The sequence below is a fragment of the Acipenser ruthenus genome, chromosome 12, assembly GCF_902713425.1.
Source record: "Acipenser ruthenus chromosome 12, fAciRut3.2 maternal haplotype, whole genome shotgun sequence".
In the NCBI taxonomy this organism is placed as follows: Eukaryota; Metazoa; Chordata; class Actinopteri; order Acipenseriformes; family Acipenseridae; genus Acipenser; species Acipenser ruthenus.
The window spans coordinates 28,224,267-28,512,624 of NC_081200.1; the positions used below are offsets into that span (position 1 = coordinate 28,224,267).

Below are 288,358 nucleotides of genomic sequence, written 5' to 3' on the forward strand. Positions count from 1 at the left end.
ACATGTTATAAACTGTTAATAATGCATCTATAAAATGTGTTATAAATAACATTAGACATTCTATTCAACACATAATGAAGTTATTTATAAGAACCTGTATTACTTTCTAATATTTCACAAAGCTTTAAATGAGCAACATGTTTAGTTAGAAACATGTTCTTAAATATTGTTGCAATAAACTGTTATTCCATGTTAATAATTGTGAAGATATTTAATAACACATTTCTTGATGTTTTATTAACGAATCCGACTGATTGTTTCTTGGAATCTCGTATGATCTTGAGTGCTCTGACTTCTCACCTCTTCAGATATATTTGTCTAGCACCTTCATTAACACTTACAACACTATTACAGATGGATTGAACACCTTTACTACATTCTTGAAGAGCCAGTTTAGTGAGGAGAACATTGAATTCTGGTTGGCCTGTGAGGACTTCAAGAAAAACAAATCCACTAAACTGGCCTCTGAGGCTAAGCAGATTTATTCGGTTTACATAGAAACAGAGGCTCCTAAAGCGGTATGTTATAGGTCTCCTTTTCTTACCAAACATTGTCCAATTGAGTGACCATAAGGGTACCACTGGTTTCATTTAAATATAATGTGATTTAACTGAAGCCAAGAACAGACAACTAAGTTTAACACATTAGTCAGCACCAACATGATTTGCCTGATTTAACGTATAGGTGTGTTAAAATTATGTTTCATTTGCAAAGCTATACATTCTGTTAAATGTGCACAATAAAGGTCACATGTCACCCATACGTAGAATTTACTATGAGATAAAGATATGTACTTTGTGTGGGATATATCTTTCGGGTGAAACTTGTGTTGCACCTTGAAGCCTACATATATTTCTCTTTGAGTAATACATACAATGTGCATTGGAAGTGATATGAAGAATATTTTATTACTTGGTTACTAAAACTAAAGCAAGACCATGTTTGACTTGGAACTTTCTCAAATTAAGCTTTAGCCTTAATAATTAAGTTATAGAAGTACATATTTCTTACCAGTTGGACAGTAAGACAAGGTCCAGGAACTGACCTCGTAAAAGCATCAGGTTGCCATCTTAAGCCATAGTAATATTAATTAAAATGTAATATTTGTTTCCTCGTTTAATCAAACTTCTGACAGCACAGACGTTTCATCTGTCCTGATAAATTTCCAAAGCCAAGTCTTTAATCTTGGGATTTTAAATTACTTATGACATTTAAATGTTACAGTGCATAAAATATTGCTTAATATTGAATATTTGGTGCTGTTATATATTAAGCAACTCTAATTTTGGAGCCTTTCCAGAACTTTCTTGTTAAAATGTTAAGAGCCTGAGCAAAAGATAATGAGCTACTTGTGACAGTCACTAAGCTTTGTGTGAACAGAAGTCTTCCTTCAAAGATTTTTAACTTTCATTTAAGGCAAGATTCAATGTACCTACTTATAAGCTGTAATATATATATATATATATATATATATATATATATATATATATATATATATATATAAATATTCCACCCTCACACACATTTGTTTAATATGTAAATTCTTGTGTGGGGCATCTTATATATATATATATATATATATATATATATATATATATATATATATATATATTGATGTTGACTGCATCTTAACTGGGAAGTAAAACCAGTTTTACTTCCCAGTTGTACAGTATTAAGGGAAACTGCAATGAAAACCAGTAGTTACACTACAACAGCAGAGTTAGCAATGAAACGTGAAGCTTTCTACAATTAATACATTTGTATTGTAATAAACTGTTATTTATATGACTTTTATAACACGCAAACCAAGGTAAAATGTACTTAGTTATTTTGTTCATCCAATACAGTTTTTGTTTTTTTGCAGGACACTGCCCAGTGCTAAAATGATCTAATTAACATGTTTCTCTTTTTCCAGGTGAACATTGACTTTTCTACAAGCCAGATTATTAAACAGAATGTTCAGAATCCTACGCAGTCTTGCTTTGACACAGCCCAGAGCATAATCTACAGCTTAATGAAAAAGGACTGTTATCCAAGGTTTCTAAAGTCAGACATCTATTTGAATCTGATCCAGAACAAACCACCCAGCAACAACATGTTCAGAAGAAGGTCACGATCTTGTATCTTCAATGACCGCATTGAAGCAGAAACTGACTTTGGAATTTGGCTCTAAGAGCTCAAATATTCACCATATATTTTAACTACACTGGCTATATTATATTATACTGGATAAACACATACTATTTGGAGAATTATTTTGAAACCTTTTCAAAGTACCAAACAGTAGCATTTTGAACAGAAGGTTTAACCCTAAAAAGCAGTTTCTAAGTACAGTGGGATCATGCCACTACAAATAATTTGTTTTAGAAAAATATGCCTGCATTCTAACTTGCCATATAAAGACTTCCTGTCATTTTGTGATGTGATTCTGTCAAAAGGATAGGGTGCAGAGAGGCACATTCAGGTTCAGTGATGCAGAATCTGTTATTCATCTGTTATTACCCTAAAAACATCAAACAAGTTTGTCTTTTTTTTAGAATATAGTATTACATGTTCATTAGGTTTGTTTGAGTAATATTTTGGATTTAAATTTGTCAATGAAGGGGAAGATGTTTTGTTACTGAATTTAACTCAAATCGCTGATCTGGAATAGCAAAATTCCTGACAGGTATGAATATGAATTTGTATTCGGGCTCTGCACTGCTTGCTTTGTAGCACAAATCAATGTGGAGGCCAGCAGTGGTCCATCAGACACATTCAGTAATAATCAGAAATAAGATTATCCATCCAAAAATATGTTTCAAGGGTCTATACTTTATGTTAGCCAGTTTTTAAAATCTAAGACTGGGATATGACATTTTTGAGAAATATTTTTGGAATGTCACATAGATCACACTAAAAAAACCTAACAAAAACAAAAATAAGTATTATTATTACCAACCAGACAAATATCTATGGCATTTTGAACTACAAATACATGTAGTGAAGCATGATCTCTGCTTAAATGTTTGCTCTATACATATATTAGTATAAATGCTTCATTAATATTAAGTAATATTCATATTACAAGAGGCGTACAACTAAACAGATATCAGCAATGCTTTCATAATGAAATCTCATAATGCAATTATTTTTAACATGTAATTAATGCTAAAATATGTCAATGCTATAAATAATAGATTTTTTTTTATTTTATAAAGCTTTCAAATTAATTTATTGCTAATTGTATAAGCATTTTAATGTTTCTATTAAATTATTATTGGTTATAAACAAACCTTTCCATATTTTTCCATTTGTCTTTTTCCATATGTACTGAGTCTAATAAATTATCTTTGAATGCAGATATGCAATTTTGTTTTTGTGTATGAATATATATATATATATATAAAATTGTGACAGATTAGGGGGAGGAGAGGTAGTGGAGACACTACATTCCCCAGAATGCCACGGGAGTGGGCCAGGACGAGGCACACTTGGTTCTGATTGAACAAGGGACACCTGCCTGTGATTAGCAGGCAGGTATATGACAAACACAAAATGTGTGTTTAGAGCAGTCTCCAATCTGTGTGAGGAGAGAGGCTGTCACGGTAAAGAAACCTATGTGGATTTGTAAAGGTGGTGTGAAAACCTTTGTTTTTGTGTGTGTTTGAAGAATTGTTTTAATCTTAAAACGGCTTAGCCGCCCGATTTTAGTTAGGAACAAAAAGTAAAAAGTTTAGTTAGAGCTCCAAAACTAAGGTTTTTGTTTTGTGTTGTTTTTATTTCAGTTCTTCCATTTCTGTATATAATAAAATTATGCACGTAAGTGCTCAAAACATTAATTATTGTGTCTGGGTCTGCTTCAAAAGGGGTTATGAACCTGAAAACGAGTGAAATCTTTCACAATATACATGTATATCGGTTGACCTGTACATGGTTGATATCAGGCAACAAACCTGGTTCTTGATCTGTAAAGGCAAATTATATATGTGTGGCCTATTCTGAGAAAGCAGGATCAAATTTGAGGGAAGAGGTTCTACTTGTCCGGCAAGATCAGATGCATGTAATCAGACTAAACCCCTCCATAGATACTTGGATTTTGTTTTCCATCCAATGAGTAATTAACCAAATAACTACAGATAACAGAGGTAAAACCTCCTGCAACAACTGTAGTTAGTTAAGAGTTAACATTTATCAACAAGGTAGTTATAACAACAAGGACTTTGTGCAGGACAAGAGAAAGTATTTTTCCCCTTCACTCTTAGAAACGGTCACATTCATGAGCCTTAAATTCTGCTGTGCATACTATTCAGTAAATGCAGTTGACACAGTGATTTGACTAACTTAGTATGGTATGTTGCCCTACTGTGTATCTCCCTGCTGAAGTGCTTATAAAGAGAGTAAGGATCTACTAGAAGGCATAGTGAGTGAATTTAACATACGGTATCATTATTTTTCCTTTTGTATTACATTGCTTCCTGAGAAAATATATTCAATGAATAGGACTGTTGGGATTCTTTTGGGTTACATTTCACAGCAGGGAACAACAAAATTATTTTATTATTTCCAAGTTGTCAGGAACATAGTATATTACAAAAGAACAAGAGACAGTGAGCAACATAGTGTAATATTACAAAAGCAGACAGGGCTTAAATACCTGTCATACAGTGAGATAAATATGTTGCCAAAGTAAGGTAAAAATGTCCTTCTTCTTCTTCTTCTTCTTCTTCCAATGTATTTTTTTGAAGACCCCTTGCACTTTTATCCACGTATGTATATTACAGGACATCCGATTTTAATGACAATTAACTTGTTTTGTCAACATGGAAATATACTAGGGAACACACTTATTGTGACGTCTGTATCATTTATGTTAAATTATTTATGTCTGTTTTAAAATGGAACATTTGCCTGCAAAAAACAATCTTTCTTTATATAAATAAAAAAAGTCCAGTATACAAGGGATTTGAACCTATAACCTTCAGTTTGCAAGCATGTTATGTTAATTGTCAGTGCTACATGATTAGTTGAGACAATAAAATCAGCCAGCTGAAAAGTCTCAGGACACTCATATTTTTGAGATTTTTCGAGCCATCATTATTATTCTTCATCCTCATTCTGAGATTTTGATCTTGAACTCTGAACATTTTTGGTTTCCTGTCAGTGTAACGCTCATTGTGGTCCCTATTGGTGCAAGGAAGTATGGTTTCCTCTCTCGATACTGGTTGATGAGAGTAACACTATTTGTGGTCCCCACTGGACAAAACTGAACATTAATTTCTGAGAATCAGCTATGTTGAAGGATAGCTTATATATTTGGTAAAAGTAAAACATAAATAAATAAATACATTATTATAAATATTGAAATAAATGAATACATAGACATTTATGTATTTATTTATCTTGATATTTATTTATTTTTCACTATCATATAAACACTGACATTTAATACAGTATGAAACGAAAATAAATATTCAACAGTTCTTGTTCAATTGTATCTAAGTGAAGATTTTTGTACATAAAGTTTGTCATGTTTTCATGTTTTACTTTCAAATTTTAAAATATATTGTAACGACCCTGACAATTGCTTTGTTGCAGGACTTGCTGTCTGTTCAGTTTATCTCATCTGTCTTTTATATCTGAAACAAAAACATATTGGAAATGTGAAAAAACGACAAGTTATCAAAAGGGCCCAGTCATTTAATGTAGAGATATCAAAAACAAAAGCCAAGTTTCAAGAAACCATTGGGGCAACCTTGGCCAGCACAAAGCAAATAGGCACAACTGTCAAATTGGTGGGGGCCAAGGTTGCCCCAATTGTTTCTGCTAACTTGGCTTGTGTTTTTCAGGCACAATAAAAGTGGATCAAGCACATGAAAAACACAAGTCAAGTTAGTAGAAACAATTGGGGCAACCTTGGCTCCCACCGCTTTGACAGTTGTGCCTATTTGTTTGGTGTTGGCCAAGGTTGTCTCAATGGTTTCTTGAAACTTGGCTTGTGTTTTTGGTATCTCCACTTTAAATGGATGGGAAGTTTGATAACTTGGTGTTTTTTCACATTTCCAATGTGTTTTTGTTTCAGATTGGAAAGCGACGGGTCTGTAATTTTAAACAAGCCATGAACCAGGTAGGTGGTTTTACGGTGCCTGAGTAATATGTGCGTAAACTTCAGTGTGCCGGCGCCCCGAAATGAATGGGGCTCAGTTTAAAGAGATATATTTAGTACAGTACAGTCATTTTATAAGCAGTTTCACAGTCTAACATAATCAGTCCTGAAATGTTCTTAGACACGTGTAATGCCTTTGCAGGGCATTACAGTTATTACAGCTTCTTCAGAACGTCCTTCTAAGTCAATTGACTTCCTTCTATTGACATCCTCTAAATTGATATAGAAAATGACTATCTGCTTTAGTGATGAGAATAGAGAAATACAGTACAGTAGCTTTTGTATTGGTCACTAAATTTCTCTGTTGGTAGTTGACATGTTGATAACTGCTGCCTGGGTCATGTGACAGGAAATCAAGGGTTGCAGTTTAGCAGGGGCTTACGGAAGTAGAAGTAAACAGGTGTCAAACCGAAAATGAAAGAAAACAAATAAAAACATACATTAGAATAATAATAATAATAATAATAATAATAATAATAATAATAATAATAATAATAATAATAATTGGTTGTTAACTGAAAATGTAATTCCATATTTCTGGGGCTTCAAGTTCATTCCTTTGAGAAGCAGAAGAAAGAAAAATCACAAAATCTCTTATAAAATAAATGCAGACATAGGAAAATACTTAACAAACAAACAAAAATGTATAATAAACTTTTCCCCAAACAAAGTGATATTTTTCATTCTCTGATCAAAGAACCTCATCTAAATTCAATTTTCATATTGAATTATATTTAGAATTCTAAATGGGTCCCGGTGCTCACGTGAAGTGCTCTAACAAGGTCCATTTGCATCAAAACTGTATGTTTCCCTCCTCATTGTCATTTTGTTATGAAACTCTAAGACATACTACTTGTGATTTGCAGTAGTTATTTCTCTTTCCTGCAACAGATTTAAAGCTCACTTTCACAAATGCAATCACAAACATCATGTAAAGAGACAAGAAAGATGAGTTCCTTAAGCAGCGGTTCGTCCAAATTGGCTTTTGGGATTAACATAGCATGTGTGTTTAATTTTTCATGTAACACATTTATTTTTCAGAAAAGCAAAGCATGAACTGTGCTTCCAAAACTGAATTAAATATGTATAAATAGATAGAGAGAGAGAATTTAAAAACAGCTCTATATCCAAAGAGATTCAAGATTTATTAGCTACAATTATTAACATTGTGTTTTGATAATAACTGTTATTATTATTTATTTCTTAGCAGACGCCCTTATCCAGGGCAACTTACAATTATTACAAGATATCACATTATTTTTATATACAATTACCCATTTATACAGTTGGGTTTTTACTGGAGCAATCTAGGTAAAGTACCTTGCTCAAGGGTACAGCAGCAGTGTCCCCTACCTGGGATTGAACCCACGACCCTCCGGTCAATAGTCCAGAGCCCTAACCACTACTCCACACTCCTACCCGTTAAATAATTATATTCATTATGTCATTCTTATTTTAATTATTAAAATTGTATTTTCAGTTTATCGATTCTTTTCTTCATATATATATATATGTAATTCTCCAGCTGTGGCCCTTGGATTTCCCTTCGCCTCCCGAACCATCTGCCTCACTATGCGTGGGGGCAAGATACACTGAGATTAACTTAAAGAAGTAGAATGTTAATGCAGATTTAATTTTGTTTGATTTTATTTATAAGAATATTTAGGGGTGCCAATAATTCTGACACCTATCTTTCTGAGAACATTTTTTATTACTTGAGCATAAAATATAGCTCATTACCTGTGTTGTTTATTTTATACAGCCTTTTTTGCTCATCTTTATCAAGGGTACCAATAATTTTGGTGTGTGTATATATATATATATATATATATATATATATATATATATATATATATATATATGTATATATGTGTATATATATATATATATATATATATATATATATCTGTATATATTGTAAACGAGCCTTGCGGCTCGTGTTCGTTTTGCCCCTTTAAACTACTGACCAGACACAGAGATGGAGGGTTTGAAAGCACTTTTGTGCTAATTTTAATGCAGAACAAAATCAAAACAAAATACAAAATAAACACCTAGCTCTGTACGAGCGCTAACTAACACACAAGAACACCCTGACTACAAGTGGGACAGCTAGGCTGTTTCCCCAATAAAACAGTAAACAAAAACACACACAGGTTTACTACAACACCTTTTCCTTTTGTTTTCTCCAGACTGCCAGGACGCAGAGTACCACTTTCTGCCTCCTTCTTCTTAGCAGTCCTGAGCAAACTGACTCTCTTTCTTTTATACCCTGCACCTGGCTCCAATTTAATAATAAGCACCAGGTGCAGGGGATAACTAAGCAATAAAACAATTAACCAATTCAATTAAACAACGGTGCATTTCCCCAAACTAACAAAAACCATACATTTTACTGCGGGGATGATTCCAATCCCATCCCCAGTGTGCTACACATCCTCCCCCCCAAAAGTGCAACACTGACTGGCCATTCCAAGGCCACCCCCTCCCCAAAAGCATAACCACCCACCCTCGAGTCCACATAGTTCCACCTTCTCCCGATCCTTCGGGTGGGCTTGAGGATGGGTGGATTCCTCCGTCGCTTCAGGGTAGGGACCATGATCTGGCAAGGAGGGACCCAAGCGGCTTGCCAGGGGCGACCGACGCGTAGGCCGGTACCCTGGATGGTGCAGCGACAGGCAGAGGTGTGAGCCACAGGACCGGCGCAGCGACCTCTGAGACTCCAGGGGGAACACAGCGGGAGGAAGGGGGAATGCCAGTGACGTCACACGACTGCGTCGTGACGTCTGAGGTTTCAGGGGGAGCGGAGCAAGGGACCAGGTGAGCAACTGTGCCTGGTGGTGCCCCGACCTGGGCACTAGGTCGAGCACAGGGAGGTCCATGCATTCCGGCAGGGTGTCCACGAGCACGGGGCAAGGGACCGTACCCACCAGCGCCGGACTGCTTTGCTGGGGTGGAGGTCGGGGCTGTGGTGGAGCTGGGCACTTTAGCTCCTCTTCCTCATACAGCTGCAGCTGGGGAAGCTCCTCCCCTCTGGCTCGGGCGGCGGCAGCTCCTCTTCCTCAGCTCCTGCTGCAGCTTGGGCACTTCCGGTTTTCTCTCTGGAGCAGGCAGCTCTGGTTCCAGAGCTTGCAACTCTGGCTCTGGCTCTGGTACAAGTGACTCTTGCTGGAGTGCTGGCCACACCAACTTCTGTAGCACCAGCTCCAGCTGTGACACGGGGAACGCGTGTGTGTGTGTGTGTGTGTGTGTGTGTGTGTGTGTGTGCGTGCGTGCGTGCGTGTGTGCGTGCGTGTAAAAACAAAACTCAGACTTTCTAACTCACAGCTGTGGTTTCCTGTAAACTGCTCATTTCAAGTTTCTATTTTATGGAGGATGTGGTTATGGGGTTGTTTCCATTCGAGATGGGTAGTGACGTAAAACTCCTGGTGTATATGTAACATTTCATTTAAGATATGAGCATTTGAAAATCTCTCTCTAAGAGGCTGTATATTACTGGAATATAACTTGATCATTAAATGGTTTTGTGCTATTTTTAAATAGTTATTTGAAGTATATTAATGTTACTGCCTAATTGTACATTTCTACTACGACTGGTGTTAATTTAACAAGCAATAACTATGATGCCTGAATAAAACCAATTCAGATCTCCATATCATTTATTTCCTCACTCACTGGACAAGTGACCAGACAGATTGCCAGAAATCACCTAAAAAGTCTATGTATTTTGGTGGTATGAAAGTCTAGTCTGTCAGAGTCAAACTAAGCACAAATTATAGATTATATGCTTATGACAATGTCCTACTCCTTATGGAAGCAATACTTTGTGTGAAACCTTCACAGTGATAAGACATGTTATAAGTACTATACTGTAGTAAAATACTTTATCAATGTTGCATCATGCAGTTTAACCAAGCCACTGTACTTAATGTCTTTGCACTTTGTCATTCACTAACAACAATGTAAAATTAAATCTGAGACCCAGCTCGCTTTCATCCAGTAGTGTAAAGTGCATTTTAAAGCAAAACACCAGTGAACTTTAACGAGAAAAGAACGACGAATCAACATTTGGTCATAAGGTTACTGCATGTGTCGCTGTATTCTTTTTCTGAAAGGCTGGATTTTTATATTTTTGTTTGTATTTTTGGTAATGGTGGAGATCTTTAAAAACAGACCTCCAAAAAACTTTTCACCAGGACCCTGGGCTGTACCCTTTGTAGAAACATTTTTGACATTGATTCTAAACAGCCTCATCTTTACTTGACCAAGGGTAGCGAGTTATTTTTCAGCAAGAACAGATTTAAACCAGTACTGGAGTCTGACCCTTTTTTTCAATACTTTCCATACAATCTATATTTTCAGAACATGTATTTTCTTTCTTGTTTAATATCCAAGTAGTTGGGTTCGCTATCATCACCATTGTTTGTTCTGCTCTTATCGTTATTTACAATGCTTCAAACTAATCCAGCAAAAAAAAAAATCATGTTCCAATATGTTTTAATTAAAACATTCATCTGGCAGTAATATCTTTAGAGAACTCAGGTTTCTTCTTATTTTTAATCAGAAACCATTTTCAAATTATTTAGCAGTGCCTTACACATCTCAGCAGCCCAGACTCCAGACTCTTATCATGTTATTTTTTCATTACATATTTCTGTTTCTTTATATATATATATATATATATATATATATATATATATATAGTAACGTTTTCTGGGGTGGGTTCTTTGTAAAGGTGGGGATTACACACAAAACCACACAACACAAGAACAAGTAAAGTTTAAAATCTGTTTATTTTTAACAGGCTTTGGCAGAGGATGAGGGACTATTTGGGATTGTTCTTTGCAAACGTGAACAAAACAAAACTAACAAAATAGTCAATCAACCAAACAGGCACAGGCCTTTCAGTCTCTTTGTCGTTTCAGGCCAGGGTTCATTACCGTGGGTAGTTTTCATACAGAAGGAATTGTCCAGGTGTCGTTCGGGTTTGCCAGTCTAGTCCTAGTTTGTCGTTGTGTGTTCAATCCTTGGTGTAATTATTCCTTTTCTTTCTCTCTCCAAAACTCTTCTCCAAAGTGTTCTCTCTCTCTAACACCCTCCTGTTCCTTCACCTGCCAGGATCCAAAGACAACAAAAGAAAACCCAGGGCGCAGTTAAGTAGAGCAGACTGATTGGTGTCACCTGTCTGCAGATTTGCCTTGATTACACCTGGAGACAGGTGTGGCTGTTCTGCTGCAGTAAGGAAATTTCCACTGACCTGTCCATGCTCCTGACTCTGTGGAATCGTTTGTGTTGCTGTATGCAGGCACATAGCGTCCATCAACAACACAACCCCTGAAACTATTACATACCTTCCTCCTCGGCACTAACCCCATGGTCAGAGTGGTCGAAGAAAACATGGTGTGCTTATGAGACATGCATTGGCATTACCATGTTTAGAACCAGAACAGTGAGCAATCCGATAGCGGAAGGGCTAGAGGAACCAACGGGTGATCCGGGTGTCAGTGTCCTTATTCTGCTTCATCCAGGTAAGGGGAGCGTGACCCAGAACATAATATTTCAAAGACTCCAGAGCCCACTTAATCGCCAAACACTCTTTTTCAACTGTTGCATATTTGGTTTCATGGGGGATCAACTTACAGCTAATGTACACCACGAGATGTTCCTCTCCATTCACTTCCTGCGAGAGTACGGCTCCAAATCCAGTGTCAGATGCATCTGTTTGTACAATCAGGGGCTTCGAGAAATCCAGTGAATACAACACAAGGCCGTTTTAAATTTTTTAAATGCCTCTTTGGCTGCAGGGTTCCACTGTACCATGGCAGGTTGGGCGTTCCGGGTCAGGTCACACAGGGGTCCTGAAAAGATTGCATAAACTTGGATGAAACATCTGTAATAACCCGTTATTCCCAGGAAGGTATGTACCTGTTCCTTATTTACTGGTCGAGGCCAGTTCTGAATTGCAAAAACCTTCTCCTGTGGCTTGATCAACCCTAGCCCTATGGAATAGCCCAGATACTTTGCTTCACTTACTCCCAGAGTGCATTTCTTTGGGTTGGCCATGAGTCCCGCTTGCCGAAGAGCGTTGATGACCGCTGTCAGTCGGATTTTGTGTTCCTCGAAAGTGTGGCTGTGGATTATCAAATCATCTAGATGTGATAATGTAGGCGCAGAATACGGTCCATCAGCCTTTGAAACGTGGCAGGTGATTCATGAAGTCCAAAGGGCAGCTGCACGTCTTGGAACAGGCCGTCTGGGGTAAAAAATTCTGCCTTCTCGCAAGCTGCGGGGGTCAGAGGAACTTGTGGAAGGGAATCTGCATGATAACTACCAAAGGAAAAGCACTTAAACAAAATATAATGTAATTCTAAGTCTTAAAGCATGTCATTCCTTAAAGGAATAGTGGCCCTTGATGCTCTACAAGTACTCATACATCTCTGACTAATGACTAGATAATAAAAAATAGAACCAATTATTGGGGTAAATTCATGTTACTTTCAAACTAGACATTTTCAAAAAGAAGCTGTATGATTACAATAATAGAGACCTACACATGTGCAATGATAGTTTTGTAATATTTTTAAATATTTTGATTGGAATCAGTTTGTGGACACCTGATGCGAAATCATTTCTCAAGAAACTCCAATCTCATTTATTTGTTTTTTTCAGCAGAAGTTTTAAACATCCATTTCAAAACTATTGGATTCTTTTAATACATTATTAAAATGACCCACAACTGTTTTTACTTCTCAAGCAGTTTAAACTCATCAGTGATTTCACAAGGGGGCTCACTTCTCACAGGAACCAGTTTCAAAGTTCTCTGCCTGTGGGGTGGGGATGTGGTACTTGAGGGTGTTTTGTTTTTCTTATTCTAATAAGATTTCATTTAATATTGTCTAGGCTGTTTATTATAATCCTGGTAATGACCTTTGAAGGAGTAAGCTAAGAATACTAAAGGTTCCTTAAGAATCTAGCCTTTATTAAGATCAGGAAATGCTTTTCCATGAAAACCGATGTATAATAGAATGTGGTCAATAAGCTGACCTATATTTCTCGGTTTAGTCTTTTAAATTCGGCACACATTATGGATTGCTTTGGGACTTTTACAGTGGCTGAACTGTATGTGGGTGTTTATTTGGAGCTAGAGCTCCACACAGTGGTAAGTTCAAAAACATGCAACAGAATGCATACCTTTTTTTTCTGGTTAAAATCTCAAGTTTCCAGATATTTTGTTTAAATATTCTGTAATATTTAACAAATAAGAACTATATCCCAGGAGGGATTTTGCTCATGGGTCTATTGAGTAATTTTGTTGTGGAAAACATCAAAATCTGGATAGGTACTTTTCTGAATTTCCAAAATCAATCAAATGTCTTTGTTATTTTCCACTAGTAACAATGGCAGGCAACAGAAAAATGATCAAATGCCTAAAGAAAGTAAGCAATCAAAAGAAAACAACTTGTTTCCTGTTCATAACTTTGCCATATTATAAGAAGGTCTGACGCATTCATCTTCTTCAACCTACCAGACACTGGCATAAACAACACACATCAATACTCTGTATGTAGTGTAGTGTTTTTTTGCATGCTCTAGGTGCTTCAATAGTTCAGTCTCAACAAAGTCTGTCTCGCCTCATCCAGTCACCCACTGTTAGCCTCTGTTTTCTAATTCAAGGACAGTTCTGACATATAATAGATTTATGCAAGAGTAGTCCAACCCTGGACTGTGGTCAGATGGTAGTTAAGACTAGGTTCAACTATTGTCAATAAGATATTCTAAACCATGTATACCACATAACTATATTCTGCTTCAGTGCGTCGACTTTTGTGCTAAACTGTTAAACTTCACACTTGAAAGTAGAAACCGAGTTATTAAGAGCTGTATTTTTCCTTTGTTTGATTATGGTGATATCTTGTACTTACAAAAGGTTGGATCGGCTAATGAATAAAGCAGCCAGATTTGTATTAGGATGTCATCCAGATTCATCACAGTCACTTACATCCTTAAAGTGGATTTCATTAGATTACAGAAGACAGCTTCACTGAATACTATTGGTGTGTAAAACTGTAATAGGTTTGTCACCAGGGTATCCAGGTTTGATGCTACAGGCAAATATACCCAAGTATAATATAAGATCTAGCCTTACACTTAATTACCAAGTAACGGGGAGAAGGTCTTGTGTTAGTCAAACGGCCTTCAGCTGTAGTGTGCCTATGGAATGAAATCGGTTGGACAAAAATATTAAGGGTATGATTGTGCCTCTAATTGGTAGCCAAAATCTACCAAATAAATGTAGAATAATGGCAAAAGTTTATTTTAAAGGGTAGATATCATTTAACAATTTGTAAATGTTTCTGATGCCTCATTGCATGTTGTTGCTGTTTATTATTTTTAAAGTTGTGTTTTATGTGAATCACTGATGTATGCCTTATTTGATTTTGATTCTGTAAAATGTTTGTTGTATTTACTGCTGCCTGTTCTGTGGTCATCTTGCCAGGACAGCCTTGTAAAAGAGGCTTTGTCTCAATGGGTTAACTTCCTGGTTAAAGAATGAATAAATAAATAAATAAATAAACTGGTAAATCTAAGACCTGGTTTTGTATGCATGTGAGTGCCCACTCCTTGTGTATATTTATTTATTTATGTATGTATTTTCATTGGTATTATCATTATTATTATTGTTATATTACGTTTGTGCAGGCGGACGAAGACCATCCGTCATTATTATTTATTATTTGAGACCAGCGAAAAGCTAATGTGCAGTTGGGTTGATGGGGTTAAATCCCCATCCGTATATAAATCTTGTGGGAATGTGGCTGGAGCCTTAATATGGTAATTATTGATAAATAGGTAATTAAGACTCCAGCCACAGAATATAAGAAATCCACTCCGGGCTCATTAGAAGAGAGCTGAGAAGAAGACGGTAAATTGAGAGCGAGAGCAAGAGCGATTTGAGAGATCCAAAAGGTACTCTTTTTGTGCAATACCGTTAGTGTTTGTTATTGTTTATTTGTTTGGCTAATGTGCCCTTTTCTTTTGTGTTTTATAAAAGTGTTGGTGTTATTATTATTATTATTATTATTATTATTATTATTATTATTATTATTATTTTTTTATATATATATATATATATATATATATATATATATATATATATATATATATATATATATATACTTTGTTTATTGGTTTTCACAAATTAAACAGGATGAAACATAAACACAATTTAACAGAGATTTAAGTGGAAATTATATTAATAATAATTATAATTGTTATAAAAGAGAAGAGAGAGGAGAAAGACAGAAGAGGAAAGAGCCAGAGAGAAAGACAGAGAAAGTGCCGTGCTTGCTTTTTTATTATTAGGGCAGCAGTGTGGAGTAGTGGTTAGGGCTCTGGACTCTTGACCGGAGGGTCGTGGGTTCAAATCCCGGTGGGGACACTGCTGCTGTACCCTTGAGCAAGGCACTTTACCTAGATTGCTCCAGTAAAAACCCAACTGTATAAATGGGTAATTGTATGTAAAAATAATGTGATATCTGTATAATGTGAAATAATGTATAATGTGATATCTTGTAACAATTGTAAGTCGCCCTGGATAAGGGCGTCAGCTAAGAAATAAATAATAATAATAATAATATTATTCATTTTTATAAAGGAAGATTATGGAGGGGAGGGCAATCTGAGGTTGTCAACATAGGAGAGAAAGGGTTGCCATGCTTTATAAAATTTTGCAGTGGATCCCCTTAATGTAAACTTTATTTTATCCAATTTAAGGGAGTACATGAGATCCCTAATCCAGTGAACATGTGAGGGTGGGGCAGCCTGTTTCCAATCCAAACAAAATGAGGCGTCTTGCCAGCAGAGTTGCAAAGGCCACGGTGTCCGACTGCAGCCCTGTTAAGGAAACATTGTCGGGAATCGCACTGAAAATCGCAATGAGGCACTTGTGAAGAACTGAGAGAGGGTCTCAAAGACAGAGGTCCAAAATGAAACCATCCAATCAAGTGTATTGAAAAAACATTTAGTAATAAAAACAGAGATACATTGAAACAGGTAGAGTAACTTAGGGAGTGTGTTCAGCAGTGTGGAGGCAGAGGTTAGGGCCCTGAACTCTTGACCAGAGGGTTGTGGGTTCAATCCCAGGTGGGGGACATTGCTGCTGTACCCTTGAGCAAGGTACTTTACCTAGATTGCTCCAGTAAAAACCCAACTGTATAAATGGGTAATTGTATGTAAAAATAATGTGTAAAAAATAATGCAATTGTATGTAAAAATAATGTGATATCTTGTAACAATTGTAAGTCGCCCTGGATGAGGACGTCTGCTAATAAATAAATAATAATAATAATAATAATAATAATAATAATAATAATAATAATAATAATAATAATCTTGACCGAGTTGATGCGACCTGTCAGAGAAAGTGGCAGAGTGGACCAACGAAGAAAGTCTTGTTTAATACGCTCTAGTAGGGAAGTAAAGTTAAATTGAAAGAGTTTGTTGTATGAGCGTGTGACTGTGACCCCCAAGTAAGTACAGCTTTCAGATGCTATTTTGAAAGGGAGATTCTCAAGGGGACAGCGACGAGCCGCCAAGTTGATAGGGAACAATTCACTCTTGTGTAGGTTAAGTTTATATCCAGAGAACCTGCTAAACTGCTCCAGTATGACTAAGGCATGGGGGAGGGAAGAGACAGGATCAGAAATATATAAAAGAAGGTCATCAGCATAAAGTGACACCTTCTGCTCGCGCCCCCCCCAGAATTACTCATTTTACATCCTGACTTACACGCAGGGATATTGCAAGAGGTTCAATGGCAATTGCAAAAAGAAGGGGAGAGAGAGGGCAACCTTGTCTGGTACCTCGGTGGAGAGGGAAGTATTTGGATTGCACATTATTTGTACGAACAGAAGCTGTAGGGGAGGAATATAACAGTTTAATCCATGAAATAAAATTGTGACCAAAGCCAAACCTATGTAGAGCAGCAAACAAGTAGTCCCACTCAACACGATCAAAAGCTTTCTCTGCATCTAACGAAAGAATAACCTCAGGCAGGGGAGAAGAGGGAGTATATATAATATTGAACAGACGGCGAAGGTTAAAATAAGACTGTCTGCCCTGCACAAATCCTGTCTGGTCAGAGGAGACTATAGAGGAGAGAACTGACTCAAGACGGTGTGCAAGGGTCTTAGCAAGAATTTTAAAGTCTGCATTAAGCAGCGAAATGGGGCAGTAGTATCCACAATCAAGAGGGATCTTATTCTGTTTAAGCAGTACAGAGATAGAGGCTTGGCACAGTGTAGGCGGTAGGGACATAAATGTAAAAGATTAGCAAACATGGTGCTCAGTAGGGGAGACAAATTATAGCTAAATTTCTTATAAAATTCTATGGGAAACCCATCTGGGCCAGGAGATTTACCACTCTGCATTGACCTAATAGCTTGAGTTATTTCATCTGGGGCAAAGGGCTCCTCCAGGTGGGCTTTTGAGTCAGGATCCAAAACTGGAACAGGAAGGCTCTCAAAAAAAGAATCGGTTAATGCGGGATCGGCAGGTGATTCCAATTTGTAAAGAGAAAAATAAAATGTTTTAAATTGATCATTTATCTCCTGCTGGTCAGTTGTAGTCAGACCTGATTGAGAATTAATCTGCAGGATCAAATGTGAAGCAGCAGATTGACACATATGATGTGCTAAAATTTTGCTAGCCTTGTCACCATGTTCATATAGTACATGCCGTGATCTAATCATTAATTGCTCTGCCTGTTTAGTGGAGAGAAGGTTGAATTCAGTTTGTAGGGACAATCGTTGTTTATAGAGTTCTGGAGTGTGAGAGTTAGCATGTTGCTGATCTAACTGCAAAATGAGGTCAGTTAGTTCTGAGAGCCGCCCTGTTCGAAGCCAGTTGAGTCGAGCACTGTAAGAAATTACTTGGCCTCGTAAATAAGCCTTTAGGGTTTCCCTTAAAGTGATGGAGGACATCCCAGGTGTTGAGTTGGTATCCAGAAAGAAGTCTATCTGGGAAGAAATAAACTGGACAAAGTCTTGATCAGATAACAATAGGGGGTTGAGACTCAAAGGATGACGCAGTGCCATCTGCCTGTGAAAAACAAGCTCCAAAACCAGAGGTGCATGATCTGATATGATACATACAAGAACGTACAATGGGAAGCAGTATTTTGTCCAGAAAAAAGTAGTCAATACGAGAGTACATTTGATGTACAGGAGAAAAAAAAGAGTACCGCTGGGCAGTTGGAAAAAGAAAGTGCCACGGATCAGAAGCCCCATATGTGTCAAGAAATGAACGAATGATCAGAGCAGATTTTGAAGGGGGTGCTGGATTTAGGCAGGAGCGGTCCAACCTAGGATTAAGAGTACAGTTCATGTCCCCCCGAGTAAGAGGTGGTGTGTGTGCACATCAGGTAGGGAAGAAAGAAAGTTAGTGAAAAACTGACTCCTAATTAGGAGCATAGACATTAGCTAAAATTAAAGGGGTGTTATAAAGAGTTCCTGTGACAACAACATAACGACCATTTGGGTCCGCAGTCACCTGGGAGGCAATGAATGGAATGGATTTGTGTACTAAAATTGCTGCTCCCCGAGCCTTGCCATGAAATTTGGAATGAAATATCTGCCCCACCCAACTCCTGCGCATACGGGAGTGGTCCAAATTTCGAAGATGTGTTTCTTGCATAAAAGCAATGCCCACTTTCAGTTGCTGAAGGTAAGATAACACTTGATTGCGTTTCACTGGGTGATTAAGCCCCTTGACATTCCAGCTTATAAAATTAACCTGGCACCCAATATCACCAGAGTTAGTGCCAGCCGCAGCAACCATCAAGATTTAGGGATGTAAAGAAAAAAATGTAGGAAGGCATCTTAACCTCAGATCTCCTCCCCTTGACCAATATAAAAAAAACATGGCAGAAGAGAGAAGGAAAGTGAAAGAGAGAAAAAAAATAGAAAAAAATATAACAGCCCCCCCCCCCCCCCCCCATACCACCTATTAAGAGGTGGTAACATTCCCAAAGCTTCATTTGTAAAGCTTTTAACCTAACCACTGTGTCTGCTCTGCTGTGCCTAACCTCACAGCACTAGTCCCAGAACTAAACTATCTAAATGTGAGCAACCTTTGAAAATAGGTAACTATAAGAAATGTACCAAAGCATCAGAATAACCAATGGATAATGCTTATACAGTGATAATGTAATACTGCAAAAACATTTCAACTATTTAGTAAAGTATATACATAGTAAGTCAACACCCCAAACTATATCAGTAAGAGAAACAAACCTTTTCATTTCAGCAATAACAAATAGTATACTGAACCCAGGGCCGTGCAAACGTTATTTCTGTCCTTTCCAACCACACACAAACGTGAATAATAATAAAAAATAAAAAATAAATATATATATATTTACATACAATATGCATACACGTACACACACACATACAGTGCCTTGCGAAAGTATTCGGCCCCCTTGAACTTTGCGACCTTTTGCCACATTTCAGGCTTCAAACATAAAGATATGAAACTGTAATTGTTTGTGAAGAATCAACAACAAGTGGGACACAATCATGAAGTGGAACGAAATTTATTGGATATTTCAAACTTTTTTAACAAATAAAAAAAAGAAAAATTGGGCGTGCAAAATTATTCAGCCCCTTTACTTTCAGTGCAGCAAACTCTCTCCAGAAGTTCAGTGAGGATCTCTGAATGATCCAATGTTGACCTAAATGACTAATGATGATAAATAGAATCCACCTGTGTGTAATCAAGTCTCCGTATAAATGCACCTGCACTGTGATAGTCTCAGAGGTCCGTTTAAAGCGCAGAGAGCATCATGAAGAACAAGGAACACACCAGGCAGGTCCGAGATACTGTTGTGGAGAAGTTTAAAGCCGGATTTGGATACAAAAAGATTTCCCAAGCTTTAAACATCCCAAGGAGCACTGTGCAAGCGATAATATTGAAATGGAAGGAGTATCAGACCACTGCAAATCTACCAAGACCTGGCCGTCCCTCTAAACTTTCAGCTCATACAAGAAGACTGATCAGAGATGCAGCCAAGAGGCCCATGATCACTCTGGATGAACTGCAGAGATCTACAGCTGAGGTGGGAGACTCTGTCCATAGGACAACAATCAGTCGTATACTGCACAAATCTGGCCTTTATGGAAGAGTGGCAAGAAGAAAGCCATTTCTTAAAGATATCCATAAAAAGTGTCGTTTACAGTTTGCCACAAGCCACCTGGGAGACACACCAAACATGTGGAAGAAGGTGCTCTGGTCAGATGAAACCAAAATCGAACTTTTTGGCAACAATGCAAAACGTTATGTTTGGCGTAAAAGCAACACAGCTCATCACCCTGAACACACCATCCCCACTGTCAAACATGGTGGTGGCAGCATCATGGTTTGGGCCTGCTTTTCTTCAGCAGGGACAGGGAAGATGGTTAAAATTGATGGGAAGATGGATGGAGCCAAATACAGGACCATTCTGGAAGAAAACCTGATGGAGTCTGCAAAAGACCTGAGACTGGGACGGAGATTTGTCTTCCAACAAGACAATGATCCAAAACATAAAGCAAAATCTACAATGGAATGGTTCACAAATAAACATATCCAGGTGTTAGAATGGCCAAGTCAAAGTCCAGACCTGAATCCAATCGAGAATCTGTGGAAAGAACTGAAAACTGCTGTTCACAAATGCTCTCCATCCAACCTCACTGAGCTCGAGCTGTTTTGCAAGGAGGAATGGGCAAAAATTTCAGTCTCTCGATGTGCAAAACTGATAGAGACATACCCCAAGCGACTTACAGCTGTAATCGCAGCAAAAGGTGGCGCTACAAAGTATTAACTTAAGGGGGCTGAATAATTTAGCACGCCCAATTTTTCAGTTTTTTATTTGTTAAAAAAGTTTGAAATATCCAATAAATTTCGTTCCACTTCATGATTGTGTCCCACTTGTTGTTGATTCTTCACAAAAAATTACAGTTTCATATCTTTATGTTTGAAGCCTGAAATGTGGCAAAAGGTCGCAAAGTTCAAGGGGGCCGAATACTTTCGCAAGGCACTGTACATACATACACACACACATATATATACACACACATATACACATATATATACATACCCATACACATACATACACACACATACAAACATATACCTACATACACATATACATACACACACATACAAACATATACCTACATACACATATACATACACATAAAATAGTAATAGTAGTAATGAAAAATCCATTACAGACAGTTGAGAGGAGCAAACTTAGTCAGCAACCCAATAACATCACTAGAGTGATAGCTATAGGCAGCCTATAAGGCTACCTTTGCAAAGCATGCCCACCCAGACCAGCAAAACCCCTGTTCTCCGTGGCACCAAAACTAAACTCCCCGGGATACATTGCATTGACGTAACCAGTGACGCGCCGTTTGCCTGTCAGTCTGATGCGCACATTTCAACAATAACAGTAATGTTTTCAATTTAGGAGAAAAAACAAACAAACAAACAAACAAAAAAAACAATAATAATAATTTAAGTTATCTCATCCTCTGATCTAGTAATATGGGCAATACATTTTCTGTATACATTCATTTTACCGAAGAAACCCACAACCATACCTACCAAAAAAAAATAAAAAATTTACAAAAAAGGCATTTATACTGCTGTATAATGCCGGTATATTTAAATTATATTAAATCCGCAATTACCATACTGTATTTACTCTGTGCATTTTAGCTTAGGGAGGATCTCTCTTGAATAAAAGTCCCTTGCTGCTTCTGGAGTATCGAAGATTTTATCAGTTCCATTGAATGAAACGCGGAGACGTGCCGGATGTAATAGGCCATATCTCACCTTCGCACCAAGGAGAAGCGCCCTCACCTCATTATAAGCAGCGCTGCGCTTTACCAAGTCAGCACTAAAATCGGGGAAAATAAAGACTCTTTCTCCGCGGAAGATGAGTTGCCCCTTCTCCCTTGGCAAGCGCAGAAGCCGCTCTTTAGCCTGAAAATGGTGAACTCTCAAAATGAAAGGCCTTGGGCGCTCTCCCTCTCGTGGTCTCGCAGCCATGGAGCGATGCGCCCTATCCAGAACGGAGGGGGGGGGGGGGGGGGGGCGGTCCAGGCACTCCTGCCAAAACACTTATAGAAAGCAAATTATTTCTCCTACTTCGGTTCTCCTGGTCGTCAGTTTTAGCAAGGAGTTTGTTATTTTCAGAAGCAAGTAAGTTGCAGGCTGATTCAACCCCAGCAAGGCGGGCGTCAAACACATTCATGGATCCCTCCACCTCTCAAACTTTTTCAGAGCACTCGGACAATGAGGCTTTAATGGGAGCAATTACTGATTGAATTTCGGATTGAAGCATAGCAATCTCATCTTGGATAACTTCCCTGACGATCCTATGGAAATCGTCAAGCATGGTGGAGCTGTAGCCGGGCCCCCTAACGCTTTCTCCTGCATGAGCGCTCAGCCCAGGAGCAGGTGTAGTCAGATCAGCAGCCATCGATTTTTTTGCTTGACAGTTTTGGTGGCATTGCAAAGTAAGTATGACTGACGTTAAACTTATTAAAACAAACAAAAAGCGACGTCTTAAAGGAAGGATTTTAAAGGATTGCTAAAGATTATTTTAAAAGATTCAGGAACTCCTGCTTTACACCTCTACTCTATATTAGGCCCCCTCGTTAGTGTTATTATTTAATATATACGAGCACAGTAGCGCAGTTTTTTGCCCTGTACGTTTTGTCTGTGTACTGCTTCCTTGGTCTGATGTCACCCCTGCAGCCATCTCTGCCACAATGCATTAAACAAGGTCATATACTGTACAGTCGGTTGAATTTCCCTAAAGTAAGAACGTTAAGAAACCAGCAAGCTAAATTGTCAACAGTACTATATTTTATAATTATATTCGGTGCAAAAATGTTTAACACATGTAATTACTTACATTATTAAATCTGCTTGTTTTGTGTTTTTTTTTTTTTTTTTTTAAATAGCTATGGTTGGTACTGTGTAATTAAGGATTAATGTAGATTTAGGTTAAGGTCAACTATATGAATCAAGGGAGGACAAAGCAGAGTAAAGGCTAAAGTGTTAATGTATATATTATTTTAAAACATGCACAAAATGTTTAGCTATTACAAAAGATAACTGAAGGTATCATAGACAATACATGGGCAGCAGTGTGGACTCTTGACCGAAGGGTCATGGGTTCAATCCCAGGTGGGGGACACTGCTGCTGTAGCCTTGAGCAAGGTACTTTACCTAGATTGCTCCAGTAAAAACCCAACTGTATAAATGGGTAATTGTATGTAAAAAATAATGTGATACCTGTATAATGTGAAATAATGTGATATCTTGTAACAATTGTAAGTCACCCTGGATAAGGGCATCTGCTAAGAAATAAATAATAATAATAATAATAATAATAATAATAATAATACACTGTTTTTTTATTTTTATTTTCATGAAATACAAACAAAATCTGTGGACATTTAAAAATGAATAAAAAGGAACTTTATGGATCTTCCTTTTTTATTAAAATGAAGAACAACTCTAACCTGACATGTAATTATCTTTAGAACTAAACAGTAGAATAACCTAGACACCATTTGCATAACTCTACCTATGTTTAACCTTCAGGAAAGGTGTCCCCCATGCTGCAAATCAATGGAAATCAATGCAGTAAACACAGGGTCCACTCAACTTGTAACGACTTCCCTTTCCTGTTACTCCTGTTTACGTGGCTATGCAAATTATGCCACTGCAGTCTAAAGAAATCCCTGCAATTTAAGGATGCAATGGTTTAGCTATGTGAAAACAACCCCTTTGCTTACTATTAGTTGGTGAAAGACTGTTTATTTTAATGAGATAAACCCAACTTATACAAAAGTTTTACACAAAAAAAGTTCATAATATTTAGAATAAGTGCCAAATGTTCTTGTGCTTGATTTTCTTCATTTTAATTGTGCTTGCTTTTCTTTACACATGGTCTTTAACAATCAACTTCTCTTTAGTCAGAACATTGATTACACCGTGTAACAAATTATTTATTTTTTTTGGTACCTGGGTAGTAAGTGTTATTTCCTAATTGCTTATGCCTCAAAAGTATAGAAAATGGCTATTATTCCCCACAAACTTTGCTTTTGTGACCAGGACAGTGATATTTTGAAATTTACCTATTTTCCAGAACATACCAGATAGATTCAGTGCTGAGTAAACTTGGAGTAACTTCTAGAACTTTCTAGAACTTTACAGTAATATAAATAGTAGTATAAATACAGGGGCCTTAAGCCCACCAGTTCAGTTTAGTTCCAGCTGCCTAAGTGGATACATATCTGCATTTTTCTGAGATGGCATCAAGAGGCTGCAAGCATCCGGCAGATGCATTTTGCTATGTCTGCGGCCAATTTATCAAGACGAGCGAAAAAGTACTCCGTGGAAGCATCTGCTAAGATGTGTGAGGCCTACAAGGCATATTTCAGCATGCCTGTCGGGGATCAAGACAAACCCTGGGCACCTCATTTCACCTGCGAGCACTGCAAAACAACTCTGGAAGGTAAGATGGACAATTGTTGTTCGGAATTTTATGTTATAAAATTTGTTAAAATTTTTAAAATTGTAAAAGTTTTTAATTTTAAAATGTTTTACAATTTTCAATGTTATTGAAAAAATATATCATATATGAAAAATGTTGCGAGAATCTCTTACACATTAGTCATGGGTGAAATAAATGTATTTTTGTAGGATGGTACAGAGGGGAAAAGAGAGCCATGAAGTTCGCTATCCCAAGAATTTGGCAGGAACCCACTGACCACTCAAGCAACTGCTACTTCTGCAAGGTGGACCCTTCCAAGCGGACCGAGTTCTCTGTGGGGAGGAACAACGTTAAGTGGGAGCCACTGGTGGACCCCCGGAAGGTGCTGATGCCACCACTGCACATCAAATTGGGCCTTATGAAACAATTTGTCAGAGCTCTAGATAAGGAGTCGGCAGCCTTCAAGTACCTTCAAGACTTCTTCCCTAAGCTGTCTGAGGCAAAGGTCAAAGCCGGTGTCTTCGTCGGACCACAGATAAAGAAGATCCTGGAGTGCAATGAATTCCCCAAGAAGCTCACTAGTAAGGAGAAAGCGGCTTGGAACAGCTTTGTCGCAGCGGTTCGGGGCTTCCTGGGCAATCACAAGGCCGAAAACTATGTGGAGCTGGTTGAGACTCTGGTGAAGAACTACGGCACAATGGGCTGTAGGATGTCCCTCAAAGTCCATATCCTTGATGCTCATCTTGATAAATTCAAGGAGAACATGGGAGCGTACTCGGAGGAGCAAGGCGAGCGCTTCCACCAGGATATACTGGACTTTGAACGCCGCTACCAAGGACAGTATAACGAGAACATGATGGGAGACTATATTTGGGGGCTGATTCGTGAAAGTGATTTACAGTATAATCGTAAATCTCGAAAAACTACTCACTTCTAAATCTTTTGTAGTCATTTTTGTATTACTTTAGTATAAATACATGTTAATTTGAATTCATATGTTGTTTTTTTCTGACTTTATGTGAACGAAAAGACACAAATTCGCCCGTTTTCTCATTGGAAAAATAATAATAATAATAATAATAATAATAATAATAATTTCAAAATATCACTGTCCTGGTCACAAAAGCAAAGTTTGTGGGAATAATAGCCATTTTCTATACTTAATTAGGAAATAACACTTACTACCCAGGAACAAAAATTGTGTTACATAGTGTTACCAATAATAATAAACTTTGCTGTTTGTTCTTTTTTATTCATTTTTTTCGTCAGGGACACCATTAGAGCATAACTGGGACATAAACAATTTGGAGCTAATTATATGTCACTCAGTAAATTAGAAAAAAAAAAAAATTATTTTGATTAATGTGCTATCCACGTGGTCTGTAATTAAAACAGCATCAGTGTTCTTGTGTCTAAGAAATGAAGCTACTAAATTCTTTGCCCAAGTAATTAATGACTTGATGCCACCAGACAGCAACCTGTAATAAAGGCTTTTAACAATCTATGAATCAGCCTGCTGTTCAGTGCTCATGTACGTCCAAGCAGTCCTCAAGGTCAGGTTTTAACTCATCTTTGCCGTTATGCAGTGTTAAACAAATGCAATTGTTTGGGGTAGATCTTTTGTTTTTTGAAATTTATTCAAAGGGATAGAACGTTAAAGAGTGTACTGGTGTTATCTGGTGTTATCCGGTTTGCCACTGGCTTGACTGCACAACCCACATGGAACCAGCATACTGTGTGTGAGGGTTCAGGATTGTGTCAATGAAGCCCCCCCCCCAGATAATAACCATAAGAAAATTATGAGAAATCAAGATACTTCTCAAAGGCAGAGATTAAATACTTGTCTGGCTGGTTCTTTAAACATCATCAGCAAATCAGTGATTTGAGTTGCAAATTCAGTGTGCTTCACAGTGTTTGCAGTATCTGTTTTAATTTACATACAGGTTGTGTGCACCAACCTTAGTGATGTGATGTCAAGTGGTGTGATGTGAAATTATGTGCTATTTGAAGAGGGGAACTGGGGCATTCTGTGGTAGTCTCCTGTCGCTCTCTTTTTCTTTTCCTGCATTACGAGGATTTGCATGGTGATCTGAAACAATTGATTTCCATAACAGACATTGCTTCCCCTTTTGCAAAGAATGTGGTTTTTTTATTTGACAGGAAATGTGGTCAAACTTGTGTTTTTAGTTTGCCCATCAATGCATCGATGACAGGAGACTACAGCACACCTATCACTAGCCCTGTATATAAGCCTGACATGTAAGTGTTGTACAAAACATATGGAATTAGGGGGTGTTACCTCAAGTTAATTTAGATAAATCAACAAGCCTGTAGCCTAACTCAGGAAGAGATCCTTGTAACAGTGTATGCGTGAAAGCCTGGACACAGGGATAGGCAATCCTGCCATCTGATCTACGCTGTGTAAGTATGCATACAGTTTGTTACAAGACTGTAATAGCCCTGTAGTTTTTTGTGTTTTTTGAGATACAGATTGTGCAACTAAAGAATGGCAAAATGCACACATTATAAAACATACTGTTCAATGTAATTATTTTAAGTGATCTAAACCACAGCAATTCTTCAGACTGCTACCTAATACACTGCTCTTTTGCCACAGGACCATTGATTATTCAACAATCACTCATGGGCAGGGGACCCAAGCAGGATTAACATAGAGTTAAAGGGATACCATTTTCTAATTTAATATTACTTGCTAAAAAAAAACTTACAAGATGTTGTAAGTTTATGAGGTTGTTATTGATGTGGCTATTTGATTGAACAAAAAATATCCTTTTGTGATGAGTTGCTTTTTGATGTTTTGTTAGTGTTTTGATAAAAAATAATGATGTTATTGATAAGTGAAAGTTAGTTCCGATTGTAGTAATTTTCTACATTTTAATTAGGGAGTCTGGGCGTGGTGGCTTAGTTTCCGCATGTATTTGCTTGATTATAGCACTTTTATATAGATACCTTAATTCCCAAATCACATACACAAATACATATTGAATAATGGTCTTTAATAAAATTATTATTATTATTATTATTTATTTATTTATTTCTTAGCAGACGCCCTTATCCAGGGCGACTTACAATTGTTACAAGATATCACATTATTTTTTTACATACAATTACCCATTTATACAGTTGGGTTTTTACTGGAGCAATTTTAGGTAAAGTACCTTGCTCAAGGGTACAACAGCAGTGTCCCCCACTGGGGATTGAACCCATGACCCTCCGGTCTGGAGTCCAGAGCCCTAACCACTACTCCACACTGCTCTCCATACTGTGTGTGAGGGTTCAGGATTGTGTCAATGAAGCCCCCCCCCCCCAGATAATAACCATAAGAAAATTATGAGAAATCAAGATACTTCTCAAAGGCAGAGATTAAATACTTGTCTGGCTGGTTCTTTAAACATCATCAGCAAATCAGTGATTTGAGTTGCAAATCCTTGTATAATATATATATATATTTTTTTCATTAGTTTTAATATTTAAAATCAAAAGAATTTAGGATAATACATTTGCTAAACCCATGATTTGCTATGCTTTTTTTGAATGCTATTAAATAAATCAGTGTTTAAAATGGGCTTTCAGTGTCACTTTGAATAAACCTTGGCATTTAATGATGCAACCTAATGCACAAATTAGAGCTGGGTACATAATTATTGTACATATTACAAGTATATGATTTAATATTGTGATATTGTAATGATTTAAAAAATAATGTCCCAAATATCCTTTACATTTTTTTTTGTTTGTTTTCTGTTTGTTTCAATTTGCAAATACCCTAGCCTGCTATTTTTTCCTGCAGCAGAGTAGTGTGTTTCTTTAAAGCAATTGGTGGCTATGACATAGTTTTACACAGCAACAGCTTTTCAAAGGCCATGACTGCCACTTAGCTGTGTTTAAAGATCTGTGCTCGCCAGAGCAGAGCACACATCACCATTGAATGCACTTCCTTTCTGATCATCCATCATTTATTTTTATAGTCTATACAGTATGCTAACAGGTGACTTTCAAAGGCATTTACTTCTTGTTAACTTTTGCAAAGATGCGTTCATTTTTTTTTCTACCAAATATACTGCTGCTTTTTACAATATAGTTGTGTCTTGCTAACCAACTATTTATTTTTCTTTAGACACCTTATGCTTCCTTCATACAACCAACAAAACTCAGAAAACTGTAGGTTTCATCTTTTTAATTTTCCAGAAAAAGCTTTTTCTTTTAATATATATTAAGAAGAATGAAGCGAATCTAAAGTGAAAGGTGCCTTTTTATAAAAATATCTTAGTTGTTCAAAGAGCTTTTAAGTGATGCACTCTGGATTTAGCCAATTTTAAGGGGATTGTCTGAGGATGATGGTAGACATTTAGGAGCATGTGTGTTTCAGCTGCAGGACAAATGCCAATGTTCATATCTAAAGTTTACACTGCAGAGACAGGGGAGAGGGGCTTTCAAGTGCTAATCCCCAAGTTCACATGGCCTGGTCCCTTATGACAATTTCATGTTAAAAACACATTTTACCTCTGTTGACACCTGAATGAGGCTGTAGAGGTGCCTGAAATCAGAGTACCTTGGGAATTGTGGAACATGTGCATTGACAGTGGTTACAGTAGGACTTGTATATAAGAATGTATGTATGGGTGGGTTGGTTGTCCAGTGGTTAAAGAAAAGGGGCTTGACACCAGGAGGTCCCCTGTTCAATCCCAGCTCAGCCATTGACTAACTGTATGTGACCCTGAGCAAGTCAGTTAACTTCCTTGTGCTCTGTCCTTCAGATGAGACGTAAAAACAAGGTCCTATTTTAAGTGACTCTGCAGCAGCAGTTGTTGATGCATAGTTCACCCCCTAGTCTCTGTAAGTCACTTTGGATAAAAGCGTCTACTAAATGTCTAATTAATAATAATAGTGATGGGGAATTCTGTGCATGTCTATGCTATTTTCACATATCCACCCCAGCTGATTATTATATATATATATATATATATATATATATATATATATATATATATACACACACACACACACACACACACACAGTCATCTCTCTTTAATACGAATATCAAGGGTCCAGCAAAAATAAATCGTCTTATTAGTATTAAAAATATATAAGGTAGTACCCAAGATTAATAATCTTAAATTAAATCTACAGGTGCTTGCTGCAGTTCCCCAAGATTGAGAGCATTTTCCTTCATAACAATTACAAATCATGTATGAAGGGTATTTCTTACATCCAGCTTAATTGGGTGTGAGTTGAGGTTTTTAATAGCTGATCTTAAAACTGTTTACTGTTTTTAGACTGTGTTGATTGTTTTTTTTTTTAATTTGTTAAGCCCTCTGGGACAGCTTGTCATGAAAGGTGTAGTATAATTGCAGTGCTACGGTTGTCATGCTCTACTGAGTCGGGGGCTTGGCGTACCCTGTCATGACTTGAAGGTCAACACTGAAAAGCACAGATACTCTCAGGAAAAGGGCTCTGAAAAGAAAACCTTTACAGTGAAAGGCATGCATTTTATGATTTTTTTTTCAGATCCTGGGAAAGAAATCATTACTGTGGCCCCATAGCGTTTTGTGAGGAAGAATTTAGTAAATTAAAAGTTTAGTAAACAGGTGTGCAAATGTATGCCTTCCAAAATAAAAATTAAATTGTATAACTGAAACAAAAATTATATTTGAGTTACTAAAACATGTTTCCCAAAACATACATTTTCGTGTTAGGCAAGCTATAGTTCCACCATGCTAAAATGGACTTGAGCTTAAAGCTTCCTTCCTTAAGCATCATGAGCACAACTTGTCCAAATGCACACCTGCACATGCTCATGCAAATGTCGCTATTGCAAAATATGGACCCCACCCATACACATTACAAAAGAAATCCAGGAAATCATCACACACTGTACTGTTCTTGCACATTAAAAGTGTCCCATATCTAGAGTAATAGTGCATTTTTGTCGTTCTTAGGATACGAGTACACTAAAATGACCCCTATTTGTTGTAAATTAATCTGAGCAATTAATAAGGTAGGACATGTGAAAATGGAAAGGGTTAAACACTCTGTGGTTAACAAATCTATTATATTTTGCATACTGATTTTAATGTGTTTTTTTTCCTTTCACAGTGCTAACAGGTTTCAGTACAGTCAGTGCTTCTGAATTTTCCAGCACAGTATCATTTAACAATTAAGGAAACAAAATGCCAATAAGGTGAGTTTAATTAAACTTATACTGTAGAAAATGTTGCCTTATTATTATTATTATTATTATTATTATTATTATTATTATTATTATTATTATTATTATTATTATTAATAGCAATATAAGTCTTAATGAATATCAGAAAAAATCAACTTGACATGCAGTGGTAGTATGAACGTACAGTAGTATTTTGCAAACACATTTGTTTCCAATAGTTGAATGGTGTACAGAAATACAGTTTAATTATTTATGAAACCTTGGTCTCAAATGTATATTGCGATATTTTGTTCTTGTACAAATGCACTATTTTAATAAATATACTGTATACAGTTTTTATTTTGATGACAACAAATCAGTACACTGCAAAAAAAAAATCCTTTTGGTATTATTTTATGTTAAAATTAATAATTAGTTCACTTTAAGCACTGCATCGTAAACTATAGTTATAGATGTTTATATAATTTCATTTTAAAAGTATGAATAAAATAACAGTTTATTTACTGTATCTGTAATTATTAATTATTATTAATTAGTGTTAATAAGCCTAATTAAAAAAAACAAAACATATTAGCCATTGATTTTACAAATTTCACTTCAACAGACAATTTTACAATATAATTAAGCTATAATGAAATTAGTCCCTAAGGGTTAAAAATGTGACAGTTTGAAGCCATGAACCAATTTTACAAGTCTTGAATAAATTTGTTTCAGTTAGTATTTCAACATGTAGCAACATGTAGCTCCTTGCAACATGAAACACAAATAGTAGTTGGTAATGATAAAAATAAAATAATAGTACTGTAAAACCAGACTTATTAAATGACTATTACTAAAATGTGCTACATTTATAATGTACAGTGTAGTGTAGTTTAGTTTATTCACTTTCTGCCTGCAGGGCCAGCACAGGCACATCTCAATAGTGCAAGACCTAACACAAAGAGTAGGCCATACTCAGTAAATTACCATATAGCAAAAATAATTGATATATTGATATACTAAGTTCACAATATTTTACAAATTAATTCATCCGTAAAAGATGGTGATGCTATTTTCAAGGGTAGCTGTTGTTTTCCCTATAGGACGCCACAAGACGAAGCAATGGGGTGGGCAGAGTCTGTGGACAAAGTTCTGGAAAGTAAAGGTAAGAGCAACTTATTTTTTCAATATAGTTGCAAAGGGCTAAAAAAAAATATTTCAGGTAATGAAAGATAATTACATTTTTAACCGTCAGGGCATTTTATACATAAATATGTATTTTTTCCATTTTATAAAGGGGTATTTTATCATCTTATCTTTTACTGTTTTTTAAATTGTTTTGTATGTTATTCATTTTTGTTATTTTTATTTGTAAAGTGCTTTGCGGCGATTTGTCACGAAAGGTGCGATATAAGAAATAAAGATTGATTGATTGATTGATTGATTATAAAATACCTATATCGATGTTTTTCAGCAATATTTTATTACAACCGCAGCTCCAATCACAAAAAGAAACGTATATGCAGAGTAGTAATTAGCTAATTAAAAATAATTGAACAATATCGCAAAATTTTAAAAAGTTGGACATTTCAATGCTGGATTTATCCTTGTCCTCCATGTTTGCTTATGAAGTTAATTTTAATTGGAAAGGTATGTGCTACAAGAGTACATTGATTAAAAGTCATGTAACCAGGGCCATTTATCACTAGCTAGGCTGCTTGTACACAATGAATTTACACAAATTGCCCTAGACATCCATTGGGGGACATGTATGAAGATTGAACGACGCAGCACGAAATTGACGGAGTGTAAAGTAGCGCTCTGCCGCAGCACAAATTTTACCACATCCCAAATATATTAACTGGCCCAAAATGAATCAGATACTGCGTAAACTGCCAAATTTAAATGCATAAATGTGCTGTGCCGGTGTTCTGAAACCCTCAAAATGGGCCACTGGTAGCATACATTAACAGAGTAATCTAACAGGCCTTCCTTCACTGTAATTGTTACGTCTCAGCACATTCGTCCGCTCACCTCTCCCTGAATCATTTCCTGCCCTCCCCCCCACCGCCTTCAACTGCTCCCGCCCATTCCACTCAGACTGACCAACCGGGTCTATCTCTGCTCCTTTCCCCATTCTGTGTGGCGTGGTTATTATTATTATTTATTTCTTAGCAGACGCCCTTATCCAGGGCGACTTACAATTGTAAGCAAATACATTTCAAGTGTTACAATACAAGTAATACAATAAGAGCAAGAAATACAATAACTTTTGTTCAAGCAAAGTACAAGTGTGACAAACCACAATTCAATAATACAGCAGATAATAGTGATAGTTACATCAGGACATGATTAAATAGTGATAGTTACATCAGGATATGATTAAATACAAAGTACTACAGGTTAAACACTTGGCAGATTACAGTTTTCTGAAGTACAGGATTAAATGCAGTAAAATAGGGGGCAGATAAGAGCAAAATAAAGCACATTTACATGAAGGGTGATAGTGTCCCAGGATACAAACAGAGGAGTTCTACAGGTGCTGTTTGAAGAGGTGAGTCTTAAGGAGGCGCCGGAATGTGGTCAGGGACTGGGCAGTCCTGACATCTGTAGGAAGGTCATTCCACCACTGCGGAGCAAGGGTGGAGAAGGAGCAGGCTCTGGAGGCAGGGGAGCGTAGCGGAGGTAGAGCTAGTCTTCTAGTGCAGGCGGAGCGGAGAGGTCGAGTGGGGGTGTAGGGAGAGATGAGGGTCTGGAGGTAGCTGGGTGCAGTCTGGTCAAGGCATCTGTAGGCTAGTACAAGAGTCTTGAACTGGATGCAAGTGGTGATCAGGAGCCAGTGGAGCGAGCGGAGTAGTGGAGTAGCATGGGCGAAGCGAGGCAGAGAGAACACCAGGCGGGCAGCAGAGTTCTGGATGAGCTGGAGCGGACGGGTGGCGGACGCAGGGAGGCCAGCCAGGAGGGAGTTGCAGTAGTCTAGGCGGGAGAGTACCAGGGCCTGGACCAGGAGCTGGGTAGCATAGTTGGTGAGGAAGGGTCGGATTCTTCGGATGTTGCTCAGGAAGAATCGGCAAGTGCGTGCCAGAGTGGAGATGTGCTGGGAATAAGAGAGGCAGGGGTCCAGGGTGACTCCAAGGTTCTTAGCTGAGGAAGAGGGAGAGAGTGTGGTAGATTCCAGAGGAACAGAGATAGAGAGATCAGAGGAGGGGGAGGAGGAGGGAAAGAAAAGGAGGTCAGATTTAGAGAGGTTGCGTTTGAGGTGATGCAAGTGCATCCAGGAGGAAATAGCAGACAGACAGGTAGAGATACGGGAGGAGATGGTGGAGTCAGAGGTGGGGAAGGAGAGGAAAATCTGAGCATCATCAGCATAGAAATGGTATGAGAAACCATAGGATGCGATGAGGGGGCCCAGGGAGCGGGTGTAGAGAGAGAACAGGAGAGGACCCAAGACTGACCCTTGGTGTAGTATCAAATTCAGTTTCCCATGAAATACGGTTTCCCTTGTTTTCTTAATTATAAGAGTCACATTATGGGCAACGCAGTGTTTACAGGTGCTGTTTATTTAGAAAACGTAAATATTACATTTCGATTTTAAAAAAAGCATTCATTTTTATGTTACATTGTTTATTTTTGCAGAATCATTAAAAGTATATGGAGTTCGCGGAAGCTTAACATGAACGATAAGCTCTGTGTGTATCCGCGGAAGATTCAAAATCGCCGGGAATCCGCTTTGATTAAATGAGCAGGGCACGTGCGAAAGATTGTTTATTATTATTATTATTATTATTATTATTTATTTCTTAGCAGACGCCCTTATCCAGGGCGACTTACAATTGTTACAAGATATCACATTATTTTTTACATACAATTACCCATTTATACAGTTGGGTTTTTACTGGAGCAATCTAGGTAAAGTACCTTGCTCAAGGGAACAGCAGCAGTGTCCCCCAGCTGGGATTGAACCCACAACCCTCCGGTCAAAAGTCCAGAGCCCTAACCACTACTCCACACTGCTGCTGTTTAGCGCATGCACACAATAAACAGGGGGCACTGAATTTCATGGGGAACTGAATTTGCTAGTACACCAGATCGCTACAATACTGTGAATTTTCCGGGCCCCTATATGACTGTTGGCATAATGTTCTTTCATATCAACTCACTGGTAAATCCACCTCAGTTACATATGTTAACAGGAGGATGATGGGAAATATAGTTCTGAGAGGTCCACGCGGGTACATATGAAGCCATCTTGAGTCAGGGAATGCAATTTAAAAGTTTAAAAAAGGGTCAAAATGTAAAACAATTAAATAAAACAATACACACACCTTACATAAACAGTTGTAGCAACACATGGGAACATGTAACACAATAAAATAAAAAGGTCCTTATGTACCCTTTAACTTGCCAAAAAATGTAATGATACATACAGGGCAATTTTAAGGCCGGAGTAAACTCGTGGTATGCCCATAATGCCACCGCAAAAGCTTGATACATGTCCCCCATTGTTCTGTGTTTATTGTAAAGTACAAGCAAATTTCCAGAAAACGAAATGAACAGCTTATGTTCCACAGTGACTCTATATGTAATAATATGAAAAGTTATAAAGAGTTAAAAAGTTGATGATAAAAAAAATAAAATTAGCAAATTACAGCAGTCAGACATTTTTTTGTTCAGAAATGTTAAATAACTGGTGAAAATTGAATGCCTCCATATTTTGTATACTGTTGGTGATGTATGCACTTGACTCTTGAACTTCAGTGGACCTCCTCCACAGCCAGCATACCTTAAAAGATTATGGTTCTCGCCATAGAACGATACAGCTGTGTTTATTGCTAGATCAAGTCATTGGCCTTTATTTTAGAACTGACACCCTTCCATGTGGAATGACTTTACAATATTGCAGAAGTCTGAATGCGAAGGGACATTTAAATGATAAATTAATGACGGGAAAACATTATAAAAGCAATAATTGTCCATTAAAAATATTGTCTTTCTTGAAGTAAAGATTAATTGGCTATGATTTAATTGAATCACTGTTAATACAGACCATGTATTTAGGCTTAATTTCTTTTTTTTAAATTCTTTGATACAGCTGGCCGGGTTGCCTTCATAGCATTCTTGAAATCAGAGTTCAGTGAAGAGAACATTTTGTTTTGGATGGCCTGCGAGGAATACAAGAAAATTAAGTCAACCACTAAAATGATTGAAAGGTCTCAGGAGATCTTTACAGAATATGTCAAAGTGGGATCTCCCAAAGAGGTAATTTAATTTAATATATTTTAATATTGGGGCACTAGTATCAGGGTCTTTACTCCAAAGTGCAATCTTTGTTAAAGGAAAATAAACCTGGTGATGTTATAAAACATGAATGTAGGTGCAAAGTTGGCAATCCCACAAGTTAGAGAGAAAATGTGGCTGGGGATTGTGCTGAGCAACCCCAAAGTGTGCAACAAAGGTCAGGTGACTAGCTACTGGGCTCCTCCTCCAGGTTTCATTTCCTGTATCTTCTCTTAAAATGGTGAAAAATGCAACTTTAGCATACAGATATTGATAAAGCAACCTATTTATGTCTTCTCAATGCTATTGTTATGTGGCTGAGTGGCTGAGTGGCTGAATGGAATAAAACATCCCTGAATATTGCATCTTCTAGATCACTTCCTGTAATAAGGTCTCTGTATATAGACAAGCTGCTAGAGGTAACCCATTCTATAATATGTGTCAACTTGGAATCCAAGAACATGGGGTGATTTGCTATTAACATATCTTTAATTTACTCCTATTTTTTTTTTTTAAATGTGACAAATACTGCTCTCAAATTGTTTGTTTTTCATTTTGTAAAATCATTCAAGTAAAATGATCTCCTTTCAAAAAAGGGTTATGTGTTAATTAAGTATAAATTAAAGACTAAACATTCTGGAAATATAAACTTCTTTCACTTATCAAGACCCTAAGAAACCAAACAAAGTCAAAGAATCTCAACTACCAGATCCCTATTATCCAGCAAGACATAGTAGGCGTTTAGTGTAATTTCTGTGTTTAATTAAAAGACATATTTTTATCCCCTACAGATAAATATAGACTGTGGAACTCGAGAAAACATTACCAGAAATATTTCAACACCAACCCTCAACTCTTTTGATCATGCACAGAACATAATCCATAGTCTGTTGGCAAAAGACTGTTATCCCAGGTTTTTGAAATCAGAAATCTACATGGCATATTGTCAGCAGAATGAAAGGTGACTTTTCCCCGAATAAATGTTCATCAATGAATATTTCCCAGCTGGTTTCTTGTTTTTCCTTCAATAATTTATTTAAATATGGTCATGGTATACAATGCATGTGTCTTCAGGCTGGATCTGAAACAAACGTAATTCCATTATCTTGGACAAGAAGTCAAATATAATTAGTTGTATATATATTTAAAATGTGTATATTATGTACAATATGTATATGTGTGTGTGTTGGGAAGGGGACTCTTACCAATATTGTGATCACTTAACAAACATTTCTGAGTAAGCCTTGGGACTTCTTTCAAGTTGTCAGTCACACTGATTATTGTGGATTGTGGAATTAAACTAAAAACACTGAATATTCCCCAGACATAAGATATTTTAGTATTTAACATTTTAAGGAGATACAATAGTTTAGAATATGATGTATTATGTGCAATACAGTAGATTTGTTCAACAAGAACTTTTTTTGTTCAAGTCGTTCACATCAGTACATGCACAGAAACAGCAGTGCCACTACTGGGAAGTATAGATTATTACCAGTAAAACCTTCTTCCATTACTTTTACTGTTTTTAAATAAAAGTTTTAATGCATGAAATGACAAACATATTTGAAATGGTCTGACCTTTAAACTCATTGTTTGTTTTCTATTTATTTATTGCTATGACCTCTCCCTTGACTCTATCACTCTTTTTCCATCTCCTTATGCTAAAAACCTAGGTGTTGCTCTTGACTCCTCCCTCTCCTACTCTCAACACATCCCCTCCCTGTCATGCACTTGCTGCTTCTTTCTTGGAGAACATCTACCGAATACGTCCTGTTCTCACTACTTATTCCACCCAACTCCTGGTCCAAGCTCTTGTACTCTCCAGATTGGACTACTTTAACTCTCCTTGCTGGTCTCCCTGCTTTGGCTATCCGCCCCCTTTAGCTCATTCAAAATTCTGCTGCTCATCTTTTTTTTTTCCCAACCTCGCACCCTCCACTGGCTACCTATCTCTGCTCGCACTGCTGGTCATGCCTTCCCTCCAATCTCCATTCTCCCGTGCCCGCTCCTTCTCTTCCCTCATCCCTGTGTGGTAGAACCAGATACCGGAGAACTTCAGGACTGCTCAGTCTCTCATTGCCTTCTGCCGCTTCCTCAAGACCCACCTGTTTAGACTGCACATATAAATCTATTGATCTATCCCTCCTACTATGCACTGGGCTTGCTTGACCTAAGCACCATGTTACTGGCTCTTCAGCTGATGCACTATCCTTGCACTACTATAATGTTGTTGTAGATATAAATTGTCTTAATCCTGTTACTTCTTATCTCATACTGTATTCTAGTAATATTTGCACTTACTGTAAACTACACTTTATTAAAAAAAAATGGTATCCCCCCTACATTCGCAGTGGCTAATTTCAAAAGGTAGGGTATTGTTTTTGCTGTTTCTTTCTTATTAGAATTTTCAAACATATTGTGCACTTGATTGTATCTTGTTAGGTATAAGGGGTCACTTTTGTAGTTAATAAACTGTTAACAACTAATGTACTGCATGCTAACATAGTTTATTGTGTTAATAGTTTGTTAATATATATATTAACCTCTTTCTAAAAATAATCTATTGTACTTTAAAAGTGCCTTAAAAACAAATGTAACCTCATTGCAATAATAGGATTGCCTTGGAGTTGATCATCCCAAAGTAGGAATCTGATTTTTGTTGAACAGTTTTGTTGTTAACATGTAAGTAAGATAGTTTCTAACAGTTAATAAACTAGAAATAAAGTGACCAGTTTAAATGCTTTTGAATCTGGCATTTTCTGAAATGTCTTGTCGGACTAAATGTAACACCACATGTCCACCTGTGCCATGAAAGCAGTCTGTAAAATACAAATATCACCTTGTTTTAATATCAATGTAAAATCTAAACTGCAAGGTCAAAGATCACATGTGTATTATGTTTTTGTATTTTTCAAATGTATAAATCCCTTCCCCAATATATCCCTATAATTGATTGCCTTTGGTTCTGCAACCCCCTTCAGTCTGAGCATCATTTGCCTGGTCTTCTCGTGAGTGTATCCTAGCTGGGGTTGCCAGATTTTGGATTCAAAGCAGTTAGATGTCTGTGGTCTGCTGCTGATGGAAAAATATGACTTGTTTAAAATTGCTGTGAACTCAGTCCTAAAGGCAAATGGAAACAAGGCATATGCAAACACTGTTTAAAAGTTGATTGTGGCGAAGGCCCTTTTTTAAATGATTGTACTGGAAAAATTCCTTGGTTTTAGAAAATAAATATTTGATTCTTTATGTAATTTGTTAAATTGTACTTTTTTCACATTTGCAGTACTATATATGTAATGATATTCACCTTATACATTGTTTATTATAGACTCTTAAATAGTTTGGAATAGATATTTATTCCAGTTTTAGCACATTATAAGGTGATTCACATTAAACAGAAAGTGTACTGATGCCTTGCACAGAGTCTGTTCTCTGGCTATCTAGGTATAGGGATGTGTGATCCTATTAAAATACTTCAGTCGCACAGATGAGGCATTGGATTTAATTCTCTCTTACCTAGGGTTAATTAACTGTACTGCTCAGAAATATCATTAAAAACTATAGCTGCATAATGTAATCTGCCAATTGTGCTACAGTATAACTGCATACCATTGCTCTGTAAATATGGAGCTTGACTTAACGTCTTTTTCTGAATGGAGACAGGTTACAGTATGTCAACCAGAGTTTCTAGTTATCTTGAACATTGTTATTCATTAAGTGCTAGAAAATGACTGGAAATGTGATATGTATTTCAAGATGTGGTACATTCACGGTAATATGTGAATATAATTTGTAAGAATAAATCACTGTATTCACACATAAGCCTTGTTGATCAAATGACAATGCCTTACAGCTTTTTTATTCAATTAAGCATCATTAAAGACACAAGAGGCAATATTATCATTACAAAATCATTTTACATTAAACAGATGAACTAGAAAACTTGTGGACAGATGAATCACATATGGCCCCTATATAGTATATTGTAATGGTTTGCACCAACAACAGTGCCCCTCATATTCATAATACAGTGTTTCTATACTGTATACCGGACCCTTCCACTGCTGTCCTCTACCCACATGTAAAATGGCATTATGTTTGATCCACTTGTTCATTATTTATCACAGAATGACAGAGAAAAATATCTGAAGAAAAAGAACAACAGAGCTACCCTCATGGGCATTGCAACATATGCATAATCGCATACAAAAAATCAACAACAAAATTAATATTGTGGGTTTTTTCCACAGCACAGTATGTAAGGTCATTTTCCATCACTGAGCATAGCTTAGATTCTCTCATTTGACTATCATTGTTTGTTTTTCCATGGTTGTTCCTGGATCTGCAAGCTGTCATTTTGCATGTGTTTTGCTTATCATGATTAGCATTTTCCCGTTCCACAGGATTTTGGCAACCATAGTAAAGTTGATGTTAATGAGTCATGAGCAAATTAGGTGTACATTCTAAACCAGTCTGACTTCTTCCAGGCTCTATTGGTCTGGTCTTCTTAAACTGGCATCTCAGGATGATGTACAGGTCACCGCAATGGACCAGCTTTTAATGCAAATACACCTGTTTTCCATTTTCGGAACCTCTGGCTATTACTGCAGCAATCTGGTTATCCATGTTCCTAATCAATCCACCTGCAGTGTTGACAATCTAAATACTTCCTCAAGCTTCCTTATTATCTGCAGGTGTTTGGGCTATTATTGTATTTTCTCTCTATTACAGAGCCTTTTATATTGCAAAAGGTTGATTATGCACTACCATTTACCGTAATTTAGCTCCTCTGTGTCCTCATGATCCTATTTCATATAATAATCATAATGTTAAATATTTTTAAATACTACTAACATATACAGCATTATGATTTTGCTCTTGCAGTGTCTGTGGTGACTATGTGAAATTAACCTTCTGGTATATTAATCTGCTGCTATCCTTCATCAGGATACAAATGTCCAGGAAAAGAGATGCCATAATCCTGAAAATAAAAAAGGGGATTTAAAAACAAGTACTTAAAGATAGAATAGAAAATAGAAAATTGCAGATAACAAATGTCATTGATTGAAAGACAACAAGATATATCCCCCAGTTTACCACTAGATGGCTCTATTATACCCCAATTTGCACACTGACACAGATTCATTCTTATGGCCTTGTCTAATTTTAGATTTAGATAAACTACTTTAAAGACAGGGTTAAACATGGTGTTGTGTAATTAGAACTTGGAAATAAAAAGGATTCATAGCGTTAATATAACCTTTATAATTTTGAACCTAACATTTTAGTTTGAAAACACCTTTGCCACCAACATACTACTGAATCATAAATTACTTCAATGACCTTTGTGTACATCTCCAGTAATACTGTGACTTCTGTTTTGAGGAACATAGAGACCTTCTCTGGTTTCAGGAGCAATACCGCAACTATTGAGCACAAAATACAGTATGCTTTCTTCTTCTATAATGTGGTAGGACCATTTAATTTAAAATACCATTAGAACAATAAGGAATTACATCCATTAAATACAGATACATATCAAGATTGAATTGCAGTACAAGTATATGTATTTGTATGTTAAACATGTAATGCAGTAGAGTTTACCTTGATGTTTCACAGTGCCAATGTACTGATATCCCCTTTCAGATATATTTTGTTTTGCAATTTACAGACTAGCCACTGTAGGGCAACCCTGTACTATAAAATAGTTTGACATTTTCATGATGCCGACAATTCTTCAAAAATGAAATGGATCAGTTCAAGATATTAAATATTTCATATGGTTTGTCATTAGTGTACAATTGTACTGTAGTTTTGATTATGTCTTGTGATAGCTTTGATACATGCTTTTAGCAGTAACCATAGCAAAGAGCTGATGAAAGAGTGTTGTCAACTGAGAAACCTTGATCCAATCTTCTTTATGTATGTCCTGACCTACTTAGCCTCAAGAATGTACTCTTCCCCATCCCAGCTTAAGTACAGGATTGTTTTAAAACAAGCTATAATACTTATAGAAATACCCTCAATTACTCCAGTCCTGCTGGAATTATTTTGGATCAATTGTTCCAGTTTTACCCATTATACAATACAATTTGCAATGTCCAGTTTGAACGTTGTCTCTCCATTACATCCCTCTTAGCGATTAGGAGGACAGAAGTTCAATGCGCAACCTTTTTTCCAGCTGTCAAGTCAATTGCTTCTTTTCACCTGACAAACCAAATATATAACTAACAGATTCTACCTAGATTTAACCAACTTGAGGTCCCTGACCAGTAGGAGCCATTGAAACTCAATGAAGTTGGCAAAGGGCAGCTGAGTAGTCAAGCAGATAGTGATCACACGACCAATGAGAAATATGTTTTAATGCCAAAGCGCACTTTTATCACACAAAAACCTAAATAAAAGTTCAATCAAAAAAACAAAGTGGCCTTAGCTTAGGCCAAGAAAGAAGCTCCTGCAGTACATTTTGTGGGTTTTAAATAACAAATTGTTTGGGTGCTTTTACCAGCAACTGCCTGACTCTTCTGTACACGCTCCAGCCTCCACTGCCTCTAACAAAGACTGATTGCAGCCTTACAACTGCTTTCCAGATGGATATGCTTAACTAGCTAATCAGCTAATTTGCTATCTAATTAGCTCAGGGAGCTTATCAAGTTGGGGGATCAAGAAATCCCAAACAGGAATAGTCACAGAAAAACACAATAGCCTGCAAAATATACAATATTTACAGTGTTTTGGGGCTGGCTTCAAACTAGAGACAGGGTTGTCCACCCTGTCACAGAGGTGAAAAATGCATAGTGATGTTCCTACACCAAAGCTTACATTTTAAAACCGTATGGATACTACACTTTTAATATCTTTTCCAGGGAATTAGAGGTCACAATTCTTATCCTAATATTATGAGATCATGAATCGTGAAGCAGACATGATCTCAGTTTACAAGACACTCATAAGAGTTATACAGCTTTGGGCTATTTATGATTTATTGTATTAAACTTATTTTTAATTATTTACCATGTGGTCCCAGATACAACACATGTCATTATTATGATGTCAGGAAGCAGACATTGCTCACCGTAAGTGAAGAAAAACCTCAGTCTAAGGAGTATTTATAATATTAAACAAAAAAAGGAGCTCCAGCAATGTAACCTGCATGCAGATGGAATTATCTAGATTCCCGGTTACCATGGGAATATGTCCTTGCAGCCAGCATTATAGTCCTGAGCCAAAGGTAATCATTCCCAAAAGTAACCTCTTGAAATGTATTGCTCCATGTGTGTTCTTATACCAAATCTCACATAGCATTAACTGTTAAATCTTATACCAAATCTCACATAGCATTATATTCTCTTCTACTGAACCAACAAGACCAGCAAAAAAAAAAAAAAGCACAACCAGCTCCATCAAGTTTAATGTTAGCCATTGCTGGAATTTCTAACAGGGAAATACCATTCCCATCACATGGAATGAAAGTGTGCTTTTCTTTTTTAGTCGTGTTCTGTGAACGGTCTCACTTCTCTTTCCTCTTTTTGGGTGACAATGCTAGTTGCTAGATGAGCACAGAGCAGACAGTCTAGTGTGATTTTCTCATAGATCCCATGTCTGGTTTTCTATGGACAGGTCATCAACAGATCTGCAGTGACTCAATTATAATCAGCTATAGGCTATGCAATAGTTGTTACAAAAACTTATCTGAGCTCAAAAGTGAATATCTTGGTAACCCCTTGCCATTACAATAGTTTCTGTGGCTATTTTATATCATATATTTGCATCACATCATACAGTAGCAGCTGTGCATAGATAACAAAATGCAGTACTGCATTTGCATAAGCTGACATTTTGTCACCTAGTGATATTGTTAAGAGACATTTGCCAAGCTGTATTTTACACTGTTGCTCACAATTCAATTTGGGAACACCTTAGTATGTGTGTATTAGTTCTGCACGTTATACAGAATAATAATAATTAAAAAAAGAAAACATACAGTAGACCTCTTTAAAAATACATTTTGTTTTCAAAATAAATGATTTATGTGTTTGCAGTGTACCCTGTGATTGTGCAGATGGTTGCCTGGGTAACCAGTCATTATGGTTGAATGCTGATCGGATGAAGAGTGATCTACTACTGTATATAAAACAAAGAAAAAACAACATAATTACCAATATTTAGCCATATGTTTTCTCCGGTGCAAAGTTTGCACCACTTTTCTAAATGGAATAAACATTAAAAATCATAATACATGCTCATGATGGTCCTCAGTACGTTTATCTTTGCACTAGAAAAAAGACAAGTAAGTATTTTGCAATGTATTTTGTTAGTTTTGCTTTTAATAAGTGCTACCCTAGAAAGGAGAAATAAAGTTTGTTTAAAACAGAACTAAATGTTCCTTTTGAAAAATATGGTCTTACTCAATCGTGTGGCAAACCCAAACTGCTTAATTGAATAGAAGATCCTATCTGCTTTGAACAGCTTTAATACAGTAAATAATAATAGTAATGCACAACATTGAAATAGTGTAACATTTTTCATTAACTTTCTACATGCAGTGAATCCGTGCACTTTGCCACCAAGTACCACGTGTGCTCTTAAACTTCAGTTGCTCTGCTTCACTGGTTCTGGAAAGCACAGCTGTGCCCCCCCGTACGTAGGGGCAGATGTGCTTACCTAGCGGGAACATCCCCACTGTACAAATTTGAGGGGCTTACCCAGGGAACTGTCTATGGTGCAGAGTCTGGGTGTGAACCAGCGACCACACAATCCCCAAGCGAGCATCTTAACCACTGTAAGAATCACAAAGCTTGCTTCAAAGAGCAGTTATGGAGCTTGTAACTTCACCTCACCTGCCAGGGTCATTATCTGATCAGAAGATACAGGATCCTCATGTTAATTACCGTTCTGGTTTTTCATATTTTTTGTATATAGTATTATTCTGTTGTATGTTGTTGTGGTTCTGCTTACCACTGAAAATAAATGTACTAGCTATGAACAGGACATATTTGGCAACTACAGTTATAAGACCTTGCACTTAGGACCTCCAGAAACGTGTGAACATTTCCATTAACAAAATGTACAATGTGGTTAATGACTTCTGGGGACAAGTTGCTAAAAGTGATTGCCACACATGTTAAGATGAAAATCTCTCTCTCTCTCTCTCTCTCTCTCTCTCTCTCTCTCTCTCTCTCTCTCTCTCTCTCTCTATATATATATATATATATATATATATATATATATATTGGCCCTCATCTTACACTGTATCACCCACCTCTTGGTGGGAAAATCTATATGCAAATCCAACAACAGAAATTATAGTTGCACTGTCCTTGAGCTCATAACATCTCACTTCATCTTTTTAAATGGTTGAAATAAGAAATTACATTTGAATGCAATTATCCACAGAATTTCATAAGTATTAGACATTTAATATGTGGCCTGCATCCTTTTAGAGTAGATAGGCAATGTTTTGATCTGATGAGAATTATTGTCTGTCTTCCAAAAGCATGACAGCCCCATGCAGGAACATTAGTAGAATTTGAAATTGAAATGTCTGCAAAACATGAGGAAATGAGGAAATGCAACTGAAAGTTCGTGAGAAGCAAGGCGGTAACGGGATCTAACAAAGTCAATGGACATTACATATTTACTAACAGCACAGCACATTAGTAAGACTACCACTTATTCCCACAGTTAAAGAATTGCGTCAAGTCAAAGGTTCTGTCAAGACAGCAATACCAATTGCCAAAAAAATAAAGTATCTCAGTCCTTTGTGAAAGCTTGACCAAAGCAGTCATTATCTTCTTTTTGACCACAAGTTAAAAACTTTGGAATTGTCTCTGTTAGATACCTCCAGTGTCTTCCTGTAACACAAATCATGTGATTCATACAGAATGACTGGTTGACATTTTATTGATGATTTTATTTCTGGACAGAAAGTGTAGACGATCATGATAGTGTATCAAATATATTTCCCACTGATAATTGCTGTAGATGCTCTCTAATCTGAAAAGAATATAGCAGCATAAAAGTAAAATGCAAAGCAATTAGACAAGAAATTAGCAAACATGTATTATTATGTTTGCTATGAACATCATTTACTGGAAACAAATATTTGTTTGTGTTTATTTCAATTACTGTTAGAGTCAAAGATAATCACACCTTTTGTGGATGGAGAGTATTTTTATTGATTTTGTTTTTGTATTTGTTCTTCTGGGGTTCTAATGCGTGACTCATTTTATATAATTGATGTTAGACCTTTTGTAGAAAACTGAACTACAACATCAGAAGTAGGATGCATTCTGATCTCACTTGTGGTTGCCATTCGTGCATGGTGTCTCAAACAAACAAACAAAATAAACGTCATGTCCTTATTATCAGAGAATTGCAGTTTGGCTCGTCGTGTACACAGACTTCACAACTTCCCCTTTAAGGTTTAGAGTGTTCTGTTTTTAGTTACACTTTGGCTGCTTGAAAGTGTACAGTCCTGGAGGTATGCATGCTTTTGCAAATGCAGTACACAGACACAGCTCTTCAGAACTAACTCATTCAAACATGTTTAATAAAGCTACATCAACCTATTCATGAAAAATTATATGCATAGTATAGGTAGTTACAAATTTTAATGTGCCCTAATTCATTCTTTCAACACTTGTAACACAAATTAGGAACACAACTGTAGAATAAAATGTAGAAGTGAAACTAACCAACGGCTGCCATCATACATTGTCTGGTGGAAAGGCTTAGTTGCAAAGCCACTCAAGTATCTGGGGTAAGATATGATCAGTTTCTGCTGTGATCAAACTGAAATGTTTCCATAGCAACATAAAAGTGTCACCCTGTGGGTGGACAGTGAAGTTATTTATATTTTGAACTGTATAGGGTAAAAGTAGTATTCTTTCTTTATTTTTTTTTGATTGTCTGACTATTTCAATCTATTACACAGAGTAGGCTGCTATAAACTGTACTTAATTTAAATAAATACAAGTTTATCAGTTTATAGCATTGATGGCTCTCTTAGGTGCTGCCTAATAAACCCCACATATTGAAGTGTCCATTTAAAAGTATAAATGTAGGATTGATGTCTGTATATACATGGATATAAAATACCTCTGATTGGTGTGGTATAGCCCCCAATGTCAATGCTGGTCTGCCCCCTTGAATTAGTACCCAAACTCAGAACTGCAGTTTAAGTGCTTTTTTTGCACACTTTTTTATTAACCAAAAGCTTGCACACCCAGCTTCACTTAAGTGAAATCATTCTCTTACTCTCTCTCTCTGTACTCAGGTTAAGCAATCGCCTTCACTGAACCACACCCTTCCTCCAAACAAAGGATGTTGCTTCCCTTTTATACATGTTCCCATTCCTAATGATCTAACCAGGGAATGGCCACATTCTACATGTGGAATTGACAGGGATATATACAGTTAAAATTAAAATATAAAAAGTTGTATAGTTAAACTAAACTAAAGGTTTTTCAACAAAGATGAAAAATAGTAGTTATTTCCCATCTATTACTTTACCTGTGTGTCCTTGTAAAATTAAATCCTGGTGTAGCTGAAGCATACCATACTGTAGTAGATTACACAACTTCTGTTTTTAGTTACTCATTTGTCATCATTGGTCCCTGCCCAGATGTAGCTGCTATATTTCCTTAGGAAAAACTGAGTATATATGAGAATATAGTATTCCCTCCCTGGTGACAGTACATTTTATTAATAGAGATTAGCACAAAAAGGGTGTTTGCTACTGCTTCTGGATTCAGTCATGCCAAGGATCAATGGAACAAATGAAAAAGACTGTGAACAAAATATAGATTTAAATATGTTATTTAAAGATATATTTTTCTCAGTCTGTTTTGGCAAATTATATAATGTTTTAACAATTTGTTTGTTTTGTTGTTTGTACTCACACCATTCAACACATGGATACAAGATGTCCAGATTATTATGTTTTCATATATACAGTGTGTATATATATATATATATATATATATATATATATATATATATATATATATATATATAAATAATGTCTCAATCCTAAAGCTCTGGGCGATGCAAAACTTTTGGCCATAGCTGTAGGCTCTTATATTACTTAAATAATTGTGATTTTGCACGAGATAAGTGTTTCTATTATTTTTAAGGGTATTTTCAGACATGTATTTTGTTTAAAAGGATCATACTGCTGTTGGCATGCTGTCTCATTAGGTTGGTTATTTATATCCAAAAATGAATGATCACTATCAAGGGGTACTAACTGAATACTAGAAAACATGTTTGACCTGTTATTCATATTTCTATGCATCAGTAAGCGATTAAAGAAAAACATTTCCATTACCAATTGGTGTAATATTTATGATAATATCACATTTGGTACCCCTAATGCTAATTGCAATCAATGCAGAGAAGCTACTGGATCTCACTTGCATGTGTTTTAGTCTTGTAAGGCATTCGACAGCAACTGGAGACGTGTCTTAAATCATATCTCAAATATACTAAACATTAGAATAAATAAATCCCCATCCTTAGGATAACTAGGGTTAACATCTAATCTGAATATATCAAAATGTGAAGCAAAACTCTCATTAACCTGCCATTTAATTAAAAAAAAACATTATTTTAATTAAATGAAAAGACATTCCTTCAGTAGCATGGTGGAAAAATGTTCTATATGATACCATAAATTTAGAAAAAGGTGATGTATTGTGGCAGAGGGAAACCAGAAAGTTAAAAAAATACATGGTCAAAGGCAATACATTATTTAGCAAACAGAATTGCTTAACATGAAACTATAGGCTATTTATTAACTGCTTATACTGTTTTAAGATGGACTGCTGTTTTGGAAAGTATTTCCTACATGGGTTAAAGCTAATGAAATGTACTTCCATTTCCTACAGTATGTAGGTCCCCCATGCAATTTTAAAAGAAGCTAGAGAAATCTATCTTCATTAAAAAAAACATATATGGTACTTTATTACCGTATGCTTGACTACATGCTCCAGTTTGCATGACTTACTTGCATGCTGTTACTACTTGCACTTCCTAGTTTGTTTCACCTACATAGTAAAATTGTCCTCACCCCTTTGTTGCCTTCTCAGTCACTAACCAGACAGCTGCTTTCCAGACCTGATGTGATTGGACCCTGAAGACTCAGCTCAGGTGAAGTGATCTAGGAGATTAAAGCTTGACAGACACGAAAGTCAGGCATGCCAAGTGAGCACTGCATTCAACGTGGCATGATACAAAATCACCTTCACAAAGAAAATACATGTACAGTATTACATGTGCTTTGTTCAAAACTGCCTATTGAAACCCTTCTGCCAGGAAGTGCAGCAATAAAAGAGTATCTGGAGGTTATGTGTGACAATGGCTAAGCCATATGGGTTGTTCTCATACTTTTAAACTATTTTTACGGGTTTCCTTTATTATGCTGTAATTAATAATACTTTCTGATTAGTACAATTGGGTGGCAGCTCAGGAGATAAGGGTGGAGTGAATAAAAATAGTTGTGCGGGTGGAAAGTATTAATCATTCATTCATACCATTCTGATACAGCAGGGAGCCTCTCTAATCAGATGACTGACTACTAAATGTGACATAAAGCAAGCCAAGTTTAACCCTAAGGTGAAGATAGATAAAGTAGACAGACACAGATTCAGAACCCATTTACCATCTTTGTTTATAATATTTGTTTTTGTATTTGTTATTTTGGTTCTTTTTTTAATTACAAATAAAGTGATAACTTTTTAATTTAAGCAACACACTTACTTTATTGTCCGTTAACAACTGTTTACAACATTTTTTTTTTCATGTTAGTAAGCTAGTTGTTAACAGTTCCCCTTTCACAAAGACGAGTTATGACGGCTCAGAATCGGCACTGATGCAACATTTTGTTCTGTGTGAATTGCCTGTACCGTCTCAGAGCCATTATATTTTATGCTGTCTTTGAACCACGTTGCGAGGTAGTTCAAAGACGGCACTGAAGTGTCCACTCCTGTGTGAAAGGCTATACAGGTGTTACAGGCTAATTCTCCCCCCAGGCTAATTCTCACCCCGGGTGAGTTCTGTCCTAGGCTGATCCCCACCCTGTCAGGCCAATTCTCTCCACAGTACTCTTCTGGGAGAGTGAACATTAGTCCGGGCCAATTCCCACCCCAGTAAAAGGACATATTATTATTATTATTTGTTTATTTAGCAGACGCCTTTATCCAAGGCAACTTACAGAGACTAGGGTGTGTGAACTATGCATCAGCTGCAGAGTCACTTACAACTACGTCTCACCCGAAAGACGGAGCACAAGGAGGTTAAGTGACTTGCTCAGGGTCACACAATGAGTCAGTGGCTGAGGTGGGATTTGAACCAGGGACCTCCTGGTTACAAGCCCTTTTCTTTAACCACTGGACCACACAGCCTCCTATAATGTACTGTAAAAGATACAAGAAAAAAGACTGTGATGTAGACAAAACAAGCAACGTTTATTGAACAATAATAGTGAGAACAATAATAGAACAAAAATGTTTCATACACTACATACACTACAAACCAATAATCTTGTTTAGAGCAAGCCTGGACAACATGTAGAGTGGCCTTCCTGCCAAAATCTCTCCAAGAGCAAGGCGTAAAATCGTCCAGGAAGTTACAAAGAACCCTTGAAAAACTTCCAGGGAGCTGCAGGCCTCTCTCGTCTCGGCTAAGGTCAGTGTTCATGACTCCACCATCTGAAAGACACTGGGCAAAAATGGGATTTATAGCAGAGTAGCAAGGCGGAAACCATTGCTCACTAAGAAGTACATGAATGCTCATCCCAAGTTTGCCAAAAAGCACCTGGATGATCCAGAAGTGTTCTGGAACAATGTTCTATGGACAGATTAGTGAAAAGTGGAACTTTTTGGCCGACATGGGCCCTGTTATGTCTGGCGAAAACCAAACACTGCATTCCACAGTAAGAACCTCATACCAACGGTCAAGCATAGTGGTGGTAATGTCATGGTTTGTGGATGCTTTGCTGCATCAGGACCTGGACACCTTGCCATCATTGAAGGAACCATGAATTCTGCTCTGAATCAGAGAATTCTACAGGAGAATGTCAGGCCATCCGTCCGTGAGCTGAAGCGCAGCTGAGTCATGCAGCAAGACAATGATCCGAAACACACAAGCAAGTCTACATCAGAATGTTTGAAGAACAAGAAATTTAAAGTTTTGGAATGGCCTAGTCAAAGTCCAGACCTAAACCCCATTAAGATGTTGTGGCAGGACCTGAAACGAGCAGTTCATGCTCAAAAACCCACAAATGTCACTGAGTTGAAGCAGTTCTGCATGGAGGAGTGGGCCAGAATTCCTCCACGGTGCTTTGAGAGACTAATCAATAACTACAGGAAGCGTTTGGTTGCAGTTATTGCTGCTAAAGGTGACGTAACCAATTATTGAGTCTAAGGGGGCGATTACTTTTTCACACGGAGGCATTGGGTGTTGCATAACTTTCTTTAATAAATAAATGAAATATGTATCACATTTTTGTGTTATTTGTTCACTCAGGTTCCCTTTTATCTAATATTAGGTTTTGGTTGAAGATCTGATAAGATTCAGTGTCAAAAATATGCAAAAATACAGAAAATCAGACGGGGCAAATACTTTTTCACGGCACTGTATATATATATATATATATATATATATATATATATATATATATATATATATATATACCGTATTACTTCAATTTGGCGCCACAGCATTTATTTTAAATTGATCAAAATGACTGCGGCCCTTAAACGAGGGCGGCGATTATACAAGGGTGGCCTTTATTAATAATACTATGCTTTACAAATTTTATTAAATGATTTAAGGCATTTTAGAAACAGCACCATGAGAGGCTCCAATCTGAAGCACTATAATCTTTTGCATGTTTTGGGGGCTTGAATACAGTACATTTACTGAAAGTTAACGAGAGCCTATTAGATGGGAGTTGGGAGGTCAGGGTAGTACTGCACCAGCGAATCAGGAGTGTGTATTGGTTGCTATGGGGTGGGACAAAAAGAGGATAGAGAACGGTATTTGAGTGTGATGAAGTTGTTTTTCTTAAGGAAAAATATTGCCTCTGAATATCGGTTTGATTTCTGTTAAAACTAAAATATATCCTATTCGGTTATTTTTTTTTCTCACTGTAATTTATCTGCTTGTTTGTAATTTCTCTAAGAGAAAATTTAAACAAAATCTTCTCATAGATAGTAAGCAAGTTTATATATATATATATATATATATATATATATATATATATATATATATATATAGATAGATAGATAGATAGATAGATAGATAGATAGATAGATATAGATATATACAGTATATATATAGAGATATATAGGACAAGGTTTTTGATATAATATAAACAGCAATGTTTTAAATAGTAAAGATAATAACATTTTATTCGAAATTAAATATGGAGTGGATCACTTTCTTTCATTATAAGATGGCCATATAAAAAGAAATGTCTGATGCGTGTGCACTTGTTTAATGAATGATATTTTAATATATATATATATATTCCCTAAATAACGGGAAAGCAGTATGCATATCCCATGCAAAGATAGACACATACAAGAAGACTGCAAGTTCACAGAGGATATAAAAGGGATATCATATTACAATGGAAATACGCAATAAAAAGTTTAATGCTGTCCGATATTTATATTAAATGTATTATTACTTATTAAAATATAACAATTTGAACGTAACTATCAATAAAACAAATGACACATACGCACATACAAACGTGAATCTCACTCCGTGACTAAAATTAAGGATACTAAGTAAATTAAATTAAAATAATACAAAATAATAAACCTTAATTTAATTAACGTAACAAAAAGGTTAAATCACACTAAGGACACATATCCGCTTGTCTTTCTGATTGCTAAAATCTCAAAAAACACTGGGGTGAGTTTTAGCCTAGGCTAATTCTCACGGGGGCGTAACACCTGTAACACCTGCACTATAGAGGGCGTGGATTGAGTCAATATCTCACGTGACTGTATACCGGACCTGTTGGGTATTTTTGTCGTTAGTGTGACAATTCTAAGAGTGGCAGCAACTAAACAGATGCTGCACTTTGAACTGTGCATTAGAATTTGGGGGCAAATCCAGTTAATGTGATCGGGGGACTTGAGAATGCAGAGGAAACTCAAAGCGACCAACAGACACAACATGCTATTATATAAATAAATAAATAAATTATATACGGTATATATATATATATATATATATATATATATATATATATATATATATATATATATATATATACACATTATATACATTATATACAGTATATATATATATATATATATATATATATATATATATATATATATATATATATAAACAAACAGCATGTTGTGTCTGTTGCTCGCTTTCAGTTATATAAACAACGCATGCAATTTTTTGTAGCTGCTGATAGTATATTATTATTATTATTTATTTCTTAGCAGACGCCCTTATCCAGGGCGACTTACAACTGTTACAAGATATCACATTATACAGATATCACATTCTTTTTTATATACAATTACCCATTTATACAGTCGTTTTTTTTTTTTGTTTTTTTTTCACTGGCGCAATCTAGGTAAAGTACCTTGCTCAAGGGTACAGCAGCAGTGTCCCCCATCGGGGACTGAACCCACAACCCTCCAGAGCCCTAACCACTATTCCACACTGCTGCCCATTATGCATTAGGTAGAATTTTTTTTTTTTTTGATGATCAACAAGCCTACTTTTAATACACTGCAGTTGGTATCAGACGGGTGAATGAAAATAATATTAATAATGCGTCTCCATTTAAATATTTTTATTTCAATTTTCCACATAGATACATTATTAATACAGAGGACAAAGCGAGCACAGGGAAGTTTAAGTAGCTTATCTACGTTATTCTTCTTATTTATTTGTTTGTTTTGTTTCCGTTAACGTTGCCATGAAAACGGTCTGTTGACTGACAGGTTTGAAAGTTGTACTCGCATGATCCCTTTGGCTGTGTGAAAGGATTATGACGGTATTATACTTGTATAGATTGCGCAATTTCGCGCTGTGTGAATGGTATTTTAAATAACTTTTTCAGAGCGGCATTTGTGTATGAAACAAGTTTTAGTCTAAAGAATAACCAAATAAAGTTGTTGATATAAGTAGGCACTTACTATTACATGTTATTTCATAATTGTAGAAATATAACCAATTGTGGGTTACAATCGGCAAGCTATCCCTTCCTTAACATTCACTATAAATACAATTAGAATATTGTGGTTGTTATAGCTACTGCTACGGTCATGTTTGCAGTTCTTTTTAGGTGCTTTGGGAGTTTAGGGAAGGTTCAGAAAAGCAGTATCACAAAACTTGGCACAATTGGCACCTGTCAGCAGCTGACCAATCAGTGCCTCATCCACATCTTTCAGTGCATTATATGCATAATAGGCACATGGGCTTACAGTCGGGGTATGGTCTTATATTTAGATATGTGCTGGTTTCCCTAAAGAATGTAGTTTACCCTGAGTACTAGTGACCTCACAACTAAAAATGATAAACAAGTGCAGCCTAATATGTATATGCTGTAAGTATGACTATTGAATAACATGGTAACCTATGATATTAAAATTGATAAAATACCATATTGAAGTCCTGTAGGTGAATTTCTAATAGATGTGAACTCTTTTATATAACAGTCCTACATACAAGCATATGTACTTAACTATGTGCATACATAATATGCATACATCAAATTATGCATCTATTTGCTTGTTTATATGGTTATATTTTATAAAAACAAGCACCAAAAGCTTTCTTTACCACCTGTTTTTACATACAAAGGTTTCTATCAGAAAATCAGTAGAAGAAGAATGGCTTTATTTGTTGGTGTTAGGGCCTACACTGTGCCAGGTGTTTAACCCTCAGTTTGAAGAGGTTTTCGAAAGGTTAAAGTGTCTGCAAAGTTCAAACTGCTCTTCAATTTCCTTCACTTTAGTTAGCAGGTGACACAACTGAATCTTTGTTCTTCTTCCATTGCAGCATAGCCTAAACCACAGAGCATGCAGTTATTTCTCACTGAAGTCTAGATATATGATTGTTTATATTTTTAAATGTATAAAAGGTCACTTTTTATTTTAATGCTAGTGAAAAGTAGCAGTCATCACAATTTAAATTCTTGGATTAGTGACTGCTTTGTTAGCTGGCTGTATGACTTCGACTAAATTACTACAAGTTATTTTGTTTACCCCTACATAGAACAGGTGTCTAACCTGCTGAAATACAGTAAATCCATTATACACTACTGTATGTGCAAACAAAAAGACAGAGAGAATGAAAGTTTGAATGCGGGGGTGCATAAATACATAGCATACCAAACAAACATCTGCATTGTAACATTCAATGCAGCTCCCCAAGAAGCCTTTGCGGTTTCCATCCTCCCCTCAGAAAGCACCTAAACTCATCTTCAGACTTGCTTGGTAAGACCTGATTTGAATTTGCCAGTCACATGAAATACACACTACAAGAGACATATTCGTGCAGTGGAAAGTTTCAAAAGTTCCAGGTTTGACTAGTGCAGCACCACAGTAAAGCCCCATCTCTACACCCAGGGGACTAGAGTTCAAAAGGAAAAGGAACTCCCAACAACATCCATTAGCAAAAATGAAAATACTGTATGTTGTTAACAGAATATATACAAATTCTGTTTAGCAGGTGGTGTTCATTATATACTTTGATACTGAGTATGTGCACTAGAGCAAAGCATACAGTATGACTGTTGGAGGTCCCCGAGTGGCTCACCTGGTAAAAGTACAGCCATGTGGTGTGCAGGGTAAATCATGCAGCGCAGGTTCATGTCCTGGCTGTGTGAAGTCACCGGTCTTTACTGGGGATTCCGAAGGGAGTAGCGCATTGGCACCGGCACTCTTTGTGTTAGGCAGGTACTGCTTCTCCTCATTGCACTACAGCAAACCCTGCTGACCAGGTGCCCAGTGAGCTCAGAGCGGACACCTCCAGGGCTGGCCTTTGTCCTCCAGAGGCCGGTGGCTTGATGATATCCGCTCTCGAGTTCCCTGGTGTGGAAAAGGAAGGGGGCTTGGTCGTGGGATCGGAGGACACTCACTGAACCTTCGGATCTTCTGAGCTGTGTGGGGGAATTGCTTTGGTGAAGAGAAAAAATGATTGGACATTCCAAATTGGGGACAAAAGCAAAAAAAAAAAAAAGAATCAATTTGCACAATTTCCCAAATTAATGGTGGAAAGCAGATCCTAGGACTGCAAGGATGGAAATGTAATATACTATATATGCTTTATATACTATAATATACTATATATGCTTTATGTACTATAATATACTAGATATGCTTTATGTACTATAATATACTATATCTAACTTTGTTCCTTGATTTAACTCTTATAATACCAGGATTGTCATTTCAGCCCTCATTGTCTAAATTCATAGGAAAATTCATCAAAGCAATTTGCAGCAGAACTTTGGTCCACCAATTGGGAAGTTTCAACTGTGGGCACTACCATATGGTAGTGTGTTTTAAGAAAACAAAGCAGAAAAAAAGCAAAACTTTATTGAAAAATGAATCTGTATTTTAAAGATTGCACTTTTTTAAAATAGAAATAATGGCCCTGTTTACCAGTTAAATGATATTACCTGTGCTGTGTAGAAAACTGAACTTTAAAATAAAAGCAATGAACTAAAAGCTCTTTAACAGAAAAAAAGGGACATAACTTAAAATCTTGGGTTAATTTACATGTTTCAAGAGATGTCTGTAATAAAAAAAATGTTTTTTTCTTAATAATTTCTCTGAGCTGTGTATATTTAAAATTCAAATTCAAAACTGTCACTTGTTTACAGTTTTCTGCCTTGTCTACATGTGACAGACTGCGTTACTCTGACGTTAACATGAAACCAAAAGGACTTCCTTTATCTTGTGGTTTATACTGAAGCCTGAATTAACTTGCCTCTTTTCTACAGTCATACCCCTGGGTATAAATATAAGGCAGTGATGGGATGAGCTCTCAAACACAAAAGAACAGCAGAGTAAGGAGAACCAACCCGTGAACTTATTGTACCTTCATAAATACAAGGATGCCCAAGCTGTATTTCTCTAAGATTTTGTTCAGCCAGCTGAAGGATGATAACTCCAAAAACAGTGAGAAAAAGAAAACAAAAAATGTGTAAGTACTGTACTGGTATGATATTAGATGTATGATGTTAAACAAACTATTTTTGGTATACTTTCAGATTGTGTTAAATGTGTTTAAAAAAAGGAGGCCTTGTGAAATGCAAAACAATCTCAATATTACACATAGTTATGAAAAAAAAAGTTTTAAAAAATGAAGTCAGCAGTATTTGAACAATATGTATAGCTTGTCAGGGGATTAAGTGGAATGGGGATCATAAAGGATTTATTAATATAAATACACTGAATTTGGTCCTTAAAAGAGTGAGAACAATATCTCAAAACTGAAGGTCTCTAAATTGAAAAGGACTGCTCTTAATGGTGAGCTAGTCTTTACATGAAGTTGGTCATTACAAAGAGCGTTTGCTTAAAATTGGTGAGATGGATCACAAGGCTATATGAGCAAGCTGGTGTTCATACTGCTGAAGATGTCTCTGCATTCCTTATAAACACTGGCCAAGGAGAATCACAGACTCGCTTTCCCAATTAATGGACCTAAATGAACGTAATCTGAATGTGATAACGGCTGCATACGAGTCAGACATGCTTCCTTCTGCAATATGTTTTTACTTGAAACATGAACTAGACAGTTATAAGCCGTCATAGGGCAATGCATAGCAATTTACAGTGTGGCAGTACATTATATAAAACAACAGTATAGGCATTTGTCCTTTGTTGCATAAAAATGCTTGAAAAATGAGTGTACAGGGTTAAAGTTTACAATTCACCCCAACATGGTCCTGTACATTATTCACATACTGTGGACATTAGGACTGGTATTAAACGAAAGCAATATTGATATTTTTAATTATTCTCTTCAAGTAAGCCCAGTCATTTGGAGAAAAATACTCCTGCAAAATACTGTGCATTGAACTAAACATTTCCCCTTTCCTCTTCTGCAGCGGAAAGGATCAGAAAGGCTGTGTCCAGTCTATTGTGGTGAACTCAGATAGTCCACTTGCAAAGCCTTCCAAGTGAGTATAGCCTATTTCTTACAAACAAATAACGTCATCTATGCTACCACAATAGCTATATAACATATGCATTCACAAAAGCCAATTAGGATATGACTCAGACTGGTATCTAAGCCAGCTTCACTTAAATCTGGCCTATATAAGGACAACATTTCAGTGAAGTTTTTTCCCCCCCACTGACAGACAAAAAAACAGTTTTCATAGAAAGGAGAGCAGTATTTACTTATTAAGTCAAACCTGGATTTTCTATTGTCAATCATACTATTTTTTATTAGGCGATTTGAAATGTAACAGAAGTGTAAAATATTGGGCATGATATGATGCTGCATAGTCCGAGATCATTTCCCAGCACTGATTGCCCTTATCAACAAAAAGCCAACTTTGTTATTTATTTGAGTCATTAGAGTTAACAGTAGATATAGTTTTGGGGGGTAATTTTTCTTCTGCATTTGATTTTCATTTCCAACAGGGGGTGCACTGTAAGTGAGAAATATGGTGTTGATGTGGGTTTCACAGATTTTTTTGCTGTTGTTATGTGGATGCGTGTGTGACATTAAATATATACAAAACTTATAATATGTATGTATTTCCTTTTGTAGATCCTGTAATGAAAAACAGACTCTTCCTCAGTCTTTGGAAAAACTGCTTGCAGATAAATGTAAGCAGTGAGTTTATTGTCTTTAATAATTTCTGTCCGTTACACAATTTCTGGATGATAACAAGTAGCAGGGATAGAAATACAATAACATATAAACAAAAACAAAAATAATTAGAAATATGAATGATCACTGTTTTATATTGTGACTGTAATACATTGTGACAGTTCAGGAAAGTGTGTTAAGGAATAGTTAACTGATCATTCTGGGGGCTGCAGGATTGCAGGTCAGTTACCTGGGGCTGGAGGGAGGTCTTGGGGTAGGTACATAATTGAATACTGTAATGACAAGATATTAACAAAATATATGCCTTTTTTAGGTGGTCTTGCTGCATTCAGAGCGTTCCTACGGTCAGAGTTCAGTGAGGAGAACATTGAGTTCTGGATGGCCTGTGAGGACTACAAGAAGGACACGTCTCCAGCGAATCTGTCGTCCAAAGCTAAAGAGATTTACGAAGAATTTGTTCAGTCACAGGCTCAAAAGGAGGTTAGCATGCTCATTCTAAATAGTGACTAATTGCCTTAATTTGAGAAAAAGAAGGAATGGTATAATAAAATATAGCATTGGGATTGATGTATTTAAAGTGGCTTAAATCACAACAGTGTGTTTAATGTAGAACAATTCTATGTAGTAGTATACTCATAACGTAGCTACTATGTAACTATTGTGTAATTATAGTGTAAATAATGCCATTTAAAAGTGCTGCAGAAAAATAAGTATAGGGCTAGACATGGACTTTTTTATACAGCTATCTGAGCTAGATCTGATAAACTAAACTCACTCTTTAAGAGCGTAACTCTTAGCGTAATTGCTGACCAATTTCTAACCGCTTTTTTTATGATCAATGTGCTGCTCACATTTAAAACAGAGGAAATGTGATAACCACTGTGATTGATTTCTGAGAAATCATACATATCTCAGAAATTAATGAATGACTGAGCACTCCTAGTGTTAAGAAAAAGTTGAACATGAAATAATGAAATCATCCTGTAAAAAATATATATTGCATCGACTGGTAACACAACATTGTAATGACACTTGTGTAATTACTTGTACTACAAGTGTTACCTGTTATTACCAATACATTTTATTACAATGTAACTACAATGTAACTGATCCCAGTATAATTACTCATTATCAGAAAAACTCCAAAACATCTGTATCCTAGTGTCATTTATTTGAGCTTAAACAAAATCAACTAGAGGTAAAATAAGAATATGTTTTTATTTGCAGATCAACATTGACCATCACACCAGAGAGTCTATTAAAAAGGCCATTCAAGAGCCCAGCCTTTCCTGCTTTGATGAAGCCCAGAAACAAGTTTTCAGTCTAATGGAAAATGACTCCTGCTCCAGGTTCCTGAAATCTGAAATATATCTAAATCATGCGAATACCCCAAAGACGTGATTATGGTGGATGAGAAGAAACATAGAAAGGGCATGGAAATCCAGATCTAAATCTACTGTCATTCTCAATCACTCACACAAGAGTGGGCTGGCCGACGGAAATAAATAAGAGAACACCTTATGTAGAATGGACTCTCCCAAAGGGAGACAGAGACAACTGAAAGACTGTGCAGGATATGACTAATTCCTTACTTCTTAATATCATGTTAAAAGAACAAATGCATTTTCTTACGTGTGAGAAGTTGTGTGAAATGGAGACTCTAGTACAGCTGAGTTTGTGTAGGAATGTATGAAGAGTGTTGTATTAACTGTGAAGAGACTGTTCAAGGAAATAGATGTTGGAGGTTATCTGTACCAGTTATGAGAACACTGGGCAGCTCTTTATGCCAGATTGCAAATTGCACCATTTTTTGTGAAACCAAAATTAGGCACAGCTTTTAATGCTAACAGGAAATAAAAACTCCCAAATGTATTGTTACTAGATAGCTTTTTCTTTCACAAAGTCTTACCCAAAGAGTCAGTAAGAAGTGTTTGATTAATGTGAAACATGTTAAGTAATCGAAGTAAATAAGCTTACATATTTATTTTTGTTATCAAATCAGATCCACAGTAAATATTTGCAAAAGTTATACTGATATGTTGTCTTGTTTTGTTGTCTTTATCAATACTATCAAAAGCTATGTAACTTGTTGATTTAAAAAGCTGTTCTAATTAAAATCACTTAAGTGTTATAAATCACTTGCAAGCTTGTTATCTTCATGCATGACAGTCTGTTCGTAACATTTGTATCATAGCCAAAAAGTTAATTAAAAAAGGCGGTCCATAAATTATTTCCAAAAATAAATGTTTTTCCCTGTTCTGGTTGACAAAGAACATAAGAACATAAGAAAAGTGTGAGAATGAGAAAAGGACATTCCACCCATCAAGGCTCATCCCTTGTTAGCACACCCTTTTCCTTTACTAGGCAGAACTAATTTAAAAACACAGAATCTAGTTTTTTTTAAATGTTCCCAGTGTTTTAGCTCCAATTATTTCACCTGGTAGGCTATTCCATGCATTTATAACATGCATGTCAAAAAGTGTTTCCTACCTTCTGTTCTAAACTTACTTTTACTCAGCTTCCACTTATGCCCTCTTGATCTTCTCTGTGTGTTAAATGGTATTGTGATAATCAGTAGAGCCCTTTATTTTCTGTTATCAAGTTACTATTCATCTCCAGCCATCGATAGACTGATCAATAATCGTCTTCTGGAAGATTTGACATTTTTGAGACACAGCGGATAGTCTTGAATCTGCTATCATCACACTTTCAAGCACATTTCAGTTCATGGTCAGCACTACTATACATCATATCATGATGGGGTTTATTCAGTTGATCTAAACGGTGGTGATTCGAAATGCTTCAGTCATTTAAATCATGAAAAGAATGAGACGTTGATCCGTATACTTTATAAAGGTCTACAGTATGTGAGTCTCTTAAGTGTGTTTTATGTTGTTTAAAGTAAAAAACACCAGGTTTAGGTCGAAGTTTCATATTTAAACATTGGCAGCATTTAGAACTATTTTAAAAGAACATTGATATGTGATGTTAAGAATGTTTTGCTTTTATAGTTTTTATTTACAACAATCCACTGTAGTTCAGTGTGCAAATTCTGCTTACACTGCTTACGGTCGATAGTTTCTTTTACAAACTCCCTCAAATTACGTCACCATGCCGAGTGCCCTTCCTCGCTTCACACAACAAAGCAAAATGCCTGACAACAGAAAATGAATTACAAAATATATTACAAAAGAAAGATTCTGCAAACACTAAAAATCGGGCAGTTCCCGAAATGCCCGGGCAGTTCGCGAAGTGCCTAGCTACGGTGGGCAGTTGCTGAATCAGCATTGAATTTTATGTCATTTCGGCATCTGCCCGGCCAGTTCGTCAACTGCCCACAGTCACCCGGGCTGATGGCGAAGAAAGATTTTTAACAGATACAGTATACTACTACTAAATGTTTATTTAAATAACTTAAATATTTTCTGACAATGCTAGTTTAGAGCAATTGTACTCAACAAAATATCAGTGCACAAGGTTATTTTCATTGTGGGTTAGATATAGAGGTTAGCGTAATTGAGGGGCAAAAACGAGTCCAGGATAAAATGTATTCTTATTGCAGCAATGCAGTATAGATCTCTGTGCAGAGTTTCGTTGAATGAGAGATCATTCAATATCAGCAAGAGACTAATAATCACACTTTAAATGTGTAAAAGCCACCCAGTTAAATATAGTTACCTGAAACTCAGGAAGAACACAGTGCCAAACAACTCATTTATCACAGCAATATTAATCGTATTTTGGGAATACAACTGGAATAGAGAGGAAGTGCTGCACGAATGAATGAAAGAATTCACCTGTGAAGTTTGACCAGGATGCGGCTTCATGGAAATTAAAGTTTAAAAGCATCATGTGGTAACTGAGTTTCCGTATCTTTGCCTGCTTTATGATCTCTCATTCAAACAAAGCAACTGCACTGAGATCTGTATGCATTACTGCAATAAGAATACAATAAAACATTGCTGCATTTTATTCTGACCCCCCCCCCCCCCCCCACCCCGTATCTAATCCATGATATAACCTGTGGATTGATATTTTGTTGAGTTCTGTTGCTCTAAACTGCGTTGTCAGAAAGTATTTAAGTGGTGCGCTTTTGCCAGAGGTAATTCACTTTCTATTAGTAGTATACTGTATCTGTTAAAAATCAGCCCAGCTCCTATAATAGACCATAGAATGAATGAACTGTCTATGGGAATTGAAAGCTTTCAAAGGAGTAAAATTGAAACAGAACATTGTAGTACATATTTGTGTCTTTCAAGGTGAACAGGTGAACTCTAATTAAAACCAGGCCACAAAAGAGGTTTATATTGCGTGTGGCGGTGTTGGTATCCCAAAGTAATAGTTATTAAGTTCTCATACTTTAAACCTTTACAAAAAGAGTTAAATATCTTGTAAATCGATGCCTGTGTTCTCCGCCCAATGCCTCTAGGTGCCAAACCCTAACCTTTAAACATCTGCTTCCTTAATCTCACTGTATTGGACTCACTTTGGACGATGTAACCTCTCAACAGATAGAGTTGCTGTTTATTGTTTTTTTTTTTTTTTAGCAGATCTTTTTTTCCACATGAAGAAATACACAACTATATTATTCAAAAACATACAAGTTAAAAAAAATTAAGTACATGAAATTCTTACGGTTTTTGCAACATCAAAATGGGAAAACATAATTACTGCATAATGAAGTTGTATTCAAAAAGAAAACCAGACATTGAAAAATAACCATAGTATAATTTTTATACTATACTTATATTTTCATTGTCTATACCTTTTTGGCCTTTTTTTTATGCAGTCAAGACCAACCAGTGGCATAACAATTAAAAAGTTAATTATAATTAAAAAATATACATTTCTGTGCTCCTGTGTCCTCAGATAACCAATCGGGATGTAATCATGGTTTATGGCTGTAATGCACGTTTACATGAGAGATAACAATGTCACAACAAGTGTGTTATGAAATAAAAGAAAACAAGATAAAAACAAAAAATGTAGTTTAATCAGTATTGTTAACTTTTTGCACCCCCTTAAAGCATGTTTTTTAAAGATATCGGTAGGACAGTTTACAAGTTATAGTCTTATCACTTAGTGACTACATTTGGAGATTGTGTTTAAAAAGACTGCTATTCCCTTAAGGTAATTGTGACAGGATAGCTTGGGTGGTGATGTCAGGCCAGGAAGTACGCAGACAACAGAGCTGAGGGTAGAGAACCGCTGTGGCGCATTTATTTCAAATTAAACACAAACAAACAGCTCAAGGGCCAAAACAAACAAAACACAAAATAAAACAACACTAAATCCAACAAGTATTGTGCTGGTTTTAAAGCCAGCACAAGTAGCAATTGTTTTCTTTTCAGTTATTTTTTTCTTTACTTCCTCTTACTCCTTTTCTCTACTCCGCAACACTCCACCCAGAACAAGAAAAGTTGCAGGCTCATATACTATATAATACTATGGAGACCATCTCCAGACTAGCAATAAATGAATCAATGAATTAATCTGGAGACGGTCACCTTCTGCACGAGTTTTGTAGATGGACTTCCTGCCAAACAATAACAAAAGATGGCTTGTTTAACTAAACACAAAATACATTTAAATCCTAACACATTCACCCTAAAATAAAACAATATATTTTAAATCATAATACAATAAATGCAACACTTGTATTTACCTGCCCCCTCTAAATTAAGTGCAGGGCTTTTCCTCTGCTCTGCCACAGTAATATACATAGAGGCCTTTAAAATTTGACTAAATTCTTGTTCCAGCTACACTTAAAATCTTATTTTCTTATAACATATGAAATGGGGGTATATTCAATTAAGAAATACAGCACACTGTTATTCCTTTGCTATTTGGCCTTTTCAATCAAATTTACACAACTTTGAAACACATCAGTGCATTTCCAAAAGTGCCAAAGCAATATAAAACTATACAATGAAAACATATCAGCTCTTTGAAAAGGTTTATTTAATGTCACTATAGAATGGGGAAATATTGTGAATGTTGTATTTTTTATTGAATCCACTTGCTGTGATACTGGTTAAAACTGCATTTTTACTGGCTAAAACAGGAAAACACTTGCTATCATTTGACTTTAGTGTTTGTGGTCTTAGGACTGTTCCGAATGTACAGGGACTCTCTTGTTTTCTAACCACATTTGCATTTTTCGGTTAACGTGTTCCTTTTTAGTGAGGTTGCACTGTGAAGCCCACACACACTTTAAAAACAAAATTTCTCATGTGATAATCAACTCAGAGACAAATTACAATGAGCACTCATGATCTCTTCCCATTTTTTATTGCAAATCTACAGTTCCGTTGCACTTTGGCCATTGTATGTTGCTGCTTTCCATTCCATAACCAAACCTTATGAAAGTGTAGTCATGCTCTAGAAATGACTACTACCTGTACTGAAAGGGTAACATCACAGTTACTTTTTACTCTGGAAGAAATTCCACCATTTCCAGCACCTGATCTAGCCTGTCTGAGCTGGTACTTTGGTTTTCAGCTTGTAAAAATAATTAATACTGGCTGAAGAGAGCTGGTTAAGATTGTTGAAAAGAAAGAAAGAAAAAAAACAGCCAGTTTAAAATCATTTGTCTGTATATTTCTAAAGCTGATCAATTATTTTCTACACTTTAAAAAAAAACTGATTGCTGTAAACCTTTTTTTTATATACCTGCTGGGTATTGAACTCAGAAAATATTTGTTCCAATTAATGTTCCTGGCCACCACAATTTGCTGCTTTCAGTAGGGTAATGTTTCAACAGTATTTCAAAATGTTTCCATTTGAATGAATGATTTAGCACATAAGATCTTTTATTTAGCGGAATGTTCATTTTAGTGCAGACTGAGCTCTCAATAACAAGTCTGTGTTAAACACCACTAGAAATGGGAAAGGTCACTATTTGCTTATCTTTTTTTCATTTGGATGCTTTTGCACGTGTTGCATGGTTTGCATGCCTCAATCATCATCTATGGTTTTGAATGTAAGCATATGTTCTCACGTCATCACCACCACAAAAAAATAGAACACTTCCTCTTTTCTGTGGTATCTAGAGCTGGTCATGCCTCATACCACTGCAGGGGTGGTGTGTACATAAAAGGAAGCTTGATGATAGGAGTCAGATAGTTTTAGTATGAAAAGCAGCCTATGCTGACGCTCTGGACTAAAACCAGTATACCCAAGATGCCAGAATTAATGTTTCCTCAGACAGCACCAGAACCACTGAAGGAATCAGACTCTAAGAATATGCAAATGGGGGACAAAAGAAAACCAAAGACTGTGTAAGTTTATATTAGATTAGAGGATTAATTATAAACTATGTATGATCCTTTTTTCCTGCTGTACCAAGGTAGAATGTTAAAACAGTGAAAAACTAAATATACAGTATAAGCCAAATACTGAGTTGTATCATTGCTGGCAGATAATGACTTTTAGTTTAAGTAAACATATTAAAAAGGGATGTATTTAATCCCCTTCCAGCACCAATGTACAGCACAGTCTATCTATGCATTCATATGTATACATTTTGTCTAGTCTTATGGTCTTATGGTTATTTGGTGTACATATTGAATCACAGTATCACCTAAAATTTCTAATGCAATTGGTCTCTATCCATTTAAATTGAATCATCAGGCCTATTACGCAGTAGATGTTGCATCTTTGTGGGGCATTTCATGATTGGATCCGGTATCTCATAATTGTATCTATATTTTTTTCTTTAGGGGTAAAAATCTAATGTGCCGCCTTCAGTCCATATTTCCAAGCTCCAGTTCCAATGCTGAAGCCTCAAAACCCTCAAAGTAAGTATTTTCTATAGATGTGCACAGTATGACATATTTAGTATATTTTGTTAGTATGTATTTTGCTATGTCTTTAACTAATGGAATTTAACCTTTTTTTTTTTTGACAGACTTACTACAGAGGAAGCCTTGCTCTGGTCTCAGTCGTTGGAAAAACTGCTAGAATCTAAATGTAAGCATTGTTTGAATGCTATACTAATTGTAAAACATTCATTGTTCATATAAATAATCAATATGCACTAAAAACATGTAAAGGAATAAGAAAGGATAATTAATAAAGCATACAAAAATATGGGAAGTCGTTTCTTTTAATGAAATGTATACATGTATATTGTAAATGTGTAATAATAAAACTAATTAAAATGACTAATATTGGTTTAATAATGATGAAGAACATGCTATAAAATGTATATAAATATTTTTTTAGGTTCCATATATATATATATATATATATATATATATATATATATATATATATATATGGATAGATAGATAAATAAATTATTGCAAAGCAAAACCCTGACCAATTTATGTATTAATTTTAATTTTTTGTAGATGGCATGGCTACATTTCGAGCTTTTCTCAGATCTGAGTTCAGTGATGAGAACATTGAATTCTGGCTGACTTGCGAGGACTTTAAGAAAGTGAAGTCTTCTCGACTGTCTAGCAAGGCTAAGAAGATTTACGAGCATTACATACGGGCCGAGGCACCCAAGGAGGTATGTTTATACTCATTCATCAAAAGGACTTATATGGGAATACTGTTACCTCTTAGAAAAGCAATTTTTCTGTAATGTTGATGAATTACTAACTGTAATAATGTTCCTCTTATTGAACAATGGTAATTACAGGGTAACAGGAAGTTCAGGGTAGATCAGGCAGTGCAGGAAAAATGAAACTCTAGTCATGCTTCATATGACTTATGTTATGATTATTTACAACCAGTGTTTGCATTAGTAATGAACATTGAAAAATGTTAAAGGCAGGTTTTAATTATTTGTAATTATAATATGTAGCAATTTAAAAGAAAAGATGAATGTTATCACCCTGTGAACTTCATTTGGTATGACAGGGCAGGACTCCATGGCACAGGTCATGTCCATGTAAAAATACACTTATTCCACTAGTAGTTACCATTTAGTTACCCAGTTATTACCATGTTATTACACACTTAAAAATCTAAAATGATTCCCCTAACTGATGCTGTGTTTACATCCCATAGCACATACTGATAATAAACAACTCTAACGTTTGTATTATTATTTTACAGATAAATATTGACCATCATACAAGAGAAACCGTCAAAGCCAATGTTCAAAACCCAACTATCCATTGCTTTGATGATGCCCAGAAAATAGTCTACGGGCTCATGGAAAGAGACTCTTACCCGAGGTTTCTGAGATCGGACATTTACCAAACCCTTTCAGGCAAACTGCAGCCTGGTTCAGTAAACGGGTGAAGAAGGTTAGCAATAACATGGACTTAGCAGTATGTTTACTGACTAGGATCGAGAGATTGGGACCCAAGAAGTCCTTCGTGCCATAAAGTGCTGGAGCTTGCAAAATAGTTCTGAAGAGTTGCAGAATGCATCCTGCAGAACATAGATGACTGGACCCTTCCTAAGATCAGTGAAGGCGGATTACGAAGGAGCAGTGAACAGTTATCTAGAAATCTGTTCCAGAGCAGTGTCATAGCAGAGTTGCCACAGATAAGATATGGACAATATACTGTTTAGGTAACATTCTAGTGAGATGTTGACATCAGAGTTAATGTGCACTGTTTTTATTGGGGTCTAACAGTAGGATTTGCTGCAAGTAATCTTGTGATCTCTTCCATTTAGTGCTGGCTAGCTCTGCTACAGTATGTGTTCCATCTGATGTTGTTTATACCTGAATTAAATACTCACAGATGTGGTTTGTTATCAGAATCTGTTTCAAATGCATCCAAAATAAGAAACATCGGCCTATACCAAAATGTTCTACTATGTGTAAGTGAAATCTGTATGATTTTTTAAAAGAAAAACCAGTTACAAAACAAGAAGGTCATTTTCAAGAGACCTTAGCTGTTATTGGTCCTTCTCACAAAAATGGTGCATATTCCACTGTATGATAATAGGGGTCCTTAATGTCCTAACATGAAAGGTATGTAAATGTGCTATTTAAGGTCATGTGTTATGTATTATATATAGATATTGTATCGCTGTATCTGTATATTGTGTGTGTGTATATATATATATATATATATTGCATTGCAGACTCAGAATTATGTTACAATAAAATTACAATTCAGTATAACTTTTTCTTTTAAAATATATTAAAAAAAAAAACATTTAACTATGTGCCCTCTTTGTTTGAAAATACTAGATGCATGAGCAAAGGCAGTTTGCTGTAAAATGGGTTGAAACAAAAGGGGAATGACAGCGGGTCTTAACAAGTCAAAGCATTTGTATCCTAGTGCAAATGCTACTGCAAAATCAAGACAAAAGGGAATGAGCAACAATACTAAACAACTACGGACAACACATCCGGCGAGCAAGCTCAAGACAGGTGTACAAAGTGTTCCGCAGGCCATTTTATATAAAATTACATGTTTTTTTTTTTTTTTAACTACATAAATCAAAAGCTGTAGTGTATTGTAACATTGCTTACGTCAATGGAGCAATTTGATTGGTTGCAAAGGCTTTTAAGGTATATATTATTAATGCGAAATTACAGAAGAACGGCAACTAAAATGTAGTTTCTGTAATACAATTTAGTGGTCATTAGAATTTGCAATGTTTACCTTTTCCTACACTATGTTTAAAAACAAATTATTGCTTAATTTTAAAAAAAAACAACATTGTGTTGTTGCATATCAATAGTGTAGCGTGCATGGCGGAAGGCAGCAGTAGGGCTGTTAGGTGATGTAATCATACACAAAGACATAAGCCAATATAATATCCTTGCAAAAGAGCCGGTTCTTTTGTACAGCGGTATCGGCACTATACTTTAGTGCGAGAGGTCCCAGGCTTGCGCCCGCCCTCCGCCTGTGTGTGGATTGCCTCGCCCTGTTTGTTGCGCCGGCCTGCTTTAACCTCGCTACATTGGTGTCAGAAGTGGACGCAGGTACCCCGGCACGCACTCGTCGGACTGTAGCCTGGTGAGCAAGTCTGGGGCGAACTTGAGGCTGGCAGGGGAAAGTGTAGCATGCACGGTGGAAGGCAGCAGCAGGGCTATTAGGTGACATAATCACACACGAAGACATAAGCCAATATAAGCTCCTTGCAAAAGAGCTGGCTCTTTTGTACAGTGGTATCGGTGCTATGCTTTAGTGCGAGAGGTCCCGGGTTCGCGTACGCCCTCCACCTGTGTGTGGATTGCCTCGCCCTGTGTGATGCACCTGCCTGTGTTAACCTATTTCGCTACAATACATTAAGCAAAAACTACAGGGTGCATTGAGTGTAAATTACAGTCATGTTTTTTCTAATAACAAAGGAGACACTTGATGTACCTTGTGCTTTGCTGTGAATGGGAACTGTTGTGACATTTGGCTAATGAATTCCTCACAAAAATGTTCTGTATTTAAATAAAATATGACCTTGCAAGTGTTTGAACTTTTTTGTCAGGAAATGTCAAGCGATCAAAAGGTATTTTTTTGTTGTACGGGGATGAGAGTCACAGGGTCACTGGAAAAGTGAAACAACATGACCTGCACTTAAGTTCAAGTTTCAGGAACCACTTCTCTATTTTACATTAGCATGATTTCAGATATTTATACGGATAACATCCAAATCATGTGATCACTATTAGGAATAATACATTATTATAAAATGTGTATGTTGAATGTTTATGCTGAATGTATAACATGAATTATGTCAGTGGGGCTTACATAGATCTTTATACTGGTGTGATATTCAGTCTATACACATTTGAAGCAACAGCAAGATTACATGTATTCACTCAAGATAATTTTGTGTGTCCTCAGGGACGGCTTCGTAAATGAGGTGTTACATCACTACAACCCTATCCTGCTTACCAAACCTAAAAAATAAACATCATGCCATCCTGAGGAAGTCTTTATGGTCTGTAGTCAGTTTGTAACAAACAGCGCAACCCTTTCTTGGTGTGTCAGTTAAATTTGTTTAGGGATGAGGAGGGAGTGGGCAAGTTGGTCCTGTGGGCTAATTCACTAGCCTCTGAAGCCAATCGATGCTAGAGGCCTGATCCCCCTGGACAATTAAGGGCACATTTGAATTTGACATACAAACCATCCAAAATATTTAATAAAAACTAAACCAATTCACGGAAACCACCAAACCATGTCAGATCAGATTGCACAAGGGACAACGGAAATGGACTTTGAACCCACCCTGAACTGAATTGTGAAATGAGAAGTCTCACAGGTTTAATACAGTGTGAAATGCAGAAATTTATATCTGATTAAAGATATGTTTTGCAGATAAAATGAAATGATAGAGGCTTTTTCCACAGTAAAAATGACTGTTGTGGAGCTGCAGGATGCGCCCTATAGCCTGGAGGTCGACTGTTTGAGTCCAAGTTATTCCACTGCCGACCGTGGACGGGAGTTCCCAGGGGGTGGCGCACAGTTGGCCGAGCCAACTAAGGTGTCCTCGGCTCACCGCGCACCAGCGACCCCTGTAGAATGGCCGGGCACCTGCAGGCTTGCCTGTAAGGTGCCCAGAGCTGCGTTGTTCTCTGACGCTGTAGCTCTGTGTTGGCTGCATGGCAGGCCTGCAGAGTGAAAAGAAGTGGTCGGAGGACACGTTTTGGAGGACAGCGTGTGTTCGTATTCAGTGTTCCCAAGTTACCGCAGGGGTGATAGCGGTGAGCTAAGCCTAAAATACAATTGGATATTTCGGGAGAAAATCGGGGTAAAATTAATTGCCAACTACTAAATTTAAAAGAAATAAAGAAGTAAAAAACAACAACAAAAAAATAACTGTTGTTTTAGATTTTTCATTTTTATAGTTAAAATTTAGAAAATAAAAAACAAACAAATGGTTTATTATGTGGGTAAATATAGCAGAAATAAAATGGTGCCCTTTTCATTCATCTTGCTACGCTTCAACAAAATTGTAGTGGACTGTTCACTCAAACCCCATAATCTGACACATTTAAAATGAAATATCTGAAAAATGTCACAATAAAATAAATTTATTCATTCTCGTTAAATTCATTAGCATTGCATGATAGCACACTCTTGCAGCACAAAAATATTTTGGTGCTCTAAATGAATTGATGCAATAGTGGATTAATAACCAACAATATAATTGCACAGAATGTAACACCAAGACATCCTTTTTGAGAGATATCACTTTATTTTTCTTTAATAACTGTGCATAGGTTGAGGTTACATGAGGTGAAAACAGAGTATGTTGTAAAAAATTGGAAATCCTGCCGTTTACGATAAACGCTCATTATCACTTTCATCTTAAATACGTATATTTCAGTCATGTTAATAAATGATAATTCTGAGATTTAAGAGAAAAAAACATAGTGTTAAAAATCTTTAATTTCCTGATAAACAGCTGTGGGGTTTTCTACAGGATGCAGCAGTGTGCTACAGGAAACCGTAAGGTTTCTGTTTTCTTATAACACTGTGATTATAAGAAAAGAAGGTTGCTGTCAGGTCAAAGGGGGGATGATGGTCCTTGCTAATCTAATACCACTTATTTAATGACTATTTCAAAGCCAGGTGACTTTTGAACCCATGTTAATGGTGTATCTTAGGGATTTCACTAATACAAGTCTTTAAAATAGTCAAATGTTACTCACATACTGGTACAAAGAAATGCTCAAATTCTATTCAAACTGGAATACCTAGCTTCCTAATTAGAAAATGTTTCAAGCAAACCGAAGCCTACAATTCTCTTGCAGTAGGGGGAATGTAGGCTGGTATAAGGAAAAGACACTGCATAACTGATACTACCATACTTTACCGTCAGCAGTTGTCTCTATTTATTACATTGGGTCAATAGTATATGATTGTATGATCCATACACTAAAGCCTAGTGAGCCCTTGGTGAAAACATCAGCTTTGCTTTTTCAGAGCCTGAAGATAAAAGTGTACCATTTGCCCCATAAAGTGAAATAGTGAGAAGTATAATATGTTGATGATATGCTTGCATACAAGCTAACCTATTAGGGATACACTTCAAAATACAGGCACATAAACTACAGTGATAAACGTATGTTCTATTATTTAATACATGTATCTACCTTGAAATTATATGATTGGAGATATTATTTTGGTAAATCCTTACAATCACAGAATTGTGTGCAACAGTGAAAACTACATGCTATTAATGGACGTGTATTTTGAAACGTTTCCTGTAGTGTCTTATTTTACCTTTTAAGGTAAAGTAACAATCTGACTTCAGTACATATTGCTTCAGCTTTATAATGACATTAGATGTCATTATACTTTCTACCTCATTGGGTAATCAAAACTCAAACTTTTTTTAACACGTGAACACTATTGCAAAATGGCAGATGTCAAGGGAAACTTAATTTAAAAGACTTAACATTACACACTACTGTGACACTGCTGTGACTTTTTAAATTTCAACCTCATTTTGTGCAGGACTAGTTTGGGACAAACAGGAAGTCTGCACTAAAATAGACATGGTTTTGTCTGCTCTGCCCACGGGGTATATTAAACCACCCACACCAAGGTTTTGACTAATCTACTGTCTAAAAAACTGTCTGTCTAATCTAATCCTTTTGCATGATCTGTTGCTTGGTCTTCCAACTGTGGAACATTTACAGCTGTTGACTGTACTAGACTGAGACCAATGATATACTGTTAGAAAACATAATTTGGCCTGATGACCTTTCAGTCTGCATCGCTTGCCTTCCTAAGGTGCTACATAAGCTGGAGGTTGTGTCAGCCAGATCGACACTCAGAAAAGGGAGCATGTTTGAACATCTGCTTCAGAATCTAATACATCATAATTAATCATATTTAATTCAATATGATTATCCTTTCACTTGCATGCCAGAGCACTCTGGCACTACAATAATAAACTGTTTATCGGCTCAATTAAAGGATATAAGTAGTCAGCAACATGTGGTGTATATAGGCTAAATGATTACAAAGATTTCAAAAAAGAAAAAATAAATGATTTTAATGGGACTCAGTGAAGAGACAAAAAAACAGACATCATTTTGTCTAATTAATTCAGCCAACTCTGATCTTGAAAGCCACCCACAACTAGTTACCCGAGGTGAGAGTTATAGGCTGTGCTGTTTAAAAGCAAAGACATGTGTGGGCTGTCAAGGTTGTTCTCATGACTGGTTGTGGCAAGGTGCCTGCCCTTTTTATTATCATTATTATTATTATTATTATTATTATTATTATTATTATTATTATTATTATTATTATGTATTTGTGTACGGACAGACGAAAGCCGTCCAACGTTATTGTTTATTATTTGTGGCCACTAAAAAATCGCCATTATTGTTATTTGGACGTGAGAATGTGGCTGGAGCCTTAATAAGGTAATTGTTTCGTCAATGGGTAGTTAAGGCTCCAACCACAGGATATAAAAGAGACTGCCTTGGCTCATTGCTGGAGAGGGTGTTAGAAGAATTAAGGAGAATAAGAGTGAATGCTACCAGCCAGAGAACAAGGTACTCATGTGCTTAAAATAAGTATAATTGTTAGTGCTTGTTTTACTTTGGCCAGAGTGCCTTTTTCTTTGTTTTGTGTGTTTTTTTGTTTAAACTGTTTATTTTTGTTATTTATTAAATACGAGCACAGCAGCGCCGTTTTGCCTGTACAACCTGTGTTGATGATTCATTTCCTGGTCTGATGTCACCACCGACACGCCACACAAAGTCATCAGTGACACTGGTATATCTATAGCTTTTTGACACATTAAACTGAGTACTGTAGAATTAACAACATTTTCTTTCCATTATAACAAGTTAGGGTAGAACAGTGCTAGGGAAACTTGGAAATAGGTACATTAATAAGCAAATAATATAAAAATGTGTTTGTGTATTCAGTTTTTAGAAAAGAGACACCGAGTACTGTCTGATTCACTTTAGCAATTTTCACAAATGGATTTCAATCATGACCATAATAATCACTCATTCTGATCAGTGTTGGGGCGCTCACAAGGAAAGCCAGTTGTTCTGAGTGATGTGCTGTACAGTACATTGAGAAATAAGTTGCGATCTCCCAACTATTTAGACCTTTGCTAAATTATTAAATAAACTGAAATGCGATATTTAGATGTTTGTTTAGCACTTAAACATAGATGTAGTGCCTTAATGATAATGAAATAAATTGAGAGCTTCTGATTAATAGTATTGCTTCCAAATGGGGTCTAACAAGTGCTAAGGATTGCATTGAGTCGAAGAAGAAGAAGAAGAAAAAGAAGAAGAAGAAGAAACATTTGTAAAAATGTCAAAAAATGTTAATGCTTATGTGACAGGATTGAAAGGAGTCCCTGTTGTAATTCACCCTCCCGACCACCAGCAGCGCTGTGTAGGGCTGACTGGTCAGGAGGCTGAACTCTGACCAGATCGGAAGTTCCGGGTCGGACGGCCATCTTGGCCCAAGGTGGAACCATGCGGCCGCTGAGTCCCATCATTGCAATCAGCTGTGCTGTGCTCGTCGATTGGTTGACGTGGGGCAGCATGCTTATTGCAGGGGCGGGACTCGGCAGTATTTAAGCAGCGTGGTTTTGCCAATTGGTCTCCATGTCCTGAACTGAAAACATGGAAGAGACGCTTTGGAAAACCCTGGTGGATTACCGTGGTGGAAAAAACCCAGGACTAGTCTTTATTCTGTGGAAGGGAGCCAAGAGACTGTGAGAGGAAGCACACTGCAGCAGCACGGAGAAACCCCGTGCTTCCTTTGGTGTTGTTTTTGTAACCGGACTGTTTTATTTTCGTTGTGTGTTAAAATAAAATCCTGCCCAGATACCATTGTTGGTACAGGGCTCCAGGACTAAACGTCACTTCCGGCTCCTGTGTGCTGTCATTTCTGGTCCTTCCCTAAGCTCCTTACATGGACTTACATGACCTTACATGTTAAATGGTGTATCTGTGTTTTTAATCTATGCAATTTTTTAGATTACAATAATAGGATGTGAACTAATATCACACAGTGACCATTTTTGGAAGAAAGCTATTGCTGACATCAAGGCTTGTAAAAACTACAGACTTCCTGAGGAACTGTGCAACTGTGTTTGTGTGTGTGCCACACCATAGGATCCTATTATTCCATCCTGTTTATACTGTATTTGAATGTGTTGTCATAATAACAGAAACATTTCTAAACTAATTTCAAACAGGACAAATCTAAATAACTATTTGAAAATGTGTTACAGACAAATGCTTCCGAAAGCGAAAGATCTTCTGGACGTAACTGAAGGCGTCTGTCTGGTTTTACTGTTATGATATCCAAACAATATTTGAAATCTGAGTAGAAAATCAATTTATGATAAACTGATCAATTTATGTTGTGGTTTCAACAGAGTAAAACTTCTAAGAAACTCTGGAAAATATCTAGATCTACAGTGAAATTACACTGGGCTTTCAACAAAATGTAAGCTCTACATTCAATAAATTAATAATACAGAACATTCTGTATTTAAAAGAAAACAATACCAGATGTGTTCTTATAACTAAATGCTGTGATATGTCACATTCATAAAATATACAAGTACTGCACTTCACGAAATACGTCCCTGGTTAAAAATAGACTTTTATTATAAATTAGTGTGGAATGCATCATGCATTAATGTCAACTACTTACAGTATGTTTGAATTCAAATGTATCTCAATAAGAAATCTGTCTCAACATTAAGAAACAGTTAGTAGCTTCATTTTAAAAAAGCAGACATACACAATATGTCAAAATATACAGTAGAAGCCATGGCTGGAGCCTGTGGTGTTTGTCTGTTTTTTTCCATACTTACAGTAATGTGGTGATGCGAATTGCAAATATAGTTTATAATAAAACCCTTTCAGGGCCATATTTGAATATTCCTTGTTGTTTCCATCCATACAACATTCAGCATTCAAATGAACTGATACCATAACCCCAAATTAGAGGCTGATATCTGCCTGTATATGTTTATTTATTCAAAACATCTTACAATAAGAGGACAGAGATGTATTGTAAAAGAAAATTAATGAAGGCTGTATAAGTGTGCAAGGTGTTGAGAATACTACAGCAGCAAACATGCAACAGTTGTTTTTGCCCACCCACCCACACCCCCCTCCTTTAAGCAGGAAAAAAATAGAAATTGATGGAGGGATATTTATTAACATAATGGGATATTAAACAACAAAAATGAAATATTATGAACATTTTGATGATATAAAAATGATCGTTCCCATTTGGACGGATTGTGTTTGATTGTCAGTATCTTGCTAAAAATGTGAAACTGAAAATTGGATTTGACTTCCTTATTACACATCTATCACTTTTATGTCTGAGCCATGTCTGAAGTTATATACCTGAGCAAAATTATTATTATTTTTTGTTTTGTTTTAGAGTAGCTAGAAGCTAGGAGCACATACAGTAACCACATAGGTTACACCATACTTCATTAATGAAGTGATAAACTGTGGTAAGATATAAAACAATATAATGTGTAATTAGAACTCATCACTTGATTACATATATCTTGACTTGGTATGCATCATTTTAACAAAATAAAGATTGAGTTTGTATTTAAATACTGTGTGCTTGAGTTTTTTGAGGTCCATGATTATTCTAATGTAATGTCCCCAACATCCTCAAATGCTGAGCATCTTAAACACTATGCAAAAGATCCAGGATCCTCTGTAGGGATCAGGATCTGTAACAACAGTGTTGTGGTATGCACTCTCATTATGGACTCTGACCCCTATCAGTGAGATGAGGCTAAAAGCCTTACATCCTGAAAAACTGTTTTCTTAAAAAACTTTATTTTGTGACTGTGGCAATGCGCCCCGCCCCTGTGTGCATTTGTGTGTTATGTGTTATATGTTGTATGTTGCGTGCGTGTGTAAATGTTGGTGTATAGATTGGTACACGGGATATAAACGGGTCTGTGTTTCACGTGTGATTTAAAAAGGTAGATTTGTATTTAGGCACGAGGAGGGCACAAATCACTTCACGTGCTGGTTAAATGTAATATGTGAGCACGGGGTTGCACAGAATTAATTCACGTGCTGGGATTCAAGTGAATAATTAATTGGTAATTGAATCCCAGCACAATAGTATATATAGACGCACATTTCATTCAGTCGGGGTTGGGTGTTCGAGAGTGGAGAACGGGAGAGAGAGAGAAGGAGAAATAAAGTAAAATAACGTAAAATAACGTAACGTAAAAATAGTGTTTTCACTCACCATGTTTGTTTGTTTGTCTGTGCATCCACCGTTTGTGTGTTAGTACGTTTTGTTTGTCCTTTTATTTTGGCGTGAAGTGCCGTGTCCTGTGTTTTTGTTGTTTCAAACCTTTTATTTTCTGTGCTGTTTTATTAAATGCTGAGCGAAACCATTCACTCAGCTCCACCAAACTCCAAATCTCTGTCTGTTTATTTCCTGCATCTGGTCTGACGCCACCCACTCCGGCCGTCTTTGTGACAGTGACACATGTCATTACACTACCTTTTGTTATGTATTCTTAACATTTATATGTGGCAGACCTGTTAATTATATCTCTTGTTTTATTAAGCAAACAATAGCCCAACATTTGTATTTGAAAATTGAGGCAACTGGTACGGGTATCCCTTGGTTTTCCTGGTGTTCACAGACCCAATTAGAACTATTCAGGGTCTGTGAAACCACTCCATAAATCATATTTGAACTGGTAATATTGTAACTTTTTTTTACCTCTACAAAATACCATAATTATTGTCACAGAATGACTTCAGACTGAATCATTCTCTGTCTAAAAACCTAAAATAGTTAAACATATTACATGTATACAATAAAATATTTTATGGATGCTAGAATTTTTCCATAATGTAATACTAGGCTCTATGATGAAAGGGAGTTAATCATTAACAAGGTAATGATCTCTTTGGTCTTGCTATATATGTAATCTTACCTGTACTTGCATCACAAGCTCAGCTTGCTGAAATGCTGTACATTATGTTCTAAACTGAACACTTTTAGAAATGTCTTAACAAAACTGGGGCTGAAACTATTAGCTTTATAAAGAATATACTGTATCTATGTAGCACCTGAATATAAATATCCCTGATTTTTAAATCGGGATGGCCATGTGGGTGGAGGTTAGTCCATCCTTTGTGTTGGTTTTTGTTGGTGCAGCGTGGTGTTTGGAATGGAGAGTAACAGAGGAAAGTGAAATAGGTCTGTAAATAGACTTTCCTGCAGATAAGTATTTGGCTGATCGTATGCCAGTTTGAATAATGAACATGAGAGAATTCATATTTTGTTCAGTGCCTCATCGCACTGATCTGCCATAGTCTGGCTACCTACTAAAAATAACCTTTGGTGTTTTACATTTTAAACCCATTTCATACTCTCCCTGTCTGAGGGGTTGTTACATGTAAAAAATGTGTTTTTTTCTCCGACTGATAGCATTAAAAATGTATTGTATAATATCTTGATCACTCTAGAGAGTGATACAGAACCCAAATACTGTATTCTGACATTAATCAGGTAATATATTGAATAATACATATTATTTTAACATACACAATCTCTAAGTCAAAGACAATATGTAAATGAACAACATGCAAGGATGAGTAACACTGAGGGTGGAGTGCCATTGTTTGATACCCTGCTGTAATATTTATGATACCTTTGTGACGTGTACACATTGGCTGACTATCAAAGTCCAATATGCAGAACAGCGTTAAAGATTAGTTTGGCCAGCAAGAACACCCCCATCTCTAAATGAGAAAGATTAAACCAGCACAGTACATTTTTAATTCAGTTAGCAACAAATCTGTCCTAAAAAGTTAGACGTAAGAAGCATGTGTGCCTTTGTAGATAATAAGCTATACACTGTAATCTTTGAAACTGACTTATGCCTAATTGGTGTTTCTTTTCATATGACAGGTAACTCCAAATAATTTGGAATACAAATGTTCATTGGGTTGAGACTTGGATGGTTAAGAACCAGTGCTGCCAAGTGGAATAAACACTAGCAACTTCCATATTCAGCTGATAATATACAGTGTTTATCTTTTTGCATCCCTGTTCTTAAGCAATGGTTACGCCTGTGCCTTGCCTTGCCTTGCCTGAGGCTGCACTTTGTGTACTGCAACGTCAGAGCTGTACCCAAGTCAGAAATGTTCTTACTCACATAGCAGTATTGAACAGCTTGTCATTCAAGAGCCAATGAGCTTTCAAAACAGGTAGGAGCAGGACCCGCCTTCTGTAGAACTTTAAAGGAAACACAAAGCTCCACACAGTGAGCAGAAAGATTATGATATTTTGCTGGAAGCAGACAAGAGACCAAGATGCAGAGTACATTTTTTCTGGCTCTTCAGCACAACTCATCCCAGATGGAAATTGCCTGCTTTAGCTGTTTGGACACAGCCGAAACACCAGTAAAAAATAAGAAAAGCAGGTACATTTTTAAATAATAATATTAATAATAATAATAATAATAATAATAATAATAATAATAATAATAATAATAATAATAATAATAATACTACAGTCACCTTATTTGACTATCAGTTTCACATTGCAGTATTATTAGTTTTTGTTTATCAGCTTGCATATGATGGGCTCAAGGTGTTCAGCATACAATATATTGATGGGTCATATAAATACTCGTTCTCAAGCAAAAGGAATGTTTTGACAGTGATTTGGAGCACAATAAACCTTTAGTTTTAGAAAACTGTAGCATTCTTTGAGCAAGGAAAATTAGCCATTGGAAGAAAATGCTGTGCAGAGTTCATTGAGACATGTATGTCTGAAATTATGTTTTGAGATCATTGGTAATGCTGCTCTGATGAAATGCTGGCACATGTACAGTACAAATATTTGACTTGCAATATTTATATCTTGGCCTGGGAAGAGTCTCATGGAATTATTTGTGGAAATAATATATACTGCATCACACCAATAACATATTACAACCTAAAAGGAAACACTAACTGCTTTTTAGGGGTAAAATAATTTATTGACACCTTCCTCAATGTTTTATAAAACACTCCTTTCTGTGTTGTCGGGTGCAATCAGACACATTTACAGAACATATCAAATGTCATCCGTGACAAATGTCATAGGTGTTAACATTAAAAGCACCACTGTTCTTTACTGCATATGCAAATACAAAATACAGTAGTTGAAACCAGCATTACTGTGTAAAATGTACTGTACTCATCTAAAGCAGAGTGATATGAAAATGGTGTTCTTGGTAGAAAAATATACGTATTGATAGTTTAATTATTTTTCACCATATCATTTATTTAACTATGTAACATTTCCATTCACAGGCACAAAGACTGGAGAGCATTGTTTAACAATATTTTGCAATGTACTCCCTCACCTCACACAGCTACTGACACCCATCCCTTAACAAACAAAGCCTACAGGTAAGCACTGATTCACCTGCTTTAGTCATGTAAGTAACAAGACATTGAAAACAATACTCGAACTCTGACATCAAATAAAGATGTTGTCAGAGATTTAGTTGCTCGTATCGCTGTTGCAACAGATTAACATTGATATCTAAATGTATTTACTCAATGTGCAACATGCAATGGGTACATCCTTCAATTGTTAGTTTGTACATTTATAAAACTCATTAAAGAAATGTGCTTTTATTACAGACCTACTTCTGATGAGGTGAACCAATGGGCCCAGTCCTTTGATAAACTGCTTGCCCACAAATGTAAGTACTTTTACTCATAAAAAAAGACATCAGTCTCAATAAGAAATTGCATGTGGCTGTACTACGTGATTAGCATATTCACACTTTTAATGTGTTTTCCACAAGCTTACCATTTTCCAAAACCCTTTTTCTGAATTTCTACATTTTCTTTCTGTGAATAACATTATATTTCTGAATGGTGAGGAAGCTGAATGTGTTAATTAGATATTATTTCTACAAGACCAACCACAAAACTCATTCTCTCAAGTAAAGCAGTTTTCTTTTTTTTTTCCTTCCAGATGGGCTTACTGCATTCAGAATCTTCCTTAAATCTGAGTACTGTGAAGAGAACATCGAGTTCTGGCTTGCTTGTGAGGAATTCAAGAAGATCATGTCACCTGTGAAACTAGCCTCCAAGGCAAAAAAGATCCACAAAAAATTCATCTGGAACGAGGCCCCGAAAGAGGTGAATATGCAATATTTAAAAAAATGTGCATACAAGAACGAATTTAATGAATTGAATGAATGAATTTATTCATTGAATGAATTTGTTTTCAGATTAATTTAGATTACCAAACAAAAGAAGACATTGCACAGAATCTTCAGCAGCCAACGGCTACCTGCTTCAACGCTGCCCAGAAGAAGGTCTACAACCTGATGGAGAATAACTCTTACCCACGATTCCTGCTGTCTGAAATCTACCAGGAAATATGCACTATATCACAAGGGAAGAGCAAATATCTGAAAACATGAACCTCTAACTGGTATCCAAGGAAGTTCCGAATGACTGGAAAACAGGGACTCTGAGAGTCTCCACTATCCAATATGTTACAGCTCCTGTTGTAAAGATCAGATGGGAGCTAGAGAACACAATGAACTGGCAAATGTGAAGAGTTGGTCAGGGTTTATTTTGAGACTAGCTATGGGGCCAAGACAATTTGGTATTTGAAGTCTGAAGTCCACTTTAAGGGCTAATTATGTATATATATATATATATATATATATATATATATATATATATATATATAATAACACAGCCTTCGGTCAAGGCTTAAAAATAGGTGACCCAGCCACACAACTGCAAGTTTAGCGCAGTGGCACACTTTTATTAACACAAATAAACAAAAACAAACTAAACAAACCTAACTTCCATTGGAGTGCTAACTAAACTCTTAACTAACTGACTGGACGACTAAGCCGTTTACCAGTCAAAAAACACTAATCTTACACACAGTTTACAAGTTTAAGAATTCATACGGTTCACACAATACCTTTTCTTTTTGACCAGGGTTTCCCAATCCTGGTCCTGAGGACCCACTGTGTCTGCTGGTTTTTATTTCAAATGAGTTTTCAATTACTTAATCAAACCTTTAATTGAACTAATAATGTGTTTAATTAGACCTTTTTAATTGTTCTCAGTTCCTAAAAAGTTGCCAATTTCAAGTTACTTATAACATTCAGTATGTTTACATGACAAAGCGTTTTCTGAAAACTAATGTTTTTGGAAAACTGAATCAGAAAACGGATTTTCTTAAAATGTCACTTTTCTGTGTTTACACGATTAACGATAGAAAATCTAATTAGAGTTCAACTGTATACATGGATTGAAGTTTTCGGAAAACGCAGGATATTTTCGCATGCAAAGTACTGTAGTAACCTAAGTACGATTTGAAGACCGGACATTTCTTTGATAGAATGGAGACCAATCCAATATAGTGCTTTATCGCAGTGTCAGGTCTTAAATTCAAAGATTACTGTCCTATACCTCTATTCAGATTCCCCACAATGTGCAATCAGCCTTTCCAACAGCTCATCCTGTTCTATATTACCAGTTTCTTTTGCAGGCATTATTTTAAATTATCACATCATTTTAAAGCTGGAAAACATTTGCTGCTTCAGTATGGGCTATTAACAAATACATATGGACTTTAACAAATGTATTACTTTATCCCTAACTAGACAGATGGATGCATGGAGACTGACTACAGATTATTATTATTTTCTCTGTGTTCTAAAACCACGTGCAGGAATGACGGTCAAAGTTTGCACATGTGCAGTACGCTATCAGAATAAGTTTTCAGAAAAGTGTGTTTACATTATATACATTTTGTCAGTTTTCGGAATTTAATCAGAAATTTCTAGGTGCTGTTTTCCGAAAACTGACTTTCGGAATATTCCGATACATTTTCCGAAAACTGTGTTTACATGACTTTTGATATCGGAATTAGTTTTCCGAAAAATAACGGAATTCTTATGCTCATGTAAACACACTGAGTGTATAGTAAACTTGAAATCACCAACTGTCCGAAAGCTGAAAACAATTAAAAAGGTTGTATTAAGCAAATGGATAGTTCAATTCAGGGTTCAATTAATTGAGAATTCAGTTGGAATGAAAACCAGCAGACACAGGGGGTCCCCAGGACCAGGATTGGGAAACCCTGTTTTAGACCACACAGGTCTGCTCTGCACATGACTTTTCCTCCTTCAGCCTCCTTCAACAGGGTTTCCTTTGCCTTTATCCATGGCTTAATCAGCCTCAGGTGCTGCACTTAAAAAAATAAAATAATAAGCAGCTGCTACTGCCACTGTAGAGTGCACAGGCCAAGCATTGTTAAGAGTTGATATAATTATTATTTATTTATTAGCAGACGCCCTTATCCAGGGCGACTTACAATTGTTACCAAAATATATTACATTATTTTTACATACAATTACATTATTTTTACACATTATTTTTTCATACAATTACCCATTTATACAGGTTTTTTTTTTTTTTTACTGAAGCAATTTAGGTAAAGTTCCTTGCTCAAGGGTCAAGCAGCGGTGTCCCCCACCTGGGATTGAACCCACAACCCTTGGGTCAAGAGTCCAGAGCCCTAACCACTACTCCACAGAATAACACAAAAAGTTATTCTAGGTTGCCATGTCAAAATATGATGGAATTCTAAAGTACCAAGTCCATTGAGCTGTTCCAAATCTCATTGGTCTTTACCCAGTGTATATGCACAGGTCTTATCGTCATGGGCAACCTATGATGAATAACATTTTTGTAATAAGGGTCTTTTTTTATTTTATTCTTTCAGAAATGTGAATAAATATATCAAGCTGGTCTCAGACAATTATTTTGTTGAAGCTATTGTATTTTCTATAACACTTGTATGCATTGTTTTTATTGTTCTGTGACAAAGATAAAATGAATCTCAAATAATTAATGGTTTTTAAGAATTGCCTTACATTTTGTTCATTTTTTTAAAATATTTTTTTTATGCCTACCATTTTGAGAACATATGTATCTTTATTGTGGCTGTGTGTTTTAAAAATAAAAAAATACAACTGTTATTGTATTACTTATTGTGACGCCTGACTGTCAGTGCTACTGAAAGTTATATCTTATTCCACAAAATGTTGATGACATTGAAAAATACTTCAAAACATTTATCACTGATGTTACTGGATTTATTTTAACATTCTACATTTAGCACTATTGCATATTCAATAGTTGTGATGTTCTTAAACATTACTACATGTTGTGAATGTACAGCTAGTCACCCTCTCATGCTACTGACACATTGTCTGAGCTATTGAGAAGCCTGAGGGCAGCTTCTCCTCAACTCTTTTGAAAGAGTAATCCATATTTAGCAATAATCATCATGGTGGACTAGTCACTGTAATATATTTATCCACACCTCCCACTTGCTTAAAAACCTCAAACGGTGACAAAAAAGAGCAGAACAGATTGACAAATTCACAGACCGCATTGCGCGCAGTAATGTTATCAGGGCGTCTCTGAAGATTTACAAAAGTATAGATAGTAACTAAAGACAATATGTCTTCCTGGTGAGTAACAACATGTTGGGGTTTTCATTAATCAAATACCGCATCAAATGTTTTTTTTTTTTTTTTTCTTGTCATTCACCCTGCCAAAAAACTTTATTTTCTGTATCATGAGTTTTTAATTTCAGTTCTTGTGTGAAGTTTTCACAAGCAAGTTTCCCATTAAGTATTGAAAAATATTGAATGCATTGTGTTGTGCAAAAATGCATTAGGCCTGAGGTTTTTAACCATTTTGGCTGAAACAGCCACACCAATGACCAGGGATAGTAGCATAGAGAAGATCGGGTTTGGTGCATTTTGACTGTACTATACTTGCTTCCACCAAAGGAATCATTGACACCCTTAAATGGTATACTTCACCTCTAAATCAAAAGTCATACTGTGGACCTCATGGGGGAATATACAGCTCCAGACCCATCCATTGGACAGACTTGGATTAAACACACACATACTGCAATTTACGAAACACATGTTTCTAACTTTTTATTAACAGCATAATCCACTAATTCAACTAGTTAAATATGGGTTATTTTAACTATGTCTCTGAGGCCTTATTAAAAAAGGAAACAGTTTATTTAATAACCCAGGCCCAGAATGATTTGTTTACTCACAATAAAGGTGCATATACTGTAAACTTTTGTAAGGCTATACAAAATTTAAATAAAATAAAATTCTCTGACAGAGTCACATTTTTTTTAAAATAAACAGTAAAAGGGATCTAACATTTTCTTCCCCAACTTGAATTTGTTCTTTCCAAGCTGGACACCTTTCACATACAATATTTACAAATTCAACAAATGCTATTAGAAAGGCAATTGATGTTTGGCTAGGTATGAAAATATGCAAAGGCAGCAGACTTGAAGTCCAACCCCCGTTTTTTAAAAAAATTCATACTGTATATTATCCAAAGGTATGTGCTAATTCACAGGAAAAGAAGAAAGAAAAAGATGGACAACCGTGGCATGGATAACACTGTTTCTGTAAACAGACCTGTACTGTTTCTACTGTTTGCTCTCTCTTACCACAAATAGGTGCCTGCCTTAAAAGTAAACATACTCCACCTCTTCTCAGTGTGCTCAGCTGGTGTGAAACAGGTGGTTTCTTGCAAGATTTTCCATCTAGAATGACAATGAAGCTCTTTATGTCTTCTTTTTAACCTGCAAATTCTGTACAGCAAATATGGCCTGCATCTTTTTATTTTTTGCAATATACTGTCTATCTCCAAATGCGATATTTTGCTGTATTGGTTCAGATGCACCTGCTAGAGCACTGCCACATTTATAAAGCACTCCTGTTTTATTCAAGGTTTTTGCATTATGTTAGTTCATGTTAAAAAACAAAATGTGCAGGTTAAAAATCTTAAATAATATTGCCTATATAATGAACTCAGGTAATGATCCCTAATATTAAAATAAACATTTCATCAGCATACATCTTGACAATATAGAATAAACAGCAGATGTTTTCCACATCTAGTGTAGTAATCAAGACAGATACAAACATGTTTGTTTGTCCTTCTCTCTGTTTTTTTCTGGCATCTGAGAATAAAGTGTGTATTTATTTTGTCTGCATTATAATATTTAATTTTGCTTTTAAGATAACATTGGAGTCTCATTCTCTAAACAATGACAGATCTTAATACTTCCATTCCGAAAATCTAAAGAACAGATCTTTTGTATGCAAGATTGAAAGTATTTTGATTGCTACAAATAATGTGAGATCTTGTAACAATTGTAAGTCACCCTGGATAAGGGCGTCTGCTAAGAAATAAATAATAATAATAATAATAATAATAATAATAATACAATAGACTGCATAATCGGTCTTGCAATATAATAGATACAATTATAATTTCTTCAGTTTGAAGTTTAATTGTTTAAATGTACTTGCTTCCCCCTGTAAAGTACAGGATACAAATGCTTTGACTTGTTAAGATCCGCTGTCATTCCCCTTTTGTTTCAACCCATTTTACAGCCAACTGCCTTTGTTCACACATCTAGTATTTTCAAACAAAGAGGGCACATATTTAAATGTTTTTTTTTAAAAAAAAATTTTAAAATATATTTTAAAAGAAAAAGTTATACTGAATTGTAATTTTATTGTAACATCATTCTGAGTCTTCAATGCAATATATATATATATATATATATATATATATATATATATATATATATATATATATATATATATATATATATATTCTTTACTACCAATTTTACAAAACTAGAAACAAACAACTTGAATGTTCCCTTAAGAAATCAATGTTATAATTTCAAAAACAAGTTAATGAAAACAGTGGAGTAAAACTTTACAAAATAAAGCAAGATGACAAATATAAGGAGTCAACCATGTACTTTGGTTGTCTGTAACATTTTGTTTTATTTTCCTTGCAGCAGACGTACTTTGTTAAAGACTACGCATTACAGGTTATACATATACAGAACAACACTGCCAGGGAGAGAGTAAAAGCACAGGGCAGAATTGTTTTATTATTAACCAAGGATCAGTTGGGCATTGTATCCGAAAGGGATAAATGAAGCAAATGCTGACGTAGGTAATGTGCTTATTCATAGGGGTGAAGTGATAAAAAAAACAGGTTTAATGTTGGTTAGCTGTCATAGTACTGTTCATCCAGTGGAACCGGTCTGGATACTACAGTACATTCTGGCACAGTACATAAAACTGACATGTACTGGTTTCAGTAAGCAAACCTTCAGGAAATGACAAAAGAGTATTCCAAATGATCCTGTGAGAGTTGGCACAGGGCCCATGTATGGACGATGTTAAATATGCTGCTACATTTCAGAATATGGTGTCTACTTTTAGTTAAGACGACTTTGGCTCCAGGTTAATGGCTGTAAATATGTAATCCTCACTGAGCTAGCTTTTGAACTCAGCTTCTGAACTCTTCTGCCCTACCTCCTTTCTCTGTCCTGTTCTATCGGTCACTTCAATTTAACTTCACTGCTTTCTGCATGCAGCACCATAAAGGAGGCACACTCAGCACAATACAAATCCATTACCAGTCTCTTTACCTCGTCACAATGAAACCCACGCAACTTTAATATCAATAGAATAACAATATTCTATTAGTAAACTCTTTGATGTCTTGGTACACAAAATAATCTTAAAAACCAAAGATGACATTCATTTTTTGCTTACAGTACAGTACATTCCTGGCATACTATCTAAGTGTGTAAATAAATGTTCTAAAAATAGAACTATAAAAATAGAACAACATTTTTATAAGAGGCATGAACTATTTATACAATGAATGTTGCTTAAAGTGGCTGTGGTATTGGATAAAAGTTGGTTGTTGTAGATAACTAAAATCTTAAATCACTGAAAACATGGCAACAATACAAGTGACTGTTGCTAGTACTGCATAGCATACAGTAACTGATACAGTATAATGCAACCTCTGCAAATTAAAAAGAAATTAAAAAATAGCTTCAACTAATGTCACGTGAATAATAGTGGTATACAGTACAAAGTACTGTATCTATCTATTGTATCTATTACCACAAAATGGTCTAGTCTGACATGTAGGGACCAGTTTCAGTATCTAGAATGATGGCTCACTGAGTATTGAAACTGGGCCTAGGCAAGGCAACAGTGGAAACAAAACAGACCACTGTTCTGCAGTATTTGCAAAAGCCTGTGCTTCATTTTACATATGCACTTTATCAGTCAGGTGCTGTTTATGCAGTGCTATTGCATCAAGGATGTAAATCTACTGGTACACTTGGAAATATTTATCAGATAATTAGAACAGCCAGAAGACATCAACTTTAATAATAAAACAGAAGGAAGTGATTGTTAACAAAACCTGATACCTTTGATTGTTTCACGTACAGAATGTGCTGATCTGCACAAGTCATGCCCTGAAGGAAATATACAGCACAATAAGTATTTGTTTTAACCATGATTATCCTATATATATATATATATATATATATATATATATATATATATATATATATGTTTTGAAAGATTAGAAACCAAAGGCCTTAATCATCATTGTAGGTGCCACTATAGGGAACAGGCTGATATTTAGAAGTTGGGGGTTCTTCAACACATACTTGTTTAAACCACGTTTAGCACAAATGAATGAGCCAGACAAACATGGAAAAAGATACTTATAGTATCCGGTCTATCTTGTAAGATCTTTTATGATCTCTGACATGGAAAGGGGAAGTTGTCGGTTATTCTGTCATTCTTCATCATATCTTGCATAAAACTATTGCAAACAAGATGATCCCATGAGGTAACCTCTATGTCAAGTTCGAAAATGTGCAGATGTTTTTAAAATATATTTCTCATTCTACTAAAACACCTTATTTGTGGGGAATATAGAGAAATGATACACATGTATTGCAATTGCACCTTTAGCCCAATAACACTTCAAACATGCAGCCAATAATATTATCTTTGAAACCACATATCAGAGGTCACCTAAAAAGGGATCCGAAAAAAACATTAAATGGAAGAAAAAAAAGTTATAAAAGGAGGCAAGGCTGAGAGCAGAGCAAATCACCAGCAGATTATAATAATGGTTCTTCTCAGCAGCCTTTGCAAGCTACAAGCAATTGCTGTGTCCTCTCTGAGTCTCTGAAGTGTTGGTGCGAACAACTAATTGATATTAATCTGCTTAAATTGCCCATTTAGGATTGAGTCATATTACATGGTACATTATACTATCCTTAGCACAATAAGAATAGGTATATCTTATTAAATATCCTGTGTTTTACCATCATTTACAAAAAGGGGAAAGTTGAATTTATGGGTATAAAATTATTTTATTATATAATATATGTTTAAACAGATATTGGAGCACTATTTACATTTTATAAACACAATGATTTGGGCTTGTTAGGGTACTTTTTATTGCATAAACGCAAGGATTAATGAACCGTTATTTATACATCGGAAGAAATACTTGTGATTAGACACCATGTTTAGTAATATTTACCACACAAAGTAGAGTAGAACACAGATTTTGATTTACCGTTTCATTTATCAGTTTTTTTTTTCTTTTAAACTTTTTTGGAATAACACCACCAGAGATTCTAGTCCTGTTTCACAAGGTGTGGAGCTGGTGCTGCACTTTAAGGCTACCTTTCAAAGCCTAAAATACACCTCAAAACTGTTTAAGTGAAGAATCACTTCCAGCTGGATTTTTACTAGATTCTATTAATGCAAAACGTACTATTGAATACATTCCTTATTCACAAACTCCTAGTTATTGCTGTCCTTGATGCCTTGAACTCAAAATACATTGGTTTATTAACCTTAGCTTATCTCGGGTTGATACACCCAAATTAAAAACCTACTGACGAAAAGAAACATACTGTACTCTTATGTTTAAAGTGTGTGCAACCTTTATGGAAATACAGATAAGATGCTGTAATACTACTGTGCTATGAAAATTTAGATAAGGCGATATTTGGTTTAGAGGACAATGCATTAGGATTTTGATGTAGGTCATCCCTTTTTTAAGCAAGATGTTTTAGCAAGATATCTGGCTTTCCGCTGTGCAAATTAGAAAGTTTTATTATATACATTTTACACATGCTTGGTTCATTTTTGCAATCTTTGTTTTTTTCAAAGAGGTCACTGCTAATGCATACACCAGGTATAGATGCTAGGGGTGTATCAAATTTAGCCACTAAGATATGTGCTTTCAGGTTTTGTCTTACATTTTTACAGAACTTCCTTAGTACAGATCTAGCATATGCATTGTGTTTATCTATACATAAACCAAATTACAGTAGTACATCATTGTATAGAGGGTTTTTGATGTTTTCAAAAAATAGTCTGTTCACAAAATTATCCATTATATACTTCCTGTTTATAAAGCTCCCCCAATAGGAAAGAGCACCATCTAGTGACAAACTGACATATTGCATCAAATAGCATATGCCTTTATTTTTTACTGTACCCCAAGTTATAAAAACCTTTCAGTTTATAGGGGACATATTTTTGCAGTACCATAATACATTGAGCATATTTTGTTAGTTTTGTTGAAGCTATCAATATACTGATGCCATAATGGTGTCCATATCAAATTATTATTGATAACAATGCTGCCATTCCAAAGAGCCCTTGGAACTACCAACCACCATCTAAATTAGTCTTTCAAAGCATGTAAAAGAAACTATAGTTCCTAAAAACAACAATGGACATAACAAATCAAGAGAAACCAGCTACAAACATCTATTTATATTTGAAAACACAAAATACGTTTACTTAAACATTTCTGCATGCATGCATGCATGTCATACACTTCATTTGTAATTTAGCAACTGTGGGTATGAAATCAACTTCTAATACACTTCCCAGTACTCTATGCACAGATTACAGATGGCAGTGAAACGTTCGATGGGCAGAAGGAGTCTTTACAGGAAGGGGGAGGCTAACAGCAGCACATGGTTACTTGGCTTCTTGGGGCTTTTTGACATTCTGTTTTTCTTTAGCCTAAAAAACAAAACACAGTTGATTAAAATGTAGGCAGCGATTTATAGCTTTTATAGAAGAGACAATACATTAAAACATACTTTAAGACATTAAAAACCAGAGAATTCAGTTAGCAAGGAAACAAAACTTCAACCTAATGTAAGGAACTATCAGAATTGTGCACCTCTACCCTTTCTGTAACAGATGGATGTTTTCTGTCACACTAGTGCCATCTAGTGGTGGTTCAGAATGTAACAAGTTGTTCAGTGGGTCAGAATAAACAAACCACATAGTACAAATACATTTTGTAAAATTAGACATTTGCAGCATTAGTCTTTTGTTAGCAATTGTATGGAACAACTCACCTTTTCAACCAATGGTATTAATTGTTGGTATTCTGCCAAAGTCTTCAGTAGCTCCATAATGAAGGGAAGGTAGTTGTGCTTTCTTCTGACATTTTCAATCTTTTCAAGTAAAACAAAAACATCAAGATGTCTGGCCGCAAATGGTATTGACAATTTGCAAAGTAATTTTAAGTGGTCATTTTTATTGAATGACTACAACTTAAACAGTAAAAGGATAAACAGATTTTTAAACAGCACATTACACAAATGTAATAAATCAGTCATTATATTTTACTAAATACGTAATGCACATTATGCAAGCACTTTAACTTCAAAGCCTAATATAGGACACATACCTTGTATTGTTTTAATTTCTGATTCTCCTCCTCAATTAACAATTGGTATTTTGCAATTTCTGACTGAATGGAACTGAACAGGGTGCTACTCTGGTCTGTGTCCATTGGTTCTTCCTGTATATTAAATCAGATTTAAAAAACAACATAAACTATTGGTTCATTGACTAACAAAGACATACAGTATGGAATGATTACTACTTAAAGGGTACACAGCATCTACTTGAATTTGTTCTGCATATCTACTTGATATAATGTTCTGTTGCAAGCATTTACTGTGTTTGATATCTGGCAATACATTTTATAACTTACCTCTGTGAGCTGACTCTGTAGTTCTGCAATATTGCGTTCATAAACCAGCTTTCTGTCCGAGACAATTGCCATCAGGTTAAATCTTATTTCTCCTTCACTGTATCTAGAGAAAAAAAAAAAGATTTTACAGTACGCAAACACAAGGGGGCAGCGAGTACACCAAAAGAAACACATTTCATAGGTAGAAAACATCCATTATTTTATGATTTTTGCATGTATTAATTTACTTTATATGGTGGAATTAGTGCAGTTTTAAAAGGACAAGCTTTTTTTCTTCAAAAAATTAGTGGTGCAATCGCACCCTAATTTCACATTTGATTATCTTATAGCATTTATCAACGATAATCAACGCATTTACGTTCTATTTATTTATTTATTTTAAATAAGAAAAAACCTGTTTAAAAAAAAACAAAAAAAACACCCAAGATCCAGTAACTAAAAACACCATTGTGCATAATAGTTAAGGATACGCTTTTGGCACAGTGATTTTTAGTAGATTTCATGGGTGAATTGCGGGGAAAAACAAGATTTCACGGAAAGGCTTTAGCTACACCAACATACACAACAGCTTTTAAATAGTACACCAAAACCAATATAAAAGACTTCTGCTTTTGACTACTGATAAGTTTAAATGTTACTTTAGAGTACAAAACTTTCACACCAATGTAACTTTTTTTTTTTTTTTTTTTTTTTAAATACAGTAATGTACAATGCAGACTTTCACATCAACTATTTAGCGAAACAGACCCTGAAATAAACTGTTCCTATTTCTCTGTGCGCATCCGGCGTAAATATACTACAAAATCAGCATGTCAAATAACTGTTTTTATTACATGTTCAAAATTAAAGTATATATTTTTTCTTCCATAATAAGAACGAGACGTTTAAATTGGTTGTTTCTGAGTAGACTACAGAGCACTGCCCCTTTAAAAATAAAAACAAACAGAAAAAAACAATATGCAATTTTTTAATTCGACAAGATACATCTCACCACTACCCTACGATTTCAGAAACATATTTAAAACAAAATTAAAATATCTCCTGCTCTCTGCTGACACAACCGTTGGGCTTTTAAACAAGGTCGCTTCGGCACAGACTTCTATAGTGCTCGCCGCGGACGAGGACTGCGGCACTGCGCAAATTGACATGGAAGTCGTTTAGTCCACATATTATCTAATGCTGGTTTACAATCAAGGGAAATTATGCTAGTTACCGGACATCGGTGTGAAAACAGAAATTATTGGTCAGCTTCTCTTGAAAACCGCAAAGTCTGAGTAGGCTCATTTCCAAAAAAAAAAATAAAAATCTGAAGCCCCTCCCTCGAGTGCCAGTGCAGAGCAGTGTTAGGCTGTTCCATGAATCCTCCCTCAGATGTGGGAAAGCCGTCTGCTTTCAATTCACAAATGTAATTTCACCTCGAAGATTTTACTATAAATGGCAATGTTCAATGTAATGTTCATGGCAAATAAAAATACAAAATATATGTTACAATCAAACAGTCTTCAGGGACTATTTTTTCTCAGTGGAAGGATACATAATATTTCTTATTTGTTTCCTTAAAAAAATTAGTTTGTGTAATTAATTTAAAAAAAATAAATAATAATAACCCAACCCCGGGTGTGCAGCAAGACTATTCTTAATGCACTTCCTGGGTAGTTGAAGGCACAACGCATCCAGGGCGTGCAGTAAGAATTGTCTTACCGCACACCCTGTCGTGGGTTATTTCTTATATTTTATGTCCAAAAGCAAAGCAAAACATTTGAAATAATCTCACAAATCCTGACTAATTTAACTATCATACTAAATTTGTCTTCTTATGTAATATTGCCATATAATCCAAATACAACATGCTTTGAAACAAAATAAGGTAAATCGTTAGATTTAATAGATTTAAAACAAAATAAAAGTGTGTATCCTAGCAACGCGCTAATCTACCGTACTACCACTAAAAGAAGCCCACTCTCACACACTCAAGGTTTTAATGCAAACTGGTAACAGGAGACTTCAAATGGAGTTCTAATTTAATGCATCGATTCACCAATATGTAATTGAAGCTCTGGAAATTTACGGACAGATGATCAATAATCTATGCACCGATTAATTGTTGCACCCCTACCAAAAACATCACATGTTTATTTGGGCCGTTGCATAGCTTTGTTTTATTCCATACATATACTCTTTGCCAATTGAAAACAACGACCTTGTTATTCAGAAGGCAGGGTTTCAGATATGTGACTAACAGACAAACTGGGTCAGCCTCAACAGGCATACATCCTAGTTAGATAATATTGTGGAACATTTACTTTTGTATTCTTTTCTCTATAACTGGTCGAACTGCGCTGATCCAGTCATCTTGATTACAGACACCTGAAAACAACAACAAGAAATTACAGTATGCGATAAAAATACTAAAAAAGTGAAAACTAAACCATGTATTGATAACAAAAAGAAACTTACCCAGGTCAATCGGACCTTCTCGAAGCCCATCCAGTTCATATAACCTGCCATTAACTGGAACGTAGCTCACAAAATGAAAAGCATCTTCATCTTTTGCAGTGGACTTTGTATCAAATTCAAACATCTGCTGCCTATTAAACTCAATAAAATGGAGTATTTATTAAATTAAAATCAGTTAAATTACAGAAGCCACTTGCATGGCTTGATTTTGTCCTCATCTGTTCAGACAGTCTACAGGCCCCAGGGAAAACAATATGTTTTTAATACAAATAATGTATTAAAGTGACACTTATTTAAATAGTTATCTATTTCACTCTAACAATTTCACCATTTCATATATTACACATTTATAAATGTTTTACCTTGCAAAGCTGTTGTGGACTTGTCGAATCACTTCAGAATTGCTTAGTGCCAGGCCTTTCATCTGTTTTTTTTTTTTTTTTAAAGAAATTATATTCATTACTTTTTTGGTTGCTTTGATAAAAAAATAAACTAAAAACATTCGACAAATGAGTCAAGAAGTCTTGGTCAATGTCTATGTAACAAAAAACACACATTAGATGGGAAAGCCAGACTTTACTAAATCCACAATTGCTATTCAAATTATACTACAGGTAATTTCAAAACGGTTTTCCAGTGTATTGGGGAGATTAGCATTATAACCTTGTCCTTGCATGGTTACCTAATCTCATAATACAGTAATTGTACATACATCTGCAAAGTAACCAAATGTGTATCTTTTAATCCTAACAATATCAGACAATACTTAAAATAGCAAGTATTTTACTTGAGATGAAATCATTTGTAAAACAAAAATTAAACATCCTACAAAATTACTGTTCAGATACAGTATCAAAAAGAATGAAAAGAACCAAAGGTAAATACTACATATTCAAGCACAAAAGTACAACATAAACTGTACTTACGGTAGCATCGAAACTTTGTGAGAATTCCTTGAATTCAGTTAATGTTTCACCAAGCTGCATATCAGAATGGTGGCAGTTCAATAATACACTCACTATAGCTTGGGTCGCACATGCATTATTAATGACCTAAAAACCAAAAAGGAAAGCATTAAACATGTACTGGTCATCTGTAGAAAGTGGCTACAATCAGTCATCTATGAATGTGTGCCAGCTGTGCTGTCTTGTTCATCATGCTTGAAACTGACTTGCAAAGGCAGATGCGCGAATTTATTTCATGAATAACTAAAAAGAGTAATTCAGTGTAGGAGATGTCATTACTTAGTAAATATTGACCAGTCATTGGTCAGTTGCAGGTACAGCTACAAGATATAAACAGCTTGAAAGCTGCTTTATAATTTACATTATTCACTGCTTTTGGTGGAAAGTCCTTTTAAAAAGCTTTTCATACAAACGTTTTTTTTTTTTGTTTGTTTTGTTTTTATCTATGTCAGCCCTCACAGACTTCAACTAACTATTTTAAATGCAGAAAAAAATAGTTGGTCAATGTTTTTCAATATATAGGATAAGTAGACCAGACCTATGTTTCAGAGATGTGGACATAAATCAGATTTCTGTTTTTATTTCACTGCAAAGTATAACAGATTAATAAAAATGTGACTGCAAATGCCTGCTTAGCAAAGAAGAGGTGATCAAGTCTTGAATCCTGTACAATGGACCCAGCAGGTTCCTCCCCTGGCTGCCATTTGAAAAGGAAAATCAATCCATGGACTGGTCTGGAAAAGAACAGGCAGCAAAGAAAAAAAAAAAATCACTCTCTCCTATACATGCACTGTCACAAGCAGGGAAATGTGATCATCAACATTCAGAACACCACAAAGAATCTGAACTTTTTATGGAATACATCTTCCCTTGACACCTAAGGCTGTAATACTGTGCCAATAACTCCTATTGGAAATCTGCTATTTGCAACAGTAATGCGTCATTTAGGTAGAATATTTGTTAAGCATGCATTTGTCCCTTCTACATATGAAATGGCAAATGTATCTTTCTTCTTTTGGGTGGGGTTTGGCTTCCGTTTCAAAGGGGCATTTAAAATAAATGAATCTACTGCTACAAAATATCACCTAGACATAAAGTAAGGTTTGGCAAATGCCCACAAAATACCAAATATATCTATACCCACTTCAGTTTTTCAAAGTTCTCTGGTTCCATGCTCCATATTTCTTCAACCTGGGATCCCTTACAACCTAAAAATGGTTTATTAAAAAAAAAGAAAAAGAAAAGAAACATCACATAATTGCCACCCCAAAAGACGACTGCAAAATAAAACCGCGTGGCAAACAGGAAGACTGTAAATAGGTTGTATTGATGAGTACAAATAACAGCAATTTTCAACAATGATTACAGGCAGCTACGACTGATATGCTTTCTTTTTCTCTTTGACTTAACTCTGGAGTGAAAACAGTTACGTTGCTTCTCCTAAGCAGGGCCCGATATCGGAATGCATCAGTCTCGGACCTGTTTGAGTCTCTTTGAGGCTCAATTACATTTACAAGCTCATTAAGTAAAAAATAAAATAAATCCACAGATTTAGATGTACTGTATTTAAACAAATAACAAATGCCCAAAGCCATAAAGACAGGACAAGTACAGCACGTTAGACGTCATGTTTACACAAAAGCAAGCCCATGATAAACAACAATATTGTAGCTCATACCAAACCCTTTAATGAGTTCGGTGAAGACTCCAGGGTCACTCTCCATTAGACACCATTCTCCCGCGCTTCCAGACATTTTAGTTTTTTGTAACTGATGGCTAGACACAATTGAAATATGATCAACGTATTTGCTGTCTCTACCTTTTCAATGCAGCTGCCTGCAAAAAAATTGGAAGCACCGCCCCTTTCCCGACAACCTCTGCAAGAAGACGCTGTAACCATAGACATATATACCATAGAGATGGGAAGTGTAACATTACATGATTGCACTGAGAAGACAGCCGTTGTCGGATCTAGTTCTATATGTCTATGGCTGTAACACTTCCCATCTCTATTGTAACTATATATATATATATATATATATATATATATATATATATATATATATATATATATATATATATATATATATATATATATATATATATAACATCATGATTTAGAGGAAGATTGAATATAGTCGAATGCAAATTATGTGTCTGTCATGAATATGCATGACAGTGGCAATTTCTGACAGCACTTCGGCGATAAAGAGCTCTTGTCAGGCCAGGTGAAAACATCGTAGAAATAATAATAATAATAATAATAATAATAATAATAATAATAATAATAATAATAATTTATTTCTTAGCAGACGCCCTTATCCAGTGCGACTTACAATTATTACAAGATATCACATTATTTTTTACATTCAATTACTCATTGATACAGTTGGGTTTTTACTGGAGCAATCTAGGTAAAGTACCTTGCTCAAGGGTACAGCAGCAGTGTCCAACACCTGGGATTGAACCCACGACCCTCCGGTCAAGAGTCCAGAGCCCTAAGGCGAATCGTGTTTAAAAATGCAATCGTTTTAAAAAGACAGTGCTTGTAATAGGAAATAATGCAGACTTTACATTATATAGATAAGGGAAAAGTCGCTTCCGGAGCAATGTGATCTCAGCAACAGTAAATTACTGCTTATTTTTGTTTAAATATGCATCAGATGCATATACATATGAATGGAAATGTTTGTAAACTTGTCCTGAAAGGCCTACTTAACAATACCTAGTCTAGTTAATACTAGCAAAAGAATGAGTCATCATATGTTTCCCTTCGGTTTGGTGTGCAAACCAGATGTCCGACCATGCGTACAGAAGATCTTTGATATTTTAAACGCGACTCCGCCTTTACTTCCGTCACATTGCACGCAAAGGATTCTGGTAGAGAGCTCGGGATACTTTTTTCTATGGAGAGTCAATGGAGCCGTGAAAAAAATCAATAGTTTTTGCAATTTTCTTTATGTTAAAAAAATGCATCCAACTTTGAAGTAGATTTCACATTTTACCAAGATCTATTGAAGAAAACATCAGTAAAATTAATTACGTAATTATTATAAAAAAGGCTATTTTCTGAGCACTGCCCCGTTCTGTGACGCATGCGCAGAAAATACAGTTAGGGCTGATCACACGTCATCCATGTACATTTCCTGATGGAAGGGTAACGATAAAGAGATTTTGGCGATAGTTTAAAGCTCTATCAGATATATTTTATTACTAACTTTGTGTATATGTTCATTATTTGTGAACCTGCTTTGTCCAAGTAGCTATTTGTTTTGTTATTTTGTGTTATTATATTATTGCTGTGTAGTTGTTAATATTTTTTATATTTTTAATGTTATGTATTGCTAAAGTTATGTGTTACCCGAATGTTAAATTACTTAATGTATACACTTTTTTAATTAAAAAAAGATATTGCAATGTGTGCATTAATAATTCAAGTGTTTTTCTCAACATTTATTTGGTGATTGTACTTATTTTTGTAAAACCTACAAATTGCATATATGACGAGAGAGTGGCACAAATGTATGTAGTTGGGATTACTATATGATCTGGATATTCATAATCTGTCATTGTCAATCAAAACCATTATTATAGTGCCTAATTTATGATTATGATTCCCTTTGCCTCTGCACGAGCGCATAGCCAGCTGGGCAACCTAGTCTATACATTATTTACGCCCTGGTAACCCTGTAATTTGATAAAATATTGTAAACGGAAACATATACAACGGAATCATGTAGAAGATAAAAGATAAAAATCCTGAAGGAGCCAATTGAAAAATCCAAAAACAAATAATCAGAATATAAATAATATAAATACTGCAGGAAAATCCAATAGGACTTTTTAACTAGAGAAAATATGTATATTTTTTGCTATTACACTCTGCTGTATATGTAACAATAATATGTAATTGTTGCCTGTAGTCTATTTCTTTTAAAAACGTTTTAATTAAGAACACGTTTGTAAACACGTTTCTGGTTATGTAATTGTTGTAAATTAATTATTGTAAATGTAAACGGCGACCAGTTAACTGTACCAGTGTTTTGAGTTATTTGAATAAAAAAATAGTTTCTTCAAGAAAAATAAAGGTTGACTTTACACTTATGTCTCTTATCTTATATTGTGTCTTAAGCACCCGTAGTTAATAGTTTATAAACAAAATAATATACAAAATAATTACACATAAAATATCGTATTACCGATATCTTATGTATTTTCTTGTTTAATTGTAGCAACCTATATTTAAAAAAATAGTAATTTAAAAGATGGTTAAACATTAAACTTAACTTAATATTAAGAATATTAATAATTACACACTGTAGAAAAGAAAGGCAGATGAGTTACACACATGTGGACTTGTATATGAGGTCGTAGCTTGTTTAGAGCGATATTTCTGCGCATGCGCCATAGAAAGGGACAGTGCTCAGAAAATAGCCTTTTTCACAATAATTACGTACTGTCATAATTTGCTAGTGCTGCCGTTTTCTTCAAGAGACGTTACGCAAATGTTAAATCCACTTCAAAAGCTGGATGTTTTTTTTTAACAAAGCGAAATTTGCAAAAAACAGCATTTTTTTTCACGGCTCCATTGACTCTCCATATAAAACATTCTCCCGAGCTCTCCTAGAATCCTTTGCGCGCAGTGTGGCGGAAGTCTCCATTGAAAATCCGCGGAGTCGAGTATCTTTGAATATACATCGGAATATCTTTGCGGGGCTCGTTGAAGCGGATGAGCGTCCTGGCAGTTGTGGGTAATTTTTAAGAGAGTGAGAGATACAGTGGAGAAGCAGACGGCAGAGACAAAGTAAGGAGCTCTGTACTGATTATATGGAGGTGGTTAGCGGGAAAAAAAAACCCCATAGAAGTCTGCAGGTAGGCACAGAGCGATGTTAGAGAGGAAATAGAGACAACGGGAATTGATGACAGAAAGGGGAAAAGGAAGAGCGGTGTTGATGGAAAAAATTAGGAAATAACCGAAGTAATGGCTAAAATAATTAAATCAGCAGAAAATAATAGGGCTGGAGGAAACGAGGAAGGGAGAAAAAAATGGAATAATCGTCAGATTAACAATAACAGGGATTTTAGTAATAAGTCCACTGAAAATTGCTGAATCGATAATAGGACGCGTTAAAGTGGTGAAAAAAATAAACAGATGAGGGTTGTACGTAGGATGTACGTAGTGGTAAATAAAAAAGAGTGTACACGCCCCTGTTTGGTGGAGTTGAACAGATCGATTCAACAGAGATAGATTGAACATGAACAGATACTACATTGTTATTGGCCCTCAGCCAACCAGAGCCCCCCATACCGTCCTTTCCCTCTCAGGTTCTGTTCAGGCCCCACGGTGCGCTTCACGTGAACAGTTCTGTGAGGGTCCTTTCGTGGGCTAGGATGAAGGCTACTAGTAGGTACAGTGTGCCTAACAGAACATAAACAACACGCATTCCAGTGGCTAACTCAGCAACACAACACAAATGCCCAAATAACATCAGAAGATACTGATGAATTTAATGAGAACATAATAAAGGGACTAAATATGGCAGCAAAATAATTTATTCCAATAAAGAAAAACAATACAATAAAATAGCAGTTCCGTGGTGGAATAAGAAATGTGATGAAGTGATAAAACAAACAAAAAAAGCATTAGACAAAGTAAAAAAAAAAAAAAAAAAGCAATGAATACAGCAACACTGATACAATATAAAAAGCTACAGCAATTGCACAAACGGAAATAAGATGTAGAAAAAGGCAGTACTGGCAAGAATACTGTTAAAAAATAACAGTAGATAAGAAAATAAGATCAATTTAAGAATATTGCAGCTAAAGGCAGGAAAAAGGGGTTATAACACATTGGGTCTTAAAAATGAAGAGGAACTTGTATATGAAGATAAAGAAGACAATTTATTGGGAATATAATTTTAACAATGAATAGTAATGGAAATTGTTATTTGGAATTTTTGACACAAATAGAGGAGTTTCATAAAGTACATTATAGAGAAATAGAAAACCAAGAAGAAAATGTTAATTATAATACAATATTTTCATATAAAGAATTAACAGAGGCTATTAAACAAGGAGAAATACAAGTCCAGGAGAGGACAATATTTGGTATAAATTCTTTGAGTATATGCCACAAGAATGTTTAGAGATTCTGTTAAAATTATATCATATAATATGGAAAAAAGGGTGTGTACCAAAAAAATGGAGAGGCAATAATAGTACCGGTGTTAAAACAGGGAAAATATCCTACAGATGTTATAGCATATGGACCTATAGCATTAACATCTACAATATGCAAAATAATGGAAAAAATTATGTGCACAAGATACATTTTTTTCTTGGAAAATAATAATTATTAACGAAATGTCAAAGTAGATTTAGAAGAAATAGGGCCACAATAGATCACGTAATAGGCAATAGAGAAATTGTAGGGGCAATATTGTAGGCAGAGTTGGGGTCAATTCCAGTTCCATTTCCAATCCCAGTTCCCTTTTATACAATTCCAATTCCTATTCCGTTTTACGGCATAGTCTTTACTGAGGTTTATGCCATAGGCTTTATCAGGTTCATTAAGTCGTATACAGTGTTTGTTTGCTCAATAAAGCCTTTGCTGTAAAATGATGGAATAAGAATTTGAATTGATTAAAAGGGAACTGGGATTAGAAATGGAATTGGAATTGAAAAAATGGAATTGACCCCAACTCTGATTGTAGGGGCAATATTTATAGACATTGAGAAAGATTATGATATGGTATGGAAAAATGGCTTGTATAAATTATATAAAATGAGATTGAAAGGAACATGTTTTGGCGAAAAAGAGATTTTCTAAAAGACAGAACTTTTAAAGTACAAAATGCAACTTCTAGAACATTTCAGATGCAGAATGGAATGCCACAAGATAGTGTAATAAGCCCAATTGTATACCAAGCATCAAAAGAAACTTATCACTATTATAACACATTTATTTTTGAAAAAAAGGTATATAAGTGATGGACAGTGACGAAATGTTTTTGGTTTCTTTTTAATCACTCGATCATTCATCCTTGACCATGACACGCTTCAGTGACTATGACTGAAACATATGCACTTAATCACCTAATTAGTGAGACAGTTGATTGGACACTGGATATGGATTGATTTCAGCTGTTGAATTGCAAGCTTGAATAAAGGCAATAAAGAAAATCACAGAAAAAAAAAACCAATATGCCACGTCTGTCAGAGAGCAGCGCCTTCGTACAATCGGCATGTTGGAGGCTGGACTAGGGCAGCATACTGTGGCTCACCGTCTTGGGTGCTCACAGCCAGCAATTTCAAACCTGGCGAGACGGTATAACCAGACACACTCTGTCAATGACAGGCCACAAACTGGGAGACCAAGAGTCACAACACTTGCTCAAAATCGACAGATCATTTTGCAGCATCTTCGTGATGTCAGTTGTTAATCAGCACAATAAAAAGTCACTGCACCTGCTGTAAAACAGAGTTTGTCATTTTTCGATCACATCTAGTGAATTTTATCCAAATATAAGTGATACGTTTCTTTTGATGATCAGTATATTTAATGTAATGGTAAATGATGCAGTAGAGGAAATAAGTGGTAGTAAAATGGGTCTTTTTGCTGATAATGGGGTAATATGAGTGAGAAGTAAAAAAAAATGGAGGTGGTAAAAGATAAACTATAGGAGACTGGATAAATTGGAGTTATGGGTGAAAAAGTGGGGATTTAATATTGCATTAGAGAACTGAAAGCATGCTTTTTTCTAAACAAATCAAAGTAAAAAAAATATATATAAAATATATTTAATTATATGGACAACATATAATTAAAGAAGTGGATGATGCCAGATATGTGGGGGTTTATTTAGATAAAAAAAAATGATGTGGCATAAAAATGTCAAAATTATAACAGATAAGTATAAAGGAAGATTACATTTGTTGAGAGTAATAGCAGGTACCAAATGAGGAGCAGATCAAGAGTCTTTAATGATCTATAAAGGTACAACAAGAAGTGTACTGGATTATGGAAGCCAAGTTATAGCAAGTAAGAGTCAATTAAATCATTTAGAAGCAAGTCAGGCACAGGCAGGGTGTGAAGTTAACTTCATGAAGGGCAAGGCAATGTTGCCTTCACTGGGCGTAAATATTCAGGGGGACGAAGGCAAAACATAAATCCAACCCAAGGGCACTTGCTCAGGTATTTTTTTTGGTGCAAGAATTTGAGCAAAATGAATAATTATCTACCTATTTTGTGTCCATTTTTAGCATTGGTGTTTTGGGGGGAATAACACTGAATTACAAAACGGCAATGATCATTGAAATTGCACCGTTGCATTTTAAAGTATTGCAATTTTAAGCCCGTTCTGTCACAATTTGATTTCATTCTGTCTAATCTCGTCCTTTCTGCAGTACTGTACTTGACAACTGTAAGTTCACATTATTATTATTGGTATCATTGTCGGGGACGAATTGTTGTGCACCCATTGCTTAGGCCTACCTGAAGGTAAATCCTAGAGCACTTCGCTGCCGCTTCCTTCCGTCTGCGAGTATATGGAAATGGGAGAAAATATAAGGAAAGAAATAAATGTACATATATAAAGGTAGAGGGCATGCATCATCTCCATTTAGATGGCATGCACCAACAACCCCCTAAAAAGAAGCATCACAACAGCTTAGTTTATTTTAATGGGAGGCTAATAAGAAACAAACATGCATATTACCACAGTGAACATGTACCTCATCGATTCTGAACAATATGTAAGTAACTGTATTTTTACATTTCAGTGGCACATACACCAATAGGTCGATTGAACAGGTGAATGGTTCATTACATCTTTGTTGTGGGTACAACAAAAGGATGTACGAGGAGCCTTAAGTGTTTACTGATGTACGCAGTGTTGGGCTATTGCATTGTCGAAGGATGGGATTTCTGTACTCGAGAGCAGTGAGCAACCCTGAGTAAATTAATATGAGGCTGATGATAAGTAACTGATTTGTTCAGAAGCAGACACCACAATTTGTGTAGGTTATCTACGACTGGCTAAGTTTTGCTTGCTTATAAAATATGTTGTGTTTAGCTACAGTAGTTTAACTTCTCATATTAATATTTGTTTCTAGATTGTTTGGATACATATGTAAAAAACTATTGTGTCTCAATGCATTTATCTTGTCTTAAATATTATTGTACTGATGTATATAGACTGTACATGTTATATAGAGACACAATTATATAGAGACACAATTATTTATCAAAGATTTATCTTTTTTCTAAATTAAACTTCTTAATTGCTTGTTATTACTGGTAACATTTTAGTTACATAAAAAATACATAAATAGATGTGGAAATAGTGGAGGTCTGTCTGGCACACTTTTAGTTGCATCAAGTTCTGCCACTCAAAAATTGTAGGAGTTGTAAAGATAGCACTTTTTAAAAAGAAAATAGATTATAAAAACAAGAATATGAACTAGTTTTAGTAAATACCACACTTTTAAGTAGGTCTGTTTGTAAATGTAAATGTTTGTAGCCATATGTTGATTTATTAAATCCTTTTTTTTCCCTCCAAGATAATTCTCTTGTAACATCTAATTTTCAGTGTGGTACAGTACTACTGTAATGTATTGTTTTGATAGGTGGAAGAAGTTGAGCAAATGGAGGCCACAGGAGAAACAATTCCCCAGTCACTGCCCCTGAATGAGCAACAGGTCCTAAACTCTGCAGGTGGATTTACCTGGGAGGTGAATGACATGACACGCCTGCGTCGCTTTTTGTGCTTCGGCTCAGAAGGTGGGACATATTACATCAAAGAGCAGGAGCTAGCATGGGAAAATGCATTGGTTTTATGCAGACTGATAGAGGATGGCAGGGGCGTCGAAGTGGTTCAAGAAATCAAAACATTTAGTCTTGAAGGGAGAGCAGCAAGAGCAAACCCTGCCCTGTTTGCTCTTGCCGTTTGCTCGCAGCACTCGGATATCAGAACCAAGCAGGCTGCCTTCAAAGCCGTGGGGGAGGTTTGCCAGCTTCCCACCCACCTGTTTACTTTCATCCAGTTTAAAAAGGACCTCAAGGAAGGCATGAAGTGTGGTATGTGGGGCCGAGCCCTGAGGAAAGCGGTGGCAGACTGGTATAATGAGAAAGATGCCATGTATTTGGCAATGGCGGTCACAAAATATAAGCAAAGGAATGGGTGGTCGCACAAGGATCTCCTGAGACTGTCACACATGAAACCTGCAAATGAAGGTAAAGAACAAAATGATGTATTGGGACTGTATATGTTTTATATTTCTTTTAAATATGAGTTTCATACAGGAAGTTGTAAAGCTTGTAAAAAATGACTTTAACCAAGGCATAACACACAGATCTTTGGCTAACATTTAGGGGGCTCACCACATAGTCTATCCTAATATATATATATATATATATATATATATATGATACACCAACTCCATAGCAACGTTCTACCCCCATAGACTGGGTCAAATTATGCAGGTTTTTCGATTTTATAATTCAATAAATACACATAATTAATAAAGTGTTGCATCATGTGTTTTTTTTTTTTTTATCCAAACATTTAGGCTGCTAAATATTTAGCAGCTGCCAAGGCAGTTTATTCACATTAATCTATAATGAAATGTGTTACATTTATTACCTGGTGAATTAAAAGGGAAACCTTCTCTTAATAGACAGTAGTGTTTCAGAAAAACAGGCAGTTGTGGTATTAATTGGAATTAGGCATATCCTTTGAACCTGACTATCTGCACAATTTAATTAATAATCATTTATCTTGTGTTAAGGGCTTGCACTGGTCGCTAAATACATTACAAAAGGCTGGAAGGCAGTCCAGACGGTGTATAACGAGAAGGAGAATTCAGACTGCATCCGAAAGGTTCTGCAATACTTGGAAGCTGTGGAAAAAGTTAAACACACCACTGATGAGCTTGAAGTAATTCATTTGATAGAGGAACACAAGCTAGTCAGAGAACAGTTACTCCCCAGCCACCTAAAATCTAAAGAGGTATGTTGTACTGTAATGGAGTATTAATTTTAGTAACTGAGGTACATTTCATATTTCTACATTTTGCCCTCATCATATTTTATTTATCATTTCTACTCCTAGTATTTTAAAAATACTAATCCCTTATAGGTGTTGAAGACTTTGCTGAAGGAAATGCCGCTAACTGTGATGATGAGAAATCTAGGAAAGATGACAGCAGACATGGTTCTAACAACAGGAGAAGTTGCCATGGTGTGTGAGCAACTCCAGAATGAAAACATTTTAAAGGTCAGAACTGTTACCATCTCTTTGTATGTGATTGCATAGATGAGGAGGGACTGAAAGTTAAGTTAATGTCCATTCAATTCCTGGCTCATTTTGAGACTTCCGAAAGCTGCCAGTTAGTTACAGACCTGATTTGATATGTGCACACATGTCTACTGGCATGCCAGATAGGTTAGAAAGAGATTTAAACAGCTTCATGTTTATTTTCCAGACACGAGTTCATCCTTTCAATGTCTTAATGGCTTTGGAAATGTACAAAAAAGGCAGTGGAAACCGAGGCAAGCTGACATGGAACCCAGATAAAGACATCCTTGAGGCACTGGACAGTGCATTCTACACAAGTTTCAAGGTTGGAAGAGGGGGGTGAGGGGTGCTATTTAAACTACATTTTTAATTAAATAAACATATTTTGTGTATTAGAAAGGCCTACATGTGGCACAGTGCAGTATTTCTTAAAAAAAACAAAAAAAACAAAACAATTTAACAAGATATAGCCTAGGGGTTGTTATGTTGAAATCTGCATTTCCTGATGAGACTAAGTGATGATAATTAGAGTACAGGGTTAATGCCAATCACTCTTTTCCTCAGAATGTGGAGCCCACAGAGAAGCGGTTGGTCTTGGCGGTCAATGTCAGTGACTCAATGAACAGCACTGTTTTAGGGAGTTCTGTTACTGCCGCCTATGTGGCTGCAGCTATGACTATGGTAAGCCAATACCAATTAACAAGACAGAAGACTTGTATAGGTTATAGCTTTTAATTTGTATATGACATATACCCGACAAAATGGGACCTATTAATATTAATGAGAAATATGCAGCCTTCCATTTGACACCTTATCTTAAGCCTGTACACAGTCAGTAGTGCCACCCCATGAAATTACCATCTGGGCACTCCCTCGCCTATGAATACACTTTATTGATTATAATTGTTGGAAAGTGAAAGTCCCTCTGCTTAGACTAAGAGATACACCTACCTGTATGGGCAATTTGCTTAAATTGGTCAGAATACCATCTAAACAATCTGAGTGGGTGTTGAAATTGTCTCATAGTTTGATTAACAGGCACTTTTTCTTACTGCAGCTACAATCTGACCTCTCATAAGGTCTTGTTTGAAGTACTAGTAGAAGATAGAGGTGCATTGAGTTACTAGCTGTTCACGAACAGTTGATAAGATACTGTAGTAATGTGTTTATTTTTTTAACAGGTTTTTGCACGCACAGAGAAGGACTCACACATTGGGTTTTTTTCACACTCCATGGTCCCTTGTCCTGTCACTGCAGACATGACTCTTGCACAAGTTGTGAAAGAATTTGAAAAGGTATGGACCATCTAGCGAAATCTGTTTTATTAAAGAAGTGGGTTATTAATATATGTATAAAATTCTTGCTAAAATAGTTTGATGTTTTGTTTAGTTGGTTTACTTATCTACCTAATTTAGATTACTATGGGGACCACTGACTGTGCCCTTCCCATGCTGTGGGCCCTGGAGACCAACACTGTTGCTGATGTTTTTATTGTTTTCACTGACAATGAGACCTGGCTTGGGGACATTCACCCAGCAGAGGCACTGAGGAAATACAGAAATGTAAGTTGATGACTATTTATTTTAGTTTGCATTAAAATAATTACCAGTCTTGATTTGAAAGCTATGTTATAATGCTTCAATCTGTTCTGATAAGTCTGTACTGCATATAAAGTTTGCTGACATGACAGGATACAAGCAATGTGATGATAAAAACCTAAATAACTTTTATTGTAACTTATTTTAAAAGGAGGCTGATTCATTAAGATCAGTATCATCCTTTAATTGCAGTTTTCCATTTGTATATGCACCAAAACACCTTGTGCAGCACAAATCTAGCCAGTAATTTATTGTTTAAAGCATCACTCAGTTCCTGTTTTGTTTAAACCTTTCTGTTTCTAGAAAATGGGAATTTTCTCTAAGTTAATTGTCTGTGGGATGACTTCAGATGGCTTCACCATCGCAGACCCTCAGGACCGAGGGATGCTGGATATCTGTGGCTTTGACTCAGGAGCTTTGGAAGTCATCCAATGTTTTGTTATGGATATGATTTAAATGAACCACAAAAACTGAACAACAGTGAAGGATAACAAATTGCACACAGCTGCAAGATCAATGGAGACATCAGCACATACTGATATACCAGCCAAACACCGACCTAACCATTAAGGTTTAACCCCTTTGCTGCATGCTGTATAAAATCATTAGACGGGCAATTTCATTTGTCCAGTTGTTGCATCCAGCAGGCTAGACAATGCCATTGACTTAACAATATATTAAAAATGAAACCAAACAACATGAAAATAATTTAAGCATACACTTTTACTGAAAACTTTTTAGAACTTTTACTGAAACTAAATACCCAGAAAAGGTTCAATGTACAGGGCAAGATGCAGCATAGGGTTAACAAGAATTGTTCTCCAACACACTTTATGATTTTGAATAATGTTATAAGATTATCATATTTGAGTCATGAGACTTTAACAAAATCTTATTAATTAAGAATACATTATAGCGTATATTGCTAATGCATACAATTTTATATAGCTATGAGTGAACTGCTTAGAAGTCACATTTTATAGGTTTGAAGCAGTGCATGCTATTTATTGTATTGTTTTTATTTTATATTCTATTTAATGGGATCATTCCGAAGTAATATACTTTTTAGAAAAAGTTAGACATGCTTGAGGAATTAGACAAGAGTTTGGAAAGAAACAAGGTTACATTTATCTTACGTAAAGAAAAGGACAAATGAAACTAGCTTTGTGCATTTTGTAAATGCTTAGTTTGTTTTTAACATTTTATTATATTAAGATGAGGGTAGCATTAATTGAATGCAACCTTTAAGATTAACCACATTTCTATAGCACTAATATAACTTTAACCCTTTGCGGTCCATTTATTAATCGCGCGTCAGGCACGCCAGGTCTGATTAATTTTCACACGCGCAGTTAATTTTATACGCGCTGTTTAAAAGTATTTTTTTTCACAGTCAAACGGGTTTAAATGGCCCTGCATATCAACAAAGCACACACTAGGCATCTCCAGCCCCGCCCCAGCCTTTTGTTTGCTACAGCGTTCAGCTGTGTAAGAAATAAATAATAATAATAATAATAGTCGTAAAAACCGATCGATCATCTCCAGATCACTCGTTTTATCACCAAACTCCTCAATAATGCGATCCAAGTCATTATTTTATTACTATAACATCTGAAAAAAGCTCTGCAAATGTCCGTGATAGTCTCAGTGCGCTGACGCACTTAGCCAGCTTGTTTACTATGGACGCCCATTATCTGATACCTGATACCATGTATGACTATTCATGAAATACGCCTTTTTTTTTTTTTTTTTTTTTTTCCCCGACTTGTCTCGGCTCCTGTCGCTACCACTCGGCAATTGAATGGTTTTCTCGGCTTTTTCCGGAGAAAAAACGACTAAACACACGTTTATTGCGTTGCTATAATGATGTCGGACCCAGTCCGACAAAGGACCTGTGAGGAATAATTGCAATGTCGGACCCAGTCCGACAATGGACCGCAAAGGGTTAAAATAAGTTTTTTGCTCTAAGAATATTTATAGTAATATAACAGTTAATAATTAAATACATTTTGTACAACATGTGCCCCCTGGAAAGTAAAACCTTATTCAGGAATATTAAAGACCAGTCAACTGTGAAGTGATTTAAAGGGTACATAAGGATCTTTTTATTTTATTGTGTTACATGTTCCCATGTGTTGATACAACTGTTTACGTAAGGTGTGTGTTTACTTTTTTTTTTTTACATTTTGACCACTTTTCTAAACTTTTAAATTGCATTCCCTGCCTCAAGATGGCTTCCCACAATACACATGGGAACATGTAACACAATACACACACCTTACGTAAACAGTTGTAGCAACACATGGGAACATGTAAAACAATCAAATAAAAAGGTCCTTATGTACTCTTTAAGGGTTGTTTCATAAACCGTATGGTTTGTTTTTGGAAGAAAACAGTTAATCTTGCTAAGTTTTTAGGGGAGCATTAAAGTGTAAGTCTTTCTTGCAAGATGGGTGCTTACAGTCAGCTGTTTTGTAGTACATTTTGGTAAACATTTGTATCATGATACATTCATTTTTTAGGTTATGAAGCATGGGTAGCTGCAGATCTCAAGTGACATTTTATAAAGTCTGTACATTATGCCTAGAGGTAGAAGAGTAGACAAATATACTGTACCTAATTGTGTACTAAAAAGAATAGATGTGATAGCCCTCAATACCTCCGATTGAGCCTTTTGTACATATAAAATACTAGATACCAATTAAGACCAAGGGACCATTGAACAATAGATACATTACTGTAAATGAGAAGGTGCAATAATATGTAGGTGTTGTTTACAAAGTGCATTGCAGAATAAAACATTATTCCACTTTGTAGTATTTTTTAAAAATAAATTCAGTTTGACAGGAGTAATTACAAAGCAGTGCTATGTAAGAGACTGTAAAGCATGTTACAAGGGTTTGAGGGTGCAGTGTTAATAGGAATGGTGAAAGCCATTTGAATTTGCAAAGTAGGAAATAGATGAAAATATGGGGATTACAAAATGAGTTTGCAACAAATTGTGAAAGGGACATTTAGAAACAAGTTAACCATTTCATTTTTGTAAAGGAGTTTTTGAACAGAAATGGGGGACAGGTACATAAGTAACAAGTAAGAGAAACAACTGGGTACATGCATGAACACTTTTTAAATATAGCTTTTGGGAGCATCTTTTGGTACAGTATTTACATTATTAAATGTAAATTATACAACTCTTAAACACTGGGACCCAATTAGGTTGACTTTGAGCTAGCAAATAACATTTTAGGAAAATAATCACACATGTAACAAAGAGAATGTAGCAAATGCATTATTTTGATTTATTTTAGACATCAGATATTCTCCACAACCAATTTTCCTAAAACTCATAGTGACTTTCTGTGTGATCATATATTTAGGACATGTACATATAGACAGAGGCAACACTGTTCTTTTATATTCCCATTATGATCATTTTTGATAAAATAATAAATCTTAGGCAAAACATGTGTTTGCTTTTTTTTTTTTTTAAATAACTAAATGAGTTATAAAAGCAATCTAATGTGAGAGATGAGAATCTAGTATCAGTAAAACTGGAATCAGGAGTTTGATGCTGGAAATCACATGCTATGAAAATACAATAGTTGTCATACTATTAAATGCATAATTATATTGTGTCCTATTTCAGAGTATTTTACTTGCACAGCTTCCAAATGTATATGTTATAAGCTTTTAAGAGTAAAGGAGGCTTCTGTATGAATGTGAAGCAGAATAAGCATTCCTTTTCAATTCCATCCATTACTATTGTTTTGTAGAGCGTTAAGTATGTACGGATGATTTCAACGACCCTGTTTGGTGCCAATCGGGGGTCTGTGAAACAAGCAGATAGACGTCTACTTCTAGTATTTGTAACTTTAATAGGATAAACAGTTTTGAAGACTACAACATTAACAAATATACATTTCTTGCAGGACTGAAAAGTCTTAGCTCTTCCCCTAACGAATGCAAGGCAAGATAACGAAAATCATTACATAAGGCAACACTGCTTCTTATGATAGATTAAGCATAAGCATTCAGCTTCATTGTCAAGACTAGAAATGCCTTTCCTTGGCACCTAATCAACTTCCATTAACAAATAACATGTTATTATTAATTATTATTATTATTATTATTATTATTATTATTATTATTATTAATAATAATAATATTACTACAGTCAGCACACGGATATCCGTTACCCAGGTACATGTCAGTCGCGTTTTACCGCCCTTGTATTAAGAATAAAATCAATCACCATTATATATATACAGTGCCTTGCAAAAGTATCCAAGTGTTTGGATATCCCAGTGAGCACAGTTGGATCAATAATCAGGAAGTGGAAGCTGCATCACACCACCCAGGCACTGCCAAGAAAAGGCTGTCCCTCAAAACTCAGTGCTCAAACAAGAAGGAGACTTGTGAGAGAAGCCACAGAGAGGCCAACAATCACTTTGAAGGAGCTACAGAGTTCAGTGGCTGGGAGTGGAGTAATGGTGCACCAGTCAACCATATCAAGAGCTCTGCATAACACTGGCCTGTATGGGAGGGTGGCAAGAAAGAAGCTGTTACTCAAAGTACCATCTGAAAGCACGTCTGGAGTTTGCCAGAAAGCATGAGAGTGACCCAGCTGCGATGTGGGAAAAGGTTTTGTGGTCAGATGAGACCAAGATAGAGCTTTTTGGCCAAAGCTCAAAGTGCTATGTGTGGCGCAAACCTAACACTGCCCATGCCTCAAGACACACCATCCCTACAGTGAAGTATGGTGGTGGCAGCATCATGCTGTGGGGATGCTTCTCATCAGCAGGGACTGGGCATCTTGTTAAAATTGAAGGAAGAATGGATGGATCAAAATACAGGGAAATACTGCAAGAGAACCTGCTTCAGTCCGCTAAAAAACTGAAGCTTGGGAGGAAATTCACCTTTCAGCAGGACAATGATCCCAAGCACAAGGCCAAAGCAACATTGGAGTGGCTCAAGAACAAAAAGGTGAATGTCCTACAGTGGCTCAGTCAAAGTCCTGATCTCAATCCCATTGAGAATCTGTGGCACTATTTGAAAATTGCGGTCCACAAGCGTCGTCCAACCAACCTGAACAACCTGCAGCAAATCTGCCAAGAAGAATGGGCCAAAATCACTCTGACACTGCAAAGCTGGTACATACATACCCCAAAAGACTTAAAGCTGTTATTGCAGCGAAAGGTGGCTCTACCAAATATTAATGTGTGGGGGTTGAATACTTATGCAAGCAAGATATTTCAGTTTTTTATTTTTCTTAAAAATATTTCCCAACATAAAACCAATGTCACCTTACAATAATTGATTTTGAGTTTCAGTGTTTTAAAATAAAATATCAAACAGAACGAAATTTCAATGTACCATTTGTAATTCAGTAATATGAGAGAATTGGTCAGGGGTCTGAATACTTTTGCAAGGCACTGTATGTATATATATATATATATATATATATATATATATATATATATATAAAACAAATTATTGCACTAACCCGTCGCATGAGATTTCTGACTCCGTCACCAGTTTTCTGATACAAAGCCCATCTCTTAAATGTTACAATGTACTTGTTTATCCGTCACAGCCCGTGTTTTTTTTTCCTCGCATGCCAAATCAGTCTTTTATTGTGCATTTACACAGCGCTTCCTCCAATTTCACCATGACGAAAATACAGCAAAAGCAAAGCGAACAAGACCAGCTACAGTAATGTAAAAGTTCATCATTAAACAGATGCATTTCTTAAAAATCTGTGATCTTTAGTTGCTTTTGTGCATTTTCATTTGCAAGTGAACTGTGACATTAGGACCTTATCGAGCACTATATTCTGCAATTTTGAATACTGACTTGATACTGTTTTAATTCTGGAAACTGGTGTTGGTTTTTTAATCTTTTGCTAAATTGCATTGCCTTCTATGTTTTACACAGTTCTATGCATGGGTAAGATTTTGATTTCAATTTGCTGTTGGGTCGTTAATGGGGAATTTTACATATTGCTACTCCTTTAAAGGTATGAACTGTATTACAGGCCACGCGTCCACAGTCTTCTCTTTTGGCAAGTGATATTTTCAGAATCATATCGTTCTGAATTAAAATACTTCTGTTGAATATAGTACTGTACCAACAAAACCAACTACAGTACATCTAAATGGAAGCCTACTTATTTTAAAGCAGAGTCTTTTCATCTATGTATTTTTGACATTGTATCTTTTTGGTGTTGGAATGGACCAAAATGAAGTAATCAGATATGCTTAACACTCGTTTAACCGTCACTAAAGTCAAAATGTTATAGGGTCGGATATGTGAGTGCTGACTGTATTATAAAATGTACCTGCTATTTTTTTAATTTTTTACTATTTTCGGCTGTAGCTGTGTCTGGGCTCATTTGTGCTGCAGAGCCAGAAAAAAATTACTCTGTATCTGTGATCTCTTGTCTGCTTCCAGCAAAAGTTTATCTGAGGTTTAAACCTGAAAACGAGTCTTAAAAAAGCCTAAATTAGCTCAATTGCAACGTACCAATTTAGACCACAAGGTGTCAAAAGGCTTTTTTAACTTCAACATATCAGCAGCGGCTTAAACCAGTTTTTCATAGCAGCAAGTTTAACATTTTATTAGAAAAAATAACATTTAAAATATACCAAAAAACACCATGAGCTTAACAGCAGAAAACCTGTGAACAAGCCATGAATCCCTGCTCAAACTATTTTGGTGAGTGACATGTACGTTGAATTTTAATTTAGCTATACTATGTTACAGACATAAGTAACAATTTGACAAAGTACTGGGGGGTCGACCCAAACCCGAATTTAGTATCAAGATAATGGTTAACTATGTGGTGCGTTGCAATCTGCCCTCTCTGCCTGGAACTTTGTGCTCCCTTTAAAATTCTAGAGGAGGGATTGTGCTCCATCATGTTCTGACAGCTGATTGGCTCTTGGATGACAAGATGTTTAATACTGCTACGTGAGTAAGAACATTTCTGACTTGTGTACAGCTCTTACTATTATTATTATTATTATTATTATTATACATAACCTGTTGTCAACAACACTTGCTACTTACTACTTATGAAACTGTTGGTTTGTAATTACAGTACAAATTTACAAGTTCAAAAAAAGAGCTAGTAGGGGAAATTAGTTTATTGAAAGAAGTTGTTTTCTGCACAGGGATTTCCAAGTACATGCATGCATGCATGTGGGCTGCCAACTTAAATTTGAAGTGGTGGACAGATTACACAATGGCCTTCAAGCTCTGCTTTAAAGACAGGCAACCCTGCAGGGGCATGATTTATCTTGGGTTTTAATGCAGCAACATGATAATCACCATAATCTTCACTTTACATGCTCACTAAAATTCCCAACTAAACCGTGTGAAAATAAGATGTCTGATGATTTAAAAAAAACTAAAATACAGTATGAACACCTGTAGCCTCCTGGTACCAGTATGTGTAATACACAAGCTCTGCTCATTGCCAGTCCAAAGAGATTATATTTCCAGGGCCCATTATAAGTTATAGGAGGCAGGCTGAGCCCCACTTGAGTCATCCATTCCACTTCCCTCACAGCACGGGGCACACTGCTGTATCAACGGCAACAGCTTGCCTCTTTGATGAAGTTCTTTTGCTTCTGAACCGCCACCAATACATGTACCATTTACAAACACTCTTGGAACCTAGGCAAACAAAAAATACACATTTAGATTAGCATTTGATATAGAACTGTTTGTGTGTTTTTAAATGCAATTTAGTATTATTATTATTATTATTTATTTCTTAGCAGACGCCCTTATCCAGGGCGACTTACAATTGTTACAAGATATCACATTATACATCATTTCACATTATACAGATATCACAGTATTTTACATACAATTACCCATTTATACAGTTGGGTTTTTACTGGAGCAATCTAGGTAAAGTACCTTGCTCAAGGGTACAACAGCAGTGTCCCCCACTGGGGATTGAACCCACAACCCTCCGGTCAAGAGTTCAGAGCCCTAACCACTACTCCACACTGCTGCCCCATATACTATGTACCCACCTAAATAACAAACAAACCCAATAAAAGTGTGTTTATACTGTATGCAACTATTTATAATCCCCAATACCAGTCTGAATACTGGGTATCAAATTAATATGCTTATCACCAGTGCTTGATACCTTAGATAAAAACAAACAAACAAACAAAAAAACACCATAACTGAGCCTTGTACCGAAGCACAGAGGCAATTTTTCATAGAGGAATAAAATAATGAACTACACAGTAATTACTCAGAACAATAACAGAAGTTGCTTCTTGGAAATATCATTCAATTAAAGTAGTTTTATTTCTCTGAGAAAATTAGCTTTTATCTTTGAACTTGCATTGTAAAAATCACCAAGTATGTGTTAAAAGAACCTCACCGTCCTCGCCCCGGTCATTTCACCCAAAGTGTCCTGAAGCTGTTTTCCTTCTTCATGCTGATCCAATTCGATTACTTTATACGGGGTGCCGATTTCGTTAAACACGTTTTTAGCCAATCGACAATAAGGGCATGTGGTTTTGGAGAATATCACAATGCAGTTATGTGAAACCACTTCCTGAAAAAAAAGTAAACATGAATTTAAAATACCACCAGACCCTCACTTTCACATAAACTAGAAATTGAGAAATCTAACAAATTACAAAATACCCTTTATTTGCACAGTGAAAATCAGTTAAGTCAGTGATCCTGTTGTTGATTATTGACCTACCCAGGGCGTGTGAAAATAACATTAAAACACAATTACAATCCTCTTTGTTTAAAAAAAAGGGGAAAACTACACTGCGTGGAACAACATTATATATATATATATATATATATATATATATATATATATATATCAAATTGGTAATTCCAGTTGTTTCTGTTTTTGACTGATATAAACATACCTGAACAAAGCTGGCAGATGCTCTATTGGAGGAACCTGATGGACTGGACGGATAGTTTCCCATCCTTTAAAGAATGGAAAAGAAAATAAGTCATAAATCACATCATTTCGGTATATTTCAATATGCACTAAATTGGAACAAAATATCTATTTACAGATTCCGACAGCGTTCAATTGTATATAACAAGATAGTTATAACCCACTGTGGCTATACATTTGTAACCAGCAATACGCTTCAGACTGAAACAATAATACCTTCCCCCATGCAATGTAAATCAATGCATCACCTAGATGACACAGCTGCTGAGGGCTGGTCTGCTAGGTGTACTGGCTTTAATACAGTGAAGAGCAATAAAACCAAAACGGTCCAGCTGCAATCCACTGCTTTCAGCTTCGCCATCTCCACTACTTACATTAGAACAAGTACTAGTTCTGTTAACGTTATGACAGTTATACTAACCTAATCCAGTTAAATCTATAATCTCTGACCAATACGAACCAACATTGCACGAACTTGATGGGATCAAGACTTAGCCCCGAATGCTCCACACCTCTTCACAATCTGCTTCAATAAATATTACTTAACGTATTAAACTTTGACTGTCGGGTAAACCTTTAAGTTAACGGAGCTTGATAAAGCTAAGACAGTAAGAACACTCTCTGAAAGTCAGTTTCAGCACATTATCTGACAGCAGTCTTTTAAATATATTGTTCGTATTGCTTATCTAAAGTATCCGCTTTGGAATACTGAATAGAAAGAAATATTCCCCTAGTGACCTTCACTGCTAAATTAAAAATGAACGTACACGTTACTCGCCAAACGTAGGGTACACAAATTTAGACCGAGAAATATTAAGGGCATCTGGACACACAGTCCAAAGCCACGAAGTAACTTCAAAATACCGAGTAATACAATTATTCTGCAAATGCAAATAGCATTGTATTAAAAAAAAGGACAAACCATGTTAACATTAACATTACCTGAATGGTTAAATTCGATTACTTAACCTGTTAAACAGACCCTTTGTATTCCTAATGCCAGATCTCCATGTGAACATTATAAAATAGCTAATGAGGACGACAAACATTAAAGTCTGAACACACAAACCGGAAACACTTACTGAATTGCACTGAAATGTTGTGTAAAACTGTCCACCCTAAACATACATACGTTGTTGCTCCATGAACTGCCTGAAAAACAAGCCTTTCAAAACCATTGGATACGTGCTCCCCTATTTTCACCAGAGTTGTTTACCAACTGTAGTATATTTTCCAGTATTCTTTTTATTTATATTGTACGAAGTATGTCAAGATTGCACATACAGACTTGTTTGTTGAGGATGGTCACATAAGTGAAGTCATGCAAGATACAGTGCATTGGTTGTTCATGATGTACAATATTTGTTCCTGTTATAATAAAACAACGTGGAACGCTAAGCCTTAATTTAATAAACCATTATCTGTCGTTGCAAATTGTACAGACTACAGTACTTCTGAATGCGGCAGTGTAAATATGGGGTTACATAGCGAATAGATGTCAGTCCCAAGAGCTGCACGTGAACCTAAACTTAAAAAACATGCAACATACACATGTGTATTTCATTACCACATATTAACCAAACACTTACCCTACACTATATACCTGTGGAGTTATTTGTTTGTTTTTTTCCCCCGCTGTATTTCAACTACATCCTCTAGCGAAAGTCTGGTTGTTTTCTGCAGTGAATTTTTGATCAGGCGCTCTTCGGACAGGCACGCCGTACAGAAGTAGTCGATTTATTATTTTCGTGGGGGCCTGTAAATTTCACTCTGGAGAGCGAGTAAAGATGGCGGACGTGCTAAGTGTTCTCCGTCAGTACAACATCCAGAAAAAAGAAATCGTCGCCAAGGGAGATGAAGTTATCTTCGGCGAATTCTCCTGGCCCAAAAATGTCAAAACGAACTATGTCATCTGGGGGTAAGAGATTGCTTTATTATTCATCTTTAGCAGTAGCAGAAAACTCCCCCCCCGGTAAGAGATGTTGATATACTCAATTTTAAAGGCTCAGGAAAACCATTTCGGTATTTCAACCAAACGTCTTAGATTACACCTTTACTAGTTATCACTGTTGATACAGTGAAAGTGATTTTCTAATGCTTCTATTTAAATGTGTTTGATCAGGAATGGAAAGATGTATTGCTGTTGTGCTGGAGTAAGCATGGAGGTAATCAGACATGTTGTTGACACTTGAACTTTAAGTACTTCAACTTTTAAAGTAGATTAAGCAGTAAGACCTGATAATGCCAGTCGTTGTTTTTTTATTGCAGTTGTTGTACATTCATTTACTGTAAATACTGTAAGTTTATGGTAGTTTAGGGTAACTAACTACCTACTGACTATTTTGTTTGACGGTGTCTCGGTACCTAACTGTATTCGGTACCTAACTGTATATTCACTGCTTTGGTACAACGAATTTATTCATTGAGCACACAGTAAAAATGATGCAGTGCATATCATAATCTTAATTGTTGAAATGTTCTCAAACACCTTTTTTTTTTCTTTTTGTTACCTCATATATTCGTACTGTAATAATTTTGCAGAACAGGGAAGGAGGGTCAACCCAAAGAATACTACACATTGGATTCCATCTTGTTCCTGCTGAACAATGTGCATCTCCCTCACCCTTCCTATGTGCGGAGGGCTGCAGTAAGTGTCATTAGTCTTTTTTTGTACTGCAGTGTTAGTGCACTGTTTAATTACACATTCAAATTGACAGTATGTATTCTTCATGCTTAGACAGAGAACATTCCTGTGGTGAGAAGACCTGACAGAAAAGATTTGCTGGCCTATCTAAATGGTGAAAGTTGTAAGTATGAATGATTTTTGTCTAAATCTTTAGCATTATAATATACATACTTTACAATGTTAACAATACATCATATAAAGCATAACCTTATAGACTACTGTGTGCTTATAAATATGTAAGCAGGCAGAACTTTCAGACCATAACTTGTAGTGGCTCCTCCTGAAAAAGAAACCACGGACTGTGTAGGACAGAATTTGTCTTGCTAGTAGTGATACTTGTAAAATAATATTTTTGAATTCAGTCAAGAAAAGATTTCAGTAATTTAGCCTCTCTTGTATTAATTCCTTATTTTCATTTTTTAGCTACATCTGCAAGTATTGACAGAAGTGCACCTATTGAGATTGGTTTGCAAAGACCAACACAAGGTATGTCTTAGTAAATTAATTCTGCTTTGTTAGAGATAGTTTAGTGGTTCCCAAACTGGGTTGGGACCCCAAATGAGGTCGCGGTTGTAATGAACAGGGTTATGATTCTGATTAGTATTAACCTCATTTTCAGGCGATATTTTAGTAAAAAAGATAACTACCAGTGGAAATGTGGCACCACCGTCGGAGCACCTTGCATGGCTCCGAGTACCTGTGTTTAACTGCTAGTGGCGCTGATCACAGCTGCCGAGCTGGAGTGGATGTCACACGTCATTTTAAATTATTTTTTATGACGTGCATATATATAAATGTTGTGTGTGTGTATATACACTTCTGTGCAAAAGTCAGACACATTCAGGAGTTACAATATAAATCGATGTTATGAGCATCAATGATTTACTCAAAGCCTCCACTAGTGTTTTCCACTATTATAAAACTTTGACTGTTATTAATACAGCTTAGTTTGGGTGAGAAGAAACCAAGCTTGTCATTTAGCAATCTTCAATTCACATTGATCAGAATCTTCAAAAACTTGTGCTCACAACAACTCAAAGTAAATTATACATGAGCAGCTAATATGAAGTGTTGTAGTAGCTAATCCATCACATTTACCCAGTGGTTCTCAACCGGGGGGGCGTGAGAAGTCCAAAAAATGTTTTTTTATTTTTTTTAATTTTTTTATTTAAAATCTATATGCGACATGACATTCTATAGATGGCATGGGTTGATTCTATGGTAGTATTAAAGCAGGTTGACTCTACTCCCCCACTCCCAGAAATGTGCAAAATGTCTAAGGCTTTTGCACAGCATATATATATATATATATATATATATATATATATATATATATATATATATATATATATATATACATACATACATACATACATACATACATACATACATACATTGATGCACAGAAGAAAAGCAACTCGGGTCTAATGGATTTAGTCATATATTTTAAACAGATGTCAAACAAAAAAATGAAATCCATTAGACCTGAGTGTTGCGTTTTTTTTGTGCATACATATATATTAATTAATTAATTAATTAATTAATTAATTAATTAATTAATTAATTAATTAATTAATTAGTGCTGGGAGAAATATCAGAATATTTGAACAAATATTTTTACATGTATTCGGATTCAGATGTCTGTATCGGCTACAAATAACAAAATTACCTTGCACTTATTTTCCACCTCACCAGAATTTGCGCGACAGTTTAAAAAAAAAAAAAAAAAAAAAAAGTGGCAAATGAAAAAGAGCTCCGTGTGATATGAGATTTATATATATATATATATATATATATATATATATATATATATATATATATATATATATATATATATATATATATATATATAATAATATAAAAACAACAGGATCAACACAGCAACTCTTGAGCCTCTATTTAAAAGTTTTAGACAGCAACAAGTAAACAAACCAGATTATGGGCATGCACGCATAATGATCTCTATGGAAAGTCATCTGGGACAAAAACGTGTTGTGCTGTGTGAGCCAGAATCTCATGGGACAGAAAAAAAGATTAGATTATATATATTATCAAGGCTCGAAGTTAACATATATTTGGTAGCATGTTGCTACCCAAAACACTTAATTTGCAACTAGTTTTTTTATTCAGTAGCATTTTTCTGATACCTTATTCTGCAGTATATGACCGACCCTGAGTGAACACGTACATAATTACCGGTACTCGTTTTTTTTTTTTTTAATACATACATTATTAGTATCTTTTCATAAAGTGGGAAACCATTGCTAATAGAGCTTCCCGATAGATGACTGAGGTTTGTACTGCCCCATGTAGAGACACGTGAGGCCGACAATGCAAATCGTATTGGACAGTGGAGTACAAATACCTACAGTACTACAGAACAACATGGATACAATTTAAAGGTATGAAGTTTATTTTATAGACCAAAAGTTAAATTAAGTAACTGTTAAAAACATTATGATTTTATAAGATAACAGGCAGATAACAGGATATTAAGTGTCTATAAAATGCTAATTTAATCTTGTCATGGAGATTATTTTGTTATAATGTTAACCTTGGTTTCATTTTACCCACGCTAAAAATGAACACATAATAGGTAGATAATTATTACTTTATTTTATTTACTGACCTATGGAATAAAGAACTTGCAATCGATTATCACTACCTTGCGTTCTTCTCCTTTTTAACTAGTGAAACGTGCTTTAACACAAAATGTTATATACAGTTGTCAAAAGTTTACATACCCTAATGGAAATGTTATAATTTCTTGACATTTCTCAAACAGAATTTTAGGAAAAATCTGTTGTATCAAAAGTTTTGCTTTTGTGTATGAGGAAAAAGTTACAAGAAATAGATGTCTACAATTTTTATTTTTCAACAGTTTTTTTTTTTTTTTTGCAAAACTCCAAAAATGCTAATTCAAAAGTATTCATACCCTTTGATGCTATGATAGTATTGTCTAAAAGGTGCTAGAAATTTCAATATGATAATGCAGAACCAATTCTATTACATAGGATACCAAAAGATATTGGCCAATCATCCGAAACCCTCCGGTACAAAAATTGGTTTAAAGCGCAACTGGACATTCCAACACAACAACGAACCAAAGCACACATCAAAATCTACTTCAGAATGATTAAAGAAAAATAAAGTCAAGGTTCTAGCCAAAGTCCTGATCTAAATCCGATTGAGAATCTGTGGTACAAGTTGAAGAAGGCTGTGCACAAGAGAAGTCCTCGGAATTTTAATGAACTGGAACAATTTTGCGGTCAAAAATCACTAAAGAATCATGCCAAAAGCTCACTGACAAATATCCCAATCGTTTAAAAGAGGTTGTTATTGCTAAAGGTGCCTCAGCTTGCTATTAATTTCATTTTCCTTGTCTGTATGAATACTTTTGAATTAGCATTTTTTAGAGTTTTGCAAAGAAAAATGCTGAAATAAATAATTTCTATTTCGTGTAACTTATTTTTTTTTTTTCTCATCCACAAAAGCAAAACTTTTGCTACAAAGGATTTTTCCTATAATTATTTGTTTGATAAGTTTCTAGAAATTATAAATTTCCATTAGGGTATGTAAACTTTGGACTACAACTGTATACCATCATCATCATCTTCAGCCTTTTTCAGTCCACTGCTGGATGAAGGTTTCCTCAAGATTTTTCCACAAAAGCCTCTCTGCTGCGTCCCTCACCCACGTTGCTCTGGCGTTTCCTAAATGAGCTGTTCTTCTTGCTACATGTCCGGCCCACTGCCATTTCAGTTTTTGCTCTTATAATAACATTGCATACTTTTGTTTGCACTCTTTTTATCTATTCCTTCCTTTTCCTGTCTTTTCTTGTTATTTCCAGCATGCATCTTTCCATACTCTTGAGTCGTTTGTAATTTCTGAGTCACTTTTGCATCCGTAAGTTAGCACTGGTAGCACGCATTGGTTGAAGACTTTTTTCTCTTGTGTCATAAGGGTAGTTTCCCTTTCAGGACTATGCTTAATCTTCCAAAGGCACTCCAGCCCATTTTTGCTCTTCTGTTGATTTTCGCGCATTTGGTTCTCCATTGCTGAAACTAACTGCCCTGAGTATACATAGTTATTGACTCCTTCAAGCTTGATCCCATTGACTTCTATTGCCTGTGGAGTGGTACATTTATTGAACGTGACTTGTCGTCTTCAGGTTAATTTTCAAACCCACTTTGGTGCTAGCCTCGTGTAGTTCTTGTTTGTAATTCTTCTGGGCACGTTGGAAATATGAGGATGTTGTCAGCAAATTCTAGATGATTCAAGTAGGCTCCATTGATCTTCAGCCCCTTATTTTCCCAATCCAGTGTTTTGAAATTGTCTTCTAGGGTGGCCGTGAAGACATTTAGTGAAATTGTATCTCCTTGACGATTTTGTGGAGTCTTACTGTGGATGTTGCATTCTTGTATGCTGCTGATAAAGTCCCTGTACATTTTCTCAATTCCTTGTTCAGAGAGCTTAATACAGAGCTTGTGTAAACAGAGTCAAAGGCTTTTTCATAGTTGGTGAATCCCAAGCAAAGTGGTAGTTCGTACTTGTTGCTGGATTAAATTACTTGCCGTACAACTTGAAGATGAAACATTGTGATAAATCCACTCCTGAATCCCCCTTGCTCATTTGATTGTGCCGAGTCAAATTCATCTTGAAGTCTGTTGGTGAGTATCTCTTCTTTTCCTTATGAGGTATTTTGTCTCTTGCATGATCTTCTGGTCGCATTTTGGAACTCTGTGTTCCAGTGGTGTTTTTTTTGCTCTTTTTCTACAATTACTTGCTTCACTTCCTCCATAGATTATGTTTACCTTGATTGCTTCATCTTTTTGCAGATCTTGATGAGCACCGAATCTATTCTTTAGTTCCAGTTGAAACACCAGGCTTTTCTTCTGGAGCATTTCTATGTTAATTGTGTTGAATTTCATCATCATGAGTTTCGCTACCTCCAGTGCTGTGTTTAGGTGTATTTTGCATTACAAGTATATGGTCACTTCCTGTGTTAAAATTGTTTAGTACTGAGACATCTTGTACGGTGTGTTTCTTGTTGGTGAGTATATAGTCAATTTCATTCTTCACTCCATTGGGTCCTCTCCATGTCAATTTCCTGCTGGGTTTCTTCTGGAAGAAGGTGTTCATGATGAATAAGTTCTTGTTCTCTGCAAATTCGACTAGTCTGTTACCCCTCTGGTTCCTGACACCATATCCAAATTTGCCGACCATATTCTCGTCCTCCTGCTGGGCTCCTGTTTTGGCGTTGATGTCACCGATGATAAACTTATAGTGACTCTTCCCATTTTTGTGTAGTTATTGTACTTCATAAAAATCTTCGACTTCTTCATCCCATTAGCTTGTTGTTGGTGCATATACTTAGATGACCTGAAGTTCATACTTCCTTGAAACTATCAGTCTTGTGGACCTCTCTGACATGCTGTCAATCTCTACTACGTTATTCTTGATTCTCTTGTGGACATTGAATCCAACGTCCATCTGTAGTGCCTCTGTAGACAAGAAGATGTCCACTCGAGTTCTTGTAGTCCTTTGTTGTACTTCAATTTATTCGGACAACATGAAATCAAATTGGTATATTGCTTTAAATGGACATGACTTTTCATTGACACCCGATTAGCTGAGATATTTAAGGTTATATCGTGGCAACAAGTAGTCTGATTTTTATGATGATATTTCATTCTTTAAGTTGATGATATTATTATTATTATTATTATTATTATTATTATTATTATTATTATTATTTATTTCTTAGCAGACGCCCTTATCCAGGGCGACTTACAATTGTTACAAGATATCACATTATACATTATTTCACATTATACAGATATCACATTATTTTTACATACAATTACCCATTTATACAGTTGGGTTTTTACTGGAGCAATCTAGGTAAAGTACCTAGCTCAAGGGTACAGCAGCAGTGTCCCCCACTGGGGATTGAACCCACAACCCTCCGGTCAAGAGTCCAGAGCCCTAACCATTACTCCACACTGCTGCCCACTATGCTGATATATGTCATTGACACTATTACAGCATAGTTTCAAAGCCTAATAGCTCAGACACAATTTTAGGTATCAGGTTCAAATTTACAGGCTAACATAGTATACTAAATGTGTTGGTGAACTTGACATTTCTTAATGTGGCTGCCATATTGAGGCCATATTACTTGGATTTATGGTCTTAATATTTGTAAATTAACAGTCACACTTCCACACTGTTTAACCTCTGGCCATATCAGTAATACCATATGACCATCTATACATTATGCCCTAGGGATGTTTTTGTTAACACAAAAACAAAACATTTTGAGTCAATTGCCACATACCACTTAAAGCGGGTTAATTGAGGTTTAAACCTCAAAACGAGTTAAAGACTAGCTTATAAGGTAAATTGCAACATACCAATTTAGACCACAAGGTGTCAAGGCTTTTTCAACTACCAGCAGCAGCTTCAAGAGTAAGTAGCAGGGTTCTGAAAAATACAGCGTTATACATCCCCTCATGTTGCTTCAACTGTTTAAAGAATGCACCTGTAATTTCTCTTTTCATTAACATGCTGACAACTTTTTACACTTCACTTCAAAGTCTGTTTCAAAGTTATTTTCAAAATGGCAGCTGTAATCCCTAAATCTCTGGCTTTTCTGTTCCATACCACATCATGGATCGTTATTGCTGTGTTACCTGTTTGAGAATGTGGGCAATGACCCTTATACTATCAGTACACTAGTAGCCATTTTCCAAAGAGCTTTGAAACAGACTTTAAAGTTGTCAGGATGTTAACAATGAAAAGAAAAAATTGCAGGTACGTTATTTAAACAGCTGTAGCAACACCTAGGGACGTGAAATGCAATATTTTTCAGAACCCTGCTACTTACTCTTTAATTTAAACCAGGTTTTCGGTCTAATCTAGACCATGTAGCAGCAGGTTTAACTTGGGTATTTCCATTTAGAAAGACACTTGCTGATTTTTTTTTTTTATATATAAATAGATTACAACTTAGGGTAAGATGTTCATAAAACATATTCATATGGCATTTTTTTATATTAAAAAAAATCAGTTTAAAAATTGTTGATATAAATAACTATTAAGTGTTTCTGCGAAGTTTAATAAATTAACATTCAGTGTGTGTTTGAGAATAGATGTTAAATATGTATGTGTATACCTTTTGTTTCCTGGGTCTTGACAAAAAGCTAGCTATCCAACTCAATGAATTTTTCCAGGTCTGTGTACAATTAAAATAAAAACAATATATAGTCTAAGATTGCACATTGAAATTCTGATCTTGCTGTATTTAATTTGGTTTACCAAGAATGTGTATTATCTGAAGCCTATAGAAGTGTTTATGTATGTGTTTTATTTTTTATGCAGTTAAAAGAGCAGCAGACGACGCATCATCAGAGGCAAAAAAGCCAAGGATAGAGGTAAAAACAAGTAGATGTCTAATTTGTTTACTCAAATATCTTGTTTTTTTGTTTTATATTGTGTAGGAAGCATTTTCATAAAGAAGTTAATTTACATAGGGTGGCCCATTTGGTTAAAAACGTTTTTCCACATTGTGTTTATAAAGACTTAAAAATATTCTCATAAACTACTGATTTTTATAGGAAGCCCCAGAACCTCTTCAGTTATGAAAGTTAAAAATCTCATACTAATTCTTGCTGTCAAATGCGTTTTCTTGCGTCCGCGCTAAAGAGACAGTCCGCTGCGAAGTTCGTACTTTTATATGATTTTAGCGGAGTGTCTTCAGTGACACTGGAGGCAGCACAACAAGGACTGCGACTCTGTCATTTTTATTCACAAATAAGCTTACTTGATTTGTTGTCGTTTTTATTCACAAACAAGCTTACTTGATTTGAAAAACGTCTTCTTGCACTACTTGGTTTGACTAAATGCGTACACAACACAATATGAAAGCTGAACATTAATTTTAACAAAGAGCAACGACAACAAGTTCAAGAAAAAAATACTGTAGCCTACTTCAGTATGAACATTAAGATCATTGCTGCAGTATTGCCACTTGCCTGGTTTTCAGTGAACAGATTAAAACTGCTGAAAATACAACAGCTGTCTGTCTGTCCACCAACACGTAAGCGCACCACGTGTGTGAGTCTGAAAATCACGCAAGCGTGAGGAGACATGCAAGAAGTACTGGGTTTGAAAGTGAAATTTGTTGACTGGTCAAAAGAGAACTTTGCATTAGATGCAACCTCAGCTATTCCTGTGGAATTCTACGATGTTGTCGTTAAATAATAAATAGTTGGAAGCGTCAAAATCAAACAGCAAGTACACATTCAAAAAATAGACTCAAAGGATATTATGTAGAATGTTCTGAAACATTGGTTAACATTCAAGTTATCTGTGCTGTTGAAAACAAAAAAAATCTCTGAATAAATGTTGCTGAAAACACTACCAAGGTAAGAAAAATGTCAAATCTTATCTACCGGTATCTATTTATCTTCTGTATCTATATATCACTACCTGTTTATCTATACATGTGTGTGTGCTACTGTAAGTCGCTGTTATAATATATATATATATATATATATATACACAATTGGCATAATAAGTAAATGTTGTTTATTAACATCCATATCAGTCATGTAGTCCTGTAATTCACTGTGAGGGGTGGGGCAGTTACATTGTTGGTGGCAGTATTTTTGCATTTCAAAGGTGGCAACCCTAATATGTATGCAGGCTTTTTTAATTTGTATTTATTTATTTTTATTTTATTTTTTGGCCTGTGGTTGCCTTGAATTAATTTTTCTGCACTTACTACTACTTTATATAGGAATGATGGAGAATATGTGGTTGTAAACATCTAACACTAGTACATACAATACTCTTTCAAATAAACGTGCATGATTTTGAATGTGCAGTTCTTAAGAACAGCATTATTGTTATTACTTGCGCCTTGGCACCTCTGTTTACAAATTAAGCACTGTGTCATGTGCCAACTAGTTATGATTAACATATTCCTTTGAATTTAAGACACCTTTTAAATCAATCTTTTCTTCTAAAAAATGGCCTGCGTCTTCAATTTGAGTATAGTGATGTGTGTAAAATAGGCAACAAAAGATGTGAATTCCCGAGTACACAAAAAGCACCGTGACTGGCTGCCAAGAAAAGAAGAACGAAGACGTCCCTGCCCGATCTCAAATCATCCAAGAAGCGTACTTCGCTTCCTAAGTAATTCGAAGAGAAGCTTTTACAATTTCAGGGCTTCGTTATTAGGCTCAATTCTAACAAACAGTACCAGTTTGGACAGATCGGAAATGCTGATCAGACACCTGTATTTTTCGACATGCCAAGCAATACCACAGTTCACAAAAAAGCGAGTAATCATGACTGGAAATGAGAAGCAGCACGTAACTGTAATGCTGTGTGACAACAGACGGCCGCAAACTGCCTCCATACGTTGTTTTCTTGTATGCAAATTGAGGGTGGGAAATTTGGGCTGCGTCTTACATTCGAAGGCGTCCTTAAATTTGAAGGAATACGGTAGTCTCCTGTACTTTGAATAAGGAATATTATTTATTCGAAGGCAGGGGGCTAGATTAATTCTCGCAGCCCTTGGTTTGGAAACTCCCAGGCAAATTCATTGTAACCGTTTCTTTTCCATAAGGATGAAGAACGAGTGCGTCTTGACAAGGAGCGGTTGGCGGCCCGTTTGGAAGGGCACAAGGAAGGCATTGTGCAAACAGATCAGATTAGGTAAGAGCTGATTTTGAACATAGATGTTTAACTTTAGAGATTATCCATAACTATTAAACTCAATTTAGGACCATTGAGTGTTTTAGTTGTTATAGTTTTAGTAATTGAGTTTGTAAAGATGGCAATGTTCTGTTGTACTTTATGTACTCAAAGTACAGTTTTTACTATTTAATGTCCTAATGTACAGCTGTTACCCTATGATGTCTTATATCAGGACAACAGGATGGTTGATATGGAACAAATGTACAGTGCTTTGCGAAAGTATTCGGCCCCCTTGAACTTTGCGACCTTTTGCCACATTTCAGGCTTCAAACATAAAGATATGAAACTGTAATTTTTTGTGAAGAATCAACAACAAGTGGGACACAATCATGAAGTGGAACGAAATTTATTGGATATTTCAAACTTTTTTAACAAATAAAAAACTGAAAAATTGGGCGTGCAAAATTATTCAGCCCCTTTACTTTCAGTGCAGCAAACTCTCTCCAGAAGTTCAGTGAGGATCTCTGAATGATCCAATGTTGACCTAAATGACTAATGATGATAAATAGAATCCACCTGTGTGTAATCAAGTCTCCGTATAAATGCACCTGCACTGTGATAGTCTCAGAGGTCCGTTTAAAGCGCAGAGAGCATCATGAAGAACAAGGAACACACCAGGCAGGTCCGAGATACTGTTGTGGAGAAGTTTAAAGCCGGATTTGGATACAAAAAGATTTCCCAAGCTTTAAACATCCCAAGGAGCACTGTGCAAGCGATAATATTGAAATGGAAGGAGTATCAGACCACTGCAAATCTACCAAGACCTGGCCGTCCCTCTAAACTTTCAGCTCATACAAGGAGAAGACTGATCAGAGATGCAGCCAAGAGGCCCATGATCACTCTGGATGAACTGCAGAGATCTACAGCTGAGGTGGGAGACTCTGTCCATAGGACAACAATCAGTCGTATACTGCACAAATCTGGCCTTTATGGAAGAGTGGCAAGAAGAAAGCCATTTCTTAAAGATATCCATAAAAAGTGTCGTTTACAGTTTGCCACAAGCCACCTGGGAGACACACCAAACATGTGGAAGAAGGTGCTCTGGTCAGATGAAACCAAAATCGAACTTTTTGGCAACAATGCAAAACGTTATGTTTGGCGTAAAAGCAACACAGCTCATCACCCTGAACACACCATCCCCACTGTCAAACATGGTGGTGGCAGCATCATGGTTTGGGCCTGCTTTTCTTCAGCAGGGACAGGGAAGATGGTTAAAATTGATGGGAAGATGGATGGAGCCAAATACAGGACCATTCTGGAAGAAAACCTGATGGAGTCTGCAAAAGACCTGAGACTGGGACGGAGATTTGTCTTCCAACAAGACAATGATCCAAAACATAAAGCAAAATCTACAATGGAATGGTTCACAAATAAACATTTCCAGGTGTTAGAATGGCCAAGTCAAAGTCCAGACCTGAATCCAATCGAGAATCTGTGGAAAGAACTGAAAACTGCTGTTCACAAATGCTCTCCATCCAACCTCACTGAGCTCGAGCTGTTTTGCAAGGAGGAATGGGCAAAAATTTCAGTCTCTCACTTATATATCAGAGAGCCTACTGGTGCTAAACCATCAAACCTGGCCTTAAAGCCCCCCTCGCAACTTCCCACACGACACAAACCTTCTCTCCTGTGTGTGGAGGAGTGTGGGTGGGTCATATGAGTAGTCCAGGCCCAATGGAGAAAACGATCATCATCTATGGCTGCTAAGGAATAAAATATATTAAAATATATATATATATATTCAACATGTCTACTGACAACCAGAATGTGACTTTGCTGGCACTATATGAGGTACCCTGGCACCTGAATCTGGCGCCATTGCGACAAATTTGCACCGCTGAGTTAATTCCAAACTTTATCGCATAATAGCAATTATTTTTTTTAAATTGTATCAAGTAAATCTTAATCTTCTATAGTGCCACAAACTTACATTGAGTCCAGTTACTATTTTGTAAGTGATGAGCTAGTTATAGTAATAACAATAAAAAAGGTTATGTCAAAATCATGTGGTTAAAGAAAAAAACACACTAAATGGATGTTGTTAGACAGTTATGTTAAGTGTCATCGTCTTTTGGAAGAAGCCTGTACTTTCCGTTTTGCCCACAGGTGGCACAAGTTGCTTTTTAATGTTTAACTGCAAACCAATACAGATTAACACGTGCATGGCAGGTGAAATAACTCTTCAGTTGGCAACTAAAGGACAATTAATCCCTGGCTGTTGAGTCTCTTAATTCATCATAATGCCCAAAAATAATTTTGTATGTTTGCTAAAAAGAAACTTGACTGTTAAATACAAATCAATATTAATTTCTAAATTTAAATATTATTATTATTATTATTATTATTATTATTATTATTATTATTATTATTATTATTATTTTTATCCAGGGCGACTTACAAAATACATTTCAAGAAATGTGCATTTTCACAGCAGGGGATGTCTCTGGAAATGTGTGGTCTTTTGTTTTTTGCACTACATGTTACAGAATCAAATACACTTTTTTAATCTTTATTTTTAAAAAGGTCTTTGTCAGAAGCCATGTCTGTTGAAAAGATTGCGGCCATCAAAGCCAAGATTATGGCCAAGAAAAGGTCAACAATCAAAACTGACTTGGACGATGACATTACTGCACTGAAACAGAGAAGTTTTGTGGATGCTGAGGTGGACACAACTCGAGACATTGTCAGCAGGGAGAGAGTATGGCGAACAAGGACAACAATTTTACAAAGCAGTGGAAAGGTAATTAAGAGATAACATTTCCGATTTATTAAAGAGGAGCTGGGAGTAATGTGATAACTGTCCATCCCTAGTTGGGATTTTGAACCCAGAATCCTTTGCCTTTGCTGTAACCAATAGATTGCAGTGCTAAGCATTGTTTTAGTATGATCGCAGAGTTCAATACATTTATTTTGGTGTCATATCTTTTACTATGACACTATTCAATTAAATTGCCTCTTTTCACTCCAAACAGCATTGCCAGCACGGTGGAGTTACTTTAGGTAAGGCAGTCAAAGATAAATGCTAATTGGTGTCTGTGAAGCCAGCCGAATGTAATTAGTCTTTTATTTCAATGCCAGGTTGTGTTTTGCTGATCTGGGAAATGTCATCTGACCATGAATTATGTAATAAGAATTAGGGGTGTACCGATTCAAGGGCTAGAAGTTAAGTTTAAGATTTTAAGGCAGAAGTGAGGATTTGCTACCTGCCTGGAAAGTAGGTAGCAAAATGGTCTTATTCGGTAGCGGCTTATTGGACTCAGTAGGAGGCAGGAGCACGTTTCGCAGGACACGTGTTCCAGCGTCCTTTCCCGGAGTCGCCAGGGGAGCTGCAGCCGGGGTATGGAGAACGATTGGGTATTTCAAATTGGGGAGAAAACCAGGGTAAAATAATAAAAAAAAAAAAACACCTAACTACTGTTTTTAAATATACTGAATATCCCAAACTATCACATATTTGGCCTATATTTAAATCAGAAAGTATTTATTGAAACCACCTTGTGCTCAACTAAGTAATGGCACTAATGCAATTCCTTGTCAAAATGTATTTTGTTCTATCCTTAAGTTCTACAAGAATGCAACCATAGCTGTCATTTAAGCATTTGATATGCCACCAGTACGGTTAACCATCGGTGCAGATTAAGTGCAGCCGGAGCAAGATGTACTTTATTTCTAGGGTCAGATATTACTTGGGTCCCCTCAACCAATCCCATTGGAACCTATTACCTGCTGAACTACACTTTTAATTTCGCTGAGAGTGTAGGTCTCTCAGTCCAGAATGTTGATGACAAGCATTCTATGTTTAGAAGTGTACAGAGGCTCATTCTCTTTCACTCACTTTGTTGGATTTCTATTAATATGATAATTAGTTATTTTCTGTAATTATTCCATTTATGCTATGTATGTTTTTATTCAAATTGATATAAAACTCATAGTACAACTAAAAGTATGGTAAACAGTAATTCAACATTTATCAAATTCTATTCTGCCACATCTGATTACAGTTATGACATTGAGACAATTAATATTAAACAACAATATATCAGTATATCAAATGTTATATGTTGGCCTTTTTTTACCAACAATTAATCACAGTCTAAATTGTGTATATAGATATATATATCGTATTCCCTCGAATTAACGCCTCACTCAGATATCAGCTTTTTAATAGACGCCGTCCTCGAATAAACGCTGCTCTCAGTAAAGGTATTTTTTGAGCACTGGTAGAAAAAAAATAAAGAAAGAAAGGCGCACCCCCGAAGAAACTGCAACCTCAATCCAGCATGTAATACAAACTAATGTACACCCACCTTAGTAAACCAATTTTATTTTATAGTATAGTCCTGACAGACAGCCCAAGATTAACTACTTACAGCACAGCAGTCCTTCACGTCCCTTTTTTTCCAGCAGCGTTCAGTGCCAACACAGCAGAGGATAAAACAAGGGCAGTCTGTTTTACCTTGTTGTCAGCTTGGATGGTGAAAACTTAAAATCAGAGGAACTTAGAGCTTTGCAGGTCACTTTAAGCGCTATCCGAAAGCTGGCTGAAGATATCATCTTGTAGGGGGTTTAGTTGTTTTGTTTTTTATTCAATTGGAATTTTACCGAGTCCTGTACAATTTTTTAAATATATATATATATATATATATATATATATATATATATATATATATATATATATATATATATATATATATATATATATATATATATATATATATATATACACATACATACAGTGCCTTGCAAAAGTATTCAGACCCCTGACCAATTCTCTCATATTACTGAATTACAAATGGTACATTGAAATTTCGTTCTGTTTGATATTTTATTTTAAAACACTGAAACTCAAAATCAATTATTGTAAGGTGACATTGGTTTTATGTTGGGAAATATTTTTAAGAAAAATAAAAAACTGAAATATCTTGCTTGCATAAGTATTCAACCCTGTACTGTGGGAGCTCCCAGTTAACACCGATGAAAGGCAGGCATTGCCAAGAAAAGGCTGTCCCTCAAAACTCAGCGCTCAAACAAGAAGGAGACTTGTGAGAGAAGCCACAGAGAGGCCAACAATCACTTTGAAGGAGCTACAGAGTTCAGTGGCTGGGAGTGGAGTAATGGTGCACCAGTCAACCATATCAAGACATAACACTGGCCTGTATGGGAGGGTGGCAAAAAAGAAGCAGTTACTCAAAAAGTACCATCTGAAAGCACGTCTGGAGTTTGCCAGAAAGCATGAGAGTGACCCAGCTGCGATGTGGGAAAAGGTTTTGTGGTCAGATGAGACCAAGATAGAGCTTTTTGGCCAAAACTCAAAGCGCTATGTGTGGCGCAAACCTAACACTGCCCATGCCTCAAGACACTCCATCCCTACAGTGAAGTATGGTGGTGGCAGCATCATGCTGTGGGGATGCTTCTCATCATCAGGGACTGGGCATCTTGTTAAAATTGAAGGAAGAATGGATGGATCAATGATCCCAAGCACAAGGCCAAAGCAACATTGGAGTGGTCCAAGAACAAAAAGGTGAATGTCCTACAGTGGCCCAGTCAAAGTCCTGATCTCAATCCCATTGAGAATCTGTGGCACTATTTGAAAATTGAGGTCCACAAGCGTCGTCCAACCAACCTGAACAATCTGGAGCAAATCTGCCAAGAAGAATGGGCCAAAATCACTCCGACACTGTGTGCAAAGCTGGTACATACTTACCCCAAAAGACTTGAAGCTGTTATTGCAGCAAAAGGTGGCTCTACCAAATATTAATGTGTGGGGGTTGAATACTTATGCAAGCAAGATATTTCAGTTTTTTGTTTTTCTTAAAAATATTTCCCAACATAAAACCAATGTCACCTTACAATAATTGATTTTGAATTTCAGTGTTTTAAAATAAAATATCAAACAGAACGAAATTTCGTTGTAATTCAGTAATATGAGAGAATTGGTCAGGGGTCTGAATACTTTTACAAGGCTCTGTGTGTGTGTGTGTATATATGTGTATATATATATATATATATATATATATATATATATATATATATATATATATATATATATATATATATATATATATAATATGAAAAAAGGATATTTCAGGTACTTAAAAAGGTAGAATAATTGATTACAAATCAATTATCAGGACGTTTCGGACTACAAGTCCTTCATCGGCTGATTACAAAAAAAACAGTGCGTTGAGAAGTTGTTAAAAAACAAAAAAGTAGTTTTTTGAACAAAATTCCAGAATGTTGATGATGATGATGATGATGACCTCAGAATAGAATGTTCATTCCAAATGGCTCCAAAGTGCCTAGTTTGAAAATAAGTTAACATTCCTTTTGTTTCCTGACAGCATTAGTTCCATAGCAATGAACCATCCCACAAATTGTGATGTCTTCTATAGTGTGGTCATTTCTGTTAAAATGTCTGGCGACAGGAAAAGTAGAGGTGTTAATTCGTATACTTCTCAGATGTTCCACGAAGCGATCAGCCAAGCGTCGTTTTGTTTCGCCAATATATAGCTTGTTACATTTGATGCAGCCAATGCAATATACTATTCCTTTGCTAATGCAAGTAAAAGTATCATGGATAGTAAATGAGAATTTTGCTCACTTAAGTACTGTGTTGCTGTGAATGTATTTACAAGTTGCACAACATGACCTATTGCATGGAAACGTACCCTTAAGACTGTCCAGATTGGGTCGAATGTTACTGTGGACCAGATGCTCTCTTAGATTTTTGTCTCTTCTGTATGACATTAGAGGAGGGTTATTGAAAATAGGAGCTGTAGAAGGATCATCTTGAAGAATGCTAAAATTTCTTTGTATGATGTGTTGTACTTTTTTGGTCATAGGATGATATGTAAGAACAAGGGGAATACGATTGTTGGTATTCTGTGTTTTGGTTTTGTACAAGGCATCCTTTCTGTTTATTGTCGATACTTTTAACTGAGCTTCTCTAAGTATAGTGTCTGGAAAACCACAGTTTCTGAAAAATGCACACATGTCATTTGTTTTATTCAAAAAATCACTATCATCACTGCAAATGCGTCTCAGTCTTAGTAATTGGGAGTATGGAATGGAGTTGCGAGAAGCTTTGGGTTGTGAGGATTCGTATCTTAGATATGAATGAGAGTCTGTTTCTTTGTAGAAAACTGTAGTATTAAAGGTACAATTAGAAACCGTGATGGTAATGTCTAAGAAAGAAATTTGTTTAGAAATGTTTCATGTATACTTTAGAGCTGGATGAAACTGGTCAATAAAATGTATGAAATCCATTAAATCTTCATTAGTGTTGTCTGAGATGCCAAATATGTCGTCAATGTATCTAAAATATAACATTGGTGTATGTCCCTTGTACTGTTGAAAAACTTTATTTTCAATCCATCTCATAAAAAGACATGAGGGCCCCATTTTTGTTCCCATACTGACACCTCTAACTTGTTTATAAAAGTCTCCATTAAAGGAGAAACAATTCAATGAAAGGACGAGTTGGGCTAGTTGCAATGATGATAGTGATTTTTTTAATAAAACAAATGACGTGTGCATTTTTCAGAAACTGGTTTTCCAGACACTGTACTTAGAGAAGCTCAGTTAAATGTATATATAATGAGACCACTTGTAAACATATTAGTTTAGCCTAATGCAGCATTAGGAGTTTGCTTTTGATTGTAAGGAAACACAATTAACTCATCTCCACTTTTGGCTTATATATGAACATAGGAACGTTTACAAACGAGAGGAGGCCATTCGGCCCATCTTGCTCGTTTGGTTGTTAGTAGCTTATTGATCCCAGAATCTCATCAAGCAGCTTTTTGAAGGATGAGGTTGTGTGGTCCAGTGGTTAAAGAAACAGGCATGTAACCAGGAGATCACCGGTTCAATTCCCACCTCAACCACTGACCTTCTATTTTTGCCCTTTATCTAATCTCCATTTGTGACCCCTGGTCCTTGTTTCTTTCTTTTTTTAGGTAAAAAAAGTCCCTTGGGTCGACATTGTCAGTACCTTTTAGAATTTTGAATGCTTGAATCAGATTGCCGCGTAGTCTTCTTGTTCAAGACTGAATAGATTCAATTCTTTAAGCCTGTCTGCATATGACATGCCTTTTAAACCTGGGATAATTCTGGTCGCTCTTCTTTTCACTCTTTCTAGAGCAGCAATATCCTTTTTGTAGTGCGGTGACCAGAACTGAATATAGTGTTCTAGATGAGGTCTTACTAATGCATTGTAAATCCTTGATTTAAATTCAGCACTTTTCACTATATATCCGAACATCTTGTTGACCTCTTTATAGCTTCCCCACATTGTCTAGATGAAGACATATGTGAGTCAACATAAACTCCTAGGTCTTTTTCATAGATTCCTTCTTCAATTTCACTATCTCCCATATGATATTTATAATGTAAATTTTTATTGCCTGCCTGCGTGCAGTACCTTACACTTTTCTCTATTAAATGTAATTTGCCATGTGTCTGCCCAGTTCTGAATGCTGTCTAGATCATTTTGAATGACCTTTGCTGCTACAACAGTGTTTGCCACTCCTGCTATTTTTGTGTTGTCTGCAAATTTAACAGGTTTGCTTATATTGCTTATGCTTTGTCTCAGTTTGCTGTAATGCTGTTTGGGTGTGGTACCTGGACTGACATTCTTGTTCTTTTCTACAGCCTTTTTGACCAGTTAGTGTTTTTGAAGAATACCGTAATGCATTGTCCCTACAGATAACACTGAAGAATGTAAATAAACTGGACTGTCAACACTGTTTTTATAAAGTAAAGTACATAAAAGCTAAACTATTGGGGGCATTTATTTTTGTAAAATTAATGCGATTGTTCACTGCTGTTTAAAACTGCATACTTTTTATTTTGATTCCCTGTTGTGCAATGGAAATTTTTCATAGTTGAATATCTTCAAAGTATAGGTGTGGAAGTTTAACAAAACAATTTACCTTTGTTTATTTAATTGGATCATTTATTTTGAATAATTCATTTAGATTTGTATATACAATTTTAGCATGAGAGTTATTTAAGCATCTCTCCTCAGATTGTAAACAAAGTACCCCCATCAAACATGGCTGTGCAGTGTTTCTTACTGTAATGTTTTCCTGACCCCAAGCAAAGCCACAGAGGTCACGTGCAAATTGCATGTATGAGCTTAGAGAAATGAATCGAAGTAATAGAAATGTTAAACAAAATCAAGGCTAGCTCTGTTTTGTTAAATGTCCACACCTATACATATTGACTTTAAGTTATAAAGCTATATTAAGATAGTTGGAGTATTTCAGCAGTAGAGATCACATTTTATAATTTCTTGTACTTGTTTACATTAGAATTTATTTTGCAAGTTCACAATAACAAAGACAGTATTTGTTGTGTTACTTATTGTATCTTGATGCGTATCGTTGTGAACGCAAAGATATGCACCCCTAATAAGAAGATGCATGTTTATCCCAGATACTAGAGCAACACAGCTCCATCACTGTTAGAGATAACCATTTAGAACCATAAGTCCTGTCTTGATGTAGTAATACTGATTTTTGGCAAGTAAATGAGCAAATATCTGTTTGTGTATTTTAAGCTAAATGTATTTTGCATATGCAATTAAAACAAAACATAAACGCACAATAAGCAAATGACAAAACTAGTTTTGTTGGTGAAAAAATATATAAATGTACCAGTCAGTTAACTACGTACTAGCTGTTGACTGGTGTTCAGAACAGCCAAAATGAGATGAAGAAGCAGTGGCCACTTCAGGAAATTGCTTCATAATCAACAGTTGTCTGGAATTGCACTCACTAGTTTTTCTGTCCAAGATTTTATATATTCTTCTGAGAACAATCACTTTGCTCCGATGCCTATTAATCAAAGTGTTCCTTACTTATAGAGACTGATTAGCATATGTTGAAATCATGCTAATTGAACATTGGTTGTGGACTGGATCATCACTCATAATTTAACAACGATTTGCACATGAAACTTCCAATTCATGTTTTCCCCAGTTTTCAGAAAAGTGTGTTCAAAGCACAGGTGCTCCCTGATAAAAATGCAGTTCTTTAAACTTGTTAAACAGAAGTATTGTGTAGTGTTTTGTCATCTTTTCAGATGTTTGTAATCTTATTAATGAGGCCTGCTGAAAAAATGAAACCTGTTTCCTAGGTGATCAGTATGTTTCAGTTCAAAGCTGATTTCAATACTTTAAAGCACAACCCTTTTTATTTTGTTAATTGTGCTATACAGATTTCTGAGACTTTTAGCTTTATATGATTGTCACTCCAATAAGGGTTCAAGGTGTTAGGTTAGGAGCCATATGCAATTGTGGGCTGTTTGATTCACTGATCCAGCTGTGGATATATTACTAAGAGAGACAGGCTTTAGGATTGTGTCCACAGTAAACCTCACAGTGCAGTGTTTCTGGTTTGGCTGCTTTGTCTTAGGCAGGTTGCTGCGCGAATCTCGCAGAAAGTCAGAAGGTGGCTGGAAACCAAAATTCGGCGGCAGAAAATACTGCACTGAGTCAGCCAGTTTAAATTAAATGAATAGTGTGGTTTATTAACAGAATAAAACAAAAATAATAGAGGTTGTAGTCAGCACTGCAGGGCCTGTCCCTGTGATTAGGATTAGTACACTCCAAATGTAGCACAGTCCAGCAGTAACTTTCCCTACCACAACTGTGGAATCAGAGCGTGTGAATACTCCCACTCTGGGTTTTTATAGCAGGGCTCCTTCCCGCCAAGAAAATGTAACAATTTTTAAGAGACTCTGAGGAGGAGGAGGGAGTGCTTGGAGTTTTCAACACAAAAACACAACCAATACATAAATCGACAATACAAACATAGGAGACCATTGACATACACTAGGCCCAACTAGTATACCAATATAAACCTTAAACAGATAATTTGATTGGGGAATAGACACCTACACAGGGGAAGTATTTTGTTATCTCCTTTTCATGTGGGACTAACCACACCCAACCATACCCAACCACTGCTTGACGGCATGCTGTCCCATAACCTTGGCTTGCCAAATTTCACTACTTGATGGGACCCATATGAAGAAATTGTCAGATGTAGGTTGAGGCTGACTTGCCATGAGACACTTTCCATTGTGATTAAGGGTTTTGAGATGAAGGGTTCCAATTATGTCCAAGGTGAGGCTGCTGCTGGAGGTTGCATGCAAAACCACACAGGCTATAGTTTTTAAAGAACTTTATTAGCACAGTACAAAGCACCGTCTTTGTGAAGTAAGCGCACGTTCTTTGACAAGTCATATGGAAACTTCCCACAAGAGATTCATTTTTGCCTTTCATGTGAGATGCTTTTATAAAATGAGTGTGTCTAAAGGGAATGTAGTTTTGACTCTTGCTATTTCTTGACCTCTAATAAGACTAAATACGCTGCAGAATTCAGCCATTGGGGATTAGCAGGGTGGAGTAGTGGTTAGGGCTCTGGACTCTTGGTCGGAGGGTCATGGGTTCAATCCCTGGTGGGGACACTGCTTCTGTACACATGAGCAAGGTACTTTACCTAGATTGCTCCAGTAAAAACCCAACTGTATAAATGGGTAATTGTATGTAAAAATAATGTGATATCTTGTAACAAGTGTAAGTCGCCCTGGATAAGGGCATCAGCTAAGAAATAAATAATAATAATAAACCATGACCTTGCTGATTTATTTTCCTCCTTCTTGCATTAATACCCCTTTTGAATTTTTTCCCTAGCTTGTTTGATGTGCTGTAGTATTGATGATGACATTTGTTTTAGGAAGGTTACTGGAATGTGCAAAGCAAGTATTCTTTTGATGGCTGTCAACATTGAAGTGTTAGGGAAAGCACATTTTACATAAATTGGAATGGTTTGATGTCTAGTTAGAAGTTTAAGTGTTAGATTCTGATATTCTGCAACGCCAGGGGATTTGTTCTAAATTAAAGAAACACAGGTTGATGTAGTAGAATATAGCGGTGAGACCAAATATTCGAATATCCTAAATAAAATTATTCGAATACTTAAATAAACATTTGATTACTCGCTAATTTAAAAAGAAAAAAAAAAAAAATGTGCACAATATTTTTTTAAATGAGGAATCTGTGAAAATAAATCCACAAATAATTACCAACACAATGATGAGTAATAGGCAGGTGGGCACATTTCATTTCCTTGGTCTGCTATTGGCTAGTACTTTAAGCAGCAAAGGGCAAGATGGTGTCCTTGCAGAAAATTACTTTGAGAAAATAAACGAGAGTAATGTACAGTGTAAGGGCTGCAAAATCAATATTGCCTATCGCAAATCAACAGGTTTGATGCTTAATCATCTAAAACTTAAGCATCCACCTACTTTGCAAGCAGATAGTGAAAAAAATCAAACGTGCATTGCATCTTTCGCTATGACGAGTCGTCTGTGATGTTTTTCGTGCTGAACAAAATTCAACATTAATTGCCAACATGATTGCAAAGGATATGCTACCTATCAGTTTAGTTGAAGGAGAAGGGTTTCGAGAGCTTACGGGATTGTTGAACCGGAGTGTACAGTTCCAGCAAGAAAAACAATCACAGCTCGCCTGGAGAAACTAAATGCGGAGTGTGCTGCTGCTAACAGTAAGTTGGCAAAAGCACAAAAGGTTGCTATAACTACTGATTCATGGACCGCATTGAGTACAGAATCTTATGTGACTATAACTTGTCATTTTATAGTGGACTGGAAAATGGAAAGTGTTGTTTTGCAAACTCGTGCAATGCCAGAACAGCACACAGCAGGAAATCTAGCAGATGTGCTGGAGCATGGAATATAAATGGGAAAATCACTGCATGTGTTCATGACAATGCCAGCAACATTGTTTTAGCAAGCAATGCATTTCTTGAGTGGGAATTGAATTTGTGCTTTGCACATACTCTACCACTAGCTATTTAATGATGGATTTACTTTCTAGCATGTCATGTGGTTGGTGTTGTGAGCCGACTTGTATCCCATTTTCACCACAGCACCGTTGCAACTCAGGCTTTAAAGTTGAAACAGCAGCAGCAAAATCTGCCTGAGCACCGTCTTGAGCAGCAATATTATCGTACACGATGGAATTCAATCCACGACATGTTTGGGCGCCTTCAAGAGCAGAGATGGGCACTTGCAGCAGTGTTATCTGACAGGGCTTACACGAAATTAACAGAAGCCCGAACACTGGACCTAACGGATAATAGCTGGCAAGTTATCGAAGAGCTGCTGCCAGTATTGCGCTCTTTGAAATGTGCCACAACTGCTCTGTGTGGTGAGTCAGAGGTGTCCAACTCAATGGTGCACCCTGTTACTACCACCCTGCTATCAAAGCATCTGATCCGATGAATCTGATAAAGTTTCACAGTTTAAAACCACTGTGTCCGAATCTTTAAGGCGGCGCTTGGCACCTTCAGATACAGATACGGCACATAAAGTAGCACTTATCGCATCATTTTTGGACCCTCGACACAAACACCTTAAGTTTACTGATGATGCAGTTAAAATTGTTGTAAGAGAGAAAGTGGATTACTGCTTTTAACTGATACGGATAGCACTGATGACATCGTGGGAGAGGAACGCACATCTATAGAAGCAGCTGGTTCATCTGTTAAAAAAAACTCACTCTGACAAGCATACCACTATGGCTACACTGTTTGGTGAGGAATACTACATGGAAACCACCTCATTGCAAACAGAACTTGAAAAATAAGCACTTGACACGTGTATTCCGCCTTCAAGACACACTTGCATGGTGGGGAGTGAATGAAAATCGCTACAGAAAACTAGCACGTTTAGCAAAGGCCTATCTGTGTTTCCCAGCTACAACTGAACCAGCAGAGAGGGTTTTGTTCAGCTGTGGGACTTACAGTAAACAGATTGCGCAGTTGCCTTTACCCCAAACACGCCGACATGCTGATCTTTTTAAATAAGAATTTGTGAATGCGTACACAGACAATACAGAGTTTCTGTAAAAAGTTTGTTGTTCGTTTCCAAAATCAGCAGAATTACATTTACTTATATATTTTTTTTTTATCTTCTTGAATCAACATGCGCAGGTTAGTGTCTGTTTAAGTTATGTATGTAGCCTATATTTTATAGCAGTTGTTAAACAAGATCAAAATGCAGTTTGCAGTTTAAAATATATGTGGTTTTTTTTTTAATTTATTTATTTATTTATTTTTATATAAAGTTGTAGTGTGAATTTCTACTTTTTATTTTCCTATTCCAATACCTTGCGTATTGCATAACACATTGATTGCTTCTAATAGACCTGTCATTCTGATTAGAGGTCAAATATTTTAATATTCCATTTTTTTTAAATAGAATATTCGACTACCTAATTATTTGAATTTCCCACCCTTAGTAGAATACTTACATGGTATTTATTTTTCATGTTGATTATTGTACTGCATGCTTAATTCACAGTTACAATAACCAGCTGTTGGACATTCAGTAAGGGACTCATAAATGCTTTGAATAATAATGCCATTTTTTGTTTTTCTTCTCTGTTTTAAAGTAAGATACAAATGTGCACAGCGTTAACTAATCCATTGAAATGGTGCATCTTAACTTTAATACACACAATAAATACATACCTGTTTAGTAATCTAGAGCAGTCTGGGTCATTGCATGTAAGGTTTTCTTAACCCTTTAAGGGACATGTGTTCCATAAAAAAAAAAAAATTAAAAAACAGTTTTAACTTTTTTTCAATGCAATATTTGAATCACTAAGGTATTTTCAGAATAAACCGTTTGAACAACCGCTCAATTCCTTGTGTACCTAAGGGTTAAGTTACCTGGATTTAAAAGTGATTTTGAAGTCAGTCATGTGTGTTTCCATAGTTACCAGCCAGAGATCAAACGATTCATACTGAGACTCCTCATCTGTAGTAAAGATTGCGGACTAGCTAATCTCAGTGGTGGATTTTTAGTTTCCCCGAGCAAGCTGTGCTGGCTGGTTTCGGCTGCAGTCTGCTTGACATCACCTGTAGCAGCTAGCAAAACGTAACATAACCCGAGTTGCTTTTTCACTTGCAGAAAAGATAAATGCAATTAAGAAAAAAGCTGAAGAAAGATCTGCTAGAAAAGCTCGCATGTGCAGATCTGCAAGAATCTGTGACTAAAACGCCCCCTATCTCTACGATGGAGGAAGTTATTTAATGAGTGTTCAATGCAAATAACACAGATGTTAAACAAAATGTGATCTTGTTTTCACAGGCTGATTTTATGCCGCATAAGATAAGTGGCATTAGTCTGTGTTCTTACCCCTACAAAGATACCGCGTTCGAGTTGCTGTATAGAGAAGTTCTGTCCCAGAAGTAGATTCACACCAAAATAAAGCTTACTGGCCAATCAAGCTCTGAAAGCACTTTAATTTCCTAATATAAATGGCCCATCTCAGTAGATCTTCATAGTAATCCATCAGTGTTTTATGTTGAGAGAAAAAAGCTGTTAATTCAGATTTAGTGTTAATAATCATTTAACCTGAGCCCTACTCACACAGACAAGTTATTACGGCTCAAAGCCAGCATTTCAGCGGCATGTTGGGCTGTGTGAATTGCCTGAAGCGGCTGAGAGCCAACATATTTAATGACAGCTCTGAACCACCTTGCAAGGTAGTTCGGAGACAGCACAGACCTGTCTTAACTGCCAATGTGAAGAGCTATTATTATTATTATTATTATTATTATTATTATTATTATTTGTTTTTTTGGCAGACGCTTTTATCCAAGGCAACTTACAGAGAATAGGGTGTGTGAACTATGCATCAGCTGCAGAGTCACTTACAATTGCGTCTCACCCGAAAGACGGAGCACAAGGAGGTTAAGTGACTTGCTTAGGGTCACACAATGAGTCAGTGGCTGAGGTGAGATTTGAACTGGGGATCTCAGCCAGCTATGCCGGCACTAAAGCGCTGTAGTGGGCGTGAATTAAAAACCAACATCCCATGCGACTATACCAGACATACATATAGAGGATACAGTGTGTTTTTATTGATTTCTGCATTCATGGTATAAACATGACATACGATATTTCTGTCATGGGCGGATGCTGCTATAGTATAAACAAAATATTTAATTGTTTTATACACATGCCATTGCACTAGTTAGTTCATGAAGTACTAAATTAACATTTATTTTTTATTGTAATACAACTTGTGATGTCACTGCACTGGTAGTGTTAAAAGTCTGTTGGTATATTCAAAAAAGGTTTTTGCCTAATGGTAGCATTTTTATTTTTAGCTTTTTCAGGTACTGTTCAATCTCTTTCACTAGATGGCAGAATTGTTCTATGGTAACAGATACTAACTATCTGTTCTGTATAAAGCTTAATCATTGTGGCCAACACTTTATATCTATCTGCTTTTGTAAGTAGTTCAATTCTGCATATTTAAATTGATTTCTCAGCTCCTAGTTTTATTGAATCTATCTGTTTAGTACTTTAATGAAATGTGAGTAGTGGGTAATATAGAATAGAATATTGAATGGTACAGAGAAGAAGCTGTTTTAATAGGGTTCCATTTAAAACAAAACAAAACAAAACAAAAAAAAAAACACAAAACAATAAATGCTTTAATTTCTCAGGGGGAATAAACAATTTTTCTAATCATTTTTCTTCGTAATTGGTGTCTATGACTACTAAGTCGAGCATGAATGATTGGATATTGTCTCCTTCTGCCAAAGCCAACAGTTGCAAAATATACACTCAATTTTGTTTTTCACAGGTAAGTTTGAATTTCAGAGTTCATTTGAAGTGTTGATTCCTATAAGATAAATCATTTGTATCTTCTGTTACACATGCTATTTTTTAGTATTAATCCTTCTTAATTTTCAAGACCGAATCATTCAAACACATTTTGTGGTGTTGCAAGCATTTTCAGGGACTGTCCAATTGTGTGTATATTTTATGCTTCTGTTTCACTACCCCATCAGTTCTTCACGAGCCCTTCCTTATGTTACATACACTTCTCTAGTTAAGACACTGGCAGCAACCTTCATATCAGCCACACAGTTGTCGGTTACCATAGAAATAGAATAGTCCTTCCCATGCACATAAATCACAACCTAATGTATTCAACTTTTTTTTTTCTTCACAAAAGGCAGAGTACAATATTTGCTTTTACAGAATATTGTTTTTATAAATTCTCTTTCTGATATTGAAATTAGACATACTTAAAGAATAACAACAAAAACAAATCTTGTTTTTATTATTTGCTAACAGGAATGTGAACTATTATTTTTGTCACCCCTGAAAAATAATAAATTGGCCACTGCTAGTGGCAACTTGAAGATTCAACTAATGTACTGTAAGCCTAGTGTTTACGAGATATTGAAAGGTTGCCTTATCTGTCACATCATAGAGCCTAAACTGAAGTCATGGATGAAGCACTTGGTTCTGTAATGAATTTTGTATTTTCTGTTGAGCGATGGGTACTACCGATACAACAGCGCCTGAAAGGTCAAGGTCTGATTTGAAGAACACAGTATTCATTTCTAAAATGATAATGCTGTGAATTTTGACCATTTTTTAATCTGCCGTCATTCTCAGAATCTCAGAGAGGCAACTCTCCCCCCCTCCCCCTTTATCTCCCTCCATTATACAGTAATGAGTTTGTTATAATCTGATGGTGTTTAATTTTTCTTGCATACTGCATGTCAGGAATATATTAGATAATGAAGCAATTACTCATTTTCCTTAATTGCAGAACTTTGCCAAGAACATCTTTGCAATTCTCCAGTCTGTGAAAGCCAGAGAAGAGGGACGTGCCCCTGAACAGAGACCAACACAGAATGCAACACAGGCGGTGAGAACATTCATTTTAAATACAGCTTCCAGTTTTCTACCACTGAGGGTAGACAGGTGTACTCGGTACATTTACATGGTGATGCATTGCACAGTCCCAGCTGTGCATTACATATGAATTTCATAATGTGTCAAAATACAGACCAAGCATTAAAAAGAGCAGTGCACTTGTTTCAAGGCCTAATCCTTTCTAATTAATAAGATCATATATGTCGCTACCTGAGACTGGCAAGTAATTATTTCCTACTGGGGGTGCCTGTACATCTACCTGTCATTTTTCAGAGTTCATCTTTTTTTTATTTTTTGAACTAGAGAACAGCGTATTCAACTGTCGTGAAACAGTTTCACATTTCTTTAGAAAATATCCTCTCTGTCAGTACCCTGTCTGTCCTAAGGTTTAGAGGATCTGAGGAATTGCTATAGTTGTAGAACAATTGTGGCCTTCATACCATTCTGTCCATGAGTAAAATCATATATTTCAATACATGCACAGTAAATGAAGCTATGTTAATAAAAATAAACTGACCTGCTACCAGAAGCATTTAATTTAAGCATCTTTCAGATATTTGCACCAAGGCTACAACACCCCTTTGAATCCAGGTGCTTGGTAAGCATGGTCTTCCTGAAATTACTATTAAGCACCCCCAGTTCACTGCTTAGTTTTAAATGGTTCGGGTCCTGAACTAACACGAACACCTTTATTGTCGTTCAATATTTTAACATGTGGCTGTTTTAGTTAGTTTAGCTTAGGTCAACACAGTAATTTAACGGACTCAACAACTTTTGTTTTTTTGTAAAACCCAAACTTCCATTTTCAGGTTTTAATTTATTAAAAACAAAAAATGATCTAAGAAGTGAAGTTAGGGTATGCAGGCTGAGTGTTTGTGTATTCCTGCTAGTACTAGCACCAGCACCTTTTATCGACAAACTTAAAAAGAAAACAACCATAGACATCTGAACAAAATTAAGGTTTCGGTTTTATCCTTTGTCGGTATCGTTCAGTTTGGGAGAATCCAAACTGTTGGATCCCTACCTAACGGTTTAGAATTGTTTTTGTATAGTTACTTGGCAGTGATACCTTTTCTTTGTAGGTTATCCACTCCTGCCAAAAATTAGACTTGCTAAATTTAGACCAATTTTCAGGGCATGATTCATGAAGGGTGTAATAATTTGAGCAGTACTAAATTATCTACCTATTGTGTGTTCATTTTTAGCGTTGGTGTTTTGGGGGGTGTGGTAGGGCGAGGAGCTCTGCACATGAAAAGGGGACAGGGCAAAACCCTGCCATAAATGTATTTATTTTCAGAACGGGGATACCCCTCCGCCCCAGTGCAATTTATTATTTTGTATTTGTTTTGTTATTATTATTATTATTATTATTATTATTATTATTATTATTATTGTTATGGTTTATTTATTTATAAATATGACGGCAAAGCCGTATATTTTGTATTGATTTGCAGCATGGATGGAAAGCCCCATCCACATTAAAAAACCTGGTGCAGAAGGTGACCATCTCCCGAGTTAATTAATTGTTGCTAATGAGGAGATGGTCACCTGCATATAAGCCTGCAGTTCTCCCTGCTCTAGGTGGGTGTTCAGAGGAGAGAACATGAGAGAGCTAGGAGAAAAAGGAGAAAAGAAAATTTAAAAAATCAACATAGGATCAGTGAGAGCGATCGTCGCAGCCTGACCTATTGTTTTGTTTTGTGTTTGTGATTTGTTTTTGTTTGAATATTTATTTTGCTCTGTGAGCACTGTGTTTAAATATTTTATTTGTTTTTATTATTTTAAATAAACGGCGCACGCCGTGTCTTTTGCATCGCAGTATTTTTCTCTCTGTTTTCTTCCTGCATCTGGCCTGACGTCACTATGTCAGCCATCCTGTCACAGGGGGTATAACACTGAATTACAAAACAACGACGACCATTGAAATGTCTGTATAAATTAGCAATTGATACACTGAAGACATGAAAGGAGTTAGAATGTGTATTGCACCGTTGCATTGTAAAGTATTGCAATTTTAAGCCTGTTCTGTAACAATTCAATTTAATTCTGTCTAATCTTGTCCTTTCTGCAGTACTGTACTTTTAATAATAATAATAATAATAATAATAATAATAATAATAATAATAATATTGTTGTTGTTGTCGGGATGAATTGTTGTGCACCCATTGCTTACCTGAACATTTCGCTGCCTCTTTAGACAGCTCTTCTTCTTTTTTCTTTTTAAACGTTTTTGAGTTAGCATGGTGTTCACAGACGGAAAAATCACAGTGACACTGCCAGTGAACACATGTGATTAACCAATGATACAATATGTCTCTCGTGGGAGGTGCACAGTAAAAGGAATGGCAACAATAATACATTATGATAATGAGTCATTTTCTCGCAGGACAAGATTAGACAGAATTAAATTGAATTGTGACAGAACGGGCCAGCTGACGCTGAACAAGTTTGTGAATGGGTTGCAGATCAGATGTGCTGGTGCTGAGGGGCACCGGTGGCAATGACGGAAGGGCTTACAGGCAACTTTGGCCGTATGTGTGTTTTGTTTTTTAATTTGAGAGGCATTGCGACAAGCGGCTTGGGCACTGCGGCAATTGCCGCCAGTGCCGTTGGTTATTTCGCGCCCTGCATTTTAAAGTAGGTTGCATCAAATTTAATTTTTTAGTCTTTTCAGGTAATTTTGGAGTGTTGTTCCCTTCAGACACTTCAATTTTAACAAATAAACAATTTTAGAAAATAGAAAGACAAGTCAACAAATTGTCTTAGCTCTTAGCAATTCAACATCATCTGCAAGACATTCTCTAAAGTGTGTGTATTTTTAATGTTTGCTTTTACACATATCCCCCTAAATTGATCTACCTTTCAAGGCTTCATGAGTTTATGTATTTTTCAACCAAGTTTAAGATGTTTAACAATGTAACGTGCCTTCAAAGAAACCTGTTTCAAGGAGAAAGGAGAACTTTTGCATACAGGTCACTGGAGCTATGAAGTGTCAAGTCCAGAGAAGTTCATTTCACTGCTGATTTTTAATGAGGCTCATAGAGGCTAATTTTATTGAGTATAATGCCATACTATGGCTTGAAACCCTGGGCTCATTAATCTGGTCTCTGTAGAGGTGCCAATTTCTGAGTGCATTAACATCTTTTTGGCTGCTTCTGAATAGAGGAAAGCTGCAGGAAACTAGCAGGTCAAACGTGAACATTTGCAAATATGACCAAGAAAAACAATTTTAATAGTCTAAATCATGTACCTTTTTTGTTATATTTAATGTCTTATCTTTATATAATGTTTTATATCTTCTTGTGTCTCATTCAATTTATTATTAATTACCATGTTTTCAAACTGTTCCAGCAAGAATGTCCTGGGTGGGTGGATTTGGTTCTGAAAAACAGAAATGTTATCCATTTTACTATAGCGTGCAGCTGTAATTTCTGCCCCCTCTACAAAATATTTTTGTAGACAGATTTTCTATTTATTTACTTGGCGTGGAGCACAACGGCACAAATTGGTGATGCAGCCTTAGCGGGAATTTATTTAAAAAAAAAAAAAAAAGAAACTAAGAAAAAAAATAAAATCAGCATCTAGTAGTCTTTTCAGAAGCAGCCCCCATAGTTGAAAAAGGGGGCCAGTGGTACTACAGTTGGTGCCAATAAGAAGTAAGATAAGGAATGTAATAACCTTGGTAGCCACTCTCTTTAAATAGAATATAGAATACATTAAATATAATTTTTTTTTTTTAAATGTAATTGCATTTTGTTTTTTAGGATCCTTCCTTAAGGAACAAACAACCAGTGCCAGCTGCTTACAACAGATATGATCAGGAAAGATTCAAAGGGAAAGAAGGTAAAATGAAGTCTTGTGTTTTCTTTGTTTTTATTACATGACATACAATGATATATGTAAAGATTTATTCGAACTGAACTGAAGAGAAGCCAGAGTGTGTAAGACTTAATGATGACTTTAGTTTATTTATTTTTTTTATTCAAGATAATGAGGAATATAGAAGCTTTTCTCTCCCAAATGTTGCATTTGTATCAGTTGCTATTCAGCACTTGTTTCAGTTTTGACAAACACAAAATTGCATTAACAACTTAAAATTAAACCATGACATTTCAGTAATAAATAAATAATGAAATTTAATGTTGATGTAGCCGCATGGTGAATAAAATAAGCAATCGGAACAATTGTTTCGTGCCAGTATTAATACATATAAAAAAAATTACATTTATTTATTTATTTTCACATAATGAAGGATTCTTAACTGACAGAATATGCATAGTAGTTTCAATTGAATGCATTTATCAAACCAGCATTCCAATTTTAAAATGTGTCACAATAATTCAAGGCAGGTAAGCATATTTCAGGACTAACATAAACTAATCAACCAGACATTTGTCAAGAATTTAGAGAAGTACAGTGCCCTTCAGTCTTGAATATAAATTAAAACACACAAAGCAAATTCAGCTACAAGAGAGAGCCAGGACTGCTTTCATTATTTCTCCAAACAATGGATTAATTAAACCTGCACATATCATTCTCTGAATGGGAAAGAGAAAAAGATAGACATATATATTTATTTTCTACTTGATACTTACTCATGCTTAACATGTCATTTGGAATGCAAATTCATTGTGATTGGAGTTTTTGTTTTTAATATAAGAGAAACAATACTCTACTGGATTACAGATGAAGCTGCCCATCCCACCCCACAATATAACTTACTGTGCACTTATTTTTGGACACATAGTGCAACTGTAGTATATCTGGTCAGACCCAGCTAAACATACATATGGCAAAGCTTCAACTGGAAATCGGCAGTGCTAAACGTATTTGCAAATTAAAAACCAAAAACATTAAGGCTAAGGAGATACATTGATGCATCGTATCGTTTGACAACTATCAATAGTCAACCCTGTGGATCGTTTTTGTGTAAAGGAAAGTTTATTTTTTTAATTAAATTTGGAATCGCAATTATTTTTTGCATTAAGCGCAGAGCTTCTCTGCTCCCCTCAGGTCTGACTCTAAATCTGCATGTGATTGAGCTCACCTTCTCCCCTCTTGCCCCGCCCCCTGTGAGTGTTTACTGGTGGGATTGGATCTGTGCAGGAGTCTTCAAAGTATCAGAGCAAGTTAAGAGCGTTGTGCTAGAATTACAAATACTGTATCCACCGAACTACAATGCCTTCTGATGTTTGACAATTATTTTCTATATTAAGTTGGCAAGAAAGAAAAGTAAAGAAAGTAATGTTTGGGACAGTAACACAACTAATTTGCGTGACCAGTTAATGAGATGCAGAGGTCGCGCTAGTCTTTAAAAATGTGCATTTGTAAAAAGCAAACCATCTCAAAATCTGCGTTTTCAACCATAACATCTGTGTTTTTATATATTGCATCAACATAATTATATTAATTTCTAATGTAACTTTTTTCAGATTAACAAAGTTAACATGCAAAACAGTACACAGTATAAGTAATGGTAGTAGAAATAAACATAAAGACAAGCTTAACATGAAATTCTTTCTTTTGAAAATCCCCCGTTCATGATGTAAAATTCAGTGTTGTAGAACATGTACCAATGTCTCTGCGGGTAGCTGTCAACATCAGAACTATTTACAGTTTTGCTGTTTTAAAAGTTCTTTAATTTTTCTTTTAGCACCCAAGTCAAATTACTTGTGCTCTTTCCAAATCAAAGTCTAAATAATTCTCAGGAGTTTCCATTGAAATTGTCATTAGATGATCCTCATGTTGCTGGTCTGCCCTGTGTTCTGACAGCTAAAACCCTGTTCTGCTGGTACACTACATGGGACCTCTGGGGATTTTATTTTTATTTTATTTATTTATTTATTTATTTATTTTTAAAGAGGATGCAGGGAGCAGTGGAACCATTTTTACATGTTGCATTGCATAAAACTACTTCGTAATATAAACAAAATTATTGGATAGGTATGAAAAGGGGGAATGTTGTCTTTTACATCTGGGTTTTAGAAACGCACTGCTTTATTAAAATACTTTTTCTCTTGATTGGTTGTTACTCTGACAGGTTATGGATTTAAACAACTTTATTTTTGTTTTGCTTTGACCCCCAACTGGTACAAATCAACACAAATAAGGTAAAAAAAAATAATAGATTAACATATTTAATTACTACTGTATATGCATAAACTGATGTAATCAATTGAATATGCATAATAGTTTTTAAAGCGTTACTTGCAAATTTACACAGTAATCCACAGCTCCACATGTATTACTGCAGGTTTTTTTTTTTTACCCTTTCATAACGTCGCCGAATCGATGCATCAGCTTTTTTTGGAGAACGATATACCGATAGTGAAAAATTAGGCATCGCCTCAGCCTTAAACATTATAAAAACAAAACAAAGCCTAAATGTGCAAATGTATGGTTGTGGCAGTTTGTCAACAGACTACCAAGTGGCTTGTTGTGTAATTAACACCACATGCAGATATTGAATGAAGCATATTTATTTTTTACACATTAACAGTTTTATGGACTGTAGCTTTATGCAGCTGTTTTCTCCAAGGCTGCAGCTAAATGTACACACTGCTTATTGAACTTGGCTCTTTTAAGTCACAAAATAGAAAACACTTCTACGCCTATTATCCCCAGGGGGTGCAGATGATAGCAATGTCTAATGTTATTTCATGTTGCCATGACTACCCAGTCCCTGACCACATTCCAGCGCCTCCTTAAGACTCACCTCTTCAAACAGCACCTGTAGAACTCCTCTGTTTGTATCCTGGGACACTATCACCCTTCATGTAAATGTGCTTTATTTTGCTCTTATCTGCCCCCTATTTTACTGCATTTAATCCTGTACTTCAGAATACTGTAATTTGCCAAGTGTTTAACCTGTAGTACTTTGTATTTAATCATATCCTGATGTAACTATCACTATTTAATCATATCCTGATGTAACTATCACTATTATCTGCTGTATTATTGAATTGTGGTTTGTCACACTTGTACTTTGCTTGAACAAAAGTTATTGTATTTCTTGCTCTTATTGTATTACTTGTATTGTAACACTTGAAATGTATTTGCTTACGATTGTAAGTCTGCCTGGATAAGGGCGTCTGCTAAGAAATAAGAAATAAATAATAAGGCTAAATGGACTGTCTCCTAAAATAAAACCACATTCATAAAAGGAGGGTGAGGGGAATGTAATAATTTGCATGTACAGCAGATGCCGGTTATTAGCAACCCTGATAAGGACAACTTTCGGTTATTAAAGAAAAGAATATTGACATTCATTTTATGGAAATAAAGTCCAAAAAATCTCAACATCATAAGGGAATTTTATGCCAGTGCAAGAAGTTCAACTGAGGACTAGTATTCAGTCTCCAGTTTTATAACGCTGAGCTGGACTAAATACATAGTTTAACAGTAGAAGTTTTAACATCTCTGATGACAGTGAGTTTAAAACCAGCAATAATGTATTCCTGTCAGTCAGGAAAACTCTTAGAAAAGCAGGTAACGACAAGGCCAGACACCAGCCCCCGAATTACCGGCCTGGATTTTAAGCATCTGTGGGAAACTGAGGTACTGTCCCCTGACACCGCGGTCTGGCTGTTGCGTAAAGTCTGGTTGGATTGTCCACCTAATCTGGCACAACCGACTGCTCTCCTTATAAACCCTGCACCTGGCTCTAATTTACAATCATAGCCAGGTGCAGGTGATAATTAACAATAAAACAATTAACAGAAAAACAATTAAACAATAAGCAAATTAACAAAATGTGCATACGCACATGTTTTCTGCAGGGAGGATATTAACCCCCTCCCTGCTGTGTTACAATATATATATAATATATATATATATATATATATATATATAAATATAAAAATAAATAATGTATGTGGTATGTTGTTTATTATTATTATTATTTATTTCTTAGCGGACGCCCTTATCCAGGGCAACTTACAATTGTTACAAGATATCACATTATTTTTACATACAGTTACCCATTTATACAGTTGGATTTTTACTGGAGCAATCTAGGTAAAGTACCTTGCTCAGGGGTACGCAGCAGTGTCCCCCTCCTGGGATTGAACCCACGACCCGCCGGTCAAGAGTCCAGAGCCCTAACCACTACTCCACACTGCTGGAACTGAGCAGATTTGGTCGAGCGATAGCAAACCACTCCCCCTTCTCAACCCACTTGTAGTCAACAAGCGATAGCTGCTTTTTGAAGGGCAAAAAGGGCTTGTTTTGTTTCCGCAAGATTTCGCTTGGAATTTAATAATTTTTTTAAATTATTTTTAATAATTTTTAATAATTAAACAACACGGCAGAAAAAGCACTGATTAGGAGTTATTTTTCAGCTTTTGTGAGCACACAAATAGGTAATGAATTTATGGAAAACGTTTCTTTACAAGTAACATTTTGCCTAGTGAAAGCTTGAAAAGTAAATAACTTGGGAAGTATTTGGTGCTCACTATTCTCTTTATTTAATGAATGTATTTTATCTATTTATTTATGGACACCATATCTCTTAAGGGAGTTGGTGCTTTGTAGCTATTTTTAAATTTCCCTTTAAATCCAATTCTGAATAAAACATTGTTTACAGTACACATTTGTTAAGCTAATGCAAACTAATAAAAACTACAAACATTTGGAAGTTTAAACTAATATTAGGTAGTCCAAGGTCAGTGCTAATCAGGGTCTGTGAAACTAGAGGTTTATGTTAAAGACTTTAAGGCTTAAAACTGTTCTTTTCATACATATAAATAAAACTTTATTAACCTTTTGCAGTCCATTTATTAATTGCGCGTCAAGCACGTCAGGTCTAATTAATTTTCACACGCGCAGTTAATTTTAGACGCGCTGTTTAAAAGTATTTTTTTCCACAGTCAAACGGGTTTAAATGGCCCTGCATATCAACAAAGCACTCACTAGGCATCTCCAGCCCCGCCCCACCCTTTCGTTCGCTATAGCTTTCACCTATGTAAGAAATAGATAATAATAAAAATAATAGTCGTACATACCGATCACTCATCTCCTGATCACTCGTTTTATCACCAAACTCCTCAATAATGCGATCCAAGTCATTATTTTATTACTATAACATCTCAAAGCTCTGCAAATGTCTGTGTTCTCTGTGCGCTGATTCACAGGCAGCCAGCTTGTTTACTTACGACCGCCCCATTATCTGATACCAGGGCCATGTATGACTATTCATGAGATACGCCTTTTTTTTTTCCCGACTTGTCTCGGCTCCTGTCGCTCCCACTCGGCAATTGAATGGTTTTCTCGGCTTTTTCCGGAGAAAAAATGACTAGAAACCCGTTTTTTGCGTTGCTATAATGATGTCGGACCCAGTCCGACAAAGGACCTGAGAGGAATAATTGCAATGTCGGACACAGTCCGACAATGGACCGCAAAGGGTTAAAGTGTAAGATGTGACTGGAGAGAAAGTTGAAAAGATTAATTTGTTTTTGTACTTTTTCCAGTACAGTATTATGTTTTGTTATGCCATTAGGACTCCAACAGACACCTATTTATTATGTTTTGTGCTTTTGTGAAACAGTATCTGTTTCTTAAAAAAGGTCTGGTTGACATTTAATGGAAAAAGTCACTCCATAGCTAAGCTTACACTAAGAGGAGAGATATGTAGTATAGATTCTATGTTACGTGTGAATTATATAAAACTGAATTATATAAAATTGCCTGTTTCTTTATTTTTCTATTGGTCTCCTATGTGTTAAAACCTTAAAAATTAAATGCCACCCAATTTCCTTTCATTTGGTTAATGTATCTGAAACAAAACTATAAGGGAGTGACATTGTTGAAGAAAATATTTAAGTGTTCTTTGTTTTGTGGTTACTAAAAATCCAACACAATTGAGCACAGAGAAAGGGGTCTGTATAGAGTGGCAAAATGTGCTTATAAATAGATCAAGCAATCAAATTCACTAAAATTGAAAGATGAAAACAAAGCAGAAACTGTGGACTTTTAATGGTGAACATAACTGGGGCAAGTATGATCATTATTGTGCATCCGAATTTTGTATTTAAGATTGCTAATCTCCTGTAAAATTAATCGGATTAAATCAAGATATCTTGAACTGTCAGAACTAATGACTCGAAGTGACTCAACTCGACTCGAGCTTGGAATGTCAAAGACTCAACTCGACTCGACTCGAGTCCCAATTTGGTGACTTGTTACAACTCTGCTAGTAACCATGCAAAAAATATATATAAATAACCATTCACAAATAATGCCTGAAATGTCAAATCTCGCACTTGAAGTGAGTAGAACAAGCTGTGCAGTACAGTAGTTGCTGTGTGCACTGATTGAATACATTGTAAGCACTTTTCATTTTGGATCCGACAATACAGACCCAGAGTCCTATTGATTTTTACAATAGACTTCAGCTTTAAAGATTAATGTGTGTTTTATGAAGATTTAAAATGGCATTACAGTGGACTTACGCAGCACCCTTTTTTTCAAGCAAAGCCTTTACTTTGTATTTCCCCATTTAACACTAGAACCGCCGCGGTTATACTCATACCTAAAACCGCTGCCGGCAGTCATTATGATGGTTACATTTTAAACAACATCAATATTAAATACAGGGTTTCGGTTGTGCAGATGTTTGATGTGATGTGCTTGAATAAAACTTTTGAGGTGTATCTGATAGTTTGTCTTTTCATTTTAAATGAACAATTAAACATGAAAGGGGTTATTTTCTAACTTACCACATATAAAGCACTACAAAAAAATGAACAACTATAATAAAATAAACATTTCAAAAGAAACTAGAGTTGCTAGCAGCTATAAAGGCTTCCATCCAAGCAGTTATCGTGAAATTTAAGCGCATTGGTTATTATAGATGAAACGTTATTATCACAGCTGTGCTAACTGTCAATTTTGGCACAAATATTAGACGACTTTTGAAAATTGCCCGGAATTTTCATTAAATCCAAGATGGCTGCCACACCATGTGACCAAAGGCCGCCATATTGACCATGACACAACATCCCATAGTCTTCTACATCCGTGTCAAATTTTGTGCGTTTTGGTGCAGCCGATGAGAAGTTATAGACAGTTTTGTAGCCAGTTGCGTATGTTGATGATGTCATGCAGTGCGGACGCCATGATTTTCACTAGCACTTGAACAAGCGTAACAGATGACCATACTGAGATGTTTTATTCCAATTTGTGTTTCAATCGGATAAGTGGTTTCAGAGAAGATGATGTTTGAATTTTGATGATTTTATATTTTTATGGTAATTTTATGTCATTAATCAATGTGGTTGCCAAACCACAGAACCAATCAGCTTCATATTAACAACAGTTAATTATGGACTATCCCTCAACATGTATAGCAATTTTCAGAACTGCAGTAAGCGGTTTCCGATGCATAGGCGTTTTAACAAATTCTGCAAAATCCAATATGGCTGCCGAACCATGTGACTTGCGCAAATTTGCTGAATATCACCATCATCCATAGGCATCTACCAGTGTACCAAATTTTGTGAGTTTTTGAGCATGTTTTGTTAGAAAAAAAAAATAAATAAATAATAATAATCCTAAGAAAAACAATAGGCTTCCCCAGCCTATGGTTTGGAAGCCTAACTAGTGTGTAAACAGGTATATGTACATACAAAACTGTAAAAAAGAAAGTCGTTTTAATTTAAAATTAAAGTATGCTTTCTCTTTGTGTGTGTGTGTCACTCGGTGCAGCACAGAATCCAGATTGAGCTGCTGCAGCCTGCTGCTTTGCAGTTTTCTGATCGAAATGTTTCTGCCGTGGCTAGCTTAATGATGAAATCTCTCCTACTGATATTTTTCCCGGTGCATTCCTTGTAGAAAACGAAGGAATTGATGGCTGCCAAATCCAGTAGCGCTAACAGGCTTGTGTATAAAAATAAAATAGAATATTGTAGGTTATAGTCAAAATAAAACCATGTATTGTAAAAGGCAGTCAAAGGTAGAGGAGGATTTTAACTTTTTTTTTTTGCGACCCTGCCTTTCAAACACCATTAGGGTATTAAATACATATATTTAGGAAAAGTCAAGAACGGACAACCGCATATCTTTCACACACGCAGTCATTTAAATTAAAAGTGAAAAACGTAAAAATGACTGCCATGGCAGTTCTAATAAAGGTTAACTGCACTTCTTGATTCTTTAGCATAATGTGTGCTGTGCTTTACCTTTTGAATTTTAAACATGCCTAATTCTAAACATAGAATAACATTACAGTGGACTTACACAGCACCCTTTTTTCAGGCAAACTGTTTACTTTATATTTCACCATTTTAATAAATGTTAACTGCATTTCTTGATTATTTAATGTAACTGTGTGCTGTGACTTTTGAATTTTAAACAACTTAATCTATCTAGCTAATGTTAAAAATATTATAGTAATATTGCTTGTTATTTCGCCCGTCTTGAGTCAACACCCCTCCCCCACTTTTGCCTTAACAATAATAATACACAATCTGTGTGTCCGTCAGAAAATACACATGACCGTGATTACGGTAACATTTATTAAAACATTTTTAGAAGTTAAAAAACAAAACAAAACCAGATACCGGTATTAGTATACTCAATCTGTTTTTTATAGAATCGCTGGAGTCTTAAAGTATACATGTACAGTAGTTGCTTCTGATTTATGTCATTTAAATTAAATGCACTTCATTTTCTGACATTCAGATTCTTCAAGCTCTGCACCACGCATATTCGCTTCTCAACTGGTCATTTTTCCTAGTTACGGCTGCGCAGCTCCAGGATCGGATCAAGATTTCGGATCAGTGGAGCTTGATCCTGATCCGCCTAGTACAACACCTTTTCATGATCCGGCTCCAGTGAGCCTGGATCCGATCCTGTTTTTTTATCTCGTCAGTACAACCGGCCCCTGGAGTCTCTGCAGGAGATTACCAGAGACCCCTGTAAGGGAGGATCTTAGTCGGGCAATGTTGCGCAGATGGAAAAAGAAAATCTTGGTGGTATTCTTAATATGGGACTCAAAAGAAAGTACCGAGTCAAAGATCACACCAAGATTGCGGGCTTCAGAAGCGCAACGTAATTCAACCCCATCAATTTTTAGACTGGCGCTGCCCACTTTACGAAGCTGTTGGGGAGAAGCAATTAACATCACCTCAGTTTTATCACAGTTTAATTTAAAAAAAAATATTTTGCATCCAAATTTTAATATCAGACAGGCAATCAAGAAGAAAAGAAAAATCAAGATTTGACTCAGGTTTGGCCTGTAAATAAATTTGCGTATCGTCGGCATAGCAGTGAAAATTAATTCCATTGCTGTGAAGTGTTTGACCTAAAGGTAAAAGATAAACACTAAAAAGAAGAGCTCCCAGTACAAAGCCCTGCGGAACACCAGCTGAAACCAGCATTGTTTAGACCTGGCTCCATCCATTGCCACACCCTGCCTTCTATCAAATAGGTAGGATCGAAACCATTGGATTGCAGTGCTGGAGATGCCTACATAATTCTCAAGACTGCCCAGTAAAACCTCATGATCAACTGTATCAAATGCTGCGCTCAGATACAAGAGGACAAGTATATTAATAAGGCCAGAATCAGAGGCTATGAAAAGGTCATTAAACACCTTCACCAGGGCCATCTCTGTACTGTGCTTGGCTCTAAAACCTGATTGAAGTAATTCGTAGTGGTCATTAGACAGCAGATGATTTTGAAGTTGACAAATTTTTGACAAGAATGGAAGATTAGAGATCGGCCTATAATTAGATGGTGTATCCCCATATAATTAGGGGGTGATCGCAGCAATTTTAAATGGGGACGGAGCGACTCCTAATCCTAAGTGAATTATTAATAAGACTTGTAACATAAGGGCAGAGAGTTTCTCTCCCTCTCTCAATTCAATGTTGCTTTATTGGCATGACTTACAGTAGCAGGTGTTGCCAAATCAATTATACAGTAAAGTACAGTAAAACAAATAAAGTAGAGGATTAAGGGGAGGTTGGAAACAATTAAAGAACAAAAACAACAACAAAAGTTGTAATTGATGGGAAAATAGTATTGTAAATAAATAGAGAAAGAAAGAAAGAAAGAAAATAATTAAAATAAATAAAAATATATATACAGTACCCGTCAAAACTTTGAGTACACCTGCCTGAAACCGGCCAAGGAAACTTACTGCAGCAGATGAAAGACGCATCATGCTTAGTTCCCTAACCCAACACAGCGTATCACCAAAAGAACACCATCCCTACTGTGAAGCGTGGTGGCAGCATCATGTTATGGGGATGTTTCTCATTGTCAGAGACTGGGGATAGAAGGGAAAATGAGTGGAGCAAAGTACAGAGAAGTCCTTGAGGAAAATTTGCTGCCCTCTGCAAGAAAGCTGAAACTGGGACGGAAGTTCACCTTTCAGCATGACAACGACCCAAAGTACACAGCCAAAGCTACACTGGAGTGGCTAAGGAACAAAAAGGTAAATGTCCTTGAATGGCCCAGTCAGAGCCCTGACCTAAATCCAATCGATAATCTGTGGCATGACTTGAAGATTGCTGTCCATCAACTTTCCCCAAGGAACTTGACAGAGCTTTAACAGTTTTGTAAAGAAGAATGGTAAAACATTATTATTATTATTATTTATTTCTTAGCAGACGCCCTTATCCTAATCTAGGTGTGCACAGTTGGTAGAGACATGTCCCAACAGACTTACAGCTGTAATTTGTGCCAAAGGTGCGTCCACCAAGTATTAACTCAGGGGTGTGGAGACTTAACCAATTATGATCTTTCAGTTTTGTATTTTTAATATATCGTTTTTTTTCTCCCCTTAACAGTGTGGAGTATGGTGTATAGATAAGTGGAAAAAAATCCTCATTTAAATGCATGAAACTCTGAGGCACTCACACAACAAAATGTGAAAAAAGCCCAAGGGGGTGTAGAATTTCTGTAGCACTGTAGGTACAAACTCATTATATGTACTTAAATGTAAATGTATCCAATTTCACGAATGCAGTCTGTGCTTAAAGTATGAACAACAGCTGTGACCACTTTGTGCAGTCAAAAGGGCTGTGACACAATGTGTCCCGTACAGCAAATAGTGAAGCTGCACAGCTTTTTAGCTGTCTGCGCCGGACGTATCGCTAGAGCCCCATGAAATAATTTTTTATATTTTTTTTATAATTTTTTCGTTTTATTTCACAGATGTCGTTTTATTACAGATACACATTAATAAAACTCCTCAAATAGCTGTAGATCAATAATAGTATAATATACATCATGTCTTAACTACATACATATTTTTCCTTAAACATTATCCAATTTTTTTATTAAACATTTTGACAAACAGACCTCGCTCAGAAAAATCATTTAGTTACCATAATTTCTCATTATCGTCAGTAACAGTAATGTAGTCCCCCACTCTTTAATTAACTGCCTATTTACAGTAAATACTGCCCATGCCCTCTATACAAATACAATAGGGGAAGGCGGAATGCATGTTACTTTGTTTTTCAAGTTCGACATGTTTCCTATGAATGCGCACTTGTTGAGCACATAGTTCCATGCCTTTGTATGTTGCCAGAGCACAGCAGAGATAACAGCAGCTTTATTTTAAATAAAACAATGTTTGCTAAATCAAAATGCATCAACTAAAATATATTTTACGCTAAAGAATTTGTATAGTGTGTTAAATTAACTAAGTAAAATCCATAAAGTAAGAAATCAATGTAAGACGTATGAAATGTAATGGCATTGCAATGATCAACAAGTATTTAGCAGTGAATCATCATACTGACCATTTCTAGAATTAACTTTCACATTGCTTATGTTTATAAGCAAACGATCCTGTTTCCTAGGTGATCAGTCAAAAAAAAAAAATGTCTTTCGATCAGTTGCCTTTTCTTATGTAGTGGGCTGTGGAATAATGGAAGACTAATGGCAGTGCAGCAGGGCGGTGAGAAAGCCCTGCACATGAAAAGTGGGAAGGGCAAAGCCCTGGTGTTTAAATATATTGTTTATTTATTTATAGAACGGGGTACACCTCCACCCCTGTGAAATTTATTATTTTGTTTTTGTGTTGTTGTTGTTGTTATGATTATTGTTGTATTATTATTAGTCGTAGTAGTATTATTATTATTATTATTATTATTATTATTATTATTATTATTATTATTATTATTATCGTTATGGTTTATAAATATAGTGGCGGAGCCGTGTTTTGTTATTGTTTTGTTTAGCAGCTTGGATGGGAAGCCCCATCCACATTAAAAACCTCATGCAGAAGGTGACCATCTCGAGTTAATTAATTGTTTTAATTTGTTGCTAACCGGGAGATGGTCACCTGTATATAAACCTGCAGCGCTCTGCACTCGGGGTGGGTGTTCAAGAGGAGGTACGAGAGCGAGCAAGGAGTGAGAGAGAAATTTTAAAAAACAAACCAGAAAGTAATCTAGGATCAGTGAAGGCTACTGCCCAGCCTGATCATATTATTTTGTGTTCGTGATTTGGTTTTGTTTACATCTTTTGTTTCGCTCTGTGAGCAGTGCTTTTGTTTAGCCTTTTGTTTTATTTTTGTGGTTTAAATAAACGGCGCTGCAGCGTCTTTTTGCAGTACCAATCAGCTTCATATTAACAACAGTTAATTATGGACTATCCCTCAACATGTATAGCAATTTTCAGAACTGCAGTAAGCGGTTTCCGATGCATAGGCGTTTTAACAAATTCTGCAAAATCCAATATGGCTGCCGAACCATGTGACTTGCGCAAATTTGCTGAATATCACCGACTATCATCCATAGGCATCTACCAGTGTACCGAATTTTGTGAGTTTTTGAGCGTGTTTTGGCAGAAAAAATAAATAAATAAATAATAATAATCCTAAGAAAAACAATAGGCTTCCCCAGCCTTATTTACTTATTTACTTATCTTATTTACAGCACGGTCAGAGTTGTTTCTCTGTATTGTGGTGTGTGTGAGGTACAGAGGGGTCTGTCCAAATACATGGCTGTTTCCCTGAGTGTTTATACAGTCAGGCTCTGAGCCTGTCCTGGCATTGAAATGTGTGTGTTTAGTTAACTTGCTAGGACATTCTCCCAAAATACCGTAGTCTCCTGTCTTTCATATTGTCACATTTACTTTTAAACTTTTGTATACACGGTTTGCTGTTTTTTTTCATAAAAATGAGTTTTGCACTAGTGATTAGAGGTTTGCCCTGTCATCAAAATCAGACCCCGTATTTATATTCTTTCGTCAGATGTGTAATACGCAATTAAAGTTGTTATAGCTAATAAAACAATACCATAAATCTAACCCATTGTGCTCTTGCATTAGAGTTGTAGGTCTCGTGCAGTTTTGAAAGGAGCACAGGCAGTCTATTGGTATTTCTCTTCTGGGTAAAGGCATGTCCATCAGTGGAGGAGGCAACTGGTTTGAGTAATTGTATTCTTCAAGAGAAATGACATGTGAGGTAAGATTTAAGGAATTAGAAGCATTCTTGCAGCAGTGGCAACTTCCCATGCTGGATTTGGAGCAGGCCCTGTGTAAGAAAAGTAACCTAAATTTGAATTTCAGAATACAACAGATGAGTAATCTGGTCAGCCACAAATTAAAATATGCAATGGATCCAACCTGTGTTTTCTTGGTCCCATGGGTCCAGCTTTTGAGAAAAAGCCACCCCGCAGCACAGCAAAATGCAGCACGCAGAGTCTTTTGGGTACAAGTTGCCATGGGGAAAACACAAAAACAGACCTTTTGAAAAAGTGCAATAACATTTGTTCACCGTTTTGTGTTTGTCATTTTATAATAGTGAACATTTGTGATTAACATTTATAAAGAGCTGAGTTTATATTTTCACATGATTTTAAAGGTACTGGCACATTGTAAAAAGCACAGGGGCTTTGTAAACCAATTAAATATTATTATTATTATTATTATTATTATTATTATTATTATTATTTATTTCTTAGCTGACGCCCTTATCCAGGGCGACTTACAATTGTTACAAGATATCACATTAAATAAATTTGTAACATCTCTTATTGTACTATGAGCGTTACCTAAAGTATTTATTTATTTTAAGCAGGCATTCTGGAATCAATAGTGTTAGTCTGAGGCAGAGAAAAACAGACATGCCTTGCTGATTCTAAAGAGGAGACTGATTGTATGATTTATTTATTTTATTTATTTACCCCCCCCCCCCCCCCCACACACACACATATACTCAATTTTCTTATTTGTAAATGGTTAATAACAAATCTCAAACGGGAGGTAGGATTACAGCAGAATCATAAAGCTAGCACATGTATGTCTCTTTGTCCAAAGAGATTGCACAAAATGTTCAGTAATTATTGAAATGCTTTTTGAGAAGACTGTAGCTGTTTGTAACATCATGTGGGTCACCTTTTTACCCAGGAAAACTGCAGTCACTGTGACTGGGGAGAAATTATTGCGTGAAGTCAACAGCAGTTATCTATCTCGCAGATGCAGAAATTGTGCAGCATGGCACCAAGAATAAATGAGTTCCTGGGCTGTGAGCAAGCAAATTTTGCTGATCTCTGCAAAAAAATGACAACACTTGCAAGTCTGCTTCTTGCTTGTCACTGTGATTTTTATTTTTTTTCATTGTTTTTCTGTGGCTGTTTTTATTTCATTATAGTGATTTCTGTCTTGAATTTTCCATATTCATGGTTTTGCTGCCATCTTAAAGTAGTGTAGAGAAAATAATATAAAATAAGCTGACAGCTCTAAATGAAAGTAATGTCCATAGATACCTCTATTTCTAACAGCACAATCACAATGTTGATTTGAAGTTGATACTGATCTATAATTATCTTGTTGTCTGTCCTGCCTCATGTTTAAAATAAATATTTTAAAAAACAACTCCCTTGCTCTAGACATTGTAGTTTTCCAAAACGTTGTCTTCTAATTATTATTTTTTTTAGCATAGAATAAGAAAAAATGATTCAGTTTCCTGTCTCTGTTCACCTGAGCCTGAGTATTCCATAAGAGGTAATTGACTTGCTAAGTTTTTGGGGGTTGGACGGTACACTGAGTTATTGTCTTAATTCAGTTGCCGAGCAACAAATATTCTCTGTTAAGTTCTATTTCCAGTGTCGTCCTGCAAAAGTGAACTGTTTCACTTCCTCATTGTGCATCTAATGGTTTTGTGTTCTTTTCCCCTCTGCAAAAAAAAGGTCCCTTTCTAGTTTAGTATTTACCACCTTCTTTTGTTTAATTCATGTAGTGCACTTTTTTTATAGTAGTTTTAGAGCTTGCATGATATTAGTCTTACACTGCTGTGCTTCATGCTCTTGACTACAGTATGGTCTGTATGGTCTATACATGCTCAAGGATGCTATGAATACTAAAATTAAAATGTAATTGTTAAATACATAATTTACATTATTTGATGCTTTTAATAGATACTCACTATTTATGCCAAATATAAGGAGTTAAAAATAGAAGCCAGTTAAGTGTTGCTAAGAACTTTACTGAAACCTAGGATAACATTGTGATCATAGTAGTTGCTGGATAATGATCTAGGAAATAATCTGACCTTTTAATGCTGTTATGCCTCATTACAAGTCCATATCCTCAGTATATCCGTAGGCAATTTTAATGTCGTCAAAGCACTTGGTTATACATTATAAGTGTTTTGGCAAAAAAAGTTAGTGATTAACAGGAGGTAATGGAATTTGGGAACATCTGTCCCACCTTTTATGTAGATCTATTTTGATACTGAACCTTCTTTGACGGTGAAAGACTAATGGTGTAATAAGCAGCATAAAGCACAGTTTTCCTTTTTGTTGCTTGTACATTTCAGGGGATAAATGACAGTGGCCGTGGTAGTGGGTGTGTGGGCGGATCCATTATACAAGGCACATTTGTGACGGATGCAGTCATTAGCTCAATGAAGTGTACACAGATTCCTGTAACATCCATCAGTCAATACAGCCAAAGAGAGAAGGGGGGGGGGGGGGGGCATTTGCATTGTAATTCAATTATGCAAACTGGAAACTTTACTCTGCAGGCATATATCTTTATTTATTTTATTTTTTTATAGAGATTATGGAAATCGCATACTAGTTAAGTATTTGTTCTTCGCAAGACCCTGTGCTCAGTTATTCGCCAACAGACATTGGCACAAATGTATAAAATTAGCTGTTCTCTGTAGCCACTATGGAAGTATTTAGTCATTTTCTTTAGAAACTTGTTGGCCTAAAGACAAAAAAGACTTAATGCAAAGTCATTTTAGCACCTGCAAGGAAGTAATGATTCAGGGAGCCACTGAAATGGGGGAAAAAAAGTGAAAAAGAAACTTCATTAGGCATTAGAAAGAGGGTTAAAAGGTTCATTTCAAAGCCCTTTTTTAAATGTACATATTCCATTCTTGGCTATTTTAGACTGCTTTAGGGGCAACTTAATTAGCCTAGCCTCTAACCAGGTCCATGAAAGATTTGCATAAACTTTGTTATTGTTTTGTTTTAATGAAAGGAATGGTTAGTTTCACATAATGATTAGTAGGGAGCGCCATTTGTGCCAAAACTATTCATCAAACAATTTGTGCAGAAATCAATAAAATAATTCGTCAATTCATCAATTTGTCCATCAATTCAGAAATCAATTGGTCAATTCATCCATACGAAAGGCTTGACAGGCTTCTGGGTGAATCGATTTGCTCCACGATTGACCAGCGAATTAATTGAAAGATGAATTGCCAGCTATCAATCTTGCACTGTGCTGAAAAGGCATAACCATTGTTTATTCATGCAGCAGAAGTCTTTATCCAAGGTGACTTAGTTTTACTATGTAGTATGTGACAAATGCAATACATAAACAAAATATGTTAGAATTACAATAAATGAATAAATAAGCAGTATTCTAATAGAGGTTTGCAGAATGCATCAGTGGTGGGGTGGCATGATATAGCTGGTGATGCAGTGCTGGATCTAGGCTGCTGTAAATCAGTGTGCAGAGTGAGATCACGGTTATATCAGTGTATAGAGTGAGATCACGGGTAAATCAGTGTGTAGAGTGAGATCACGAGTAGATCGAGTTTACAAGTAAGTTTTTGTGCTCCTGTGTATTTGCGATCTGGCATACCATTTCGGCCTTTAAATCAGACACAAAAACTATGATAACGATTCTAGAAGCTGTTAATTGCCGTGACTTCAATATAGCTACCAGGATTCATGGGTCATCCATAAATAACACAGCGATACAAAGGCCTAAACAAATGTCTGTTAAGAGAAAACCCTAATAAAACTATTTTAATCTGGACTCTGTTAAATTATATATTAGTGCCAATATGACACAAGCAGATAAAACTACCCAAAATCTCATTTGTGAGTTAAAATGGAGAACTTCTGTGTTTTGCACTGTTCTACGGAAGCCCATATGTATTCCTTAATTATATAATTAATATTGTGAATATAATACTATACGTAACTCTATTGAAGAAAAATATTTGTATATCGATTTACCATATGCAGTTAACATCTTTGTAGAATCATTATCGTAGTTTTGTGTCTGATTTAATGGCAGTAGTTGCGTACGATACAGATTCTGTGTTGTTGGTTGTTTTTTGGTTTTTCTGCGGTTCAGGGCTTCAGCATACACCATCAAAGTAAAAAGTGTGTTGTTTTTTTTTTTTCCTAAGGTGATTGAAACGCCTTCTAGTAAACTGTAAGGTTATTGGCTGAAGTAGTTTCGCTTGAGATTGGATTCTCATTGCTTGCCACTTTTTGGCACAGTGCGAGATTGACAGTTGGCAATTCATCTTTCAATTCATTCATTCACAGCAATCGATTCACCCAGAAGCCAGTCAAGCCGTTTTGTATGAATGAATTGACTAATTTATGAATTGCTGCATGAATTGATTAATTAATTGCCAAATTAATTTCTGAATTGATTGACAAATTGACAAATGAATTGATAATTTTGGCACAAACGGTGCTCCATAGATTAGCCTCTTTTGACTAATTAATTATTAACATTTAAAATATTGATTACTTTGATATATGTTTGAATATTAACTAAATCAAGTTATTAATCAAACTGATAAATCTTTTTACATACCGGTAATTGATTTATTAAATGTTTGGATATACTGCTATTTATTGATTACTGGCTCGTTCACAGTCGTCTTAAAATAACGCTAATTTAAAGGTTTGATTAAAAATGTCTGTTTAGTTTTTGCAATTTATTTTAGTTATTAAAATTAAAGTTAAAATTAAATTCTCTCAGTGCATAGTCTATGTGAATTCCATCGTTCACAGTATGTTTTAAAATTAATAAAGGACAGTTTAGATTAGATTATTTATAATGTTACAGGTTTAAACATATAAAATATTTTTAATTTGACATTTTCCCAAGGAGTGCTAATAGTGGGCCGCAGTGCCTAATGCAGCTGAACAGGTGGGCCTCTGGTGAAAAAGTATGGGACCCCCTGTACTATAGGATATTAAGTTTAACCTTTGTGCTTTTCAGAAACTGAGGGTTTCAAGATTGATACCATGGGTACTTACCACGGCATGACCTTGAAGTCGGTGACGGTAAGTGGCTCTTATGGTTTCAACAGCTGCTGCTGTTTTTCAAAAAAACGTCCAAAATGATTTTCCTAAATTAAAACTGAGCAAATCTTTTTCCCATTTTACTACAAAATATATTAATAATTGTGTGTTGGGGTGACTAAATGGTGAAAACAGACAAGTCCACCCAAAACCCTAGACCAAAGGTTTTCATTATGAGAAATAAACTACTTGCAGAAAGCTGGTTTGTGTGGTTTGTGTTGGGCCATAGCTAGTGCAAAAGGCTGTAAAGTGCATTCTAAACAAGCTCTGGTATTGCTGCAGTATCTCCAGATGCTAAAGTAATCAGGGTTTCACATATATTCCCATGGAAGATATATTTAGTTTGGATATGCAGTCTAATCATCTTATAATTTTGTTCTACAAAGTTCATTCCTCTTTATCCACCCACTCGGGTTGCATACCATGTAGTCATGTCACTCAATGTAGAAAAATACAGATAGAAATTTTAATTGCATGCAATGACATTACTAAGGACCATTTGTGAATTCCACAGACCCTGGTCGAGATGAACTGAGCTTGAGACTTTTATAATGTCAGTTTTATTTCAGAACGTACCTATTTTTTACCTATTTTTTTTTCCTTTTATTTTGTGTAAATTTTGGGTCTTAATAACTGAAAATTTATTATATACACCCTATCTGTCTTTATGCTAAGCCAAGGGCAAGTGTAGTGGAAGGTTACTGTTTTAAGTAGCAGTTTTGGGCAAATGTCCCTTTCCTTACTGCTTTTGTTTTATTCAAGCACTAAAGTGAGCTTTGTAACTATGTATCCACACTAAAGCAGCGCCATACTGCTCAAACGGACTCGAACTATATTCTTTCTAATGCAGCACACTTCTTAGTCACTGAACCTTAAGCAAGTATACTGTATTCTTTTTTTTTCATTTATTTATTTTGTTGAAAGATCTAGTACAGCTCTCGTACTACTAACCCAGGTAAGTAGTACTTGCATATAGTCCAAGTACAGTAATGGAAGCCAGGCACTACTCCAGCATAGTCACTTCTGGATCCTGTGAAGTAGATTTCATTCCGTCTTCTGTAGGTGTGGATATATAAAGGCACAGGTTGCTCGTTTGTCCAGTTGGCAGTCATGGCCTTTGTACTTTGTGAATTGAATAACATGCTGTCAAATGTCCAAGCAACCATGTGAAGGATCTGAAGCTCTCCACTAAAGTACCTTTTGTGCTTTGCTAAGATCTGACAATGTAATGGACAAAAGATAGATATTCTGCCACAGTCTTGGAAGCTCATTTTTTAATCATATATCTAGGCAGTTTTATAATGGTTTTCAACAAGAAAGATCTGTATTTCCAAATGGTACATGACAGACTCGTTTTCTTTTTATCTTGGACCTTGTTTGTAACCATTGATTATTCAATATCAGAGGTGACCACACAGTTCTGAATTTGACTCTTTAGTAATCTGACCATGTCATGCTAGAATCCCCTTCTCTTGTGTTTTAGTTTTAATTGGAAAGAATGGATGTTGGTTTTTATGCGTGAGTCATTCCATGAAAAATCACCCAACGGGTAACACTCTACCTGCCATCTTTGATTTCCACCAAACTTTGTTCTTAGGGTTGCTTCAAGCAAAATAAGTTTGTTTTTAGACTAATCAGGTCAATGGGTCAAAATGTTAATCAATCTTTTACTCAAAAACGGTTTGTGCTACAGACTTGTGGAGGTGTCATGTTATTGGAAATTGAATGGTTATTCCAAAACACACAAGGGCAGTTACACCTTAGTGTTTGACCTTTGACCTTGGTCTGAATGCCCACAAATACAAATAAAAAAAAAAAAAACTAATAACATTACATTATAGCAGACCGTTTTTATGATACACTGCAAATATGCTCTGAAACGTCCTGCAATTATATTGTGTATTAGGAACATAGGCGACATTAATACTAAGGATATTATCCAATTATCCACATGTGTCACTTCACATTGTAACATGTCCTGAACAAAAAGCAAAAATAACCAAGTGCTGCTGAATCAAAGTTTTTCAGAAAATACACAATTGCTGCCTGGCAACACTGTCACAACAGGCAGCATGCTGTAATCTGTGGTGCAGGGTTAAGAGCATGCTGCTCCTACTGTAATTTACTGAAAATGTGGGCAAGTGATTGATAACTGCACATGTTATGTGATGTGATGGTGTTCAGTGACCCCCTCTGCACATTTCTTACAGTTTACTCCCAGGGAGAATATAGCTCAGCTTGATTAATTACTGTTCTTGGGTACTGGTACTTTTATTGGGCAACATTTTATACCATAAATCACTGAATAAGACAAAGGCACACGCATTTCCTTTCATAACCACTTCTAGGTCTGTAGCCAACAAATTTGGAATAGCCTACCCTTTTTTGCAAACATTTGCCTGAGTTGGTTGATTGCAGCACCACCCCCCGCCAACCCCCAACGATTTGTCCAATTCTCTAGTCATAATGTGTCAATGTTTTATAGGTGTTTGGAAAAGTTTATTTGCTGTAAATACAATACATCTAATCATTTCAAGATTAAGAATCTCCATTTTCCGGTTCAACACAATCCAGATTAAACAATGACCCCACTTGTTCAGAAGTGTCACTTACATCAACACCCATAAAGGGATTCGAAGCAAACATTACACAAGGTTCCAGCTGCTGAAAATCATGAAATCTGCCATCAAATTCTTTAAGACTGGCCAAGAGATTGCAGTATTTACTGGTCCTAAAGTGGTCCTAAAGTTCTAAAGTTTTTTTTTTTTTCCCCCCCCAGAGTTCAGGCTGTTTCATTTCTCTGTGACATCAGTTAACCCTCTGCAGTCCATTTATTAAGTGCGTGTCAGGCGCGTCAGGTCCAATTTATTTCACACGCGCAGTTAATTTTAGACGCACTGTTTAAAAGTATTTTTTTTCCACAGTCAAACGGGTTTAAAAAGCCTTGCATATCAACAAAGCACTCACTAGGCATCTCCAGCCCCGCCCCACCCTTTCGTTTGCTATCGCTTTCACATATGCTAAGAAATAAATAATAATAGTCGTACATACCAATCAATCATCTCCTGATCACTCGTTTTATCACCAAACTCCTCAATAATGCAATCCAAGTCATTATTTTATTACTATAACATCTCAAAAAAGCTCTGCAAATGTCCATGATATTCTCTGTGCGCTGATTCAGTAACAGCCAGCTTGTTTCCTTATGGCCGCCCCTGGCTCCTGTTGCTCCCACTCGGCCATTGAATGGTTTTCTCGGCTTTTTCCGGAGAAAAAACGACTAGACACACATTTTTGGCGTTTTTTTGATGATGTCGGACAGGGTCCAACATTGGACCGGATAGGAATAATTGCAATGTCGGAATAATTGCGAAGTCACCCTGGACCCCTACCTTTAGTATTCCTAGCACTTCTCCACTCTGGCACGCACTTGCCGATTTCTTCCTGAGCAACATATGAAGAATCCGACCCTTCCTCACCAACTACGCCACCCAGCTCCCTGTCCAGGCCCTGGTACTCTCCAGCCTAGACTACTGCCACTCCTTCCTGGCTGGCCTCCCTGCGTCCGCCACCCGTCTGCTTCAGCTCATCCAGAACTCTGCTGCTCGCCTGGTGTTCTCTCTGCCTCGCTTCTCCCACGCAACTCCACTGCTCCACTCACCCCACTGGCTCCTGATCACCGCTCGCATCCAGTTCAAGACTCTTGTACTCGCCTACAGATGCCTTGACCAGACTGCACCCAGCTACCTCCAGACTCTCCTCTCTCCCTACACCCCCACTCGACCTCTCCGCTCCGCCTGCACTAGAAGACTGGCTGTACCTCCTCTACACTCCCCTGTCTCCAGAGCCCGCTCCTTCTCCACCCTCGCCCCGCAGTGGTGGAATGACCTTCCTACAGATGTCAGGACTGCCAAGTCCCTGACCACCTTCTGGCGCCTCCTCAAGACTCGCCTCTTCAGACAGCACCTGTAGAACTCCTCTTTTCCCTCTGGACACTTCTATCACTCTTCCTTAATGCGCTTTACTTGCATTTCTCTGCTCCCTATTTTACTGCATTTAATCCTGTACTTTACAGAGTACTGTACTGTAATCTGCCACAAGTGTTATTCAATCTGTAGTATTTTGCATTTAATCGTATCCTGATGTAACTATCACTTATCTTCTCTGAAATTGATTTGTATTTTGTAATATACTTGTACTTACTAGAACTGAAGTCACTGTATTTTATCTTGCTCTTAATTTGTATTAATACTTGTACTGTGATTCTTGAAATGTATTTTTGTTACAACTGTCAATGGACAAGGGCGTCTGCTAAGAAATAAATAATAATAGTAACATCGGGGTCTGTCTTGCAACCTGCTATGAAGCCCACGTGACATCCAGTCATTGTGGCGGCTCCATTCGTTGTAACTGACACAAGCTTTTCGAGCAGTATGTTCTTTCTAGATAAATAATTAACCTCATTATAGATAGCTATCCCTTCTGGTTTTAGCTTTTAATTGCAATAATGTCAAAAACTATTTTTTCATGCTAAAGGCCTCAAACACCATTTGAACAAATACAGCCAGCTGAGCAGTGTCGCTCGAGTCAACAGATTCATCACACTGTATTGAAAACCACTGACAACAACATAAATCCTGGTCTAACTGTTCAGACATCTTCGGATAATGCCGATACTCTCCTTGCTACAGTATTAGCTCCCAGCTGCACGTCAGTTACAGCAGACATTTATTTCTGACTTGTTTTTTAAATCTTTGAATAACGATTCAGCCATGACAGTCATTGCGCCCTTTACCAATGCACCGTCTCTAAATGTTGTCTTGTTTTTTGCTAGAAAGTAAGCAACTTGGAAAGAGTCTTCTGTTGCAGCATTTGCTTTTTCACTGGTTTGGTAAAAAAAAAAAGACTTTTTCTGCAATCTGATTTAGTTGACTTACTTTTTTGACTCTGAGATTGCTTTCTGCAAGAAATGTTTTTTCAGAATCTTTATATACTGTTGCGTAGTGCCTCTCAACATTGGTATTTTTTCCAATTGCAACTCCCGCACCACAAATCAGGCAAATACGCTTGTCTTTTAATCTTGTAAACAAAAAATAATTTTCCCACTGTGGAAATAGTACATCTGTTATCTCTTTTTGGATGGACCTGCTTCTGCATCCATGATTCACGCTAAACCGATGAGATGTAGTGACAGCCTTTTTTTTTTTTTTAATACATAAAATAATAACTTCACGTGCGTTCCAACTCAGTCATAAGATTCAAAAACTGTTATGATAGGCCTATATTGTTACTATGAAGTAACACACACACACACACACACACACACACACACTAGTGCTGCATGAAACGATTATTAATGCAATCGATTATTCAGATAAATACCACACATCACTCAATATCTAGCAAGTTGACCACTTCATAAGACAAAAAACAACTATGTGTGTTAATTGCTTTTTGATTTATTTATTTTTCTAACAGCAATGGAATGACATTTAAAAAAAAGTATTGTTTAAATTTTCTATTACATTTTGCAGCGGGGTGTACTTTAAACAAATAACCTGTTTTGTTTTAGAATCTTAAGAGCCCATTTAAATAATTTGTTGAGAAAACTAGACATGCATTATATGTTGTCTCTAAGTCAGTTACATGGTAATACAAAGTTGCATTTTTGCCAGTCCACGTTATTTGAGTGCAAGAACACCAGCATATCAACATGTTCTGGGGTTAGGCTTGCCCTCTTCCTTGAGACTGTAGAGCCTGCTACTGAAAACAAATGCTCAGAGGGAGTTGGTGTTGCTGGTATTGTAAAATAAGCTCTTGCCAATTTTGACAGGTAAGGGAGTCTTTCCTGATTTGCCTTCCACTATGTTAAAGGGTCAGTGTCTCAGCTGCTAAACTTTTCTGAAAGATATTGCATCACTACTTTCTGCACACATGACATTTCCTATCCATCAGAATCTTCAGTGCTGCTGTCTTCAAATGAAAACATTTTGTCTATCAATGTCTTTCATTTCTTTTGACTCTACAATTGAACTGTGAACACTAAACACTAAATAAATAATGTTTCTAATCATATTTAGTGTTTAGCATTCAGTGGTAGAGTTAAAATAAATAATTAGAATGAAACAAAGATACACAAAATATTATCTTTCCATTTATTATTAAAATTATTCAACGAAGGGACTTTGTTGCAAAAATATACACCGCTTGTGAGTCACTAGCGTTTGAGAGGACACATTAGCATAGTTATAAACCTTTCAAAGTAATCAAGGCATATTAACACAAGTGGGGAGCGTGATAAATAAGAAATGTATTTTATATTCCGATTTCGTCATTATACACTGTTAGCTGAACCCACACAACTTAATGTATTAATTACATGCAAGACTTAAAATTGTTTTTTCTTTCATCTAGTCATTTTACTTTTTTATATTTAGTAATGCAGATTCAAAGTCCATGTTGTTGTGGTTGTTGTTGTTTTTTTAATATCATAAATGACACGATGAACATACATTTAAGTGTTTTATTTTCATAAGAAAGTATTACTTACGTTTCGGCTTCTGTTTTGTTCATAATGTAAAGGGATGCTTTCTTTTTAGGTGTTCAAACAGACCTGTGCTGTTAAGAAATAATTGACTGTTTGCATACAGAGCAAGTCAACGTGCCATTGTTTCCATCTGGAGGAAGGAGAAAGTCCCATTCTTTTGACTTTCTTTGCTTTACTGCTTTTGGAGGAAACTGCCGTGGTTCATTGGAACAGCTGTATGCAGACCCTGGAGTTTGAGTCTTTGTTTTTCACGTTCGAGGACAAACTAAGACCTCACGTCCTCCATTTCAATATTAACAAACGTCATTCATACGCGTCAAAACAACCATTTGTGTGTCTGTATGAGACAAAATCACTTAATAAAATCTATTCAAATTAAGTTTAGGGTTTTCAATATGCTATTACAAATAACTGAGATACGCATAAATACTTAAACATACACACAGGCATATCTATGGTTTAATAATAATATAGATAGTAATTAAACCATATTTTATGTTTTATTTTAGTTACCGTAAAGGTTGTATTTAATCACATGCAGATCAATGTAATGTAAAACATCCAGAGATGATAAATAACAAAAGCGAGAAAAGTATCAACATTAACAGAGCAGAGGGAACCTACAGGAACTGCTGAATTTATCCTGAAATCATGTGAATCACTACAATTTAACACAGGTGGAGGCCACTTAACTTGGTGTGTGATTTTGAAGGCGATTGGTTATACCTGAGCTAACTTATGATTGCTATTACAAGGGTTGTGGACACTTATCCAACCAAGCTATTTCAGTTTTTATTTTTAATTAATTTTCTACAAGTTTCTAGAATATTTTTTTCACTTGGAAGTTTTGGGGTAAGATGTGTAGATAAATGAAAAAAATTAAATATTTTAATGTACGCTTCTGGGAAGAAGGTGTGGTGTCAACTTGATTTTATACATCACATATCCTAGGACATGCAACAGCTGATGACTTGTATGAAAAACTCAGGGACTCTTGTGACTCCATTGGACACCGGGGCATTCTGCATCTATCAATGGATGGGCCCACTGTCAATTGGAAAACACACAGCATGCTTGCAACTGACATTGAAGAAGAAACCAATCACAAACTTCTTAATATAGGTAGTTGTGGACTGCATGTTCTGCACAATGCATTTAGATCAGGTAGTGCTGAGACAGAATGGGGCATAGAGGAGACATTGAACTCATTGTATTGGCTGTTCAAAGACTCGCCAGCCAGACGTAAGGACTTTACAAAGGTAACTGGCGCTGATGTTTTCCCCAAGCAGTTTTGTAAGCACAGATGGTTGGAGAACATACAAGTTGTAGAGAGAGCCATAGAGGTGTGGCCACATTTTCAGGAATACGTTGCCAATGTTAAGTCGCGCAAAGTCCCAAATCCTAAAAACAAATCGTTCAGTATTGTTGAAGAAAGCTGTAAAGATCCCCTTTTCTTGGTTAAAGCCAACATTTTCATGTCCATTGCTAGAGATGTTTCACCATTTCTTAAAAAATATCAAAGTGATAATCCAAAGTTGCCATTTCTGTCCGGTGATCTTTACAAAACTATCAAAGGTTTGATGGATTGCTTTTTCAAACCTGATTTTTGAAAGCAGCGACTTCTGCAACCTAAAGATTGCTATCCGTGATTATTCATGTCACAAGGATGTATTACAAGTAAATGTTGTCTTGTGGCAGAGAAGCAACTCAAAGACTTAAAGGTGGCAAAAAAGTGGCTGAAAAAGACATATTTGATGTAAAGGCAGATACCAAGCAATTCTTAATTAGTACTGTGACAAAGCTGCTACAGAAATCCCCTATTTCTTATGGACTTGTCCGAAACTTGGCTTGGCCAGACCCACAAAGAATTGCTCAGGAGCCTGACATCAGTTAAAAAGATCACTTCAGATTTTGAGTGATGCCAGACAAGTTAAGGACAGTAAATGTGACGAAATCATATGTCAGTTTAAATATTTTGCTATGAGCAGCACCAACCCAGACTTTCTCATTCAGCCCAGGTGACTCAAGATTGGATACCTTTTTCTTTGAACAAATGTCCAAGAAAGTGGAGTGGTTAGAGATCTGGAATGTGACTAAAAAACTGTTGTTACTTTCACATGGGCAGGCCTCGGTTGAGTGAGGATTCTCAATCAACTGTTGAAAATATGTCAGAACAGACATTGGTTGCACAGAGATTGATCTCAGACTACCTGAAGAATGTTGGCGGGGTCATTAATGTGACAGTTACCAAAGAGCTGCTTCTGTCAGCCTCCACAGCTAGGCAGAAGTACCATGCAGGAAAGGAGAACAGAAGAGAGGTGAGAAAAGAAAATTATTTATGGATGAGGTCGATGCTCTAAAGGAAAAAAGAATTGAGACCAACATTAAGGCTCTTCTGAAATCTGCCAATGACTATGCAGAGAAAGACGAGACCACAGGTCAGATCTCCTTTATCTCGAAGTCCAATACACTTAGGAGATCAGCCAAAGAGAAACAATCAGAGCTGCAGAGTTCAGAGCAAGAGCTGAAAGCAAGCTCCAAGAAATGAAAAACAAATCCTATAAGGCAGTACAAATTGTGTACTGAAACTTTTTTTTTTTTTGACTTGTAATTTTTATTTTTACACCTTTTGTTATTTGCTTTTGGACGATGTATTTCCTAATCAAAATGTATTTCCTAAAATAATCCTAAAAGACTACTCAGTGCTGCATTTTACTGACCATGATGATGTGTGACTCAAGTATATCTATGGAGTATTTCAAATGAGTCTTCTTGTCAAGAATCGTGTCAAATCTTGCAAGGTAAGTCTGGATTTATTCTTTCAAAGGTGTATGAACCCTGTTCCTCACAATTCTTCTACTTGTTCTTGGTGAAAGAACCTTCTTTCTTCTAGACCAAGGGAGCGCTGTGGCAATACCATGAGTCTTGTACTTTTTGATAATAGAAACAGTAGTTGAAATTGGGATACTGAAATGCTTGGAAATCTTCTTGTATCCTTCTCCAGCTTTATGACAATAAATCATTTTCTGCCCAAGGTCTTCAGATACAGTGCCTTGCGAAAGTATTCGGCCCCCTTGAACTTTGCGACCTTTTGCCACATTTCAGGCTTCAAACATAAAGATATGAAACTGTAATTTTTTGTGAAGAATCAACAACAAGTGGGACACAATCATGAAGTGGAACGAAATTTATTGGATATTTCAAACTTTTTTAACAAATAAAAAACTGAAAAATTGGGCGTGCAAAATTATTCAGCCCCTTTACTTTCAGTGCAGCAAACTCTCTCCAGAAGTTCAGTGAGGATCTCTGAATGATCCAATGTTGACCTAAATTACTAATGATGATAAATAGAATCCACCTGTGTGTAATCAAGTCTCCGTATAAATGCACCTGCACTGTGATAGTCTCAGAGGTCCGTTTAAAGCGCAGAGAGCATCATGAAGAACAAGGAACACACCAGGCAGGTCCGAGATACTGTTGTGGAGAAGTTTAAAGCCGGATTTGGATACAAAAAGATTTCCCAAGCTTTAAACATCCCAAGGAGCACTGTGCAAGCGATAATATTGAAATGGAAGGAGTATCAGACCACTGCAAATCTACCAAGACCTGGCCGTCCCTCTAAACTTTCAGCTCATACAAGGAGAAGACTGATCAGAGATGCAGCCAAGAGGCCCATGATCACTCTGGATGAACTGCAGAGATCTACAGCTGAGGTGGGAGACTCTGTCCATAGGACAACAATCAGTCGTATACTGCACAAATCTGGCCTTTATGGAAGAGTGGCAAGAAGAAAGCCATTTCTTAAAGATATCCATAAAAAGTGTCGTTTACAGTTTGCCACAAGCCACCTGGGAGACACACCAAACATGTGGAAGAAGGTGCTCTGGTCAGATGAAACCAAAATCGAACTTTTTGGCAACAATGCAAAACGTTATGTTTGGCGTAAAAGCAACACAGCTCATCACCCTGAACACACCATCCCCACTGTCAAACATGGTGGTGGCAGCATCATGGTTTGGGCCTGCTTTTCTTCAGCAGGGACAGGGAAGATGGTTAAAATTGATGGGAAGATGGATGGAGCCAAATACAGGACCATTCTGGAAGAAAACCTGATGGAGTCTGCAAAAGACCTGAGACTGGGACGGAGATTTGTCTTCCAACAAGACAATGATCCAAAACATAAAGCAAAATCTACAATGGAATGGTTCACAAATAAACATATCCAGGTGTTAGAATGGCCAAGTCAAAGTCCAGACCTGAATCCAATCGAGAATCTGTGGAAAGAACTGAAAACTGCTGTTCACAAATGCTCTCCATCCAACCTCACTGAGCTCGAGCTGTTTTGCAAGGAGGAATGGGCAAAAATTTCAGTCTCTCGATGTGCAAAACTGATAGAGACATACCCCAAGCGACTTACAGCTGTAATCGCAGCAAAAGGTGGCGCTACAAAGTATTAACTTAAGGGGGCTGAATAATTTTGCACGCCCAATTTTTCCGTTTTTTATTTGTTAAAAAAGTTTGAAATATCCAATAAATTTCGTTCCACTTCATGATTGTGTCCCACTTGTTGTTGATTCTTCACAAAAAATTACAGTTTCATATCTTTATGTTTGAAGCCTGAAATGTGGCAAAAGGTCGCAAAGTTCAAGGGGGCCGAATACTTTCGCAAGGCACTGTAGCTCTTTACTTTTTCCCATATTGACTTATTGGTAATTTCAGCAGTTATCTTATGCCAAACCATTTTATAGTCTTTAAGAATGTTCACCTACAATCCAGCATTTTCTAGACGTCTAGAATTAGGTTCTACATTATCATATTGAAATTCCTAGCACCTTGTAGACAATACTATCATAGCATAGCACCAAAGGATATGAATACTTTTGAATTACTTTTGAAATTGTTTTGTGCCCATTGCCTGATTTATGAAGGTCAACAACCATTTGTCTCTTTTCATTTGTGAGTTCTTTGCCTTTCCCCATGGTGATGGATGACAAATGGATTTCATATGCGTGTTACCTCATTTTTATACCCAAGTGAAACAGGAAGCCATGGAAGGCCACAATACAGAATGTTAATGCATTTTTAATTTTGTTTGATTTTATTTATAAGAATCTTTAGGGGTGCCAATAATTCTGACACCTATCTTTTTGAGAACATTTTTTATTACTTGTTAAAACTTAAAACTTTTTCTCTGAGCAATTGTATTAGAATAAAAGAATATGGTTTTCCCATATATTTGAGCATAAAATATAGCTCATTACCCTTGTTTATTTTATGCAGCCTTTTTTGCTCATCTTTATCCAGGGTGCCAATAATTTTGGAGGTGACCGTATATATATAAATAAAAATTTGTCATTGAATGACTGGTAATATAGAGGTAGTGTCTGGGGCTCAACCCCAGCCTCATTACACAGTTAACTGTAAGCATTAGGTTCCGTTGCAGTCAACAAATCCTGTGGTTAGTACAGAGGACAGCCGTAATTATAGTCTGAAGGATAATACCAATTGCAATGAACTAAACTCTTCCCATTTTAAAGATTTTCTAAGTTGTAATGAACCCAATCCATAAGTCTTCTGCCCCTAGAGGTGTTGACAAATGGTGAATTGTCAGTTAGTAAGGTTTCAATAATCTCAAAACCAAATAAAATAATCTTGACTAGCCCTACTGCTCATATGCCACAGTGTACAAGTATATGTCGGCACAAATAGTATCATCTTGAAAAATCAAGTTGGTTGGACTGGTGGGCCAACATGAGTTTTTAAATTCCCACTACTGATGCAGTGTTGATGTAAAATTAAATGTACAATTAGAGATTGGTTCATTGTTGGAAACATTCCATCTGCCAGTCCATGTGTAACTGTTGAAATCTGCCATCTGTTAGAAAATGTTAGTGGATATCATCTTGGCTGAGATGATGGCCTAGAAAATTGCACAGCAGAAGAATCTCTTGAGCGAATAATTTGCTGTCAGCTGGACATTTGTGTCTGTTTCTACGGAAATGTTATGCCATGGACTGGTTCAGGCACTGTCACTTTGATAGGTCTGGGGTTGACCTGGATTACAATAACAAGAGGACTTTTGGGATTCATTCTTTCTTCAAATCAGGACCACACTGTAAACTAGGTGTGTCATCTCAGTTGTGTGTCCTGTATAGATATTTGAATGAATACAAAATCTGTTTCCTAGCCCATTGAACGGCAGCTATTAATTTTATTTTTATTACAAAGAAGTTTTAGATTTATGGTCGGTTATAATAATCATGAGGAATGCATTGCACCCCCTGGATCCCTCAACTACTTGAGAAATATCTACTATAGAGATTTTTATTTTATTTTTTCCATTTGGAACCTGACACTCCCCTGTATAGTTTAGTTTATTAAAAAATAACTGGAGAGGCACTGGACTAGTCTTTTTGTTTAGAAATTGATACTGTACTTCATGTAGAAACAAATTTAAACCCTTAGATTGCAACTCACTGTGTACACAACAAATAGTTTGTGCTATAGCCCACAAAACTGGCCATTGGTCTTCCTAGTCAACGGTCAAAGAACTATTGCAGTCTGACGTCACCCAGCAGGGATAGTCAAAGACACTTGCTCTGTGACATCACAGATTTAATAAAACGGTTGTAGATTTACTATTCGTCCTTGGGTTTAAAAAGTGATCGACACTGCTACTGATAAAGGATTCTTGTTTTTGGTAACTGCATCACAGTATTTCTGAAGTTGAAGGTTGTAAAGGTGATTTTACATATTTTCTGTAGTATACAGTTTAAGGGAAAACAATCCTGTTTCATTAATAAATTACATTATACAGCCTTTTCAAGGAAAATACAGGTCTCTGGAAAATTGAGGATATAGAATTAGGTGTTATGATGTGTCCCGTTTTCATTACTAATCATCTGGGCTGCTACTATTCCATGGGTGAAAATGCTCCATCTGTAGACGGAATTCCGTCAAAATGGCCTCTCCCAGGTCCATTCCAGATTTGTAGAAATGCCCCAAACATCTGTGTGAGGGGGTGGGGTGGGGGGGTAATGTTTTCTGTAATGTTTTCGCACGTACTTGATGACTTGCCTGAATATTAAAATAAAAATATAAATATTTTTAAACTAGCAAGAAATGACTTGTTGCACTAGCAGCAGTTACATTACTGTTTTACATTATTGTTTTGTCCTCTAACTCAGTGAACCATATTTAGACGCAAGCACAAAGGCAAAGACACCATTTCTTAGAGAAATAAGACCATTTTAATGGTATGAAACAGAGTGAAGTCTTTTTTTTTTATAGTAAAACAGTGCTTTTGACATGGCAAGTATTTTGAACTGCCTTACTTAGGGAATAATTACCTTCTAAAGAACGGTACTTGCTTTTCTTTGTTTAACACTTTCCTTTAGTAAACTACATGTGGGAATTCTAGGTGTAGCACTGTGCAGAGACGTGCTCATTAAGTACATATTGTACATTTTATGCTGAAACATCTGCCCAATTTTGTAGGTTTGCAATTACTGACTCTGTAACATCACAACAGCAAGTACTGTTTAACAGTTAGGCGCCTAATATTGAGACACACAATTATTTGACCATTACTTCTGACATTGATTAAAACACTGAATTGTTGTACTGCCTTTAGAATGAATCACTCACCTATAGATAGGCTTGTAACGATAACAATATCTATTTCTAGACATAGCCATACAGTGGTGAATTCTGAAGTTGAAAAACAAAATTTCAAATCTCCAAAGTAGGCTTTCACTAAGTTAGTTATTGTCCTCGGTACACTGAGAAAATATAATTCTGCCCAAAGAAGCTCGTGGTACTGAACCGTATGCATTAGCAAAATCCAGGAATGTCACATGGAGCTCCTTACTCTCCTTTTTAGTGGTTTGAATTTGCTGCCAGATCACACTGATGTGCTCTAAGCATCCTGGGAAACCTGGAATACCAGCTTTCTGCACTGAAGTGTCAATGAAGCAGTTCTTCAATAGGTAAGCTGACAATCTCTGTTCAACAATGCTATAGAAAATCTTGCCTTATTAGTTTAACAGGGAAATGGGACGAAACTGACCGATACTCATAGAATCTTTTTCTTTGGGTATAAAGACCCCACCTGCTTGGCGCCATGCTCTTGGTACAACTTGTTTTTCCCATGCTACTTTCATCAGTTTCCACAGGATTCATAGAACACCAGGGGCACTCTTGTACACGCTGTACAGAACTCCATTAGGCTCAGGACATGATGACGCCCTTGCTTTTTTCACAGCTCGCTCTACTTCTTTACACTTAGGTGCGCAGTCTTCCAATTGGTATTCTGGTGGATTGATAGGTGGGATGTCTGAAGGAGTCGACATAGGCTCCTGCCTTTTTTAATCTGTGTGCGTTTCCTCGAGATATCTCTCCAGCTCAGACTTGGTTGCTTTTAGTGTGCCATTTTTCTCCCTGGTGAATAACTTCTTTACAAATTTGAATAGGTCATTATAAAAGTTATTTCTCGCACGCTCCTCCTTTTTGCAGCATTTCCGTAGGTGCTCAGTTCTGTGCAATGTTGCAAGCTTATCTTTAATTACCCTTTGTAATAGATTGAGTGTCTACTTCTGACTGTTCTGCTCTTCTCCATTGCTTCCTCAGCTGCCTCCTTTCTCTAACTAAGCGCTCAATCTCCTGCTGCCATCTAGACTTTACAGGAATAGGTTTTGCTTTCTCCTTTCTTTTTTCAACTCCAAACCTCTCACTTCCATATGCGTAGATGGTATCCCCAAATTTATCCAGCTTCTTTTCGACTGTTCCACCTAACCTTTCCAACACAAAACAGAGATCCGTGTTTACTGTGTCCCACTCTGTTTTATCAGAAGCTCTTGGCCATTTAACTCCAGGTGTGCCTGTTGAGGTTCTTTTCTCTTACGCTGGTTCATCTGTCCGGGTTCACAAGGATCATTAGGTTCATCATTAGTTGTGTGTATGCAAGTCCTCCTCTCATCTATGACGGGGTGCTGATTGGATTTCATTTGACTGACTTCGTAAAACATAATGATCAATGTGAGGCCCTTGTCCCTCCTCCCTCAAGCATTTCTTTCTCCCCTGATGAATCTTCAAACCCCTAACCGTTGTCACTTTGCTCCAGCCACAGACACAAACCTCGAGCTCCATGTCTTTGCTAACTACAGATCTGGAGCTAGTCCTTTGTAAAGTACTCACTGTTCTCATATCCATTTCCTTTCCTAAGTCATTAACCGTGTTGTCAAACCTTGAGTCATCTTCCGCCCCTGCTCTCGCAGACCCTAGGGGTATTTTTCTCCAATTTCTTAGAAATGTCTCCAGCGTCCTTTTCCACTTGAAAACACAGCTGGATACTGCCAGCTAGGATGGATAACCCCTGCCAGCCCTAATGGGGTCTCTTTCCTCCTGTCAGCTGTCTCTTCAGGCTGTCAAAAGTTCTTTCCCTCGTTGCCAGCTGCACTATTCACAGCAGTTGCTGGATGTATCCAGATCTTCATGATTTCCATTACATGAGAGTAGTTGTTAAAACTTCATGCTGATATTGGACTCGGCTCTCGCCAAGATAAGCACCAACTAAGACCTAGCTTCTTTTACGTAAACTAATGTGATCCATCTGCGTTTCCTTCCATCTGATGATGTAGATATCCTTCTGCCTGGTGTTTTATGGCTGAAGTGTATTGGTGGCTTCAGGGATCAGCCTGTTTTACCTCCCTATACTTTTGTTTTTTACACTGCAGTTTATATGACTGACCCTGAGTGAACATGTACATAATTACTGGTATTAGTTTTTTAAACACGTACATTATCTTTCATAAAGCGGGAATCAATTGCTAATAGAGCTTCCCAATTTGTAGATGACTGAGGCTTGTACCGTCCCATGTAGATAAACACGAGGCCCACAATGCAAATTGTATGGGACAGTAGAGTACAAATCACAACGTGGATACAATTTCAAGGTATGACATTTATTTTATAGACCAAAAATGTAAAATTTAAGCATTTGTAAAAACATTGTGATTAAGATAGTAGGCAATGACCTAACAGGATATTACATTTATTCACTGCCTATAAAATGCTAATTATCTAAATATTATGAACAAAATTCTAGAAATTTCTCAAAAAAAAAAAAAAAAATTTGAAAAAATCTTTCATAGCAAATTTTGCTTTTGTGGATGAGGAAAAAGTTACAAGAAATAATGTGTAAAATTATTTATTTCAGCATTTTTTTTGCAAAACTCCAAAAATGCTGATTAAAAAATACTCATACCCTTTGATGCTATGATAGTATTGTCTACAAGGTGCTAGAAATTTCAATATGATAATGCAGAACCTAATTCTAGAAAAGTCTAGAAAATGCTGGGTTGTAGGTGAACATTCTTGGAGAGTGTAAAAGGGTTAGGCATAGGATGATTGCTGTCATTACCAATATGCCAATATGGGAAAATGTAAAGAGCTATCTGAAGACCTTAGGCAGAACATTATTTATTGTCATAAAGCTGGAGAAGGATATAAGTAGATTTCAAAGCATTTCAGTGTCCCAATTTCAACTATTGTTTCTATTATCAAGAAGTGCAAGACTAATGGTACTGTCACAACGCTCCCTCGGTCTGGAAGAAAGAAGGTTCTTTCACCAATAATAAGTATAAGAATTGTGAGGAAGGTTAATAACAATCCGAGATTGACTGCCAAAGATACTGAAAGTGAATTGGCTGCAAGTGGGACTAGGGTTTCCATTTAAACGATAGGTCGAGTATTGCATGGTGAAGGTCCCAATGGTCGCAGGCCGAGGAAAAAGCCACTCTTAGGAAAACAAGTTCATCTGATATCCCAGCACCCCTTTCTTCTTAAAGGCGTATCAGCCTCTATACATGAACCCACAATATCTCTCACAAGCACCTGGGTACATATTTTTACGATATCACGATAGGAATAGTTTTTTTTTTTTTTTTTTTTGGTGCATATGTATAGCTATTATGTACTATATATCACCTTACAGTACAATAATACGACAACAAATGGACTGAATGATAATACCTGAAAATAATCTTGATATGTTTTTAATAAAGTCGCCTGCGCAAATCTAGTATTAGGCGGTGGATTGCGCCGATCATCGGCTTATTTTGAAAACCCTGCATTCATTGTCACTATTTTTGCTTTGAAAATGATCAGTTATTTTTTTTAGCAATCATTTTTAACATTTTAGCCTCTCAATGTGCTTAACACAGAAAACCCACCCCTTCAACTCACTGATTGGTTAAATGTTGGGTCATGTGGTCATGTGGTCATGTGGTTTGTTTTTGTTTTTTTCACCCAGCAATGCCCAAGTGATCTAGTATTACTGAAAAAAGAAACAAGGACCAGGGGTCACAAATGGAGATTAGATAAAGGGGCATTCAGAACTGAAAATAGGAGGCACTTTTATACACAGAATTGTGAGGGTCTGGAACCAACTCCCCAGTAATGTTGTTGAAGCTAACACCCTGGGATCCATCAAGAAGCTGCTTGATGAGATTCTGGGATCAATAAGCTACTAACAACCAAACGAGCAAGATGGGCTGAATGGCCTCCTCTCGTTTGTAAACTTTCGTATGTTCTTATTAATCTTAATTAATTTCCCAAGCTTCGATTTACATATTGGTGAATCGATGCATCAAATTAAAACCCAGTTTGAAGTCGCCTGTTGCCGATTTGCATTAAAACCTTGAGTTTGCTTCTTTTAGTGCTATTACAGTATATAAACAATGCCAATATTAAATCTACCAATTTTTACCTTTTGTTTCAAAGTGTGTTGTATTCAGATTATATGGCAATATTATATAAAAAAGAAGCTGAATTTAGTACAGTAGTTAAATTTAGTCAGGATTTGTGAGATTAATTAAAATGTTTCGATTTGCTTTGGACATAAAGTGTTAACAGTAATAGACAACCATAATTCAGATAGAAATGACTTCTGTTAAAGTATAATATTTTTTATTACAAAGTTAAAGGGACATTTGATGCGAACACGCACATATTATTTTCAGTTGTTGTTTTTTTTTTTTTTTATAATCGGAAATGTTCTAATTTGAATGCAAGTTGTGTTTTTGTTTAACTAAAAATTAAGAGCTATCGAACCAAATGTAATGGCCTGCCGGCAGGGCTTAAGAGCTAGTTTCACAAACCCTGATTGGCACCAATATCGGATTATCTTTTCAAAAATTAGATTGTGTAGTCCATAATTACTGCTAATCTGGATCTGTGAAAACAGCCATAAGTTTGTTTGTAAATGGATTTACAAAAAACTAGGTTCAGTTTTCAATGTAGCACCTTTCCTGTTAGCATGGAAAGTTTAAGATTAGATTTCTTATATACAGTAGGTATTAGTGGTGCAATCGGCACCCTCATTTCGTATTCGATTTATCGTATAGACATTTATCAACTATAATCGATGCATTGACGTTTATTTTTCAAAATAAACAAGCATTTGTTTTTAACAGAAGATCAGATAATTTAAAACACTGTTGTGCATAATAGTTAAACAAAAAGGCACAATTTACATTCAATTTAGAACGTTTCCGATTTTATAAAAAAACAAAAATACAAAGGACTTGAGTTTTTAACAACTGAAACCAAATTAGCAGTAATTATGGACTACACAATCTAATTTTTGAAAAGATAATCCGATATTGGTGCCAATCGGGGTTTGTGAAACTAGCTCTTAAGCCCTGCCGGCAGGCCATTACATTTGGTTCGATAATTTTTAGTTAAACAAAAACACAACTTGCATTCAAATTAGAACATTTCCGATTATAAAAAAACAAACAAACAACTGAAAATAATACGCGTGCGTCCACGTCAGATGTCCCTTTAACATTGTAATAATAATACAAGATACAATATTTTATCATGTCATTTCAATCTGAACTGTGGTTTTCATTACTGTTAACATTTTATGTCTAAAAGCAAAGCAAAACCTTTGAATTCCTCTCACAAATCCGGACTAATTTAACTATCATACTAAATTCAGCTTCTTTTATATGATATTGTCATATAATCCAAACACAACATGCTTTGAAACAAAAGAAGGTCATCCAGTAGATTTAATAGATTTAAAACCAAACCAAAAAAACGTATTGCCTTAATTTTTTAAATCAAGAAAACATGATTACAATAGGCCTGCTTCTGATTTGGCTTGTCCAATGAATGTAGAGGCCTAAAAGTGTGTATCCTAGCAACACAGTAATGTACCGTACTAGCACTAAAAGAAGAGCATTCTCACACACTCAAGATTTTAATACTAACCGGCAACAGGCCTGGAAATTTAAGGACAGATGATCAATAATCGATGCATCAATTAATTGTTGCACCATAGTAGGTATACAAAAAAAAAATTATATATATAAGCATTTTTAGGAAGCAGTCAACATAAAAAGCAGTTTTCTTTTTATATTTCTGCTTTTATTTTCATTAAAGGGGATCACATTGGATTCTTCAACAGACTATGATTGATGTACATAGAAACTTTCTCCATAGTGAATATATAATGACAGTAATATATAATATATAATGACAGTAAAATATATATTAACCAGATTTATTAACTTTTTTGTTACATTTTCACTTTAACGCCATAGAACACCAGAGCCGTAATACCATTTAAGACAGCATTTAAAATTAGAATGAAAAAACCTCTTTGCATAAGCAGCATATTGTCAGAATTAAAGCTATAGTAAGTCTTTAATGATTTGTTTAAGGTTAATGTAAAATTAAGTTGCATTATAGTTTTCCCTGTTGAAGATTTTCCTCTGTACCATTGCAGGTTTCAATGCTGTGTTTTCAGAGATGAGTCTGTCGTCTTCATACATTATCTTTACCTGGTAAAAGGGAAGATGTTCTATTAAGTAAAAAAAAAAAAAAAAAAAGTAGCAAAATGAATTAACTATGGACTGTAATCTAATGCAACATAGTCTTCCTTTTAAAAGGAAGTGTGCAGTATTTCATTTTAAATAACCCTTCCCAACATGAATTCATCTTTCAGTAGATTTGTGTCTACGTTTGTTTTTTTCTCAATATAGATTCATATTTGGATCTGTTTTAGAGCAACCCTTATTCTCTTGTAAAACATTGAAAACCATTTCTTAAATGGGGTTATGAGTTTGAACAGTGTTGTAGTTATAATATTTTAGCCGTTTTCGAACAATCACATACAGGATCGACCCGGATACAGTACTGACTGACACTGAACTTTCTCCAGTGTCAAGTGTGTTATTCTCTCAGTGAAAACAGACCATAGTTGACTAATTCAAAGATAACTAATTCAAAGATGACCTATTGTAGTACAAATCATGCGTGACGAAAAATGTTGCCTGTCAGTCATCTTCACACAAACTGCAACCAGGCAATGGACATGTAATTACTGTATTCAGCATGTAAGTGTACATTCTTTCCTTTTTCATTTCTTTACTGTTTTCTTTTAAACATACCACAGGGGGGAATTAGTGTTGGTGTAATTTATATGTGGAAACCGGTTTGTTTTAAGTGCTTTTTGGAGTTGTTGTGTTTGATTAAATGATTGTTTACAGACGGGAGCTCGATTGAGACTTGCTGCCTGCCTGTCTTGTATGTGTCCTCTGTGTGTTACCATTGTTGGTAGCGTCACATGACCTGTTTGTTTACTTTCTGTTTTGTTTTTAATAAATCCTGCGCGCCTGTGCCAGCGGTTTAAACTCCAACTCCTCTGTCTTGCAATGCGGTTACCAACACATGTGACATGAGTACCTTGTCACAATACCATTTAAATATTGATCAATGTGAAGGAGTCTTCATAAAAGTACTATTGACATTCAATTCAAATTTGCCGTTTTGTCATTATTCTGATACAGAAAAATGCCAAACCCTATCATAGTGAATACCCTGCTATAACGAACATTTCTCCAGGTCCCATGGGGTGGTCGTTATAGTGAAGTTAGCCTGTATATATATATATATATATATATATATATATATATATATATATATATATATATATTCTGCTGAAAACAAGTTCCAGTGTATTCTAAGGCCATTGCCACCAACTATAAAATTCAAATAAAGCTGGTAAGAAAGCACAACACTTAGTGTAAAAGACACCGTTTACTTTATTTCTTATATATAAAAAGAGAACTCTGGCGTTTCGGACAGCTTCAAATACTTCCAATTACAAGGAATGTCTTGATTCTCATATATAACAAAATAACACAGAAATACTTTCCTTGACGCAGACTTTTTATAACTAAACCAGATGTTTTACAGACAGAGGTATATTAGAAGCGCTAATAAAATGAGAGAAAAGAATGAAAAAATGAAACACTGTTGTGGAAGCCGATTCACACGGGTACTTCAAGAAATGGCTTGATGAGGTTCTTGCTTGGATCAATAAACGACCAAATGAGCAAGATGGGCCAAACGGACCTCCTCTTGTTTGTAACATTTCTTATGTTTTTAAAAAGTCACATACAACATAACACCTCCATGAATCGGTACATTTTGCAATTTTATAGCCTGTTAGATATTTTGAAAATCACTACTTCCAAATAATTCTATAAAATAAGTTCAGTGGATAAAAAAAAAACATTTCTGGCAAAGAACTGCTTTACTAAAAACGCTCGTAACATACACAATTCAATAGTGGAAAGTTAAGCATTATGTTTAATGCTACATTTCTATAACAAACGGGCTCCTAATGTAGATGCCTTCCTCTTACGTGCTATTAGAACAGAATTCTGTTGTAAGTGTACTCAAGCCAAATGTCTCGGTCAAAACAACACCCCAGTGCACCTTAAATAAGAACAAAAGACATTTTACTAGCGAGAGGAAGCCATTTGGCCCATCATGCTTGTTTGGTTGTTAAATCTTGCAAAGAAAGTAAATTAGACAAAAGACAACCAGTCTGACTACTGTAATAAACTGTAAGTACTTTGTATTGCTTTCATGCTGAACCTGTAGCCGTCTGCATTGGCGGACTTTTGCAGTGTGACTCGGAAGCTTTATTGGTCCTGTGCTTTCCTCTGCAAGTGAAGCGTCACATTGATCCTGTTAGGGAAACCAATATGCTGGCAAAGAAGTCTGTATTCATTGTGGTCTTTCCACCACTCATGCATGCAATTCAAAACACAGGATTTTCACAGCTATCACATTACACTGACATAAAATACAGATTACACAAAATCCAAAGAATATAAAAACATCGCTAACATTTTTGACATGCGGTAGAGTTTTAATGACATGTCGGCAAATTATATTTTTGCAGCTTCTAGCAAATACACTGTAATGACGAAATAAACAAGCATCAACGAACTCCCTTTTGATCAGCTTCTAGCGCATTCCTGTTTTATGTGTTATCTTTGCTGTGACATTTTTGATAAGTAATATGCACTTAAACTAAAGGAACGGAAGAAACTACAGTAAAAGTAAACATCGGCAAAGAGATCGGGGTGGCGATCTGAAAGATCTTTCAGTAAATTGGTGGCAATTCCTCCTTTGTTTTTCACTTCTTTTAAAACACTCGACATTTTGACTGTCCGCCTTCAATCAGATTGCTGTTGTCATCAGGCTGAAATCCAAAATAGTTCCACATGAAGCTTCTCTCCAGCATTCGCCATGACTGCTGCAGTAATTTAATTTTCCCAGAACACGCAGGGTAGTTGGTCACTTCCGCTAAGCAGAAATGAGTAAGCTTAGGTCATATTGTTTTTAAAGACACACAATTAGAGTTTTGTTCTAAAAGCTAAAAAAAAACAACAAAAAAAACACAGTATCGAAAAACCACAATATTTTTTATTTTACCCCAACATTAGGTGTCATAAGATTTTGGTATCATGATATACCGTAGGTATCAATATACTGCGGAACACCAGTTGTAGTTGGCATTTAAGTATACTCCGATACTGCACTTGTATGGCTTTTGTTAAGTCAGTATTAACATGGACTAATGCATTGATTTGCCCTTTGTAAATGTCCTAATTATTGAGTGACCCAGAAAGTTGAAAAACAGACATTTTTTTAATGTAAAGCTATGGCCAAAAGTTTTGCATCACCTATAATTTTAGGTTTGAGACATATCAAAAAAATAAACTATAAACCTAATTTAGATATTTTATTTAACATCATGTAATCAGAAAAACTACAAAATTATATTGCAAAAGTCTACCAGAAGCCATAGTACAGTATTTCATGTTACATTTTTTTCGTTAAGTATATGGAAAACTGAAGCGGTGTGTAATTCAGTGTGTTTACGTAACATTATTCAGCAGGTTTCATTCGACTTTATGAAGCAAAATGAGTTAATTCTATAGGGCAGTGGTTTTCAAACTTTTTAGGCCCTGTACGCCTTTCCAAAAAATCTAGTCGACCGCATACCCTGATCTGAGATAGGGTCATAATATACCTATGAAAACGGGGAAAAAATGTATTTTCTAATTACTAGGCTTAAGTACTTATTGATGTTAACACATAAAGCATTGCAAGTAAATATAACACAGTCGTGTCGCTCCAGTGCAGTGATTTCACTGTCTGTAGGGTGGCACAGCTGCTTGATTAAACTGAACTGAACTGATTAAACTACAAACACTGAACATTTAAACTCCAGAAAGTAAACGTACCTAGTAAATACTACACATTTGTAAAAGCAGCAACATCACACAATGATTTTTTTTTTTTTTCTTTTTAGACTGCAGAACCACTGCCCTGCTATTTAAATATGTAATTTAGCCATGTGCGCTCAACGCTCACTCACTGTCAGCAGCCAGTTGGGTGTTTTATAGTTAACCTCGCCCAACAGAAAGGAAACGTACACCAGTACGGCTGTGGTTTTATTTGAAAGGAGATTCAACATTGTTGATTCGATTGTTAAGTTGCAAAGTACTACAATGTGGTAAAAAACAAAATAAACGTTGTCCGCCATTACAGGATTTTTCTCGCGTACCCCCTGAGGAGCGCTCGAGTGCCCCCAGGGATACACGTACCCCAGTTTGAAAACCGCTGCTATAGGGTGATGCAAAACTTTTGTCCATAGCTGTAGTTGTTTATAGATATACTGAAAATCTTTATTAACTTACCACCGGGTATGTGTGTTGGCAAAAACACATAATGATGTTTATAAATGTTGTCGTCGTTGTCGCCACCCCACCCCCCATCTCCCCCCCCCCCCCCCCCCTTACCCCCAGAGCAGTTTAGCTAAAAAATGTAAACCACCCCCAGCCAGGTAGTATTCAGTAGGATTCACAAAATAGTAGTCATTGATTGTGACAAGAACTGTTATTCAAAGAACGCTTTTTCTACCCTAAACATATCATGTAGCAGAGTTCACGTTTATTTTAACGCTTATGTAATGTTCCTTTTTGTATAGTGTTCCTTTTTGTTAGGTACTCTTTTTTTTTTTTTAAATGACATAAACAGTGCAAACAAAACTTTGCATAGTACACTAGCAAGCTTTTGAAAAAGTGTTAGCATTTTCTTTGTTTTGCTTTACTTTTTTTATTGGCACCTGAAGCATCAACTTTACCACTGGTTTGTGCATGCTCAGTATTGCACATAGTTAACACTAATATGCTTTCCATTATATGCTACCCCATGTTGTTTTATTTATAGTACATGACGTTTCTTTGAAACTTAAAAAAATAATTTCAGTTATGATTGACGATGGTGCCAAAAGTGCTGATCAGTTGCTTGTTTGTAATTGCCCACTGTAATGATGATTTTTTTCACCCTATTTACATTTTCCATCCCAGTTCATCAGTGACGTCTTCTCCAGTGCAGTTTCCTGTGTCGATACCGGCCTCCTTTTTCCTTGGCTGCGTTGATGCAAGCATTGTGCTTATTATGTTGTAGGTGGTTCCAGTATTTGATAAGGTCATTGGGCTGGAACTGATGAGAGGTAATAAGGTGACTGTATTTACAACTTGAATAGGAGACCCTCCAGTGATTGAAGAGAAACTCATTGGGTGGGGGCACTGGGTCAATGCGCAGTTTGGCTAGGCAGATCCCCACATACACGTCCTCCAGGTGCAAGCGTCGGATGCTTAAAGAAACTTTATAGATCTTCTCTGCCAGGTCCCCTGAGAAGACATATCCTGTCCCAGAGCAGAAGACTGGGTAACGCTCACTGGGGTAGAGTTCAGGTGGCATGTGCCATTTGCTATCCTTATTCCGATTCGGGGCATATCCCCTCATCAAATAACCAGTGAAGTAGTTGTGTCTGGGGAGAAGGTCTGGCCTCAAGAGTTTCTGAATCAAGTATTCTGTGTTCACAAACATATCACTGTCTGTCTTCATGACATAGCGAGCATATGGGCAATGTGTGGCCACCCAGTTCATTCCCATTAGTGTTTTGATGGTAAGGTTGTAATAAGTGTCCAAATACTCCTGTTGAATGATGTCATTGTGGCGCCTACTCTCTTCTAATATGGAACGCTGAAGGTAGCTGTTTTGGTCTTTTGCTATTCCTAGCAGAAAAAGTCGTACAGATCGTATTCCTGGAGTTAAGCTGTCATTTCCCCAGGTCTGCCTAATGGCATTCCTGGCTTCTACTTGTTTAGGTTCAGCTGATATCAAAAGTATCAAGAAGGGACTGTTGCCCTGGCATTTGTCTGGCTGATTGATAATGTATCGGTAGGGCTGAGGGCTGCCATTGCCTCCTGTCCCTTTCTCGCTGTACAAGCTGTTGTTGGCGCTCAAGGTGTTCTCCAGTCCAGTCACCCCCTGCAAGGACAGCTCGAGATGGCTGGAATTGAGAGCAGCCTGTGTCTTGGGTACTGCAGGAACAGCTTCCTTCCAAATGCTCCTCAGTGAACTCTGATTGGTTTCATTTTTGGTTGAACGGAAACCCCGCACAGTATAGGCTACAGGGTTCTCTCTCAATCCAGCCCTGCCAGGCAGCCAGTCCTGGTGGTTAAATAACAGGAAAATGGTAAAAAGGAAAACAAGAGAAAGTAGGCCAATGATGTGTGTTCGAAAAAATGACCGCTTGGCATTCCAGGTCATCTTTAATCGGCAGCAGTGGCGCCTTCTCCACTGCATGATGCAGATGTCAAATTCTCTGATGTTTTTGTTTGGGTGTTCAGATTTTAAAAAGTTTCACCACTTTTGTAAACATTGCAACAGTTCTGAAAAGAATCAGGAGGGGGGTTCCATTTTGCTGGTCTGTAGTAATTATTTTTTTCCTTTTTTTTGTGGATACCTTGGCAGCTTAAAAATAAATAACTACAGTACAGCTGTTTTAAACAAGCTCCCCTTGGAACTCCATGTCCATGTTATCAGATGTCTTGTTTTATGTTTCCCGATACCTGAAAAAGAAGATATTTAAGTTTATTATAAAAATATTATAATGCATTGCAATATTAAGATGTTCAACATGGTTTGCAAAAAATGACTTTGTGGTCTGCAAGGCAAAAAGGGTGTAGATATAGGAGACCTATATCTGTAGTTATATAAAGTGTAACACAGAGCACAGTTTCTTTTGGTCCTGCTGTGCTTAGTAGTTGCTTCCTTCAGACTCCTGCTGACTCTGAAAAGCCAGTGAGAAGATGCATCTGTCAAAATGAATTTGCAGGGTCCAGCAAATTCCACTGCAGAATCTACAGACAGCAACAAATGAGAACGTCTTCACTGATCATTCACCTTCAGCCTTATCAGAGCAGTGTTTCGAAAAGGGCACTGCTTAATGTAGTTATATTGGGTTATAAATAGAACTTGCCGAAGGAGAAAGGTGTAGCCTTTGATCTAACAACGTGCAGTGACCTGCTGCTTGCTTTGACAGCTTAGTTCAAATTGTATTATTATTTCTTTATTTAGCAGTCGCCTTTATCCAAGGCAACTTACAGAGACTAGGGTGTGTGAACTATGCATCAGCTGCAGTCACTTACAACTACGTCTCAACCGAAAGACAGAGCACAAGGAGGTTAAGTGACTTGCTCCAGGTCAAATAGTGAGTCAGTGAGTGAGCCGGGATTTGAAACAGGGACCTCTTGGTTGTAAGCCTGTTTCTTTAACCACCGGACCACTTTTCAACTGTTGGTCAAGTAGTGCAATGTAGCCTTTATGATTCCAGTCCAAGACAGTGGAATTAGTAGAATTAAGTGACTAGTAGTATTTTAAGTCAATTTATGTTTCCAGTAAAAGACCAGTACACATTTCATATTTATTTAATCTTCTGTGTGAAATGGCTTAAGATCTTGCCCCCTCAGTAGTCATCTAATTTGCCTGAGGGATCGGCCCCCTCTAGCCTTCACAGCAATTGTTCTCAACAATCGGTGCACTGTATTGTAGGCCAGCTAAGGAAACAAGAGCTGTGCCTTCTTTGGTTAGCTGTGATTCAAGCTGGCTGATCACATGCACAGAACAAGTTAAGTTGTGATTTTCAGTTTACCTCACTATACTAATATAACATTATTATATTATTTTATTTTATTTATTTATTTATTTTAAAGCATAAAAACAAATGTATTGTGGTGCAAGGTTTTGTGCTCAACTCTACATCAACTCTACATATTTGACATGTCATGTGCTAAGTTAACTGTATACATCTGTGGAAAGATGAGAGGTTTCAAACTTGTATTAAAAATGTATAAGAATGACCGGTGCAAGCAAAATGGGCTGTGGTGTACCCATGGTAGTCAATTATAGACCAAAAATGTAAGTAATGTTATTTATTGTAATTTACACTTTCCACAGATATTTTTTAAACTTTTTTTTTAATACAGCCATTTTCTTTTTGTCTATTTCCTTTTCACATACGATTTCCTTTTTAAAGAGTTGTTATAGATGTAAAGATGCAAGAAGCTGTTCTTTTTTGTACTGTGACTGTACCAAGAGAAAATGGTTATCAGTGGGAAAACATGCAAATACCTGAAGATAATTTTGAGTAGCTATCCTATTCATAAGATTGCAAATGGGTAATTCTGATCACAATGAAGATTTTACTTCAAAAGATTGGATAATACAGTACGTATTTAGGCTAGGCATTTGATAAGCAATGTGTTGATTTGTATATATTTTAAGTTTTATAACATTATAAATAATCCCAAGTTATACACATTTTCAAAATCAATTCTCTTTTCCCTCGAGATGATAAAGGGACTCTATTATATTGATTGCTTGGGGGCCTTTTGGCTCAGTGGAAAAGGTCATCTGTGACAGGCATTGAATCTATAGAAGAGTGTGCAGACTCATATGTCAGTATAGTTTGACTTGTACTATTCTTATTTGATAACTTCAAACACACCAAGTTGGCTGGATAAGAATGCCTTATCAAGTACAAGGGAAACATTGTTTATTGAGCTGAATTATTGTGTTGAAAATCAATAGATTGCACAAGTTAGTCTCATTGAGGGAAGGAATTGCCTTGGGTCAAGTGTGTCTAGCTGCTTTTCTTGAACAACAAATGTGTTGCGCTTTGGTATTAGGGTTACCATATTGCAAGTTGCACTGGTTGATCTGATGTCTATAGACTAACTGTTTTTGTTTTTTTTTGTATTAAAAGCCTGACGTGTCTTCAACCAGAAGCTCTTAAATGATGATAAATTGTGCAACTACTGTACTTATGCAAACAGACGATGAAGACATTTAAGGCACAGTGTAATTCTCCAGTGTTCAAAAGTATCCTTTCATTAGCCGACAAAATATGCATAACATGTAACGTTAATGAAGGGGGAAATAAAAGTAAATAAAAATATTTAAAACTTAATTGTTAATGCTGTAGTAATTGTTAGTGTGCTGTATTGCCTTTGCCAATCAAATGTACCACAATACAGCATTTGAATAGCCCTGCTATTGTTTAAGCTAAAGGTATAGATCATTTTGAGCAGTTTAATAATTGCAGCTGCAGTCTTAAATCAGATTAGGTAGCCGTACTCGAGTTTTCTTCTTGAATTGCATTAATGTGAATTATCCTTTCCCCCAAAGCTGCACCATTCTGCTCTGATGCTGTAAAGCATGGTTTGAATTGTTTTATAAGGGTATCATGAATCCACTTTCCTTTAATTGGAGTTTTAATATGAGAAGATGTGACTGCTAAAGGATGCTCTTTTTAAACCATCATTAAGTCATGTATTCTGATTCTTCAAGTCTTTTCTGAATGCAGAATATTGTTTTTCTTGTTTTTATAGGTAATCTGGACAATGTATCAGGGAAATTCTATTTGTTGATTGGGGGGTGGGAGGGTGATGGTGATGGTGATGGTGCCAAGATGTACATTAATCATAGCCTGCCTATGTTTACCTTTGCCAGTTAATAAGTATGCATTTGTATTGGAGACGAGGAGAAAGTGGGGGTGGGGTGACACAACTGCGTGTGACAGAAATGTAACTTGACTGCATGTGATGGTTCAGTGTTCAGTGCTCGTAGCATGTGAAAGAATGGAATCAACTTTTAGGTACTGATAAGGTTTAACATTTGAGACCTGTATAAATCATAATTGTATGTGGAAGCACATTTTCTGTTGCATTGCTTTTCCAGGTTTTGAATCCTCAGTTAAATTACTGGGTCAGTCATATTCCACAGGGAATACAGTAAAACTATATATAATTTCTGCACATCATGCTTGTCAATTATTGATTGCTTTGCAGAAAGCTATGTACAATATACATTTTTTTTATTTATTGATTTTTGTAAAAATCTAATTTCAAGTATTCACAATAAGGAAGTGCGTTGGCTTTTTATCTGTTTGTTTTATTAAGGAGATAAATAAAATCCATTGAATTTAGACAACGCGGATAGACAATGAGTCTCTTGTGACCACAAACCCATTAAATAAAACAGGATTGAGACATACCTCTTCATGTAGTAGCCTCCTCATATAGGCTGGGCTTTGTGCTGTCCGCACGCAATTTATGCAAACCACCACTCCAGCAAAGCAAATAAATAAATACTTTCTTCAGGGTTGCTATTCTCCAATCATGCACACATCGCTCTGTGTTCCTTTCTACACTTGGCATCCAGTGTGTCCATCTGTCATTGTCAGACTATGGTCATCATTTCATTCTGCTTCAATAGTCCAGTAGTAATAAAAAATGAGTTTAATCAAGTGTGATCAAATGCCTAATACACAGGAGCAGCACTGAGAAAACAATTCTCTCCCTCCTCTTCCTTCTGTCAAATAACAACAGAGATTTCCTGTCTCAGTTCAGTATCCATTCCTCCTTCTTTGCTTTAATATTCAACTGCAATCTCAGGCAAATGGTGAGAGAATGCACCAGTCCAGCAGTACTGCATTGAAGAGCCAGATCTTTCATCCACCGTCATGTTGCTAGGCAGGTTCCTGCAGGAATGAGGGGAACAAAAAAAACAATGGTTTGTTTTAGAGCTAGCTTTCTGATGTCGAGTCTGCAGAATGCAATGCACACTGCCTTGTCTGCTCAGGGGAGGCAGCTGTTTAAATGTGGGCTTTGACAGACTTTGACAGAGAGGATTTTAACGTCACTGCTTTCCTGGCAGGGGTTCCCACGTGACTCATTCATATTCATTTCTGCTAGTTCTGAGCTCAGCTACAGTATGCTTTTTTGGTTTGTTTGTTTTTAATTACGTTCTCTTCTTTTTTTTTTTTGGGGGGGGGGGGGGGGGGTATTTATGAAATGCATAAAGATTTTGAATGTAATATTTTCAGTGCATAGTATTCCTCATACTAATTTCTTTTTAGGATGTTTTTAAAAAGCATTACGTTATAATGTTTTGTTTTACTTGTTTTGTTCAGTAATCTGTCAGTAGAAATGCATTTTTTAAACATTTCTGTACAGAACTGTTTCCACTAACTTGGCATACCATATTTTTTACTGACGGGACATTTTCTGCCAGCAAGCCTTTTAATACATCCCTGTCTAGTATACACATCATAATGTGGTGTGTGTGCGTGTGTATGTATATGTGTATATGTGTATATATATATATATATATATATATATATATATATATATATATATATATATATATATATATATATATATATATATATAATATTTTTTTTATTTCTTAGCAGACGCCCTTATCCAGGGTGACTTACAATCGTAAGCAAATACATTTCAAGTGTTACAATACAAGTAATACAATAAGAGCAAGAAATACAATAACTTTTGTTCAAGCAAAGTACATGTGTGACAAACCACAATTCAATAATACAGCAGATAATAGTGATAGTGACATCAGGATATGATTAAATACAAAGTACTACAGGTTAAACACTTGGCAGATTACAGTATTCTGAAGTACAGGATTAAATGCAGTAAAATAGGGGGCAGATAAGAGCAAAATAAAGCACATTTACATGAAGGGTGATAGTGTCCCAGGATACAAACAGAGGAGTTCTACAGGTGCTGTTTGAAGAGGTGAGTCTTAAGGAGGTGCCGGAATGTGGTCAGGGACTGGGCAGTCCTGACATCTGTAGGAAGGTCATTCCACCACTGCGGAGCAAGGGTGGAGAAGGAGCAGGCTCTGGAGGCAGGGGAGCGTAGCGGAGGTAGAGCTAGTCTTCTAGTGCAGGCGGAGCGGAGAGGTCGAGTGGGGGTGTAGGGAGAGATGAGGGTCTGGAGGTAGCTGGGTGCAGTCTGGTCAAGGCATCTGTAGGCTAGTACAAGAGTCTTGAACTGGATGCGAGCGGTTATCGGGAGCCAGTGGAGCAAGCGGAGTAGTGGAGTAGCGTGGGCGAAGCGAGGCAGAGAGAACACCAGGCGGGCAGCAGAGTTCTGGATGAGCTGGAGCGGACGGGTGGCGGACGCAGGGAGGCCAGCCAGGAGGGAGTTGCAGTAGTCTAGGCGGGAGAGTACCAGGGCCTGGACCAGGAGCTGGGTAGCATAGTTGGTGAGGAAGGGTCGGATTCTTTGGATGTTGCTCAGGAGGAATCGGCAAGTGCGTGCCAGAGTGGAGATGTCCTGGGAATAAGAGAGGCAGGGGTCCAGGGTGACTCCAAGGTTCTTAGCTGAGGAAGAGGGAGAGAGTGTGGTAGATTCCAGAGGAACAGAGATAGAGAGATCAGAGGAGGGGGAGGAGGAGGGAAAGAAAAGGAGGTCAGATTTAGAGAGGTTGAGTTTGAGGTGATGCGAGTGCATCCAGGAGGAAATAGCAGACAGACAGGTAGAGATACGGGAGGAGACGGTGGAGTCAGAGGTGGGGAAGGAGAGGAAAATCTGAGCATCATCAGCATAGAAATGGTATGAGAAACCATAGGATGCGATGAGGGGGCCCAGGGAGCGGGTGTAGAGAGAGAACAGGAGAGGACCCAAGACTGACCCTTGGGGGACTCCAGTTAAGAGAGGGTGAGGTGTGGAGGTTGCTCCACGCCAGGTTACCTGGTAAGTGCGGTTGGAGAGGTAGGAGGAGAACCAGGCCAGAGCAGTGCCAGAGATCCCCAGGTCAGCAAGAGATGATAGTAGAATAGAGTGATCAACAGTGTCAAAGGCAGCAGAGAGGTCGAGCAGAATTAGGACAGAGGAGAGAGAGGCAGCTCAGGCACACTTAAGTGAGTTGGTGACAGACAGGAGGGCGGTTTCAGTGGAGTGGGCAGAGCGGAAGCCAGATTGGAGAGGGTCAAGCAGAGAGTGGTTGGACAGGAAAGCAGAGAGCTGGCAGTATACAGTCTGCTCGAGGGTTTTGGAGAGGAAGGGTAGGAGGGAGACAGGACGGTAGCTCTGGAGGGAGGTGGGGTTTTTTGAGGAGGGGAGTGATAGAGGCTTTTTTGAAGGCAGAGGGAAAGATACCAGAAAGTAGAGAGGTGTTGAGGAGGGAGGAGATGAAGGGGAGTAGAGCAGGAGCAGCAGCTTGAAAGAGGTGAGTGAGGAGGGGGTCCAAGGCACACGTGGTGGGTTTGTGACCCTGGAGCAGGGAGGAGAGGTCAGAGTCTGAGAGGGGCAAGAAGGTGGAGAAGGACGGCGAGTTAGTAGGGGATGTAGTGGGTGTAGGGGTTGGAGCAGGAGGGGGTGCGGGGGAGGGGGAGGTGTTAAAGAGTTTGCGGATATCATGAGATTTTAGAAGAGAAGAAGGAGGCAAAGTCATCAGGGGAGATAGAGGAGGGAGGAGGAAGGGGGGGAGGGTTTAGGAGGGAGGAGAAGGTAGAGAATAGTTTACGTGGGTTGTTAGTGGAGGCTTGGATTACAGATTGGAAATAAGCACATTTAGCAGAGGAGAGAGTAGAGGAGAAGGAGGAGAGGAGAGTGCGGTAAAGGTCTAGGGCAGCAGGGAGTTCCATTTCTTTTCAGCAGATCGCAGTGTGATTCTTGCCGAGCGGAGCGCAGAGGAGAGCCAGGGATGGGGAGGGGAGGGGCGAGCAGGTCGGGAGGTGAGGGGACAGAGGGAGTCGAGGGAGGAGGTGAGTGAGGAGAAGAGGGTGGAGGTAGCAGAGTCTACGGAGAGTTGTGAAAAGGAGTCGATAGGAGGGAGGTGAAAGAGAGCAGTGGAGGCAAGGACAGAGGGGGAGAGAGAGCGGAGGTTACGGCGAGAGGTGATAGTGGGGGTAGGAGGAGCAGGGAGAGGGGGGAGAGACAGAGAAAAAGAGATGAAATAGTGATCAGAGAGGTCCAGGGGGGTGACAGAGAGGGTGGAGGGGCAGCAGGGCCTGGAGAAGGTGAGGTCCAGTTGACGGACAGCTTTGTGGGTAGGAGGGGACGGAGAGAGACAGAAGTCGAAGGAGTGAAGGAGAGGGAGGAATCCAGCAGAGTGGCTGGGGTTAGAGAGATGGATGTTGAAGTCACCCAACAGGACAGTCAGGGTAGACAGAGAGGGGAGGGAGGAGAGTAGACAGTCAAGTTCATCCAGAAAGTGAGTGAGAGGCCCAGGGGGGCGGTACAGAACAATGAGCAGGAGTTGACAGGGAGAATGAAAGTAATTAATATTAGGCAACATTTACAGGAAATATTCTGTTGACTATTTAGTTTTTGAAGCATACATATATAAACTATATTGGAATCATCTAGAAAATACATTACTGTTTTAATGCAAAGGCGTTTGATATCTTTTGCGGTTAAATTAGGTGAAAAATAAAAAATGTGTTTAAATATAATTTCTTAAATGAACAATATATATATATATATATATATATATATATATATATATATATATATATATATATATATATATATCATATCTTTTTTTGTTATTGTAATACAGACATGGGTATGGAGCAATGCACCTGAACACAGAGCTTCACCACAGTGAGTACTTGACTTGTGCTTATTTGTACTCGAGGAAGTGTGGGACTGTGTTAAGGAATGTGCACGAACTATAGTACATTCACAAGTCATAAATACGTCTGGTGCGATAACCTGTATGCAGACAAATAGTAAAACTCAGAGTAGTCGACAGGGTTTAAAATAAATCTTTGCTTACCACTCAAGTAGGAGCGGTTTGGAACGTAAATTGTAGAAAAGAGACAGTTTCCAGCAACCTCCAGGAAGAAACAAAGGGGCCTGCAAAAGAAGAAACTGGATTATAAAAGTGTAATTCATACCAAAAATACTTACCAGTGCAGCAGTGTTTGTTTTTTTGTCTCCATGTAAGTTCCACTGGGAACTGTATTGTTCATTTAAGAAATTATATTTAAACACATTTTTCATTTTTCACCTAATTTAACCGCAAAAGATATCAAACGCCTTTGCATTAAAACAGTAATGTATTTTCTAGATGATTCCAATATAGTTTATATATGTATGCTTCAAAAACTAAATAGTCAACAGAATATTTCCTGTAAATGTTGCCTAATATTAATTACTTTCATTTTGTCTGCCTCACACTTTCCTTTGTAATGCACTTTCTTAATAGTATTTTTTGTTTGTTTGTTTTTTTTTAAAATATATAAGAAAGTGTTCATAAGGGATTAATGTGTTTTTCCCCATTACAACTTTTCATTCACCTTTAACATGACACAATACAAATTACACTTGGGGAGGGGCAAAAAAACATGCAAGGCTTTTTTTTGTTTGTTTGATAATAACTGTGTAATATATAAACATTAACATAGGCTTGTTTTTAGCAGTTTGTTGAAAACGATTATAGAACTGGCTCTACTAGTTACAGCTCAGTTATGTAGTTCAGTAGTGCATGTTGTTTTTGTTTTGTTTTTTTCCCCCTCAGAGGCAGTCATAGTGTAACTAAGAATGTTTCTTTATAGTTTTTCCATACATCTTGTAGCATGGTGGGTGGTCTTGTAAAAGTATGAGTCTGTTTTAAATGCTATGTCATTTGCAGGCTGATGGCACTGCAAACTAAGAGAACCTTGTGGTTATGGCCAGTTGCTCTTTAACTTTCTTTCTGTGTAAGGTGTCAAATTTAGATAAACATGGAATAAACTGCTTTTGTTCTTTTATTGCTACCACATTGATTTTACCATTATCAGCATCCTATATATTAATAATCATGAGACCAGGCCATATTTCAAGTCTTAATGCTTACCACGTATTAGTTCCAAATACCAAGCATTGCATTCTACATTGAACAGTTTTGTTTAGATACAATACCGTGCCATTAGCATTAACAGAGATAACGTAATTGATCAAGTTACTTTAACTGCTGGGAGAGATACTACACCTCTGGTCTGGATTAGCTGGGAGTATTGGGCGCTTCTCAAATAAGCATCTCTCCTGTACTGATATTTATCTATATCCAGCTATCATGGAGCCTATGTGAAAAAGTATTGCTAAATGTTTTAATGATTACAATTACAGTACAGCGGGGTAAACATTTTTTTTTTGTATGACTGACAACTTTTAAAATTAGAAACATGTTAAAAGTAGTATCCATTTTTGTAGGAATATGCACCAGCAAGTTCCCTGTTTTTTTTTTTTTTTATCAATATTTTGTATTGTAGATATTAATATAATGCCCAGTTACAGTAATACATTTGATTGAATTATACAACAACATTCGTAGGGGCTAAATGTACCTGGAGATGTCTAAACCATTTCAATTTAATTGTGTAAATTATAGATCAGGATAGATCCTGATAATAAATGAATGGAGGTTTTTCAGTAACTGCCATAGCTGCTTTACTAAAACAAGTTGCAGTACTGTTTTAGGAGTCTGCTTCCCTTGAAATAAAAATAGTTCCAGTTATGAATATTTATATCACATATAATAATATTCAGGGAGATTATATAGTTTAGTCTTTATAGTTTCATTAATGAGTATTTAACTTGTACCATTTTATTCTTTTTGCTTTCTCTGAAACAAGTCCTGTTTTTTTTAGCTGAGCTGATGATAAAGCCTTTGTTTTTAATTTTAATTTTTTTAGGAAGGGGCTTCAGCCAGGAAAGCACAGACACCAGCAGTTCAGCCTGTTCCAAGACCAGGTACAGTCTCCATTTTTCTGGTTGAAATATGAGCTGTCAAATGTTTTCCCCAGACATGTCAGAAAACCTGTTCAAGGATTTAACTTGTCATATTTGCATGGGTCATTCCAGCTCGATATGTGGTTCTTGTAAAACAAAACAAACCTATGTATCACTGTACTGCACAAGATAGGTAATAAACTTCCATACACTCTCAGCAGGTTTATTCACAGCTGTGGTTACCGTAAAGGTCACCAATGTCTGTCATAGCTAACGTGCTTGAGCTTTTGAGAACACAGATTCGTCTAACTTTAACTGAGGGATATTGAAAAGGACACGAGGGGCAAGAACTAAAATTCAGCTGGATAACGAATTGTCACGTTCTGTACAGATCTCCTGAGCTCAAAACCCAGATTTAAAAAAAAAAAAAAAAAAAAAATCAATTGCTGGCAAAGCTTTGTAGACCAATGTATTTGCCCTCTTAAGGTCAGTTCTCTTTCAAGTACGAAATATTAACCATCACTAATGGGTTATTCCCCTTTAAGAACCCAAGAACTGAAAAGCATTATGCCAACAAACTCTCGCGAGAGTGCATGACGCAATGTGAGTTGCCCCGACAAAAGCACATTGCAGCCATTTGCAAATTCTCTTTTTCCTTTTTCACTAAGAGTGAAAGCATCTGAGCTAAGTATTTCTTATTTCTTATTGTTTAAAATATTATATTATTGCCGAGTTTTTGATCTAGTCGGCCCGACCTGGCAGTGCGCCAGCGGGAGCCTGCGACTTGTGTTCGCCCTCCCCCGGGTCTAGTTCACTATTACGACAACTCTCATCTGGACAGGGCTCTGTTCCAGAAAAAAAAAAAATCTATCCCTGTGAGAGTTTTGTTGTTGTATTATTATTTTGTGTATTCAGTGTTGTTTACATTACTGTATACCCCTTCCCTTGTTTTTTCTTACAGAAAACGGGATTCAGTTCTGTGGGCTCACAGGACACTGTATTACGGCTGTAGTACAGAGGTTATTTTCAGGCTTGAGAATAACCTGTAACTGAGTGTGTATTCGTGCTGCTCATTCCACTGTTACACAGTCTTCTTGACTGTACAGTTAGCTAGCGTGCATCTCTTCGTGAGATCTCCTGCTTTTTTGTAGGATTGCTGGCTGCTGTTGTGCATTAGCACAAGGTTAGCGTTTTCTTTTCTTGTACCTTGGTACCAGAGCTGACGCAACCTTTGAAGTGTAGTACTGTTACACAGTCTTCTTCACTGTACGGTTAGCTGGCGTGCATCTCTTTGTGAGATCTCCTGCTTTTGTAGGATTGCTGGCTGCTGCTATTGTGCATTAGCATAGGTTTGCGTTTTTTCTTCTTTGTACCTCGGTACCAGAGTTGACGCAGCCTTTGACTTATTAATTCTCTATTGAGACACAGTACCGCGTCTCAGTACCACGTTTTCATACGCTCAGTACTGACGCTACCGCGTTTGCATACGCTTCGGTACCGCATTTGCATACGCTTCGGTACGGACGTTACCGCATTAGCATACGCTTCGGTACCGACGGTAGGTATTTGTATTTGGTACCCAGACTGGTTCATACCAGGTCTGTTGATACCAACGGTACCCAGAACTGACGTTCGGTACCAGGCTTTTATTGGTACACAGACTAGTTTTACTAAGTCTGTTGGTACCAACTCCCTCAGTACCTAGAACAAACGCTCAGTACCAGGTTCGGTACCAAGCTAACTGTTGGGTGTACTTTACATTGGGTACCCACACTAGTTTACTAAGCCTGTTGGTACCTACACTACTATGTTTCACGGTTGTATTGACTGTGGCACCAAGCTGCCAGTGGCTGATGGACACGAAAGATGTGTGCGCTGCTTAGGTCATCAACACGCAGCGCGAGCTCTGGCAGACCCTGCCTTTTGTGTGCAGTGCACTGTTTTCAGCAAGCGATCACTACGGTCCAGGCTTATGCGCCAGTCCAGTGATGTCTCAATTACCCCGGCACAGTTACCTCCTGCAGAGGCAGCTAGTAGTAGTAGGGGGCGCTCTAGGGAGCACAGTTCTGGAGAGCGCTGCTCCACGGAGCGCCATTCCAGCCATTCCAGGGAGCTTAGCCAGAGGCCTCGCTCCGCTGAGCACGGTGCCAGGGCACGGGGTTCCAAGGAGTCCAGGAACCACAGGAGGAGGAGTCCCTCTTCCTCATCCTCTTCCTCTCCTGCTTCTCCTTCCCCAAGGGGTAAGAAAAGGAGGCACAGGTCCCGATCATCGGACCGCTGGCGGTATATGTGTGAGATGTTCCAGCAACAGCAGTCAACTCTGACCCAGTTGTTGCAGGTGCGGTCTCTGCCAGTGCAGGCACCCGCTGTGGTGCAAGCACCTGTTGTGATGCGAGCGCCTGTTGCTCCACCTTCACAAGCGGCTTCTCTCTCCCCCCCCTCCGCCACCGGAACTGGCAGAGGTTGAGTTGGGGGGGGGGGGAGCTGAGGAGCGTAAGGTGTTCTTTTCAGAGGATCCAGTGTTGGACTCGCTGCCTCTGATTCCCTTGCCTGGGGAATTCATACCCCTGATGCGTCGAGCCAATGACGCACTTAGGGTGCCATGGCCGAGTGCGACAGTTGAGAGGTGCTCTGTTTATGACGAGCGTAAGGAGCTACCCTCTGAGGCCCCGCCCTTTCGGGGGGTGGTCCATACGCTGGTCAGGGACCCCTGTGCCAACGACTCACTGGCTCAGGAGCTAAAGACCCTCTGCAAAAGCAGGCTATTCACATCTTACCACCCTCCGACATGGTCGGGGGGTTCTACTCCAAATACTTTCTGGTGCCCAAATGGGACAGCGGCCTCAGACCGATCCTCGATCTCAGACAGGTCAACCTGTATCTGAGCCGCAGGCGGTTCAAGATGTTGACCTTGCGACAGCTGTCGCAGTCCATCAGGCCGGGTGACTGGTTCACGACAGTGGACTTGCAGGACGCCTACTTCCACATTCCCATAAAACCAGGGCACCAGAAGTATCTTCGGTTCGCCTTTCAAGGGAAAGGCTACGAGTTCTGTGTACTGCCATTTGGCCTATCCCTAGCGCCACGCGTTTTCACAAAATGCATGGACGCTATCCTGGCCACTCTTGAGACTCAACGGTATCAGAATTCTAAACTACCTGGACGACTGGCTCATTTGTGCGGAGTCGCCAGGTCAGGCGCTGCAACACACGGAACTTGTCACCGATCACCTATCCAGACTAGGTCTGAAGGTGAATCATGCGAAAAGTCAACTGGCGCCAGCTCAAGTAGCGCACTACTTGGGTTTGAGTCTGGACGCCCAATCCATGACAGCAGTGCTGTCGGACAACAGGGTGTCAAGCATATCAGCCTGCCTAGACCTATTCCAGTTAGGCAGAGCTTTACCAGTGGTGACATTCCAGAAACTTCTGGTCCGGATGGCAGCAGCTTCTCACTCCCTTCCCCTGGACCTCCTGCATATGCGGCCCCTTCAGGCCTGGTTCAACAGGATGGTCCCTCACCCAATGCTGAACCGCAACCGTTTGGTGACAGTGTCCAGATATTGTCTCCGAACTCTCTCTTGGTGGAAACAACCGGCCCACCTACGCCTAGGCGTCAGGCTGGGAGCGGTCACAAGAAGAGAAGTCGTTACCACCGACGCCTCCAACCATGGTTGGGGTGGGGTGTGGAACGGTCGGGGTGCACAAGGGGTTTGGCGGCCTCCGTGGCTGGGCCGACACATAAATCTTCTAGAACTGCAAACAGTGTTTCTCACTCTTCAGTTCTTTCTAGAGGAAATCAGGGGGAGACACGTGCTTGTCCGGACGGACAACACAACAGTGGTGGCTTACATCAACCACCAGGGTGGTACAAGATCACCCAGTCTCAACAAGGTGGTCAACAGGCTTCTGGTCTGGGCACACACCCATCTCCTCTCACTCCGAGCAGTACACCTACCTGGAGTGGTGAACATTGCCGCATACCTCCTCTCGAGGCAGGTTCCGGGCGGCGCAGATTGGAGACTCCATCCCGAGGTTGTCAGCCTCATATGGAAACGGTTTGGGAGAGCGGAGATCGATCTTTTTGCCTCCCAGGAGTCGACGCATTGCACCCTGTGGTTCTCCATAATGAGAGACGAAGGGTGTCTAGGGGTCGACGATTTGGCTCACCAATGGCCAGCGCACCCACTGTATGCGTTTCCGCCGATAGTTTTGCTACCTCTGTGTCTTGAGAAGATCAGACAGGACAGGGCCACGGTCCTACTAGTAGCCCTCACTGGCCCAAGAGAGCCTGGTTTGCCTCACTGATACAGCTCCTGTGCGGACAGCCTTGGCAGTTGCCCAGTTGCCGCGACCTGCTCAGCCAGGCACAGGTTGCTCTGTGGCATCACGACCCATTGAGCCTACAGCTCTGGGTTTGGCCCCTGAGCGGCTCCATTTGAGCCGTCTGGGTTTGTCTAATAGGGTGATTGACACCCTACAGAACGCTAGGGCTGCTTCCACTCGTTCCCAGTATGGCTACAAGTGGGGCGTTTTTCAGACATGGTGTCTGTCGAAGGGAGAGGATCCCACAATGTGTCCAATGGCATTGATCTTGCAGTTTTTGCAAGACCTGCTGGACGATGGGAAGAGCCCTTCTACCCTAAAAGTCTACCTGGCAGCTATTTCAGCTTGCCATGTGAAGATAGACTCAGTCTCCCCAGGAGCACATTTCCTGGCGGGAACGTTTTTGAAGGGGGCTAGGAGACTCCGTCCTCTAAGGAAGGACGTTGTTCCTCACTGGCGGTTGAATGTAGTGCTGAATGCACTAACGAAACCTCCTTTTGAGCCCATGCATTCCGCAGAGCTAAAGCTTTTGTCTTTTAAGACAGCTTTTTTGGTGGCAGTCACTTCTGCTAAGCGAGTAAGTGAGCTGCAGACACTTTCCGTCTCAAAAGCCTGTTTATATTTTGCGAAAGGCCGGTCACGGGTGACACTCCGGACCAACCCTGCGTTTTTGCCGAAGACTATTTCGGCTTTCCATGTCAATCAGTCGGTGGAGTTGGAGGCTTTTCACCCTCCTCCTTTTCAGTCCGACAGAGACAGAATGTTCCACACGCTATGCCCTGTCAGAGCGCTGGCGTATTATGTGGAGAGGACAAGAAGTTGGCGCCAGTCGGAGCAACTCTTTGTTTGCTACGGTTCTCAGTCCCAAGGTCAGGCTCTGTTTAAACAGCGCCTGTCTAGGTGGCTAACAGAGACCGTGAAGATTGCGTATCAACTTGCAAAGTTGCCCCCGCCTGAGAAGATCACTGGCCATTCCACTAGAGGGCAGGCCACTTCTTGGGCAATGTTCCAGGGTGCATCTGTCATGGACATATGCAATGCAGCGGTGTGGGCGACCCCCCACACGTTCACGAAGTTCTACAGGATGAATATCGTGGAACCGCTGTGTCCTGGTTTTGGATCAAGAGTGTTGAGGGCTGCCTCGGTGGTCGTCCCCTCAACTACAGATTGATCGGTGAGTAACTTGTCAACTTGGACTGCTAGCGCGGTTAGCTCATAAGAGTCTTGCGCCTGTCCTCACGACAGATTGGGTATACTTACCCATTAGTGATGGTTAATATTTCGTACTTGAAAGAGAATGTTAGGTTATTATCATAACCCTGGTTCTCTGAAATAGAAATATTAACCATCAGTCTTCGCGGTCGCTGCGGAGCCGCGAGACTCAAAAGTAAAAAGAGAATTTGCAAATGGCTGCAATGTGCTTTTGTCGGGGCAACTCACATTGCGTCATGCACTCTCACGAGAGTTTGTTGGCATAATGCTTTTCAGTTCTTGGTTTCTTAAAGGGGAATAACCCATTAGTGATGGTTAATATTTCTATTTCAGAGAACCAGGGTTATGATAATAACCTAACGTTTTCTTTACTTTAAATACAAGTTAATGTTTTCTTTTTTTGAATGTGTTATTTTTCATCAGAAATGTATAGTTCCTCCAAAACACAAATGCATGAACAGTATTGTAACTCACATTGTCTCGATGGGAATGCATATGCAAGGTTTTACATTGTTCTGGTGGATAATAGTGAATATTGCCTTTTTAATTAACTGGTACGTTTCCATGGTGTTGTGTGCACGTAGTGCATGCATGATACTGCAGGGGTTACACCACACATTTGCTATGGACAATAAAAATGTGCTGGGTTTGTCACTAAACAGATAGCACATGTGTCTCTGCAAGTTGGCTCTGAAAGCAGGGCTGCTGCTGTGTTTTAAAGATTATAATTTTTGCGTATGGTTTGAAAATACATATGAAACATAAATCTGCCACATGATATGCAGAACATAGCAATCTTAAAGCCTTGAAATTTAAGGGATTTTATCAAATGTAACATATTACTTTAGGAAATATACCTCTCACTTCTCCCTGACAGTGAGCATCCTATTTAATACACAAGGGATCAGCCTTTGGAATATTATTTTGTAAAATGCTAAAATCACTTAGAAGTGCTTACAACAGCAAACTCCTAAATATCTCTAAATCAGATTTGACATGTCTTCTGAATGAGTAATAAACCATGGTAATGCAAGCTGTGAATAGTTTGTCATGTATCCCTGAGTTTTTTAAGGTCTATGTATTGGAAGTTAACAGTTGGTCATTGCTCATTTTAATAAGTGGATTGTATAGATGGATTTTATCTTCTAAGCACTCACATAAAAATTGTTTTTGGAAGATGTAGCATACCAACAACATTCAAATCTGTTATATCAAAATAAAAAATAAAAATAAAAAAACACTTGTTTATTACTAAAATATGATGTCATTACCTCAAAGATGCTGGCTCTGTACACACAAATAACCTGCTTTTGTTTTAATTGTGAACATGACCCACTTTGTATTAACAGATATTCTTTAGAATGAAATATAAAGTTCTTGCTTAACTTTGTGTTTGTTCAGCATTTAGTTGGTTCAGATCTTATTTTTGATTGTTATGATCTCTTTACATTTCACAACCAAGATTTTTAATATTACAAGGTTTATCCATGTTGTATCAAAGTTCCACTCCTATGGTGAGAGTATTCAAAACTGAGGATTGTCCTGGTGTTCTGTGACCTTGACTAGGTAATAGGACAAATATTTTCCAGAATCCTTCTACACGGTGTCACGTAATTGATCTGACAATGACCAGCAAGGCCTTTCTGAGATACCAAGTTTGAAGGACAGACAGATGGAAAGCAGAATGTTGGTATTCTTTGCCTCATTTTGTGGGGCTGTAGTCCAGCTCTATTGGTTAATGTAAATAGCAAGTTATTTTCTGGATTAACTTAAATTAACTTCTTATCTATTAACATTGTGCTTGTGTTTTGTCTTGACAGTGTCTCAGGCCAGACCTCCTCCAAACCAAAAGAAGGGTAAGACATTCATCTGAACATTGCTGAACCTACCATTTGGTGAAGTGGTTTGCCTATTATTGTCTGTGTCTGCCAGGAATTACACAATTGATAGAAACGAGAAATACGTATCACTTAAGGGTTTTGCCTTGCACCAATTTACCACATTGCCAGAATCTGCACTACAGTTTCTAAATTAGCAAGATTTGTATGGCCACTTTGTTTATTGTGAAGATACGACAAGGCGTACTTTTATGTACTGTCTTTACCTGATATATACAAGATTAATTTGAACTGTAACTATTGTATGGCATCCTTTGCTTTTTATAGTTAATTCGCTAGGGAAATGTAAGGCCTTCACAACGTATACTTTAATACAGTGTTACATATAATGGCTTTAACGTTTTGCAAATGAAAAAGTATTTTAATACATAATCTTGAACACTTATCTGAACATGAAAATGCTATGTTCGTCCAAGCACTAATGTCTGTTAATCAATTTAATCTTTTTAAGAATCCATGTAAAAAATAATATTAATAATAATAATAATAATAATAATAATAATAATAATGATAATAATAATAATACTTCATGGAAAACACACAATTTAGTTACAAATTGATTCCCATTTCAATATATATTCTATCATGAAAAATATTTGATTTATAATTTAGCAGTATTTCTTATCGCACACTAATCCAGAAGTGAGTTTCAGAAGTCTAGAACCAAAGGCAAATGGTAGTGATCACAAACGATTCACAAAATCAACATTCATGAAAGATTAGGCCAGGCAGGATGTACCCAAAGGCTTATTGGTCTTTTATTTAATTATGTTAGTATTATTAGTAGTATTAAGTATTTTACGGTCACATCTTAGAAGCCATAGAAGGCAGAGTGTATACATTATACTGTTTTAATAACAGTTGTGTTTGAGTTTTATTGGTTTTATTCATTAAGTGTTTAACATTCCAATCACAGTGGAAAAGTTATGTGATAGAGTTGACAGCTTTTGGTCTCATGACTGTTCCAACCAAATAATAAGAGAAGTGTAAATTCAGATTTTATTCAGCAAGTAAGAACTGCCTGTGTGGAAACCTACACAGGGACATTTATAAAATGAGGAGATTCCCCTAATATGTAAAACTGCTTTCACTCTTTTAGGCTCTCGAACCCCTATCGTCATCATCCCTGCTGCCACTACGTCATTAATTACCATGCTAAATGCAAAGGATCTTTTGCAGGATTTAAAGTAAGTTGATAAGCAATGGTGTAAGGGTTTCTGTCACCTTTATGGTATTTCAGTTTTTCAATTTATCGCACAATCACACATTTTATTGTATCATACATAATATTTTTGTTAATTCTTATATGATGTGGAAAGCTTTATTGTCAGAGATTAGAATGGAAACTAGATTACATCACACTATGAATTTATTCAATTGATTTTAGCAGCTGTTTTATAAACCCCGCTGTTCATAGTCTGGGGACAGCTGACCCATGGTTCCTCCTGCAGTGTGTGTTATTCTAAAACCTTTCACATAAGGAGAACAGTTGTATAACAAGCCAGTTGCAACATGTTCCTAATGAGTGGAAGTGTCCTGCTGCCAAATGCAAAGGTTACTCTATCCTATTTAGTAGGATTCATTATAGTACATATAAAAACAAAACGTTAATGGCAAACACATTTACGACTTGATAGATGCCATTACAAAAGGAAACAAATAAATTGGAAAAATAATGGTCTGCTCATATGTCAGTCATTTGTCAACATGAAAAGATATACAATAATTTGTTTACAAATACATTGACTGGATCCTGTAGGCGGTTCCCAAAATCTCAAAAAGGGACTAGAAATTGCACTTTTTAAATAAATCAGGTGCATACAATTTTGTTACTGTTTTGTTTTTTGTTTTTTTTCTGTTGAGGTACCTAAAATAATTTTTTACCTATTTTGGTTTTAAAAAAGTTGCACATTAATTAGGACAAGGGATCAGATTTTGACACATTTCAGGCTGATTTTCAAAAGGTGCAAAATAAGAACCAGGTCACAAAGTGATTTTTAAAAGCAGATTTGGGTCACTGAGCCTATAGGTTTCAATGAGCTTATATAGAATGAGTCGTGTATCAACTTGTTCAACCTTTAAATGTAAAAATATAGTGATTTTGGTTACAGAAATTTTACTTGCAAAATCACTTTGCGACTCTTATTTTACCTGCTTTGAAAATCACCCTGTTTGTAATAATTTACAATAGTTTTCAATTTGCAAACTCATATATAGTTACTGTGGGGGTTGCAGTGTGAACGGTTGAATAATAATTGCAGATTCCAAACTGGGTATAAAAATGGGGGAAAAAATAATTGACGATTTTTAAAGAAAAAAAAAAAACATGCCATATTAATCTTCATCACTCTCTGCCACTGCTTTTTCTGTGTTGGTAAATTTGTATAGTTTGTGCAACCACACAGGTCTGTGCATGGAAGATTCAGTCTCCTACAAGAACACCTGCTCTTGCCATCACATGCTGATTTTTTACATCCACAGTGGACTATTTCTAAAATATCCTCGCAAGCTGGCTTTCTTTTCATCCAGTGGCTGTTCAGTTCCTCACCTTCCAACCATAGCCAGGAGTGGGTGGAGCTTTAATTTGTGGGAGATGGCTCCGGCGGTAAATTGCTGCCTGATAGTTTCCACGTTTCAGGTGTAACAGTAATGCGTCCTCGTTTGGGGGGGAGTGCAGTAACCTTTTTTAAAGTGCTGGCAAAAGGTATTGTACCTGGCAAGGTTTAAATCTTGTCCACTCTGGTTGTACAACAAACAAACAAATTCCTTGAGGGGTGGCAAGTTTCCCAAATGAAGTTCAAAGTTCTCTCCAAAAGCTTGCATTGCTTGGCAAACTGATAGGACCTCTTCCATTATTTTGTAGGCCTTTTTTTTTTTTTTCCTTTGCCTGCAAAAGCACTTAAACTGTCACAGCCTGTAATACATTGCAAAGGCCCTAGTGCATCTAGTAGACCTGTCTAGTAGTTGGTGTCTTCCAGAGCGCTGCTAGATTCGGATTTTCTCGAACAGCCTCTCCTCGCACGACTCCCACAGATAGAGTCCCTCCCAGCTCTTCGGTAGAGAGGCTGTTTGGTTGGCTACCACTTCGTGCTGGCGCACAAATAGCCTGTAATAATCTGTCTATTATACTAAACTGCGCTAAAGACAATACTTAAGCAATACAATAGTTTCAATGCACTTCAATGGGATCACACAACTACAAAAAAGTGTGTCTACTATTTTGATGTGCGGACTGCGCAGTTGAATTAACAAAGTGGCCTGTGATTGGTTCATTTGACTTAATCACCTAAACATGTTTTTATTTTTATGTGTAAGCTTATCAATGTGAAGTTTGTATATTTCAACACATTAACATAAATCTAACGATTTATCAATTTATCAAAAATGCACCGTTCCATTTTTTTTTTTTTTAACAGGATTTTGGCAACCGGCTATTAGAATTTGTGGTGGTTGTTCAACAATTAACCATATCACATGGTGATGTTAGTTCTTGTTCATGAGTTGCACTTGTAATAGATGTTAGAGTTGAATAGTGATAGCTGGGATGTATTATTATTATTATTATTATTATTTATTTCTTAGCAGACGCCCTTATCCAGGGCGACTTACAATCGCAAGCAAATACAAATACATTCAAGTGTTACAATATAAGTCATACAATAAGAACAAGAAATACAATAATTCTCAAGTGTGACAAACCACAATTCAATAATACAGCAGATAATAGTGAAAGTTACATCAGGATATGATTAAGTAGTGATAGTTACATCAGGATATGATTAAGTACAAAATACTACAGATTAAACACTTGGGAGATTACAATATTCTGAGGTACAGGATTAAATGCAGTAAAATAGGGGGCAGATAAGAGCAAAATAAAGCATATTTAAATGAAGGGTGATAGTGTCCCAGGATACAACAGAGGAGTTCTACAGGTGCTGTTTGAAGAGGTGAGTCTTAAGGAGGCGCCGGAATGTGGTCAGGGACTGGGCAGTCCTGACATCTGTAGGAAGGTCGTTCCACCACTGCGGAGCAAGGGTGGAGAAGGAGCGGGCTCGGGAGGCAGGGGAGCGTAGCGGAGGTAGAGCCAGTCTTCTAGTGCAGGCGGAGCGGAGAGATCGAGTGGGGGTGTAGGGAGAGATGAGGGTCTGGAGGTAGCTGGGTGCAGTCTGATCAAGGCATCTGTAGGCTAGTACAAGAGTCTTGAACTGGATGCGAGCGGTGATCGGGAGCCAGTGGAGCGAGCGGAGTAGTGGAGTAGCGTGGGCGAAGCGAGGTAGAGAGAACACCAGGCGAGCAGCAGAGTTCTGGATGAGCTGGAGCGGACGGGTGGCGGACGCAGGGAGGCCAGCCAGGAGGGAGTTGCAGTAGTCTAGGCGGGAGAGTACCAGGGCCTGGACCAGGAGCTGGGTAGCATAGTTGGTGAGGAAGGGTCGGATTCTTCGGATGTTGCTCAGGAAGAATCTGCAAGTGCGTGCCAGAGTGGAGATGTGCTGGGAATAAGAGAGGCAGGGGTCCAGGGTGACTCCAAGGTTTTTAGCTGAGGAAGAGGGAGAGAGTGTGGTAGATTCCAGAGGAACAGAGATAGAGAGATCAGAGGAGGGGGAGTATTGATACCAGCGCAGGCACTGCCAGCAACCAGGTCAGAGACTCCTAATTTAAAGAGTACTATTTTTAGAAAATAACATTTTAATTTTCCTTCTGTCACTTTTGGCTAATGATTAAAACTCTGTATTTGAGCAACAGAAGTGGCAAATGGAGGGGGAGGGGGGGGGGTGGTATCTGCTATTTCACATTGATTACTAGGTGTTATCATGTTGAACAGCTTGGTGTCTTAATGGATTTGTCTCCAAGATGCATTTTTGGTAGTAATGTACAGAGTATTCCTGGAAGAAATAGTTTAGCCCATGTAAACCTATTGATTTCAGAAGTGGGAAATATGAGAGGCCTATGCAGCTCTGATGTATTGGCAAAGCAAGTTTAGTCCTTTTTCTGTATTAAACCTAGCTAAAGCTCAATCTGAAAAAAACTGATTTTTTTTCTTTTAGGTCTGATGAAACAGCCCTACAATTAGCTTGACTACATTAAATGAAACATGAGATTGACTGTTCCAATTGTGCTTTGACTTCCAGATCTTGAAGACAAAATACTATCCAATATTGCCTTCAGATGGTATACACTATGGTAGTGGTACTCAACTCTGGCTCTCGAGATCAAATCCAGTCCAGATTTTTACTCCAAGCAGGTTTAAATGTATTTAATTGAAGCTGCTAAGAGGCAATTAACTAATTTAAGACCTGGTTGGAATAAATCTCGAGGGCCAGAGTTGAGTACCACTGGACTACGGTGTGATCTATTGGCATCTCAATTTCTGAAATGTACCTACAAATTACAGTGAACCAAAATGGAATGGAGCAGTGTTCTCAATGGTATTGATATGATATGACCTGATATTTTGGAATTAAATTATTATAGAAAATAAAACATATTTTAGGGTAATGGCTTTCTATGAAACAATAAAAACCTTTAGGCCCTACTTCAGACAAACCCTTTCAGAGAGGTGTTTAATTTTTATGTACAGGGTTTAAGCAACATTTATTAGAATAATACTGTCATGATTATACACTGCAGTAGAACATTGTGCATTTTATAGAGCTTTGTGATTTAGGATAATTGAGGGATGACAAAGGAATTGTACATTGTTCAGTCCCATTACTGTGCCTGACCTTGAACTGCTATTCTGCACCTTAATGAGGTCCAAAAATACATTTGACCTTTGGTATTCAACCCTCTTGTAATGAAGATGACATTTTTTTTTATGAAAGAAAAATATATCTTGTTCTACTGGAGAAATAAAACAAAAAGAGAAACAAATAATTGCTAGACAGCACACTACTGTGCAAGCATTTTTTTTATGGTATGAATGTTTCAGGAGATTAAATGAACCTAAAAGCAAAATTACCCCTTTGAATTCCTAGGTGCAACGTTTCCCACATATATATTTCTGAGGAGCAATTGCCATCATAGCATTTTATTGAGTCCATAAATCTCCGAAATGCAGCCTTGATACGCAAAAGTCAGTTCTCACTGGACGCATAAAATGGGAGATAGAACAGGATATATTAAATGTACCCTGAAGGCTAGTTCTAGAAAATGAAGTAATCTACACACAATTTATACAGCATACGGTATGTGTACAAAGGAACTCTGGTTTTAAAGGCCGATAATTTAGATTAGGTGAGAAATACATTGAAGGAGAAGTATGCGGGTTGGGTTTGGTCACACAGGTAAACAAAGTCGCATTTAGTAATTTGGGGAAATCTTAGACCTTTTTCAAAAGTACAAGTTCAGGGAAATAAAACTGCTACATTTTTTTTTTGCATTTTATTTCGAGTCAACTGCTTAATTATCTTAATACTTTAATGGTGGTTTCTGTGGGTGAAAATGTAAGTTTTGTGAACTGTGATTTTTCTTTAATCACTTCAGTGATGGGATGCGCACACATCTTTTTGAAGTTGTATTTGCAGTGTAATGTTAGTTACAGAGAAAAGAAACAGCACTTGGCTTTAGGCCACTTTTAATTGGGATCCCAGGATGTTTTTTTATATAAAAAAAAAATAAAAAAACTGACTCGTCCTATGACTCACTTGTATATCTAAGATTAGAGCCTTTTGTTTAGACCAGCTTGGAAGTACTATATTATCCCTGAATCCTCATTTGACCTGGCTTACATACCTCCAATGCTGAAAACTAGATTTTTGCAACCTAAATCAAAACAATGCAGCACCAACTTTGTCCCACCCCCTACTGCACAGTACAGACCACATAAAAGCAGTAAATACTCACTTATAGGCTGATTTAAAACATTGTCATTTGAATAGTAAACAAGAACCACTTTTGTAAATATTATTTGTGGATGTTTTTTGTTTGTTTTTTGCTTAAGTGCAATGCACACGGGAAGGCGAAAGAATAAAAAAGGGCTATCTACAGAAGGAAGATACGTAGTTTGCGTAACTTGCGGTGTGCAGTAGTTCATTTAAACAAGGTTTCTTTTTGTTTTTTTCTTTTTTTTTTACCTCTCCCTGCTTGTTTGTATGCATTGGCCCCTAAGAGGTGAATTTCGCGGTGACCCCTCAATTTCACGATTTCCGCGAAATCGCAATTTAGGTAGATCCCTAACAATGACCAATCACTCAGACTCTCAGTGCCGCGCAAGCAGCTGACTGGCGGAACCGAACACAAATCACAGTGCAGCTAACACAGACCCCTCTCATACAGCTGCACTGTGTAAGTGACACCCTAGGCAGCACGTTAGCACTGCCTAGACACGAAACACACACTTCCACTCAGACTCACGCAGGGTGACACACACAAACGACGGGGAAGACAGGACAGCACATACACACACACACACACACACCAATACCTAACACTAACACTCCCACTCCCCTCCCAGCGCCCAGTCCCAAGCAGTCTAAACTGACCCGCTGTTACAGTATTATAAGTTTTAGTGCTGTTGTCTATGGTACTTTTTAAATGTTAAACTATAGAATGTGGTGAACGATGTAAAAGTTTCTTGAATCCTTGAAAATTACTCTTATAATGAGCATGTTGTGTCACTTAAATATTGCTTGGACCTGCTTTGCTGAGAGGTAAGCAGGCATGTCAATTAAACCTTTTTAGTCAATACTAACAGTATTTTATTGGGGGTGGGGGTTTAAGCCATTTAAACTTGCATTTCTAACAAACAACATAAGTTAATTTAGGGTCTTCCAGAAACTTTGTCATTCAACAGCTGCTGTCTGGGTAGAGGGATGGAAGCTAATTTCCCATTTCTTGGCCACCTGGTTCAATTCCCAAGGCAAGATACAGTAAAGTTAATCCTGTAGGAAAAATAATTATGGTATTTTGATATTTAAAAATTATTTCATAATCGCAATGCACCACCTGCAATAACAGTTTCTATTAAAATGACTGTAACTGACTTTTTTTTTACTGTAGTTCACTAAAATATTCACATGTATCTGTTCAAGCACACTAGCTGTGTGAAGTGGCACTCAAAGGGCTTTAAAATTAAATTGAGTGGAGCTTGGTTGCACACTTAAAGATAAGAATGAACAATTTAAATATATTGAAATTGACCCGGTTCAAAAAGCACAGCAAGTAATGACTAGCTATTTCAGAAGCCAACTATAAATAAAGTACATGATTTCTGTGTATCACCTCCATAAGGGAATTTTAAATGAAATTGTATTGAATATGATGGCATTCCAGGTGGTACAAGCATTACTTTCTGAGAAAATATTCATGGATACCATTGAAGATGGCCTCTTTAAATATGTTTTTCACATTTGGTATAAAAAGTTGATGGAAGGACTTGGCCCTGCCATGTTTTGTAAAACTGACTGCACAAAATCACAGAAAATAGCTTCCTAGTGGTTTTATGGAAGCCTAACCATTGTACTTATCGTAAAACCCTGAGCTTGGTGGTCAGAGGTTTTGTGTGCTGCTCAACAGCTTTTAATGTCAGATGTTGAAGGTGTTTTTGAACATATCGTGTGCAGATTTTGTATGCTTGAAAAGCTTAATGTGTTTTTATAACAGCCAGATCCCTAATTTGACATGCAAAACACTGCATTTGCCTTCAGAAGCCTCCATGGATAAGCAACCAGGCTGTTTCCCTGGGCAGTCCGTGCAATTTATAATTGGTGGGGGTTTAAACTGTGAAGTCAGCATGAAGTATTTTATTAAATGAGGAGAAAACAATTGTTTCCTTCTTTTCAAAGCTACTCGTATAGTTAGGTGTCTTAAAAGAAACTTAAGAATTGGCTATTTAAATATAGAATGTCCTTGCATTCTTTTGAATCTAGACTCTTGTCTAGACAAACTGCAATGACAGCAGCTTCATTATCTGCCTGACATGACAAAACATATTCTGATCTTTACTATGTGGTGTTTATTTTATTTTACTTTTTAGTTTAATATGAATATATTGCACCACAATAGCCAGACTGCAACTCCACACAAAGACTTACAGATCCAAAAGGCTCAAGTGGACTGAGAGACTCAATACTTTGTCAATAGCTTATGTGTTTTTATTTTTAATTTGGTTCTTTTTTTTTTTGTCTAGTTTATTCCCCTCTGGGAGAAAGATTAGGTAAAGGGTCATCAAAATTGGTAATAGGCAACCATGTTCACTATCACATGTGGTACATTAACCATAAATGGAGGAAACGCCTTTTCAGAGTTTGAACTTCTATGACCACATTCCACACTGCATCCGTTTATTCATTGAAATATAGCAACTGCTAACTATTACAGTACACCCTCGCTATAACACCCTTCCCTGGACCCCAAATAAAAATAAAGTAAAAAAAAAATGGAAAAGATAACAAACACACACTGTCAACATCCCGGTCTGTACACATTTGAGAAAATAAATAGAGAGTAATGTCCATTATTACTTATAAAGAACCTGAGAAGAAACATTTATTATGTCATTACAAGCACTTGGGTGAATCAATGTCTTGTAATTTGCCCAAACATCAATATTTTTCATCAAAACTTTCAGGAAGTATTGTATGGTCCCTTGGTAGATAGAATAATGCGTTTTATACATATATCTCTAAGCAGAATACATAATACAAAATACTTAACTTAAAAAAAAAAAAAAGATTATTTATATATATATAAAAAATAGATAGTGGACAAAAAATGGAAACACCAATGTAAAGTCACTTAATAGGGCATTGGGCCACTATGGTATCCCACTCTGTGGAGTTCTCGGCAGACCGTTTTTGATGAAACTGGCTGCTCGCGCCCCAGGTTGAAATTTGCAGTCAATTGTAGTCGGTAAAATCACGTCTAATATGAAATGACTGATGACTCCACTCGATAGCAGTTCAAGAAGCTTTAATACAATGCGCAAGGGAAGAGCAGCAGCAGTTACAGGAACACACTCTCTTGATCATTGACAAGGTAGCACAATATTTATACAGGATTAACATAGCAACAAATAGGCAAATTAACACGTCAGCATGATTTATAGAACTTTCTCAAAGATGAAGATTCCCTTATAAGGGGTTGTTTTTAATTCAGCAGCTTTGCCTCAAACTAGACATAACAGCGTCCTAACTATCTCTTGAGAAACACATCTCGAGCAGTTCTCACTAGAACGTGCTATGCTCAGAACACAACACGATAACGCACAGCACGCACAACATCACACAGTCGTTTTTAACCCTTTAGATATCACATCACATATTTGCTGCCTCTTCAGTCCCTCCTTTGGACCTTCAAACAATCCGGGCCGAGATGGTCCAAGTGCCAAGACAGAGGTTACTAGCACATGTCTTTACACTGTCATCTCATCCAGGGGGAGTGACTCGTAGCGGGTTGCCAGTCCCATCAATCGGACACGAGAACAGATGGATTCAGTTTTCAGTCCCTGGAGGAGGCGTCTTTGCTTCTTCATCACACATTTCAAATAACACAATAAAAGTACAGAAATTGATAATGTAAGCACAGATGATATTGAAGACGCATGTCCTGCCATATTCCACCAATCAGCCCAGTCTACACCAGCTGATTCTTCTGTTAAACCACACAGAATACCCCAGCCGCAAGCGCGGGCGTTAGCTACTTTGAGTTGACCGGTATTGCCAGCCAGCGACGCCTGTATCCTGGCCACAATATCTAGAGCTAATATCTGCCAACTGAGCCTCAATGCGCCCCAATGCCAGCAGCACACCTGTATGGTTGATCGTCTTCATCCAGTCCTCTACCTCCTGTAGCATTGGAGGGGTCGGGTGCAGGCTCAGCTGGCCCACAGTCACCACCCCACGTGGGTCAAAACACACAGTGTTTCAATTTTTTTGTCTACTACCTGTATATTGTGTTTGGGGGGGGGGGGGCTATATGGTTTCTTAAGTACTTTATAATGTCCCCCAGTGTTCTGGAAAAAAAGTACACGATTTCCAAGATGCTACTGTAAAAAAATAGATTTTTAGTTATTTTTTTTTATAGGAAGAGAGTCAACTACAGCCAAAAAACGGATGGTCCTGAGGGAGCTTCCCACTTAAAAATGCTTGGTCCTGTAAGACAGAATGTTATGGGGAAAATGTCAGCAAATACTTTGTGATACAAATGGTCATTTAAGAAGTCACATTTAATAAAATTACTATAGAATACCGATTTTGTCTTACATGTGCCTATTTTTTTTTTTATTCATACATTTAAATTTCTGTATTTATTTCATTTGATGTTGTTGAAGCTGACACCCTGGGATCCTTCAAGAAGCTGCTTGATGAGATTCTGGGATCAATAAGCTACTAACAACCAAACAAGCAAGATGGGCTGAATGGCCTCCTCTCGTTTGTAAACTTTCTTATTTTCTTATGTTCTTATTTGTTACACTTCTGTTGGCATGTGAATGATTGACATCATAACCACTTTGTCAGGATAGCTTGCAGGCACCTTAAGACAAGGTAGCAATATAGAACTGAAATATATGTACAACTAAAGTCTGCATAAAGCCTTTTTATACACACAAGCCTTGCAGTGAGCAAATTGTCATGGTGAAACTTCCACATCCAGTTGTGATAATAGTAAGCACAAGGGAGAATGGATTAAAGGCTTGGTCCAGGGTGTCTCAGCAAAGGAAGCCTAAACTGTCCTACAGCTGGCTAGTAATAGTATGGAATACACTGGATGCTGATGGCAGGCTTGGTACAGAACAAACAATGATCAGTTGTGCTTTTTACCATCCTTGTATTAAGAAACAAATTAATTCCTATTATATATATATATATATATATATATATATATATATATATATATATATATATATATATATACATATATAATGTAACAAGTGAAAGCACTTACCCGTCATACGCGATTTCCAACTCAGTCACCAGTTTTCTGATACAAAGCCCATCTCTCCAGTTACAATTTATTTGATTATCCATCACAGCCCACGTTTTTTTTTCTTGCATGCGCAAGTCAGTCTGTCTTTATTGTGCAATTACACTGCGCTTCCTCCAGATTCACCTGACAAATGCAACAAAAACAAAGCGAACGAGACCAGCTACTGCAATATAAAACAGTTCATTATTAAACAGTTTTAGATACTGTGGTTGTAATTTTTTTCTTTCTTTCTTTATTTATTTTTAATCTGTGATCTTTAGATGCTTTTGTGCATTTGCAAGTGAACTGTGACATTAGGACCTTTATCAAGCACTATATTCTGCAATTTTGAATACTGACTTTGGATACTGTTAATTCTGGAAACTTGTTGTTTATTCTTTTGCTAAATTGCATTGCCTTTTGCGTTTATCACAGTTCTGTGAATGGGTAACATTTTGATTTAATTTTGCTGTTGGGTCGTTAATGGAATTTTACCTACCGCTACAATATGTACTAGATTTAAAAGTATGTTACGTGTCAATGTTATAGGGTCGGATATGTGAGAGGTGACTAATAACAATTAGTTCTTTATCCTATGTATATATGTGTTACAATAATACAGGTAATGACAAGTATTAATCAGAATATATTGAATTAAGCGGTTTATTAAACAATACTCCATTATTGCATAGTAACATAACAAGCAATTATAGCAAATATATGATGTTATATTGGTCATCTAGCTTACGGTAACAGCAATCGATTGATCTACTTGTACACCAGACACTCTTTCTCAAGGTGGGGCTGAAGGTTTCATCCTTTGCATCAGAATTCCCAAAGTAGTACGGTGATGTCCAGATACCACTCCTTTTAAATACTAATTGAGCAATAAACATTAAGCTAACACCCTGATGCTTGTCCTAAACTGTTTAAAAGATGTGCAGTGTCATTTATCTTTTAGTTCCTAAGCTAAGCACCGGGAACCTAGTTTTATTTCTCAGAACCATTCTTTGTGTTGCATAAACAAGTTCTTTATAAACTTGTGCTGTCAACAATTGTCTGTGAAAAACACTGCTTCCGATAATGTGTGCCGTGCCTAAGACAGAAAGTTAGCATAGAGCCCTGCCCTTGCAATATTGACTGAACACACGTGCATGCCAGCTGATCCTGTTTATTTTACCACCAGTTATTTCCTTTGTCTTGAATTTACGGCTTATTTGCAGTGACCATTAGTTAATAATTATATGTAGTGAGCATTATAAAAACAAGTCAAAAGTGAACTTAGCTAAATAAGTAAATGTGTGCGTCTGTGCTAGCTATCATTACAGTACTTCAATAAAAATACCCCTTCTGATCCGTTAATATCGTCCTGTAATTAGTGTGTTTTCCATCCATTTATCAAGCGAGTTTATAGCGAGTAAAATTGCTACAAAAATAGTAGCGACATAAGGGCGAAAAAATGGTTTTCCATCCACTGCAAATTCTAGCGCGTCAAAGGGAATTCCCTGTGATGTTTCGTGATGTCATAGCCTAATTTGCATGTGTCGCTACATTTTCAGGTTGTTCGCAAGAAATCTACTCACTAGATGATTTTCCAAACATTTTCTTTTACTCGCTCGCTACTCTAGCGAGTATATTCTACTGAGTTAAGCTCTTAAAAATAAATAAATAAATAATCAATGAACCTTGGCCCTATTCCACATATGCAATTCACAAAACCAACAATAAAAGTATGTGTGTGTATACTGTATGTATGTACGCTCTTAAGAAAAAAAAGACAATTCCACATTCAGTGGAGACTTGAGAAGACTACTGGCGCAAAATCAGCCAATCAAAGCCCACTTTTAAAATGGGAGAAAATAATTACTGAATAAAGAATTAAAAGATTAACAAATTCCCGACATTATTTCTCAGTTTGTGTTATTATTGCGTACATTTGAAATGATACAAAATAATGCTGACAGTTCTCTCATTTACAAATTGCAGTGGGGGTGGGGTGGGGGTTACTGAGTAATTTATTTTAAATTAATATCTTTAGCAAAAGGTGACGCATTCAATAAGATTTGCTTGTGTGATAGTCAGGCAGATCAGCGTATTTTTGGCAGTGACACGATAAAATAAAAAAAATACTAATACATCTGATTGGTTTATATTTGGGGAACCCCCCGATACAGTCCATATGTGGATTGTATTCATCACATGATTTGAATTGATGTATAATATGATTCCGAAGGATTCCCTAAAAGTCAGGGAGCTGACTACTTGTTTGTAGAAAACAAATTCATGATTTCAAAAGTACAGTTTAATAACATAATACACATTCAAACAACTCACACACTAGGAAATTAGTTTCTAAGTCTAACATAAAATAAAAAGGTCAATTTCTTTTACATTTTATATATATATATAGAGAGAGAGAGATGTATAGATATAGATATAATCGCATATTGATCGTATATGTTATATAAATTATGAAGCACATAGCATAGAGGGTTTAAAAAAAGCTTTAATTACAGGACACAGACAAGCCTTATATTTAGCTCGTGTTAACAGGCTGACCGAGTTTAGTTAAAAAAAAAAAAAAAAAAAAATACTGAATAATTATTTTTTGTCAAATTTACCCTTTGTTTTTTTTCCATTATGGAAGTTTGTTGTTTTTAAATTGGATATTGTTTATACCATTTTATTTTTCCTTATTTAAACTTGTTAAATTCCAAGCCAATATTACAGCTTCCCAAGCATTGTGATTAGAAAATTAAATTCCAAATGACATAATGCTTTTTATTTTAAGTTAAGGTGGGCATAAACCAGTTTTAATCGGAGCACAGACAGGATCTAGCAAAATGTAATTCATAATTATTAATTGGTTGATTGTTTGTTCCACCTCACCACCAATAAAAACTATGTTCAACAAGAGCTTGTATTTGTCCCAGTTCTGTTCTCATTTAGTGGCCTGACTTCTTCCTGTTTTTTTTCCCCAGAGAGATTTATTCCAATCTGAAATACTATATGGTTTGAACCATAGATCCCAGTTGAATGGCCCCGTAATCAAATTGAATGGGTTTAATTTCTGTGTTAATTCTTGCAAAGTCTCTTGTAAGATTTAACATTGAAGTAAAGCATTTTTAAAGTAGTCGTATATGAGAAGTCATTCAATTAAACTGTAGTAAGACCCTCACCTCAAATACATACTTTATGCTTTATTTATCACCAATAGAGATACCCAAAACAATGATTCTGGACTGGGATATTAAGAAGGCTTGTTTAGTGGTTGTACGTTTAAAAAAAAAAAAAAAGTATCCTGATTTGAGGATCATGAAAGAAGAAAAATGACTGCAGCGAAATTTTGTGAAGCATCACCTGTGCAGATTCTCCGAATGTGACCTCTTTCCTGTGGTACCGGCAGAGATGAATCGTGTCTGTCAGCCACCAGAGATCTGGGAGGTGCAGGCAGTCAGGGAAATACACCTTTCAAATTGAACTACCTACCAGGAGTGACACTGGTATCCAGGAAGGTGTTGTGTTTTGATGCATTAGAACAAAGGAGACACATCTATTACACTATCCTAAGCAATTTGTCTCTACAGTGTGAGACAGATGACATTTACAAAAGAATGACAAGGCGTTATCTGAGATTGTTGTGTGTGGCAAATTTGCTCTGGTAATTGTGCCTTTTCACTCAGGAGAACTACATTTTCTAAAATATTAACAGCTCTTCTCCAGATTTAAAATGTTTTCTCTTGGCAATATTTAGTTATATGGTTTCATACTTTCATATAAAAAATGTTTCTTCACCAAACCACTATTTTTTAGACTGCAAAAGCAAACTTTTTGATACTGCACATAAATGCTATTTGTGACTATTGGTTGCTTGACCTTTTTAAAGCATGTGTGCCTAGATCCCATTCATGTCTTGAGAGCGAAGTTTCACATTTTATTTTGCCCAGGAATTTCTGTGGGTAACTGTGAGCCGAGTAGATGAAGCCACAGTGAATCTTGCAGGCCCACTGTTGGTGTGATGTTTTCTTCTTTCAGGGAATTGGCATAATTAATCTGTGCAAAAAAAGTCAATTTAACAGCAGTGTGTGGTTTATGATCCCATTAAAGCTTGGCATGCATACATATTTGATGAAGCAACTTGTATAGTAGCTGCGTTGTACTGAAACAGCGGTCTGTTCTGTAAACTTTAGTGCTGTGTAGGTGTATTGGTTATTTGAAAACGACAAGAAATCAGTGAGTTAATTGCATTTATCTGGCATTAGGTGAGCTGTCAGAGACATAATGATTCGGGCATTTCATCTCAATTGTCAGACTACTCCTAAAAGGAGTATCCAATAAATACGCAACACCAAATACTCATTGCTCTATGTTGTTGTTGTTGTTGTTGTTGTTGTTGTTGTTGTTGTTGCTATTATTATTATAACTTTCATCCTCTCCCCTCCCCCAAACCAAAAAATAATCTTGAGATTGAACTTCAAATTATTTTGTGGTTTTAAGTTGCCAATTTTAAATTATATTTACATGTAATTGTGACACCTGAGACAAAAATAACATGTCAGTATTAAAACAAGTGAGGCAGGGATAGTCGTATGTATCCTTGACACCCACCCACACACACACTCCTATCATAATTGTTTTGTTTCCCATAAACTACAGCACTAATATTCTCGAATAATACCAAAAAAAATGTTACAATTGCTACAGTACACATGCTAAATATTACTTTTTTAATTTTTTTTTATTAAACGGCACATAATAAAATTGCTTCACCCCAAAAATGTATTTCTTGAAAGCGGAGGTTTATTGTTTTGTGCAGTGAACCGGCGGATTAGTCGTAAAGCAAGCTGTGATAAAATAAATAAACAAAAGAATAACTGCAACAGTACCACAGCAGAAGCACACAAGAGAACTTTAATCATTATGTTCTAAAGGTATGTAAAAACCTATATTTGTGTTTGCTTCCTTGTAATTCTGGGACGGAAACCATTTTGTTTGTAATTGTACACTTTGTGAAGTTTACTTAATATTTATTTAATTTTATTTATTTATTTATTTATTTTTATACAGGATTAAAGACTTAAGTGATCAGTTTGTCACTTTGGTTCCATTGATGATGTGAAAATCATAATAAATATTTAGATTCATTTTCTTATTTTTTTTTCTTCTTTTATAGACAGAATAATATTTCTGTAGGTATATTGTATTTAAAAAGACTTGAATTTTAATCTCTGTGACTCCACACACAATTTCCCTTACAAAATCCCAGCCTTAGCCATCATTATTGCAATGCTAGGACATATCAAGGGACAAGCTTACAAAGTGTACAACATAAAAGTAGTAGATTTTAATAAAGTTGGAGTGTTGGATTCTAATTGTCATCCTTCAGAAATATGGGCTCTAAACTGTCCGTAAAAACTCTCTAATGCCAAATCAGTCTGTCTTATATTGTGCAGTTAGACAGCACTTCCTCCAGTTTCACCTGATGAAAATGCAGCCAAAACAAAGTGAACAAGACAAGCTAGGGTAATGTAAAAGTTAATCATTAAACAGTTCTATATACTGTGATGTATTTTTTATTTATTTTTTATCTGTGATCTTTGGTTGTTTTTGTGCATCTTCATTTGCACGTGAACTGTGACATTAGGGTCTTATCGAGCACTATATTCTGCAATTTTGAATACTGACTTTGGATACTGTTTTAATTCTGGAAATTGTGGTGTTGTTTTATTTATTAATTTTTTTAAACTGTTTGTTTTGCTAAATTGCATTGCCATTTGCATTATACGCAGTTCTGTGCATGGATAACATTTAGATTTCATTTTACTGTTAGGTTGTTAATGGGAAAGTTTACATACTGCTACAATACTTACCGGATTTAAAAGTATATACTGTGTTGCAGTTAACGTGTTGTCTCTAGTTTTGGCAAGGGATATTTTCAGAATCATATCGTTCTGAATTAAAATACTTATTCTGTTGAAAATATAGTACCAATACATTACATCTAAATGGAAGCCTGCTTATTTTAAAACACAGTCCTTTCAGATATGTATTTTTGATATTATATATTTTTTTTGTATTCCCTGAAAAACAGACAATGGTTGGAACGGGTCAAAATGAAATAGTCAGATATGCGTCACACGCGTTTAACCATCACTGAAGTCAAACTTTTATAGGGTCGGATATGTGAGTGTTGACTGTATACAAGTACAATATTGAAGCACGAAATGCACTTTTGATTTTGGCATTGGGGGAGGAATTAACATTTTTATTTTCCTGTGTTAATGCAGGGAAGAAAATAACCCTATTGCATATCAGTTTTCCCCCATTCCAGGTTTTAAAGTGAGCCTGATTAGCTAGAGCGTATAGTTATAGTTGTCTTATTAAACTCATAGAAAAACCAGGAATGGATCAAACTGCTATGCGATGGGAAGCTTATTTCCACCCCTGAAATGTGATCTTGATTCCTAAATTGCTCTACCTGCTATAACCTAAGGTGCACTTTTAACATTCAGGATCTCATATACTGAGCCAGAAAAATATGTCTTACTAATTTCTAGGTGCTGGAAAGTAAAACTTTACAGAGCCCATTCAGACGAGATTTAAAGATGCATGGTTTGTGAGATTGTTGGTATTTGGAAGCAGGTTAACAATGATCGTCATGCATGGTCCACTGTATAGTATATCTCCTTTTGTGGCATTGGGTTTTAGAAAATACATTATTCCAAAGTCATTAGAAATTGCAAGTAGTCTGCATAGTCTTTATATAACCTGTGTTCATCGTGGGATGTCTATTCTGCCACTATTTTATACTAAGTACACGTGTTCTTTCATCCTTGATAGTGATCTAAGCTGTTCACTTGATATACTTTAATCCAGTGCCGGCAGAGGATATGTCATCATGCTCCAACAAGCACTGTAAATGAAAAAGGTATTGTATGGTTTCCATCAGTATCAACCATACAACTGCAAATATTTCCATTCCTCTCCCCAGTCAGAAAATGTAGTTGCAAGAGGGAGTAAAATACTGTACAACAATTATTTTTTTTTAACTGGTGTATTGGTAAGGGAGCACGGTGCTTAATGCTGATGGATACAATGGCTGATCCCAGACAGTAAGACGGTAGACGAGCCTAAGGTGCTTTCCAGCAATTTGAGACAAACCTTATCAAAGCCCTCCTACAAAAAGATAAAAGAATTAATTTAGAACACCAAAAGTAAATCACGGTTCACTCTGTGTGTCCAGGTGAAATACAAAGTGCCAGCTAGTGTTATTGTTCATAGCGTTGAGATGAACTCCAGTGCCCCCACCCTCCATAACAAAACAAAGATGGTAGCAGCCCTACTCTTTCAAAGAATGGCTACCACAACATGTCTTTTATTGTAAATTGGACATCCCTATTCCTAGTGAAACTAAATTTAATAACATTAACATTTTCTTTTCAAAGGTTTGTAACATCTGAGGAAAAGAAGAAGCAAGGCTTTCAGCGAGAAAACGAAGTCTTGCTCCAGAGGCGAAAGGATGTGGTCCAGCCTGGTGGGACCAATCTCAGTGTAACAGTACCTTACAGGGTGATAGACCAACCCCTCAAGCTTGCACCCCAAGACTGGTATGTTTTGACATCGCACTTATCAGTAGAATTGATCCAAATGTATTTATTTTTTCTCAGCCTTATTTAATAGGATTTTTTTTTCACACTTGGTTAACTGTGTTAGTGTCTGGTGACCGCCTTCAATTATTTGTTTAAAATCTGACCCAGCTTTGTCATGTAGCCAAATATGTCAACCATTTGATATAAGCAGCTGATGCACTGCATTAAATAGCCTTGTTGTCAGTTTGTTTTTTATTGTCAGTTTGCTATACCCTCAATCACATGGTCCAGGACTAGCTCTATGTTCTTGAAGGCCAATAAGAAATTAGAGCAATACATGTCTTGAGCATTTGACAGGATCTTGCATCTATAATCAGTCACAGCCTAAAGCCCGCTGCACACAGCCCGACTCAAGCCATCCCAACTCATCTCATCTGAGTATGCACAGATTCCGCGATCAGTTGTGCTCAGTTTTGGTTTGACGTCACAATTGAGTTTTTCCCGACTGGGTGTCGCACACTGCTAAGACTGAATTAGACAGACCACAACTAGATCCTGGTGATTACTATGTATGCAGATTTAATTAGTACACATTTTTATATTAACTTAGCCCAACATAGCGACCCTCATACTATGCATGGCATCGTATGCTGATTAGACGGCGGAGACAGCGCTGCGAGGCAACCAGAAGCGCTTAGCCTATTAATTAATTCACCATTTACACCGTGCAAACATTTCAGGCAGTGTTTGACTTTTTGTATAGCTTGTCTACTACACTTTAGCTTGTGGTAAATAAAATCCAACCTGTTGATTTTTTATTTGACTTTGGCATTTTTTTTCTCAGCGTGTGGATCTAGGGGCTTGTTATTTTGTGACCTATTCTGGAGATCGACACACTGGTTACTTCTGTTTTAGCGCAGTAAGAAAATATAGACTGCCAGTAGATTGATAATAAAAGGTAAATTGATAATTTACCTTTGATTAGTAAACGCCTAAAAAAACCTATTCAAATGTGCACATATCTCATATTTTTGAATTCAGGACACTCAGAGCAATTCAAGACTAATGTATTTTTACCTGTGGAACTAAAGCTGTCAATATTCCGCCATCTTGTGACAAGTTACATGACAAGCTACGTCACTTAAACCTGCTTCACCACTGGTTGACACCCTTATGACTAATCAGTCTCAGTCAGTCTTGGTCGGCAACCGCTGCACACAGACAGACTGATCACATCTGAACAAACTGCGTCTGAAAAAGATTCATCATGTTCAATCTTCAAATCTGAAGACATCCCTACTGAAATCTGCATAATCTTGGTTTTAAGTGCACGCACACTGATACAATTCATCCAAACTCTGTACGGCCAGTTGAGATGAGATGAGTTGGGACGGCTTGAGTCGGGCTGTGTGTGGCGGGCTTAACGCACCTGTATTTCTTGAATTTGTAGTAGATTTACGTAGAAAAAAATACCGGCTCAAAATAAAAATGTTCAGACTATTTTCTTAAATGATGGTTATCAATACAAACACAGATGCAGTGGGGAAAACAGTCCTTGGCTCTCCGTAATGGTGGCATTTAAAAAGAAATGTATGCAAATGTGAAATGCTTTCCTTATACAGTCAGCACTCGGTTATCCGTTACCCAGATACACGTCAGTCGCGTTTTACCGCCCTTTTATTAAGAATAAAATCAATCCCCATTTATATATGTAACAAATGAATGCACTTACCCGTTACACATGATTTTCTGATACAAAGTCCATTTCTTCAATGTTACAATTTATCTGAATATCCGTCACAGCCTGTGTTTAAAAAAAAAAAAAAACTCTCTTATGCAAAATCAGTCTGTCTTACATTGTGCAGTTACACAGCGCTTCCTCCAGTTTCACCAGACGAAAGTGCAGCCAAAACAAAGCAAACAAGATAAGCTAGGGTATTTTTTTTTGTCTGTGATCTTTAGTTGTTTTTGCGCATCTTCATTTGCAAGTGAACTGTGACATTAGGGTCTTATCGAGCACTATATTCTGCAATTTTGAATACTGACTTTAGATACTGTTTTAATTCTGGAAACTTGTGTTTTATTTATTTATTTATTTTTAAATCTTTTGGTTTTGCTAATTTGCATTGCCTTTTATGTTTTACGCAGTTCTGTGCACGCATAACATTTAGATTTAATTTTGCTATTAGGTCATTAGTGGGAAATTTGACATACTGCTACAATATGTACAGGATTTAAAAGTATGTACTGTATTGCAGTTAACGTGTCATCTCTAGTTTTGGCAAGGGATATTTTCAGAATCATATGTTCTGAATTGAAATACTTATTCTGTTGAAAATATAGTACTGTACCAACAAAACCAATACAGTATATCTAAATGGAAGCCTACTTTTTTTAAAATACAGTCCTTTCAGCTATGTATTTTTGATATTGTATTTTTTTTTTTTGTTTACCCTGAAAAATGGACAAGGGTTGGAACTGGCCAAAATGAAATAATCAGATATGCGTCACACACGTTTAACCGTCAGTGAAGGCTCGGATATGTGAGTGCTGACTGTAGTAACACTGGGGCAGCAGTGTGGTATAGTGGTTAGGGCTCAGGACTCTTGACCGGAGGGTCGTGGGTTCGATCCCAGGTGGGGGACACTACTGTTGTACCCTTGAGCAAGGTACTTTACCTAGATTGCTCCAGTAAAAACCCAACTATATAAATGGGTAATTGTATGTAAAAAAATAATGTGGTATCTGTATAATGTGAAATAATATATAATGTGATATCTTGTAACAATTGTAAGGGCGTCTGCTAAGAAATAAATAATAATAATAATAATAATAACACTGTCAGCTTCTGTATGACACTTAATCCATATTCATGAAATTCTAAATGATCCTTAGAGGTTTAAAGTGACTTTGTGCCTCCTGGGTATTCTTTTGAATGTGAATATTTTCCTTACAAAGATAGGAAGTAAAAGGACTTTAGGTTGTTAACAAGGGTCCAAATCATATTCCCTCACAAGTGTAGGATTAGTGCAGTGTTCCTGGGTTTTGAGACAAAATCCTTTTGTCTCATTGCTTTTAGAAGCAGGGTCACAAAATGTGACATCTGAATAGATTGCCTGCCTAAACGTTTAATGGACAATACAAGTGCAATCAAGTATCAAAATGTGTTGTGGATTCTTGGTTGTCGCTTTAGCATAACATAGCACAATTCAATATTAAGACTATGTGTGCGTAAAACAGTTAGCAGTTGTTACCTGTTTTAATCCGTGTTTAACTACTGATACTTGGAAGTATAACAAATATAACAAAGACAAGTTGGGTTATTCTTAGTATGGTACAGTTCAGTAATATAAAGAATCCAGTAGATCTCAATAATGGAATGTGCCATTATCACACAACACTGATTTGGATTATGTTGAGACACTTTTTGTTGGATGATAAAGATTTGCAGAATGATTTTTAGCTGGAGGGATTTTCCTGTTTTTGTGCCCTCAGGGATCGAGTTGTGGCAGTATTTGTGCAGGGTCCTGCTTGGCAGTTCAAGGGCTGGCCATGGGTCCTGCCTGATGGGTCACCTGTTGATATTTTTGCAAAAAGTAAGTTCATTGAAAGCTGTTTTTCTCCCCCCCAAAGTGGATGCTTAAAAGCTCTTCACTAGCAATTATGTAATTTACAAGAAGTCAAGGTATTACATTAAAATCCTGATTGGCAGGCTGGCTAAACTTCAGAGCAAATCACTTTGCTCCCATGTAAGGCTTTAAAATAAAAAATGTAAACTCTGATCTGATCAGTTTAAGTTATCTACTTCAAATTTAAATTGCTACCTGGTTGCACTTTTTTTTTGGACTGCTGAACCCAAAAGCAATTTAATTTGTACAGTAAGCCTTTATGGGGAATTAAATCATTGTTTTCCTGCTTAATGTGTCCGCAATCCACACAGCCCTCTAACCATGAGTCATCACATACAGGCACGTGTTTCAAAAGATGATAGAGTCTGATCACAGTAAATCCAGCGAAATAGTCCAGATGCATCCTGTGAATCATCGATTCGATCATGAGATTTAAAAAAAAAAAGTAACTTCAAAGTAAACCAGTTAAAATTGAAATAATGGATTGAAATACACTGGAAGCCCATTCTTCAGATCTGGTGATATATTAACCTGGTTTGGCATGCTACTTGAAAGTTTCGATAGAAAAACAACTTTGCAACTCTAGGAAATACCTTGTCAATTCAAGCACAATTGCATTTTTGGAAAAACATGTCCTTGAAACATATTAAGGGATTGTATTGTTAAAAGAAATGTGTGTGTGTGTGCGTGTGTGTGTGTGTGTGCGTGTGTGTGTGTGGACATTTATCTCCAGGCTGCTAGCAATGCATTAATTCAGTTTAAATTGTTCAGTAGAATGTCTATCCCCACCAAGCTAATGAGTTTTCTCTTATTCCCTGTTTTGTATGTACTTTTTCAGAAATAGTATTATTATTTAAGCTTTAAAATAGAATACATTGGGGATAGCTTGGTATGTATTTTCTTGCCTTAGTGATGATATGAAAATATTATAACTACATTTTTTGTATTTAGTCAGAGCATTCCACCTCAAGTATGATGAGGTAAAGGTGGATCCCAATGTGCAGAAGTGGGATGTGACAGTGTTGGAACTAAGCCATCACAAAAGGCATTTGGACAGACCTATTTTTTTGCGTTTCTGGGAGACGCTGGACAGGTGAGCAATGTTGTGCAGTGTTTACTGTATAAAGGACAGAACATTTGTTGTTGCGTCAGTGGCATTGTTTATCAGTTTAGCACAACTCCTCTATGCCATATCTCCACAGCAAACCCCACAAGAGATGCTGTTTGGGCGTTGGATCATATTGCATGATGTACAGCTATGGCCACAAGTTTTGCATCACCCTTTAGAATTTTGCTTCATAAAGTCGAATGAAACCTGCAGAATAATGTTACGTTAATATTGAATTACATAACGCTGTGTAATTTCCGATATGCATAATGAAAAACGGACAAATTGAAAAGTGTGACATTAACAAAATCTAACAAGAAATACTGTACTACTATTATGGCTTCCTGTAGACTTCTATGATATAATTTTGAAGTGGGTCCGCTAAACTGCAGTTTATAAGCCACTTCCACTAGAATTTAGCATTGGAATAATAAGATGGGTTTACTAAACTGCGGGCTACCTGAATGTATTATTCCTTATTATTTGGCTGATTTCTTTAATCAACATTATTACAGTACTTTGCCCTACCTTGTAAAAGGAAAGTAAATAATCCTTGGTTGTTTCGAAGCCAATGGAACATGTTTAACTAGCTGTGGTGGTACAGTGTCACTGTAATCTGCAATAACGGCTAAACAACTAAACAACGTGTAAAAGAGCCTAAATATAATTATAAGGCACCCTGTGCCTCAGGTGCTTTGTAGTTGACTACAGGCTTGGTGTTAAAGCCACACGGTTATATGGGGTTATGTTATCACTGATATATATATAGTTGTAGTCAAAAGTTTACATACCCCAATGGAAATGTATAATTTCTAGAAATTTCTCGAAAACAAATAATTATAGGAAAAATATTTTGTATCAGAAGTTGTGGTTTTGTGGATAAGGGGAAAACGTTACAAAACTAGATGTCTACAATTATTTACTTCAGCTATTTTTTTGTAAAACTCAAAAAATGCTAATTGAAAAGTATTCATACCCTGACAAGGAAAATAAAATTAATAGCTACTTGAGGCACCTTTAGCAAGAATAGCCTCTTTTAAACGATTAGGATATTTGTCAATGAGCTTTTAGCATGATTCTTTACTGATTTTTGACCATTCAGCGCAAAATTGTTCCAGTTCATTCAAATTCCGAAGACTTCTCTTGTGCACAGCCTTCTTCAACTTATACCAAAGATTCTCAATCGGATTTAGATCGAGACTTTGACTAGGCCATTCCAGAACCTTTATTTTATTCTTCTTTAACCATTCTCAGTAGATTTTGATGTGTGCTTTGGATCGTTGTTGTGTTGGAACGTCCAGTTGCGCTTTAAACTAGGTTTTCAGATGATTGGCCAATATCTTTTGGTATGCTATGGAATCCATTTCACCATGTATTGGAACTAAATTTCCTGTGCCATTAGAGATAAAACAGCCCCATAGAAGGTTATTACCACCTCCATGCTTGACAGTAGGTATGGTGTTCTTTTCTTTGTACACGTCACCAGACTTTCTCCAAACGTAAGGACTATCAGCGTGACCATATAGCTCGATTTTTGTTTCATCACTCCACAAAACCTTTGACCAGAACTCATATCCATCATTCAAATGCCGTTTTGCAAACTTTAAGCGACTGTCCTTGTGACGTTTTCTTAAGAGTGGCCTTTTCCTTGGCCTGCGACTATTGAGACCTTTACTGTGCAGTACTGTGGTTGAAATGGAAACCCCAGTCCCACTTGCAGCCAGTTCACTCTGAATATCTTTGGCAGTCAATCTCGGATTGTTATTAACTTTCCTCGCAATTCTTCTACTTGCTCTTGTTGAAAGAACATTCTTTCTTCCAGACCATGTGAGCACTGTGACAGTACCATGAGTCTTGTACTTCTTGATTTAATAGAAACAATAGTTGAAATTGGGATATTCAAATGCTTAGAAATATTTTTGTATTCTTCTCCAGCTTTTTGACAATACATTTTCTGCCTAAGGTCTTCAGATTTGATTTTCATATTTTCCCATATTGACTTATTGGTAATGACAGCAGTCATCCTATGCCTTACCTTTTTATACTCTCTAAGAATGTTCACCTACAGTCCAGCATTTTCAAGACTTAGGTTCTGCATTATCATATTGAAATTTCTAGCACCTTGAAGACAGTACTGTCATAGCATCAAAGGGTGTGAATACTTTTGAATTAGCATTTTTTGAGTTTTGCAAAAAATATTGCTGAAATAAATAATTGTAGACATCTGTTTCTTGTAACTATTTTTTCCTCATCCACAAAATTCTTTGTTTTTGAGAAATGTTTATTTATTTATTTATTTTTAGGTTTGTTTGTTTGTTTTGTTTTTGTTTAATTCTCATTCTTGAATTTTAGGGTGATAGAAAACTTTTGGCCATAGCTGTACATACCTCATTAACAAGTAGTGCAGCTGTGATTGGAATAAACTACAGATCAAGTTTGTTTCAACACCTCAAAACAGTCCTTTTATAGAAAAAAAGCAAGCCAGCTTTAACGTGCACGGCCTAAGTTCAGTTCTTGATACCGAGACATAAGGTTCAAGGGCACATCAATATGTATGAAACTGCGGCCTAACAAAATTTGTATCTCAATGTGTTTTCCTTGCTCTCATGAGACTATTTTGTTCACAGACAAAAAAAAAGCAGCTCAACAGCTGCTTAAATCCTAGTTGCATTTATTTGTGCTGTGTGGGCATTTATTTTGTCCCTGTTTTTTTGGTTTCATTTTGTTAACACTGATTTTTTTTTATTAATACAAACAGGTACATGGTGAAGCACAAATCCCACTTGAGATTCTGAGTCTACAGTCACTGACTTTCTGGTGGTTGGATTAAGAAGTATGAATGTTTTAACCAGTGTGTTCAAGAACTGTCAGGAGCTTCATCAGACAAGAGCAGCTCGCATCCACTCGAACCTGTTTGTTGAAGGATATTCTGTGCTGGCAAAATGATCGGTGTCTACCTTAGCTTAAAGTAAACATTTTTGTGGGTTTTTTTCCAGTTCTTTTCAGACTTTAGGCTGTCATCTAGTAAGGATACCAAAAGTGTATATTTTCATAGCTGTTCATTTTGTTTTCATTCTTGAAATCCCTACATTTTATTTTTACCCCACGTTTTTTTTTTTTTTTTTTTTTCTTCAAATTGAGTGGAAATAAATAATTAAATAAAAAAAAAGTGCTGGTGATTTATATGATGATGCCACTTGTTGCAGGGTTTGTTTATATATATATTGTCGTGGAAGTTTTGATATTAACCCCCTGTAACAGAGACTCAGACAAGGTTGTTAGGAAGCCCCGAGCAAAGTGTTCTGACTACGCAGAGTCATTAAGCATAACATATACCTTGCAGCCTACAGTTATTGCGAGCCAGTTATGGCCCTAAAATCTCAGACCTGGCCATTGATGGTGGTAGGTCAAACTTGATAACCATAGAAGTGAATAAGGGACAACACCCATCTTCAAGTCTCAAAATATGTGAAGTGGAGGAACATACTGTAAACTGTAAAGAAGAGTCTCCATTATCCAAATTCTGACTGAACTCTTCTCATATCAGGAAATGGTGAAATAAAACATTTACTTAGTTTCTTGGCACATTTATTTTTTGTTATTTACAGTATCACACTGTATTTAGGAGATAAGCAGTGCAGTCATGCTCACCAGCAAAGGTCTTAGAGGTCACCTGTGTCTGCTTTTCGAGCAAATATTTAACACTTTTCTTAATGACTATTCTCTATTAAGTAGTGCAAATGATGTGTCTTGTCATAAACTGCTTGAATATTGAATATGAAACGGTTGACAGTTGAAATGATCCATTCTCTGGTTATATATGAATAATTATGTTGTCCAAGCAGGGATCTGTTCACAATTACTTAAAATAAAAGTTTCAGGTGTTCAAGATATTAGCCTTTTTGGCTAGTGGGTTACAAACGTGTTTGAAACTGCTTCCATTTGAATTAAGGGATTGATGTTGTACATGCCCCCTAGTTTTGGGACCTACACTGTTGTTAATCTACATGCCTAAATAAATAAATGGACTATCTGTTTTTCCTTAATTGTGTTTAATATATGCTTATGAAGTAGGTATTTTTCAGGGTATGATTACCCTTCCAGTTTTGATTTTGTAGTGATCTCTGTAAATGATCTCATTATCCTGCATATGAGAAAATACAAAACACTGTGTAGCCTTGATGAGTCTATACTTCCATTGTTTGGTGCAGTAAAGGGCTCACAGTGCAGTAAGAGCTCACAGTGTCTGTTTATTTTGTTGTTATTCACAACATTGTCTTATAATTCATTAAGCATAGGTTGGGTGGATAGCTGACATTTCTTAAGTTTATTTTCTAGAAATCTGTGGAAAAAGCTGGCAAGATTCTGTATGTTCACCAAAGCTCTCTAATGCAGACCAGATTTATGTTCTGCATTATGCTACTTAATTTCTCCTACCTTCCACGTTTGTGAATAATATGCCCCTGTGATGGTATAAAATGGCTACTTTACAGTATACAGGGTTGGTGATGCTGCCTTCAAACCTATGGGGCTGATAATGAAGCGTTGGTAGAAATGCTTTTGAAAAAAAAAAAAAAGAGATGTGCTAAAATCTTAAGCACAGAACCTTTTGGTCAGTTTATGCAAAGACCCACAATGCTGTAGTGTATACTGCAAGTGTGAATCTTGATGTTACCGACATATAAAAAAGATTAAAGAGCCCTTTGTGATGATTGCTGGCATAGGCCAAATTTGTTGCTTGGATTTCATTACTTCAATCAGCGTTCCAAAAGACCTCATATTTATTTTAGTGTGCTGTGGGGAAATACGGGGAGTAGTCCATGTCTGGATGGCCATTACTCATTCAACCAATGAATTGTTCTCCATGCAGCTAATGCTTTTAAGATCCGGTAGTATAAATAAGCCAGTTTTAATTGAATGGCCTAAAGGCCATTGCACACTGGATCTGATCATGCATCCGACTTTAACGTGCGTCTAAACAGGAAAAAACAATCATGCACATTCCCTATTGCACCTTGCACACTGAGTCCGGAACTGTCGTCAATTTTGGAATCGAAGCAAGTTCGATTTGATCTGATTTGGCATTAAAAATTACATTGACCAATGAAAAACGACTGGGAAGACGTGGATTCTTGCAGTTCGATGAACAAAATGGAAAATCTAATTGTGTGTGTCGCCAAACAAAGATTAAAAAGACTTTGAAAATAGAAAACATATGGAAAGACATTGCCGCGGACTTGGGCATGAATTATATGTATTATAAAACATGAAATTATGAACTGATAGCATACGTAAACGTGGATTTTGTGCAGTATAGGTTATTACAAGCATATACTTTTTATTTTGGTTGTAGTCGAGGAAGTAAAGAAACAATGGCCTAACCTGGAGACACATATCAGAGAAAGAAGTGTGACATGGCAACCAAGAGTGGTCAGGGCTTAAGTCAGAAAAGAGGGGCAGTACATGAAAGGGATGGAATTTCTGGCTCCATACACAGAGAGTAGTAGAAGGTCGTTGTTGTAAAGTATTTTCGGTAGCTCACTGCTATCTTCCCAACTTTTAGATATATTTATTACAGGAGCGAATGTTTGAAAAATGTAATATTGGTCATATGGTTTCTGATGCTATGACAACCGTGTTGTGTAATATCATAAGTTGTTTTTTTTGTTTGTTTTTATGTATTGTGTAACAACAGTATTATAGATCGAGTAGAAATGTAATAATTATCAGTTTTAACTTCCATCAGCGTTTGGTGATCATTAAGTTTATACTACATTTAAAAATGTTCTTTTTTTGGATGACGGATTCTAAATGACGGAATGGATCCAGTGTGCAATGGCCTTTTAATGTTTTTTTTTTACAATGTTATAGCACAGGCTCATTATAATGCATGGGGGAAATACTATTTTGATCATAACTAAAAATAAGTGATTGGCTAAGCCACCAATGTGCACACTAGTATTAAAGGGTCATTGTTTTTCTGTGGCATTAACAATTCATTGTGGACAAAAAAGTAAATAAATTGTTTAGGCCTCAGGCAGCTATCAATTTACATTTTCAAACAGGCTTTTTAGATTGATAACCTGTAATAAATATATTAAATATATATTATAGTAATGACAGCTAAAATTAGAATGGCTATTCCTTTTTTTATTTATTTATTTTGTTTGTTGATGGATGATCATTTGTTAAACTCAAACATTTAATATTCATCTGAAAAAAAAAAAATCCTTAAATAGAACTTCCTTGTGCTGGGGAAACAATATTTCTTACCTCGTCTGATGAACTCCACACAGTGTGGACTCCTGGTCTCCATGTTGCTTGGTCAGGAGAAATAAACTGATCTCTTACCCAGAGATCACTGATATAATCTTTCCAGTGCCAAAGCCCATGTCTCTACCAATCATTGTCCAAATTTCTCCTGCATTTGCTTGGGTACAGAGGCAATATGTATATAATTTGCCCTTCTAGCTTTCAGTTAGTTATGCTTCTTTTATGTAACAGCCCCCTCCACTCCTGTGGTTAGTGTGTTGCCCTGCTCTTTGTAACAGGAATTTGTGTTTGTGTGATAACATTTTCTGGGAGATTCTGGGATCAATAAGGATTTCATCATCTTTTGCAATAGCTAAACAGATTTGATCTAAAATAATAAAGTCGCCTTGTTAAGGCGTCTGTCAAATGAAATAATAAAATATTGTCAAATAATTCCATGCATATATGCTGAGGCTGTTAGCAGGATTTCATCCTCTCAACTTTTATAGCCAAACATCTATATTGCCTGTAACTTTAAGGCGTCTGCCAAATGTATTAATAACAACATATTGGTAAATCATTGCATACAGATATGCTTATATTGTTTTAAGAAAGATGTCATCCTCTCTATTTCAATAGCCAGATCTAAACAGATGAGGATGTTTTCCTTAACATCTTAAGGTGTAAGTTCTACTTAACAGCCAAAACGTGTTCTTTCTGGTTACACCCCCTGAGGGTGGATTGACACCAGTCTAGAGAAGATTGCACCATCTCCTCATGCAACAGGTATGTTAACAACTATAAGGTAGGTCACCAAATAGGTGACCCTACTGTCATGGAACTGGAATTGACCCAGCTACCCCACAAGATAAACAGCCAACAACATTGAAAACAGTTTATACCAGCGACAGACAGGTAGGCACACTGAGAACTGCTTACACACAGCGTTTCCACAAAGTTAGATTTAATCTACAGTATACTCTCTCATCCTTTTATAAGGGGTCTGTTCAAAGTATCTTTTTAAAAGAAAAAAGTGGAGGAGAAGAGTACAGTAATGCCTCTGTTCTCGATATGCCTCTCTTTCTCTCTCGCTCTCTCTCAAAAAAGAAAAAAGAGAAGGGAGGTTAAAACCGTGGAGCCCAGTAGGAAGACGTTGTTACTTTTGTGGTCCAGGGCGGAGGCTTATTGGTCTACGGGGCAGCAGTGTGGAGTAGTGGTTAGGGCTCTGGACTATTGACTGGAGGGCTGTGGGTTCAGTCCCAGGTGGGGGACACTGCTGCTTGACCCTTGAGCAAGGTACTTTACCTAGATTTCTCCAGTAAAGACCCAATTGTATAAATGGGTAATTGTATGTAAAAATCATGTGATATCTGTATAATCTATATAACAACTGTAAGTCGCCCTGGATAAGGGCGTCTGCTAAGAAAAAAATAATAATACAGGTAAATATCACTTCTCCACAGCATATTCTCTGCATATCTGGGAATCAGTTATATTCACAGAAAACCATTTGCCAGTTAAAACGGGCATACTTCAATAGGCATCACAATCTAAACAACCTACTTGCTGGATTCAACAATAGCATTCCAGATATACTTGCCACAGAGGGTACCCTAAGTGTAACAGATACGGCCTCCGGCCACACCACCTTGAGTAAGATGTGTTACTAAACTACTAGTTTACAAGAGTATTTTTTTCTCTCCCTCTCACTACAGAGGAACACCATCTATCACTTTAATTGCTCTAGTTTTTAACAGGGATCAGCCATGGCACACAATCCAATTTCTTTGTCGACTTAGATATGTAGGCATACTCGTCCCTGACAGTAGGCCAACTATATTTGTATAGTAAATTATGAGGGAGCCAGTCTTGTTCTTAACTCCCTATTGGGCCGTAAGGTTTTGAATTTCTGAGATCTTGGAAATAGCGGAAGCGGTGCTCTGCACCTACAGTGGAGCAGCGATCTGCTGTCCAGAACAACACGATGATGTTTTCCACTACTTGACAGTTGATGATAGCTGCCTGAAGACTGAAGGGCAACTACTAAAGAGCTATAGTTATCTGAACAAGTACAAACCCTACTCAGTCAAGAAAAATAAATAAAAACATTTTAAATTAAACGTCAGAAACTTTCAGGTTTCAGATCTTCAGACGAATAGGAAGAAGTCATCCTCGGGTGCGATCCAAATTAATTGCACGACTTGGAGTATCTACATTTATTTTCATACCTCAGCTACCTGTTTCACAGAGGTTCTACCTACCCTCCATCAAGGTTCACATTGCTGCAATTTCCAACACACTACATAGCTGGGAATGTCATTCTATAGGTCCCACCCTAGGGGGGCAAGAGTGTTTGGTGGAGCTACCACCTAAGACCCCAAGGAAATACATTGTGCCTCAAGGAAGCCTCAGACGACATTTAACTATTCAGGTTACCACAGTTCAGACCCTGGTAGTGCATTTCTAGTGACTGTGATTACCACAGTTCAGACCCTGGCACAGGAAAGATAAATGGCACTGCATTTCTAGTGACTGGTATCAGTAGAGGGATCACAAAACCAGGGCACATCTGTCTCCAAACAGACACATTTAATCTGCATCTCATCCTGCATCAAGTTATGTTGCACCATTGGAAAGAAAACATTTTTCAGTATCCTTTAAAACCAACAGGATAAGGTAGGGTTAAGATAGGGGCAAAACTAAAATATGCCCAATACAGGACATCTGCCACGCTTTTACCTGGGCCTCCTCTGAGACCTTTTTTAGTGTTATAACTTTAATAAGTCTTATTTTCAGCCTACTTTAGTCTATGTATGCCTGTGGCGGAGTGTCCCGCCCCTTTGTTTATTATTTATTTTATATTATTTATGTTTATACTACGGCGAAGCACCGCGTATTTGTTATTGTTTTATATTTTAAAAACCTTGTGAGGATGCGTGACTGATCAGCTACTGATTATTTAACTAGCTGACAGTCACGCATCCTTACTAAATTCGTGCAGACTATGGCCGAGGGGTAATAATTAATTAATAGCTAGTTAACCCCTCGGCCAGAATATAAAAGCCGGCAGCTATCTGCGCAAGGCGGAGAGTGTACAGAGGAGAGTACGGGAGAGCGAGCAAGGAGAGATAAAAACTGCTAAGCGTGCTGGTTTTCACCAGCACGATACTTATTTGTTTATTTGTTTGGCCAACGTGTCTTTTTGTTTAGTGTATTTTGTTGAAATCTTTTGTTTGTTTATTATTTAATAAATCACTGAGCGCCGTAGCACTGCAGTTTCACCACCGCCATTAATTGTTTGGTTTCTGTTTCTGGTCCGTGACGTCACCACCCACACGCCACTCAACGACAGCTCGGTCACAATGCCATATCTTCCTCTACTTATTTCTACCAACCACCCTATTGCTAAATGCTTTGGTATAGGTTCTCACTGTGTGGAGTCCATCAGACAAGGTAAGAAGATGAAGATTACCTGGAATATGGTTTCTTCGTAGGATGATGAACTTCACACACCTATATCCCACCCATCTTTCCCCTCTTTTCTTTACTGTTCTAATTTTCAAAATTTGGACAATGATTGGTAGTGACTTAAGCTTTTATAGAGGAAGTGACATGGGCTTTGGTACCAAAAAAGATTATATCAATGATCTCTGGATAAGAGATCAGTTTATTCCTCCTGACTAAGCAACATGGAGACCAGGAGTTCACACTATGGAGTTAATCATCCTACGAAGAAACCATATTACAGGTAATCTTCATCTTATTACCTTTCTTTTGGTTAGTACAATTCCATCCTCGCTTGGATCAAAATTGCTATTCTGTCCTTGTTGATAACACTTTGGTCTTTGTTTGTCTTCATATGAACTGAGGAATCTTTTGACGGCCAGGTTATACAAGCAGTTACTCATCTCCTGCATCCAGGCTGCTTACTATTCACTCAAGCCTGAAAAAAGCTTCTGAAGACAGTTCTGCATGTTGTGATGTGTGACTCCACACTGATGAATCAGCTAGCATGGCCCTTATAGAATGCCATGTTTTGTTTTCTGTTTTTTGTTTTTCTGTTTAATTTAAGAATCATTGGCAGGTAATTCTAAACAACTTACCCAGATTCTTTCAAACACAATATGTACGTTCTTAACCATTTGGTACTAATAATTAATATTACTAATCTTTAAAAATCACAAATGAAGCTTCAGTACATGATAACTACAGTCAATTATTGTAATTGATTCGAGATGATTTACAGCTCCCACAGGTGAATGTTTTATTAAACCAGGTAACTTGGCAATTTGCCTTTTATTTCAGATTCTTATGCAAAATTTAACAACCATGGACACACATTGTGCATTTAAGGATGTTGTATATGCCTGTACATATACAGTATACAGTCAGCACTCAGATATCCGTTAACCAGATACACGTCAGTCGCGTTTTGCCACCCTTGTATTAAGAATAAAATCAATTCCTATTTTATATATATATGTGTGTAATAAATTGATGCACTTACCCGTCACACGTGATTTCTGACTCCATCACCAGTTTTCTGATACAAAGCCCATCTCTTCAATGTTAAAATGTACTTGTTTATCCGTCACAGCCCGCGATTTTTTATTTTTTTGTCTCGCATGCCAAATCAGTCTGTCTTTATTGTGGAGTTACACAGCACTTCCTCCAATTTCACATGACGAAAATACAGCAAAAACAAAGTGAACGAGACAAGCTACTGATGCATTTTTTTTTTTTTAACCTGATCTTTAGTTGCTTTTGTGCATTGTCATTTGCAAGCGAACTGTGATATTACGGCCGATCGAGCACTATATTCTGCAATTTTGAATACTGACTTTGGATACTTTTTTAATTCTGGAAACTGGTGTTGTTTTTTTAATCTTTTGCTAAATTGCATTTTACATTTTACACAGTTCTGTGCATAGGTAACATTTTGATTTAATTTTGCTGTTGAATCGTTAATGGGGAGTTTTACATACTGCTACAATACATACTGGATTTCAAAATATGTACTGTATTACAGTCCACGTGTCCACAGTCGTCTCTTTTGACAAGTGATATTTTCAGAATCATATCGTTCTGAATTAAAATACTACTTCTGTTGAAAATATAGTACTGTACCAACAAAACAACTACAGTACATCTAAATGGAAGCCTACTTATTTTAAAACACTGCCCTTTCAGCTATGTATTTCTGACATTGTATTTTTTTTTTGTGTTCCCTGAAAAAACAGACAAGGGTTGGAACAGAACAAAATGAAATAATTAGATATGCATCACACTCATTTAACAGTCACTGAAGTCAACATTGTATAGGGTCGGATATGTGAGTGCTGACGGTAGTATGCATAGCTTTTATTAATACAAATGGCACATTTCTGTAATTTTTAAATCTCCTTCCAGTAAACAAATGCTTTTTGTAGTAGTAGCTTTTGAGTAAATTACAGAATGAAGCTGAAGTCAGACACAGGACTACAAACAAGGTCAGTATAATAATATGTACTTTACAGAATGCACCAAACTGTAATAACTCTAAATAACAACTTTGATAATTTATAGCTCTACTGAGTTCCTAGCTGTCATATTGGTATGTCCTGTTTGTGTTAGGTGTGCAATCTTTATTAGTGTGGTGGGGCAAATACTGATTCAGACTGGTTAGGTGACTTTTTTATATTATTCCCAGAAAACATTGAATCTCTTGTCTCTCTCCTGTAATGTATACATGTAAATACAGATTGCCTTTTAGGTCTGACACAAGGCTATGAAGCAGACACATGTATATGTACTATATGATTAAATATGAGTTATTGATCTGGAAAAAAGATGCCTGTTGGTTGCCATGGTGTAAAAAGGTCATTAGTAAGCCCATACTCCCATAAAGTTATACCTTTTTAAATAAATAATGTTTGGACTGAACAGCATATTTTGGATCTGTTACTGATGGTGTGGCATTTGTATCTCAGCATCCCTAATCATCCCCATAATGAAGAAAACCTTGTACCTACAGTTAAACCATGGAGGTGGTTCAATCATGGGGGGTGTTTTAGCAGATCAGGGACTGGAGACAATCTTGTGATTTGAAGATAGAATGAATGCAGCCATGTATAAAAACATTCCACAGCGACCATCTGCTTGTAGTCTGATTTGACAGGCAATTTATATTCCAACACGACAACGATCATATGGCTAAGTCCAGTCTGGAATTCTTGAAAACGAATATAAAAGTTCTGTTATTGCCTTCGCAATCTCCAGATCTTGGTCCAATAGAAATGCTGTGTAGGCAAGCATTGTGTAAGCAATCTGTCTGAAGTGAAGGACATATGCAAGCCAGAATGGGCCCAGATTTCACCAGCAAGATGTAACATACCGGTTCTGGTTAAGAATTATCAAAACATCTGAAAGCCATAATAAAAGCAAAAGGAGGACACACAAATACCTTTGTCATAAACAAATTCTTCAAATTAAATGTTGTTGTTTTTTTTTTTATAAAGGTTATTTGTTAAATTGCTAGAAATTGTGTATTTTGCTTTTTAATTTATGCTAGACATATTGCAGGTATTCTTACTGAACAAAAACATGACTGTTCCAGAGCTGAAAGCTGAGTTGGTTGAAAGGAGTTTGTGAGGTGCTTTGAAGAATAAACCAGTGATGTGTCTGCTATCAGTACAACCTCACCAGCACCACACTAGAGTGGTGGGGCCAAGGCTGTGACAGTGTAATCTCCAGTGGGCAGTATTTATAATGAGCTTTTAGTGCAGAACTGCTCTCTGCAAGGGGATGCTTTGTCAATGTCTGTCCTCCCCATCAAAGAAAATGGTTCTGCACAATAAAAAGAGGGAGTTGGGGGTGGGGCTTCTGCACAATAAAAAGAGGGAGTTGGGGGTGGGGCTTCTGCACAATAAAAAGAGGGAGTTGGGGGTGGGGCTTCTGCACAATAAAAAGAGGGAGTTGGGGGTGGGGCTTCTGCAGAATACAAAGTGCTGTTGTGTGTGCAGCAGGTGCAATTCCAAGCCCCACAGTGCCGTGTCTCGTTGTTCCATATCTACTGAATACTAAATTCAACAATGCATTTTTCCTATTCTGATTTCCTCCAGTATTTATCCATATTATCCATGAAGCAGCAAAGACTTAGATTTAACATCTCATCTGAATGATGGTCTGTGCCTCAAACATGAGAGTCCAATGCTGGAACGTTTGCCCTTTTACAGAACCTTTTTTTTCCTTGAGGTCACTCCCTCTCCTCCTCACACAGTTTCCAATATCTGAAGCGATCAAAATCCAAGGTGATAAGGCTTCTCAGGATTAAAGGCTAATTACAAAATCCACATGCTTCCTGCTATGGTGTATAACTAGGTTGCTTTAATCTTTGATTGCATGGTTTTCATACATTTCACACCAGGCTATTCATTACATTATTTGCATATTTTCTGTCTGAAAATATGCTGATGCTAAATAATGATGAATAAAATGCTGTTTCACAGTGATGAGGATGATAACTGTTATTGATGACTGAAAAATAACAGTGAACTGTTCTCCTTCAGATAAAAGCAATTATTTTGTATTCAACAACAACACTATCATTAATTTATTACAGATGTATATTTGGAGTTAGTGTAGGGACACTGAATATAATAGACCTTTAATAATGATGTTAGCCAATCAGAACTATCACAGTCTCCATGTTTATTAAATCCTGCTATTGATTGGCTTGCTGTTATGATCTTATATTGACACTAAAGCCAATGCCACTTTCTTTCAGATGGATTACTGAATATGGAACAATAACACACTCTGTTCTTGTTAGTTGTTCTTTAACAAGCAGTTTTGTAAAAGCAGTAAGACACTCTAAAGATTTAATTATACTGACGCGATTGAACACTTTGGATGTGAGGTCCCCCAGCCAGAAGTTTCTGCTCTCTCTCAAGGTGAGTAATTATGTGAGCAGTAACAACGCCATGTCCTACCTTATTCCTTCAGTGCTGTCGCTCGGGTTAAGCCCTTCAGGGGGTGTTTTGAGTCTATGAATTCTGACATGTTCAAGTTTAACTAGGTGTTCATGGTTGGGTACTTTTTTCAATTTGAAAAATCCTCAGAACCGTACACAGATGTTGGCTTTTTTGTTGTTGTGCTGATGTGCTTTCTAAATCGTGTGCCAAAGGGATGGTGCTGGCTTTATCTACACATTTTCTAGTCGCATTCTGGGAGGCAATATCGGATAACCCAGATACACAGTTATGTTGTGTATATTGCGTGGTATGGTTACAGTAAATATGTATTTTCAGAAGTGCTTACCCCGCCCCCCGCCTTGGTAATCAGCTATGCGAATCTGGTTGTGCATACATTTATCTGCAAAATTGCTTATCCAGTCATGAAACTGTATTATTTAGGATACATTTTTGAGAGTATGAGATTCTGAGGATATATGGGCGTGTCTGTCTGATTTGTCCATTTGTATTTCACACTTTTGCATTTCTGTAAAATCACGTATTCATTTGTAATGAAACTTGGTATTAACATTATTCAGTAATCTGATAGTCTCTCTATACATACATACATCGGTATGTCACACTTACATTTTTACACCTATCTTGAGGACACAATACTTTATTCCACTTATCGTAAATCACTCATTTTAATACACCATGATATAAACACCTCATTTGTATCTTGAACCATTTATCAAATTCTCATTAAACTGTCATTTCCATTTCTTATTCTATGCTGTTCTTTACTGTCGTCATCAACTTTTTGTTAATTTGCAACCATGTCGGGGGATGCATGTTACTGACATACTTTATAGATGAACATCAAAGTATTCCTGGTAACTTGTAGTCAGCTGTCACATGCCAACCTTTTTAATTACGTCAGAAACTTCTGATTATTTTCTTTAAGTCCTGACTGCTGTACTCAGCTACTCATCCCCAGGGTTTTATAAACTGTTTATATGTCTGGATTATACTCTCCATCTCAAAGAAAAGCACTGTACAAAACAGAAGAAACACCCAGGGAGTGATAGGACTCTGCTGCAGAGAGAGCTGAGGCCTGCATGCTTTTCATGAATCTGACAGCATAACGTTTCAGCTTGAATGTAAGTAAAAGCTATCATGAAGTATACTCCGACAACTGTAACTCCTAGAATTAATTAAAACAAGCACTGTTATTAATAAGAAATGAGTGCTTTAAAATGAGTTTGAATTAGTTGTCTTGGTGACCCTATTTTCTACTTCAATGTTCAGTACAGGTTTAAGGATATGAAAATCGGGGCTAATAAGAATAACGTACCTTTATATGTAAGAATTTCCACATTTAGATATGATAAAACCATTGTCTGTGTTGCTGAAATCTGGTCTCATCTGCAAAGCCTGTGACCTTTATTGAAGCTGCTTAAGTCCTGCAGCTCCACGGTCTCTGGCAAAATAGCTCCCATTATGTAATTAGCTCTTCACTTTTGGATTAATTTACCTTCAAAAATGATCAAAGGCTTTTCAATTATGTGGTTCACAGGTAAATGAAAACTATAATTCCATTATCAATTATTAATAATACATCTATACATCTATGCATTATAAAGGATAAAAACAGTTTTAGAAGTAATGTACTGTAACTAAGGTATTAGAAGAAACCTTTAATAATAATTTGATAACCTGACATAGGGCTTTCTACAGGCAGAGTGTCATTAAAATTGTAATCTGCTTTTATTATAGCTCATACATTGATTGTATACACTAGGATGTTAGGATATTAACACAACCCTACATGGTCTAACCGTTATTACAATATTTTTTGTAGAACACAAGTGTAAAGCCTCATGGTCTGGTGTAAAGGAATTACATTATATGGGTGCAAGCCATTCATAGTTCTTCAAGAACATCACCCAAAAACCAAGACTGAAACATTTTAACATTTAGCCTAGCTACTCAAAAAATGTACATTGTAACTCGATTCGCTATTGAAACAATCTTTAAAAATGTAACAAACTTCTGCTGGAAACATGGTCTGTGTTGGCTGACTCTAATCACCAAAAATTAAACACGGGAGAAATATTGTGAATTTTCAGGGCCATTTCTTACGACGGAGAGTGCATGCTCAGTCCTAACCTTCCTGAACAACCCAGGAACAGAGGGAGAATACTGAGAAGGGAGATTATTTAGGGTCTGCATTACCCTTTCTGATTTCCCTGAGGATTAAATTATAGGTCAATACCGGCTATTTCATTATGTACAATTGTTTGTATTGGTCGTATAATAAACTTGGTTCATTATATCCTTTTCATTATGTATGTTTGGTTTATCCAGCATATAATAATAATATAATATAAAGTTAAGGCACTTAGTCAACACGGGTCATTGCCTTTCCAAATGACCTACCTATTGTTCAATTGAGGCAGCCCATTTGGAGGGGAGGTGCTATCTTTTCAGATTAGTCTGTTAATCTGTGCTACCGTAGCCCATTTTGAGGGCTTCAGAACACCAACACAGTGGAATTGTCGCATTTAAATGTGGTAGCCGTGCCTCATTAATTTTGGGCCAGTTAATACATTCAGGATGGGATAAAATGTGTGCCATGGCAGAGCTCTACTTTACATTCTGCCAATTTAGTGCTGCGTCGGTCGATCTTGATACATGCCCCCCTTAGTCTTTAATTGTCCTTAATAATAATAACAATTTGATATGTAATTTTTTGTTATTTTACCAAAAAGCTTTAGCTAATTACATTTCATTCATGTGTCTGTATTCACTGTATATACGTCACAGAGAAACTAATTAGACAACTGGAACTGCTTCACAGGAACTAACTGCATCATATGCTATGAATGTGCACAGGCTGCCATGGATACAGAAATCTGTTCAATTGGTTTGTGACCAAATATGCATAGAAAAGGCATTTGGAGGAGACCAATTGCAGCATGTTGCCATAATAATTTACCAGCATCAGGAGATTACCATATGACTGACCCAAGTCACAGTTTCTCTTGATTCTTGTTCTAGCAAATAAAACACACACATAAAACATCCTGCTATTAGAAATTGAAAACTCCATACAATTATACCTAAATACAAACTGATCAATAGAAGGATAGAAGTTAATGGAAAAAAATTAAAGCAGATATATTGCTGTGTTCACCATGCACAGTGTGACAGACAGACAGAAGGACATGATCACTGCGTAAGGGTCCACATTTATGAATGAAGATCCTAATGTTTATTCTAAAATGTACATATAGACCTATTTAAATGATCTACATAATGCAATAAACAAATCATTCTCGGTTGGTAAACACCAGCATAAGTAAAATAATGGTATTTATATTCATATAATACAGTATGTCAAAAAAACATCTATGGCCATACTGTAGCTACCTTGCTGGCCAAGCAAAACCTCATGTACTTTAGAAATGTGAAAAAAATAAGGAGTTTATGTTTAAGAACGACCTTGCTAAGCATAAAGCCACCTTACAGCAATATTCAGATTGCACAAGCAAGCAAATTCATAGGCCCAACACATTTTCTGGATTAGGCAAAGACTGATCTGAATGAGTGCACCAGTTAAGAATGATTGCAGTCTGCAAAGCGCTTTGGTTTATTGAACACAGGGATTTATCTGATCCCTTCAACCAGCATAGATAATTTAATATAGCCTGGATTTTCTCAAATGAATTGCTGTGATTAGACAGGTCAGCGCCAATCAGGCAACCTGTACAGTAAAAAGGAATTGAAGATTTATTGTCAGTTCGGAGCTCAGAATATGGTGAAAGGGGGAGAAACAAATTAGTTTAAAGGAAATGCAATAAATAAAAATGACTATGATCATATTAAACTTGTAATGAGACTGCTTCGTATTTGTCTGGATTAATATTTAACCATGTGTGAATATCATCCTAAAAATGATTATATTCGGATAGCCCTAAATACTGTTTAATAATTTAACACATTTTGGGGTTCCTGAATGGCTCATTCAGTTAAAGCGCTGCCAGGGAGTCACACAGCTTGGACGGCGCCAGTTTGCGTCTGGGCTGCAAAGAGGTCGAACTTTGCGGCGACTCCAAAGGGGGCGGAACATTGGCTCTGACACTCCCGGGGTGGGGGATGGGAAACCGACAAGGACTTCTCTTCATCGTGCAACAGCGAACCCTACTGGCCAGACACCAAGCACATTCAGAGTGGAAAAGAGGCAGGGCTGGTCTCTGTTCTCAGTGATCGGTAGCCTGCCCACCTCTGCTCTGGATTGTTTAGTGTAAAAGTGATTCTGGTTTTAGGCTTGTGAGATCGGAGGACGCTCACACACCCTCAGAACATCTGTGCTGTGTGGGGACTCACTGCAGTGAGGAGAAAAAACATAACTGGACATTCCAAATTGGGGGGAAAATAAATAAAAATAATAATTTGTCACTCTAAATTTAATAATAATAATAATAATAATAATAATAATAATAATAATAATAATAATAATTTAACACGTTTTTAAAATGAACCTCTGACTTAATCAAAAGTCATGGCAGCTTGGCTTTATTTTGATTGATGCCTGACCAAGACACAGTTTAACTTTCAATGAGACAGAACCTATTTAAAGGCATTTTAACAAATATAATATCAAATGTTTGACCTTTAAAAACTGGTCCAGCAAGAATACTTATAGATATACAATACAATAATACAACAGATCTAATGCTGTTGAAATCTGAAGTGCACAATGGTATACCATATGTTCTCCAGTAACTCAAAATACAGTTGTATGACAAGATTAAAACTATTAAAAACTGTATGTAGCTGTTTTTAATCTGACATAGATACACAGGCATTGATATGAGATAAAATGAGGCAGCACTCCACAGCTGTTACAATGAAGCCCTGTATCAAAACATGATCTTTGTCTGCTACCAAAGTAATATAAACAGAAGATTTCGAAATGTCCGATGCTATCTCATGACTGCAATGTGATTTTCTACTTTCCACAGACTGCATATCATTTAGATTTAAGGTAAACACTGAAAGTACACTTACATTTATTGACCTGAGTCTGTTCTCCTCATAACCTTTTCATAGCTGCTCATATGACATCAGTAATTTGGAATTATAACAAAAGCTGCATTTCTCTTTCTAAACTGACTATTAGTCACTTTTGTGGCCAAGGGCTGCCTTGGGTTGGACTAATTCTAAAGCACTCATGGGTTGAACTGGCATATCTAAATATGTCTGATATTGAAATATGAACATGTCGACTATAATGTGACAGTGAATAATGAACACTAAACATAACTATTCAGGACACAGTTTCCTTGGAATGCCTTTATGTTTTGTTTTTCCTTTCTGCTATAGAGAAACTCAAAATGTAGGGCTAAAAATGTAGAGCTGTTTTTTGTTTATGACTACATCATGCAGTATAATTAAAGCATTTCCATGCACCAACAATACACACCTGTTTCTGAGATATCTAGGACCATGTATCTACTAACCTTATCTCAGAACTTCCCCTATTTGTATCTTCCTTATTTGTATATTAGTAGTCAGATCAACTGGCACCTGTCCTATTCATGTTGCATTGAGCCCGTAGGCACCCATTCCGAAGATTTTGGCGTTCTTAAATATTTGCTGCTAGTCTATCTGGTATCCGTCTATCTGGTATGCAGTCTGGCTTCCAGCCACATCACAGTACTGAAACTGCTCTGCTCCGGATTGTAAATGATCTTCTGCTTAATGCTGCTGCTGCTGCTCCCTCTGTCCTTGTCCTCCTTGATCTAACTGCTGCTTTTGATACCACAGATCATAGCATTCTTCTTGCCCGCCTTCAGAAGTAAGCTGGGATCTCTGGAACCTGTCTCTCCTGGCTGTCCTCTTACCTATCTGGACGCATGCTGTCTGTTTTCTATGATGGAATCAGTGCTGAAGCAAACCCAGTCACTTGCGGTGTCATTCAAGGGTTTGTTCTCAGGCCTCTTCTCTTCAACATCTACATGCTTCTCTTGGGTGACCTCATCCGCCAACATAGCCTCATGTTTCACTTCTATGCAGATGACACTCAGCTCTACCTAAAACTAGACCCTGGATGTCCCTCTGCCATGGTCTGACTCTCAGCTTACATCCAAGACATCGAGGCCTGCCAATTTTCTTCAGCTGAACACCAACAAATCTGAACAACTTCTAGCAGGATCAAAAACTCAACTCAAGAATCTCAATATTGCTTCCTTGAACCTCGGAAATTGTCTGCTGCTGCCTTCCCCCACTGTATGAAGCCTTGGTGTACTTCTGGATAGTAACCTCTCCTTTGATGCCCAAATCTCCTCTGTAGTCAAATCCTCCTTCTACCACCTCCAAAACATCTCAAAGGACCATCCCTACCTTTCCCTCCCAGATGCAGAGATACTCTGTCATGCGTTTATCTCCTCTCGACTTAACTACTGCAACTCTCTCTACAGTGGTCTTCCGTCACGTGCCATAAACTATTGTATTTGGTTCAAAATGCCGCTGCTAGGATCCTTAACAGATGTAAAAGACATGATCACATTACCGCCTGTCTTGCCCAGCTGCACTGGCTACCTGTAAAGTTCAGGATTACTTTCAAAATTCTCCTGCTTGCCTACAAGGCCCTTCAACACACAGGTCCAGAGTATCTCTCCAACCTGCTGACCCGCTATGTCCCTGCACGTAAGCTGAGGTCCTCTGACTCTGGTTTGCTTGTTATACCTAAGCAAAAGTGCGTGTGATGAGTCAAAGGGGATTCGGTCTGTAATTCAGCTTCCCGACAGTAGAAGGCATCAAACCAACTCGGGACTTCCCTTACCAAGGTCTCGTGACCATGACGAAAGTCATCTTTATGAGGGGCGGCACCTTGGTGAGGGACGGAAGTACGAGTATGTAAATTCCAGCCACTGGAGTCAAGTGAGTTAAAAGGACACTTGTCAGTTGGGGACTGGTGTTCCACTGACTACAGGGGCGGAGCATTGCATACTAAAGGGAACGTACTACTGTGTTCGGGGTTGGTCCTAGAAAGCATAGGTGGGGTGAATAGGCGGAGGGAGAGACGAAGAATTTGGCTTGTTTGTTTTCATTTTTGTCTGCACGGGGGCGGAATACACACTAACATTTTCTTTTCTGTTTTATCCCCTTTTTATGACCGGGGATATTGTGAAGAGGACCAAGGAAGTTTCCAAACCCTTTGTTTTACCATTATTCCAGCACCCCCTCCCTCACGCCATTCTTTTGTGTTGTTTTATTTTGACCGTGTAACTAATAATATTAATAAAAACTTTTATCTTGTTACACGTAAATTACTGTCTGGACATTCCATTGTTACTCACATGCCTCACAGTGCACCACACTCGGCGAGTGCTCTTTTAGTTTCATGGCCCCGACTCTCTGAAACTCTCTCCCAGCTTTAGTGCGTGCAGCTCCCACAATCGCTCGCTTCAAATCAACTCTGAAGACCCACTTGTTCTCTCTTGCTTTTAATGCTCTCTAAGCCTGATATCTGTTATTAGCTGTTGTCTAAATTGCGATTTCAGGTTTTTCACTCCATCTTATTCATATAATTCTGCTTGACACATGCATCCACAATATTTAGAATTCACATCCTAGCCTTTTATTTAATGTATTATGCCTATATTTAATGTATTTGCATTGTTTTTTTTACTGTTGTATTTAATGTACTATGCCCTGTATTTCACTGTATTTAATGTATTATGCATTGTTCCTCACTATCTTGTAAAGCGCTTTGTGATGGTGGTCCACTATGAAAGGCACTATATAAAATAAATATTGATTGATTGATGTAATGATATGAATCACAAAATTAGTTATACAATGGGTCTCGATAAAGGAATTAATGTAAGTATCCTAAAGTATATGCTACAATTTATACTCATCAAAGCTGAACAGATACAAAGATCTCTTGTAAAGAGTATATCAAACATGCAAAATATACACCTCCTGAAATAGATGCAGTAGTCTAACACAGATGAAGAGTTGTGTGATTGTGATAACAGTATAATAAGATAACCTAGCCACAGAACCCTGTTCTATCATCATTATGAAATCTGTATGAAATTGTGTTTTAGTTTTTTGCTAGGAATCATAGAGAACACACTATTTAAGTTATGTGATCTTTGAAAATAATTGTACTAAAATGTTTTAACAAAAATGCTCTTTTCATTATGTTCACTTTAAGAGAAGTTAATGACATATAAATAAATGACAGCAGGAAACACATACCTAAAAACCTTTTTTAATATTGTGATTAATGGCACCATCTTGTGCAGTCTTCCGAATACAAGGCCGAAAGGAATATATATATATATATATATATATATATATATATATATATATATATATTACTAGTTTATTTAGCAGATGCCTTTATCCAAGGCGACTTACAGAGACTAGGGTGTGTGAACTATGCATCAGCTGCAGAGTCACTTACAATTACGTCTCACCCGAAAGACGGAGCACAAGGAGGTTAAGTGACTTGCTCAGGGTCACACAATGAGTCAGCAGCTGAGGTGGGATTTGAACCGGGGACCTCCTGGTTACAAGCCTGTTTCTTTAACCACTGGACCACACAGCCTCCATAGTCAGGCAATAAAACAATGATGTTTTTTAAAGCTGAAAAAACATATTCAATGACATAAAGCAGTGCAGAAACCTTGAAAGGAAATCATACGTTTTAGTTTATCATGTTGTCAGGCCACTTCAGTTATAGAACTGGTTATATTGCAGATCACTTAACCTTCAGAATATGAATAAGCTATCTAACAATCCAGTTCCAAAATTCAGCAAAAATAATGGCGACCTAGAGATGTTTGTTAGGTGACCTTGTCTCACTCAATCTAAAAGAATTGCAAGGCTGTGGATCGAACATATGTCTATGACACAAATTGACTTATTTTCTTCTATTGCACAAACCCCTTTAGCCCTCACAAAACAAATAATCGATGTGAGTACATACTAGGAACACTTTACAGTTTTAAAATAATACCTCTAAAACCAGGCTATGATGAAGGTGTTTCACCCTGATCCTGAAGTGCTGGCACCTATCCACAATATCCAGTTGTTGTTTTTCTAACCCTTTCTATCTTAAATAAATATCTTCTTGGTTTCAAGGAGGCTTTTTAAGTTTACACACAAAACAAAAAAAAGATCCAACACCAGAGAAATATTTGTATCATAAAGAACAGACATGCATGCTGGTCTTAATGTGCACAGTGTGTGTATTTCTTTAACTTGGTTATAATGTATATAAACAAACGAAAAAGGTTACCCAACGCACATTTTTAATTTAACAGAATTTACAGATGTTCCCCTGTGAAGCCAAATGGGTTTGCAAGAATACATTTTTCATCTTAAACCTATTTTTCATTGGCCTTAGGCTGCTTCTATAACTTACACACTCATAAAACAGAATACGCTATTCTGGCATAATTATGCATGCACTACACTGCTTTGTACAACAGCTTGACGTTCACACCGGTGGAGATAAGGATTCAGGTTCACTTCTATCTTGAATGTATTTTTTATGTCCTTCACTGGGGATATGTATGGTATGTTACTTACTGTGTACATCTTATCTTTACTAGTGTTTTATACCACTGTCACATGTACATCTGTTTTGTATCCCTATGCATTTTGTATTGAATTATCCTGCTTAGATTGCCAAGTTTGTGTGTGCATTAGTTGCAGCCTGGCACCAAAATCATGTTGTATGTTTTATGTATGCAATAAAGCATAAAATACATGAAAAATACTGGATTTCATAGTTCAATATATTACATTAATATAGTACACTTTTTTTCACAAAGAGATCAGATTTACAATATGTGTTGTTTCTGCAATCAGAGCAAGATGGATTTAAATAATGATGCCAACATAAAAATGGTGATTTCCTCCCCACTAAAACAGTGATTTTATTAAAGATTTGTAATGGAAAATATCTAACAAACGTACTGTTTAACAGGTTAAGAAATCACCTGCGCACACAAGGCCTCATTACAGAAATTCCACCTTGCACAGACTTGGTCAGATACTGCCCCGAAGGTAAAATAAGCTGGTGACTTTATTACACATGGTGGTTATCCATGGTTCCAGAAACAATAATAAATTATGATCTTTCCTGGAATTTTATATATATCTGAATGAGATTTACATGCACTGTTAAGATGTTTGCTTTTCAAAAGCATGTCACACAAAAGGAACTTTATTAATTATTTAAACAATGTCTTTAGATCCTCAGCTGATAAGATCAATTGAATACAAGCCATTGGATTCAGTCAATTTAAATTCAGAGCTGAGCACTGACCATATGTTTTTTCTATTGCATTAGAGAAAACCCATTAGATTTATCTACCATAGCATTTTACTAGCATGAGCAAATTTCTCCTTTAGCAGAGGGTGCTATACTGTGCTTGTACAGTACACATTGTGATAACAGTTTCTGTTATGCTTATTGGATCCTAAGGGAATGTTTTCTTATAGTAGCATAAGCAGTACAGTATAATACCGTATAAGATCTGAAACAAAAACATATTGGAAATGTGAAAAAACGGCAAGTAACCAAAAGTGCCCAGCCATTTAAAGTGTAGATATCAAAAACACAAGCCAAGTTTCAAGAAACCATTGAGGTAACCTTGCCCAGCACAAAGCAAATAGGCACAACTGTAAAACCGATGGATGTCAAGGTTGCCCCAATTGTTTCTACTAACTTGGCTTGTGTTTTTGATGCAAGTTCTATCTGCTTTTATTGTGCCTGAAAAACACAAGCCAAGTTAGTAGAAACAATTGGGGCATGCAGGGTCTTTAGGTAAACCCCCTACTGGAGGGGCTTGCACCAGGGCCGCAATGGTTGAGTCCACTGGTAGGAATTCCACCAAGCCCAGCGCCCCAGCGCCTTCTAAAGAAGCCAGCGGGGTTGCTCGTTTCACCACACTCGGCACCAAGGCCGGGTGGTTCCAAGAGGACCGTACCTCTTCCAGGAAATCAGGGAATGCCGGGAAGGGCTGAAGACAGGGCAATGAAGCCTGCATCCTGAAGACCAATCGGCGCAGTTCAGGCGCTGCCGTCCAAGGTACCCGGAGGAACTTGGAGGCTCGCTCAATAAGCACCGGGATTGAGCTTGAAGGAGGGGAAAGCCCGGCGTCTGAGGTTGTCTCGGATCTGGGACCCGTCCCGAAGGTTAGCTCCTGGCCATCTACTTCTTCCTCCTCCAGAGGGAAGGAGCTACCGTCACTGAGTGCAGCAAGACCGAAGCACTGAGGAGCATCTAATACTGGAGTACCGAGGGTGCCGAAGCAGTGAGGGCACCATGTGCACCGAGGCTCTGAGGCCCCGAGGCGCCAAAGCACTGAGGGCATCTAAACTTGACCGCCGAGGCACAGAGAGTGTCTAAACTCTGGAGCGCTGAAGCACCGAGGGCACTGTGTGCACTGAGGCTCTGAGGCCCAGAGGGTGCCGAAGCACTGAGTGGCACCAAGCACCGAGGGTGTCTAAATTCTGGAGCGCCGAGGCACTGAGGGTCCAAGGTCCCGCGGGCGCCGAAGCACCGGGTGCACCTAACGTCTGAGTACTGAAGAGCTGGGGCGCCAACGCATGGAGCATCTAAGCACCGAGGGCGCAAGCACCGAGGGTATTGTGAACCGGCGCCTAGTCACACACCCCTGGGGTAGAGCGTAGTATACACAAGGGTGGATACACAGGCTCGAGTGGCTGCGGTTAGGCAACAGGAGAGCAAGTACAGAAAGAAGTGCACAGCGCTGGCAATAGCCTGGCCTGGACCACGTGCAGTCACACAACCGGGGCAGCGTGCAGCGTACACCGGAGTGGAGCACAGGCTCAAAGAACTGCGGCAGGTGAACTGCTAAGAGACAGTCAAGAGCATTGTTGTGGGTTTTTTTAAGGCACAACACACTGAGATAAAGTCTACTCAACAGCGAGGTAAGGTAGAACCAGGACCCAGTGGAGGAAGCACACGTTGTTAAGTTGTTATTATTTATTTATTTATTTTAAACTGTAAAGAGCAGTAGAAGAAAACACACATACACAACAGCTGAGCTGTGGGGTTAGAACAGTCACCATGCCAGACAGGTAGACTGTGAAAAAGAGAAATATTTAACGAAGCATGGTTGCACAAAGATTAGATCAGCTCACAGAAGCTGAGTTACTGATTCCAGAGAAGTGGCAAGCCAACTTCCAGCCACATTTTCTTGAAATAAAGCAGGGGAACTACAGTAAACTCGAGTGACTTCATACAGACTCAATCACAGCAAATGGACAGATTAGTACTTCACCTTACCGTGGTGAGAAGCAAGAGGAAGTGAGCTCCGTGGAGTGACTATTTGATCCCTCTGGAGACGGGACTGAGGATGTCACTCCCAAGAGGGGCCTATCGGCAGCTCTGATATAAAATGCTCAGTGAATACCTGACCTGTGGCAGGCATATCCCAAAAGTATTGTTGGTGGTTGTCTTCTAATTGAAAGGGAACCTACAAGTGACAAATAAATATGTGAATGATAACAGGGGCATTATTGACCCTGTTACACTTAACTGTAAATAAAATTGTTTAAAATGTATTTATTTATGTATTTACTTAACCAGGAAATGTACCCATTGAGACCATCACCAAAATTTACTAGGGGCAATAATTTAGAGATTACAAATACAACCAACATAATAAAATGTGCTGTTCAAGCTTGATCAGCAGCATACAGAGATCAGAATAAACACAGAATAAGTAGGATACCTATTTTTAAATGTGATTGTGCACTGAAATTAGTTTTTTTTTAATACAATTATAAATATGTAGCTACAGTAAGTACTTCTAGCAAATTGTTAATTGTGAAAAGAACATAAAACAACTTTTTCATCATATTCAAAAACTTCAAACTAACAAGAAAAAATGGTAAGCTTTACATGCTATGCGCAAAAAAGGAAAGTCTTATATTATCATACAGCTTGATTCATGGGCTTGCAGCGATCCTGAATTTCTGTCTGAACTGGTGGGTTTAATTTGTTCTTGTATTGTTGGTGTCTGTAACAGAAGAGCTGCTAGTGTGCTTTGAGAAGTGAAGGCGTGTTCAGCACGCAGAAGACTAGATGTACTCATGTGTGATACTGGAACTCACTTCAACAGCAGCCAAGTAAGCCCTTTCTGTCCAGTGAGCCATCAGAACATAAAAAAACTCTAGTGCTTTGCTCCATTACGTGGTTCAGTGACTAACTTTCTATTTAAACAATAACTGCACTCAGACACTCAATACAATATTGTCACAGCCGGGATTGAATTACGGTGTGCTGAAAGGCTCAAGACACAGCAATGCAATTAACACGAGTTAAAAAAAAAATATATATATCCAAAAAAAATTAACATGTTAATCACAGAAGTTAACTGTGATTAATTGACAGCCCTAATATATATATATATATATATATATATATATATATATATATATATATATATATATATATATATATATATATATATATATATATATATATATATATATATATATATATAGTCACCTCCAAAATTATTGGCACCCTTGATAAAGATGAGCAAAAAAGGCTGTATAAAATAAACAACACAGGTAATGAGCTATATTTTATGCTCAAATATGTGGGAAAATATAAATAAAATCAAACACAATTAAATCTGCATTAACATTCTACTTCTTTAAGTTCATCTCAGTCTTAAGGAACTGTATTGTGGCCTTCCATGACTTCCTGTTTCACTGGGGTATAAAAATGAGGTAACACGCATATGAAATCCATTTGTCATCCATCACCATGGGGAAAGGCAAAGAACTCACAAATGAAAAGAGACAAATGGTTGTTGACCTTCATAAATCAGGCAATGGGTACAAAACAATAGCTAAAAAAACTAAATATACCATTTACCACTATTAGGACAATAATTAAAAAGTTCAAAACCACTGGAACAGTGGTAAACTTGCCTGGTAGAGGACGCAAGTGTCTCTTGCCCCCACGCACAGTGTGGCAGATGGTTCGGGAGTCAAAGGGAAATTCAGGGGCCACAGTTGGAGAATTACAGAACTTTTGCTTGTGCCAGGAGGCTGAAACTTGGCCACAAGTGGATCTTCCAGCAAGACAATGACCCCAAGCACACATCAAAAGCCACAAAGAAATGGTTAATTGACCACAAAATCAACATCTTGCAATGGCCATCTCAGTCTCCGGACTTGAACCCCATTGAAAACCTGTGGTTTCAATTGAAGAGGGCAGTCCATAAGCGCAGACCAAAGGATATCAAGGATCTGGAAAGATTCTGTATGGAGGAATGGTCTAAGATCCCTTCCAATGTATTCTCCAATCTCATTAAACATTATAGAAAAAGATTATCCTTGCAAGGGGAGGGTGCACAAAGTACTGAAAACAAGGGTGCCAATAATTGTGACACTTCATTTTTTTGGAAATAAATTTATAATTCGAGAAATGTGTAGTTTTGGTTGATTCCATTGAATCATTAATAAAGTCAAATATATTCCACATGTTGGTAAATTACAATATAGCTCAGTACTGGTATTATTTATTTTATACAGTCTTTTTTGCTCATCTTTATCAAGGGTGCCAATAATTTTGGAGGTGACTGTATATATATATGTATATATATATGTATATGTATATATATATATATATATGCTGGAGGTGACTATATATATATATTGTTGTAGTTACAAGAGCTATCCATTTTTTTTTCTTATTTCAGGTATCATTCTCTGCTCCACCCTTAAAGCATTTACTGCATCCGTGATTATGTGTCACTTTTTTTTTTCTTGTCTTAGTTGAACTTCCAGACAACTTGCCAAATAGAATAGATTTGTGTTGGCCAACCATTTCTATAATTGTATCAATTTCTACTTTGAAAAAAATGTTTTTCCTTTGCACCCCTGCCATTGTGTAATTACTTAGTCGTTCTATGAGCTTTAAAGTGGATTACTGAGTTTCTGATCTTTTTGAGGCCATATCGCAAAACAGCGGTTGCAAGCGACGGTACTTGCGAAGTGCTTTATGAACACGCACGCAGTGACGAACTCTGCATTCTCGCAACCTCATCGCAATCACAGGACCTTCATGAAACGGGCCCCAGGTCAACCCTGCTTTATCAAAAGCAGTGTGAAATCACGTAGCCGACCCAGGTAGGTTTCGACCCGGGTTAGAGCATGCCAGTGTGAAATGGGCTTTACATTGAAACATATAGCAAAAAACTGATGGAGTTCAAGTAAGCACAATGTCATTATTAAAATAACGACATGAACAGGGGTCTGCAATATCGCTTTCTCCTCTGAGGGGGACAGTAAACCATAGTCTGAGAGCCATTGTTGTTCTGAGTGTATTAAACTAATTAATTTCTTAAAGTAAAACAGCTTTTATTAGGCGTACAGTATTATTAGAAAACATCTAAAAACAAGTTTTATACTTGAAAAGAACAGATGAACTACCTTCTATGAACACACTTCCCGAACCCTGTAAGGTTGCAGCCAAACCTAATTCAATGTAAGTAAGTTTGTGTACTGTATGCTACATGGTTGGAATGACTATGAATTAAGTTTTTATTTTGTTGTTGTAAACATGGTTATGCACTCTGTCTCAAATTAAGGTGACATCATTGGAACAGATGTTTAGGAGTCAAAACACATTAAGGTTATTGACCAGATATGCTATATATATATATAATCTAAGAATCTGTTCAAAGATCTCAAGCTAATGAATAACATAAATCTGACATTTTCAACTGGTATAACCTCCATATATATTCTATAAATAATAGTATCCATTGAGCAAGCAAAAATGTAACTATAGTCTCAAAGAATATATCCCACTGTATAAAAATACCAATTGTAAAATGTATACGTTATTTTTCTCGTTTCCATTGCTTTACTTTTTCAGCCTCCACATTCCCTGCCTCATAATAATCAGAGATCCTTTTCTCTCCACCAACAGAAACAATTGGAATGTCAACGTTCTATACTTCACGGTCATACACCTTGACACAGCTCAGTTTTCCAAAAACCATAGCAACAGAGCAGAGGAAGCAGACAATTCTCAACAAATGGGATTGCCACTTTGTTTCCTGCAGAAAAAGTGGTGGAGATTGATTTGGAGGCTATTCTCCTTAACAGACCCAACAGTGAGTGATAGGAAGTATACCCTTATCTGGTTGAGATTCATTTAGGGGCATGCTGGTTGATGGACAATCACATTTTAATAAGAAATGGTTTTATGAAAAAAATGTCTAAAAATCCCACTTAAGAAAAACAACAATGTATAGACTGTATTGATTGATTGTCTCCTTTAAATTTTGGATCAAAATGTCTCCCACTTTACTGAGGTGAAGTTAGTTAAGGCCCTCTAAGGTTATTTTGAAAATAATATTTATATATGTGGGTGTGAATGAGTGGTTTGCAGTACGCAGGTGCAGTGGTGATGTAGTGCTCTGGAAATGACAGACACAATTAAACAGCTCTTTATTTGGCTGGGTTGCATGTCAACAACACTTAAATAATAAGCATGGGCGCTACACAGCAATGTGTATCGCTCCGTGCAAAACAAGGGTTGCAGTCCCGAAATAATAAGACACTATTAAAAATAACACACAACACAACCATGATCACTTCTCCAGACAGTGAGTACTCTTTGTGCAGGTGTGGTGCAAGACAATGATCCTGAAACAGTGGTGCAGTGTAGTCCAGGTTTGGTGCTGGCTTGTAGCAACAGCTCCCGGTTATTGTTAGCCATCTAACAATGACAAATAACAACAGTTAGTACAACAAACAAACAAAACACGAAACACTCACGGTACATTTACACGGTCTCCTTTACAAGTCCTTGCAGTAACCATAACAAAGAAACACATTTGTCACATCCCCTGAAATACCCTTAGTCACGCCCCCTTCAATAGCTAGTGCAGTCACATATCCTCCAATCCATGACTGACACATTGCTTACCGTATTAAGGCGATGACTTCTTGTATTGTGACTCTGCCCCCTTCCTGGATGGCTGGCTTCTGACTGACCCTGGAATTAACTGCCAAACCATCCAGTACGGGGCACAGTGTTCCTGTTATACAGCGCCCTCACAGGTCAGGAGGGAGATTGTTGACAAGGATTAATTTGTTGTCTGTCACAATGGGACACACTGTATAAAAACGATGGCTCAGTTGTAAAACAACATTGAAAGTGCTTAGTTTGGGTTTCAGTCATGACATTTTACAGTCTACTTTTTAAAAAGTGCTGCAGTAGCTATTGTTTGTATCTACAGGACATTATTGAGATTAACAATGGGCTAAAGCCATAAAATACTCAAATGTCATCCAATACCTACTTCTCAAAGGGACTGCTTTGGAACAGAATTGAAATTCATCAATGTCTGTTCTATTGGTAAAATCATTACAAGACCATGTATTATTAAATAGCTTTAAGGATGAATGAGCAATGACCCAGGGGAAAGCTATTGATACAGAAGCTATACATAGTTGAAGGAAATCAGGATTGGGAATATTGGTTAGAAGCACAAAAACCTGTGAATTGTATAGGTTATGGTCTCTATTATTAGTCGATGGGCACTTTTTAGTGACATTCTGGTAATAATACAATTTATTAGAAAACATTTCAGTACCATTAGCCAATCAGATTCCAGCTTTAGCAGGCTTCTATCAGATGGTAAATCATTTGGTGCAGTACAGGCTTTTTCATTTTGATTTACCATAATGAAAGCTCTATTGGTGAGCCAATGCTAAACAAAGACAAAATTGGTCCAAATTAATTTTTCACCAAAACCAGCCAATCAATACTACGTAAGCAACCAGTCCTGTACCTGCCACTTCTGCATCAACGAGTCCCCAGCCTTTCAGTTTGACTGGAGATCAGCTTCTTTCAACAACAACAACAACAACAAACCAAGTTCAGTAATATTGCTCGATTCAGACATCTGGCAGTGACCAGATAAACTATAAGCAACCCTGACAAGTAAAAAGTTATTTGTTTAATAAAGTTAATGTATGTGGTCCTTCATGAACATTTTCGTGACTGTTTTCCAAAATGTTTCAAGTTCAAGGTAAATCTAGGCATTAAAGTGTTGTTTTAAATAAAATAATGAGAACAATTGTTTTCTAACAGAGATAGTGTCCTCTCGATGACGTCTCATGTGGTGGTGGACCTTAACTTTCATTAGAGCCCTCGTCTTTGGCTCAGGACGCATAACTCCAGCCACGGTCAACTACAAGAGCCTTCATCTATGGTCACTAATGCTTAAGTAGACAGTGTAAGACTACATTAGTACTTTAGACTAGGGAAGAGATCCAAGATTTCCCCTAGTGGGCCTTGAGGAGGTTTCAAGGGGTCCTCCAAAATAAACCAGAGAATGTGTTATTTTCCCTGCATGCTTATGACACGCTGAAACCTATTATCTTCAGCATGTCATAAGCATGCGCAGAAATTAACCCATTCTCAGGTTATATAACACTTTCTCCAGTTATGTATGGTGTAATAGAGCTATTTCAGCGGGAGCATGGCAGATTACAAAGCAGAGGAGAAATCGTTGGGAACGCACACAATAAATACCAGATATGGATGCATTTTTTATTCGACCATCAGCATCAAAACAACAAAACCCACAGAATGATGATACAGAACTTCCTTCAACAAGTTCAACCGTAAGGGCTGAAGAACATCGAGGTGGTGTTGTGAGTAAAAACATAAAGCCATTATTAACCCTGCAAAATTAAAGAAATACTTCGAATTTCGGTTTTATTTATAATGGAAGTGGAGATATACCTCAACTGCAGTGTGTAATTTGTGCACAAGTACTGTCCAATGACTGTTTGAAACCCTCCAAATTATAGAGACATTTAATTACCAAGCATGAAATATATAAAAACAATCAATATTCATTTTTTTGAGTGAAAGGCTAAGGAACTGCTTGGTACTAAAGAGCCGTAATGAAATCCTAAACTACCACAGATAAAAAGCTTGTAGTGCCATCGTCCATAGTGGCGCAGAAAACTGCTAAAGCAAAAAAATTGCATATGATTGCTGAGGAGTTGATAATGCCATGTGCCATTAAAATTGTAAAGGAAGTGTTTGGAGAGTAGAAGGCCAAGGAACTGGTAAAAATACCAATGTCAAATGACACTGTCAAACAACGGATCGCTTTGATGTCAGATGACATGCGTGTGTGTTCTTGGCGAAGATACCTCCACGTCTTGACAGGATTGTTGCTCAGCACCAGCAACAAGTTCACATTGAGTAAGTCTTCATTAGATAAGTATTCACCCCCTTTGCTATGACACTCCTAAATAAGCTCAGGTGCAACCAACTGCCTTCAGAATTCACACAATAAATTAAATGGAGTCCATCTGTGTACAATAAAAGTGGTTCACATGATTTCAGATTAAATACACCTGTCAAAGCAAAGATACTACCATGAAGACCAAGGAGCTTTCAAAACAACTCCGGGATAAAGTTCAGGCACAGATCGGGAGGGGTATAAAAAGATTTCAAAGGTATTGAATATCCCTTGGAGCACAGTCAAGTTGATCATTAAGAAGTGGAAGGTATACGGCACCACCCAGAATCTGCTTAAAGCAGGCCGTCCTCCCAAACTGAGCAGCCAGGTAAGAAGGGCATTGGTTAGAGAAGCCAGCAAGAGGATGACAACTCTGAAGCGTTCCATGGCTGAGATGGAAGAAACTGTCCATGTTTCAACAATAGCTCAGGTACTCCACAAATCTGGTCTGTATGGAAGAGTGGCAAGAAGGAAGCCATTTTTGAAAAAAAGCCCATGTAAAATCTAGCTTGGAATTTGCAAAAAGGTAGAGACTGAAAAGATGTGGCAAAAGATTCTGTGGTCCGATGAAACAAAAATTGAACTATTTGGCCTAAATGCAAAGCGTTATGTCTGGCGCAAACCCAACACAGCACATCACCCAGGTAACACCATCCCTACTGTGAAGCATGGTGGTGGCAGCATCATGCTATGGGGATGCTTGTCAGGGTAGAGGGCAAAATGGATGGAGCTAAATACACGCAAATCCTTGAGGAAAACCTGCTTCAGTCTGCAAAAGACCTAAGACTGGGATGGAGATTCATCTTTCAGCAGGAAAATGACCCCAAGTACACTGCCAAAGCGACACTGGAGTGGCTTAAAAACAAGAAAGTGAGTGTCCTAGAGTGGTCCAGTCAAAGCCCGGACTTGAATCCGATTGAGAATCTGTGGTAAGACTTAAAGATTGCTGTCCACCAACAATCCCCATCCAACTTGACAGAGTTTGAACAATTTTGTCAAGAAGAATGGGTGAATATTGCACGATCCAGATGTGCAAACCTGGTAGAGACTTACCCCAAAATACTCACAGCTGTAATTGCTGCCTATGGTGCTTCTACCAAGTATTGACTCAGGGGGGTGAATACTTATCTAACCAAGACATTTCAGTTTTTTTTATTTTTCATTAACTGTTGTTTCACAATAAAAAATATCTTGCCTCTTCAAAGTGTTGAGTAGGTTGTGTAAATCAAAGGAAAAAAGATGAGTAAAACCTAAAAGATTGAGAACCCCTGATATAGGTGGCACAACCACTATGGAACCATGCAGGGCTAAATGATAAAATCATTGTGTCAACATTTCTAACGTTAATTTGGTGACACAGATAGTGTTTGTGACACTACCTTTTAAGTGACATAGATTTCACCACCTTTCATTACCGATACCTAGTATGGCAAAAGGGGTTAATGTACTTACAGTGCTGTGTTTCTTCAACTGACCCCGTGACCCATATACAGAGTGCCCAGGTTTAAGGTTTCCGACAGTAGAACCCCTTGAATTGTTTATATTTATTTTTGTTTTGTCATCTTCCTACAATATATAGTACTGTAAATGTAATATGTACTGTAAATAGGACACTTTTAGTCTAAACAGTTCATTGTGTTACTATCATTTAATAGCATAATGTTTTCCTCATTTACCTTCTATACCTGTAAAACTACAAATATATATATGGAAATATATTTTTTAAACTGGGCTTATATTTACAGTATGTTTTTTTATGTATTTTCTATGTTTATTCCACTTAGAAGATAACAGCTGACATTCTGTAATGCTTTCATTCGATTTTTCCAGCAGGTAAAACTCAGCTTGGCTAGCTAGTATTTGTGATGTAATTTTCTTTACTCCAGCTGGCCACTGATCTAAGGAATATCATTTTGCAGTGGTACTCCCACACATATAGTACAAATGAAAAATATTGATTGGCTCTTGTGGGCCTAATAAAAGTGTTTTTAGTTTGTACCTTGAATGTCTTGCCACTTGCTGATATGGTGTTCTACTCTAATCTGCTGCAGATAAATTACTTCTGTACAGACTTAGAGACTGTATTTGAACATATAAATCACTTCAACCAGCATAAATAATTTAAGGGATTGTTATACGCATATGCACGTACACATAAACAACATTACTAAATTCTGCTCCTGAAAAGGCATGAACATTTTAATACTCTTTCATTTTAAATGACTTATTTCATTAATATACATGGAAATGTAATCAGAATATGCAATCTCATGCTGTACTTGTTATGCTGAAAGCAAAATTCATACTGTTGTGACTGCAGGCATCTATAAAGATTATCTCCATGACATATCCATGGAAACTTGTAAAAATGAAATTTCTCACTTTGGTTTCTAATAATATCCCACCTTCACATAAACCAGCCGAATGCCAACTGGGTGCCTTTGAGCTGCATGTTATTAAAAATAAATGTGTTTTATGAGGGCATTCTGTTTCCTTTAGAAGACACAGACTATTATACCTAATTGCACTGATTTATTGCAAAAGGCAGTGGCGTGAACAAAATGACCCACACTAGAGGAGATAGTCAGGCAACTCAGGGAGAGAGATATTTTAATCAAAGTGATAACAAAATTGAATAGCCAGTCACAATATTATGTGTAGAGATTTTAAACTGGTTTAGAGATGAGATGGTTCTTATTCACAGGTTATTATTAGTTAAGTGTAAAGTTTAATAATAAATATCCAACTATATTAAGTGGTCTGGAGTAAACCAATCATAAATCATACATTATTTTTTACTGATAAAATATATAAAATAGAAAATGGTTGGGCCTTGAGAATGTCTTGCCTGTTTATACAATTAAATTAAGTAACCTGGAAACTTGATGGAGTAACCTTGTGATGATGTATTAAAGCAAGGTTGCAATTATTTTGTGCAAATCCTACTTATAATCTCTTTGTGTTTTTTCTGACAAATGATCTTTAGAATTTTGGAATGTAACATATACCTTTCTTCTAGAAGACGTGATTGAATGTCACAATAAAACAAGGATATAATATGGGTGCTGTATTTACTTATTGGATCTACCTCATATGTATCAGAATCGAAGACAAGTTATATTATTTATGTCTTCAGCGTTATATTTGGATGCTAACATTGCCAACTATGTGTTTATTAAAATAATTGCAGGCAAAGAACTAGGGTTGTACAACAAAAAACATTATGTAGCTGTTACAAGACAGCTTTTTAGGTAGTGTAACCACCGTCAATTACTGCTGAAACCACCTTCTGAAGGAGTTAATACTGATAATGCAACTGCAAACACAAGCTATTGTTGCAACATATGGATTTAGGAACTAAGTCATGCCCCCCTGCTAGTGCCCATAACAATGATTTATGATATTTAGTATGTAATAGGTCATATTGTTTGGCCCATCCTATTTCATAGTTACATTTTCACCAATGTACGTCAGAAATGTACATGCATCCTTATTTTATTTTTTAGAATAATGGCTGATCATGTTGTAAATTAAATGTGACAGAGAAAAGTCCAGCAATTGCATTATCCGGCAAAAAACAAACACAATATAGGAATGCCTGCAATAAACTTTAATACTTTTTGGTTGAGCAAGGACCACAGCCTAAAACAGATGAAGCGCAATTAATGAAGGCAAAAGAGAGGAATAGAATCAGGGAACATTTCTGAGAGACCTGCGTCACTAGTACGCATCCTTGGCTGATCTGCCTGAAAGTCAACACTGTCTCATCAGTCCATGCAGACAGTGTTATTAGAAGTATTAGTAATACTGTACCATCTGTTGTGGAACCAGGCAGTAACACTGGGGTACTGCACTCTTGTGAGTCCAATATGTAATAATTTCACTTTGTGTATATTACATCCAGGAATAATCTTTACTGCAATGCCATTCTTGTCTTAACCATACTTGTCTTCATACACTGCACTGTGTGTTTTTGTGTAAAACAAATAAAACCAGGACATTTGTTATCAACTGCAATCCCTCTGTCTCTCTCACACTCTCTTGTACCCCTTTTCATGCCTTTAATAGTCATGGTCAGAATAGCATGCTCTGTTTTGGAAACTGCAAGAAGAGTATATCATTAAGTGTGTTGGTGGTGGTGGATTGGTGGGAAGCACAATGTAATAGGATGCATCAATGTTGAGATTATACCTCACTCGTCACTTAATGAGGAGCATAATGACACAATTAAGACAATACTTAATGACTTAGAAACAGCGATTCCTATCAAAGAAGGTTGCCTCAGTAACATGCAAAGCTCTTCTATTATTAGAAAATATCAATTAAAGGCTGGCTTGTAAACCTACATGATAGAGCATTCATATGACCCTTAAGACAAACATAAATAATCATGTATTCTAATTGCATGATTATTTAATTGCTTTCTGTACTTAAGATTTTGCAAGCATGGCCAAATTAAAAATATATTCGAACATTTTTGTTGTTAAAAATACATACAAAATTTAACTTAACAATATATCACTAGACTTCAAAATACAAACTAAAGGATTGGAGGGTATCTTAAGTAGATTGAGATTTATCAATAAGGGCTGCCAGGCATACGAATGCCCATATCTGTGCCAAACCAAAGGATGTGTACTAAAATAGGAGATGGATAGAGGAAAAGTGGAACACAACAAAACCAGAAGAGAATAAGATTGACAGAAAGCAGCTTTCAATGTGACATGAACCATAAATAATCTAACCATAATAACAATACAATAGTACTACTTCTAAATGTACATTATTTTTATTATATGAGGGTAGCTGTTTACTTTGTGCTAATATTGGACTCGGCTTTTGCCAAGATAAAATTGGATAGTAGTGGTGGATGACCAACCAAGACGTAACTTTGCTGTAATATATGAGCCTTTAACGCTTTTCCTCCACAAGGTAATGTGGATTTCCTATTAGCCCAGTGTTGATGGCTGAAGTGTCAAGCTGGCTCCAGGGATCAGCCTATTTGCGGCTTCCCTGGCACATCAGCACACACAACGGTGTATGGCAACTGTCTAGAATGGGCTATTGGGGCACTTTGCAGTGGTCATCAGGTGGGCACCTCCCATCTCTGGTGTTTCGTCGACTAGCCCACTATACCTCAGGAAAGCTCGACAGTGATGCTGGCATCCCACTGCCCTCCATCCCACACCCAACCCAGCCCAGTTTACTTAACTTAGCCATCCATTCCTTTTTGACGGCCCTAATCGCTATTTCCTCCTCAACCACAGCCAGTTGCTACTTCTCTCTCCCTCATCAGATAGAGCCTTCACTATACAGCACAATTCCTGTCCACTGAATCCAATATCTTTGAGAAAAATCAGGTCATGGTGTGCGTGATGAATCCCTGACAACCTACCTCTACTGGTTAAACATGGACACTCCACCACCGCTTTTCTGAGGCTTCAGGCTTCCTGAGACAGGCCACAGGACAATGCCAGGTTGAAAAGTAGCTGTAGTAATCTTGTATGGAAAAATAAGGCGCTGGTCAACATCTGTTTGCATTCTCCTATCTCTTGCAGCCTCAAGTTGTCCCAGGCAAACTTAGTTCTAATAACCTTTCCTGTTGTTTTCTCTAGAATGGCCTCACATCTATACAGAACACCTTATCCAGTTCTTTGCCTTTGCCTATGATGGAGATGCTTCTTGACTTGGCTGGCTTGAATTGCATTCTGATTTTATCTGCTAGTTTGCCAAGTAACTGATTGGTGCAGGCTACCATTGCAGTCACGGTAATCAAGTCATCCATGTATGCTCTGTGGTGGCAGCAGCATGCCAGAAGCCAGCTGTTCTCCTCCCACTTCCCATTTTGAGGCTAATAATGATTCCATTACCATGGTAAAGGCCAGTGGAGAAACGGTGCACCCTGCCATGATTCCAACTTCGAGGGACATGTGCGAGATGGGCACATATGACGTGAGATTACACTGGAGCTGGAATGTGTTCATTCGACCAAACTTCCAAAAATGCATAAATACATCGGAACACATATACCAGGTTCTGGTTCAGGTTCTACTTAAGGGACAGTAGTTAAGTAGCTGTGTATTTTATTTTTAATTGTATTTTTTGTGGCAATTACTTTAGATTTGAGTCCCTTTAAAGTGACATTGAATCTTTTTAAGGTCCCTTAAACAGTGATATATTTATAGTATATCATCCCTGGACAATTGTTATTATATTTTGAGGTATCTTAATTGGAAATTCCATATTATGATTTTAAAACAAACTCAGACAATATATACATTTTATAAATGTACATGATTTTGACAGATTCATGTGTTTTCACAGCAGGCAGTTGAATAAGTGTTAAATCAAGAAAAGGTGTAGGCTTCTATTAACCACTGGCAGGGCAAGGACTTGAGAATGCCTTCTATACAATTAGTTGATTCTGATTGATTAAAATAAAAAGGAACTATTTAAACTGTGCTTCTGCTACCCAACTGTTTAATTATTAAGCTGTCCAATTGTTAAAATGTCCATTGCAGTTTTTTGGTTACTGCATGGGGTAAATGTAAGGTACCCCCCTGCTGTGCTCATCATTGCATGACAGCTGTTGGTAAAGCACTGAGACAGCAGAAACCTATACATATATCAAATAAAAACAACAAATGTATAAGGGTGTCTAGGAAAAGTGCAGCTGTAGACAGATTCAGTTCCTAATTCAAGATCCGATATAATGAAGTGTTGACCTGGCAAAGATTGACTGAATACTGGGAAACCAGGGAGCAATAATAATAAGAACAAGTTAAGTATATTGCTTGTAGTTTTGTAAATGTACTATATCAAATGTATTACTGTGGTTTTATTTGACCAAATTGGTAAAGTCTAGTCAACTCATATGACTCATGAAGAATTATCTTACAGAGAATTGATTTATGATCTCATTCCTAATTGCATCTGGAAATTGGATCACATATATGGTTCTTGCTTCTCTTTCATAACGCACTCACTTTTTTGTCAGGATCACTTGTCATCATTATACAACATGGACACCACTAATAAAGCTAAAAAAAGAAAGCTAAAGCTATACTGTTACTTAATATACTGAACTTAATCATACTTTACTCCTGTATTTAAAATCCACTGGACTTGTCTTGACAGTTAATATAAAATATGACAAATATTTGTCGGATATACAGTTATTTGAAAAAAATGCATGGAGAAGACCTACACATTGTGGGACAGTATATTACATTCTTTTATTTTTTTGCTGGTAAATAAAATGATCAAATATATATAATTCCTGTTGCTTTCCTGTGTTGTATAAATGGGTAATTGTATGTAAAAATAATGTGATAGCTTGTAACAATTATAAGTCGCCCTGGATAAGGGCGTCTGCTAAGAAATAAATAATAATAATAATAATAATAATAATAATAATAATACAATACCTCAAATATTATTATTATTTATTTCTTAGCCGACACCCTTATCCAGGGCGACTTACAATTGTTACAAGAAATCACATTATTTTTACATACAATTACCCATTTATACAGTTGTTTTTTTACTGGAGCAATCTAGGTAAAGTACCTTGCTCAAGGGTACAGCAGCAGTGTCCCCCACCTGGGATTGAACCCACGACCCTCCAGTCAAGAGTCCAGAACCCTAACCACTACTCCACACTGCTGCTCTGAGGCCATAAATACACTACTCTACAACTTCCACTTCAATACCATATACAACATTCACAGGACAGGAGCATGGACTGCACGAAGGAAGAACCTGCAGGGATTAGAAGGGGAGAAGAGTGCTTGTGACTTGGTAAAGAGTCAGGGGTTCCCTTTGGCTCGTGGAGAACCATACTTGCTGAGGGAGAAGCCAGGGAAGTGAATTTCACTTGCCCCCAGAGGGAGACTGCTGCAGAAGTGTCGCATAGTGGAGGCTGAAGGGAATAAGGGCATGGCCTGAGGTTTAAATAAGATTGACAGATAGTTTGACAGGGGCAGAACAGGGGGAAGTCCTAGCTCTTTCCCCCTGAACCACACACCATAGTTACAACAGTATACATTTTTAGAACTACTTACCCCAGTCCACCACCTCAAGGTGCTGCCCAAAAAAGTGTTGGATTTGAAAAATGTGCACATTGAGAATTAACATGTGTGACTCGAAAGATGTTAATCTATTCAGTCATTAATATTTCACGCAATTGGTAGACAGAGGATTGTGATGATGAATGTGTACTACTGGATTGAGATCGAGGGATTATAGAGGCCATTTAAGCAAACTTCGGCATTCATTTGGCCTTCAAGAGAACCCTATACAAGGAAAACATGCCACACACCATGGGGGATGCCAAATCCATGACAAATGTCTTAATAAAGTGGACAGGCATGGTAGTAGTACTGTAGTAAAAAACAAACATTTCAATGAGTAGTCTTGTATAACAATTGTCTAGTTGTACTGTATATTGTGATTGGGTGTATAATGCAGTTCAAATTATCTTTTTTATTTGGTAGATTACACTTAATACAATTCAATAATATTTAAATAGCAATGCATAGATTAAATTCCAGCTTTAATTATTTAGCAGAGCTGTCAAGGTTATAAAACCTTTAAAACCCATGTCTAATGATGGCAATTCCAGGGCATGTCGTATGCACCCATGCCGTTTTAATTATACACCTTATTGTAATAAGAAATAGATGATTTAGGGTTCAGACAAATGGAAAAACTGCAACCAATTAGCTTGTTGTGTGTTGTTAAAGGATCCAATTTGCTTATGGATAATTAGATAAGTTCCAAAGGCCCTTGCTCACAAATTAAAAATCAGAGCCCACATATGGTGCAGAGTAAACTGATAAAATGTGAATTCCAGTGGGATAAGATTCAAATTAAGAGCATTCCTTTAAAAGAGAAGTCACATTTCACCTCCCCGTTGGTTTATCCATTGCAGTTTCATTGTGGTGGCATGGCTTCAGGAATCTGCTGCAAATCCCTTTATGTATATTATCCTGTATGTATATTATTATGGTTCAGGCCATGTCTTTTTCTGTACTGTATATTGTATACGTTTTTAAATAAAATTGCATCATATTATCAGATGGATTTAATATTGTATTGCATTCTTGTAACCTTGTGTGTGATTTGAGCCTGTCCCACCAATTATATCTGCCAATCTCCCTATTTAAACCCCAAATCATGCCCTTGTTCTCTGTCTTGCATTTTTCATTTTCTACCATCCTCCCTCCTCCTCCTCCACTACACCTTCCTTCTCCAGTATGCTGCTCCACCTCTGCAATGGTCTACCTCTGGGGGTAAGTTAAGCTCTCTTATCAACCTTAGAGGCCCAGCCACGTTGGCCTCGTCCTCCACTAGGAAGGCTAGCTCTCAGCGAGCCAGAGGGTCCCCTGGCCAAATCTATCCTAACTCTCTCCAGGTTTCCCATTCTCTACCCTCTAGGTCCCCATTGGAAGAAGTAACAGTTGCTTCCCAGCCTTGGAGGCCAATTGGTTCGGTCTCACCTCCACGAGGGTGGCTCTCCGCGAGACAAGGGGAAACCCTGTTCTCTTTCCTGAGTCACAAAGCACTTCTTTCCTATTCTCAATTCCCGAAGTTCTTCCTCTGCACAGCCCTTGCTGCAGTCCCGTGAATAAATAAGCATGTTTAGTGAAATATGACCAGGACCTAATCTTGTTCAAGAAGCAGGGATACAATTATATAAAATACAATGCTGAAAAATGAATTGTTTTTAACTATTCTAATTTTTAATATCAAAGGTATACTAAGTACTTTTTTATTTGTAGATTATTATAAGGATAGATTAAATTCAACAATGTCCTGACCCCAATTATAGGGATTTAAGGATCTGAAGAATTATGAAGTAAACTTACAAGTGAATATTTCAACCCTTTTTATTATCAAGAAGAAGAGAAAAAAGTGTTATGGCTCAAAACCAATTTAGAGCAGCTTTTATTTGAAGATGTTTATTTTTTTGGGATCAATTGTTTATTTTGAGCACACACATAATACATTCGGAAGCATACACTTGAGAAAAACTATATATAGAGAGAAACCAGCGCTCGCATAATAAAAGAGGAACATTATATAAACCTCTCTGCTATAACAAAGTCAGCAACGGCTGAACTCCATGTCTCTGCCGTCCCTGGTCTCACCTGATCCAGCCTGACTGTGGTTTATTCTAAATTAACACTATCCCTAAGCAGCAGGCCAAAGGTGTATCTGGTGTTATCCAAAGCTGCAAAATTAAACAAGGCTACTACAGCTACAAACTGTGATCCAGTCAATTTAGATAACATCGAAGCTACATAGCTCCAAAATGTGAAGACCTTTAGAAAGCAATACATAGATACATTGGAGCCAAGCTTAACTAATTGCTGCCACAGGGTGAGTTCTTACTATCAGAGGCCAATCTTTTACAGTCCTCTCACAATGTCTGCCCTGCATTTCTGCATACTTGCCAGTGATCATGTCCCATATTTCCATCTATCCCATCGTACCACATTTTTGCAACGAAATTTTGTTGCACTAAAGCCCTTACTGGAATATTATCAGAGGGTCAGTATTACTCTATGTACTGTATCTGACTTTGAAAAGATGAACTGTGCTATAAAATATAACTGTGATCTTTAATTACACATTACTGACCTCTTGAGTTTATTTTTATTTTTTTGATCTCATTTGCCCCATAATGCCTTTCCAATAGCTGTGTTTCTCAACTACAGCTCTCAACTAAGGGGCATATTCTCAAAAGGGTATTTACACGCGTGAAGAAGGGTTTACGCGGGGTCGAAGCTGCTATTCGCATTCTGGAACGAGAGTCAGCGGGATGAAAAGTAGGTGTGGTTTAGCTAAAAATAGAAGTTCCCACATTAGTCCATGGGCCAAGACCAGACATTTTCAAGTTGGCTGCACCCCCTGTCAGACTAAGGTTTTATGGTATCATTTTGTTCCTTAACAGGTCTAGATTCCATTTTTGCCTGTTGCCAAGCTGAGTTTGTGTCCATCTGGCTTGGCAACAGTATATTCTGAATTTACTTCTCATATCTGAAAATGTGTTTCTTTTTTTTAAATGAACTTTCTGAGATGTATTTAGTTTCACCAAACTACAAAATTTGAACTTCTACAAGATCAGTTTACTTAAACAAGGGTTATTTATCATTTTTATGAACATAATGATATGACTTATCCTGATTTTAGGTTTTTTATGCTGTTTAAATTGCATTTATGGTCAAATACTGTAGTTGGTTGGTAAGTAAAGACGGTAAAAGCAGGATGCTCTGGTTTTAAACAAAAAATGTGTACTTTTATTAATAAAGCTGTTAATAATGATAAATTCATTTAAACAATCTGGTCCTTTAAGGACGTATCAAGATCAAAATAAATATAGGAGTCACAATCTATGAAACAATGTTGTCCTCCAGTTCCAAACCAACACTGAATTGTGAATCTTCTTTTTATACAGGACTTCTCTCCAATTACCTTAGATGAATTGGAAACAACAGTTAAGCAGATGAGAACCACTACCTGTTCCCTTGACCCAATTCCTACTACACTCTCAAAAGATATTTATAATACTGTTAGTTTCCACATTTTAAAAATTGTAAATAGCTCACTTTCATTGGGCACAATTCCACTGGCACTTAAGGTAGCTGTGGTAAAACCAGTACTTAAAAAACACAACCTGGATCCTCAAGTCCTTACTAACTATAGGCCAATTTCCAATGTACCTTTTTTAGACAATTTTAGAAAGAGTAATTGCAACCCAACTCGATAGATATATCACTCTAAATGGAGTCATGGAGAAATTCCAGTCTGGATTCCGTAGCGCTTATAGCACCGAAACAGCCCTTGTAGAGTTGTTAATGACCTGCTCTTAAGCTATGACTTGGGCTTGCCTTCAGTATTAGTTCTCTTAGATCTAAGTGCTGCATTCAACACTATAGACCACTCCATTCTACTTAAGCACCTTGAATACACTGTGGGACTGTCTGACACTGTTCTTTCATGGTCCTATCTTGCAGACAGATTCCAGTTTGTCTCTTATGGGGCGGACACATCTGAAAGGTCTGATGTCCTATATGGGGTCCCACAAGGCTCTATCTTGGGTCCACTGTTCTCACTATATCTGCTTCCTCAGGGTGACGTTATCCGTAGACATGGGGTGAATTACCATTGTTATGCAGACGACACACAGCTTTATTTGTCCGTAAAGCCAGGATATACTTGTGCTGGTGGGCTACTTACAGCTTGTCTAGCAGATATTAAGTACTTGGTGACTCAGAATTTTCTGTTGCTGAACTCAGAAAAAACAGAGGTTATGCTAGTGGGTTCCAAAAAACAAATAATGTGGTATTACAAGAGCCTGAGCTTAGCAACTTCTCTTCAGGTCTTAGATCAGATATAAAGAACTGTTACTTTTGACCGCACTCTGTCATTTGAGAAACATATTAGAGAAGTTATTAAAGTTTCCTACTATCATTTGCAAAATATTGCAAAAATTAGACACATCATTTCCATATGTGATGCCGAGAGACTTATGCATGCAGTCGTATCATCCAGAATTAATTACTGTAATTCACTCCTCTCTGGTATCCCAAAAAGTGTTTCGACTCCAGCTCATCGAAAACACAGCCGCTAGGATCCTAACTAAAACTAACAAAATGGAACACAGTCCACCCGTGTCCAGCAGGGTATAGTTGGTTTGGTTTCCAGAGCACATCTCCATTTGGCAGCCTGGTAGTTTGCCTTTGTATGTGCTTCTTTAATGCAGCGCTGCATGGTGGTAACTGGTTGCTCTGAAGATTTCTGCTGCAGAAGAGTTTGTAATGGCACTCATTAACATCATCTCCTGCTTTACTATTCACGGAACAGACAAAAGCCTCACAAGACCTGAATAGCTCTTTGCTTATATCAAACTGCTGCCCCAGTTTCCTCATTGACTAACAATGTCTTGCATTGTTGACAATTAAGTCAAAGGAGAGTTTCTTCCCCTTTCCATGGAATGCACCGCCTGTGGCATAGCCTGTGAAAGCATACATTCCAGGCAAAGCTTCACACACAGAGAGGCTCAAGTTCTTGCACATAGCTTCAATTGGGTGCATATTCTTGTTCCTGTGTCTATCACAGTTCTTGCTGGAATGTCCTTCTACAAAAAGAAAGCCAGGACTAGCACATCTGTGCCTGGAGTCTTGATCACTACAATGGTGTTTCCCTCATTGCCTGCATGTTTGGCATGCAGAAACATATGAGTATCTGCCTCCTTAATGCCTATATAGACTAATGCCTCTATAACCTAATGCCAAACCCTCCCATTGCTGACATAAAACCTATGGCAGTGTTTGCTAAATCCATAATAGATAATATGGCTACCAAACATTTCTGCATATTTATCTTTGGACCACTCAAAGTAAAAACTGAGTAAGAGCTGTCTTGCTGGCATTATGCAATATTTTACTAATAGCTGATATTCTGTCTCATTGTGATTGCATTCCTCAAGCCATTGTCTAAATGTTTCCCATGGAAGTCACATTAGGGCTCACAACATAACTTTATGTATGCAGACTGCTCTGCTGTAGTGACGGCCTTCTAACACTCCATTGATAGATCCCGATCCAATGATTTCTAATTCTAGAAGGATGTCCCTGAGTCCAGCATCTGCAAAGTGTTCCCCTATTACAGCAAGTAGGGTACAAGCTCTGTGAAAACCTCCCATGCATGCACTTGAATTCCATGGGGCTCTTCCAGATGACATCTATGGCCTGATCAAAAACCACAATGGCATAATTTGCCAGAAGGCAACAGATCTTAGAAAGGAATGACAGATTTTATTCTTAAGCTTCTCAGTTCTGTACTCAGGAGCTTCGATTCCTTCATCCAGCAACAATTCTATATAACGCTGTCAAACATATGACATAGAGAGAAATTCTGTTCCATCTATAACTGTCTTTTGGATCTCCTCAGCCAGATGGTGAAAGGCACTATCAAACCCTTTACAGGTCTTGTTGATATTCTTTTCTTGTTGTGCTTTGACTGCATGTAGGAATTTCTTGTTAGTGTAATTACTGTAGCAACTGTAGAACTATTATTACACAATCTTGGTTTTCCAGTTCAACAATTACACGTCCATCAGTCCTTAATTTCCTTAATATTTTTCACATAAATACTGGTTCTGGATTTATAAAAAAAAATAATAATAATCGGGAAACCATGCATATCAAAAAAAAAATCCAGAGATTCTAATAAACAATTCATTTAATATCTATAAAGTGTTAATAAACCATTTATATACCTTACTGACTCTTTATTATTATTATTATTATTATTATTATTATTATTATTAGTGCAACGCAAACAAACCACAATTTGCATTTCTGTTGCAACAATTCGCAAAATATAGATTTTGTCGTATGTACTAAGAGAAAATATCTTAATAAAGAGAGCCGCAATAAAATCACACACACAGACGTATATAGTGCTCAATGTATTTTAAATGTATAAATCATTGCGCTGAAATCTAATGTGTTTTGGGTAGGCTGCACATTACATTATTAAACAATATACATCTCTATAGCACGCCTATACAGTATACAGTACTGTAGTAAAAAAAAGTGAACACCTAGCGCACTTTCTTTTTACTTTGGTCTGTAGGCTACTGGTAATACAAAATAAATCATGCTTAAGCTAAGATAGGAAATCGTTTTTTTTCCTAACATGTAGGACAAGGTGGCACTTGTCCTATCTTAGATTTGAAAAGGAAAATCCATAGCTTGTAATGGTAATTCTTCATTTATTTATTTATATAAATGTAGTCGTTGCCAATTATTTTTATTATTTTCTCCCAATTTAGAATGGCCAATTATTTTTAGGCTTAGTGCCGTCAGCCGACCGCTTTTTTTAACACTGCGGACTCACCATGCAGCCACCCAAGAGCTACAGCGTCAGAGGACAACACAGCTCTCGGGCAGCTTACAGGCAAGCCTGCAGGCGTCCGGCCAGACTACAGGGGTCGCTGGTGCGCAGTGAGCCGAGGACACCCTGGCCGACCTAACCCTCCCTCCCCCCAGGTGGCGCTCGGCCAATTGAGTGCTGCCCCCTGGAAGCTCCCGTCCTTGGTCAGCAAAGGAATAGCCTGGACTCGAACCCGCGACGTCCAGGCTATAGAGCGCATCCTGCACTCCACGTGGAGCGCCTTTACTGGATGCGCCACTCGGGAGCCCCCTTTCTTCATTTATTTTGAATAAAATGAGACAAAGAATACATATAACAATATATATCTGTAAACTACAGATCTAAGCGCTGTAATTACTGGACATATCTATTTTTACATATAAGTTAGCTTAATTAAAAAATACTGCCTGCCAAAACATGTGATCAGACGCTTTGAAATACACCACAGGTTTACAAACACATGCTAACTAGCTTTAGGCTACA

The 288,358-nt window shown here is 36.9% G+C and overlaps 10 protein-coding genes across 19 annotated transcripts in view; 7 read left to right on the top strand and 3 right to left on the bottom strand.

Annotated features, from left to right (window-relative positions):
• Positions 1-3,821, top strand: part of LOC117416694 (regulator of G-protein signaling 21-like) — a 7,219-nt gene extending 3,398 nt beyond the window's left edge. The window contains exons 4-5 of the mRNA XM_034028049.3: positions 355-518; positions 1,916-3,821. Of these exons, the coding sequence (XP_033883940.1) occupies positions 355-518; positions 1,916-2,173 (422 nt within the window). The 3' untranslated portion in view covers positions 2,174-3,821. The remainder of the gene's footprint in view (positions 1-354; positions 519-1,915) is intronic.
• Positions 3,822-26,967: 23,146 nt separating this feature from the next.
• Positions 26,968-39,472, top strand: LOC117417232 (regulator of G-protein signaling 21-like). The gene is made up of 5 exons (XM_034029215.3): positions 26,968-27,119; positions 30,817-30,901; positions 31,954-32,033; positions 35,961-36,127; positions 36,937-39,472. The coding sequence occupies exons 2-5, from the start codon at positions 30,891-30,893 to the stop codon at positions 37,108-37,110; spliced, it is 432 nt and encodes a 143-aa protein (XP_033885106.2). The 5' UTR covers positions 26,968-27,119; positions 30,817-30,890; the 3' UTR covers positions 37,111-39,472.
• A 17,680-nt stretch (positions 39,473-57,152) lies between these two features.
• Positions 57,153-61,013, top strand: LOC117416472 (regulator of G-protein signaling 21-like). Its single transcript, XM_034027561.3, has 5 exons — positions 57,153-57,343; positions 58,251-58,322; positions 58,922-58,980; positions 59,298-59,464; positions 60,212-61,013. The coding sequence occupies exons 1-5, from the start codon at positions 57,255-57,257 to the stop codon at positions 60,383-60,385; spliced, it is 561 nt and encodes a 186-aa protein (XP_033883452.1). The 5' UTR covers positions 57,153-57,254; the 3' UTR covers positions 60,386-61,013.
• A 5,065-nt stretch (positions 61,014-66,078) lies between these two features.
• LOC117416643 (regulator of G-protein signaling 21-like) lies at positions 66,079-70,366 on the top strand. The gene is made up of 5 exons (XM_034027933.3): positions 66,079-66,264; positions 66,706-66,783; positions 66,894-66,955; positions 67,339-67,502; positions 68,054-70,366. Exons 1-5 carry the CDS (start codon positions 66,131-66,133, stop codon positions 68,240-68,242), a joined length of 627 nt encoding a protein of 208 aa, XP_033883824.1. The 5' UTR covers positions 66,079-66,130; the 3' UTR covers positions 68,243-70,366.
• Positions 70,367-80,141: 9,775 nt separating this feature from the next.
• LOC117416581 (regulator of G-protein signaling 2-like) lies at positions 80,142-82,600 on the top strand. The gene is made up of 5 exons (XM_034027764.3): positions 80,142-80,332; positions 81,210-81,308; positions 81,546-81,607; positions 81,886-82,052; positions 82,145-82,600. Exons 1-5 carry the CDS (start codon positions 80,223-80,225, stop codon positions 82,337-82,339), a joined length of 633 nt encoding a protein of 210 aa, XP_033883655.1. The 5' UTR covers positions 80,142-80,222; the 3' UTR covers positions 82,340-82,600.
• Positions 82,601-90,955: 8,355 nt separating this feature from the next.
• Positions 90,956-98,246, bottom strand: LOC117417338 (ubiquitin carboxyl-terminal hydrolase isozyme L5). Of its 3 annotated transcripts, none has more exons than XM_059034741.1 (11): positions 98,127-98,246; positions 97,452-97,515; positions 96,936-97,041; positions 96,269-96,394; positions 95,705-95,766; positions 95,343-95,473; positions 95,189-95,252; positions 92,886-92,988; positions 92,577-92,690; positions 92,242-92,340; positions 90,956-91,897 (listed from the first exon to the last, which is right to left on the bottom strand). In XM_059034741.1, the coding sequence occupies exons 2-11, from the start codon at positions 97,478-97,480 to the stop codon at positions 91,853-91,855; spliced, it is 879 nt and encodes a 292-aa protein (XP_058890724.1). In that variant the 5' UTR covers positions 97,481-97,515; positions 98,127-98,246; the 3' UTR covers positions 90,956-91,852. The 3 variants fall into 3 exon arrangements, with proteins under 3 accessions (XP_058890724.1, XP_033885301.1, XP_058890725.1); XM_034029410.3 differs by having other exon boundaries at positions 97,986-98,188; XM_059034742.1 differs by lacking the exon at positions 92,577-92,690 and having other exon boundaries at positions 97,986-98,192.
• Positions 98,247-100,929: 2,683 nt separating this feature from the next.
• On the top strand, positions 100,930-110,919 carry LOC117416594 (RNA-binding protein RO60-like). 6 transcript variants are annotated; one of them, XM_034027817.3, is made up of 9 exons: positions 100,930-101,179; positions 105,935-106,541; positions 107,096-107,316; positions 107,446-107,583; positions 107,792-107,929; positions 108,169-108,285; positions 108,786-108,899; positions 109,020-109,166; positions 109,506-110,919. In XM_034027817.3, exons 1-9 carry the CDS (start codon positions 101,135-101,137, stop codon positions 109,656-109,658), a joined length of 1,680 nt encoding a protein of 559 aa, XP_033883708.3. In that variant the 5' UTR covers positions 100,930-101,134; the 3' UTR covers positions 109,659-110,919. The 6 variants fall into 6 exon arrangements, with proteins under 6 accessions (XP_033883708.3, XP_058890726.1, XP_058890727.1 ...); XM_059034743.1 differs by having other exon boundaries at positions 100,930-101,054; XM_059034744.1 differs by having other exon boundaries at positions 100,930-105,065; positions 109,506-110,918.
• A 5,410-nt stretch (positions 110,920-116,329) lies between these two features.
• LOC117416639 (uncharacterized) lies at positions 116,330-119,500 on the bottom strand. 3 transcript variants are annotated; one of them, XM_034027917.3, is made up of 4 exons: positions 119,238-119,500; positions 118,118-118,181; positions 117,610-117,786; positions 116,330-116,879 (listed from the first exon to the last, which is right to left on the bottom strand). In XM_034027917.3, the coding sequence occupies exons 1-4, from the start codon at positions 119,279-119,281 to the stop codon at positions 116,712-116,714; spliced, it is 453 nt and encodes a 150-aa protein (XP_033883808.2). In that variant the 5' UTR covers positions 119,282-119,500; the 3' UTR covers positions 116,330-116,711. The 3 variants fall into 3 exon arrangements, with proteins under 3 accessions (XP_033883808.2, XP_058890731.1, XP_058890730.1); XM_059034748.1 differs by lacking the exon at positions 119,238-119,500 and adding an exon at positions 119,125-119,231; XM_059034747.1 differs by lacking the exon at positions 119,238-119,500 and adding an exon at positions 118,404-118,557.
• Positions 119,501-119,743: 243 nt separating this feature from the next.
• Positions 119,744-243,434, top strand: LOC117416637 (parafibromin-like). Its single transcript, XM_034027914.3, has 17 exons — positions 119,744-120,073; positions 120,697-120,802; positions 120,893-120,962; positions 121,265-121,327; positions 128,225-128,277; positions 130,479-130,567; positions 133,133-133,349; positions 148,284-148,382; positions 152,155-152,233; positions 170,834-170,898; positions 207,684-207,741; positions 215,078-215,113; positions 216,255-216,342; positions 234,508-234,669; positions 238,147-238,247; positions 239,232-239,373; positions 242,147-243,434. The coding sequence occupies exons 1-17, from the start codon at positions 119,943-119,945 to the stop codon at positions 242,181-242,183; spliced, it is 1,596 nt and encodes a 531-aa protein (XP_033883805.2). The 5' UTR covers positions 119,744-119,942; the 3' UTR covers positions 242,184-243,434.
• On the bottom strand, positions 195,814-201,890 carry b3galt2 (UDP-Gal:betaGlcNAc beta 1,3-galactosyltransferase, polypeptide 2). The gene is made up of 2 exons (XM_034027915.3): positions 201,246-201,890; positions 195,814-197,760 (listed from the first exon to the last, which is right to left on the bottom strand). Exon 2 carries the CDS (start codon positions 197,492-197,494, stop codon positions 196,211-196,213), a length of 1,284 nt encoding a protein of 427 aa, XP_033883806.1. The 5' UTR covers positions 197,495-197,760; positions 201,246-201,890; the 3' UTR covers positions 195,814-196,210.
• Positions 243,435-288,358: the final 44,924 nt, after the last annotated feature.

What these genes read in the sequence shown, in the direction of transcription:
- LOC117417232 (XM_034029215.3), top strand. An exon ending in CAAAGTTCTGGAAAGTAAAG is followed by an intron (nt 32,034 to 35,960) that starts GTAAGAGCAACT and finishes TCTTTGATACAG; the next exon opens with CTGGCCGGGTTGCCTTCATA. An exon ending in AAGTGGGATCTCCCAAAGAG is followed by an intron (nt 36,128 to 36,936) that starts GTAATTTAATTT and finishes TATCCCCTACAG; the next exon opens with ATAAATATAGACTGTGGAAC.
- b3galt2 (XM_034027915.3), bottom strand. Translation starts at nt 197,494, where the DNA reads ATGCAGTGGAGAAGGCGCCACTGCTGCCGATTAAAGATGACCTGGAAT.
- LOC117417338 (XM_034029410.3), bottom strand. Translation starts at nt 98,061, where the DNA reads ATGTCTGGAAGCGCGGGAGAATGGTGTCTAATGGAGAGTGACCCTGGA. An exon ending in CACAAAGTTTCGATGCTACC is followed by an intron (nt 95,767 to 96,268) that starts GTAAGTACAGTT and finishes AAAAAAAAACAG; the next exon opens with ATGAAAGGCCTGGCACTAAG. An exon ending in TACAGAGTCAGCTCACAGAG is followed by an intron (nt 92,691 to 92,885) that starts GTAAGTTATAAA and finishes TTTAATATACAG; the next exon opens with GAAGAACCAATGGACACAGA.
- LOC117416639 (XM_059034747.1), bottom strand. Translation starts at nt 118,516, where the DNA reads ATGGCGAAGCTGAAAGCAGTGGATTGCAGCTGGACCGTTTTGGTTTTA. An exon ending in TCAGCAGCTGTGTCATCTAG is followed by an intron (nt 118,182 to 118,403) that starts GTGATGCATTGA and finishes CATTCTTTAAAG; the next exon opens with GATGGGAAACTATCCGTCCA. An exon ending in AAATGACCGGGGCGAGGACG is followed by an intron (nt 116,880 to 117,609) that starts GTGAGGTTCTTT and finishes TTGTTTGCCTAG; the next exon opens with GTTCCAAGAGTGTTTGTAAA.
- LOC117416637 (XM_034027914.3), top strand. Translation starts at nt 119,943, where the DNA reads ATGGCGGACGTGCTAAGTGTTCTCCGTCAGTACAACATCCAGAAAAAA. An exon ending in CAAAAAAGCCAAGGATAGAG is followed by an intron (nt 128,278 to 130,478) that starts GTAAAAACAAGT and finishes CTTTTCCATAAG; the next exon opens with GATGAAGAACGAGTGCGTCT. An exon ending in TCAGCCTGTTCCAAGACCAG is followed by an intron (nt 207,742 to 215,077) that starts GTACAGTCTCCA and finishes TTGTCTTGACAG; the next exon opens with TGTCTCAGGCCAGACCTCCT.
- LOC117416643 (XM_034027933.3), top strand. Translation starts at nt 66,131, where the DNA reads ATGCTGACGCTCTGGACTAAAACCAGTATACCCAAGATGCCAGAATTA. An exon ending in AAAACTGCTAGAATCTAAAT is followed by an intron (nt 66,956 to 67,338) that starts GTAAGCATTGTT and finishes AATTTTTTGTAG; the next exon opens with ATGGCATGGCTACATTTCGA. An exon ending in GGGCCGAGGCACCCAAGGAG is followed by an intron (nt 67,503 to 68,053) that starts GTATGTTTATAC and finishes ATTATTTTACAG; the next exon opens with ATAAATATTGACCATCATAC.
- LOC117416581 (XM_034027764.3), top strand. Translation starts at nt 80,223, where the DNA reads ATGCAGAGTACATTTTTTCTGGCTCTTCAGCACAACTCATCCCAGATG. An exon ending in GTAAAAAATAAGAAAAGCAG is followed by an intron (nt 80,333 to 81,209) that starts GTACATTTTTAA and finishes TTCCATTCACAG; the next exon opens with GCACAAAGACTGGAGAGCAT. An exon ending in TAAACTGCTTGCCCACAAAT is followed by an intron (nt 81,608 to 81,885) that starts GTAAGTACTTTT and finishes TTTTCCTTCCAG; the next exon opens with ATGGGCTTACTGCATTCAGA.
- LOC117416472 (XM_034027561.3), top strand. Translation starts at nt 57,255, where the DNA reads ATGCCCAAGCTGTATTTCTCTAAGATTTTGTTCAGCCAGCTGAAGGAT. An exon ending in CCACTTGCAAAGCCTTCCAA is followed by an intron (nt 58,323 to 58,921) that starts GTGAGTATAGCC and finishes TTCCTTTTGTAG; the next exon opens with ATCCTGTAATGAAAAACAGA. An exon ending in AAAACTGCTTGCAGATAAAT is followed by an intron (nt 58,981 to 59,297) that starts GTAAGCAGTGAG and finishes TGCCTTTTTTAG; the next exon opens with GTGGTCTTGCTGCATTCAGA.
- LOC117416594 (XM_034027817.3), top strand. Translation starts at nt 101,135, where the DNA reads ATGGAGGTGGTTAGCGGGAAAAAAAAACCCCATAGAAGTCTGCAG. An exon ending in CATGAAACCTGCAAATGAAG is followed by an intron (nt 106,542 to 107,095) that starts GTAAAGAACAAA and finishes TCTTGTGTTAAG; the next exon opens with GGCTTGCACTGGTCGCTAAA. An exon ending in TGGCTGCAGCTATGACTATG is followed by an intron (nt 108,286 to 108,785) that starts GTAAGCCAATAC and finishes TTTTTTTAACAG; the next exon opens with GTTTTTGCACGCACAGAGAA.